Raw genomic sequence first — 211,523 nt, 5'->3', positions numbered from 1 at the left:
TGCACACAGCAATATTTTTGATTCATGCTGAGTAATTCTTACCCACACGCCAAGTAAGCTATGACACACAGAAGACTGACATTCAAGCTGTGAGGCCACACACAACATCCTCTGCTTCCATATCATGCATACACAAGTCAAATGAGGGATAATATTTTTTTAACATTTTAGCATACTTTAAAAAACAATTCCCCCCCAAAAAACGAGTTGCTGAATTTAATTATGTGTCATCAGCCACTGCCACCTGTTGTGAAGCTAATTCTTATCCTGTATGAGTTTTGTCTCTGAAGTCAATAAGCTCTCATTTGTCTCCCTCTAAAGGCGCCTTCTGATCTTGTTCTCATTCATCACATCAACACTGTGCAAATAAATACTTTTTGACAGGGATTTATATATATATATATATATTTATATATATATATATATATATATATATATATACATATATATATATATATATATATATATATATATATATATATATATATATATATATATATATATATATATATATATATATATATATATATATAAATATATATATTGGTTATAAATCATTCCAGCTAAATTTGCTAAGTGATTTAATAGCTCTCTAAATTTTGGTCTCTCACTATTAGATTCAGTCTGCTTATAACAACATACAAGGAGTTTTAGCTTAATCAACAAAGCTCTGTGTTGTATTCCAATCACAGCACACTAAAACTCTTCTGCTTTTACTTTTTGTCTTATTTTATTCAGAAAATTTTAGCATGCACACAAAAAAACTGCACATCTTCCATCGTGAGCTTCCATTTTTTAATTCTGGAATATGGCAAGATAATTTTTGTCAAATTAAAAACAACAAGACTTTGTTATGAATTCCGGGAGCAATTTTATGAAGAAATTAGAAAGACAAAGCACTAGCACAGGATCACAGTGATTATACTAATAAACATATTGTAGGAATTGAAAGTTCATGTTTAAAACATTGTTATGGAAGTAATCAGGACAGTTCCAAATGTTACAATAAGCTCTCATGCAAAACTTTAACAGATACAACATTTTGTTCTGTATGGATTTTTTTTACATAACAATATTGTGAAAATATGTCAGGAAGTCTGTCATTAAATGAAAAAAGTACAAGCTGGTGCGAGACAAAGCATTTACAGTATGACAGAGAAGTTAGTGTCAATAGTGCAGCTTTCGTCATGAATGTGTAAGGGCAGTCTCAAGTTACTCAGTCTTTCTAATAAGTATTTGTGTTTGGTCAGTTTCTAACCATTTACATCAATTTTATTAATTAGTCTGATATTTTTAATGACATGCGATTCACTGAAATGGGGTGTATATATCAATCAGAGTTATATCAGAGTACAATTCGCTTTGTTTAATTCAAACTCAAAAGCAAGCTTTCCTACCAATGACCCTCAGTGTGTATACACCCAGGAGCTCTACATCCTGGTTCCTCCTGGTTCTGTGTTTCTGTTTCTGCATCTCATCATCCTCTTTCAAATCAGCTTAACTCCTGTCTCAACAGGCTGCCTTTTGAGTGCTGCCAAAGGCTGAACATGGTCTCCAGTGCTCAACCAAGCTCATATGCCATTTTTGGATGTGGAAAAAAAAGCATGCTTTCACCCTCAGGGGATGTTTCATGTCCCTTATGTATTATACACACGCACACACACACACACACACACACACACACACACACACACACACACACATTCATATATCTTCACTGTCTTGTTTAGTTAGGACATTCAGTCTGTCATCTTCAGGGTGATGGTAGAGAATGTGTGTTCTTCCAAACTAAAATGATTCCAAGTTGATGAGTTCATAAACAATTAACCTCTCATATAAATATATAAATGGAAGTATATCCTTTGTAACAGTATATGACGGCCATGGTTATTTTCAGGAAGGTGTTCCTGGTCACTCAGAAGCCTACAACTTTACAGAAATATTGTTTTAAAGAAATATGTTTAGATATGTGACCTGAATGGTTTGCATTACACAACATTACAGAGATAAGGACACACAGCTGCCATGATTCATAATTAAGTCAAATTTATCATTGGAAAAGTATGACTAGGGAGGAAATGGAGTCAGTTCAAATCTGGATAAACAGCATTAGTTTGTTCTCTTCTTGAGATCGTCCTGTTGTCCTCTGAGGCCTGTTTTCCACCAAAGTCTGCCTTTGAATTCGCACAAGGCAAACAACGCCCAGTCTTCCAAACAATATACTTTAATGAGGATGTTTACGACAATGAGTTCACGTGCAAAATCACTTTTCTTGCCTCACGTTTGCAAATTAAACTTTCAAACGGGAGAGGGCGTACTAGCTCTGCTTTTAAACCTCCATCCCTGGAAGAATGAGCTGCCGTGGTTTATTCTTTCCTTTTTTCAATAAAGATGACAGAGACTTCACACTCCCTCTTTCCTATATTTACAAACTGTTGTGTAGATTTTTCCTTGGGTGTTTATCGGACTGTTTATTAGGTCGAGTCATGGTCTTGACACAAGTGCACTAATGAACTCTTTTTCCTTTAATTGGACCATGGCAGGATGAGGAAAATCTCATAGGCATGACATGTGAGCAGCTCCAAACACAAAACACCAGCCCCACAATATGAACATACACCGAAAAAGTGATGTACAAAATAGGCACACGATGACTGTTGGTCAGTAACTAACAAAACAATTAACTGAGTTCATCAAATAAAACACAGCAAACTATCACTGACTCTTGGGTCCAGTATCATATTGTACATGTAGAAGATAAATGTTGATTTTTTTTTTCCATGCAGCCAGGTCGGGAGGAAGATTCTGCTTTCTGCTTGACAAATCTGACGTGAAAGTTAAGCAAAGTAAGACATTCTTATTTAAGTTATTATATTGTCGTTTGTTTAAGTCTTTTTCTTTCTTTCGTTCTTTCGTTCTTTCTTTCTTTCTTTCTTTCTTTCTACACATTAAAGAACTTTAAAAGTAGACAACAATACATCTTATGAACTCAGCTGGCACATATCTGTCTTACTATTACTTCAGATTTCACAAGTGATATTATTTCTATTTTGGGGCAAAAAGCAAAACACGTGGCTGTTATGTAATGTTGTTAGAATCCTCTTCCTCCTCCTCCTCCTCCTCCTTCTCATCACCCTCATCACCATCGTCATCGTCTGAGCTTCTGACGTGTTTACCTCAATACATGTGTTCCTGGCATTATTACGACAGGAGAACAGAGTTAGGAACTTATGGGAATTTTCCTCTGGAAAGACAGTCCGGAACTTATTATAAATGCTGTATATACTAAATGTATAAATGTTTAGTTTAATGTACAATGAAAACAGATACAGCCGGTATAGAAGTATTCATTGTTGCTGTTCTTGAATTATCTGCATTACTAATTTTATATTTATAAAACTATATATATATATATATATATATATATATATATATATATATATATATATATATATATATATATATATATATAGTTTTGTCAGTCTGGATAACAAATTCCTGTCAAGTAACATCTGACATCAAACTTACAAGGCTGACTTGGCTTTACATTTAATAAAAAAAAAAAAAAATATGTGTAAAAAAAAAAAAAAGTACTTTGAATGCGAAAATTCAATTCAGTCAAAATTGTTCAATCAAATTGAACAAGAAGCTTTGTACAAAAAAAAATTCAGTAGGGCTTTAATGTGTGTAGAATTAGGTAAGTAAGCAAGTGATGAAATATACGAATAAAAAGTATTATAAACGACTCTGAGTTGTTTTACGGTCCATATGGTACTGATTTGGCCCATATGTGAGAGGTGTGGGAGGACTCCGAGGTGCCCTGTCTCCCTCGTTTTACGCACGGCGCGTCGCGGTGTTTTCCTCAGCGCGCGCTGTGAAGTCAGCCGTCTGTCTGGCACAGATGTGTGTTGATGTGCTTCCAGCTGTTTGCGGGGAATCGTGATGATGTCTGGACCCGTAGTCTGGACTGGGGGACCCTCCCTGCGGCCCGTGAGATCATCTCACTTTTAATTAGACCGGATCCGCCAATTAGCCGGAGGTCAGACTGTCCCTCGAAGCCCTTTAAAAGCAGCCTGAGTCAAGTCCTTCCCAGTGGCGTTTGACAGAGTCTCAGAGAGGGTGGGTTGCAACTTATTTTCAGCTTGATTTCTTCTGTATGAGAATACTGTCTGTGCTGTTTGTTAATGCTGAGTGAGTTTCTCCCTCTCTTTCAGATGTACAGGATGACTTCCTCGGTACTTTGTACTGTTATTTTGCTCTCATGTGCTTTGAAGCTTGGTGTCTCTCAGAGTGAGTATAATTTATGTCTATGAGTTTTAACAGTGTTTTCCATAAGTGTGTTTTCATTGGTTTTTCTGTGGTGGATAGGGTGGTGTCTGTGGTTTATTTATTCATGATAAGTGTTCATAATTATTTGTTGAAGAACTTTTTTTTTTTTACTTTACTTTTGATATTTATTGTAACATGATGCATGAACACAGAACAGATGATGACCAGGGTAAAATACAGTTCTTAAGAGTCTCTGTGGTGATTATATTTTTCCTAGTATTCCTCTCCTTTCACCTTCTGAACTTGCTCTAAGTCAGAAAAAGTAGATACATGACAATAAATAGTAATCAATGTTTCTTCGTACAGACCTTAAGCCACGTAGTTCAACAGCTCAAATGGTATATCAGTGTAATGCTTTGTGTGCCTATCTGACATTTTCTGATGCTTCCTCTGTGAACAGCAGTGAGCTGTAAGGGACGGTGTGGCGGGGAATACTACAGGGGTGAATCGTGCCAGTGTGACTATCAGTGCCTGACCTACAGAGAGTGCTGCAAAGACTATGAATCCCAATGCACTACAAGTGAGCCTTCTTAAATACTTAAATCCTGAAACACTGCGATGTTATTGGTATGTCTTGTACTAAACAATGAAGATATGGGGATTCCTGTTCATGCTGGGTGACATTTCTTCAGGGTAATCATCATTATGCTGAGTGATGATCATGATTTTGTTTATTTTGCTACCACAGAGAACTCATGTAAAGGCCGCTGCGGAGAAACCTTTAAAAGAGGAAGCCTGTGCAGCTGTGATGCTGACTGTATGAAATACAACCAGTGTTGTTCTGATTTTGAGACCTTCTGTGCCGCTGAAGGTAAGACTCAACGGACGTGGCTACACAGTAAAAGTGTGGGATTTCCTGATTGCTGACCTTTACAAATACATCCACAGTTTAGTACCATCAAAGAATGCCGAATTGGAAAAAAAAATGCTAAATGCACTCTATTATATGTTTTGGCCACTCACTAAATATTCAGATAATTGGAGTGTTTGTGGCTACGTGTTAAAAAATACTTCAAATTTAATCATTTGGAGATGAGTAAGAGTGTATAACATTGCCAGCTCACACAACACTTGCAACAGAACATCAGTGCCATACAGTAATCTGCATTGAAGCTAATGATTAAATATCACTATAACTGACCATTGCAGGGAGACAATATGTGGCACTGTATAAGAAAATAAAATGCTGATTTCTTTGTTTTGTTAGAAAAACTTATGAGATTTTTAGGCCATAGAATTTAAAATGAATTGCTTTTTACAAGACTCATGGTCAAACTTCAATGTCTCCACAGACCCAGCTCTGACAACCACAGAGCTGTCTTCCACTTACAGCGAGGGAAACCAAGCAGGTAACCATAATGCTTATTATTTACTTTACAACAAAACAATGGATTCAGTTTTAGATTTTTTTAAATAATTAATTAATATCACCCCAAAACATAGTTTAGATTACTTTAATGAATGTAAAGTTGTGACTGTAGTGGGTTTTAATAAGGCTTATGACAGGAAAATGGCGGGAAAAGTTATGTTTGGGTGCCACACTGAGACTCCGTCACTGTGGTTTAGTTTTGATGCCAAAACTCAAGAGAGCGAGCCAAGAGCATTAGTCTCCTTGGCCAAAAGAAACACAAAGAAGCAGTGTTGTTATGAGTGGACCATGTGTAGCAGGGCCGGGCAAAGCCTCGGTGAGTAGAGAGGAAAGCACTAAATGAAGCCAAAACACAGAGGACAGATTAATTTCTGGAGCCATTTTTAATCTTTTGTAGTAATTGACTTTCAGTAGTTTAATCATCATTGAATGTTTTGCATGTTCAGTTCTAATATTACGTCATGGCTAAGTCATTTTAATCAATTAATGCTGAATAAATGTACCAATTATGAATACATATATTGTGTGATTTTGAACTGTCTTCCTACAGATGACTATATATTATCACAAGACAGTTCAACATCACAACCAACAACGGAACTTGGCGATGGTGAGCACTAAGGAATAGATCAAGCTCAGCTCAAACCCAGCAGAGTTTCAAAAGTGGTATGTGCATCACTGACAGTTTTTTTCTGATTTTTGTCACAACCTTGTAGATATGTACAGCAACATCCTTGAAAACGATGACTTTTCCAACAATGACGTCGAGAATCCAGAGGCGATTCATGTCACAGACAGCAGCGACGGTTACGGACTTTTTACAACAGACCTGATGGCTCAAGTCTCCACTGAACCAACCCAAGGTTCACTTGCTGTGGAGATTACTTCAGAGACGGTTGCAGAAGCTTCTAAAACAGAGTCGACTCTCTCGGATGGTACACAACCTTTCACCGTTCAACCCACAACTGCAGAAGTTACAGCTGAGAACACAGGTATGTAATGTACCACAAATATTTAAAGACAAAGACAAATAGACTTTATGTTGTCATCGCGCTCAGCTCGTCTCTCCTCAGCCAGACATGGCTGACCTCTAGCTTTTTCATTGTGGTCACTACGGTTTGATGTCAAGTCAACAGGACTAACAAACCTTGTTGACATTCTGAAAGCAAACGACTTGTTGTTTGGAAAGTGAGCAAATATAGCGAAAGTATTTACAAACACTGTTTTGGTGAGTAATAGGCAGAAAACGAAAGACAAGAGGTGCACCCAAAGCTTCCTTTCTATTTTTGTTTCAACCTGAGGGGAGGCTGACCACATGGGTGCCTTCTTTTGTGTCTTCTCACTATTCGACCAGGACGTATGCTGATTTTTATGATAAAGGAATTATAATTTGGTGGACTTCCACATAAATTTAGCTTGTCAAGTACAAAAATGCAATTTAATCAATATTTCTTTGGCTTTTTCTTTGAGTTAAAATGTTTTACTATGAGTAAAGGTGCTTCACATATGAGTTTATAATCAGTTTCTTTCTGGGTACAGATGCCAGTGACACAGGTAACCCTCAGCCTACAACAGCACCTGTTCTTGAACCTACTTCAACCTCAGGATCCAAAGTGACGCCAACAAAGCTCACCATCACTTCAGAGGGAGAGACAGTAGAGCTGGTGGACATTCCACTGGATGAGCCAGAAACCACAAGCAAACCGTTCAGCACGCAGAACTCTGTCACAATCCTGGAAAACTCTCAGGTCACCACCAGCCCTCCCTCATCAACGCCAGACTTCACAACGGTTCAAGAGGAAAACACTTCAAACCTCAACACTGACAGCAACTTGGAGGATGTTACCAACAATCCTACATCTTTACCAGCAGAGCCCGAGGATCCTCACACGCCCGTCTCCCCGGTGGCCTCTGGTATCCCAACAGACCTCAACTCTGTGACGACCCTCATCGTTTCATCTACAGCCGTCTCTCAGGATGTCACCACAGACAGTGTTACTGCTGTGAAAACCACTGAAGATCCAGCTGACGCCTCCACAGAACCGATCAGTCCCCAAAAACCTGAACCCACACCCCAAGACAAACCTGATCCTACACCCCAAGACAAACCTGATCCTACACCCCAAGACAAACCTGATCCTCCACCCCAAGACAAACCTGATCCTACACCCGAGTCCACACCCCAAGACAAACCTGATCCTACAGCCCAAGACAAACCTGATCCTACACCCGAGTCCACACCCCAAGACAAACCTGATCCTACAGCCCAAGACAAACCTGATCCTACACCTGAGTCCACACCCCAAGACAAACCTGATCCTACACCTGAGTCCACACCCCAAGACAAACCTGATCCCACACCTGAGTCCACACCCCAAGACAAACCTGATCTTACAACGCAAGACAAACCTGATCCCATACCCGAGTCCACACCCCAAGACAAACCTGAGTCCACACCCCAAGACAAACCTGAACTCAAACCTGAGTCCACACCCCAAGACAAACCTGATCCTACAACCCAAGACAAACCTGATCCTACAACCCAAGACAAACCTGATCCTACAACCCAAGACAAACCTGATCCTACAACGCAAGACAAACCTGATCCCATACCCGAGTCCACACCCCAAGACAAACCCGAGTCCACACCCCAAGACAAACCTGAACTCAAACCTGAGTCCACACCCCAAGACAAACCTGAACTCAAACCTGAGCCTAAACCCCATGACAAGCCCAATCCAGGGAAGCCACTACCAGCAAAACCCTCCACGAAACCCGTGTCTAAGCCGCAGGGTTCTGCACAAACTGGGAGCACAGATGACCCAAAAGAATACCAATCAGGTAATACATATTTTAGTGTAAATTCACATTCCAAATACACCATTCATAGAAATTTCCTCAGAGAATAAAGAAAATTGAGTAAATGTTATTTATTTTACAAGCCTGACACTAAGACACAGATAAAAACCACACATTTTGATCACATATATGTAATTGCTGCTTGTTTCATGAGCTCAGCCGGGTTTCCATTATGTTTCTGGCTTAACGGAGCTCTGTTACACAACAGTCTCAGCTGTCTTCTTGCTAAATGATTTGAGCGGTTCTTTAAAATGGGAAATAATGCTATGGGTCAGTTCTTTTGATAACTTAGATGTTTACAGAAGAGAAATTGCTTTCAAGGTTGGAAAAATACAGTCAATACCCAACAACATAGTCAGTGCTTAAATTTTGTTTTGGGTGGGGCAGGGCAAACAGATGGATTTCTCACAAATGTGTCTCCCTGTTTCACAGATGATAACCATGACACAAACCTTTGTAGTGGGCGACCGGTCAGTGGAGTCACTACCCTGAGGAACGGGACTATCGTGGTGTTCAGAGGTCAGTGTGTTCACTGTATTATTGCCAAACCAAAATAACTCTAATAAATAAATTCAAATTGTATACTTCTACCAAATTTTTCATTGTGGTATTTTTTTCATGCTCCCCTTTAGGTTTAAATATGTTTCAATGCACTGGGCTGACTTTTATCTTGTTTTATAACAGCTCAGTTCTTCATGCATATTTCACATAACATAGCTCAGCTGTATTTTTGTCAGGGGGGGTTTATGAAATGAATGTATCTATGGATGGTGATGAAAATAAAGTTCAAATGTACAATTTTCACTATTTTAGAATAGAGATTTTAGCATCCATCTAAATGTAGTCGGTTGTGGAAATGCACAATAATCACTGTTGTGATGTTATTTACAGGTCACTACTTCTGGATTTTGGACAGAAACAGGGTACCAGGTCCTGCCCAAGGCATCACACAGGTATGGGGTGTCCCTTCCCCCATCGACACAGTTTTTACCCGCTGCAACTGCCAGGGCAAAACCTACATCTTCAAGGTAACCAGATACAATCTTCAGTGTGTGTTTCCAAGTTTGCACTCTCTGTCTTTTTTCTTTTTTTTTTTTTGGTTAAAAACCATTATTTAGGCATTTAGTGGCTTGGTCTTATCATATCGGTGTACATGATGTTTGCAGGGAGGCAGATACTGGAGATTTGAAAATGATGCTTTGGACCATGGTTATCCCAGAGCTGTACAAACCGGTTTTGACGGGCTGCAGGGACACATCACAGCTGCCCTCTCTGTGCCTCAGTACCAGAGCAGAAGAGAGTCGGTCTACTTCTTCAAGAGAGGTGATAAAAAAAAAAGTCATGGTTTTAAAATGGATTTTCAGATTCCTTTGATGTTTGTTTAAGTTTGCTTTGAATTTTAATAACAAGTATCTTGCACTTTCTCACTTCAGGAGGAGTTGTTCAAAAATACTCCTACCAGTTTGGCACCAGTCCATCATGTGGCGGAAAAGTTCAGTATGCTGTTTACACAGTCCGCAACCGCAAAGCTCGTCAAGCAGGTACCCCAACAATTTGTCACAATCCAGATAAAACCTTTATCTTCTATCTATGCTTCATCCAGACTACGGTGGCACTGGAGTGTATCCCAGCTGACAAAGGGCGAAAGGCATGATACATCCTGTACTCATCAGTACACATGCACACATACACTCACTGGCACTTCAATGTCACCTGTTCATCAAACGTTTCTTTAGGGAGCCGGATCATCTGGTGAAACCTCTGGATGCACACATAGTGGACAAACTCCAGAATGAAAGACTCTAACCTGAAATCAAATTTTGGTTTCGTGCCCGTGTTGTCATAGTGCTAACAACCACTAAACACAGTGCAGCCTAACATACAAAAGATAAATTTTACATACATAAAAGAATCAAAAACACACTACAAACATTTTCTGTCTTTAAAATTCAAACTGTTTTGACAGTCATGGATTCATGCGAACTGTTTGATTTTGTGCTTGTTTGAAATAAAACAACTAAGTGTATAGTGTTAGTAAAAAGAAGATTGCTAAACAATGTGCTCTCTTTGAGTAACAACTTTTCTTAAACAGTGAGTCACACTTTATTGAAAAGGGTCCATCTGTTGAGAAACTGGCGCGCTGAAACAAAAAGACCAGTGTAAAGTTTATGGGACCGCCCTTGCAGTTCCATAAAATATGGTCAAACTTTTAAACAGAGAGAAAGGAAGGATAGAGAGAGGAGAAATAAAGGGCTAACATTTGGCTTTTGTTTTTTCTCAGTGTCTGTGTTAGGACCAACTATCAACATCCAGACTTCATGGAGAGGCTTTCCGTCCACTGTTACAGCTGCTGCATCAATCCCCAGCAGCAGTGAACCAGAGGGCTATAAATACTATGTCTTCTCAAGAAGTAAGTGATAATTTATTAAATCATACCTCCGTTTTAACAAACCAAATAGTGAGATTCTACTGAAATGGGTGGTGATGGGGTCTACTGCTCATGGTCATCTATAATTTTAAAAATGCATAAATCTCATTTGTCTGTAGCATAACAGAGTCTAACGATTACAGCTGAACCTTTTTTTTTCCCCCCACCACACACGTTCAACTAACTGGAAATAGAAAACTCAAGTTGATAAAGAGAGGAATTACAAATTGATAAGGGCTTTTACTGGTGATGTTCTCATGCACGTCTACGTTTACATTTTCTTGCCAACTGTCCTGTAAAACATCATTCACTTGTGTGTAACACCTAACAAGAACCATGTGTGTTAGGGTGGTGTATTACACATATGTAAAGCCCATTAAAGGTGGTGTCCATTCACCTAAAGCAAGTATTAGTGGTTGCAGTAAAAAGTTCCATTTTAAGGATGATTCTCAAATTTCATAGCATGACAAAGTCTACAGTGACTGTTCATCGTCTGGTCATTTACGTCATTCACAAAACAGCGGCTCTTCAAGTTCATGTCCTGCTGCAGCCATGAGCAAAAGAAAAATTCACTGCCGAATGGGAAGATTTGGCATACTGCTTCACACCTCATTCACTAAAACTTGGGGGGGGGGGGGGGGGGGGGTCGGGTCAACCATTTCATCAATGTACATTGTGGATGAATTTGTAACCAATTTAATATTTCTTTTGCAGCTAAATCCTATCAAGTGAGGATGAATGGTGGACGTCCCTTCGTCTCCAGGCCCACAGCCGGGACTTCCTCTCAGAATGACATCTTTAAATGCCCCCAAAAAGTCTGACTGCAAAACAGCAACTGATAAATTGGACCAAAAAAGTAGTCGTTTTGAATCAGCTTTATTCTTCAAACAACTTCAGCACAATTTCGAACATAAAAAAAAAGTGAAACAAAAACAGTTAAATGAGAAACATCACAACACCGAACAATTGTGAAATGATTAACACCTTTCTTGGGGAATGAGTATCCAATGTAGTGGTAATTTCTTTCTCAATGATTCATCTTGCAAATCTTCTTCCATAGAATCCCCGAGAGGGAAAAGCTTGACCTGTTGAGATGTAAAGTGTATCATTAGAAAAACAGATGTAAAAAAATCTATATAATAATTGTAGAAAATGTTTCTTAAAGTTATTGCATCAGTGTTTTTCATCAATAATAAACTGTATTACATCCTGATAAGACTGTGCTGAGTGCTGTGCTTCATTACGTCCACTTCAAGAACAAGAACAACTGTTGGTCAGCAAAACACCTAAATACATTCTGCTTTGATAATAACATTGGGCTGAATGCTTTTGCTGATCACACTTTTCAGTTTATTTGTAAAAACATTTAAATCCATATATTATTTTCCTTTAGCTTCACAATTATGTTGCTAATTATGTTCACAACTATGTTGGTCTCTCACTAAAAATCAGAATTAGAGACATTTTTGTGCTTGTAATGTGACGAAATGTGGTAAAGTTCAGGGGGTTTGAATACTAATGCTGGCAGATTACATGTACACCAAATACAATAAACATAGTGAGTTCTATGAACCTGTTTTTGAGAAAGAAAAAAAAAAAGAGACCTATTGTAACGCCACAAGTATGTGTTGATGCTTTACCTCCTCTCTTCATGCGACCGCGGCTGTCTGGCCAGCGCTGCAGCTGTCTGCTGGGTGCCGGTCGAGAAATTTTAGCTGGAGCACTGCTTGTGTCTATAAACCACATAAGATGACAATCAGATACCAAAAGACATGAGCCAAATTTATATTTGCTTTCAAAGCAGGCAGGAGGCAGTCTTGAGGTTTCTTGTACCTGCAGAGCTGGAGGAAGGCTCCTGGCTGGTGGAAGGGAGGTTGGCCTTGTCAGACGGCTGACTTGACTCCTCCATATCTCCCTGTGACGCCACAGAATCCACCGAACCTTCAGCGCCCCCCCTGAGCCAAGCACAACACAAATACAGGCAATCTTATATAAAGTGCCAAACTACACTGACATAACATTTTCCTTACTGCTAGTATGGACAGAAGATAAAAAGAAAATTCCTTCACACAAATTGAAAAGTGTCAAAGTGAAGAAAGCCAGAAGGCTCACCGGTCAGAGTCTGGCTCCAGGGAAATGTTATCTCTCTCCTCCCCTGCACCAGCGGATCCTGGCACAACCAGGCTGGGCGTGGATGTGCTCACCATCGGAACCGACTGGGAGGCGTGCTCCGTCGCATCGGACTGAGCGACCTCTGAGAACATGGTTACTGGACGAGATCATGGAAACAAAAAATGTATAACATGTGTACTGATATTAAAAACAGCAACAAAGACATGTGAGCCGGACAACCATACCTGGTGCAGCAACCTGCAGAGGTGTGGTGGGAACGCTGCGTCCACCAGACTCCTCTTCGTGCGTTGCTAAGAAAAGGGGACTTTCATACATCCCCAGACCTGATGAAAAGTAGAAGAGTTTATGGGAAGGTTTCTGGAGTAACTCATAGTCAGAATTATCATGGCTTGGTTCTGTGCTGCATGACAGCAACTTAAAATACCTCCTTGTGATGCAAGCTGTCCCAGATCAGAGTGCGAGGATGAACTGGTCTGGGGCATGTCGTCTGAAGGACCAAATCTGAAGCGAGGGACGCCAGCCACTTGGGGAGAACTAACAGAATAAATTAAATAATGAATCACTACACCAAAGCATTTTTAAAATTCTGTATATCAGCAGTTACCAAGGAAACAAAATTATATGTACTGTTAGAATAAGATTGTGATACACTGATTCAACATGGGCTCAAAGCAGTCCTCGACTACAGGTTTGCATCAAATGGCTGTTTTTATTGTTGGTTTATTGTAGTCCTGCAGTAAATATGCACAATTTTAAACTTAGACTTAAGCTTTCAATACATGAACAAATTTTTCCAAGGTGGGACTTACTGAATGGCCTGGTCAAAGCCATCGGAGCGGTGAGGAACCACCAGAGTAGGAGTGCTGGGAACCATCCTGTCATCCTCGTCAAAGAAGTGCTGCTGCAGAGGGAGGGAGGGGGCGGGAAGAAAAGAAAAGGCAGATGTGAGGCATTATCCTTTCAAATAAAATGTTAACGACTCTGCAGAGGCTGTGTGACTTACAGCACTGCCCGGCACCCCAGGAGTAAGTCGGCCCACTGACTGGCGGCGAACAGGGATACGCTGTTAACGTAAATTGATAAACATGTCAGAAACGATGAAATACATTTCAGATTACAAAAAATAAAAAATCCCCCCCCGCCAAGGAATGACTGATGACCTGGACTTGAGCAGGTGGCCCAAGTTCTGGGGTTGGAGCAGGGTGGATGTTCAAGCGGGGAGGCAGCTGATGCATTAGTCTCCGTGGCGACTGGGGCATGCGAGCACCAGAACTGGAGATCATCTGGTCTCCAGAGAATGACTCCATTGTTGTACCCTCAACTAAAATACAAATGAAAAAAAAAAAAACAGAAATATTTAACAAGATGTACAACTGAACTCTTATTAAACCATCAAACTGCTAATATTTACAGAACCTTTTCAGTGAGATTTATATGAAAATGTACAACTTTAACCTTTAAATCTATTTTTTGTTTATCGTAAAGACAAAATATGAAAGCAAAATGGCGTATTGGCCCATTTCAAAAGTTAAGACTGCTTACAAATCAATGTTCTTTAGAGAAATCAGTCCACTTCAGTTTAGAGAGAGACCAACATAGTACACATAGTACATCTTGTCCAATCGTCAGTATCAGAAAACCAAGACGGCAGCAAAGTTCGTAAAAACATGTGGAGAATCTGAGACTGGTGTTTTTTTTGTTTTGTTTTTTTTTTAACGAGTTTCTGGCAGGGTTTCCTGGATCTTACAGCTGGGTGTCTGCGATTCCGCTAGCCTCTGGGTGGAGTCGGACGCCCCCAAACTTTCTTCTGTCTCGGTTCCTTGGTCTATTACATCAGCTCCCTGTGAATGGAAAGAAGAAAAACAAATACAAAATGAGTAAAAGAAATATGAGCCATTTCACGTTTCCTGATGTCAATAAACATGAAAATTAAATTTGCTAAAGATGAGTTGTGAAAAGGGGGAAACAATAATTACTGATTACAGTAGAAGTCTGGTATATGGGATGGCTTTCACACACTATAGTTGCCAGAACGCACTGGCAGAACACACACAAATTGTGATTCATTTTCTGTCAAAAGGGAACAAAGATGCCCTTTGGAAAAGGCAAGAAATTCTGCTGAAAAGTGTTCATGTGTTGCAGAGCTGACAACTTACTTCACAAGCACAACCAATATTTTATAATCCTACAGGAACATTTCTTTCAATGATTGATGGTCAGTTTTAAAACTGAAACTTGAGCTTTATAGTTCCTCAATATGACTTAATATTCAAACATTTAATGTACTTTATTTTCCTCGTCATTCTGCAAAAACAAGTTTTGAACCAGACGGTTCTAATAATGTTTGACTGTTGTCTATAAGTTACAATATCCAAATAGGCCTATGGCTTTCTCACCTCTTTTAACCTTTCTACCTTCAACACATGAAAATTACAAGTGAAACAGTCTTAAGCATCCTTTTTCAGACACTGACTCATCTTACTGGATGTGTGTGACCAAGACAAGAGCAAAAGAAAAACAGCTAAAAGTCAACACAGACGCAACCTGCACACAGACTGTGACGGCGCAGGGCAAAAATGTGACTGACAGCAAAATGAGACGGTGTGGAAAAGCTGAGTGTATGAACTGGAAAGGGCGGGCAAATCCTTGACTGAAAATGTGGGAAGGGTTAAGATATACTGGAAATGAACGATGAGGGTGATCATGAAGGAGAACAGGTCAAGGGTGTAACCGGACTTCTGTGTCCCAACCTCCGTTTGGTCTCCTTCGTACGCCTGGGTTCTGTCTCCACTGCCCTCATTGCTGTCCTCTCCTTCCTCGCCCATCCCACCGTCATCCTCTTCCTCATCTTCTTCGTCGTCGTCGTCCTCTTCTTCCTCTTCCTCTTCTTCATCCTCATAGTCCTGTGACAAAGCAGTGACAAGAATTGTCAATTTCCCAAATTCTAACCACAAAGCGCCTGCCAACATTTTTCATTCTGGAAAAAAAAAAAAAAGAAAAAAAAAAACCCCTCACTTGTTCCTCTTCTTCCTCCTCCTCCTCTTCTTGGTCATCTTCACTCTCTGAGTCTGTTATTATGACGATTACTTCCTGTTGGATCGGCTCCGGAGTGTCACTCTCTGTCTCATAGTCCGCAGGCGTCTCTGAAGAGGGGCTTTCGATTCCTTCTTCCAGTGGTGGGAAATCTTCCACCTGGAGAACAAAACATCAGTATGCGCAAAATACAAATTAAAACATAGAGCTCAAATCGGGTTTGTTTACAGAGAACTATGCATGTATCAATCCTTTCTGGCAAAAACAAAAAATGCAAAGTGACCAGCAGGAGCCGAAGTATAATGACCCATCTTTTTAAGACATGCCTTTAAATTCTATATTTTATCTTCAACATAGATTAAAATAACTGTGACTAAGAGTGAAGTATTTCATCTAATGACTTAATGCGCTTGGTTCAGTCAAATTGAAACATCGGAGTGACCTGGTTTAATGGGAGTTAAACCTCAAAAGATCTATTTGTTACATAATGGCCAACCTGGCTTACTTCTGCACCATCTTGGCTGTCAGTTGGCACCACCCCCTCAGCCTCAGCACTGTCCTCAGCGAGCACCTCCTCCTAAAGAAACCAAACAATGAAAGGTTGCCCATCAATGCAAATTCCTACTAAAACCAATACAAGACTTATGTTTCCAGTTTTCTGTTTGATCTCCCCATCCTCCTCACCCCTGGACCCACTCTCTGGATGATGCGCAGCTTCTTCGGTATGGGAGCCCTGGAGGTGTCTTCTTGGCTCGTCTCCGTGTCAGTGACCACCGTGCCGCTCTCTTCCTCCTCACGAGGCCTCTTCGACATTGTTGAGGTTCCAGGTGTTGCTGAAACTTTACCATGAAGACCATTACATTTCACATCTTCCAAATAGCAGTATTTTGTTTTACCTTATCAACCATAATAGCATAAGTTTTGAAATGTACTGCTTCTCACCAGTGCCAAACACAGAGGAGGTGGAGGAAGTTGAAGGCCATTCCACCTGAGAGCTAGGGGCCTCGATTACCACAGGTGGAGGATCCTGATTGGTTGGTTCTGAGTGGGTCACATTCTGCTGCTGCGTGGGCTGAACAAACGCTGTAGCCTGGGTCTGGGTCTGCTGCACGGTCAGCATGGGACTGGCTAAAGTGGTCTGGACATTGGGGCTGGCGGAGCGCACTGAGCCGCTGGCGCTGCCGTACACGGTGACGTGCTCCACCGGTGGGCCCTCGGTGGACTGCATGGCTGCCAGGGAGTTCCAGATAAACAAATTTCACATCAGGTTGAACGTGTGCACAGACACACTGCAACAGATCTCATTCACTTAACTATCTACTCAAAGTTCACATCTGTAGTGGTTGTGCTTACCGTCCTGGGTCTCCACCTGTGTGGTTGGCATGACTGTAGCCGTGGGTGTTGGAGTGGGCACAGTGGCTGGGGTGATCATAGGCCTGATGCTGGCTCTTGGAGTAGGTTTGTTCCCAGGGTTGACAGGCTGCTTACTGGCTGAAGCAACTACTGGGGTTGGCTTGATGTTGGCAGTTGGAGGCTCAGACGTGCTCGTGCTAAAAGAGACAATCAAAGTATATAAAACCGTCATATTTGTCAGGTAATTTTTAGGTTGGTGTGACATTTCCATCATACCTTCCTCTGTCCACAACTGGGGTAGTCTTCAGACTGATCTGCCTTGGTTCTGTACTTCTCTGCTGCTCTTGAGTCTACCCAAAGAAAAAAGTCTTGTGAGGAAATCAGAATAGTATCAACAATGACAACGCCTGTTAAAAATCAAATGTCCCCTTGTTATATTCAATCAGAAAATCATTATCAAAATGTTTGCCGTCGTATTACGCAGGTCTCCCATTTTATTCCAAAACTTCATGGCCAAAATAAACTACAGAGTGCCGATAAGCAATTTTGTTGAAATTCCAAACTAAACACAGGCATAATATTTATTTAGCTTTGGTTTTTTCTTTGCATGTGCTGAGTGACTGTCAGGTAATACTTCGTTAAAGAATATTTTGCTTTATAAGAGTTTCAAAACATTTTAGCTACTCATGTCTGCAGGGCGATTGTGTCATGCTGTAAACAGCAGTCCTGCTGTGTCACGCTTGCTTCTACTTAATAAAAGATGCTCACCTTGCTCGGGCCTGCCTCGGGTGGCTCATCTCTCTGCTCCTGTCTCTCCTGGTGACCTCGCAGGTCTCTGAGTTCCCTCTCCTGTCGACTCAGACGACCCTCGTATTGAGACTTGAGAGCACTCACTCGTACCTCAAGCTCGTCGCGCTGCTGCTTCAGTTCCTCATTTTCCTTCTGCAGCTGGTCTTTGGCACCTTGACATAAATTTTAGGAACGAGATTCAAATAAATCAAGAGCAACACACCTCAATCTCAAAGACAGAGTAGAATAATTTCATGGATTAATTCAACCTTAATCCATTAAACTAGAAATTCTGCTTTGACAAATGAGATATTAAGTAGGGGCGTCAATGTCAACATGTGTAAACGTGTACAAGGAAAAAAAGTCATAACCATTTAGGGAAATCAATAACCATGTACACATCTTTTTCACCAATACACGGTTTTTTGCCCTCTCGTGGTTACATAGCGCAACTGCAATAGAAAAAGATCACAAATCTCTGACCTCACGTGTAACTTGTTACACGTGGAGAACAAAATTGTAAACAATGGCACCCCTAATATGAAGTCAGTCCCATACCCATGAGCTGGTTGATCTTCTGCTTTGCTAAAACAAGAGCTTTCCGTGTCTTCTCCTCTCTGTCTGCCGCCTGCTGTCTCAGCGTATCCTCCTGAGAAGTCTTGTCCTGGAGCTCCTGTCTCACCCTGTTGAGCTCCGTTTGCACTCTGGATGTCTGTTCCTGGGTATTTCGCAACTCGGTTTCACGCTCTGTGACCACCTGCAGAAAACATACATTATTTAGCTTCTGTCTTTTTCTTGGGCATTTTGACCAATTTCAACTACATAAGCTGATCACCATTAAACACCGACTCACTGAAAGAGGACAAAGAACAACAAACAGTTAAAGTTTTCCTTGTTCTGATGTGTTACCATGTTGACGCTGTCCAGCTGTGCTTCCAGCTCTCTGGCCCTGGCTTCTGCCTGACCCAGAGAATCTCGCAGGCGAGTTAGCTCCTGAACTGAGGCCATATGAGCTTCTTCTTCTTGGGAAGGGCCTGCTGCAGCCCCAGCAACAAGCTAGTGGAAAAACAGTTTGCAAGTTTAACCTCAAACAACAACTAAACCAATACTGTAGACTTTTATTTACTTGTAATTTTATGGCTATGCAGTGGCAACACATGGTCAACCTCAGAGGGAGAGAGGGGCAGCTTGTAAAAGTCCTGAGAGAGGGAGGAGGGGGATATGACTAAATATTCACACCTGAGAGCAATCAACCCCTTGCACTCTCCTCTCCTGAGCTTGCTCCAGCTCCTCCACTCTCTCTCTGCCATGCATGCAAGCTAGGCCACGTCCCGCCACCACAGATCAAGTATGCACAATTTGGCCAACGATTCTTTTCTTTTTTATTATTATTGTTAATTTGGTGCTTTGGATTAAAGCAGTAAGAAAAACTTACTTTATCATGTTCCAACTTGAGCTCATCATACTGAGTCTTGTAGCGCCGTCCAATCTTCTTCACCTGGGTGATAGTCTTTACTTTCTCCTGGAGCTCCTGATTCTTGGTCTCCAGTTCCCTCTTCAGGTCATTCCTCTCATCAGTCATCTTAGTCATATTGTCACGCAAGTTTTGAATTTGGTTTTGCAGGGATGTTGTAAGATTATTTGCTCTACATAGAGAAATGAAAAATGTGAAAGAAATTAATGGATTGTTAGCTGAAAAATTTGATGAAGGCAGTAATTAAAACATTCAATATTCTGCTGACTTGAGCATGTGTACCATAAATAGATTCCTACCTTGCCATATCTGCTTTAATTCTGGAGCCCTCCTCAGTGAGCTGCTGGATGCGTTTGACATGTGCTTCCTTTTCAGAATGCAGACGCTTGTACTCGTCTGGATCAGAGTCTTTCTGTCGACTCACCAAATGCTAAAATATGATCAAAATGAGGGAGCTTTGTCAAATCAAAAAAGGTCTTACAAGCTATTTGAAAACAGGTTTAAAGAAAGCCAAACAATCTGCTCTTTTACTGTACGCAGTGCTTATCTTTCTGACCTGAGTCCGAGCCTTCCACCTCTTGATATCCTCTTCCAGCAGTTTCTTGTCAGCCTGCAACATGCCACTTTTCTCACTCAGCTCGGTGTTAGCCTGCTGCAATGGCAAGATGTCCGACTCTAGTTTTTGAACCTGGAAACAAATATATATTTAAAAAAAAAAAAAAAAAACCAAAAAAAAAACATGACATTCATAGAGAACCACTGTTGTCATCAAACATGTTTAAAACTGATACAATTCATTGAAGTTTCCTGCTGGGTTTCTATCAGTTCTGACCAATTTAAAAGTATTTGTATTGCAGCAAAATAATCAGTTTAAAGATTTTGACTGTAGAGAAATCAGTACAATGAGCACCGGCAAATGAGTCCTGTAGAACATACAAATCAAATACAAGGTCAAAACTTATACAGAAGTTAAAGCAAAATATAAAAAAGAAATTAGCTGTTAAGAAAATGAAAAAAGATAAAAATGATTAAATTATCGTGCAGTTACAACGCAACCTGATACAAGTCAAAAGTGAATGCAGAGAAGGCATACTTCATTTGAAGTGATATAAGAAAGAAGAGCATATTTCAGAGGTGGACTATAAATATAAATTATTTCTCTAAACATTAATGGTCACATGAAAACTGCACCTTAGCCTGAGTTTGTTGCAGTTCTTGCTCCATCTTGTCTTTCTCCTCTCTCAACATCTTGTTGGTCTCCATGAGGATATTCATTGTTTCCGTCTTCTTCATAAGCTCGTCGTGCTGAGCAAGGGTCTTTGCAGTCACCTGACAATGATCAACACTGACCATCAGTCAAACGCCATTATATTTCACTGAGCTAATTAAGTTTTAGTCATTTAAGAGTTTTTTTTTTTAATCATTAAGTAAGACCTCTGTCATTCTAAAAGATTAACAAACTGCATGATTCAACTCAAGAACAGTGTTGGAGCTGAAAAAAAAGACCCCCTCCACCAAAACAAAACAAAAGAAAACAAAAAGACACAAAACAACAATTTACAATTGTTAATTTTAGAATTGTTAAGATGAGAGAGTCAAAGAAAATAAAAAAATATACCTGCATTCTCTCCTTTGCAGCACTCAGATTATCTTGGGACTCCTTCAACTCTCGTTCCAGGTGCTCCATTCTCAAACGGTAACGCAAACACTCCCCTTGGACGACCTCAAAACGGGATTCAACAACTTCCTTTTCCTGACGTACAAATCTTTGAAACGATGAACACACATTTTTAAAGGCTGGTCATCTCTTGCTGTGTTTTGTGTCTCTCAGACAACAGGAGTAATTTAGAAGTCATTAGAATGACACAAGATAAACATCTTACCTGAGAATCTCGAGGAGCTGGTCCTGAGATTTGCCCTCTTCAATCAGAGAGATGTTCACGGATTTCTCGTTGGCCGCACGCTGCAAATTCTTAGCCATTTTGCTGCTCATTGCCTGGATTTGCTCATGCAGGAGGGTATTCTGCCTCTGCAGGTCTTCAAAACTGCTTTCCACCTTTGACTTCTCCTCCTAATGTGCATAATGTTGCAAGGGCAATGACATACAACTCAAGTATAAGAAATTATTTGTTTTGTTTGCAAATATCACATCTCAGGATAAAACGCTCAAATATTTGGATTTAATGTTTGTTCATGAAGCACCTTGATAAATAACCGTTGAGACCAACCTTCAGGATCTTTTCCTGCTCCTCCCATGAGATTTTTGCCATCAGTAACTCAGCGTTGACCCTCTCAGCTCTCTCCTCCAGCTGGTGTCTGAACTCAACAGCCTGAAGGGCCTGAGCTTTCGCAGCCTGCAGGGCTTCCACATCAGCAGCATGCAGTATCATTTCCCGTTCATACTTGTTTTGAGCTTCAGCAGCCAGTTTAGCCTTGGAGAAAGAAATGGATTCCAAATAATTCATTTCCAAATTCATTACCAACTACTGTTGATACAGTGCATCACGAAAACACCGACATGTATCAATCACTAAGGTACAATACTGACTGTGTTCCGTTTTCCAAAATATGGTATTGGGAGGCTCACAATGCTCTAATTACAAAGTGTTTCGAGAAAAAAAAAAAAAAAAAAAAAAAAAAAAAATATATATATATATATATATATTAGGGGTGGGACTCGATTAAAAAAATTAATCTAATTAATTAGGGCCTTTGTAATTAATTAATCTCAATTAATCGCATATCGATATTTGACCAGTGAGAACCAGATCAGTGAGAACCTTTCTTTTTCTAATGGATTTTGGTATAGTGAATCAATATAGTGATACATAAGCTTAAGCAACAAAACACTGTTCATTATTCTAGCAAGGAAGGAGGAATTTAACCAAGACAAATAAACCAATACACATTGATTAGTGCAACTTTTGTTGGGCTGGGCGAGGGTGCTTGAAGTAGTCGGAGTGACGTCCTCTTCCACTCTAGCTGTATGCAGGCTTGCGTGTTGGCCGCTGCTGCGACATGCTTAGCATTCAGATGATATAGCAGGCTCGATGTGCTGCGATGGTATGCAAATTCTTTGCTGCACAATGTGCATACTTTGGCTTTATCCACGCTGCCATCCGCTGGCTTTTTAAATCTAAATTTTCTGTGCACGAGACCAAGTAGTGCACTGTCGTTGGGAGCAGTGTTGCCAACTCCCCAGTAAGGAAATTCACTATTGGCTGTCCTAAAAGTCGCCAGAAGTCGCTAGATGAGGTCGTTACCTAATTTGCAATTTGCATGTAATTGTAATGGACGCTGTAGGAGAGAGGAATAACGTCATGGGAGAAGCAAAATGTGAGTTAAAAAAACACCCTAAATATGTTTAGAACTACAAATGAATTTTCTTCTGTTGATTCTTGGTTTGTCAGCAAGTGAACAGTGGCGTATTTGCGCACACGCGATTCATTTGAAGTGTGGAGGAGTGGTGTGGGTCTCCTCTCTGCTCTGACTGCAGGAGGGAGCGCTGCATGAGACTGGCCGCCTGTGAGTGCTTTGGGACGGGGGAGGGGCTCACGCAGCACCCGCAGCTCATTGAGGACAGCAGCTGCAGAACGAGACGTCCTGTCACGTCTCCAGAGCACCAGAAAAAATCGCTACATTTGTTGCTAGTCGCTTTTGACAAAAAAAGTCGCCAGGAGGCTTTGGAAAGTCGCCAGATTTAACGAGAAAGTCACCAAGTCGGGAGCTGTTTCGTTGTTGTGTCACAGCGAAATATGTCCGGGTGAAACTCGTCCGGTGACAAACGTTCCGCGACAATTTGCGATAATTTTTTTATCGCGTTAAAATTTCTGTAATTAATTAATCGTAACTAACGCGTTAAAGTCACAGCCTTAATATATATATATATATATATATATATATATATATATATATATATATATATATATATATATATATATATATATATATATATGTATGTTACACATAATTTTAAAAATAAGTCACTCCAGCTCAGTTTAGAAGTGGACCATTAGTAATGGCTGGATCCATCTGAAACCGCTTACCTGCTCCTGGCTGTCCTGTGATGCCTGTTGCTGCTGAGCTTCAGCTACAGCCAGTTGCTGCAGCATTGCCTGGTGCTCAGCCTGGGCATTGCTGAGGTTTCTGTTAAGACTCTTTATCTGTAACAGAGAAAGTCCCCCGCCCCAAACGATGACTATCAATAAAATCCTAGCTTTCGGAATGGAAAGCCGTTCTATAAGTAGACCCTTCAAGGACAGTGTTCATTATTGTGAAATTTTGATGCAGAATTCTATACCTGTTCTTCCAGAGAGCCAATGGCTGCATTCTTCTGCTCTTCCAAGTTTTGTTTTTCTTTGTCTGCTTCCAGAACCTTTTCTTGCAGCTTCCTGTGTTGCTCCTCGGCTGCCTCCAGACGCATTTGAATGGATAATCGCGCCTGTTCCGTTACCTGGTCATCAGAAAAAAAAGTCACACTAAAGCCATCTCTGGAAAAGAATTTTGCCATGTAAACATGAAACAATTTATTCATATTTAGGTTTTACTTTACAACTCTTTCCTAACATAATAACGGTTGGTTCTTCGTCACATAAATGTTATGGTAATAAAATTTAGTTTTTTAGTAGGCAAAAAAACCCAAAAAAAAACCTGAAGTGTATGTTTTCTCGTGCTAAGGCCTGAATCTCATGAACTTGAACTATCAGGCATGCTAAAAGCCTTTCATATTAATTTGAACATTAAATATATACCCACGAAGAATCTGGTACAACCATTTAAACCCAACCATGTTTGAGCGTTGTATCATCGCTGCATCTCCAACCTGCTTCTCTTTGTCCAGGGACTCCTCGAGGCTCTGAGCCATGGCTCTGTACTGCTCCATGGTGGATGTGGTTGCTTTGAGGCTTTCTACCAACTCCTCCACTCGGGTTTCAGCCACCTGCACACGACCTTGTAGTACCTCTCGGTCTTGATCAGAACCCTGGAGACCTAAGAACAAAATAACACAAATAGACACACCACATGAATTCAAGGAGAGAGAACGCAGCACTGGGTTAATAAAAATACTGTTACTGTTGAGTGTCTGTACTGAAAGAACACAAGACTTTGAAGCAATGTGGTTTAGACATTCTGGGCCAGTTTACTGGAACACCCTCATAAACAGAAGACTTCTGAAGTGGGTAAGGAAGAAAACTGGGTCAGTAAAACTAAGTTCAGACAGTTATACTTCCGTCTTAATTGCCATTCATAATACTCAAACTGGAACGTGAATGATTTGAATTGTAAACTGTGACAGTGAGAATGAATAAATCAACCAATAAAACCGTGAATTTAAAGTTTGGGGAATTTTTAAAACGTAAATCCTGGTATAGGTTTATCAGATCAGGCTGCTGTTTTAAATGCTTTTTAATGTATTAATTCAAACCTCTCATGATGGGCGTAGATGGTGAACTCAGGCTGTGACGTCCTTGAATGCTGCCTTGCTGCACTCTCAAGGCGTTGAGCTCCAATTCTGCAGCATTCAGCAGCTCTTTAGTTTTCTGGTGTGAGGCCACTTGTGTCTCCAGCTGCCTCTTTGCATCCATTAACTGAATCTGTGTATACAAAAAAAAAGTTACATTCACAAGTGCTACTTCTGTAGGTCAACATCATTTTTAGGTACATCTTCTGGCTCCAATTGTGTCTATAATACTTGCAGTTCTAATGATCTGGGCAATTATTATTTTGAATCCACACAAGATACGAAGCGTACCTCATGGTTTCGGGTGAGCAGATGGCGCTGTTCCACTTCAGTCTCAAGCCTCTTCTGAAGCTGTGAGATCTCACGCTCCTGCTTTTCCAGCTGACCCTTGAGACGCTGACGTGTATCAGTCTCTGAACGCTCAAGAGTGGCCTGCAGGATAGCAGTTAACATTTTGGGTTTTGTTTTATACATTCGAAGATTCCTACAAACAACCTTTGAAAAAGTACTTTCAAATTACCTGAATAGCCTGGAGGTTGGTCAGCAATAGGCTTTGGCTCTGTTGTTGGCTAAGGAAAGTCTCTTTTTCCTGATTCAGCCTGGACTCCACAAGTTTCAGCATGTCTCTTTCTTTACGCAAGTTTTCTGCACATCCCTAAAAAAGAAAGAAAGATGAAATAAGTTTATGTCTTATCAATTCTAGAAGGCTAGCTGTGTCTAAATGGTCCTCTTTTTGTCAATCTGACCCAATTCTTTTCAACTGAGAAATCAGCTTTGTCTTGTTTACTTGAACTCTGTATGTAAGTGATCACACGGCCATTAATATGTATCAAGAATATCATCTCCGTCAGAGGATCAAGTCTTGAAGCTGTGAAGCCTGTATAGGTTTGTGTTGTGTATTCCCGGTACTTTTCCATTACCATTTTTCTTGGTCTTTTGTTAAACGTCATCTGATAACAACTTTAATAGTGTTAACTAATCTGATATCTATATGGATTCCAAACAAAAACAGAGCGACACCACCTCATCTCGTTCAATCATCATTTTAAACAGCTCTATAACAAGTGCTTACAAGAAACAAAGATCAAAAGGATTGATTCAAGACACACCTCGGCCATTGTCAGTTTTTCCTTGGCAGCTCTCAGATCCTCATTCAGGGTGTGAATGGTCTGTTCAAGCTTTTGTGTGGCAGTGGCCATTTTCTGTCCTTTCTCTCTGAGGGTGGCGATCTCTTTTCTGTAGCCTTCAACATTGTCCTGTAACATCTCATACCTAAGAAACAAAACACATCAGCTTTTAGCATGGTGGAATGTTATCAATGGGTGAATAATTTCCTTTAACATGTTGTCTTCTCTCATGTTCTTCAGAAATACCTCTTGGAGGCAAATTCTAACTGGGTGGACAGCTTTGCATTCTGGGACCGAAGGTCAACAAGCTGCTCCTGCAGCTTCTCATTCTGCTGGGTCATTGCTTTATCACTGTCCATGCGCTCCGTTTTATAGGTGGAGAACACTTCCTGCAACTGCAAATACAATCAACAATTTTTAATCATTTTACATTTGGCAAAAGTTTTTTAAAGAACACCTCTGAATATTTGCTTATAAAGTTCAGAAATGATATCTTTGAAAATATACAGTAGCCAACATGTGTAACAAAGCACAAAGATTTATACTTTAAAAATAGGCCAAGTTTAAATCATAGGAACCCATTCAAACAGTCCTTCAAACGCTGGCCCTAAAAGCTTGAGAAAGGATTTATGCTCAGCTTGATCAGTGCTCAACATACACTACTGCCTGCACTGAATACATGAATTAAAGCAGGCTCAGTGGCTGAGGATTTTGACCATCTGAAATTATAATATCTCACGGTGTTTTCTTTGATATTTACCTGTCGTAAAGCCGCCTTTGCCTCCAGTCCCTCATGAGATTCTGGAGTCATGGAGACCAGTGCAGTGGGCGTCGCTGTAGTTGGAGTGGCTGCAGGTGAACGTAGTGGTGTAGAGGAAAGTGAGATCTCCTCAGGTGGGGTACCTGGAAACCAAAAGCAAAGTGTTCAGGCAGACAAAAAGAGGTAACTTTAAAATAAGACCGAACGAAAAACCAAAAGTGACCAATTAATTCTTTAAAATGATGATAGCATTTAGGTTAAAAACAAGTCTTTCATACATAGAACTTTTATTTTTTATTCGTGCAGACAATTCAAAGCAAGTTCTGTACATGTGTATAGTGAAGTACTGCAGATTGTAGTCTTTTTTTCTTTTTTTTTTTTGTGAATTACCTTGTGGGAAGCTGATTCCAGTCGCCTGAGCCAGAAGCATACGGTATACGTCTCTCTGCTTCACAATGGACTCTGTCATCTTAATCTGCTGGCTACGTTGTTGCTTCAGCAACTCCAACTCAGACTGGGCTTTTTCCAAACTCTGCTCCAGCTCTTCAGGCCTGTGGCAATTAAGTTTGCTTAGACCATGTGTTTAGTCATTCCCCAGCAATCAAATATATAAAAACAACCAACATAAAATCCTACATACATCTTGCATGCGATCTCCTCTTTCTCTTGTGTGTCACTGAGCTCCCGGAGAGTGACCAGAAGACGCTGGTTCTGCTCTTGAAGCTCCACCACACTGCGAAAGGTTACCAGGTGTTGGCTGATCACCTCAGATGTGCTGCTAACATCAGCAGAACTGACTTCGTCCTCATGGACCACGTGATTTCCACGTGCCTCCTCCAACTCTATCAGCAGCACACGGACCTAGCAGGAGGGACAAAGATACATTGGATTACTGTGTATTATATTTGGAAGGAATCACCAAGACTGATTAACATGAGACCAATCTCACCTGCTTAGCCAGGTCACCTAGCTGAAGTTCACACCTTTGGTTCTCCCTCTCCAGAAAAGAGGATCGTTTGTTGGCCTCATCAGCCTCATTCTGCAGACGGTGCACCTCCTTGAAACCAACACAAACACAAAAACTTAGTAATGAAGGTAAAAACTTACGTGAAATGTAAAACAACCCAATAGCTTCACACACCTTAATCGCTTGCTCCAGCTTAGCAGAAAGACTGGCCACAGACTTCTGCATACGCTCATGCTCGTCTCTTTGCCTTTTGAGTATGGGAGCTTTTGTTTCAACTTCCTGCACAATGTCATCCAGATACTTGTTGATTCGCTTGCTCTCCAGTCGCTCCAGCTGCAGCTGCTCTTGGCTGTTCACATATGCTGTGTACAACTGAAAAAAATAATAATCAGAATTTAAAACTAAGTAGAAAAAAAGCAACTCCATCTTGCCAATAGTTAAACACTTAAGAATTCTGCAAGCAAGCAAATAACCACAATGGAGATTATTTTCAGGATGTTCATAAGGGAGTCTGATGTTTGAACTAATGCTGCACATACCTCTGTCAGCTTCATTCCAGGTTTAATCTTAGCTATAGCAGCTGCTGTCGGGGATGTTGTCATTTGCTCCTCTGTCAATACAGAGCCAACGGGACCTAAAGGAAAAAAGAAAGAACCAATAAACACAGGATATAACATTGTAAACTAATGTTATCTGCAACATAATCCCAATTACAAAAACAAAGAAAATATTACACACACAAAAAAAAAAACTTAACCAACCTCTAAGTTTCAAGTTGGAGAGTTCATTGGCATTTTCCAGTTCTTTCTCAAGGCTCTCGATCCTTTCCTTTAACTCTGCAGCATGTTTGTCTGTGGTTCTTTTCATTTCCTGCAACTTCACTTCAAGAGTTCCGATGGCTGAAGTGAAGAAAAGAAAAAATATAACGGTAGGAGGATTTGTAAACCACAAAAAAAGGAAAGAAAAAAAAAAATCAGAAATTGGAACACTACAAGTTCAAATTATGTCTATTAAGACAGTGTATAAGATTTCAAGTGTCAAATGATAGAATTAGTCATAGAGCATTTGGTCTTTGTCTCATACTTTCTCCAGCATCTTTTAGCATCTTATCCAGCTCCGCCACTGCGCGACTCAGGTCCTCACTTTTTGCCTCAGAATCAGCTGCTTCTTTCTGTGAGATACAGTTAACAGCAGAAAAAAATAAAATTCTTACAATCACATATTTGAAAAAAGTTAACATATCTACAACAAGTTATCCTTAGCATTAGATTTTCTGGACAACAACTGGACACCAGAGACCATTCTTGCAGTCCTGTCATGAAGTTGATGAAATGTATTTTAAGTACAATGACAGTTACATAAACCATACTACAGTTTTGTCACATTTGATTGTAACTCTTGGTATAAAATGATATTTTCAATTTACCGGTTATCGAAGCTGCTTCACCCAACTGATCTGTGAAGTAATAAATGGGGGTGTGACGAGATCTACAGACTAATTCGTGACTATATTTCTCGTTCAAGAGAGAAGCTGTCTCTCTCAGGCACAGGGCAGAAATCAGAAACCAGACCGGACACTATGTAAGAACTGTAAAAAGATAGTACTGTAAACCACGGCTTGCATGAGCACTATGCACTTTGATAGACTAGTACTTCTGTTATAGTCTTGCACTGTTTCCACTTTAAAAAAAAAGAAATTAAATTTTATTTGTAGAATAAGTTCAAGCTCATGATTAGACCATGCATTAATACAACTTACAGAACCTTTAAAAATGCAGCTGTATTGTTGTGACTGTAAAAAAAACCAAAAAAAAAACTATGTTTGTCCAGTCATATATTGTGTCATTTGTTTGTTTTTTTTTAAGTAAAGTGACAATACTGTCTCTTCTTGTGATCGTGAACCCAGTTAAATTCTTGCCTCCTGAGCTGAGCGTCTCGTCACACTCCTAGTAATAAACACTCTCACAGTGAGTGTCCTTTCTTGTGTGTCCTTTCTTTCTTGTGCGATAAGTCTTAATTCTGTATTTAATTAATTCTGTACTTAATTCTGTATTTTCTGGATGGACTCACAGCATTTTGTTTAGCATATGTACATACCTTGTATAAGTTGAAAAGCTTTACGTTGGCATTCAGTTCATCTTGGAACTTCTCTTTCATTGTGGTGTTTTGCTCCTTAGCCTGTGAAAGGTAAACATTCAGTCTCACTTTATTTAAACTATACTTTAACAGCAACACTTTAGAGTACAATTAAAATGGAAACTTACTTCTTTCAGTTTGCTGATCAGGTCTTCATTTTGTTTCTGAAGATGCTCATTTGAAGTCTTCAAACTGGCCACTTGCTCTTGGAATTTATTCAACTGCAATGACAATCACAATAAAATAGGTAATTGATACAATACTGAAGATATTGAAACATCAATTCAGAGGCAAAAAAGTTTCTTATTTCTGTTGTTTTTGCATTCAATTTGTACTTAAATGTAACTTAAATATAATAAGATTAACTTGCCTCATCTTCTTTATTCTCCAAGGTGAATTTCAGCTCCATGACCTCCTTGCCCTTTTGTCGGGACAAGGAAAGTAGCTCTTCACTCTTGGACTTAAGCTCACCATTCAGCCAAGAAATCTGGCCTTGAAGTAGCTCTCTCTCTTGTCCCAAGCGCTTCTCTTTGTACTGAAAAGGCACATAATCAGATTTCAATTAGGTTTGCATATTTCTGTGCATACAAGGTGATGTGTGTGCATTAGAGCGTAAGAAAATACAATATAACTCACTTTAATGTTGACTTCAGCTGCTTCAAGCTCATTTAACTTCACCTGCAGGGCCATCTTAGAGGTACTGACCTCCATCAGTTTGTCACTGAGCTTCCTCACGTCATCTGAAAGTGCAATGGAAAATAACCTGAGTGCAAAACCAATCAACATTTTGCATACAAAAATGAGAATAAAAAGTTCAAACAAAAGATAGGTGAACCAGTGCCCATACCATTTAAATTCTCTATCTCTGAAGATCTCCTATCAAGTGTCCGCACAAGTTCACGCTTTTCTCCTTCCAGTTCCTCTTTGGCTTTTGAGAGCAAAGTCTAAACAAGAACATAAATCTACTTTAAGCACAACATTTGATGATACAACTAATAAAACACAAGCAATTCAGGCATCTAAAAGTTCGCCAACAGCTATATATCATTCATCAGTTCATCATAATTATCAGATTAACCTAAGTCAAATTTCATGACATTAAAAACAGGCTTCATGTATGCTTTTTATCTTTCAATCTTACATTTAAAAATAAATACATATAAAATCAGAGGACCATATATGGCATTTCTCATTCGAAGCCCAAGTGTATTAGCACAGAAACCAATAATCTTGCAATATTTCTACAGAAACAGAAATAGTAAACTTTGTTGCCTTACCTGCTCCGAGGAAAACTTCTCCTGTGCAGACTCATATTCCCTGTTCTTCTCGCGCAAGCTTCTCAGTTCCTCCTCTAAAAAAAAGGAGTTTTAGGAAATGTAATTCACTGTCAGTTCAATCACGAATAGGTTGAACTGCAGTGTCAAGACAAAACAGTAGAGTAAACACGAGCCAGTGATAGCATAGCACCTATCAAGGCAAGATGTACATGCTTGGGTTTCTGTAATGTTGTTTCAGCTGCAGTGATGCCGGAATCTCATACCTTTGCGGGGGTTAAGCACAATATCGCGAACCAACAATCTAATGTTTACGCCGTTTGGCCTGTATTCAAAGCACCGTGAAGATCATCCTTACCGAGTTTGGCAAACTCCCCTTTGAGTGTAACGTGCTCCTGAGTCCTCGATAGAAAATCCTCCTGAGACTGGGCAAGTTGTTTCACTTTTTCAAAGAATTGTTGCTCTGGAAAAAAAAAAAAACAAAAAAACAAAACAAATGTTCGTGATTATAAATACCTTTATAAAGATAACGAACATCTGACGTCACATGTAGCCGCTGGAGCTAAAGTGATGCTAGCAACCGAAAAGCTTCCGATGTTACCGTCAAAGCGGCATTTAGCCTCATATAAGGAACAGAGCGTGTTCCTAAATCCATTGACATATTTATGAGACGAGGTTGGTATTCAAGTGCGCCAAAAGCACACTTTTACGACTGTACGATGTTCCCTTCAACGCATGCATGGGAAGCAAAGCGAAACACTTTGACGGCGGTAGTAAACAAAACAACAGCCATTAACTCACCGCTGTCCACACGGAACTGCTCCTGCTGTGCTTTGAGTGAGTCGATCACGTACTGTTGATCCGAAAGTATCCTTTCCAGTTTGTTCTGCAGGGCTTTTGGTAGCTTTGCTAACTCAGCGCCCTCTAACTCCTGCAGTAGCAGTGCCGCCATTTTTCCCACAGTGTACAGACCTTACTGCGAGCCTGGGTTTTGAGTTGGTTCGTGGAGGATTTCGGGAAATGTAGTTCTGCCGTGTACGTGTGGCGTGCAGTGTGGTCCGTTTTGGGCTCGTGAATCCATGCTTGTGGATTAAAAAAAAAAAAAAACATCGTAAAGCTATATTTCGTCCCATTGGATTAACAAATAACCCCCCTAATAGTTTAAACACTGAATTTGTTTTCTTTAATGAAGAGCGACGTTCACCGTTTGTCCATAGATGACCAGCAGATGGCGCCAACACACCCTGAAAGACAGGACCTCTGCTCACGTGTTCAGGATCAACTTCTGTGAGTAGTCTTCTTGTTGAGGGTCAGAGGTCACTTGAGCCATTTCCAGAAAAGAGGGCAGAGTTCCCTTGATCAGGTTGTCAGTTCATCACAGGACAAACGGAGAGAGAGAGAGAGAGAGAACCACACACATCACATTCACATCTAGTGGCGATCTCACATACATGTTTTGGGACTGTGCAAGGAAACCAGAGTTCTTGACTCACACAGGGAGATCATGCGAACTTCACACAGAAAGACCAAGGGGATGTTTGAACTCATGAGATTCTTGCAAGGCAAGAGTGAAAACCTCTGCTACACTATGTGGCTATTGTGTATCATTAATACAACAAAATCACCATCTACAAGAGTATTCTGTTTGGTTTTTAAGTTATTAGAGTGTCTGTGATTGTAATTTTGATATTTTATTTAAGTTGAAATATCCAGAAGATTAATTGTTCAATATCTTGCAGTGATCTTTTTGGTGAAGTTGATCATCATTAAGTTTCAATTACTTTCAATTGTTGTCACTCTCTGCCTCCACAGTTTCAGTTTCACTTATTAATTAGCAGTGCCCCTGGTATCTTGTACCAGGCAGGCATTTATGCCCTGTCAGGACCAGTTTCAGCAGATAGGTCAGTGGCTTCTTGGTTCTTAATCATTGTGATACCTAAGAGACAAAAGAGAACATGAGAAGTGTTAGGGTATACTCCTATCTTAGGGATGAAAAGCTGGTATATTACACTAAAATGTCCTGCCTATAGATATGTCTGACTGTTTGAAAAGTAATTTGTTGTATTTACAGGATTAACACATGTAATCCTATCAAGCCTATATGAATCAAACTATAATATTTATATAATCACTACATGATTGAAATCAATGACTCATGAGGACTTTATTGCTGTATAAACAGCGTGACTCAAAATAGATGTTCATTTATGATGAAAGCAAAAGCCACATGTAGTTATGTCACCTCCTTCACATCCGTTTTCCATGTTTGGTCAAGCAGGCCTCAAACTGGGGTATACACTACCGTGCCATGACGTCACCTCAGTTAAAATGTTTTTTATCTGAGTGAATTGGAGCGCGACAGCTGGGCTCTCCAAACATAAGTTCTCCAATTAGTGAAACGGTCTAAACAAAGGGAAAACATAAACATCAGAATGGGGGTGGGATGAGGTGGTCACCACTGAGGTAAACACCGATGTAAACATTTATTTCATTGATGTGTGCAATTTCGGTCACAATAAGTGAAGCTTTCTTAAATGTGTTAAAGACAAACTCTGTTCTGGATATCAGTCATCACTCAGCAAAGTTCATCAGATACGATCTGTCCCTTAGAAGACCAATCAATCAAACTTTATTTGGATAGCAATTTTCACAATGTACATGATATAGCTTGTGTAAAGTTTTATGAATTGGACACATATGTTTTCCCACAGCAAGAGATGGGCAGAGCATATGAATGACCATCTCATAAAACAAGCAGGTGTGATGTGACACACACACACACACACACGCGCACACACACACACATGCACACACACACACACACACACACACACACACACACACACACACACACCCACACACACACACACATACACCTGTCATTTGAACAAACTGTTGCAATATAATGGGAACGCAACATTTTGGCATCAGAGTTGAACTTTAGAAAAATATTATCATTTAGATTTAATTACACATGCCCCTATCATGGAATATAAATGTAATATTCAAAGCATTAGAAGCACAGTATAATTAAGTCTTGCTCAAGGCCACATTAAACAAACAGACAAACAAACATAAAAAAAGAACATATACAGACTAAAATAATATCACTTAAGTAGAGGCAGAAGTTATGGTAAAGCTAGTGTATTAAATCACATTATAGTGTATGAGCCTCCTTAATAAAGTGTTCGAACATAATATGTTCTGCAAAACGTGTAGTTGGACTTGTTGGTGTGTGTTTGTTTTTACCTGGAAGTATGAATGAATCATTTTGTAAGAGGATATTTCCACATTTCCTCTTGCAAGGACTCTTTTGGCAGCCTCTGTTGCCCTCATTGAACTCACCCAGGTCAGAAGAAAGCTACCCATATTGTACATGCCTCAGGTGTGTGACTGTAGCAACAATGGTTGTTTTTCTGTCTCATTAATTGATACTGATATTGGTACTGTGAGCTCTTTGCACCATCGTTGCTACCGAACCGAAACACTAAGGAGTGAAGGTTAAATGTTTTGGCTTGTTGGCCACCCTCTGATACAACCCGATAGCTCAGGCCAGCAGAAACCAGTCTGGCTGGCATGTTGAGGCAGAACTCAGAATAACCTCTCTCTGCACAAAAAAACTCCCTTAGGAGGTATTGAAAAGGTTTTGATCAATCTTAGACACGCTACTGTGTGAAAGTGAGGTCTTACCATGCTGCCAGAGGCTGAGGAAGTCATGCCAGATTTGGTATCATAGAATCACACACACACACACACACACACACACACACACACACACACACACACACACACACACACACACACACACACACACACACACACGTGCGCGCGCTCTCGTGTATCCTGACAAAAATTGTGTTAGCGTGTCACAAATAAGTAACTCTTGCTTCAAGAGCAATTAGAATTCAAAAGCTCTTTTGCAGGCAGCATGTCAGACATGAATGCAGCTGACATAAAATTAGAACATTTGAAATCCATTAGGTATTTTTCCAACAGAACACTCTGTTTTGGTTTGGTAAACAGAGATGGTACACTATTACTGATATGTTTATGTGTTGGCAATAAATGAATCAGCTCAACAATGTAATACAGATAAAATGGATAAGGAAATAAAAATGTTTTTCTTAATCAGATGTTAAAACATGCTGATGTTGTATTTAATCTAAGATGGTAAGGCACTCAACAAATAACAGAGACCTACTCACTGAATTATTGGGCCTGAAACAGGTATTTGTGTTGTCCTTATAGGTGATTATGTTGAAGAATAATTTTTAGGAGGTCATCTCAGGCATTAAATTCATAAAATGTTGTATGTTGCCTATTTAAGTTTTAAAGGATGATTTTGAGGCCAGCTTAATCACTAAATGTTTATGTTCACATTTAAAAAATGCATCACTGAATCTTTTAAGGCAGACCAGTTAGGAGGGCAATCCATTGGTCCAGCTGACCAAAAGGTTTTCTTGAGATTTTTGTAACAGTTGCTGATGTATAACAACAGTGTACTATATGGTATTCAAAACCATTTAATGTAAATACCAGGAGGATCTTCTGCTTAAGGCCAGAAGGCTCCAGCAGGTCTCGCATTCTCCTTGACATTGACAGTGCAGCATAGCATGATAACTATAGCCACAACAAGAGGCTATAAAAATAAAGCTATCAGTTGTTTTGGTGCATGGAGGATGTTTACTTAAGAAAAGTCCTGTGTGTTCACTAACAAATATTTCAGATTTCTAAATGAAATAGACTAGAATCAAATAGAACTTAATTTATCCTCTAGAGGCATTGTACCTTAAAAACACAGAAATATATCCCTGACAAATATCCCTGGCAAGTGTCTGCAGGATATTGCTGCAGACAAAAACAATCTAGCAACAGATAGATTGTAGCATCCTTGAAGTCATGCTGTAACAACAACATGCATTTAAGTGGAGTAACTTTATGTTGCTCTGCCTTCAACACTTCCCCATCAGTCAATCAAAGCACAGTTATAGATGTTTCCGGATTCCCAGTAACTTCGGAAGAAAGATTGACCAACAGGCTGATTCATGTTTCTTCCCATTTATATATTAAAAAGGTAGGATTAGATTTAGACAGAAACAGCATGGATCGGATGACTTGGTGAATGAATCATTACATGATGACAAGAGGATTATTATCCTATTTACTGCAGGCAAAGACAATGATCTCAGAGTTAATCCTGAGACTAGCCCCATAGAGGACTCGTAGGTATTTGATATATTTTTTTGATCTCCAGACAGTGCTGGACTTCCTGGTATGGCCTGATAAATTTGAAAATATAAGACACATTGTAAGCTGTATTAGCGACCCAGAGAAGAGTAAAGTCTTTACACACGTGCAATACCTTGAAGCCCCTCTAATCTTGGCTAATCCTAATCTTGATTCTGAATCTTGACCTGATGTTGGTGCCAGTGCACAAAGTTAAAGACTTGCTGCTCTTTAAGGGAGGTGGTTTATAGATTGCAGTGAAATATGACAAATAGGAAACAAGATAGGTCCAGTGTTTGGTAAAGATAAGAATTTTGCAATGGTCAAATTTGTGCACCTTTACCTCTTACATAGTTACAAATTGCAGTTGTCATAAATAAAAAAATTAGCATTATTGTGTTCTTATACAGGACAGTGTCTGTCATATACCCTGCAGATATAAGGCAGCTTAACTTCATTCAATTAATTACTGCACATCAAATTGTGGGTAATCTTAATTGACTTTTATATTGTGGTTTTGGCACGAACTGAGCTCACTGAGGTTACGGGGGAGTCAAGTCTATTGTACAAGACAGATAAAACTATTCAACACGTGACAACCTACTTCCATCGGATGTAGGTTGTCACGCGTTGAACAGTTTGCTCTGTAATATGTCTCCATGTGTATGTACATTTGTCACGTTTCTTTAATTCTGGTTCGAACTAATTTATCAACATTGTTGCCAGTATAAAACGCAGATGCATGATGCTGCATTGCACATATTCTCAGAGGACATCGGACAGTTTTGAGAATATTTATATCAGCCTTGATCATCCTCATAAAATGCGGGCACGTGAAGACAGGTGCCAGGTGGGAACACTCCTTGAATCTGGATGCCAGCAGTGGGAGTGTCGCTCTTGCCTGTACATCCTGGGAGTGCTGGTATTGGGACAGAAGTGAGTTCTGCATTATTTTAACAGTTAGAGGTCAGATTGATGGCCTTTGAAAAAAGCATACAATAACTGAGTTTAACTGAGTTTAATACACAAAGATGTGTGGAATAACTGCTGAAATGTTACTTACAAAAGTCTGTCCACATCTTTTAATCACTTTACAGCAATCAAAAAAACAAAAAAAAAAGTTTGCTTGAAAAACGTCACATACTTCCTTTAAACACAACCCAAAATGAATATCACCATTATTCAAAATCATCGACTGTCTGACTAACAGAGAAAGAAACATGCAAAGTTACAGTTTGTGTTTTACATATGACATTCTGCCACTTACAGAAATAATATTTTCATCATAATAATGATCTAAAATTAAAGAATCATCAAATTCTCTGTTCAGATTTTATTGACACAAACTGAGGCTTCAGATCATTTCCGTTAAATAGTTTTCACCTTCTACCACATTGTATCAGAAGCAGAAGCAGATAATATTAGAGGATGTTTTACACCAAAAAAAAAAAAAAAAAAAAAATTCCCATATCTACACATCTTTGGCTAGGAAGTCTAAGGATATCCAGAATATCTGTAGCCACTCTTTAATTTAGACCTTTGGAATTTTGGCAGAATGTACACAAAGATATCAAGTTTACATGCATTTATTCTCTTCCTGAGGGCTTCATGAGTTACCATCCTAGATTTTTACATATAATGTCTGTACAGTTAAAGAAGCTACAAAATATTCTATAAAGGTTTAATTTTTGGACGTACATGCAACATGTAATATTTACTGATAATACAAAACACTGGGTTTTGTTGATGGGTGAAGAGGAGATACAGGTTCATATATTTATATATTCACAAATAAATGTAGTTTGCCCTCGCACTGGTGCATCTTTTCCTCCACATCAGGATCATTATGGATTCTTTGCCAACCGGCAGTGAACCTTCTCCTTCAAAGAACAACCTTCACACAGTTAGTGGGAATAATAACATTTTCATAGGATAAATTCCAAATGAATAACTTGTCTTATTATATAAATTGTCATTTTTATGATGTTTCTTTTCCGGTTCCTGACATGGACCTTTTTTTTTTAACAGAGCAACTAAACTAATAGTTTATTCAACATCGTTTTCTTCCTCATCCTCCACCGCCGGCAGCTCCTTCTCTGGCAGCAGGCCGTAGCTGTTAAGGAACGCTTCCACGTCTGTGGCAAAGAACTCCTCATTTAGGTGCTGCGTGCAGGCAAGGAAGTTTCCAAGTAGCTCTCCGGCCTTGTAGACGAGCAGAGTGGGTAAAAATTCATCGGAGAAACGCTCCGCAGCGCCTGACGCTACAGCATCGATCCTGCAGAACTTTACAGTTGGGTACTCAGTGGCCAGGCAGTCAAGGCAGCTGTTGAGCTCTTCGCATCCTTTCACTCCAATTTTGAAAATGTGGACAACCACCACTGTGCTGTGATGCTCCTTCTCAATGACTTCAAGGAAGGCCTCGCCACTGTCCAGATCATGGACGCCTTCAAATCTGGGTCCGAAGCTGAGTTTGTCATGCATCTCCTGCATGCAGCGCCTTCTGTATTTCTTCAGACATCCTTCATCCTCCTCTTTAAGCAGTTCATATTCTTGGACACTCATCTGACAGTGAAAAAATAAACCATGACAATTGTTATTTGCAATGGATCAACAATATTTGGCATTTTGATTGTTTTTCACTGTTTGACTTGGTAACATAAAAGTATATCTCTAATTAGATGCATTCATGTGCTCATCAAGTGTTTTTCCAAGAATAAGTCTGAGAAGCTCTTGACGCCTGCAGACTTCCCTTTTTTGCATTAGTTTCTGAAGCTGCAACAGACTCATCTCACAAAGAAATACTTGTTTCACAGCTCACATCATCCTGGGATGGTAATCAAGCACACAAGCATACAGTGTATTCAAAACCCACTAGAGCAAAGCTCTGATTTCAGATATTAAAACTGTCTTGGCGCTGTGCTGGGATGTACCTTGCGGTTAAGGTTTGCTCTGGAGTCGTCTTTTGGCCTGCTGGGCGATGACATCTGTCGCAGCAGTTCCTTTTTCGCAGGAGACAGATTTTCCTGCTCCATGCTTTCCAGTTTAAACCGCCTCCAGTCATTTATGACTCCTTTTGGCCCTTTTAGAGAAAACACAAATGACAGTAGTTTGTATTATTTAATGAATGGTACTTTTATATTCTCCATATTCAAGAATCAGAACGAAGAATAGGAGTCATGTATCAGCAGACAGTACAAACACAGCTGACAGAAATGACAGTTTTTAATAAGGCTGTCAAAAGATACATTTTTTTAAAAATATGCTCAATCGCAAAATTTCCAAAGTCCATCGTGATAGTCACGTTTTAAATTCAGTTGTTGGGGTTTCTTTGCATTTCAATGCAGTTTCAAGCCAACAATGTAAAGCGTTTCTTACCAGAATGTCTTAATTGGAAATCAAATAAACACAAAGAAAGAATTTCCTTTCAAAAAGTGCCATGGAGACCAAATTAATACAATGTCTATGCTAAATACAGTTTTCAAAGTGAAAAAAGGGCCATGTAGGTCAACTGGTCTACTTAAAAAATACATCTTAAACAAAGTGCTACAACAGTGTGGTCATAAAACCAGGACTTAGAGGGAGGAAACAACTTCTCAGTAAACAAACAAAAAATACAGTTTTCCAATGAAAAGTGCCATGTAGGCTCAGTTAATATAGTGTCTACTTCAAAAAACGTTTTTCCAAAAAGAAAGTGCCATGTACCATTAGCAAAACAGTCATATTAATCCTTACTTGAAATAACAGCAAGCAAATGATAACACCGGTGAGAGATCTGTACTTCACTTATGACAAACAGAGCACTCAAAAAAAAAAAAATTAACTGCAGAGGAAAAAAAAAATGTCCCAATGACAGTAGGAAAAAAAAAAAACATTAATTAGACAAGATTCAGAACTGAGTTCTAAGTTTTCTCTCCAATTTCTTTCTTTTATTTGTATCAATTGCCAACCCTAACCCTAATTCTGTGATTAATCATGATTAACAAGTTAATATTTCACAACCCTATATTAATTGATCATGATTAAAATTTACAGTATTTGTTTTTAAATCTTTCTTGCTTTTGACGACTAAAATTAAAATTTAAAGATGAATGAGCTGTTGTAGATGGAGGATTATCTTAACCCTCAAGGAAGTGCACTAATTACCCCTGTGTTGCATAAGAAAAAGAAGATTAGAGTGTCCATTACGTGCCAAAGCTCTGAAGATCTGCGCTCTGCTCTTATTTGGCTCACCGGTGATGTGTCAACCCTTTTTTCTTCATAAAAAACAACACTTTATGAAGTTATTCTTTACCAAACTAACATCCAAAGTTAGTGTTCTAATGTTGACTTATTAACACAAAAAATACCACAAAATGATAGATACTGCTTTATTTGTTGAGGTAGTGTTTCCGGTTACCTGTGTGGGTTGCAGTCTCTTCCAAGTCAATCAGTCTGTCTGACATTGTGCAGGCTTGCTGTCTGCAAGACAGAAGACAGAACCACACTCAGTACTGCCATTTATACATCTGATGAATTCAGTGAGTGCTCAATCTTCTGAGTTAAACAATAGAAGATATCTGTTGTCATTTTTTACAAGCATGTCGTTGTTTACAGGTAAGTTAAATATCTTTGTGGTTAAGCTATTGGATACAAGTGAGTCTCATGATATTCAATTAAATTAATGCAGTCTAATAAGAGGATTACTGAACTGCAACAAATCAGTGTTAGTTGTCCTTGGACCATGTAGCTACAATTTAAAGACGAAACAAATTAAACTAATATCTAAAGTCATGAAACCATGAATGTAAATAAAATACGGCAGTAACAGCAACAACAATCAGAACTGCAACATTTCACTGATAAATGTCTATTTATGAAAATGTCTGTTTGTTTCTAACAGAACTACTGTAAGTAGTTCACCACAAGATGAGGAAAGACAAAGCAATGCATGAAAATAAATAATATCCTTAAAGCTGTTTCTTCAGAACTGTTTATGTTTTTACGCACATAAACTGCAGTAGTACAACCGATGTGGATATGTCGGTGTTTCGGTTGTAAACTTGCAGACCCTTCCTGGAGGCACTTTGCAGCACACTGCTTCATGATGTCTATAGTGTCATTGCTTGATTCTGTAGATAATGTGAGAAATGCACAGCCAGTGTCTGATTGGATTAAATGGTCCATCCCCTGTGTTTCAATTAGTGTAGTCTTCCTTCCAGCTTGTAGCTGCAATGCTGATCTGCTGTAATGATCTTTATGGCCACCTCTGACTCCCACCTCGCAAGGGAATTATTTAAACTATGAGCAAATGAAGCAATAAATAATGTTCACATCTGCATCTGTGCTTATGTGTGTGTGTGTGTGAATGTGACAGAGAGAGAGAGAGAGAGAGAGAGAGAGAGAGAGAGAGAGAGAGAGAGAGAGAGAGAGAGAGAGAGAGAGAGAAAGAGACAACAAAAGACAATGGACTCTTGTGAGCAGCTGACTTCCAATTGGACAGAGTCATGACTAAAGTTAGTACTAAAATAAAGACTCCTTTGTTGTTTGTACTAAAACCCTTATTTTCAAACAGTAAATGAACTGAACAAAACAGTGTATTTAAGAAAAAAGAATTGTTTTGTTGGATTATTCACTTAACAGCTTTCCTGCACAAAAAAACCTATTTGAAACTGGTGCCAAATGAATGTTTAAATCATACAAAAAGGAACATAACTGCAATTATATATATTTAAACCAAACCTAGAATTTATAGCTGTATCTCAAAAGATTTTAAATGACTGAAATAGATCATTGAGAGAAGTTTTCTTACCGTCTGCAGTCACAGTCAAGTCACAGTCCTTCCTTTTTCGTGAGTAGCTAACCTTGCAGTGATCCACACACAATCACTTCACTGAGCTATCTGTTGCTGGTTGGTGTGTGTTTTTGTGTGCACGCGTCTGTCTTTTCCAGCCAATGAGCTTGGTCTAATGGAGATTTCCAAAAAGGCCCCTATAGACCAAACAGAAATAGAGCATAGATCCTAAGAGGATTTCACTTCAGGAATTAGAAGACTCGACTTGACAAAGGCCTGACTACACACAATGTAGACAGGGAATGGTGAACACAGATAGAGAGAGCTGCACACTGCTTTTTTCTCAATTCTATAATTATTCTGAAGCAGAAAATTAATGCGTCACTTGACCAGACAGCTGATCTAAAAGTCTCAGATGCCCAGAAGGCACTGTGTTGCATTTCACTGTTTTCAAACAGAAGCTTAAGAGTTAAACTAAAATGAGAGCAATTCATCCTTGGGATGAACTTTTGAAGTGATCTTGTCTGGAATTCAAATTTCTTTGAGGCATAAAAGTCTCACACAAAGTGAGCACATGATGAATATCTTTGAAAATAAAAGCACCGCTAGCTAAAGGCGTGGAATATCTAGTGATGCTTCATCATGTGTATCCGAACTAAACCCAACATGAGAAAATATTCTGTTGTCTTTTATCACTTCTTGAAGCAAAAATTTCATTGCAAAACATACAGTTTTACCAGTGGGGGGTTTTAAGTGAGTTTATGATTTAATAAATAGATTTAAAATACACTTAAATTGATACCAAGCAGAACTTTGAATGTTTTGTGTGGTTAGACAAGCACTTTTTTTTCTTTTTTTTACTGTTATGAAGGAATTCAATGTGAAATGATTTATTGTTAGAGAGTAAAGATAAAAACACTGGAATTCTTTTTAGAGTTATGCAGCTGGGTCTCTTTTAGTCTCAAGAGTTTCTATGATGTGCTAGTTCTTCATAGAAAGTTTCAGGGTTAGGGTAAGTGCTTTTCAATACTCGTATGTGCACATTTAGGCTCAGTTTGCAATGAGAGGTGAAATTGAGTTCGTCCCAGTCCGATAAATATTAGCCTTCCTCTGAAATGTCACTGTGTAAACATCTAAAAGGAAATACTTTAAGCAAGTTGAGAGGAGCTGTACGGAGCTGATTTGCAATGCAGCTGCATAAAATGAAGCAAGTGGCCTCTAACACAAAACTGCAATAGTTAAAATTTGTAAGAGTCAAATTATATTGATCAGTTTTTAAAAAAGTGCCATTCATTGTAGTTTTTCACTTTGCAAATTCCTTAGTTTCCCATCACAATGCTTTGTGACCAGTAGTTTGGTTTTGGTTGGTGTATTTCTCAATGCTGTCATTTGAGATGAAACTCTTTACTCTGCATTCCACACTGTAAGCTTTTCTTTACCTGAGTGCTGAATCACTGCAGTGCAAATAGAGTGAATGTGCCACACACCCTCACGACAGGAACGGCTAATGCAACCGTGTTTGACTTCTGTCCTTCGTCTCTGTGCTTGTGTCCTGTATTTATTGGCTTAAAGGATTAGAGGACTGTTTTATTCAGGCACACGGTGAATGTATGTCAGGTGTGGTTTCATCATTGTCAGTCACTAAATAAACCTTAAGTGACTAAATAATATGTTGCTTTAATAAGAATTCAGATCATTATTCTGAGCCTATTGTTCTGAAATGTCTGCTGACCATGGTCAAGAATATCTATCTATCTATCTGTCTATCTATCTATCTATCTATCTATCTATCTATCTATCTATCTATCTATCTATCTATCTATCATGATACTGCGATTTTATGTACTGTTTTTTTGTGATGAGAGACTTACAGTCAAAACACAGGGAAGAACAAGAAAAATTTAAGAATATATTAATAACATTAACTGTTTCCGAGAGAGTGTGTGAGATGTTTAGGGTGATTAATTAGGGTATTCTTCAAATTTAGTTAACTCCGTGTTCTGAAGTGCAGTAAATGTGCTCACATGACAGTAAGTTCACCTCACAGGACTGACGTAAAGTTTACCTGGTTGTCAGGGCAGAAATCACACACTATGCATGGGATTACGTCGATTAAAGATTACTGCTCAGTGTAATCAGTCCAAGTAGAGGAAACAGTCCCGAAAATCTTAATGCCTGCGGGAAGTAGGTGAACTCTGGCAGCAGAGGATTGTAGGTCAGTGAACCTTTTGGAGTCCCTGTTACATGATCACTGATCGTTGGGTTTTTTGGCCCGCGAACAGGGAGGATGCCATGTCAAGCCGGTGTTTGAACACCAGAGGTCACTCTTAAGCTCTCAGAATGTGGCTTCAAAAGGGAGGAAAGAAACAAGTGAAAGTAACATAAAAACTGAAGACCTTATGTGCACAGCTTTTTGCACAAAGTCTCAAATAGACATAAAATAAAATATTGGAGTGCAACTCACTGTTATGCTTTCAGATTGGATCGTCAAATTGGAAGAAGTCAGGGAATGTGCCATACAGGATCGATTCTCTTTGGATGTTTTTTTTTTTTTTTTTTTTGAAAGCATTGCACATATGCTTTAAAATGAAATGCGTATTGCATAATATGATTTCATCACACTGAAGCTTTAAACACAAGGAAGATCTTGTTTCTCTTGGTTCTACGGTTGTACAGTATGTATTGTTGGAACCGCCATACAATGAAGGAAATAGTACTGATCGAAGAAAGTTAGTTTGCAACAAATCTAAGCACAAAAATTAAAGAGATAGAACAAGTAAACAACTGCAACTGAGCTGAGGGACAACATTGACACAGATAAAACTTCAACACAGAAAATAACTATAATAAGAAGAAAAGAAAAGAAATCCTCTTGTTGTCACATGGCTTATCTGTGTATGTGCTTCCATCTGTCTCTGCACTCTTTGGTTTTCACACCTGATCCTTTGCAATAACTAAGTATTGATTTCACTGAGGTATTGTTGCATTCAGAGGGAAATATGGCAACTGAAATGAAGAGAAAAGAAAGCTATAGGACAAAGTGAGAGGAAATGCTATGTAGCTCAAAATCAGTTTGTTATAATGTGTTTAAAGAGATTAAATTAAGGGACTGTAACACCAGTAATGCACAAAGTAAATTATCACTACTACTAAACTAATGAAGCTGATAATGGCGCTTCACTTTATTGTTAGCATTCATTAGCCTCTGTTAGCAGTGTGGGGGATTTGTCCCAGGGTTTGTCCCAACTCTCAACAACCAAGTCTCAAACATCCATCAACCATGTTCATAAGAGGGCAAAGACAGAAAGACAGATAACCTCACTCATTCATCTAGCACAATTTTGGGTCACCAAGTAACCTCACATACATGTTTTTAGATTGTGGGAGGAAAGCCAAGCAAAAGGCAGTAAAAATGTTAATGCTGCACAGAGAGCTGAATGCTGACATACTTTTGCCAAGAAAAAGATATATTTTCAAGTATGGAAAATTCTGCAATGATCACATGACATTGTACAACTGTGCCACAATCATGTTTTTATGTCAGGTTTAAATGGTGAATTAGTCGTTCTTCCTCTTATTTGATATCTTTAACATCACATTCCAAAGCAGCATGTTTTATTGAAGAAATTTTGTTTCATTTATAAAATATACAAGGACAAATATACAATATTGTACAAAAGTACAAGGAAAAAGGGCATGCCGGAAAAAACTATTATTTTTTCTTGTTGTACAACCGCTTGTCTTGAAGCGTTGCTAAAAGTAAATGGCACAGTTGAAGTCTTGTTCACCAGTGATAAATTTGTATTCTTCACACTGACTAATCAGGATGGTCCTAAAATTGGAGTGTGTGTGTGTGTGTGTGTGTGTGTGTGTGTGTGTGTGTGTGTGTGTGTGTGTGTGTGTGTGTGTGTCTGTACATCTCACCACATCCAAGCTCAAATAAAGTTGGAAGATATGATATCAGCAAATAAATATTAACTTATAAGAGCTGTCTCCTGTGTTCTACATGTGGGGAGTTCATCTCAGCTATTTTATAACTGTGTTCTTATCACCATGTCTTCATTTTTCAGGTGTTCTGCCAAGTTTTATAAGACTGATGAATCCCTCTAGGGTTGGGGCATGCAGAATAGAGTGCTTGCGGTTGAAAAATACTGAGCTGAAGTAATGACGGAATGACTTAAACAGACTATCAACAAATAATTCCGATGTCTCCTCTGTTTCCCTCTTTTGTATCAACCCAAAAGCTGTATGACCAAAAATGAAAAAGAAAATTGAACCACAATAGCTTCCTGATTATGTTTTTTCTTTATGACTCACACCAACATCTTTGTTTCGTTTATAAATAAAGTTTTTTTGTCTACTGGGAAGTTGGTCTGTACACTTGGAGGCTGTAGACACCCAGGTGACATCAAACTCCTAAAAGGGGTATAGCATCCTAAATATCACCAAGCACTTTGTTATTCCTTCAACTGTCTGGCTGCCAGAATGACATAATGTTCAGGATCTGGAATGCATTAAGTGAAAATTGATATGTGTATGTGAATGTCTGCGTCAGCTTCCATCTCTCAAGCTGTGTAAGCGACTGAAAGCGCCCCATACCTTGAACTTTATGCTCTATGACGTCTTTGTATATGTAATTCAAAGTATGGAGTTTCCCATCAGTGCTTGCCTTTCATTTCCTGGCTGAGAAATTCCTTTGCTATGTGTGAAGTTATATAAGCAAAAATGAGATCCTCAGCAAAGGTTAATAGAATAGAACAGAACGGAAAATACTTTAAAGATCCGTGGGGGAAATTCTTGAACACATTTGAGGGATTCTCAGCGGGCAGCACAACCCACAGTGTACACGAGATTTTGCATGTGTTGATAGGCTACTATTAGGAGTACTTCCGCTGGGCCCCTCTCCTATTAAAACTCTCATGAACACTTTAAAGGCTGACCCCTTGCTGTCCACCTATTTTTTTTACCATATTCCTGTCGTCAGGAAAATTTCTTTTGTCAAAATAAACTGTGACTTTAATCTTCGAGTTGTGCATGCGGTGGTGTTTCAGTCAGGGCCAGCAGTTGCAAAATATAATAAGAATTGTGTCACTACGATTTCAGGGGCCGTAATCATTCAGAATAACAGACAGTGTGTCAGCGTCATCACGCTGCTGCCCATGAGCCAGTCAGTGAAGCTCATCTGGAAGCCACCTGAGACCAGCAGTAGAAACTCTGCTGCCATAGAGCTGTCTGTCAATAACACATCAAAATCTGATAGGCTGGTGATACATTCACTCTACGCTACACAACCAGTAGCAGCGTCCAGGTTCAATCCAAGGCTAGCTATGAAACTATTGCTGCCTCAGCAGGGGGGAGCTGCCGTGCATTTGTAGGGCATAGGAAATCTGAGCTACAAAATATAACCACTCATTTTCTGGATAAAGTTGCAAACTGAACAAGTCATTGACTCCAGGCATATTTCAGAATGACCTTTATCTATGGAGTAAAATAAAATTCATTAGCCCTGCTGCCCCCGACTGCACACCACTGTTTTTGATCCTGCTCACCCCTGATAAAAACAACCAGGATATATCTCATATAGTTATGTCCCTTTTAAGTTAAGTATAAATCTTTTTAAATTTCACCCCGGCCAAAAATTATTTGCTTATCACATATTTGTGGGGTGACTCAGCAATGTGTGCGTTTCTCAGATAAGCTGCAGGCACCTAAATTAGGCAACGGGTTTCCCACAAGGTCGTTTCCTTAGTAAGTCTTACAGGTGGTAATCATAGGTAAGGTGGTTATTGTCTAACGCCCACCTGCATGTGAGGCACAAAGGAAAACTTCATTCCAGAGAAACTGTCATGCTGGTTCTTTCATGATAGCTGCCTGAGAGAAAGGGCAAGCGGTAGCGAGAACGATGTCGATACCAAAAGAGAATGCCGCGCCCAATAAGATGCGTCATCTCATTTTCTTCCACTGAAATAAGGGATTGACCACAATCACAAGTTACATCTTCAACACCACCCTAGCATTAGTTTTGGTAAATGGTCTGCACTTACACAGCACTTCCTGCTGCAGCAGAACCCAGAGCGCTTTGCACTGCATTATCACATTCATCCATTCATCCATTCACACCCCGGCAGAGATGGCTGCCATGCAAATCACTCCACTGGGAGCAGTTCGGGGTTCAGTGGCTTGCCCAAGGACACTTCGGCATATGTATGGAGAATCTAACCAACAACCTTGCAAGACAACTGCTCTACCACCTGAGCCACAACTGCCCCAGTCTCATTATTTATTTTATATGTATATATATATATATATATATATATATATGTATGTATACATACATATATATATATATATATATATATATATATATATATATATATATATATATATATATATATATATATATAGGTTTAGTGAAAGAGAAATTGCCGTTGTTTGCTTCCATTGCCTCCATTGTTTCCATGTTGAACAAAGGTAACACAGAATATTTCCACTCCATGATTTTGTTATTTTCCATATTTGTCATCAGTTACTACAAGATACTATAAAACTCTGCACAATTCCTGTCAAACATTACTTTAGCATTTGTTATTACTGTTCTTCTTCTCCTTCTTTATTTTTCATTTTTTTGAAAAGTTGTGCTTGTTTGCTCCTCCATGAAAAACAATGTGATGAGTTAGTCAGGCCTGCTGGTCTGTGTGAAGGAAATGTTTTATTGCTCTGTAACTTTCCTCTATCCAGGCACAGGCCTACATGTGGTTTTTCTTCTTGATGTGGTTTAATCGTCTTTGTGAATATTTGAGAATTTTCCAGTATTTTGACAGCTGTGGTCTATTATAGTGCAGCGAAAAGCTTTCTGAAAGTCCAGCCTTGCTTTATTTGAGGTGCTTAGCCAAGACATCTGACTCAGGAGGTTTCATTTCCAGTTCCATGAGTCTTATTATATGAATTGGCAGCCAGTTTCCTCTAGCTACAACTTCTACTCCAAACTGTTTTTTTGGTCCTCTGTTGTTTAGAATCAGTGTCGAGGAAACAGTCGTAGCTACTTGTGCTGTCCAGTGATTTCTTCAAATATAATACCAGTGTTGCCTTTTCCATTTCTCATTACTTCCCAACAACAGAAATGTCAATATATGTTTTATTTATACACTTGGGTTGGTTGAATGCAGCATACAGCTGAACACAGACTAGACAGTACTCTAGTTTAACTGTCTCTATCACATCTTTCCTTCCATCTTTCCATTTTTAAGGTCCATTTTCATAATATTTATTCATGTGTTATCTGTAAGTTTCACTGCAGGACTGGTCTTCACTGTCGACTGTGATGATGAAATATTGTTCTTTATGAGCAAATCAGTTGAGAAGAGTGATCCAGCCTTTTGTCTGTTCTCGGACAGATTGTTTCACAATTCTGAAACTCTCACTGAACAAATGCCTCTGTCTTCTAAGCTGCTCCTTACTGTTCAGGTTTACAGGGCAGCTGAGCCACACCCAGCTACCGATGGGCGAAGACATTGCAGACGGGTCACCAGTTCCTCAGGGTTTGCAACGCAGAGAGGCAGACATCCGGAGAAAACCCAGGCATACATGAAGAAAAAAGTGCTGTCCACTGCACCACCATGTGGCACTAACCATGCAATTGATTAACAAATAAAAAAGACTAGAATAAAACAAAAAAGATCAAAATTTATCCATCGTCTTCATCAGAGTAATGTCAAGATAGCTGAAGGTCAGTTAGCAACAGGCAGCAGCATACACCAGACCAGAGATAAACTAAGTTTTTCATATCAAAATCATTTATTTATGTTTTTCAGATATTAGGAAAACAATGAAAAAACACTAAATTTTACATGTTTATGATTACTCAGAAGTTTTATAAATTGGAGTCAACTAACAATAATTATCTTGATGGCATCAACTTAAAAAGACTTTAAAACATCTTTTAATACATTGAAAACATCTTTCTTTGACTTTTAGACTACTATGGCAGTGTTTCTGAATAATTTTCATAGATTTAAGCAGTTCAGCACTGCCCGATCGCTGCCTGTTATTCAAGAATGTCGTCACCAATTTTAAACTTATTCGTTTTTTTTTCCCAGGAACAATCAGTCCATCCAGTAATCCATCCATCCATTCATCAGAATCTTTCGGTCCTTGAGTTTACTTTGAATTATTCACAGTAATTTTCCCAAAAGCTATATATTTTTTTGGGTATCTAGTCAGCTCTGTTGTACAGTGATACTGGGAAAAAAAAAAGAATGATTCATGTTGCCAGGAACCTCTTGAGAGAATATGTGTTCAAAGCCATTTGAAAACTGTGATTAACTTGACAGTTTTCCCATGATACTGTGTTCAAATTTCTTCACGATTCTCTTGCAATAACAACACGCTGAAGTTTACCCTCATAAGTAAACAACTGAAGGTTACGATGAAGTGCAGGTAGACTGGAGATGAGTTAAAATGAATTGACTGCTACAGAAAATGGTCTGAAAAACAAAGATGTTTTTTTTGCCTCACTGCTCTGTCTGTATTTGCGTTTGTTTGAAAGTAAGCACTACGAATGCACGACACTCCATTTTGATGAAGAGGGATTAGTAAGTACAGTAACCTTTGTCTCGCAAGTGATTCATTGTGGTTACAAGTTTTTCTTTCCTAAATGTTTTCCAGAGTTTAACACGGCACGAATGCCATGAGACCAAAGACAAATGACCAACAAGAGTTCTTTTATGTGTGATTGAGGAGGGAAATTATTGCTCTTTTTAAATTAAAAAGAAATTTTCTTTTGTAGTTTATCTTCCATCACTCCCAGTCATGCATCTATGCTCAAAGGAGGAAACCTTAATCATGCCGCAGCATGCCATCATTTTTGTGTTTGCTAAATTACATCTATAGTTAATTGATCAAAAAAAAGCGTCTTCAAACATTTTTACAAAATAAGGCTTGCTAAAATGTTAATTCTTCCTTTTCATGGGTCTACTCTAGGATCTTTAAAACATATAACTTAGAAATGGCTTTTCACAGCAAAGATCCAGCATTTCTTGCAAGTATCACCTCACATTGTCCGGCCGCGACCAGTGAAAAAATAATTAAAATAAAACTGAAATTTTCTAGTTTCCTTGTTTGCTTGTTCATTTAGTAGAAGAGCTGTCACTAGCTCAGCAGAAAGCTTGATAGCATATTGATTCTTGGAACCAGGTGCTTTGAAGCAGGGCATCTACTACATGTAGTGTTCCTCCATGACAAAGTTTCAGCCATGATGCCTCGTGAGAAAAGTAATACCTACGGTATATTGGACATACAGGGAAAAAAACAACTACCAACGGATGTATCATTAATCAGCAAAGTATTCAGCAAAATAAACATATACCAGTAACATAAATCAAAATTTAGTAAAGCCACTCAGTGGTCCTGATGCAGGTTATTGTCCGCTGCACCTCATTCGTTTCCATTAATAAATTGAATCTCATGGGTTTCCAGGAATCTCCAATTTTCTACAGCCAGTCTGCTTCGATTTTGTTTTAGCCCATTGAATCACATTTTTATGAGAGTTGACGACAGTTTTTCTTTGGTGCAAAACAATCTCAATTTCACACCCTTCACATCCGTTCTGCCAGTGTTACATAAAAATCTGCCTCTTAGTGATGCACATCTTTGATATATTACTTTAATAATTTCAGACCACAAATTTTACCACTGACACTCTATCAGCTCAATGAAAGGATTTACTTTTGTAATCATATATGTGTGTGTGTGTGTGTGTGTGTGTGCGTGTGTGTGTGTGTGTGTGTGTGTGTGTGTGTGTGTGTGTGTGTGTGTGTGTGTGTGTGTGTGTGTGTTGTGCAACATCAGATTTGTAGCGTGTGTAAGAGAGGGCGGGTGGGAGTGACCATAGTGGAGTCACCCACCTAATCTGTTCAGCCGGCATTACTATACTTTCATAATCTCTCATTCATTGATGTTAGTCATTCCACAATTATGCTGTTGCTTTGAACCGAGGGGCCACTTCAATGTTTCGGGCAATGAAGGGGAAAAACTGACGCATGCTTTAAAACCATTGCATTGTTTTGAATGCCACTTAATCTGCCACTGGGAGGAGCTGCAGGAGCACAGAGAAAATCAGGGGAAAAGTAAGGCTGTAAATCATAGACCAAATTAGTCAACAGCAAAAGGTGGATAGAAGACTCTTTCTAGCAGATGTTATGTGCCATTTAACAAAACATAATTACCAATAACACATCAGAGTCATAATTATCAACATTGATTTTATTTTCTGTTGTCTCTTGATATAAGCCTGCAGTCTTGAAACAACCATCATTTTTCTTGTTAAAAGCAGAATGAAAATGAACAAACAACAACCACACCAAAGCAAACCAAAAAAGAAGAAAAAAAAAACTAACGTCATTTTTGGGACACCACAGTATGACTGCTTTAAAATGTGATATTTAAACAGTTGATTCTCCAATTCCATTCCGTTTTATTTATAAAGCTCCAACAGTAAAATGGCTATTTCAGGATACTTTCACATCCAAAATGCAGAGAAGAACCCAGGAATCTAACATGAGGAAGCACTGCTGTGAATGGAGAGAAAAAAAGTCCCTTTTATGAGAAAGAAACGGAGCCAAAAAGAGAAATAACAATACAACAGAGAGTATCAACTAAATGAACTGACATCTATCTGCAAACGTAGACTTTTCAGTATGTGGATATTTGTGGATTGTACATCTTTCTGATGGATTCTGATAATTGAGAGGAAATTTTGCTTATGATGGTTCAAGCCTTAAACAAATGAGGCATGGTGCAGCAGTGGTTTGTGCCTCAAACAGGCAAAAAAGGTTGGGTTCAAATATGGCCCTGGTCTTTCTGTGTGGAGTTTCCATGTTCTCCCTGTGCATGAGCTTCCTCCTGGGACTCCCTCCACCAGTCTGTAAACATGCATGTGACCCTAAATTGTTCATAGGTGTGAACGTAAGTGTGTGTGGTTCTTTGACTGTGTATTTGCCATGTGGTGACCTGGCAACCAGCATATCCTGGACTTTCCCATAGCAAACTGAGATTGGCTCCAGCACAATGGAACCAATCTCAGTTTAACAACCTTAAACATAACAACATAGTATAGAAGATGGATGGATGGATGGTTATTGTGCACTATTATACAGTAACTATTGGGGACATAAAACAAAACTGCAACTTTCAGAAACTAACAAGATATACTTAAGCGTTGGGAAACAACTGAGATTTTATTTTTTAAAAGCTACCTTTGATTGGGGACATAGGTCAAACTTTTTGGAAAGAATGCCTCCCAGCCTGCATTCCTGAGTGTATATGACGTCTCAACACAGAGAATTTTGGTGGAAGCACCTTAGAGTGTTTGGCCGCATTGTTTCCCTTTGGCCTTATTGGCCTCGGACGTAGTATCTGACGGTGATTTGGAAAGACAAATACTTATATGGGAAAAGTAGAAAATATACTGTTCTAAATAAGTTTTTATCGGCTTTATTTTGAAATTGTCAACTATTTATTCTCCTGTTTTAATAGCCTTCTGTCTTTTAAATACTCTTATTTTCTTAGTGTCTTGTTCATTTACAGATACAAGATAAAATACAAAGATTATTCCTGATGAAATTAGATGTGATGTTGTGTTATTGCTCTGATATGTTACCTATGTTGAAATTAGGATCACCATGAAGTACATCGCTGGTTTTCTGAGGTTTCTGTGTGCATAAGTGCCAAATAGTTGTTGAACAACATGATCCATGACTTTTCGTTGCAACATGAGACCACACAAGGAAGTCTGATTTTACATGACGACATACTTTAAGTGCAGACTTAGTTACCTGTCACCAGACATGTTGTGACAACACAGAGATTACACATGTCATGGAAACATTTGCATCATCTTTTGTTTGTGGACAAAGACAAGCAGGGTCTTCCGGACATCCGCGATCCATATTGCTGCAGTGGAGCGTTAAATGTTATATATTCATAGATACAGTATAAAGCTCTCTTAAAGACACTTTGGAGGTTAAGCGAAGGCACAAGTTCAATTATTCATCATAACAAATGTTCACTTTGACAACAAAATAATAATAAAAAAAAAAAACTTCAGCTTTGTGTGGTCAGCTTTTGTTTTCAGCTTTACAAGATGGCAATACTTTCAACAGATCTCTCTCCACAAGTTACAACAATAACCAAGGTTTTCCCATCAAATTGCAATGATAGTCCCTTACGCCACTGAGCTATTCCTCTAGATTCTGTGTATAATATTTCACCATGTACACCGATTAACCAGCAATACAATACCTGTCGATATTGTTTTGCAGGAGCTGTTCAATCACACAAGATAAGTCACTGACTGAGATGTGGAGACACCTGATTACTAACGTGGGAATAAGACACCAGAAAATCACTGTCACCTCACATGTCAACAGCTACAGATCTTAGTCATTAATAGATACCTGACAACAACTCTGAACAACACTGGTACCAAAAGAGGAGTGTGACCTCACGTGCAGGTCACTTTGAGTGACACCATATGGCATTAAGAAGTGTATTCTGAAAACAGTGTACTTGACATTACTTCTGATTTTCTCTGAGGTGACAGGCTTTCAAGATGAAGCTCCTAAAAAAGAACTGTTTGCAGTGAGTGCTTAATAACGCTTGTAGTTCTGTAGAAAACCATTCAAACCTACCTGAAGCTCCATGATACTATACAGAGGGCCGGCCACACACACTTTGAGAAACAAGTTTTATATGAAATCACTCACACAGAAACTTCTGCAAATTAGTATCCTCACATAGCACGACAGGAAGTGTGTCCATTAAACTTGAAAGAGAGACACTCGCTCTTCTCTTGATTTTCCAGAGTATCAAAACAGGTCCTGCCTTGAATAAAAATGTAATTTAGCTCAGTTTTGCCCCCAAGTAAAAAATGAATATTGCTCATCAAAATTCCCAAAGTTCACTAAAAAGATGGCCACCTCAAAGTCACAAAGCTCTTTGAGCTGCCAGTCAACCAGTTGTGTCTTGTTAACAGAAAATCACATCCCATCATCTGAAACCACAAATTATCCGTTTATGTACATATTACACAAAGTATATTATTTCAGTTCTTTCGCTTTACTGGTGTTGAGAGATGTCGCTAATTTTAAAAAGGGGAAGATTCACAGAGGTCGTTTCCCACAGGCTGAGACGGTGAAGCAGTGGTTGGCAAACAAAATCAAGATTAGGAGTAATATTTTTAATTGTGTCAACTTTATTAGCATTTACGAACAAGCAACAACATTATGTAGGCATGCATACTTTTCTATGTACAGGTTAAAAGACCAAAGTGTGTGCACACCTGTGTTAACAAAAATCTGTCACCACCCTGAAAAGTTAAAGTTTTGCCAAATGCAAACATAGAACTATTTGAGCAGCTTAACTCTTTAATAAATGCCACAATTTTTCATTGGATATAGAGAAGGTGATCCCATGCTATGTAAAACCTAAACTTATAGTGCCTTTATTTCCTTTGTTTGACAGCTGTTTTAAACTGTCAGTTATAGAATATCATTGAATTGCTTTTACCCATAAGTCACATATTAAGACTAAATCCTGGCACAGGCTTGTTCTGTTTAAAGGTAACTACAAACTGAAATGTCAGTGGACGTTTCACTTCCAGTATGTTTATGAACATCAAAAAGAAGTGAGAGGCAACGACGACAAGAGGTGTGGAGAATGATTGTTTCTCACTTTGTGCACATCTGAGTTTTATTGCAGTTCTGTATTATCGCTGACCCTGACGAGCTGCTCATGAGCCTGGTTCTGCGAAGGTTTCTTCCTTTTAAAAAAGGGACTTTTTTCCTTTCAACAGGTGCTTTTGCTTGCTCATGTGGATCTGATGGGTTTTCTCTGTAAAAGAGCCTAGAAATGACTGTTGTATTTGACACTATAAAGCTGAATTGAACTGAACTGCATTGAATTGAACTGAATTCGTGCACTTAAGGCATATGGTACTGTCCCATTGTGAACTTAATTACACTGTTGCACCGCTGTTAAAATGCATCCATAATAAATATGGTGATCTGAAGTGCAGCAGACTGGCCGAATGTAGGGTACGTTACATCAGTTCACCACAGGGCAAACATAGACAGACAATAACAATTACACACACACACACACACACACACACACACACACACACACACACACACACACACACACACACACACACACACACACACACACACACACACACAAACACATATGTGCCTGCCTTCTGTCAATTTATTCTCACCAGTTACCGCGTGGCTGTGTTTGCACCATGGAAGGAATCTATGGAGTCCCCAGAGAAATCCCATATGTGAATAGGGACAACATGCAAACTGTGCACACTGGTCTGAATTCTAACCTGCAACCTTACTGCTGTGAGGCAAGAGTACTAGCCGGTATGCAACTATGCAGCCACTTGGGTGCAAACGAATTAAGTCAGTCGAAAATAAATCACAGACAGGTTTTGGGAAGAAAGAACACAGAAGAAATTGGGTTAAAAAGCTGGACAGAAGACGAGAAGACAGCTGTGCTTCAATCGTGAACAAGTTACAAATCTGCTTCAAAAGGCTTTTGTGTTAATGAATGGAGTAAGTGACACATTTGGACAAAATGTAGATTTCTATAATGTTTTGGTACACAGGAAGACCCCCTCAAAATCAATCTTTTCTTGGCATAGAGCTTCACTCACTGATCAACTTGTTTTGGGTTTTATCAGGTGTTTTGATCAATGCTGAAACATCCACATTGTTGTGTTTCTGAAAGTGCTCAAACATCAAAAAAAAAGAAGAAGAAGAAGAATATAGAACTAATGTGTTTATTTCAAAACAATAAGACTTGTGAATGGTCTTTTGATAGGACATCATTGGTCTAACCTGGATTTGAAAAGACTTCCTTTCCCGTAACAAAATCAGTGCTAAGCTCATGAGAACAATAGTTGAGGTTCCTGAGTTTCAAGTTTCAGAGAATGATCCTTATCAGTGTAAGTGCAGAACGTAGTAAACAGAGATCATCTCTAACATCTCTGGTATGTGAAGTGATTTACCATGTCTGCTTCTTTAGGGCCTCAAATGGTCATGTCCAACCTATAACTGTGATGAGTGTGTATGTCTGATGAGTAAGTGGCTGCTTGCAGTGAGTGTGTGTTGATCATCTGAAATGACTGCATGTTCATCTGATCACTATCAGTTTAACAGCTGTTTTTTTGTGTTTTTATTATGTTGTATTCTCATCCTGTGACATAGTGTTTTAGGTGAAGATGGTTTGTTTATACCTGTTTCACCATAAATGGCTCTGTTATTTGGTATTGTGGGATAGTTTCTGTGTGAGGGACGCTCCTGTGCTGTACTCGCTGGTGAAATATGCAGGCTGATCAGGAGTGGAAACAATGCCATACCAGAAATACCTCCTCGTCAAAAACACAGAACCAAACACAGAATGAGGGTTTGATCTTGGCAAAGAGTTGAGGACACAGAGCACGTTCACAAACTGTTCCCTCGCTCTCTTTCAGACATGTGCTCTCTTGTTTTTGTATATCATAATTCATATTTGCCTTCTGTCTGTATTGTCTACTACCTCTAAATCATTTATTATGCTTTTTTTTTTTTTTTACACAATTTATTGTGTTCCACTTTAACCACTACTACTATTAACATTTCCTACTGAATGCAAATTTTATTTCATAAATTTACAGATGTCAAAAGTTCATTTGTCAATCAAGAGTAAGACTAGACTCATAAGCAATCTAACCATCTGAAAAGAAATCATGAGATGCATTTCCAGCCACCTAGAGACTATGACCAAATATTTACCTGATTCTGAAGATGAGCAATTAGATGTAAATGAGTGTACACACAGAGGTCGATGAGGAGATGAACATGATTCATCTTCTTTGCTCAATCATTCAGTGTGTGTGTGTGTTTGTGTGTGTGTGTGTGTGTGTGTGTGTGTGACATTTTTCAGCTCTTGCCTTTTCCTACCTTCTTACTTTACAGTTTAAATCCTGTGTAATCTCCTTAGTGACACATTGACAGTTGGATCCTGACTTTCAGGATTATCTTCCACTTGTTTCTTTTTTAACGCATCAGGTTTAAAGTCTTAGGAATAATTGGCCAAGCCTAAAAAAAACATTACAGAGGTGTTGTTAATATGGAATCTTACCTGGCCAACAACTTATGTGCTTCAGGCTTTCCCTGACAACATTCACGATGAAGTGAACCTTTGTGTACTCTCAAAGGCATGGAGAAAATGCTGTTCGCATGAGTGTGTCAAGTGAAACTACCATCATTTCGAAACAATGACATCATTGATAATGACAAACGACGAGTTTTCCCATGGCGGCAGGATTGCCGTAACAGGAGCAAGACACCTGTGTAGCCTCAGCATAAGAAGTCACTTGATGAGCTCGAGGATATTCCTCCCACCCACACACAGTTGCATATTTCGGAATACTGATTATTTGGTTGGCTGCCATCACCAAGATGTGTGCTCATCTTTTTCTCTATTACATACAAACATTAAATTCACTTCCGTTGCAGTTCCAAATAACAAAGATTTCAGCACATGATTTTGATTTTGCTGTAAGAAAATTATTGTTGCTCTCAGTTTATTATCACTGTGTCAGAATTTAACTGTGTAAAGTCAAAAAGTCAAAGCAAATTTGTCAATTTATCCTTTGATTTTTCAAATGGTTGCTCTTCTGATCATGGATAACATGACACACCTCTTCACATAATGCCACTGCTGTAGGCATTTAAGGAGCTAGTAACTAATCGCTATTGTAAAAATCTGCAAATGTAAATTGCAATAAAAATAAATATTTTTTTTTTTCAATAAAACATGAGTGGACTAGTTACTTGGTAGCCATATATCATAAAAGATGGAACAAAGCTGATGTCACTGATGAGTAGCTTGTCACACATTATTTAAACTTCTGTTGGAAGAGCATCACGTTAATTCTGAATCTTGGTATCATATTGATATTAGTTGGCACTGAAATTAGGTTGTGTAAAACAGGGCATTGTTTTGTCTCTGTGCTGCAAGACAGGAGACATCTTTTCAAAGCTAACTGATTTAACCTCTGGAGAAGTGAACTTGAAAACAGATATCAGACTGACCTCCACAGTACTGACAGCTTTTACAAACAAGACACCCATGTGCACATACAGAATAATTAAAAACTAAGTATCTAGCTTCTAGTAACTTTTACTTGCAATCATTTTTTGATTGCATTTTTTGAAATGCATTTGCATATGGCTTTTTCTGTACATGTACATTATTTAAAGTTATAATACATGCAGCAGCTACTAACTTTCACACTTCTGTCTTCATTTGAAAGAAGAGCACATGTTTAAGCCACTGAGAAAGTGTTCATATCTGCTATAAATACCTAGGTATTTGGCAATCAGTGTTTTCTTGTTGTGGAGCTGGACGGTCAGTTTGTAACTCTAAACTGCCTGAAGGTAATGTTGTGTGTGAGTAATCATATCTGTCTTTGTGTTGGCTGTACGACAGGTTGGTGATCTGTGTAGAACATACTCTGCCTTTTGCTGGGTGGCAGCTGAACCCCTGTGACCCCCACTTAGGATGAATGTAGTTTGGATTGGATGTTTGCATGGTTCACATGCTGAGGTGACTCCTATAAGCTCCCAGTTGACCCCATTTACTGGCACCTGCAAGGCGTCACGTAACTCTGGTTTCAGTCGTAGTCTTCGCACCGTGTTTGGTTCCAGTGAGGTCCAGAAGCGGTCAAAAGGAAAACTCACACCGAGTTCCGCTTGATGTTCTCCCGCTCCAGGGCCCACCGCCTGCCCATGCTCATTACTCCCACACAAAGCAAGATGTGTTCCAATGCTCAAACTCATAGATTGGGATCTGAGCATGCCACACATTCATACACAATGGAATAATAATACTCACCCTCCGGCAAATGACGGTGCGACAGTGAGGAAAACAAATAATGTGCACACATAATTAGGTCATTTTCATGCCATGATGGACCGAGTGCCTCTGACAGGAGGAATCCTATGCCTCATCCTTTGAAGCTCAGGACAAAAGTTCTGCGTTGGAGGAGTTGCCATCCCTTAGTTTCAGTTGAAATGACAATCGATGCACATGACTTAATTAATGTGATTTCCTCACTTGCGTGTGTGTGTGTGTATGTGTGACTGAAACCCTCATTGACCAGCATGAAAGGAGAGAGTAAATGCGGTCCCTGTATCAGTTGTAAGAAATGTATGAATGGATGGGAAAATTTGGCTGGTCTGTGTTTAGAAGGGATAAAGTCTGGTGACTTGACTCACCGCTCTGCGCTACTGGTAACGTCAACATTCCTTCCACAGAGTTTGTTTTGGAGTGAGCACAGGAGAAATAATACAACATCATTCCTCCGTCAGACCACCAGCCAGTGTTCATGAGGCAGGGTTTCCTGTATGCTTTTGAACCGGGTGTGATTCCTCACACCTCATATACAGTAAATGCTGTTTTTTTTTTTCCATCCTTCATGTATTTCCCAGAAAGGTGTCGGGTATCTGAACTTTTGGGAAGTTTTGCAGTTCCGGGAGAACTATGAAAGACAGTGCACCGCAGTTTTCCGATTTCTTTACTGTTAAGCACCATAAAATATGTGTTATATACTAAAATCAAGAAGCTTGTTTTTCTACCCACAGCTTATCTGTAAAGAAAGGAGATCCGGTCCTGTTACCTCATGTCATGCAGCCCTCTTCAAGCTTGACAAGTGCGTACATGTTTTATCTCTTCGGTTGAAAGTAAAAGCTCTCCAGCTTCATGTCATGCATGAGCGTCCCTGTTTAAAGAAGACCAAAGGCACAGTCAGCAAGAACTGAACTAAGTTTAAGGAATAGACTTCATTTCCTCACAGTCACTTGAGCAGCAACGTTCAATGTTTGCTGCACTCTCTGAGCTAAGAAAACAATCTTCCTTTACAGACAATAATCAAGGAACTGTTAACAGTTTGCAATGTTTATAATATTCATTATAGAGTTTATTCTCAATCTTGGGATGAAAAAAAAAAAAAAAAAAACAGAGAGAGGGAGACAGAAAGCTCCTTTTTCCAGAATAGGACCTTATCTAATGATCTTCTCTGGTAAAGACAGAGGTGTTTTAGGATTAAACTTCATTCTTTCTCTTTTAATCACTAAAAAAATCACAACAATTTGCTGGCTGACAGCAGTTTAACCTGTTATACACACTTTCTGATGGATATAAAGAAAAACAGGTAAATAGAACACTCAGAGTACATCTTTAAACAGCTATTATAATTTTTTTTTTAGATAAATAAAATAAGAATAACTGCCCCATGCTTTCAGAGTTTCTTACACATAGCAGTGACACAATACAAAGGAAATAGGATTCGTAAAATTGGATAACAGTCTTTATCTTCTGCTAATTTTTTTGTTAGTTTTTAGTTGTATCAGGGTTAGAAATAACTGCTGACATTTCCTTTTTGGAAAATCATTTGAAGTTTCAAATCTGAATAAAATGTCAGGACACACATTTAACCTTTTGAAATAATCATACAACTCGCCAGCCCTTCTTGTAAATTTTTTTTAGTGTCTGGTGAGTCGCCACGTCTTGTCTGTTGGACAAGATCAGGGTGTAATTCTCAGACAAAACAGAAAAATTGTGCGAGACAGTGAGGTGAAAGTGATTCATAAAATTCATGCATCCATATAAAATGACTCAGAGTTGATTATGCAAGATCTTAAGAGGTTTGTGAGCACTAACATTTTTTAAGTTTGCCTATTTTTCTTTTATCATTGTTTCTTGTTGTTACCGTACAACAAGTGGAAGCATTATCATGTTTGCAAAAAAGTAACTGCGGTCATTTGAGTGATTGCTTTCAATTCCTCATCATCAGAAACACAAAGTGAAAACAGTTATTTTCATAGAAATGTCAATCATTTCTGCTCAGCTTTTATTGTGATTCATTTTTCAAGTCAGCAGGCATTGAATACAACAATTTCTATGGAACAAGGCACTTCTAAAAGTTCTTAGCATTTTAAATTACCCTCACAATCCACAGATAGAAAGTAGGAATGTTTTTTCATATGTCTGAAATAAATTCAACACAGTATTTGTGAATGTCAGTACTAAACTGCGCCACTACACTGGACCCCATAAGCCTCTACAGATGTGTACTTGAAAAGCATTTAAGTCCATGTACATAAATAGAAGTGTAACAGCTAAACTCAGGAAACATTTAGAGTGTAAGGCACATAAATGCAGAGTCAAAACTGTAAACTAGTATTCAAGTATCAAGTTGCAGTGACTGAGGTTATTTTTGTGACAATAACTTACAATACAATGAATCTCTCAATAAATAAACATAAGACTTTCTTTGTAAAAACCAAATGAAACAAATACAAATATGAGCAGAATTACACAGAAAATATGTTTTTTTAATTTTTATAGTATACTATAAATAACATTAGAATAAATATAAAATAAATAAATAAATATTATTTTATAACCTAATAAAAATATTTGTTGAAAAATTAGAGCTCAGTAGTTCTTTCTTTCAAAATGACAGTGGGGTTGATATCACTGCCGCCCGAGTGTGACGTGCTTGAGTTGATGATCATGGAGCCCGTCTCTTTAACATCTGGCACATGAAAGGAAGCCAAAGGACAGGGACCCCGCACGTTATTGCAGACAAGCTTCTGCAGGGACGCAGTGTTGACGATGCTGAATCCCACGCTGCCTCCGAATGTGCTCGGTTTCCAGTATTCAGGGGAGCAGATTGGGTTTCCCATCAAGCCCTTGAGGGAGTAAGGCGCCCCCATCTCCACCATCGTCTCCCCGAAGATAGCGTTGGTTCTAGGTTTCTCCACCAGCAGGCCAGGGTAGAGTTCCACGGCGTCGATGTGCCCGTACATCTCCTCCAGCACAGAGGCCATTTCTTTCTCGCCTGAACAGAATAAAATGAAGAAAAATTAGGAATGTCACACTGACTCAACTTGCAGCTGCAGTAAATATAACAGTTTTGATTATATTTCTTTTTTACTATGGCCTGGCCGCCTCTTCAACAACATTACTACTGTTTTTTTTACCGTTACATCTCAGTAGGTTTATCAACATAAAATCCTAATGTTTTGAGAAATTAAAATCCTCTCCTCCAAAATAGGAGGTCTGTTTATATCTCCTTCTCTGTGATGACACTCTGCTTACACTAGTAAAGAAGGAATGAACATCTGGCTCTTAGAAGCACGGAAATAAATATCTAACTTTCAAAGCTGCTGGTAACCAAAACTGAGTCCAAACTACTTCCGTAATCATAAGTGAACAATGGCTGGCCTTAACTGCAGCTTTTGGAAATATTTTTCAGCCTCATTTTCCGGCATGATACCCTGCCATTGAAGTAAGTTTTTTGTATCAAGTTCAGTGAGTGATCTTTAATTTGTCTCACCTGTTAAGTCTTCAAATGAACTGTAGGGTTTCAGGAAAAACCGTTTCCGGTAGGCATTCATCGACTGGTATCGCATTTGCCGACTGTGCTCGATGGACTTCATGGCCACGTACAAGACAGCTCCTGGGACATTTCTACCGCCGGCAACCTGACAACGTGAAAGAAAGGTTAAGAAGGTCTTCCAAGCTGCAGTAATGTAACAGTCTCACTCTGATATGTTACTTTAAGGGTTGAAATAGTTCTTACCCGTCCAGCAATCTGTTTGGAGAATGACTCCACAAGGTTGCTGATGCCGTGCTCTGTCACAACAGAGGTGTTGAAGACAAACTGCTTGTAGCTGTAATCTTTCTCCTCAATGTGGAAACTATCGGGCATCAGAGGGTGCCAGTGGTACAAGGTGTTGAACTCAGATGCGATGCGGTTCTGGTACTGGAAACGCTGGTTAAAAAGCAGCTCAGGGTCGAACTTGAGCTTCAAGTTGTATCCACTCAAATGTTGTACATAGTCTTCAATCACAATCTTGATGGTCTCGCCTATAGGACAAACAATTAAAAGAAAAAGAAAAAGGGGACGTTAAAATTGCGTTCCTACTAGTTATGTTTGATTAATGTGATGTGGTGCGCAATACAATAAATTATATATAAAAATTACTTCCTTCTGTTGTGAATGCTACAGTGTTACTGGTTAATAATTACAGCAATAAAAAGTACAACTTCTTCTACTGAAACTGTCCTCCCCGGCAACTCCACTTAGTTAAAGCGTATTCTTTTCAGAGCAGCAATTTCTAGATAAGTTCTTTGCTGATGTAAAAATATTCATACCAATCAGGATGAGCCGTGTGGTCTGGAAAAGCCTCTCATCATCCCAGTCAGGGTGAATCTCCTTCAGCACGTCACACACTCTGTTGTGTTCACGAAGCCAGATTGTGGCGTACATCATCAGACCCGGGACCAGACCGAAGGCCTCGTGGCCAACAGCGAAGCGGTGGGATTCTGGGACATGAGGAGGATAGTGCATGTCCACGCCAATTTCCTTCACTGTTGGAGGGTAAACCTCTCCATCCAGAATCTGTAGAGTTGTGAAGCAAATGTGAGCTGCCTGTGGTCTGAAGGGATTTGGATGTCTGAACAACAGCTGGTTTGTTTCATACCTGATACTTGAGTTTGCCGTCTTTGAAGAGTCTGAGCTTGTGTTGTTTCTCCAAGTTGTCTCCATAAATGTGGTTTAGGTCCACCTGAAAGAGTAAACCACATCCATTAGACATATGTAGCCACTTTTCTTCCTCAAACTGAGTCTTTTTCTACTCTGATGCTGTACTCACCCCGTGACCCTTAGCCTGGGTAAAAGCAGGTCCTCTCTTCATATCAGATTTGAAGAACTGGTGTGTAAAATGCTGTGCAAAAAATGCAAACAACAAGCTGGTGCCTTGTGGATCCGGAATAAACTGCCTTCTCATCAGGAGTTTTTCAGCCAAAACTTTTATGTCGGGCAGTTCCTTTTTACCTGGAAACAAAAGTATTTTTTGTTGTTACAGAAACCAGCATAAAAAATGCATCTTTTTTTCTAGAAACTAATTAATTTAAGATTTGCCAAAGAACATTTTCTTGATTCCTGAATAAAACTTTTTTTTTAATTCACAGTTCCAATGATGTAACAGATCAAGGCCAACCCATTATTTAAAAATCTGACAAAACTGGTTTGCTAAATGCAAAGTGTACTCACCTACTACTCCCATAGGTGTTGGGCAATCCTCTGGCACAGGGGGGAGGGTACGTGTATAGTAGGAAAGATTGGAGTAGGCTTCCCAGCTTTTGTAACCATAATCCGCATTAAAGGTTGGAGGACTGTCAATGAAGTGGGATCGAGCTAAAGTGGGGAGAAGGAAAAATCATATTATATCTTAATTTTACATGAACTGTACAGCTGATACTAATGGTTTAATGTGTTACAGAGAAACTTCCACAGCTAAGGAGACCTACATGTCAGCACATATCTCATGATGCCGTCCCTCAGAAATGAGATGCTGTTGATGATGTTCCACAAGCCTTTAAAATGTGTGAGGAGATAGTGGATGGTGTTGGGCGATGGTTTCAGGGATACTTTGATCCAGGTGAGGAATTCAGCTGTCAGAAGCCAAGAAGTAAAATGAATCAATAGAACAAAACAGATACGCCCTTACATTTGAAATTCAACTCATGTGTGCTCGTCATACTTACGAGTTGTGCAGTTTTGTCCATAATAGCCTGTACGTGTGCAGTCACACTCATAATTATCTGAGCCCATTGCTGTGCAAACACCCCTGTTCTGGCATGGCTCTGAGCAACATGGGTTACCTGTGTGAGGAGAAAGTTGGACATTGATTAACAATTCAACATAAAAATATCAAACTGGTCTGAAGATATTAAGGATATTAATCAAAACACATTTTATTCTTATTGAATGATAATTTTAAAAAAAACAATATCTCGGCCAGGACTCGTCATACTTGATTTTAAGGGTTATATCATCAGATTAACATTTGTAGAATGAAAAGTTTCTCTCTCTTACCTCCTTCGCAGACAAGAAAACCCAGTGCCAACAGGAAAACAGTAAATGTGAGTCTGTTCATGCTCCAAAAGAATGTGGTCAGAGTCTTTTCTCTCAGTTTTTCTCGTGGCTCCTCTCCTCCGCGGCGCCGTCGCTGTCAGGCTGAGGTTTTGTTCTGTTCAAACCTGCTCGCGATTCTTTTTATGTGCGTTCCTGCAGTGACGTCATCGAAATTTTTCCTCTCTCTCTGTTATGAATGGCCTGAGCGGTGCGTCCCAAACTATCTGAACAACGGAGTCTCGTCTCTTTCACAACCCAAGCTGCTTATTCACAGTCATTGATATATTTTTTTCCCTGAATGGCTTTTTCTTGATAATCACCAAATTTTCACAAAGTCATTTTTATCAACAGTCCATTCAGGTGTGAACTTTACTCTTGTTATTTCCACTCCAGAAATCCACTTGACGTGTGGAACAATTAAATTAATTAGTCATAAGCATGTCTGAAAGATCAAAACGAATATGTTAAATAGTTCTTGTACTCACCCAACTCTATGAGAAACATGATTTTATAAAACGGTGTATTTACTTATCATTTTAACTATAAGGAGTTTCATGATTATTGGATTACAGGTTAATAAAAAAAAATAATACAAATTTACTATTTAAGTGCAGCGATGCTGTTATCGCTTTCCTTTATGGGTGAACTGAATTGTGAATCAAGTATATCTTATATGATGAGAATATTTCTGGGAAAACTTGGATTAAACTTTTTTTTCTGAGTTGTGCCTGTTTTCAAATATGTATTGGATATTGGAAACAAGATGATTAGAATACAGTCCTTCAACAAACGCATTATTGATAAGTGTCATTACTCTGTCACGTTTTAATTCAGAAAAAAAAGTTTTCTGTTCTGTTCATCCTTATTCTCGACGCGCCCTCCTGTGGACAGCGATGCGCACTAGTGCGCATTTGGAGTGGTATGGAGCCGCACAGTCCAACACTGAGACCCAAGTGAGGTTATTGTTCCGAGATGTTTGTAACTGTTTTCTTACGGCTATTTCTTTTTTTTTTTCTGAATAACTTTAAACTTACTGCCTTTTGCCGTCTCCCTGAAACATTTATTGACGGTTACCGGTAGACGCTCCTCTGACTGCCGTACGAGCTGTACTTTGAGGAGAAGCACCTCCTCCCTCTACACTCCTGCAGTTGTACATACTCGATGAACATGTCACATTTAACAGGATTTGTGAGCTGATAGCGTGGTCGTGTTAAGGTACGTTGCCATTGCTTTCTTTCCAGATGCAGAATTGAGTTTTGACAATAAGGACAGAAACGTGAGAGGGAGATGACTGATAAGTGCTGCTTTTTGGTGGCTTTAATGGTGCCTTTTGTGAAAGTTCCGTGGATAAGGAAGCAGAAAAAGCGCTGCTCTAATGCAGAGAAAGCAACGCCAATTCATTTATCCAGTCTGTCCATATTATAACCCCTAAATAGGGACTATGAACACAAATGGCTTCATTTCACTGACTATGCGACAGTAAAGTCTACATATTAACACCATTATAGACTTCGTAGGCACACTATATAATCTTTCATGTTGTCATCACTGCAAATCTACAGGTTTCGTTCACACGCCTTTGTTTTTTTTTTTTAAAGCTAAAGCAATACTTCATCATCACTGCATGTTGCACTAATCATCAGCTCTTGTCAGATTTACACTTAATGTGAACCACACGCAACATTTGAAAAGGAGATAATGAAAAGTTTTCTGAAAGACCTTTAATCTCGATAAAAGTTGCACTCTGATGAGTCCAGAGTGCCTTTGGGGAAACGCACGGTGATTCCTGGGAGCGCTCAAGGCGCTTCTTTACCTTTCATGTGTTATGCATGAGTGCGCTTGTGCAGCAGATTGAACCGTGGGCTTCTCGAGGCTACTGTTACTGCAGCTGTTTTGCATCACGGTTGGATGTGTGTCTGGCTTTGATATTTTTGCGACCTCAGATGAAATCCTGGGGAGAGGTTGGCAGTCACACAGAGGACTCCACTGCCCGCATGCACTCATTGAATGCTGCAGAACAAGGGCAGTGTGGACTGGCACTCTCAAAAGTTGGACCACTGATGCACTGTACGTGCCTGCTGCTGTGAACACACAGACTCTCTACGTGCTCTCTGTCCCATCAGTAATGATACGCTTTGGTGAGCAGCTGAGAAAAGGCTTGAAGACCTTGTTATGCTATCCTAATTGCTAACACACACACACACACACACACACACACACACACACACACACACACACACACACACACACACACACACACACACACTTTCCCATAGATACATACATCTCATGAAAATGTCTGATCAAAAGGTGTGTTCATCTTTGATCAGTTCTGACGGCCTAAGCAGTTAGTAGAATTTTTCTGCATATTAAAATCACTATGTATCATGATTATTATTGCTTAAAATCATTTTCAAAAGTGACCGATACTATCTCTTCATCACAGTGAAAAGTAGTAAAACAAGGAAACACATCATGAATAAACTGGCTTATCTAAAGTAACTAATGTCCGTGTAAATTTCTCTGGGGGTAAGGGTCTTTTTATGAGTTTCTCTGCCACATTCATCACCCAGTGCTTTCTGAAGAGCCACAGAGTGCAGCAGTAGGACAGGAAGCTTTCTGTCACTCACCGATATCAATCAATTAGCAGGGGATGAAGTAGGCAAGCTGTTTCAAGTGCAGTGAGGTCAACTGAGATATAGACCACCAGGGAATTTGGATATGTCCACCATTTCAATATCTTTTGCCAAATAATGCAGAGGGAAGAATGTTAACTGTGCCTCAAATTGAATGTCAACTCGTTGGCCTGTAGTGTAATGTCCACATTGTTCTCCAGAACAATAAATTATGTTTTTTTTTTTTCTGTGAGCTGTATCATGTTTGTTTCATACCAGTTTTTCTAAGGTGACACCATCAGTTAATTGAACTATAGTGCAAACCTGGTGTGAATTTGTGAATAGTCATGTTTTGAAGAAAGAATAGAGGAGAGGGATGAGTATGTTCAGTGTTGTGTGCCAGTTTTGAGTTGTAGTGTAGAATACGTGTGAAGTCCAAACTATGCCCACCTCTGTCTTTTACCCTATGCTTGAACCTCAAAGATACACATCCCTGTGACTGACATCTTTCACTTTAATCTGCCTCATACAGTATACTCTGTGGTTTGTTCAGACTCTCATACATTTTCACCTGTTCTCTTGAGCCAGTTCTGCTATCTTGATACTGTGGTTCAGCACAGTTACTGACGAGGTGCAAAACTTCTCAGTTTAATAATTTAAAGTGGTGTTAAGGCATTGGCATCTGTGGTCCTTAGCAGATTTCTTGTTTTGTCATGTAAAACCCTCCAAAAACGTTTTTTTTTTCTTCTCTCAAAGCTCTACACATTTGTTCTGAGTGTGTTTTTAATGCACTGTATCAATTGCCTCTGTCTTCAGGCTGTAACCTGTCTGTCATTTTCCACTATGTGTTTTCATCTTTTAGGCTCTAAATGCTTCAGACTGTGACTGAGATGTTCCCCTGAGTTAAAACTTCACAACTTGACGAAGACTTCCCCGAGATTTACTTCCCTGGTGCCACAATGGCCTCTAATATAATTGTGAGTATTTCTTGCGTGCGCTGCATGTAGCGAAGCTGAAAATAAAGTCAGTCAATGATGATAAAGCAACATTCTGTAGCAGGGCAGTGGTTGACAAAGCTCAGTTAGGTTTCTTCTAAGTCGTATACATGAAGGAAACTGTTTGACTTTTTCGTTCAAATCTGTTCACAAATTTTACTAACTTTTCTAATTGCTTATCTACTCATCTATTTGTCTACTCATTTAAATGTTTTTTTTTTAAACCAGATTGTCTCTTGAAACGTGTAATAAGGGTTTGAAATAGACCCTTCGAAACAAGAAGTGTTTTAAGGCCATGCGGGCCCCCGGTGCATCTTAACAAGAGTGAACACAAACAGATGTCAAGACAACACAGCGAAAAATGCAAAACAGCTTCTGTTCTCAGTCTCTCATCTGGAAATAGAGAAAGATTACAGCACAGAACAAAGACTGAACTTTTTGTGACTTAAAAAAGTAATATGCTACCTATGTGTCACTATTTAGAAAAAAAAGAAAAAAATATATATATGTGTGTGTATATGTATGGGAAGATGATAAACTGGTCAATGGCATGACTTGTTATCTCTCTGAGAATGTGTGCAATTGACAGTGTTCCTTTATCTATGATTTAGGGCATAATAACACTGCTGACATGTAATTGTAAGTGAAATAGAAAAACTAGGACTTCAGAAAGCGAGTGATTAAAATTTCACTTTTTTTTAACTGTTCAGGTCATTCACTTCCTCGACTCATTACATTGGAAGCAAGTTAAAGATTTGAGTAGATTCTGTTACCAACAGCGTACAAGTTTTACTTAAAATATTATTATTGTTACTAGTAAATACTTGAAAATCAATTTAATTACTTCACTAGTACACATTAAAGTCATCCTATTTTTTCATGAAATAAAGCCATGAACTAATGAAAATGAGAAGAAGCAGTAACACAAAAGCTGAGATAAAGTACAAACATGTAGCCAAACAGAATACTACTCAGATATAGCCTTTATTTAGCAGCTGATTTATTATTTATTTATTCATCACAGATATAGTGGGTGCAGGCTAATGCTAATGTTACCTATATTCACACACTTTCTATATATTTTTTTAAAAGTCAGTTCAGAATTGTTGGAGTGCTTCTCTATCAGTAAACAGAAGTCATCTGAAACAGTAACTGTGTAGACAGCATCTTTTGCTAGGACTGTGCAATGAAACAACTCCATCCAGGATCGCAATAGCATTAGGACTGATTACAATAATCAGATTTAGATTTAACCTCATCTTCCTGTGCAGTTGTGTAGCTGAAGAGCCTCTGACACTTGCCACCAAATTCCTCTTATTGCTTGTAGATCTACTTGATAAAGATATTTCATTGTAAAGATGCATAAAGTCTGAAATTCAACAGAAACTTTCTTCTGAGGCAAAGTATTTGCAGCATGACAGGGTTATGAGCTGATTGCGTGACAGATCTGATTCTGTTGTAACTTTGAGATACATTTATTTGACATGTTTTGTCCGCTCTGTTGGCGAAAGAGCTTTGATGACTATGAGGACAGGAATAATCTTATCGTAAGTTGACACGTTCTACCAGCTGAGCCACAACTGCACCCACATTTGTATGAAAAGGATGCATATCACAATATAAAAGAACTTGTTAGGTAACTATTTATTTAGCATATCACAGGACTTAATATAAACTGATGTCATTAGAACTGTAGTGTGAAATACACAATATGAATACACTGTGGTGACAAAATGGTGAAAATGTGTGTCGGTGTGTGTGTGTGTGTGTGTACACAGCTGTGAAATGAAGTCTGAACTAAAGAATTTCACATTGCTATCCACAGCAAACTAAATAGCAGATGTTCTGATTGGCATGTCAGTCTACCTAACACATGTTCTAACTTGTTTTTATGGAGTATGGGTTAAGATCCCTCTTAGCTTTGCAATCACTCTTTCAAATCTTTGCTTTTGTTGCGGTTTCACTGATTTCCCCATACGAGGCTGTGAAGCAAAACTGAACTGAATGAATGTCGTCTTGCAGGTGGAGCAGCAGTTTTCTCACAAATTCACAGTAACAGTGGTTGGAGCTGAGAGCGTTACCAAGGGAGCACTGGGTGACTTGTGTGAGTTCCCATGCCTTTTTTTTTTAAACCCCTGTTGAATACAGTCATACTTGTTTTTGTTGTATGTCATTTAGAAAATGCTATATTAAGTATGCAATTAGCTACAAAACTTTGGGTTATGTTAGTTTGCACCAGATCTGCAAGACATTTGGTGGTTTAATGGACACTTGGACTTTGGGACTGTGTGTGCGTGTGTGTGTGCCTGTGTGTAGGAGTGCGACTGTAACTTCTTTCATTTCTGTACCAGTGGACACTCCAGATCCGTATGTGGAACTGTTCATCCCGACAGCCCCAGAGAGCAGAAAGAGGACCAAGCACATAGACAACGACATCAACCCGAAATGGAACGAGACCTTTCAGTTCATATTAGATCCCAATCAGCAGAACACTCTGGAGGTGGGAACTTCTTTCTGTGGCACACTTCAGTAAGAATTGACAAGTCGTGTCTTTATGGAGTATCGGCCTGACATGTAGCACAATGCCAACACTGCTGATAGAAATTAGCATAGGAATGATTCATGCTGTAAGAATTTAGATCCACCTAAGAAAAAATAATATTTGGAAACCTTTTCCGGAAGATGTATTCGTAATAAGCATTGTTTGACTCCTTGACAGAACTCAATTGATAATGACGCTGGTTATTAGCTGAACATAAACACATGTCAGGAATAAAAATTTGTTGTCCTTAGAATATATGTAACCATGAATTACAAATGTTTATTCTGACCAGCTAACATTAATGGATGCCAATTATGTGATGGATGAGACACTTGGGACGGCATCCTTTGACCTTTCCAAGCTCAGAGTGGGCCAGAAAAAGACAGAGGCGTTCCTGATTGGCAAAGTAAGGCGATCAATTCCACTGACTCTCTATGTTTTTCATTGTGTGGTAATGATGTGTAAGCAACTATTGTTGTAATATGCTAGTGCTAGCTGAAATTACTTGTTCAGTTTCTAAATAAATAAACATTTGAGGCTAGATGATAAAAAAAATGGTAATTCTTTTCTTGTGAACTCCTGATTGTGCTGCTTCAGTATTGAAGTTCAACTTTATTGGTGTATGCTTGTGAAAAAATCACTTAATATTTTTAGAAACAATAAAAATATTTAACAGCAATTTTTTATCTAATTTGTGCAACTTAAAAAAAGCTGGGGTAATAATCTCTCTTGACACACAGTAATCTTTTCATCAATTTCTTTCACAGGCAACCAAAGTGTTCCTAGAGATGTCATTGGAGATATGGTGCGTATTATCTTCTAAATCATCCCTTTGTTTTGTTTAGTTTCACAGCAATATTTGTTTGGTGGATATACTATTTCCAGTTGCGTGTAGCCTCTGTATCCAGGATTACACAGACATTCCCCTGGAGCAACCCGTGAGCTAAATTTAGCATCGTGACGCAGTAGCAACAGAACACGTCCGTAGTGTGTAAAGTCATATACAGATGAGGAGAATGATAACTCCCACGCCGTCGTTGCATTTGACTTTGTGGGAGGGTAAGGAATTTTACACATGGTTGGAGGGTTAGTCATTTGGAAAAGGTGTGTAGTAAATGCTGAGTGGTCGTTACTGACACGTTTCACATCAGACCACCCAGTGGCGTGTTTTAACTGACATGAGGATCAGTTTTCACCTACTTTTAAAACTAAAGAGTGTATCGCCCCTCTGTCCCACAGCGAAAAAAAAAAAAAAAAACCAGTGAAAAAAGTGAGTGATTGGTTGTCACCTCACTGTATCATGTGAAGCTAATTTGTCTTATTTGTATCTGCAGCACAAAGCTGGACCTGCGGTTCAGTCTGGCCCTGTGTGACAAAGAGAAGCAGTTCAGGCATACCCGCAGAGAGCGAGTGATGCTTGGCATCAAGAAGCTGCTGGACATGGAGAAGCCTCGTTTTCTCCCCAGCTCTCCAGAGGAGGTGAGCACAGAGCATCTGCAACCGTTTTACAATTCAGTTCAATTTCCTGTTTCAGGTGATAGTTTAAATGATTGAGATAAGTTCACTAACCGAACTAAATTAAGACTTATTTGAACAGCAAATGTTTTGTGCTGTACAAACTGTGGGGGTTTAAACAACTGTTTAAACAACAACTCTGTTTGCTTGTGTTGATTTACTCTTGTTTCTTCAGATTCATTCACCTCTTAGACCCCCCCCCCCCCCCGCCCCCCGCCTACTCCCTGGAGTACCTCTTAAAATAGCTTGGACTCTATTCTTTGAATGTCTGTATATACGTGTGTGCATGTGTGTGTTGTACTTGCTATTTGTTCACAAAATTTGATTTGGACAGAATCAGAGCATGCAAAGCCCTGGCCCGAGTGTGAGAATCACCAAGGGTTCTGTGTCTTACTACTGCTGCTGTGTTATGTTATTGAGCAGTTAACAAAAATAGCTGTATAGCACAGTGATTTGCATTAAAATAACATTTGAATGTTTGTCAGACCAGGAAGTCTGTCATAAGTCTCACAAAGCAGCCTGCCCTCCATGTATTTGCTCTGAGCTAAGCTAACTTTCCCATTAGTGTTGTTTTTGTGAGATGCCCTTGGAGTTGGCCGTAATCTCCTGTGACCTCTGCTTATGTCTCCAGCATTTGACGGAAACCCAAGAACAACGAGATATCCAGTTTTTGCATTCTACTGTGCTACAACTGTCCTTAACTTCTCACTCATCCAGCATGACTATGGACATTCTCAGCACTGACAGCGAGATAAACATACACAGCAGAAAGGAAGCGGTGTTATGAAATAGTTGAAAATTTGGAGGCACCAGTCAGAAAACGTTGCAAAGACATTATGCAAGTAGCATGGCATCCTGACCGCTACCAGTGGAAGCAGGGGAGCAAACTCACCACTGTATTTCATGACATTGTGTTTTAGTATGGAGCTGCATTGTTCGGATTTTACCACAGTTGTCAGAAGTACACACTATTTTTTTTGTTGACAAAAGCAGAAGTTTAAATTCTTGTATTAAAAACAGAACAGTCAAACTAGAAAGTATTGATTCAACTTCTGGAGTGAGTAAAGCTCCTTTCAACTTTGTGCAAAACATTTTTGTTGTTTTAAGCTCTGGATTATTGCATAAATAACACAGTGAAAGCTCTTAATTTTTAAATATTTTTTGGGGCTTCTGTTTGTCTCAAATGGGCCCATAAATAGCTGTTGCCATGCTGCCCTACTTCTGCCATGTCACCAGCTCCATTTTTTTTTTTTTGGACATTTTAGTGATCACTTTTACATTTTGTTCTTTGCTTTATGTCTCAGGCATAGACTGCTTGGATGTATTTACAGATGAACTCTGTCTTCATGTGTTATTGCCCAATTCATTTAGTTTGATATGCTCTCAAAGTCAAAATTATTGGTAGTATAATCAGCCTGTTTTGAAAGTTGAAGTAGTGAAAAGTGGACATATTTGTGGCAAAATATAAATAGTAAATACATACCCAATACTCTCATGTAAAATATGTTGCAATAGTCTGAATTTGTCATTGTACGAACATTTTTGGCAATAACCAATAAAGCAAATGTGAGTAGTTAAACTAATCTGCAGGTATGTGAGTATAGGGTCCAGGGTCATAGAGGATCAGTTTGTCTGCCTACAATCTAAAAACAGAAAGTGAAATGAACACTTCTCATATCCAGATCAGGAGCAAATAATGATACCACCAATGACAAATGTAATTTTTGAACAAAAATATTTATGCATGCGTTTATACTCGGAAAATCCTGCTAATGTTTGTTTGCATCTTAATTGATATTACTTTGACATGATTTTTTTTTTTTTTACAGTTATTTTGCTTGCAGAGTGTATTCACAAACAGAATAGAATTTTCTCTTAACTCTTTGATATAAACTCTCCAATACTTGTCTTTCAGTACCTTTAACCTCTGATTTTTAGCTTTATGTTGTTTGTGTGTGTTTTGCAGGTGCCAGTGATCGCCATAGCTGGTTCAGGAGGTGGTTTCCGTGCCATGGTCGGTTTCTCAGGTGTGATGAAAGCTCTGTTTGAATCTGGAGTCCTGGACTGTGCCACATATGTTGCTGGACTTTCTGGATCCACATGGTCTGTGATTTGTTTTCTCCCCTCCTCTTCTTTCAATCTAAACCTCCCCACCTTTTTCTTACATGTTTAAATCAGAGTTAAAAACAAACTATGAAAGAAATTTGATTTGGTCTTTGTTTGCTGGGATGAGATGATTTTAAGCTTGTAGAATTGTCCAAAGATATGAAAAAAACTGACTGAGTACTTCTGCCCCTTTTCCCGAAATAACTCAATCTTTCAGTATCTGATACAATATTACAGTATGTTTTTGATGTACCTGAAAAGTTTGTGATACAAACATTCGAGATGCTTGGGATATAGTTTGGACTGTAATACTATGGACTTTCAAGTCAGCATTGAAAGGCTATTATTGAAGAGAAAAGCTCAATTTGTCTTCTTTCTGTCTTTATTTATGTATTTATCTGAATAGATATCACAAACCCTCTTGCTGCTGTGGTTATGAAATGAATTGGTATGTCATGCAGGCTGGATAATTTCAGTATTTTCTCTTTATAGGTACATGTCTACACTCTACTCGCATCCTGATTTTCCAAATAAAGGCCCAAAAGACATTAACAGTGAACTGATGCAGAGAGTCAGTAGCAACCCACTGAGGCTGTTGCTGCCTCAGCACATCACCAACTATATTCAGGCGCTGTGGACCAAGAAGGCCTCGGGACAGCCTGTCACCTTTACCGATATCTTCGGTATGCTCATAGGAGAGACGCTCATACCGGCGGTAAGAGTCAACTCAAAGCTGCTGTTTCTTCCAATTTTGTAAATCTTTTTTTTTTTTTTTCTTGGTTGCCTAAAACTAGTTCTTGCTTTAGGTTACATGTCTTATTTTTAGTTCTTGAGTGTGAGTTTGTGTCAATAATGTGTATGAAGCTATATTATTGTAGTGTTTCTAAATTTAATGACTGATTCACTGTTTAAGTCAGAGTTAGGTAGAAGGTGTATTATAGTCTGGATATTGGATGTTATTAAAAGATAAAGAACAAATTAAACAAAACAGCTGATATTACTTGCATACATGCATACATACATACATACATACATACATACATACATACATACATACATACATACATACATACATACATATGCAGACAAGTCTTTAAGATGACTTTTGATTGTGGCTTCTACTGCATCACAGGTATTGTGGCTCCAGACTAACACTGATAAGATAAGAGGCTTTATTTGTCTCACAGTGGGGAAATTCCGGTGATCGATATGAACAGGGAAAGAAGGAATAAAAACAGGAACACAAAATCAATATGCACATGCAACAGTGTATAATTTTTCAAATCACATTTGGATCACAGGAATATTTGTTAAATATAAAATCCAATTTAAATACTACAGTATATACAGTGTGAACACATTTTTACACGCATGCACGTACACACAGACACACACAGGACCTGCTGAACTGCAATACTGGCTTGAAGCCCTCACCGTCTCATATATGTGTGAGATCTGTTGCTTATGATGGATGTCACCTTTGCAAGCATCCTCTTCTCACCCACCTCTTCACCAGGCTGTCATTGTGGTTCTGTCTGTGCCCTCTGTTACCTAAAGTCTGGCATCTTTCATGTTGCCGTCAGAGGGACTTGGTCAGTGCAGGATTAATGACAAGTTCTTATTCCTGTAGAGGAGTTGTTTGCCTAGGCTAATATTTAGTTGAGGTTATTGAGCGGAAAAGGGACTCAGCAACTCTGCCACAAAAATTTTAAAAGTAACAGTCCCAAGGGGACTTCCTTGTAGTTTTAACTGTGTGCCCATTGTCATTACAGTAGTTTAATGTGTAAAAGTAGGGGAGTAACAGTAATGGATTACCGAATAATGCATCAAGTCCAACACTGGTTTTGAGTAGTTTGTTTCAGTTCTCCGTTAAGTTTATTTTTTCCATTTACTGAAATATCTCACCAAAATTTCATGTCAACTATTTGGAATATTTCGTTTCAGCTTTTGTCTTATCTCACAGTTGGACTTCTATATATCATGATGATACTGTATTAAAATTTGTGTCTTATCAGAGGATGGACATCAAGCTAAGTGATATCCAGGAAAAAATAAACCAGGCTCAAAGCCCTCTTCCTCTTTTCACCTGTCTGCACGTCAAGCCAGATGTTTCTGAGCTCATGTTTGCTGGTGAGTTGCTTTTTGAGTTTCTATCAGATAAGTGCGCTAACATGTAAGATAATCCTACTGAACATTTCCCTATGATGCCACTCTGCAACCACAAATATCCCTTTCCCACTAAGAAGACCCAGCTGCTGGTTAGGTGCTTGTGTTAATGGTTCTAATCAGGCACTTCTGAAGAACTGGCTGCTTTGCTTCATTTCCATTAACATAATCCAAGTGAGAGCATCGTCATTGCTTAGCCGCAAAACATGAGTATGTTACATTGCAAATTTGAAAAATGAATGAAGTTGCTCTCCTGTAGTTTCCAAAACAATGTTGCATTTCCTTGTTGGTCTGGTTAACCCTGTCCCCAGCCCACGACCTATCAGTGCTCCACTCTGGCCCAGCAAAGAAGTGTTGCCCCCTTAACACCGGTTTTGAGAATCTGAAGGTGGGGCTTTGGTGGTAGAAACACAAAGAACCAATTCTATGTCAGGGACTGGGACCAGCTTTCTAGAAAAGGGGATCTAAAGTGGATCTGTTACGGCGTGAGGCCAGCAGGCATTGAATGACAGCATTGCAAAGTAAGATAGTCACTGAGTTATATCGAGGAAGTAACCAGTGTGCACAGGACTTCTGTGGGTTAGTCCCTTTTCATACAGTGCTTCCTCTTTTTTTAACATGACCTCAACAGCAACTATGCTGATGTAGACCAAGGCATTTCAGTAGAAAGTACAATAAGAGTTGTCAAAACTTACCAGTTCTCTCCTCAACACTTCTAGATGTCCTCAAATAATCAATTATTTTTAAGGAGGCTTTTTAGAAAGCCCTCAGTTTATAAATTTCACAATCATATATCCATATCTATACATCTATATCTATATCTATATATTTTTTTTCTTTTTTTTTTAACACATCGTCCTCTGAGAACGAGATTAGCAGCTTCACCACTTCCCAGCCTCTGTGAGGAAGCGTAGTGACTAAAACTGAGGCCCGATAGTTTCATTTTCAGACCACAGTTTACTTGGTAAAACAGAAGAGCTGACACAGGGGGAGCAGAGCCAGCTACAGTCATACGTGTAGATTAATTTGGAGTTCCGGCCACAAGAAAAAGCTGTGTTGGATTCTTTTTCCCTCTCCATTTCCTCCTTACCAAGAAAATGTGAACTTTTAATTTGACAGTTCCCAGAACAGGACATCTAGTCATACTTTGTTTTCATTCTTGAAGTCACTACTTTTGATGAGGCAATTGATGAAGATTTGTTTGACCAGCTGATGGAATTTTTTTTTCTTTTTTGTATTGGACTCTGCACAGTAAATGTATAGGCTCAATTGTACAGAACATGGGAAAGAAGCTTCTCTGTAGACACTTGTCTTTAGGAATCGTCACTTGTGCTCAGGTCACCCGAAACTCATTTTAATGCCAGGTGGAAACGAGGCCATAATGGTTGTAATTTGAATAAATATTCACGGCATGGATGTTTGATTACTGTTTGAAGATTTTGCTTTTGCAATGTGCCTTTATAATGTTTTGGAAAGTTCTTATAAGCTTTTTACAGTGACCTATTTTTCAGAAAAGTCTCTAACAGGACGTCATACATCCAGATAAAATAGCACTGTACGCAGATATTCTTCATGTCAATATAACTTAAATAGGACACAAAGATAAGAGGTAAAAGTTAAATATTGTACTCACTTGTGGTTGGTTAAGAACTAATATTAACACTTTAGTGTCACTACTCCGTATGAGGGTGTGGCTAAACATGTTCCCAAACCAGAATTACATGGTGTGTATTTGTGCTATTGTTGGTTTGAAATCACATCCAGATTTAGAAAAAAGTGTGCGCCATTGACAACGAAATCTTCAGTGGTGCGACTAAAATAAACTGGCTCCGATTGCTTTCGTTTCTTTGTTGACTCTCCTTTTGTATCCTGAATTCCACAGAGTTAATACCTCCCAGTTGAAAGCAAGATTGAAAGGAGTTATTGTTCTAAAACAATGAATTGTGAGTGTATTACTTTTACCACAGCCACAGCATAACTGAAGTCTATTTAGATTTTCTGTAAAAATGTCTAATGGGTTTCAAGAGCTGAAGACCAATAGAGTTTCTTCTCAGGTGTTAGTATGAAATTATTGTCAGCCAAATTTAACATGTCTGGAAACATTAGATACTTAGGTATAAATATTTCTCCCAGGTTATCAGAATTATCAAAAATTAATTATGCTCCGTTACTGAAATCAATAGAAGATGACCTCCTACGGTGGACACGCTTACCTACATCTCTTATGGGGAGGGTTGCCACCATTAAAATGATGATTCTACCTAAGGTTAACTATCTATTCCTAATGATACCAACCAAACCATCCTCTGGTTGGTTCAAATCACTGGACTCATATCTTTCCAAATTTCTCTGGAAAAATAAACCTTCACGTATCAGTTTGAAGACTTTACAACAGACCAAAGACAGAGGTGGACTAGACTTGCCCAACTTTAATAATTCTTCCTAGCCAGCAAGCTGCAATATATTACTAAATGGCTTAAACCTAATAATTTAGATGAGCCATGGCTGGATGTAGAGCAAGCATTATGTGAGGATCTAGTCATCTCTGATCTTCCATTCATCAGTTCCACGATCAAATCCCATCTGTGTTTTAAAAGTATTAACATCAGGTCCTCTTTAATGGCTTGGTGGGACTTTCTAAAGCTAACCAAGTCTTCCCTGATCCCGTGTAAACTCACACCCATCTGGAACAACCCTGACATCCTGCAAAACAAAAAGATGATAAACTCACTCAGTGGAGAAATAAAGGAATTAGACAGTTAGAACATATCATTGAAAACGGCAACTTTCTATCATTTAATACTATCACCTCACAATATGGAATCAGTAGCACAACATTTTTAGAATATCATCAGCTTAAATCTATTATAGGTAAAACATATACCTTCAACCAACTGCACTGGCAGCTACATCCCAGGGTCGAAGAATTCTTAAACATGAGTTATCCAAAGTTGCTACCAAAGATATATAGAATATTATCAAATGTAGAAGACAAAATCTTTCTTCCGACTTTAAAATGGGAAGCTGACTTATCTAATAACTTTGATCAAAATGCATGGTCACGGATATGTTTCAATACCTTAAAGGTGCATTTAGGAGTTTTTGAACTTTAAAAATACTTATTTTCCACCATAAATATGTTACACATTTTTAATGATGTGTACAATGCCGCCTGACATATTCATTACAAGTACCTCTAACAGCGCTAAATTGTCACTTGAAAGTTGCAGTGCCGGTCCAGCAACCGAATTTGAAATTCGGGGAGAATTCGAAAGGAATGACGTAATGCGCGCTCCGGCTGGCCTGATTTAGTTTAGGGTTCGTTTTGTCCGCCATTACTCCGCCAGATGCTTAGTGAGCAACAACTGAGCAGGATCTTCCAGAAAGTAAGAAAAGACTGGCTTCTAGCACTGCCACAGCTCCAGCACAGACTCCACCAGGTAAAGGAAACTTAAATCTTACTTGAGCGCTACTAAAAGAGCGAGGAGTTCCTCTCTTCCGTGCATGCAAGCCACAGGCACGAGTTTTCACTAAGCTGCATTACGCCCAAGACCTGCAGGGGGCGCTGTTTCGCATAAAACGTGCAAACTCCTTAATGCACCTTTAAAATGACAAAGAACTCAAATATACAACTAATACAATTCAAAATTCTGCATAGAATTCATTATACAGGACAAAGGATGTTCAAGACGGGTCTGTCACAATCTGATATCTGCTCACATTGCAATGAGAACAGGACTGACAGCTTCCTCCATGCCTTGGAGGTAGGGGTTGGGCGGGGGTGGGGGGGTTGTGAGGAGCGGATTGGGCACGGGGGGCGCTGAGAAGGTGCGAGGGGGTGGTAGGTGGTATGATTGAGGTTTGTATCGATGTATGTGTGTGTGTGGGTATGTGTGTGGGTGTATATGTGTGAATATGTGTGTGTGTGTGGGTGGGTGTGTATGTGTGAATATGTGTGTGTGTGTGTGGGTGGGTGTGTATGTGTGAATATGTGTGTGTGTGTGTGTGTGTGGGTGTATAAAATAATGATAATAATAATAATAATAATAATAATAATAATAATAATAATAATAACAATAATATGGAGCAGCTGATTGTGTAGGTCCTCCTCCATCTTTCTGTCCCCAAACACTAACTTACAAAGTCACTGACTTTCCTTGGTCAAGCTGTTGAACCCAAGATGCTCTCCTGGTGTTTGAGTTCCTTACATGTCAGCTGTGAGTTTGTGTGTAATTGAGCAAAGTGGTTCTGACAGATCATATAAAGCATTTTATAACTACATAGGTGATAAAATGTGCTGTGGTCTTCAACTCCGATCACTTATCTATTCCCTGTCCTGCATGTTTCTGGTGATTCCCAGTTTAAATACACCTGATTGTAATGGTTATGTTATCACCAAGATCCAAGGAGAGCCCAATGTAGAGCCCCTCTCTGCAATGAGCAGGAAGAGATCTAAAACATATACTCCATTTACCATTTATTCTCTCAGCATTTAAGCCAAGTGAGTCTTTCCATTCATTATCTTTTCCTATTAAAAACAACCTGCTAATCACAGTATTCATGTACTTACTGAATGTTATGTGGAAATGGGTGCTGGTGTTCATGATATTAACTCTTGACACTTGAACTCTCAGACTGGGTGGAGTTCAGCCCATATGAAATTGGAATGGCAAAGTACGGCACCTTCATGACACCTGACCTTTTTGGAAGCAAGTTCTTCATGGGAACTGTGGTGAAGAAATATGAAGAGAACCCTCTTCATTTTCTGATGGGTGAGAGATGTAGTATATCATGATGACGGTACAACCTGGAGCTCGTTTCATGACACTGACTGCTGCGTTTCTGATCTTCCAGGCGTTTGGGGAAGTGCCTTCTCAATTCTCTTCAACAGAGTGCTGGGAGTAAAAGACACAACTGGTGGCAGCACGATGGAGGAGGAGTTAGGTAAGTTCATGCTGGTTTTCTGACTGTGTATTTGAAGTGAACTACACTCAAGGGATGTTTCTTTGCTGGGCAATGGGAAATTCTTTCGCGGTAGAATTAGCACCTGCCAATAACAATGCTGTCTATCTGTCTGTCCATCATTCATCGACACATACAGGCATTTTCAGAAATGTTTTATGTATAGAAAAATGATTGATTGAGATTGATCAATTGGTTGTTTGTTTCTTGTGTGTTATGAAGGTGCTCTGTTGTGCATTGGGTGGCAGTAGTGCAGCACCTTACAGCTGGTTTTGGCACTTTATATGGCGTTCAGGGTGTTGTAGTTCAGATTGGCGTGAAGCTGTGCAGCGTTGCGTTTGACGTCCCCACTCTGAAACTTTGACATTAAGTTTGCCATGTATTAAAAACTGAAATCTGACACCAGGCTTGCGACACTGCTGATATTATTCAAACAATAATACTTAAAAATTCACATTTTTTTTTCAGGGTTACGTGGTTAATGACGTTTACTCGCTCATCAAGTTGACAACACCATTGATCATAAGGTCTAAGAGTGTCAGCCATTCTTCTGCTCATTATTCCTCCAACCCCTTTCGGTAACTCAAAATACCACATTGTGGTGCAAACATTTGATGCAAGATGCTGAGAAACCGAGGCTCATTATGTAACTTGCTCAGTTTGGTTTTAGATCAGCTTCACATAAGGACTAATGCGTCTGGATTCTTCTACAGTCCCGAAGTTAACCTCTGTTTGTGAGAAGAGTGTGCTAACCACTTTTCCTTTGTGCCTCACCACTTAGATGTCCTCACTCAAAAAATGAGCATGATGTGTGACACTTTTAGAATGAAAGATGAAGATAATCGACTATGAAGCATGTGATGAGCAGGTGTTAAACCGTTCAGTGATCACAGCTTTGTCTATGTGTTTGTTGCGAAATTGCAATTTTTTGATCCGCAGATAGAATAAAACTGAGTAACTGAAAAACATGACACTGACATTCACATTCATCTCAAATGATGTGTCTTTTGGGATTATTTTTTTTTTTGTCTTCATGATTATGTGTTCGAGTCAGTGGCACCAGCCTTTCAGACGCATTATCACCAAAACAGTGTGACTATTGCCATTTAGTGGATCACTGCTTCTTCTTAGTCTTCTTCATGTCCATGGCAGGTGTAACTATTCCTGAGTGTGACCCAAAGTCCCCCTAAATTCTCTTATTGAGGTCCGCCTCTCACAGATACGTGAGCAGATTAGTTAATAGCTTTTTAAGCTCCAACCTTTGTCTCCTCTGGGAAACTCTCTCTTTAGTCGCTCCCTTTCACTTGAGAACAACATAATTATTTTCACACACCTTTACAAGTTGCTGAACCAAACATACCTTTGCTGGTATCTCACTGATTAAAATATGTGTTGTGAGAGTGATTGTGCTCTTGTGACGTTACCATAATGGTGTGCCTGTGACTGCGACTGTGCTTACAGCTCATCAGATGTTTGAATTGGTTGAATGCATTTCTTTGTTGTGACCTTCTTACTTTCAGTGCACTGATTGCACTGGAATGATAAGAACGCCGCCGCTTAGGTAAAGAATTAATACATCAGGTATATCACGTATCTGTTCGGATTTATCAAGATAGCAAGAAACAGAGATGAATTATATAATTTGAGTTGTGAAAGAGATTAACAAGCATTTTTTTTTTAAACAAAGGAATGACATTGTTCTGTCCCTTACAGAACAGATCAAACCACAGCATATTGTGGGAGAAGACAGCCTGGACAATGACGACGAGCCTCGCAAAGGTGAGAAAGACAAGCCTCAAAGACCATGCTCTGCTATCAGTAAATGTTAAACACTCTGAAGTTGAAAATTCACACATTATATTCATTTATGTATACACATCAGACTTATTTTCAGCATACTGCGAGATATTTACACAAGTAGCCTATACAGCACAGTATGTTCAGGGCATTGTCTGGGTTATGTGCATAAACTTTACTGCAGACTATATAAAAAAACCAAAAAAAAAAAAACATGAGCAATGTAAGGACTGTGTGCAAAGACAATCTGCAATAAAAAGCACCTGGAAACATAAAATAAGAAATTGATGTATTTTGATTATTCAGTTTTTGCTATTTTTTGATCATATAGAATCCTATCCTGCTACAGTTTAAGAGGTAATTAACTCTTTATAAAGCACAAAAAGGACTTCAATCCACTGGTACTGTGTTTCTTACAATATTAGATTTCTCTATGTTGACATACAGTTTAGATTTTCTCCTTAGTTTTTTGGAAGCATTTTTTGATTCATTTGGCTCTTATGTACTTGTTGTTGAAGATTTCTGAAATAGAAATGCTTTTAGATGTGCCAAACACTGCGCCACTGTCTCGCACTGTTAGTCGTTTTCTGAATTCTTTTGACATTTTCTCGCTACGATTTGAATTTAAGTCCTTTTTTTTTTCTTTTTTGATTGTCTTGTTTTTGTAAGCTGTGGTCTTGTGAAAGAGCTCAGTCGTTCAGTGTTGTACCTGTAGTTCGAGCTCACAAGTGTATAAGTTGGATTTCAAGTCTTTTGTGTTCACCTGTGGTGCAGCCAGTTGTAAATCAAACTTAATAGCTGGTGATTGCAGATTCCAAAATGAAATTAAAAGAATTGAAAATTCTAACTTCATTACCCTTACATTTAATTGCCGATCTCTTTGGTGTTAAGCTGGGACAGAAAACCAGGAGGCGGAGGAGGAGTTTCACCGCACCGCTCAGGCCAGCTGGGTTCAACGAATGTTCACGTCGCTCTTCAGTGACTCTGCTTTGTTCAACACAAGAGAGGGCCGAGCTGGGAAGGTACTCAGATTTTCTGCAAACTATGAAACTACATGAGGCTCAAATACCCAGATAAGTTACAGATACGTGAGTAAATGGGTTAGGGAGAGGCAGATGCACTGATTCAGTTTCTTTGCTCAAATTAAAAAAAAAAACAAAGTGCTAGATCTGAAATTCAAGATGCCTTTGTTGGGGCATCTCAAGCCCAGCTAAGTCCAAGTTTCTGCTCTGTTGTATTTTATGTTATTTTATTCAAGCATATCTTGTTGGGATACTGAGTCAATATTTAGGAAGGAAATACTCAGCCAAAATGATCTGCACGCAAGAACATAAAATGATCTGAAATCTTTGAGCAAGTAACCACAGAAAGAAGAGACGTGTGTGAAGGTGAAGGATAAGGCGAGGGAGGTTGATATGGAATGTTGCACAGCATGCTTTCTTTGTAACGTCTTTTTTTTTTGAGAAAGTTAGAGGCCACATTTAGGTCACATTTGATATATTAGATGAATTGTGGAGAAATTAAAAGCCATAAACTAGACTAGAATGTAAAGCTGCCTGTGGGAACAATCCTGCAATTTTCAGCTATTACATAATTGCAATAAACACCTCCGTTAGCATTTACAGACAATCCAAATGAACGGCCATGTTCAAACCAAAAGTGGTCTTTATTTTTGTTAAGGGATGAGCAAACGAGATGACTCAAAAATACGTGGCAACAGTTCAGAGTGCGGGACGGAGCGAGTGCTTACGTACACAAGGACAGCACTACAAGATACGAGCTGAGCAGATGGAGAGGACGTCATGGCACACATTAAACACGTGATGCTAAAGTAGACCAGAAATAGAACAGAGATGTGACACATATTAGTACATAAGACATGTATAAACATTTACAACATAAACATGGTGTGAATCAAGAACGTTTGTAACAAAACCAAAACCACAAACAATGAGTACAGCACGGGAACAAGAAACACAAAGATGTGCAAGATTTAAGGAAAAGAGAGCACAAATAGTTGAGTGAAAATGTATCGAGTTAAAAAAAAAAAAAAAAAAACCTGCCTGACAAAGTGCAAGTCAATATAAAAAAATATCAACCTTGATAATCAAGTTTTTATAATTTATGGTTTTCAATTTCTGGTTGCTCCAAAGAGAGCAGTGCATGGGCTGTCCTTGCCTGATTTCTTTTTAAATGTCTAATCTTGCGTATGTCTTAACCAGGTGCATAACTTCATGCTGGGCCTGAACCTGAACACCAACATGCCCTTCTCTCCTGTCACCGGGATGACGTGTCATGCTCAGACACCGGAGGAGGAGGTGGATGCAGTCACAGGCAAGAACACCAGCACAGGACAGGATGCTTGTTACGCATTCATGTTCTCACATCTTATGCTTGATTTCATGCCATTTTTTCAGACCCAGACGAGTTTGATCGAATTTATGAACCTCTGGATGTGAAAAGTAAGAAGATCCATGTCGTGGACAGCGGCCTGACCTACAACCTTCCCTACCCACTCATCCTGCGGCCGCAGCGCAGCGTGGACCTCATCATCTCCTTCGACTTCTCTGCAAGACCAAGTGACTCCAGTCCCCCGTTTAAGGTCAAGATTCAACTTATTCTTCTTTTTTTTAATTGCCAAAGAGAGCTAAAAATAATAATTTAAAGTTTCAAATTCAGTTTGGTTTTGTTGATGTGATACCACTGAAGTAATTTCATATCACCTGAAATGTTCATAAAAGTATTGGCTTAAAAAAAAATAGAAAATAAAATCCTTTCCATGTTCTGATTCTATTACCTAATATCAGTGTTAATACATGCCAGATTCCAGATTAGTGGTTGAAGATGAATAGATGGATGGCTGGCTGGATACATGAATAAATGCAATCTCTCGCTACAGCCAACATTTTACAGTATTTTACAATTAATATCAAAATGTCTTCATACCATATAGATTTAAATGGATTAAATCCAGTATCTACATCTTTCACACCGCTGAAAACCCCTGCTCTTCACTAAAAGCTCTCATTTGCAAATATATGGGCAAGCCTACTTTGACTTATGTTCGCCATTCACTGCAAAGTAGATGTGCTTCCACTGTTACTAGTTTTATGTGCACGGTGTGTAAGGCCACATGCTAAAGCATTGTTCAATACATTTTACTATAACTGAGTGAATGGCATCGATGGAATACTTTGGCAAGACTTTTGTCTGTTGCTAGGAAAAAAACTAGTGTTATGAACTATAAAAATCACAGAAAGTTCTGAATTCCTACACAACAATTTAGTAATGTCTTCTGTGTTATAATGTAAGAATAGGTTTGGAATAAAGCATAAAAGTTACCAAATATGGTCTCTTGTTTGTCAAAGGGCAAACAGGGAAAACTTCCTGCAGAACCACACTCAGAGGTGGTGGCCATCTGCATTGAACATTTGGAGTTAGGAAACTGCAGAGGCAAACAAACTGTTTAACAGGGTCAAAGCAGATGTGACCAGGAACTACAGAAAAAAAGCTTTTAGCTTCCCAGCCACACATACCTGCAGGAACTTGCAGAAAGAGAGTGCGGGAAATCAAGGTGTCTCACTTATACAAATGTACCACAGGAACTTCTTCTGGCAGAAAAATGGGCGAGAATGAACAAGCTCCCATTCCCCAAGATCGACCCCAAAGTCTTTGACCGCGAGGGTCTGAAGGAATGCTACGTCTTTAAACCAAAAAAAGGCGAGAAGAACTGCCCGACTGTCATCCACTTCGTACTGGTCAACATCAACTTCAGGCAATTCAAAGCTCCCGGTAAGTCTGCTCGCATGTGAAGGTTTCCACGTACAGAGAAGGAAACTGTGGCAAAGTTCTCTGTATGATTCGAACAGAGTCGTTATACCGTGACGCCACATGAGGCATCGCTTCCCCGAAGTTACACTGTCGATTTTGCCTCACGCAATTGTTTTTTTTTCTTTTTAAAAAATTCTGCCAAAAATCCTTCCTCTCATCCAAGTTGACCTCAACAAATAGCTTCTGGTGGAAAATTCCATCACTGTGTGTGTGTGTGTGTGTGTGTGTGTGTGTGTGTGTGTGTGTGTTCTCGTATTTCTATCCTTGTTGGGGCCAAATGTCCCCACATGGATAGCAAAACGTGGAACGACGTGCCTTGTGGGGACCTTTTTCTGGTCCTAAGTAGGAGAAACAGTGTTTTCTTGACCATGTTGTTGTTACTGAAAAAAGTAAAAGTGCAAAAACATTTCTTTAGGGTTAGGCTTTATTGTGGTGTGGGTTAGGGTTAGGGTAAGGGTCAGGGTTAGGGGCTAGACATGAATGGGAGTCAATGGAAGGTCCCCACAAGGATAGAAATACGAGACTGCGTGCGTGTGTGTGTGTGTGTGTGTGTGTGTGTGTGTGTGTGTGTGTGTGTGTGTGTGTGTGTGTGTGTGTGTGTGTGTGTGTGTGTGTGTGTGTGTGCGGTGTCTCTGACCTGCAGCGTGTCAGTGTTTTATGGCTTATGTGAGTAAAATATGGCGCCTGGAGGAGCCAGGTGCTGGCAGGGAATCTCTCACTCCAGTGGAAGATCTCCATGTATAAACAAGTCATACATCAGGAGGCACACAAAGATGTTCTATCACCACATTTCCACTGCAGCCTCTTTACATTTAGTAGGTCATCTGCCTACAGACTTCCGCAGGCTGTTTATTAAGGTTACATAATGGGCTTGCACTCAAACTTAAAAGGAATTTGAAGAAATTACACAATTTTTGGACACCTACTATGTGCTTACAGTTTCCAGACTATAGCTGCTTCCTGCATTTGCTGTCATGCTTAAACCTGTGCTATACCATGAGTGATTTTTGAGCAAGGATTTCCTCTTAAAAAAAGCCAAGCTGATTATTTGTATCATCAAGTGTAAATTAACTTAATGATTATTTAACTAGATAAAACTGCAGAGAAAACTCATGTAAATGTGTTAAAAGTGATGCTGTGACTCCGACTCTGCCTCCCTGCAAACAGCGAAAACTGAAGCTTTCTGAAATGCTGATGCTACAGTCAGAGGAAAACATTCTGTCCATGCACGAGAAGGATTCATCCAGAACAATGAATGGCGCGTGTGCCGCTCACTCTTCAGTTTAACAGCACTTCTTGAAATGTTGAGTAAACAAGGCTTTTAAGCTCAGCGGCATCTGTTAAGGTTCTACTGAAGTACTTTGTAGTGGTTGTTTGTCGCTTCACAATCAGACATTGAGCACCCACACTTACTACTGTCCCAGAGTTATGAAACTGCCATCACACATTGTCATAGTCTCAGACTTCCCTATGGCAAAATGAGGCGGATGAGTTAGTTCATTAATATGAGAGGGACACAACACACTGAAGGGCAAGCACTCACAATGTGAGGTGAGGGTAAATCATTGAACGGAAAAGTACTGCCAACAATGACAAACAATCGTCACAGGAGCATGACAAAGTCACAGTGTTCATTACAGACCAGGAAGTGTGATAGTCAAATACTTCTCAGGAATGCTAGGATCAATACACACAGGACACAATAAGACATTTGGAGGGTGTGGGACATAAAACAAAAAAATAAAAAAGAGAATTAAATGCCTTTCACGTGTGGCTTTCTCTGAATGGTGTTGAATATGTAACACATTTTTTTTCCTTCTGTTTCCGGCTGATCTGTTCTTTGCTGATTGGAATTTTTTTTCTTTTCGTGTGCTTATTCACTTCCAGGTGTTCCCAGGGAGACCGAGAAGGAAAAAGAGTTGTCAGATTTTGACATTTTTGATGACCCTGAGACTCCTTTCTCCACTTTCAACTTCCAGTACTCCAACGAAGCATTCACCAGACTTCACGATCTCATGGAATTTAACACACTCAACAACCTTGAGGTTAGTTCAGCGCGCTTGCAAAATTTGTGAAGTTCGAGGAATCAAACACGAAGCAGGATAGTACTTTGTAATACATGTTGCAATTTCCCAGACTCAAGGGATTGGAGTGTGATTCATGTCTTTACCCACATTGGTCACTAAATTGTTTCTTCATTGGTAATCTGCCTTCATTCAATGTTGCCAGCAGGGAAGTTTTTCACATTGTCACTCCTGAAAATAATTGTGCAACATTAAAAAAAATCTGACTTCCTGAATGCTCTGCATTACACCACTTGGGCTTGACTAACTTACAGTATGTGTGCCACTGAGTAAGTCCATTCAGACTTTCACTCACTGTATCTTAGTCACTTCCCTACTGAGTAAAATTTTGATTTTACTCATTGATTTAACTGATTGGTCATTTAAATCGGAAGGTTGTTAGTTCGATTCCTGGCTCCCCCTGTCTGCATGTCAGAGTGTCCTTGGGCAAGACACTGAACCCTACATTGCCCCCAGTGGATGGACTGAGTGCCTTGCATGGCAGCCGCCTCCACTGGTGTGTGAATGTGAGTGTGAATGGGTGAATGAGATATTGCAGTGTAAAGTGCTTTGGGCTCTGTCAGTGCAGGGTAAAAAGCGCTATATAAGTGTAATCCATTTACCATCTAAATCAGACTCATTTAGTGGTTTACAGCTACCATCTGTATCAGTTTACATCTTTAAATTTGAATAAATTTATTTCAAGATTCATGGTCAGACTGCTGTTTTATTTCCTCTATCTGGCCAAAAACACTTAAAAGTAATTTAGATGCTTTTGATTTGTCAATCAAAGGGATATTTGAAATCAGTGATTTTATAACAATGTTATTCCCAGTAATAGGATCATAGACCGCATTTGGTACAGGAACCTTTTTAGGCAATTGAAGAGAATTACCTGAAATGTTTTGTATCAACTTCAATTTAGCTCAATGCACATAAACAGTCAAAAGGGTTGTCCTCCATTTGTAAGTTTATACGTTTGATTTAATCTAAAGCTAATATGGTAAAAAAAAAAAAAAAAAAATCAAATATTAACATTTTACAATTTCAGTTAGACATCACAAATGAATAAATATGCAATATCAAATAAATAATTTCTGTGGTGATGCATCATTAAGGACTTCATTTAAATTTTGTGTTTCTGCCTTCGTAGGTTATCAAAGAAGCCATCAAGGACTGCATCGTGTCCCGGAAGGAGAACCCCACATGTGTCTCCCGTCCTTTTTCCCTCAGCGAGATCCCGAAGAAAAGGTTTTTCAAAAGAGATTCTCGTTCTAAACCCTGGAACCACCTTGGAAATGATAGCAAGTAGCTCAAAGCTAAACCCCTGAGATTTCTCTTGATTCTGCATCACAGTGAAGCATTTTCTTTTTGGACTATGCTTTTTTGTCAACTTTTATCTATGATGGTTTTGTTTGATTCAGAATTAAAAAAAAAGAAGTTTTTAAAAAGGATTTTTCTAATCTAGACAAAACATTTACTGAAAAAGTCTCATGATTTCATTGATAAATGGTTGAACTGTATGCAGGCTTTATTTCCAGAAATGTGACTTTTCATAAAACAGCTATCAAAACAAACAGATGCTAATTAATTTTTTCTGCTGGCTGTTACAACGACGACATGGTAAAACTCAAACCTTCACTCTTGTTCAAAACATTGTAGTGCAACTCTGTGGTTGTTGCTATCTTGAAAAAACATTAGTCCTTCATGTTTGAAAGAAGTGTCCACTTGAAATGGATGTGCTCATCCACTTCACTTTATGACATCGTGTCAACTTTCTGCAACATTCCCTGCATGTGTGGACACCTCTTGGCTTCAGTTCATACTAAAAAGAGCACAGCTTTATTTGCATCTTTTTAATGACTTTGTTGTGTAGCCATACTGTGGTGAACTGAGTGAATGCACTGTAAGAATCCTCACCTGTGATTTACTTGTTTGTGTGCTCAGCTCTATTCAAACTTAGCATGCAAATCACCATGTTTTTGTTTTGTTTTGTTTTTTTTTCCTCGCCGGATGGCTGGTCTAAACATGCATCCTTGCTGGAAAACATGGCCGAGGAGCTTGTTACCACTGGTTTTGTTTGATGGCAACTCCTAAACACACCAAGTGCACCCCTCTGGATACCTCAAACATGTCAGTGATGTTTACCCACCTACAGGGAAGGAGCACTCCCTGCTACCCTGCAGGGAGTGTCTCGCATTACAGCCACCATTTTGGAAAAACAGAAGTTGACTCCATAGAAACAGCTCCTCTTCTTCCTTTCATGCTATCTCTTTTTCTCTCTGTGCATTCATAAAGGTGTGTTTATTTTCCTGGTCATATTGTTTCAGGGTGCCCTCTGCAATTCGTTTTTTTTTTTTTTTCTTCTGGTAATTTCCTTCTTTAAAAACCCAAACTCAGTGTTTGGTCCACTGAACAATGAAGCAGAGCTGAGGTCAGAGCGAGGGAGGGCTGGGTGGGGTGGGTGTGCTGTCACGAGACCCACTCATAGCTGAAAAACGGTGGCGCTTAATGGAATTTTACACACTACACCTGCAGCGCCAGACGCCTGGAATCTGACACACTACACTCATACCTGCAGGAGCCCCAAAGGCTGCACACACAACAGTGGAATTTCACCCTGAAGCCCTGCTGACCCCTATGTAGTCATGTTTCAACCCTCTTCGGTTCTATTACTGTTTTGTTGTTGTTATGCATTGTGTGAAGTGGTGAAATGACTTTTTTTTCTTGTGTTTCCTGAGGCAACAGTATGACATTTTGGGTAATACACCCATAGGCCTTCACCAGTAGATTAGAAATTAACTTTACAGTATTTTAACATGACATTGAAATGTTTTTTTTTCTTTCTTTACTTGCAAAATGTATTTTCTCATTCAACTCCTAAAGATGGTCAGGTTGATTAAGTTGTGTTGAGTTTTGAACAGCTGATACACTCTTGTTTTTTGTCAGTATCTTTTTTTCCTAATAAAATCTTTGACTTAAATGCCATTAAATACTTCATGTTAACAATGTAGTACGTTAGTTGCTGTCTGTCTATTTTGTTTGATAATACACACAGTGATCAGCAAAGAGTGTGCAGGAGTGAGGACAGAGAAATAAACTAAATGTGAGCTGAAGCTCAGTGCACTCAACAAGAGCTGCTGCTGATTCAACTTGTGCATGCTTTTTTTCCAAAGTTCATTACCACTTCAAAATCATCAACTTGTTTTTTTAATGATAGTGAAAAAAATATTGATTATAGCTGTTTGATGGCATAAGGATGAGCAGCTTCTGATTGAAATTGTACCGAGAGGGTTTTTGTTTTACTATTCTTACCTTTTTTTTTTTCATGTGAACAAACAGTTTTGTTTCACAAACAAGTTCGTAAACCAGACTTTTTATATGAATTTAATGTCAACTCATGCCAGTGGTCATGTTATACTTTTGATTCATTTAGAGAGCACATAAGCTGTAACAATTTCCTTACTTTTTAAAACTTTACATTTTATGTTTACATGTAACAAGACTCTGAAAGGTCAGTTGAATTGAATCAAGATTTGTGTATAAATACTCCTGTGATCATTATTCTGTATTATGACTGTCAGATCATGACATGCATATTGTTTATTTTCATCTTTAACATTAAACCATAAATAAGAAAAAGCCTTTTTGTGTGGAATGCCCGGACTGTTTTCTTTTAAAATATGCAACATCCTGCCCTTATCTATGAGACCAGTCCTGAAATAACACAGAAGCTGAGGGAAATGTGCCAGATTACGGCTCCCCTTTGCTCTGTTTTCTTTTGTTTGACTCATTAATCTTGGGAAAAAATAAATAAAACCAGGAACAGGCAAAGTCTGCGTAGATATTCCATCCAGTTTTAACAAACCTCTCACATACGTGTTGCTCTGGTTGGACTGAAATTTACAGCAAAGATTTAGGGCACGAAACAACTCAGTAATTTCATTGAACAACAGCTATACTGTATGTCCTAAACCTAACTGGGTATTGCTTGGAATTATGTTTAAAAGCTGTGGAAGTCTTCATATTTTTCTTTTTCTTTGGATATTTACTATTGTGAGGCTCTCCCATGATGAAATAAACACTGTGAGAGGGTGGGAATTTCATTTAAGCAGAAATGAAATATGTAGTGTTACATTTATACCAGCAAGACAGACACACACACACACACACACACACACACACACACACACACACACACACACACACACACACACACACACACACACACACACACAGTTTTTTCTCTTGCAAAACCAGTGTGAAAATTAAACTACAGTACTTTCCTATTTGTGCCACTCCATGTTTATTATTTGTTCAATGTTTTTTGTTATTCTTTCGCCTTCTGCCTCTCACCTTTGAGTTTGTTCATGTTCAAGATTTACTTGTTCCTGAAGGGAGTGTTTCCTCCCCACTGTGGTTTGTGTGGTAATTGTTGAATTTTTGAAATTCCCTTCATTTCATTTTCAGGTCATGACCGTATGATGTCAAGAAAGACCTGTGAGAGAACTGTTATTTTGTTCTGTAAATACAAGACACAAGTAAATTATAGGAAGAAAATTAAAGGGGTTTTCTGTTGCTGCCATTGATTTTTTTCAACTTATATCTAGGAGTATTACAATTCACACTCTTTTTTGAATGGGTGTCATTATATTGCCTAAATTATATCCTTTCACAGGCATGAAGCAATAATAAGTCACTCACTTTGTGTCACAAAAATGTTAATCTAGCTATGTCGTCTGTTTTTAGTGATGTATATTTCACTCTCTCCACTATGGATGAGGTAAAAAATGTCTTGTCAAACGTCTTCAGTATCAAAAGTCAGCCTACTTCCTTGAATAGCTCCAGCCATATATATGTATATGTATATATAAAAAAACAAAACACTAAATTCTTTTAAGCATGTATGTTTTGTTTGACTCTTACCATCATCCATCCATCCATCCATCCATCCATCCATCTATTCATCCATGCAGCCTTCCATCATGCCAAACAGAAAGATTTTTGTTTTAGTAGGACAAACAGGACATGCATCCTTGTCTCTTTCTGACGTGAAAAAATGGGCACCAGCATTGACAGTGCCTGAACAAAGCAGATGCAAAGCACAACTTTGGTGCAGTCCAAAGTCCACCCTAAGCAAGTGCAGCGTAATGTGGAGGAAAACATATCGCTCTGATATCAGAAGTACAGAGACGAGTTGGTTTGTAGCAGCAACCCCAACACTGCAGTTCATCAAAATACATTAGCAAAAGATTTTTTTTTTTGCCAGATCACGTGAGACAGTCCTGGAGTTCAAGAGGAGCAATTTATGATATGCTGCATATTTAAAGTATAAAACACAAATGCTTCATTATTATATGTCCTTTATATTACAAGCTGTACCTGTACTTTATCTAAGTGCTGAAAACCTTTTGCTTTTATTTACATTTTCAAAATGTGTACAAAAATAACCTCCTTCCAATTGTTATGACTTCACAAGAGCAAAGGTCACGTATACCGTGATAATGGGACAATAACACTCTGATTTTAGTCTGTGCATTTCAGGAAGGACAGAAATCACACGCTAACATTGATAAAAAGATGCAACTCATTGGAGCTGCAGACAAGAGAGGAAGAGACACTAAAGAATTGACTCTGCTTTAGCTTCTATAAGCAGCTCCAGACTGTGGCCTCTGAACATTTTGTACTCTCTCATGACACCAGACCCTGGGAAAAAGGAGAGGGCTGACGATAGACTTATAGAGAGGGCTGCATGGCTGAAAGAGAGACAGATGATGCCAAGGATGGAGAAGATTTAGGGCAAAAACACATTACCGTCCAAGGTCCTAAAGAAAAGATCTTCAAAGCATGTTGTTCAAAAAAAAAAAAAAAAGAAAAAGAAAAAGAAAGAAATAGTCTTTGGAAGAGTCCTTCAAAGGACTACCTCTATGTTTGAGTTAGATGAACAAAAGTGTACTTTTCCCTTTTCTATTTGCAGTTTTTTTTTTTTTTTTTTAATTTCTTTTCAAGTGAAGATTGTGTATGCTTTCATCTTTTCTGTTCCTGTCAAGTCAGAGGTTCTGTGATGAGCCACCAGCAAAATGTTTTTCAACAAATCTAAAATCAATACAAAATGAATAAAAGAATTAGAAAATGCGTGCCTGTTGAGAGGTGATGACCTGAGGCTCAGGTACATCTTATAAAACAACACAGCAGAATCACTTTCCCGAGAAGAGAGAAGAAAGCCACCCACAGCCTTGCCTAGCCTGAAGGGCTGCTTCAACGCAGCACCCACTAAGTCATTACATCGAACAATCAAACCATCCTCCAGGAGCAATATTCCCCACATGTGAGAGCGCTAATTATGTGTTTAGGATACTATGCTTTTCTCTCGATCCTTTTCTCTGGCACGGAAGTACCTGGCCCAACGCCCTACAGATTTCCTCACACACTGAAACCTAAGCAAACAACAGAAGCAGCTTCCCAGAGACTCTTGGAAGTTTCATTTCATTGACAACCCTGACACCCCCCCCCCCCCCCCCCCCCCCCCCCCCCGCCGTGTGTGTGTGTGTGTGTGTGTGTGTGTGTGTGTGTGTGTGTGTGTGTGTGTGTGTGTGTGTGTGTGTGTGTGTATACACCACTGTGCAGCAGGAGGGGCAGCAGTCTCCAGCTTGAAATTTTCCAGAGCTTGTTAATTTACACACTCACGTGAAGGTCATGTATGTGCCTGTAACCTCACCTTTTGATGTGCTGAGTCATTCACATAGCACAGGCAGGTTGGGGCATTCCACAAAGCCTGCAATCAGGACACCACTCATGACCAATGCACGCAAGGTTGTGTCTTGGTCTGTGTGTGTGTGTGTGTGTGTGTGTGTGTGTGTGTGTGAAGGAGAGCTAGAGGAAATAGAGAAGAAAATGTGTATCAGTGTGGCATTGTCTCAGTGTCAGAAAAGTGAAGAGAGTGAAGAAAAGGTCAGGAACCCTGTAACATTTTTTTTGGGATCCACCAAATAGATAATGAAAACAACCAGAGGTTACATTTAATAACTTTCTAGATTTAATAATGGCTGTTTTTGTGTATATTATTGGCATAGGTGCTTTTAGTCTGTATTGTATAGTTAAAAGTTATTTTTCACCCTGGGGGAGAATTTTGTGTTTTTTCACAGGGGTCTCACTACTCTGTGGTTTGCTCCTACATGTGAGGAAGGTACAGAAAGCCTCAAAGGGTTTGAAGGAGGCTTTTCTGTTTCATAATCACATTTTCTTGGTTTTCTAGTTCAATGTTTCATGTGGACATATTCATCGGCCATTGAGCAATGTTTTCTTGTTCCGATGTGTGTTGCAGGGAAAATGAGAAAAGTTGCATTAGCCAGTGTTTACCTTTCCTTTCCGGAGCAGGGGGGCGACAGTCTAGACGGGGCAGATAAGGAAATTAAAGTTTTCGTTCTGGCAAGAAAACCAGCAATGAAACATAGGTGTGCCCCACATTACTGACTTCCCAGAAGGGGCCTATGTTATGAGTTAGTTTTCATTGCTCAGGACGCGTAGCAGTGAGTTATCGCCATGACAACATTACAGAACTTCCAGACTAACTTCCATATGAGATCATACAACTTTGAGTAAGAAAAATTGGAGCTCGCCAAAACTTTCATCCACTCATGCTGTCAGTTTGCTAAGTAGTTTTATCTATTTGTGTTTATTAAAAAAAGAAAAGAAAAAAGAAAAAATGAGTGTGCATATTTCTACAATGAAAGGTCTGTCTTTCTTCCTGCATAGTCACACACACACACGCACACACACACACACACACACACACACACACACACACACACACACACACACACACACACACACACACACACACACACACACACACACACACACAGCCATTCTGAAGAGGACCATGGCAACTTTGTAAAAGTGAAGAAGCCATACAGTAATGTTCGTACAATATGATAGTAAAGCATCTTTTTCAGGTTTAATTTTTGTTGAATTTGTCGTTTGAAAACAGAATAGAAATTAATCTCAGTATTTTTTCAAAAAAAATAAAACAGAAAAACAATATTTCGTTCAGTTTTGTTGAATTGTCAGTGGATGTAATCAAAATGAAGGAAATTCTTTCATATGGTTACTATTATGAATAGACATATGATTACAGTTGGTGTTGTATAAGACAATGCCCCACCTGAATACGTTTACAAATATTATGAGAGCTGAGCAACAATCACATCATATCATACTCAAAGATTTAGAAGCCCACACCTATTATTCATCAAACCATCCCACATTTTTGACAGTGTCTATCAGAGAGAAGGATGAGTGTAATTTTAATAACTATATGTTGTTTCTTCATCTCTAAAACACTAAGAAGCCTTGACAACTATTTTTTTCATGTTGGGATGGCACAAGAACACTAATGATAAATATAAATATAACCAGAGATAGGAACAACAATAACTTGCGTTGATGTCAACCTTTTTACTCAAGTACTTAAGAAGAAGAAGAAGAAGAAGAAGAAGAAGAAGAAGAAGAGAAGAAGAAGAAGAAGAAGAAGAAGAAGAAGAAGAAGAAGAAGAAGAAGAAGAAGAAGAAGAAGAAGAAGAAGAAGAAGAAATACAAGAACAATAAAGATTTAGAAAAAGAATGCAGAAAATCTACACAACAAAAAAAATCACAAATCACCATGCATTTCAAAAAGTGTAAAAAACTGGGAAATCTATACATAATTACACACACACACACACACACAGACACACACACTCTCTCTCTCTCTCTCTCTCTCTCTCTCTCTCTCTCTCTCTCACACACACACACACACACACACACACACACACACACACACACACACACACACACACACACAGATACACACACTCACACACACGTTTGTACAGCTGTATGTTGTGAGGACACTCATTGACATAATGCATTTCCTAGCCCCTTACTCTAAACCTAACCATCAAAAATTAATGCCTAACCCTAACCCATACCCTAAACCTAACCTAAACCTAATTGTAACCCTAAACCAAAAATCAAGTCTTAACCCTCAAAAAGGCCAAAAAAGGTCTGTCAAATAGTGAGGACCGGCAAAAATGTCCTCTTTTCCCGAAAATTGTCCTCACTTGTAAGGTTATAAACCCATGGTCCTCACAAAAGGTCCTCAGAACATATAGCTGTACAAGTACACACACACACACACACACACACACACACACACACACACACACACACACACACACACACACACAGGTATAGATATGCACATACACGTGTGTGTACATACACTTGCACACAATATTCCTAGAACTCAAGTCAAGAACCTTCCAAAAACCATTTCATTTCTTCTGTTGAGGCAGAAGGGGGAGAAGGAGACACGGAGAAGAAAATTGAGGAAGAGATACACTGGTTTCGCAGTGTTGTGTCTGAAGTACGCTCGTAAATAATTTCAAATAAACTGATAATAAATTGATGATAATATATGCTGTCGCGTTGTGTAGATTGTTGTGTTTGATTGCCCTCTAGCGGTGAACACTTGACGAGCACCTTTCTGACCTGCACTTAAACGCTCTGTCCGACAGGTGGCGGTACCGGACGAGCGGAAGCCGTGTTGGCATCAAGCAGATAACGGGAGGAAGTCGTCCGCCTGACAGCCGTGTGTTTTTGTGTGTGCGTGCGTGTGTGTGTGTGTGTGTATGTGGGAGAGCGAGAGACCGAGAGAGGAGCGTCAGTAATCTAAAAAAAGGCCGGGCCCGAGCTTGATTTTTGGAGTGATTTGTGTTGAGAAAAAAGACATAAAGAGCCGCCGCCGACATGTCGAAGAGCACCGTGTCTGCCCGCTTCAGACGAGTGGATGTGGACGAGTACGACGAGAACAAATTCGTGGACGAAGAAGACGGAGGAGAGAACCAGCTCGGTCCCGATGAAGCGGAGGTGGACTCCCTCATCAGACAATATCCTTATTGTGATTCTAAACTTCTTCAGCGTGCTCACTGTAGTGCGTTGAAGCAGAGAGATTCGTGTTTTCGTTACCGTTATGAACTGCGGCCAGTATGAATGGGCGCTTTGCTAGCAGGCTAGTCAGTGTTGATACTGCATTCGCTCCTTATGCGATCCTGCAAAATGTAGCGACTTTAAGACACCCGCGAAGCATTGCTGTTTTCATGTAAATCAATCGAGCCATCGTCGCAGAGGTTTGCTTCTCTCTGTTATGCTGCAGACATCTGGACTCATGATGTGTGCAGAGATTGTGCAGATGAAATAGGGCTGTTGCAGCCTCTCATTTCACTCTACGTCTGAAACGGCCTGAAAGACATTTAAATTCTCCACTTCATTGATTGCACAGGTGATTTTAAATTGGGAATACAGAGAAGTGTCGGTCAGGAAATGCAAACGGAGCCACTGAATAGTTCGTAAGACGTTCAACGTTTTTCATTCAGAGCTCCTGAAGGACGACTTTTCTAAAATGAAATACAAATGTTTAGATTTCATTGTATTCAGGATGAGAAGAATTGACTGTCAGAAGAATTGCTCGACTTGAATACAGTTTTTACTGATGGGTTTTCATTTTCCATTATATTGTATACTCTAGCAGCAGACTAGATTTCACTTATATAGCTTTTCTACTGTTTTAGTAGTCCCAAAAGCACTTAACACTGTAATTAGATTCTCCCATTTCCATGCAAAGGAGCAATCCTTCCAGTGGGACTAATTGTCTTGCTTGAGAGATTTGACTTTTGGAATCATCCCATTGAGAGACAGCCACTCTACCCACCTTAGAATCATAATAATAATTTAGACAGCTAAAGAGGTTTTGAATTAGCTGTAGTGTTTTTACTTCACAATGTGCTGCTAAAAGAAAATAGAAGTCTAGAATAATGAGGGACGTTTTATAGACTGCCATAAACCACCATTTTTATTGATCAGTATTCTATGTTGAAATAAGAAGCAATGCTTTTGGTAGCAAACTTTTGGAGCACTTTTGGACAGGGAAGTATAGAATCTTAAAAATGAATGATGAAATTTGAGAGAGACTCTGTCACTGAGTCACCTGTTATTCAGGTACCTCAGTGCAAAGTCAAGGTCTTGGATCTTTCAACAGGACAGAGTGGACGTCCACAGGTACAAAGTGCAATGTGGATCACTTCTAAGCTGCTCAGCAGAGATTCTGGTCTAAAATGTTTTTGACATCTTGTGGAGAACAGAAACCTGAAGCATCAGAAATTCTCTTACAGACTTGCAGCAACTTGAATACATTCCAGATCAAAAGATAGTACACAGATGATATGAGATAGTTGGTATCATCCAATGATATGAGCAGTTACCCATCAATACCTACATATCCATTGCTCTGTTGGTCACACTGTTCTACCTACACAGCCATATCAGGACAAAACGTACGAGAAACCTTTAGATATACCACAGTCTGACTTACACAATACTGTTATGGCTTTGTTTGAAGAAACTTTGGTGTTTTCCCACTCGACCCCTGTCGGAGGCTTTTGTGTGCACTGTGGTGCAACCTTAACATTTCCCGCACAGGAAACCTTATTGAGGCTCTACATGCAGTCCTGAAGAATCCACCAATCAACACAAAGAACCAGAATGTGAAGGTGGGCTTTGATTTTACGGTCCCTAACCTTTGAGATCATAAAAATGTAGTTAATTTGAAACCTTGCACATTTGCCATGTCTGTGTGTCCATGATGTGCAGCTAAAGTCATACAATTGGAAAAACAATCTTTACAGCAGTAGTAACAGTGCAGTGATGTCGGCTTTCCTCTCCTGTCATCAGGATCGTGCAGAAGGACTGGTGCTGAAGGTGCTCAGTGCCTTCAAGAGCAGTGACATTGAGAAAGGGGTGCAGTCGCTTGACAAGAATGGTGTCGACCTGCTAATGAAGTACATCTACAAAGGGTTTGAGCGGCCATCGGAAAACAGCAGCGCTGTTCTGCTGCAGTGGCACGAAAAGGTAATAAAACTGTCTCATCATGAAGTCTGAGTAGGTTTTCCTTTTGTAAAAGATCCAGAAGAATGTACAGATGCATCATAATGACACTTTTTTTGTACTTCTTTGCGTTGTTCCGTTACTGACAATCAAAAAGTCGTTACATTTTTTTAGTGTTTAACATGTAAATATTCCTGTATGTCTTAATACTGCAACTCCAGATCCCTTATGAACTACATCTGTTTAGTGCTTATAAATTGTAAATCAAAAACATCCTTTGTCAAAATTTCAGAAAATAGTGTTGGTAATAGTTGTTTTGTCATTTACAGAAGAAAGATCAGACATAAGAGTTTATAGAAATAGATGAATAAAATGAAAATTATTTCAAGATACCATGTGATTCTCAAAGTTTATCCTCCAGTGAAACTCTGCTGCAAGTACATCTTATAAGAAGCGTCGACTCCGATCTTGTTGTAGACTTTAATAGCAGAAACGATTTTGCTCACTTGAACAGCACCTGCCTGTCTTTGATGAAAGTGTTTTGGGCTAAATATTCATTCACAGCTTCTCATGAAGGCTGAACAGTCTTTGGGTTAAAACTGATGAAATGAGAGGCTCCATGGAGCCTTTATGTCCTCACAGCTACATTGTTTTACAAGCACTACTAGGTGAATGGGAAATGCAGTGTCATTTAAAAATGGACAAAAACTCAGATTAATTAATACAGAAAAGTGGTCTCACGTCTGAAGGGGTTAATATCAGTTTGGTGGTTCAAGACCAGACACACATTGAAAAGTGTTTTAGGTTGCACCAAAACATTCCCCAACTGAGAGTACAGGACCAGGTTTTTATCGAGACTTTTATTTTTGTGTTGTGCGGAAAATAATGGAAGTGTTACTTTGGAGAATGTTCTGTGTTCACAGGCTCTGGCAGTCGGAGGGGTGGGCAGCATTGTGAGGGTCCTCACAGCAAGAAAGACGGTCTAATAGACTGACCAGACGAGCAGCTCACTCCACACCACTGACAGAAAGAGGGACGTTCACTGTACTGTGCTGTTCATGTCATGAATGGCAGAGGGACTCCAAGGAAAAAAAAAAAAAGGATTTTTAACTTTATGAGATTGTGGTGCTTTCACAACACATCAAACAATAGGAAAGAAAAGAGTGAATTTCATGCCTATTTAAGTATAAAGTAGATTTTGTTGATCCCGTGTATGATCACTGAGCACCTCGCAGGGTGCTACACGTAAAATCACATTCAGTGTTTCTGTGCTTCTGAATTTCATTCTCACGCTTAATGTTTTCAGTCTCAAGGCCACAAATCTTAAAAACTACACTAAACCATCTTACTTTGACATGTTTCTCTTAAAAATACTGCTTTGTTCAAAAATTTTTTTGTTATTCTGTTTTCAGAAATTACTAACAGAGCACGGTGAGGTGACACTTCAGGAAGCTGGAGCTGTGCAGAGTATTCAGTCACTAATATATCCTAAAACAATATTGCTGAAACATAGACTGTTGACATAGACACAACTTCCAGTTTCATCTAACTCCAGTATAGACACAGCTTCAGTTTATTTTTTTTTCCAAAAAAAAAGTGTTTGTTTTTCCATCACTCTGTTTTTCTCTCCACCAGAGTCTTCCTGTTGGAATTAAAACCCTGTTCTTTGTCAGTAAATCCACTTCCTGTACCACTTTAGCATGGATAAAGTGTTACAGTGAGTGAAAGTCTCTTTAAAAGCACAGTCCCAGATATGGAATAGTGGATTTACTGGTAGGAGGTCAGCGTTCACCCCGGGGGTGAGGGTTGCAGGAGGAGGAGGAGGAGGCAGTGGAGGAAGGCTGTGCCATTTATCCGTCTATTCATCCAGCCTTCCTGCTGCCCCAGTTAGGGATTACAACCCACGGTGCATCTCACCGCCACTTTTATTAATCCCACTTCGCTGTTCCTCACATCATGCCTCTGCATCCTGCAGGGCTTCGTCCTCTCTGCTACTGAACAGAGTATCATCACCCCTCTGCTGATACTCTTCGTAGGTGCTCCTATGTAGCACCCTGAGAATATGTGGTCACACCGCGTGTCTACATTTAGTGTTTAACATCAAAAAAATATTGAAGAATTGAACATAATCCCATAGTTTTCTATTATAGCTATCTTTTTGATTTCATTCTTGCCCAAAATGAACAAGAAAGTAGAAGCAGCGGGTAGTCTTAACATGGACATGCTTCTTTGTAAATTGGTGCATATTTTTATGACATCAAGAAGGAAGTTGATTGATGAAGATTCGACACCAGTCAGTCATGATATGGGTATATTGACGGATCAGCTCCACATACAACAAACAGCTTTCTGTTGGAACTAGTGTCGACTGCTGCAGCAGCTCCCCTGTTGTGGTGCTCCACAGCACAGCCTTCATTCACTTCATGCACAAAAGAATTTGTTGCAAGTTCATGGGTATTTCTTCCATTGACCTCTATTGATTGATGCTAACATCCCAGACGAGCTCTAGTTTTTTGGGGAGTCTCTGACTCTCATCTGGCCAACGCAATACAGTCCTTGTCAAACTCACTTAGTTTGGATCATTTTTCTGCTGCCGAGTGTATCCCGCTCTCTAAGGTGTGCAGTGAAATAAGAACAAATAATGACATGTTATGCGCTGAAGCAGTCGTAGTGTCATGACTGACTGGGCTCTAGATAACAGGCTTTGCATGATCACATTTTTTGTCGTATTTCTTCAAGTGTTTAATCCCTTTTTTTTTCTACTTGTTGACTTTGTTTTGAGAAACACCCATGTTTTTTTCTTTTTCTGTTTAAATTTCTGCTTTTGTGTTTATAAAACATCCTTCACACAGTGTTACAGAGAGCAGATTTTCCTTCAATACCACATGAACTGACTGAACGTGAAACGCCCATATGTTTTGTGTGATAAAGGAGGATGTCAGTTGTTGCGTCGGCCTTCTGGAGCAGATCATGCCTGTTGCCAAATGGTTTATTGTTCTTATGTGGGAATAATAATATAGCTTATATTAATGATTCACTTAAAGTTGTGTATTAGAGAAGACCAGTGGTTGATTAATAGATAAATAAAAGCAGCATGTGAAGAAACTAGAGCTTTGCTCCACATGCACACACAGTGATCAGAGGAGTCTTAACTCCTTTTTCATGTTTTGTTCCCTCACCGAGGGAGTTTCTCACTGTTGCTTTTTTTTTCTCATACATATTATTACAGTTGTTTGTGTATGTGTTTTTCTTGTTTAGTTTCCACCAGGAGATATTTGGACATGTGTTGTCACGTTTGAATACTGTCATCAGTGGTGCTGCAGACAGATATTAAATGTTTTATCTAATGCAGGAACGACCACATTTACTGAAAAAACACAGGCCCTGATAATCTCCTATGCTTGATGTATTTTCAGTCCGTGATGCTCTTCAAGCCATGAGAACACACAAAACAGATGTACAAACGGCCTTACATTAGATATTCCTTTTTTATGTGTGTGCTTTTTGCTTTTTTTTTTTTTTTGGAAATAAATAAATGGGGATAATGCTGTATTGTTTGTACTTTGTCTCTCAAGCAAAAAAAAAAAATCTTCTTATGAGTTGTGAAGCAACTGCAAAGAAATTGAAACCACAACTGCCAGCTCACACCCCCAAAACTCTGTCATGATAGGACCCCTTTACCATGGCTCCCTTTTGTAAATGATGAGATTGCAAAAATGGAGAAAGAGTAAAGCCTGCATTTTTCTTGATATGAAGTTAAAAATGTAAAAGCGGCAACAAAAAAAGCATAGGAACCCTTTACAGTTTTTTAGTTTTCTGAATACATTGACTACACTATGTCAACTCATCTCCATCTAAATATCCAGGAAATAAAACCGTCCTGAACATAATAGCACACAACTGTATTTTATGTATGTATGCATGCATGTCTTCACTGCAGGCATTTTCAAACATTTCTTCTTCTTTTTTTTTTGAAGTAGTGGTTTGCTCTATGGAGTCCTGACATGAACACCATGCCTGTTCAATGTTTTGCATATGATAGTCTGACTAACAGAGAGCTTACCGGCTCCAGTGGTTTATTCTTTAGCCATTATCGCAGGTTCAAACAAAACGTAGGGTTCTTGAAGCTGCCTTGATGTTTGACTCTATGTATATAGACATAAGGAGGCAGGTCTGTCACTTGATGAAACAACTCACCAAACAGTTCAGACTTAAGAAGTCTGAGGCAGCTGGAAATCTCTGAAAGCAAAACTTTAAGGACTCGGAAATCAGACTTTATGTCCGTTTGATGTAAGCACTAAGAGTTTTTCCTCTTGGCAAACATGGAAACTCCACACACAAAGGTCCAGTGTTGGAACCCAGATGTTCTTGGTGTGAGGCCATAACGCTAACCACTGTGCCTCAGATACCTTTTACAAACTTTTTTATAGATGGATGATCAAGCGTGAAGTTTGGCAGCTCACACGACGACACTTGGTTTAAGTTTTGCTATCAATTATTCTCAGCTTATTAAGTAAAGTGTCTCAATTACTCAAAAAAGTTGTTGTGATCCGTTGACGGTTTCAGGCAGTAATATGCTGCAGACATGAATGCCACTAAAAGTTAGTGTGTATTCATTTATTATTTTTGTTTTATTAGAAAATGGATATAATAAGCACAAGTATAGCATTGCATTATAATAATAAAAAAAACAACTATGTACAAATCATAAAAAATAAAGTACACCTTGGTATCAGTTATTGGATGGAGCATTATAGTGTAACATTAATGAAGCTATCAGCATCAGAGCTGATGTGGTTTCACTTAGTTCACTAGTGTTTCAGACGGGCCGCTACCTGAGGATGCAGAATATGTGACAGTGACCTTTTATGAACACCTGATATGAACGGTCACACGTCCACTTTAGTGACTGATGATACAAGGACCAAACATAGGTGGGATCCCATTTTCATTTTCAAGCACTTCCCAATAAGTTAATAATAGGTAGATGTAGATAAAGAAGGGAAGTAAAACAGTTCAAAATCTACTTTCAGAGCCAGTGGTGGACTTTTTTGGGGGGGTTTTATGAGTTACATGTGATTATTCTATTACATACATGTGAGAGTGGGCAGAGACGTCAACAAGACTACAAACTTTTGAATGACAGGCTGAAGTGAGGTTTCCAGGGATGAGAGCCAGTAAACAGCTGGTTTTATCCAACTTCTCTCCAGGTCACTTCCAGCCGTCTGCTCCCTGGTTTCTCAAGTCCTCGCGGCTTAATGCACTTAACTGGCCACTCTCCCACGTTCACTCTTAGTGTTCTTATTGGGTCAAGGTCCTGAGGTCGGCCCTAAACCACCGCCACTTACCCACACTAAGTCACTGTTTTCATGGAGGTCACAATGGACCGTCACACGTGTGTCTCTTTGAAAGTGCTCTCAGTAGGGGTAGGCAGAGACAGCGATGTAGACAATGAAAGTTGTCTGGTATTCGATGCCTCCGTGCTCATTGTAGGAGAGGGCTCGCACCTTCATGCGGTACGTGTGGGGCTCTCGCAGTGCCCGTGTCGTGAACAGCACGCCCTTCATGTTCTCATCTCTGAGGGCAAACGGTAACGTGACGTCCTCGTCCACCACTAAGAAGGTGGTCCTGGGGTGCATGACCCTGTCTTGAGTGTAGGCCACCAGCCTGATGAGGTCCTGGTTGGCTGCTATACCGAAAGGAAGCGACAGCAGCTTGTACTCCAGGGCGTAAGGACTCAGGGCACACTCCAGGTCATTAGCAGGGCAGTTCTTCAGGCAGAACCTGCAAGGAAGTGGATTTTAGTCAAAGGAGTGAGGGAAAAATATCTCAAATAGATACTTCTGACTGCTGTATAGTTTTTTTTTTTTTTTCATATTCACTTGTCTTAAAATCCAGAAATAAATTATTTTCATAAACAGTAAAATGGTACAGGCTTGAATTTCCAATAATTCAGGCAAATCCCAAACATTTATAGACAGGTGAAAAAAGATTGAACTAAACTCTAAACAGTATTCTTCAGCAGTTACACTACTGAGGAACATGTACACAAACCAAAAGCTCTGTTTACATACTAGAGTTTCGCTCCTTCCAAACACAAACGATTTTCAACAGAAAACAAGTACTGACACTGCACGACAATACATCAAGTAACTTGATATGCGTAAAGGGTCATTTAACCAATGCAGATGATATCTGAGTTACCAACTACCTCCAATATAGACAAGGCTTCAGAGCATAACCTCATGAATGAATTCAACAAAATATAATACAATAAAATATATTCACTTTCATTGTCTCTACAGTGATTACTGTAGCACAAATCCACTCTCAAAAGTTGTTCAAAAAATGGAATTGAAATGTGTTGCGGTTGCTTATAAGTCCAGATAATGTTTATTTCTTTCATTGTTGCATTCCTGAAAACTCCAATATGAGCAAAAAATAGAATGACGTAGTATCTGAGAAACATTTTTCTTTGAGGAGGTGTTTTATCCTTCTAATTAAACTATTCTTTCTGAACGGTGACTGTGTTTCAGTGACGGTTTACCCTGTGGCTGGGTCCCTCTGGTAGTTTGGTGGACAGGGCGTGTCGATGCACTGGTAACTTCCTCTCATATTGAAGCACATTCGGTTTGCTCCACATTGGATGTTTTGTTCCAGACACTCATCCACGTCTGCATATACAGTAGAAGATCAGTGAGTACAGGAAGTAAACGTGCAGCTTTTGTTTCCCTGAATGTTTGAGGTCAACATTAAGAACTGAGACCTCTCTGAGACTCTCACTGGTCATGACAAGTGAAAAAAAGAAATGACAAACTTAATTCTATCTTTAAATGTCTATGCTAATAGTGCTACAAGCTAAATTTTGTGCGACTTCATCCACTAAAATTGCTAAATCTGCATATTTTCAGGTAAAATAGCGAGATGACAAAAATCTCCATGCTGTGCTTTTCTCTCTTCTAAAAGTTTTTCATATGAGCTGATAATTTTGCATATTTAACAGTAAACAGCGCTGAAAAGGGAAGAGGTGAGGTAATACTGCCACTTCATCATTGCACAGGACTGTACTGAACACTCAGCATTTTCCTCATGTATAAATCAAACTAAGATCATGAAAACAATGCAATTCAATTAAAAGTACAACAAATCCATTTAGTAAATGAAACACTTCATTTCACTCTGAGAGTCTCATTTGCCTCATCTGCCATAAACCTCTTTGAACGTCACGGGTAAGTAACCACGCTGTGAAGCAGCCGGAGCCAAGGGACTGAGACTCTCACCTTGACATGTCTTGCTGTTGGCCATCAGGCGGTAACCAGCTGGACAGAGACATCGGTGGCTTCCCGGTGTGTTCATGCACTCGTGCTGACAGGTGTCTCTCACTTCACACTCATTAATGTCTGCATCACACACACAGAAACCATGCACAGCATGATATAAACAACACTGCAACATGCAGAGCTACATTTGTATGATACATCTGTCAAGCTCATAGTTTATATTTCTGTTATTTTTGATCCTCTGTCCCATCTCAGCCCTGCCTGTCCTCCATAATTACCTAAACAGTGGCCACCTCTGGGCTCAAACCCTTGCTGACAAGAGGAGGAGACCTGCTGTGAGGTGCGTATGGGGTTCTCTCTGCGACTACGGCTCTGGTAGCCCCTCTGTGTGGCCTCTGCGTAGGAATGGTAGCTGTGAGAGGCCAGGTTGTGGTACACTCGCTGGCTGGAGCTGAGCTCAGGAGAAGACTGAGAGGTGCGGTAGCCGTACGAGTAACTCTCATAGCTGGGAAGGCGCTCGAGCCCAGCACAGGACTTGCCATCACCCAGCAGGTGGCGCCCCGGGGGGCAGGTGCACTTGAAGCTGCCAGGAGTGTTGATGCACAGGTGGGCACAAGGCTGCGGAAGCCGCTCACATTCATTTATGTCTGCCCTCGGCACAAAGACAGACCAGCACCAGGGAAAGATGGAAGGTCACATTACAGAGAGGAAGGTCGGAAGGACAGAGAGGTGCAAAAAAAGAACACCAGGAAAGAAAAGTAGAATTAAGTTGATCAAAGGAATGAATGATTTGGTGCAGGTCATGAAAATAGAGGAGAAAGACAGGGATGAGGGGGGAAAAAGGGGATACGTCAATTACCCCACTCTGTCCCAATACATTTTCATGTCCCTGAGAAAGAAATGTATCGAGTCTAAACACATTCATATTTAATTTAAAAGACAGAAAGAGAGATTTTTTTCATGTCTAAAAAAGTTTGAATATAATATCAGTCATGTGAGATGTAAACAATGTTGAGATGAAATAAGCACCCAGTGTTAATGTAACATCGGACATAGATTTTAAGCCATTACAAAGCAACACCAATAGACAGCAAGATCCAAAGAGTAAGAGGTTGGAAATGGTTTGAAAATAGGGAGAAATAAAAGACAGTGAGATGACGGTGCTGGTCCTTTACTGGCCCAGAGGACGACACGCGTAATATCACTTCACGTTCCTCCTGCACTTTTGTGTAACAGTTATTAACAATATAGGAAAGGAGAAGTAGCATGAACCCAGAGCAGGCCAAACCCAGTATATATCAGTGTAGGAAAGCAGTGGCACCATATGATAACTATTTTCCACTTCAGTACTAAAAGAAAAGTATGAAAGCGCAAGCAAGCGAGCTGAAGGGAATTGTAACGAGAAGCCAGTGCACAACATTCCACAGTGTTTAATGGCTGATCAATCGGCATGCTTAAGCAAAGATATTGCTAAAGGAAATGCTAAAGTCATTAAAAAATAAGAATCATCCTAATTCAGGATCAGGAAGCCACAGCTTGTAAACTTAATTAATGCACAAATTACAAAAAAGTCTCTGGTATTGCCAGATCATTAAAAATACTAAGGATTTAAACATGAGGCTGTAAAGGTGGACTAATCTTTATTAGGCATATTCAATCTCTTTTTAATCTGTAATGAAAGTTCTTTGTCCTAAAAAAATCAATAAATCACCAATCAGTACTTGACATTTATATGAAAATGTACTGTGTTGGTTTGGAATCCAGAATTCATTTTGGTGCAAGATCTGGTCTTTCCAGACTTTAGAATGTATTCTTGCAGCAGAACAGCAAAAAGTAATAAACTGAGAGTTCGCAAGCAGTGTACATACCAACACAAGGTTGTCCCACTCCCTGAGATCTGAATCCACGTGGGCAGGTGCAGTGGTAGCTTCCTCTGGTGTTCTCACAGATCTGATTATATCTGCACTGGTGGGTGCCGTCTTTGCACTCATCAATATCTACAACAGAAGAGCAGCGCAAATTGTCCACTTAGCAGTTCCCTTTTGAGTGACTCAGCACACGGATGTAACGTCTGTCAGTCATCGCTCGTCTACAGTCGCTGCTCTGCTCCCTCAGTGACGGACGCAGGACACTCACCAACACATGTTCCATTTCCACCTTTCGTCATGCCACTGGGGCACAGGTCAATACAGGTGTAACCACCGCGTGTGTTTTTACACTGCTGGTCCGAGCGACAAACCCTCTGTCGGCATTCGTTGATATCTTAAGAGACAAGAGAAGAATTTTTCAGTCAAATTCAAATATTCTTTCTGATGTTTCTGAATCTGTGCAGCTTTGTAGTTCAACTGATAAAACCCAAGAAATATCCCCACCACATAATCTACACACTACCTCATGCTATGAATCCAGGTGCTTGGTGCCATTTAAATCTGGTTTCTTACACAGGTTCTATTAAATATAGAACACAAATGATAGGAATGACCTGTGTTGCAGTGGTTTAGGCCATGCAGCTTTGCAACTGGTAACTATTTTTCCAAGTAGAAACACATATTTATTAATCGATTTCTTTTCTTTCTTTCTTTTTCGGAGGGGTGGGGTTACAAACATGAACAATAATTGAACAATTCTATATGTGAGTAATGCCATATGTTCTTTCGTTTATTTCTCATTCATGAAAGAAAGATGAGGACACTGGCCCAAAACAGACAGTTCATACGTTGTCTTTCTATGTTTATTCTGAATGTTCTTTGTTAGCAACTCTTAGGATCAATAGTTAATAAAAAAACACGTCTTCCATAACTGCAATGCTATAATGAACATAAAAAAGGACACAAAAAGTCATCCTGTGAACAGGATTCCCAACTCCACCCATTTAAAGTAATTGCATTGTGAATTTCAAATGTGTTTATATAGTTATTCTTGTCATAAAAGTATGAAAAATGTTTATATTATTACAACTACAGCAAAAAACAGAGTTGCTGAAACTGATTAAAAAGCAATAAAATCCTTATAACCAAAACAAATGCACAAATGGAATCTGTAGCAGCAGTTTAATGTGGAAAGTGTTTACTGGTGAACGGTGAATGAAGAGGAGGAGCTGCCTCACCTATACAGCGTTTGTTCCTGAGTTGAAAGCCTGGCTCACAGGCACAGCGGTAACTACCAATAGTGTTCAGACAGTGTTGATTACATGGATTGGACTCCAGACACTCGTTCACATCTGAGCAACAGACGAAATCATTATTGATTTTCATGAACTTTGAATCAACATAAAAGTTCACTGATGTGTGTGGTCGTACCTGTGCAGCTGAGGCCGTCGGCTGTTCTCCTGAAGCCGCGTCCGCAGCGCATGACGCACCGGTAAGAGCCGATGGTGTTCTCACAGTCCTGACCATTGTGGCACACATTCCCGCCCAGCGAACACTCATCAATGTCTAAGACCAAGGAGAACAGGGCGTCAGCAGTTTGGTAAACTCTCATAGAACACCGTAACATCACGCTGACGTTTGAGTATTTTACCCTGACAAGTTCGGCCATCGGCTGAGATGGTGAGACCTCGCGGACAGGAGCAGTAGTAGGTGCCCATTGCGTTGTGGCAGGCGTGAGAACAGGGGTTCCCAACCTCACATTCATTCTCATCTGTGGCACATGAGGGACACATGGATCAAGATATGGCAACAGTAACAACATGTGTTATTGTTGTTTTACTAAAACAGGGTATAATGGGTTTGAATACCTGAACAAAAAGGCCCAGCAGACACCAGAGTGAAGCCATGTGGACACTGATTGCTGCGCTCACCTGAAATCACAAGAGGAACAACTAAGCCCAGACTCTGTCTGACACTCATAGCAAAGCTTGATTCGCCTGTAAAAGTATCAGTTCAAGTTTCAAGCTATAACGCTCACCCTTGGTGATGCTTGCTTGAATGCTATACTCCAAAACCTCATCCAAAGGGTGGTAGTGGGCACTGATGGCTGTAGCCCGCAGCATTTCCACCAGATAGGGCATCTTCCCTTTAGAAAGGTCATAAGAGATGGTGTGGTTCCAGGAGTACGGCACGCTCTCCTTGTCGATGCTGAACATGCGAGTAGACAGAGCGTACAGCTGGCCCGGACCCGTCTGGATGTAATCCTCTGTGTAGTCCTGAAGCAAAACACTGTGCACGTGAAGAAGCTGCACACTATTTCTGTTGTAAATTATTTTTTTATGCTAAATATTTTGGACAAGGATCTTTTTTTTTTTTGTAACGCTTCACTTTCAGTTAAATTTATTGTGCTATTTCAAAAGGGAGACTAGAGGGTGGTGAAACCAAAAATGTAGACATTTTGAGATGGAAACTTGTATTTGCCTGAGGGAAATGGGACACTTAATAATAGTTGAAGTATCTGCAAATTGTTTTTGTATACCATTTGCATTGAAACAGTCACCATGCCTCCAATACATGACACAATGTGGACGATGAAATGGAAAATCTATTGCATTTTCTCTAAAATTGTCTACAATAATTATTTCGAACAACCTCCACAAGAACTGCAAGGACCTGCATGTATGTTTTTACAGCAAACAGTTCTAAAATATCTTGAAAAGACTAAATGAATAGAGTTAATGCTACTGAACAGAGGATCGATTATTTTTTTATCATTTCTTGAATTTGTCTTCTGTACCTTGATGCTGATGTCTGCATGTGACGGCAGTTGTAAGATGTGTCCATTTACGACAATGTCGAGAAGCAGCGCTCCATCAGAGTCCAGGCCCCGGGCGATATGGGTCATCCTCAGGATCTCACCTGGTGACGTTCAATCACATCAAATCCAAGATTTTTGAGTCTCCTCACTCAGCACACACTGATGTAAAGCTTTGTCTTTCTATCATCAATCATGAAACATCCCTACCTGTAGCAAACTCCACCTGTGTCTCTCGCCTGAAGACACCCCCTGTTAGTGTGAAGCCATTGACAGCCTCGCCCATTTCCTGTGCAGTCGTCCAATAAACAGGATTCAGGATGGAGATGAGCTTCCTCATAGCCGGACCTTTGTTTCAAAGATTTAAATTTTGTGTTTAAATGAGAACATTTCAGTGAACAGATCACATCTGGATTTTAACAATGCACACTAAAAACAAGTAAACTGACCTAAAGACCTGGGAACATTAGAGATAGTAGCTTTAATGATTCTGCCGCCAGAGGAGCTGTCTGTGATGGTGGCATTGAGGATGGCGATGCCAAATTCAATATCGTTGATGTTTCCTATGATGCTTCCTCGAGCTCGCTGGGGACCACCTGACAAAGACAAAGAAATAAAATACATACTCTATACAAACACACAAAGGAAAAAGCTCTTATATCGCATGTCTTACCTGGACAGGCTTGTGTGTTACACCTGGAGAGCTGGGTGGAGTCACCTGGACACAGTCGGCCACCATTGCTGGGAGACGGACTGTTGCAGAGTCGGACACGAGTCCGTTCCCCACCTCCACAGGAAGTGGAACATTCTCCCCATATCTGCCATGGACCCCAGTTACCGTCAACTGCAATGACACAGTTGACAATGGCACATTAACACAATAACACACAAATCATAGTTACAGGAGTTTTAAAGTAACATATCTTAAAAGTTTCAACAAAAATGTAGCACATTAATTTGACAGAAGTGGGACAGATGAGACAAAATACTGAAACTGTGGATATTTCTAATAATAAAACTGCTGTCATAAGTATTAACCTTAATGAACTATATGTTAATTAGTTTGAAAAGGCATATACCAATAAATCAGTTTTGTCAGATTTTGAAATTAGCATGATGCAGTTTTTTTTTAAGAATAACGTTATCCTGAAGATAAAGGTGTGTGCAGCTTTATTTTATTTATTTATTTATTTATTTATTATTATTATTTTTAATTAGATCAATTAAATGTTATGGAACACTCATGGTGTATTTTTCAAAATAAAATTCACTTACTGAAAAAGAGAAAAAAATATGATGAATTTTATGTCATTTTCATGAGGATCCATAAATTAAAAACAGGTAAGTTTAATATTTTGGGAACTGGTTGTGATGCATGTGTGGCGCCTGACATCAAGACAGCGGTAACCACTGGACTCACCAGGGCAGGCGGCTGTGCTACATCTCTGTATTTGTGTATCAGCGCCGGCACATGCTCTGCCGCCGTTGGCGGGTCTGGGGTTGTCACACGTCCTGTAGCGTCGCATTTGCCCACCGTTACAAGTCTTGCTGCAGCTTCCCCAGCTGCTCCATGGACCCCAGTTTCCACTGACTGACACACAGGAAGTGAAAAACCATGTGAAACACAATTTCAAAGACATAATCTCCTGATTTTGAAAACATTTCAAGGAAAAAAATTGTAATATCAGAACAGTGTGGAGTAAAATAACTCACCTGGGCAGGGGTCGCTGTTACAAAAGTCTATTTGCACATCATTGCCCTCACACTGCCTTCCACCATGCTGTGGGGCAGGGCTGGCACACAGGCGTGTTCTCTGTCTGGTCCCACCACCGCAGGAAACACTGCAGGCACCCCAGCTCACCCAAGATGACCACTTTCCATCCACTGGAAAACAACAAAAAAGAACTTAAATAAATTCTGCTCATCACAGTTGCCCTTATGCAGAAATTCATAAAAGAATAATTGAGCCCCCACCAGGACAAGGTCTTTCCTTGCACACTTGTGTTTGGGTGTCTGTGCCTTCACACTGAAACCCATGAAATGCTGGAGGAGGGTTGTTGCACAGTCGGATCCTGGACTGCATTCCTTTACCACAAGTTTCACTGCACTGGCTCCAAGGTAGCCAAGACCCCCAGTTTCCAGCCACTAGGAGAGTAAAAATGTCAGTTTATTATATGCATGCATATTCACTGCAGCACAAGAAGTGGAATCACCAAACTACCACAGTCATCTCTCTGAGCAGTTACAAAATCGTTACATTTCTTTCATGTGAAGTCAGAAAATCTTTTTCAGAATCACAAGCTAAAGGAGAGTAAATTTCACACAGAAACATGACTAGTAAAAAAAAAAAAAATGTCTTCAGGAAACAACTGCTGTCACATCTATTTCATTTCAATCCATCTGGCATGCTAAATTTATCTATAGAGCATTTTCTCACCAGGACAGGGTCTGACACTGCACATAATGACCTCCACTGCCCTGCCCTCACACGGCCTGCCTCCATGTTGAGCTGGAGGGTTGCTACATGTCCGGACTCTGGTTCTGTTGCCCTGACCGCAAGTACGTGAACACTCCTCCCAGAAAGACCACTCTGACCAGTTGCCTTCCACTGCAGAGAGAAAGAAAAATACATTCTGTTGCTATCTTTCCTTACAAAGGATTAACGTGTCTGAGGCAGACTCACCTGGACAGGGCTTTCCCTGACATGTCCGTGTCTCTACGTCTGACCCAACACAGTGACGGCCTCCATTGGCAGGAAGAGGATTGTTACACTGCCTCAGTTTTGTCTGGGCTCCGACGCCACAGGACACACTGCAAGGACTCCACTCTGCCCACTCTGAATAGCCTCCATGAACTACAAAATATGCAAATGAATTTAACTGGATGGCACCTCTCAAATCTTAACCTGCAAATTTAACCCCTCTTGGGTGGGTATAGATATCCTGCAGCTAACTGTTATTCAGTTTGGAAAGAAAGCACTGTTTTGATTTATTTCATTTAGAGAACACCAAAGGATAAATGCTTCATTCAGAAGCAGTTATAATACAAACAAAATCATGGTGAAGTGAAAAAGTCCAACATACCTCGTACGATGAGAGTGACTCTGACCAGCACTGATCCAAGAAGATTTCTGGCTACACATTCATACTCAGCTGTGTCCTCCTTTTGGGAGCTGCTGATCCTTAACGAACCATTTGACAAAGTGGAGAAGTGGTCATTCCCCAGTAGGGGGCGGCCCTGGCGTGACCACTCTATTGTGGGAGTGGGTTCACCATCTGCCTGACAGTTGAGCACAGCTGTGGTGCCAGCATCCACTACAGTCTCAACTGGCTCGACTGTAATGATGGGTGCACCTGCAACAAAACAGTAGCCTCATTGTAAAAAACAAAACAAAAAAGTTGATGGATTTTCTTTTTACAGTTATTAATGTAAAAGTTGAGTGATGCAGATAGACTTACTCTGTAAAGTAAGAGTGACACTTCTTTCCACCACTCCTGCATCATTCGTTGCTACACATATGTAGCTGCCTGAATCTTCACTCTGTGTCAAAGACAAAGAAGACAATGAAAGAAGACAATGACTTATATGTGCATGTCCCAACTTTTTATCAGTATATTTTATCACTTATTAAATAGCAATGATGGAAGTCCATTGTCATTGCGATATGAACACATAGCATTTTATCATGAATGATTTTTGTCGGGGTCCACAAATTGCATATTGGAGGGCCCATTGTTACTCTGAGACCTCTGTGACTTAAGCCCATAGTCCCAAGGTGACATTTTGACTCGTGCTATCAGCTACAGTTACGAACCAAACCTTGGGAATAAATCAGGAAATGATCCAATTGAAACTACACTGACACCATAACACAGTGATGGTTTGTTGAGTTTATGACATTTGTGAGCAGTGTAGCATGCAATGAACTGACATGTTTCATTGAAAAAAAATCCTACCACTGTCCCATAGATTGCCAGTGAGCCGTTGTCCAGCTGGCGGATACGGTTGCTTATCTGGATGTTGATTCCATTTTTACTCCACTGGATGGTTGGCAGTGGATCACCTCGAACTTCACAGTTGAGAATGGCATTACCACCGAGAGGTTCGATGCGGTTTGAGTGAAGGTCCCCATCAATAATTGGAGGCTCTAGAGAACAGACGAAAAGAGAACAGCTCACTTCATAAACTCCACATAAACTACTTTATTTAGGAGAAAAGCTGATTGTTTGACCTTGCAAACATGAAGATGGGAGTTTGGCTTTACCTTTAACATAAACAAAGGACAAAGACTTGATGGTTCCGACACTGTTTTCCGCCACACAAGTGTAGGTTCCTGAGTCGTCTTTGCTTACTCTCTCAATCACCAGCTCACTGTGGCCATTCATGTGGTCGTAGTGAACTACGGCATCAACCAAAAGCCAAGAGAAGAAACAACGTTACAGAATTGGATACTAGGCGAACAACCAATGCACGGTGAAACAATTAATACAAGGAGAAAAAGATCTGGTTCAATCGTACCTGGGATGATGTTATTATTGAAGGCCCATGTGATTCTGGGTAGAGGAATGCCTTTCACTCCGCAAGCCAACAGGAGGCGCTCTGCCTTGTTGAGGGCCACATCACTGAGAAGCTCAGTGAAGACGGGATGAGTATGAACCGACAGGGTCACCGTCAAACTGTCCTGCCCGACTGCATTAGTGGCAACACAAGTGTAGATCCCAGCATCACTGGGCTGAAAGTAAAGATTAAGAGGAAGGAGGATAGTGAGAGAGATGAAGGATTTCCAAAAAAAGAAAGGAGCTCTCATGACAATTCTTAACATGACCCTTATACTGCTGAAATGAGTGAAATGCACATCAAAGTTTACAAAACTGGCAATCTTTCTTTTTAATTATTACCTGAGCCATGTCAATCACCAGCTCCCCAGAGGGCAGGATGGTATACTCCCCTGTACTTTCAGTGAGTGCAGTACCATCTTTTTCCCAGGTGAGGCTGGGCTGAGGGATGCCTTCTGCTACACACACCAGCTGGGCCTGATTGTTCTCCACCACCACAACCTCCTGTTCTCCACCACGAATGGAAGGAGGAACTGACAAGGAAGAAATGTAAAGTATCAAGAATGTTTCTCTAGCATTAGAATAGTCATGTATATAAAAGCAAATATTATGACTACAGGAAATGTACAATGAAATAATGATTGAAGTCTTTATGGAAAAATAAATCTAAAAATAGTTGTATTTCGATGGTGCACCACCGAAGCCCTATGATGCAAGTCTGTTGAAAGTCGCATACTGGTGGAGAACTTACTTTGAACAATGAGGCTCATTTCCAAGCTGGCGGTGCCTGCTGCATTGGCAGCTGTACAGGTGTACCGCCCCGCGTCATTTGGCTGAATGAAGGCGATCTGCAGGGATCCTGAGCTGAGCACCCGTTGGCGGACAGACTCACTTAGACGCTGCCCTTCTTTGTGCCATGTGACAGAAGGAGGAGGCAGGCCTTCAGCTTGGCACTCGAGCGTCACAGAAGAGTCCACAGGTGAAACGTACTTCTGCGTCTCTGAGCTGATTAACGGAGGTACTGCAAAACACAGCGCAAACAAGCAGAGTGTATGCAAAGAACGTATTCAAAGTTGGGGCTATCGAGCTACAGCTCTCTCTTGAACAGGTATTCAATACATGGTAATAATTAAGTGTGTAACATACATTGTACTCTGAGCTTGGTCTTGCCCAGTGCAGTGCCAGCAGGATTTTGAGCCACGCATATGTACGTCCCAGAGTCTGATGAAGAAGCCTTGGAGATCTGCAAACTTCCGTTAGGAAGTATTGTGAAACTTCCACCTGGCAAGAAGCAGAAGACACCACGTCATGACTGATCACTCATAATAACTGACACACGGAGATAGGAGTAATAACCTGTGTTTGGTATGTTGATGCCTTCCTTCTGCCAAGTAATGGTAGGCCTTGGCGAGCCGGTGGCCCTGCAGGGCAGAGTGATGGGGTTATTGAGGATCACATCCAGGGTTGATGGATGGGACTGGATTGCTGGGAGTTCTAACAAGAAGGATCAGAAACAATTGGGTATACAAGATTTATTACATCAATGTTAAATATAGCCACAAAAATCACAACAACAAGGGTATCGACATTGAAAATCAAGCTTGCACCCACAAACCAAAAACCAATTGGTTTGTTAAAGGAATACTCCACCCAAAAAACGATTTGGCCTCATTTTCTACTCACCCTCATGCTGAGAAACACTCTGGAGCACTTTTTTGACGTTTCAAATGCAGTTGGAGATGTTTGGGGATTTTCGTTGTCAACAAACAGGGACCGACAGAGCCCGACAGAAAAAATGGTCCATAAAATCCACAAAACGTTCCCATTTTCCTTCATACTGCTCGTCCACTGTAATCCAAGTGTCCTGAGCGCGTAACGTCCATAATTAATTCTTAACGAGGTCATTTAGTACATTTTAAGAGCCCAAACAGGGCGCTCTCACACAGCTCCATTGCATGTCTGCGCGCGCACCCTGAACTACGGAAGCCGCGGCAGACCAAGCCAGACGCTTGCGCGCTTTCAGCGACTACTTTTCTAAATTGCAAGCGTAGAAGAAGAAGTTCCGCTGTATATATTCTGCTGTGAGTAACCGAGCTGTGGACAATCACAAAAGTGATTGGCTACTGTTTGAAAGCTTTGAATTCGGTGTCCTGCTGAAAGGGCACAAGCGTGTTGCTTGGTCTGCCGCGGCTTCCGTAGTTCAGGGTGCGCGTGCAGACATGCAATGGAGCTGTACAGAGCGCACTGTTTGGGCTCTTAAAATGTACTAAATGACCTCGTTAAGAATTAATTATGGACGTTACGCACTCAGGACACTTGGATTACAGCGGACGAGCAGTATGAAGGAAAATGGGAACGTTTTGTGGATTTTATGGACCATTTTTTCTGTCGGGCTCTGTCGGTCCCTGTTTGTTGACAACGAAAATCCCCAAACATCTCCAACTGCATTTGAAACGTCAAAAAAGTGCTCCAGAGTGTTTCTCAGCATGAGGGTGAGTAGAAAATGAGGCCAAATCGTTTTTTGGGTGGAGTATTCCTTTAAGGCTTTATATTTTTTTTGCCTATTGCAGAAAAAGCCTCTAGAAAGCAATACATCTGTTAATAAACGTGGCTTTACCCTGCACAGTGAGGTGCACATGTCGATGAGTGGAGCCGGCAGCATTCTTAGCTGTGCACGAGTACTGTCCAGCATGAGAAAGCTCTGCTGAAGTGATCTGTACTGGACCTGAGAATCAATCAACACATACTTATTAGATAAATGTACATCAAAATTACTTCGAAAAGCTACAGAAACATAACTTGTACTTTTAAAATAACCAAACATTTATCGCATAGACTCTTCTAAAAATACTACTTCAGGTTTGTCAGAAAGAATAAAAAACAGCAAACTAAGTTTAATGTTTGTTTATTGCTACATAATCATTGCAGTCCTGTGTACTTCAGTGCCATATTTCCCAAGTTTCTGACCTGTTGGCAGGATGATGTATCCTCGTCCCTTTATAGGGAGTGGCATGCCATCTTTGGTCCAGTCGATCGAGGGCTCTGGGACACCAGATGCAGTACAAGCAATGACCACTGGGGACAGTCGGGTTACTACCAGCTCAGTGGGTTCATCTGCTATCGATGGAGGAACTGCGGACGAAACAACACCAAGAACAGTTGTGAGGTAGAATGGAAATGATTGTATGGTGTCCCTTATGAAGGAACCCTAAAGAAGCGATGTTGAGTCAATTCACAAAGCAACATTAATGAACATTAATTAGAGGAATACCCTCGATACATAGAGGCTATTGCGTTACCTACCATTGACACTGAGGTGGATGGATCTGGAGTCTTGTCCAGCCTCATTTGAGACCACACATTTGAACACTGCGGTGTCCTCTACTGTGGGCGCAATAACTACCAGAGAGCCTGATGAAAGTAATCTGGAAAAATTCAGAGAGATAAAGTTTGTATGTCAAAGCACTTTTAAAGCTTGTTCTACATATTAAAAAAAAAACTGTTAAGGTTTATTTAGGAAAAAAATAAGTCAAGTAAACATAGTAAATACAGCATAAAGAGTGTTTAACTCACTCTTTTTTCTTTTACAGAAATAGGTTTTAATATTTAAAGTTAGGAAAGAGAGACAGAAAACCTGGATCAACCTGTACATATTTTGGTTCTGGTCAGTATTGATGGCTCGTCCATTTTTAGTCCAGTTAACGGCGGGCTTGGGGATGCCGGTGGCTTCACAAGGCAGCGTTGTCTGAACATTGACAATCACTGTGATGTTGGTTCGACTGTCAGTGATGGATGGAGGCACTACAACATGAAAGCATTGTTCAACAGTTCAATAACTGAACTTTTGTGTGACTTAATCATTTGCTGCACTTTTCACCACTTACCATACACTTGCAAGTCCACTCTCTTGCGTTGTGTACCAGCCTGATTTGTTGCCATGCACAGGTAGCGACCGGTGTCGGTCACCTGAGCTGAATGAATGAGTAAAGAGCCGTCCTTTTTGAAAGTGTACCTGCAAGCATGTTTAAAAGTTGAGTGAAATACTGAACCTGGCAAAATGCGAACAATGGAGGGGAAATGAGAGCAGGCGCAAGGTTGTGTGCTTTACCGAGGGTTGTTTGCTGCCAGTATGGCGCCATGTTTCCTCCAGGTGACCCGAGGTGGTGGGACTCCACTCACTATACATTCAAGCACAGCACGCTTGTTGATGTGTACTGAGACTGTCTGTAACCCATCTTTGATAGTTGGGGCCACTGAGGAGGCAAAAGCACAAATTAGATTTCTTTATTTTAACCTCTGTATTTTCTTCAGCTCTAGAGCTAATCATACATTAGAAAACATGCTTTTCTTTAGTTAATAATCTCTGTCTGGTGGCATATTTCTATATTTCTGAATAATTTTTGCAGAAGATATCTTCATAAATGCTAAATCAGTACCATTGACAGACAAGTTAAACTGTCGAGTGGTCTTCCCAGCGACGTTACTCGCCACACAGGTGTACTGAGCTGTGTCACTGAGATCCGCCATGTTGACCTGTAAGTAACGGCCACCAGACAAGATCCGTACACGAGCAGAAGCCTGCAGGACGGAAACAAGACACTCTTTATAGATATACATGAGAAACAATCAAAGTATTGCTGCAGTATTGCTTGGTTTGGCTTCCGACCTGCAGTGGTTGGCCGTCTTTGAGCCAGTTGAGAGTTGGAGGTGGAACGGCATCAGACCTACACTCCAGGGTCACCTGTCTGTTCTGCAGCACCGTCACATCCTGAGGTGTGCTGTCCCCAGCAATGTTAGGGGGGACTGAAAAAAGAATTTTGAACAGAGAGGGGTTGATGCAAACAGGCATAGCCTTGATTTGGTTCTAAACCCCAGTTTTTTGTTTTTTTTTTAAATAGATGAGGAGAAGCAGCAACAAGGAACAGATTTCGAGAAAAATCCTGTAGCATAAGATAGACTCATCCATTTTTACTGTCTAAGTGAAAAGTCACATAAGCCAGAGAATATCTACGGTACTTTGTACATTGTTGCATGTGCATGTGTCGCACGGCAGTGTTACCCACCATGCACTCGAACCAGGAAGTCCTTGTCATCATCACCTGCAGGGCTGTTGGCCAAGCAGCTGTATCTGCCAGTGTCCTCCAGCTGAGTGAAATAAAGTGTCAGAAGGTGCAGAATTAGTGAAAAAAGAAAACAAAAATGTTGTCCACATGTTTCATATACAAGAGATAATAGAACTATTTGCTATTTTAAAAGGAAAATACAATACTCTCATCATAAATATTATACCATGTGTGAAAAAGGATTCCGCTGTAACCAGCCAAGATTACTAACCTGCGCTGAGGCCACTCGGAGCACCTCCCCTCCCCGGAGGAGGCGCAGAGTGTCTGCCTGTGGAAGTGGGCGTCCATCCTTCAGCCAGGTCAAAGAAGGAGGAGGGATACCAGTGGCCTCACACACCAGCTCCAAGACATTATTTACAACCACAGACACTTCTGCCGGTGCACCAGTGCCCTTGATGTGTGGAGGGTCTGGAAATGTAAATCATCAAAAAAAAAATAAATTAATTAAAATGAAAAAAAAAGTTAATTCATGGATCAGAATCTCAATCTTGAGATTAATACATAAAATCTGCTTTCACACACCCAGGACTTTCAGATTGAAGTGACGGCTTGCTTGACCAGCGGTGTTGTTAGCAATACAAGTGTAGCGTCCTGTGCTGTTGACCCTTGCCTGGTCAATCTGTAAGGTGGTGTTCTGGTTGAGGAGGATGAGGAGGCGATCGGGAATGACAGGCTCTCCATCTTTAAGCCATGAAATGTCAGGTGTTGGCGTCCCATCAGCCACACACAGCAGAGAAACCGGGTTTCCTTTAACTACTGTCACATCCTCTGTGCTCCCTGCTCCATCCAGACCTGCTGGGACTGAATAAAGTCATTTAATAACTCATTAGTCTTTGGTCCTCAGTTTCGAAATAGTTTGCAATAAGGTATACGAAAAATCTGAACATGCAATTTAATATTATCACTAGAGTTTGATCACTTTCCAGCTCACCATACACTTGCAGGTTGTAATGTCTGTTGTCCACTCCGGCCCGGTTTGATGCCACGCACGTGTAGCTTCCACCATCAGAAACCTGGATTCGTGTAATTCTAATAGAGAGCAAAAACGCAGTACAGTTCCTGGTGAAGTCTAACCACAGGCGCACAATTTCCAACGATTTAGTATTTAAAGAAAACTTCTCATGTGAAAAATGTATGTTATTGAAATAAAGGCATAAATGAGAAATTGGACCCATTGTTTTTATTTGCATCACAGTGCTTTTATCCTAACAACAAGCAGGTGACCAAGCAGGCTACATTGTAAAAAAGTATACCTATATTTTTGAAATATAATATAGAAATTAACATTACCAGAAATATTATTATCAATATTCCTGTAATTATAATTTTCACATAGAGTGGAGGAAAGTAATAAAAAAATGTGATGGTACTCGAAGTGTCCTTGTCCAGTGACTCACCGAAGCACCTGTCCAGCAGAGAGGAGTCGTAAGTGGGACGAGACAGGCAGCGGGAGGCCATTTCTCAGCCAGTTGAGCTGGGGCAGGGGAGAGCCTGTCGCCACACACTCGATATTGACGGAACTGTCCAGGACTGCAGTCAGCTCCTCCAGACTTTCACTGTTGCCTTCAATCACAGGAGGCACTGGAAGACAGAACACAAAGCACTTCCATTAGTGAGTGTTTGCACTGGAGGACATGTAAAAATATTCATCTGTAAAAGGATTTGGACTGACCATACACATTCAGATTGAATATTCTGTCTTCCTCTCCAGCAGCGTTGGTCGCCACACAAGTGTACTTGCCACTGTCTGTGGTTTGAGCGCGGCTCACTGTCAGTGTGCGGCCATCTGGGCTGATCCTGATCATGTACAAACCACAGGACTTTTTATATATTTTATATTTTGATGATGAAAGTATAGCTTAATTATAGATTTCAATTGCAAATCTATAAATCAGACTTGATTTATATTGCACACTTGATGCGGGAAACTCAAAGTGCTTTATAGGAAGAGTGATATAATGATAATAAAATGAAACAAGGAAAGACAAAGAAACAGAAAAAGACAGCATCGAAAAATAAGGCTTTTTACTAGAAGTAAATATACAATATACAGAAATTCTAATTAAGTAGCATTTTCATGCTTCATTGTGAAGCATTTGATTTAGCAAACTGTCACATTCGTTATTTGATCTCCATTTTGTTTTTACCTGAGTTCTTTGTGTCCAACACTGTTGATGGCTTCTCCATCTTTCAACCACTGGATGGTTGGAGTTGGCGTTCCTTGGGCTCGACAAATTAGCTGGATGCTCTCATTAAGAAGAACTCCCACTTCGCTGGGCATTTCTGATCCAGAGATACTTGGAGGAACTAAAAAATGAATTAGCTTCATGTTAACTGTAATCCAAACACTGGCTCATTGGTAAGTTTACACATAAAATGGAAAATAAAATATAGAAAGTAAAACAAACACTTTACAGTATTTTTAATACATATTAAAATTTTATGTTTTATGCAGTACATGCATGCCATTTATTCGCAGAGGACTGAGACATACAGGTGATGGGCGTACCTTGTATGTTGAGGCGGTAGTTCTTGCGTGCTTTGCCCTCCACATTAGAGGCAACACATGAATAAGTGCCACTGTCTGAGAGCTGAGACCGTGCAATCTGGAGTTTGCTGCCGCCTGAAAAGATGTGCATCTCCAAAGACTCTGAACTCTCTAAAGGAAACAAGACAAGTGCTTTGTAAAAACAAATGACTAATAACAAAAAGTTATGACATGGTACATAAAACCAAGCATGTTTATGTCAGTGTATTTCTTGTTGTTGTTTTCATACATGCAAATATAAAGACAAACAGATTAGTGAATATATTACAAATGAAAAACAACAGTTGTTGCTTGCATGTTGTTAATAATATCTTTCAGCCCAGCTTACAAAGCTCTAATTACCTATGGGGCGACCATTTTTCAGCCAAGTGAGAGTGGGAGGAGGGATTCCCGTAGCATCACAGGCAAAGGTCACTGGGTTACTGATGGTTTCCACCACGGTTTCCTCTCCTGGACCATCTATACTGGGAGGTACTGAAGATGAAAAGAGTGAGACATACATCTTAACTAGTGCTGTGTGATTATATGTCACCTATTCTTTTTGGCTTTTGCAGAAATAAATATTCAGGGCATCCTACCATAGATATTCAAGTGGAAGTTCTTGTCTACTTGTCCTGCAATGTTAGATGCCATGCAAACATACTGTCCTGTATCAGACACCTGAAGAAAAGAGACGGATGGGAAAACATTGACCAAAATCCTCGTGTGGTGTGCAGTGTGATACACATCCAGGAAGTTTGTTTTTAAGAAAAAGCAGGAAACAAAGGTGAACACAATGGCAATGGCAGTGAAAGAGTCAAAAAAGTGTCCATGCGTCTCTCACCTCTGAGCTTTTAATCTGGAGGATTCGTCCCTCAGACAGTATATGTAAGTTAGGACTTTCTGTCACTGCTCTGCCGTTCTTGTACCAGGTGATGGTGGGAGGGGGGATGGCATTGGATTCACATTCCAGAGACACTGACTTTCCAACAAGCATGTTCACGACCACAGGAGAGTCACCTGTATTATCTCGAATGCTGGGAGGAACTGAGCGATAAAGACATTTACCGTCAGTTCATGATGCGAAATGAGACCAAAGTCAATAATACTTATATATATTTGTTCATACATACCAAAAACTGTGAGATGGATGTGTTTGTGTGCTTCTCCCGCAGCGTTCATTGCCACACAAGTGTATTTTCCTACATCCAATACTCTTGCTTTAAGTATCTGTAAAGTACGACCACCTGAAAACGCATGTGAGCATGAGGTCACGTTCAAAATGCAAGGTAAGTTTGTGTTTATCTTGGAGATTGAAGACATGTAACCATCCAGATAACTTTTTCACTTATATTGTTGTTATTAATAAAATTGTGGGTTTTCAAATTGTGGCAGAATGAACCATCTTTATAGAGCTTGGATCACATCTGTCTTCCCCACACGTCATAACTCATATGGCATAGATAGATTAACTAACACCAGGCAGTAATCCAAGCAGTATATTTTTGTTGATGCTGGACCAACAGCTGGACTTTTTCCAAACTTTCACATTATAAGACGATATTGTTGCAAATAATGAGGTCCGCAGTCAACAAAAAAAAAAAAAAAAAAAAGTAAAGTTGTTCTACATAAGTGCATTTCAGTTATATCCTGCAGCACTTTTCCTCTGCTTTAGCAGGTCAAAGTGTTTTACATTGTCAGTGACATACACCCACGGTGACAGCTTCCATGCGAGGCCTTCAGTCCATCCACTGGGTGCAATTTGGGGTTCAAGGACACTTTGACATATAGATTGGTTTAGATGAGAGATTGAAACTGCAAGCTTGGATTGACTCTTTCAGCCGAGCCACAATCACTCATAATTTGCATCTGCTATCTAGTTATGTCTCCATCATGATTTCATTGAAATGCTCATGATGAAATTATTATTTTATCCCCCCCCCCCCAAAAAAAACAACAAAAAAAACAAAAAAAAGGTACCTGGCATAATGAGGGCATTGGCATTGGCCTGAATGGGGCCCTTGTCATTGAGCCAGCTGAGTGTGGGAGGAGGAAAGCCGGTAGCTTCACAAGACAGGGACACAAAGTTGTTCACCACCACTGTCACATTCTCAGGACTCACGCCGATAATCGAAGGGGGCACTGAAAGAGAATCACAACATAAAGAAGAGAAAATTAACGATGAAATTCTGCCTAAAAAAAATAACATTTCAGTGGGAGCCTACATGACACACTATATACATCTCTATATTTCAATAAAATATCATAGTTTCTCACATAACCTACCATGAACATTGAGGTTAAAGAATTTCTCTGCAGTCCCCGCCACGTTGTCAGCCACACATGCGTAGCGCCCTGTGTCAGACAGCTGAGAAGTCAGCACCTGGTGGAGAATATATATTGACTGTAACAAGCAATAATACAGAACACATTTTTTACATTTTTGACTTGATTATTTTTGGTCTGGTCTTGCCTTGTTCAATCAAATCATGTTCGATCTTGTCTCGTCTGACTTCACAGACGTCTTAAAATTGTTCTTGAATTCATTTAATTATATGTGCAAAACTGGCAGAATGTAACACCCAGCTAGTAAAGTAAAAGTGAAATACACAAAAATTGCGTTTAGATGAATCAAGCTGTGTTTCAGTTTTTACCTGAAGCACTCGCCCATTGGACACAATCCTATAGGGACCATTTGGAGTGATTGGATGGCCGTCCTTATACCAGATGATTTTGGGGGTGGGGTTTCCATCTGCATGGCAGTCCATCTGGATAGTTTTATTGATCAGGACTATAACTTCATCAGTCAAGTCGCTGTCTGCTCCTCGTATGGTTGGAGGTACTGGGATAAGACGGATATACATATGCACACCATGAGCATCGATTACATTTACGAGAAACTTGAAAAGATTTTTGTGTTACAAACATTTGTTTTAACTCACACAACACTCGGACGTCATACTGTATGGAGTCCTCTCCTGCCTCGTTGATGGCCACACATGTGTACCTGCCTGAGTCCTCAGCCTGGGCCCTGGGTATCTGTAACACCCGCCCGCCTTTAAGTGAAACACAGACAGATTGGTATGTTGTGTTGTGTTTGTTTTTTCCTCTTGTTTTTTTTAAAAGCTGTTTTCTTCTTTCTTTCACCTGGCAAGACCAGAACTTTGTCGTTCGATGTTAGCAGTTGTCCATCTTTGTACCAGGTGAGTGTTGGTGGTGGTACAGCATTGGTCTCACAGTACAGAGAGATGGGATTGTTAAGTATCACCTCTCGGGTATCACCTCCAAAATCTGTTGGAGAGGTCGTATCACCACTTCCACCAGGCCGGCTGAAATTAGGTGGAACTGAGCAGAGGGAGGGAATGAAGAGGAGCGTATCGTTTGAATTGCACTTTGACCATTCTTTGAACTCTGTTCTTAGTGTTGTGGAGTCACTTTAAAGTTCAGCTCATTTCTGAGAGATCTCTGTAGTAAATAGCAATAGTCTCAGTTAACACATCAGCAGTAGTCAACCCAGTTCACCTTGTATATTTACATCAAAGTCCTTCTCATCCTCTCCAGCTATGTTGGTGGCTACACAGGTGTAGCGGCCCGTATCTGACACCTGGGCGTGCTTGATCAGAACGATGCGACCATTGGCTGTGATGGACACATGTTGATCTGTCCTCAGGATCTGTGGATGGTGATGATAGAAAAAAAAAAAATCCATCTTATGGCCTGTAAAAAATCCTTTATATTGAAAATGAAGTTGAGCAATCTGAAGATCTACCTGTCCATCCTTATACCACTGCAGTGCTGGGGTGGGAAAGGCCTGAGCTACACACTCCAGGGTCAGTGTGGAGTTGACTTTGATCTTGACTTCTTTGGGAGCCAGTCCTTCTCCAGGAATGTCATTTTTATTGATCTGGGGAGGGACTGTTGTAAAACAAACAAACAAACAAACAAACAAACAAACAAACAAACAAACAAACAAACAAACAAACAAAAAATCATACAACTTAAGTCATAATATAATGAATTAGAATTATTTTGTATTTCAGATAAAACGGAAGTTATTACATTCGGCCCAAAACATCAGAGAGAAAATTATCAAAACAAATTGTGACCCTGGACTGTGCTGTTTTAGCCACCAGTAACACTGTGAGGTACCTGGGCGTGACCTTTGACCAGGACTTATCCTTCAACTCCCACATTAAACTGGTCTGCTGGACCTCCTATTTTCACCTACGTAATATTTCTAAAATTGGGAACATGTTGACTCAAAGCGATGCTGAGAAATTAATCCATGCATTTGTTTCCTCCAGAGTAGACTATGTTCCCTGTTCCCTGTTTTCGGGGGCCCAATAACTGCTGCAACCAGCAGAAGAGATCATATCAGTTCAATATTAGCTTCTCTTCACTGGCTTCCTGTTAAATCTTCAATAGAATTTAAAATCCTTCTCTTAACCTATAAAGCTCTTAACAAGCAGACCCCATCGTTTCTTAAAGAGCAATTAGTCCCATAATAGAAATGACTGTGTTGTATTTGGCTCTGTATAAATGAAGCTGGATTGAATTGAATTATAAAGTTCTATTACCTACAAACTTTACAAATTGCAGAAGTGGAAGTTTAGCTTTCACGATGATATACCTTTACCAAACAGAAAGGCTATAGTTGACATTATGTCACATATGTTCAGACTCATCAGATTCATATTTCAAAATATGTAGCAGATCTCTCAGGGATTAAAAAAAATCCTTCTGACCTCTGACTACAACTATTCAACTAATCCTAGCCATCAGGGGCTCATCACTGTCATATTAGAGAACTGGATATATGGGTGTGCGTGTGTGTGTGTGTGTGTGTGTGTGTGTGTGTGTGTGTGTGTGTGTGTGTGTGTGTGTGCGTAAAACTGACCCTCACTTTGAGTGAATTGTGAACCATCCACAGCTAATAGGGTAAGCCTCCACTGTGTGTTGAGATCAACCATAATGCTTGCACTTGGAGAGCTCAATATTTTTTCAGGTGGTACTTTGAAATGTTTGAGAACCACTGCTTTAAGGCATTCAGGTAATATGCAAACAGGAATTACACGGATGTACATACTTAAAAAGAGACAACCTCAAAACTAAAAACATTATGTGTGCAGTCAGATGCCACTGTTTAACTATGATTTTATACATGCAAATATATTTGTGAATATGGTAATGAAATATGGATGTATGCATCTGTGAAATATGTCTTGCTGCTTAAAAACATTTGATGACAATATTGGTCAGGAACAGTTTTTAAATATTGCAGGTTGGACCACTGCTGCTTTTGTTATTTATAAGTTACATGAATCGGATGTTCTTCATTTCAGCTAGCAGAGGTAAATTAAAAAAAAAAAATTAAAAAAAATCATTAAACAGGCCAATCAGTGTTGACTCTTTCTGAGGGTAGATTCTGTTGTGTTTTGTTGACGGAGATGTAACCCAGTTTCCACATCAGTTTGTAAACTCTACTTGGAATTACTATCATAACAAACCAATGGATTCTTATTGGTTTATTCATTTACTGACGAATAATATGATCAATGTGTAAAATGTGTGATCTTGCCTCAAACTTTTTGGATGACCTGAGGATATGCGATGTGCTTGACTACTTCCAACCTCTGACCTCTGACCTGATTAATGGCCTCTTCATCATCCTCCTGTCTCCTCGTGACTGTAGCTGTGCTGAAGAACTTGGAGCTCTTCAAACATACTGAAGAATGAAACTGTATTTTCAGTGTTCTGGTAGGAATTAAATGTGTGTCACCTTTAATAATCGGTTTGTCTTCTCACTGTACTTAGGAGCAGTGCTCATGGATCTTGTGTTTTATTTTTTGAATATAGTATAGAATGTATATATATTCTAAAGGCTGACAAAGTTTATTTATTCAGTTAGCTTCTCTCCTCAGTCTTCTAACATTTGTCAAAGGATCTCCAAGCAGATATCTGCAAAGTTATAACTACCATCCTCTTATAACACTTTTAGGAATGCAGTAATGGTCAATTTCCACTGCTTTGAAGCAGTCTAATTGTGGTTCCAGGTCTTCATCTTGTGTTTGTATTTTAACAATGGGATTAAGAAAAGTAGATACGAGTTTTTAGTAGTTACCACATTTCGCTTGCCTCAAAAAATAAACAAATAAATTGTAATACTTTTGTATTGCAGTCACTTTACAGGTATAATTGTTTCAGTATGGAACAAACCAAAAGCACACTTAGTGTTTTTGTATTTCTGAAGCATATGAAAAAACTTGTGCAATCCCTTTATTACCTTTTCTGAAATGTATTTTATTGGCCAGGATTGATAACCTTGTATAATCGAAATAACAGCAGATGTCAACCATATGTTAAACTTGATCTGTCAACATTGTCAATGACATGTAACCCTTAAAATCATCCACCGAGATTGGGGAAAATTGTATGGAGAAAAAAATAGTTGCAGTAAATCTTCATATACCACAAAACAAAAACAAATTTAACTTTGAATTATCCAAGGTATTGATGGTGCTTTTTGGAATATTTCTTATATATTCTAGCACCAGAGTCTTGATAGAAACAAATATATAAATCCCAGTCACTGCCCAATGCTTTATTCCCCAGTAAATTCAATATGTTTCAAAGCTCAATCTGGTCAACACAAAGTCATCTCAGCATAATTATAACCAACATGTTTGTAATCCTAAATGAGCGGATCATTTAGGTGGATCATTCTGAACTGTTTGATTTAAAAAAAAACTGCGTTAAGTTGTAAAACGATTACCATCACTTGAAAAAGGAAAGCATGTTTTTTTTTTTTTTTTTTTTAATTGATCAATATACTTCAAGTGGAATTATTCATTGAACAGAATTTTAACCTCCTCTGCTGTCCAGTGTGTAGTTTTTTATGATGTATTTTATGGTCCTGACTTAATTTCTCACAGAAATTACTGATGCTGTGATAATGCTGATGTAATAAAGAAAATCAAATGTTACAATAAGTAACAACGTCTTGCATTTATTTAGTCTGTTGAAGTCAAAAGCTACATACAAAGCAAAGATACATAGTATAGAAAAAAAAGCTGCAACCACGAACATAACACTATGCTGATATTTTAATGAAAAACTGTACTATCACAGCGATAGACAGAGAGGTCTTCATTTTGCTTCACATTAACTAAAATAAATACACTAAATAAATGTCTACTGAGGACATTTTCTGTTTATGAGAGTTCAGAGATGGTCTGAGAGAACATAAGGTTATAACAGCAAAAAAAAAAAAAAAAAAAGTATGCAAGAGATTTGCTCTCCTGGGATGCTGAATGGAAATTTGCCATCTTTGTTTTGTCTCATAAGCAGTCAGCATGAAATGAAGACCTCCTTTCAAAGATACTGACTCTCTCATTGATTCTCAGATATTCAACAGACTCAAAGAAGAAGCAAGAGATCCTTCAAACGTGATGGGAGAGGTGCCCATGCAGCCTTTAACGAGCAAAGCTTAAAGAGGAGAGAACAAGCAGAGCAGAATAGCGTCAGCAGCGATAGAGGGGCCTCAGCTCACGTGAAAGGGAAGGTTCACTGGACAGTAGTGAAACCAGCTTTTTGTATGTTATGGTGAAGCTGACCAAATGACAGGAGGATGAACTGGAGGTGGGCAGGGCTGAAAATGATGAGGTTCTATGAAGTTGAGGTGGTTTGGTCACGTATTAAGGAGAGATGATTGCTATATAAAGAATAGCATGTTGAAGTTATTAGGAAAGAGAGGAGGAGGGTGATAAAGTTAATGACTGCAATGAAGGGGGACAAGTAAGAAGAAGAAGAAGAAGAAGAAGAAGAAGAAGAAGAAGAAGAAGAAGAAGAAGAAGAAGAAGAAGAAGAAGAAGAAGAAGAAGAAGAAGAAGACCAATGAATGAGAATAATTAAAAAGAGGCAAATCACAAAAAAAAAAAAAAGACAATAATGTCTACAGTATAACATTCACGTGGACAGGCGGCTGTCAACAACCCAACACTGATAAATCTGAATTCACAGGTTAGATTACATTCTACCTGTAAGTTCACAAATTCATTCTTCAAGGAAGTCTTACCTCTTGAGAATAGTTTACAACTAAATTGAGATAATCTAAGTTGCATAAAAAAGCCTCACATTCTGGAAGGAATTACTAATGTTTCACATTTTAAAAAAAGTGCAAAAAAAGCTACTACTACAACTTCTGTTTTCTAACCTCTTGTCATTGTCACTTATTTAAGTTGTGCTATTTGTGTGGACATTAATTTGAAACTGCATTGTGCTTTTGGGTTGCAAGTTGTTATTTGTTATTTGCTATTTTTGTTGATTATTTTTGAAAAAAAAAAAAAATTCAAGGTTAGTTTTGTTAAGATTGCTAGTCTTATATGTAAAAGAAAGAAATATATGAGAAGCACAGAAAGACTGAAGTCCCACATGGCCAGTCCCAACCTGCATTAACGCATGGATTTTTGACACCGCAAGGCTCATGTTGTGCTCTTGTTCCTTGTGAAGAAAGATACAGCGTGTTCACGTATATGCAGGAATCTCACCATAAACCTTGACCTCATAGTGCTTCAGTGTTTCCCCAGCCTCATTAGTGGCCACACAGGTATACCTCCCAGCATCCTCTTCTTTAGCATTTAGAATCTGCAATGTACGCCCACCTGTAAAAGCAAGGGTCAAACGTGTACCACATCTATGGAAATCCAAATGGTGAAGATTTGTTCTCTGTACACAGTGATCTCAAACCTGGTAGAACTCGGACATTTCGTCTAGATTCAAATGGAGTGCCGTCTTTGAGCCAAGTGATCAAAGCGGGAGGGTAGGACTGGACTTCACAAACCAGTGAGGTGGGGCTGCTCAGGGTTACCGTAACCTCCTCGGCAGAGCTGTCAGGGCCAGACCCAGCAATGGTGGGAGAGACTGGAACAAGAAGTGGGCGGAAACACACAGCAGTCACTTCACAAGAAGAACTGCACTGCAGCTGAAATGCTAGATTTATTTGGAAAAACTTTCTTCACAGGTTTGTCTGTGTACCCAGGACATTGAGGTTGAAATGGCGGCTGCGGTCTCCTGCACTGTTCGATGCCAAGCAGCTGTACCTGCCCGTATCGCCAACCTGGGCTCCAGAAATTTGGAGAAAACGACCATGAGACAAAATTTGGTGGCGCCTGTCAGGCACTAACACCTGCCCGTCCTTCAGCCACTTAATCTCCGGTGCTGGATTTCCTGAATAATTATAAAGATAAATCACAATATTATGTTCACTGTGAAAAATATTAAAAAAGGGTGACAGTATTTTTTTAGTGAATGAGCTCTTAAATTACCTGATGTCTCACAGGTGAGCGTGATGTTGTGTTTCTCCTTGACTTTGGTATCCACCAGAGTTCCCTCTCCCACTATACTTGGAGGGACTGAAAATCAAAACATTTAAGGGAATTATGGCATCTCCTCACATTGTATGCAAATATAAACATCTAAGCAATTCTACATTTTGCAGGTGGCCCGATGACTTTAAACCAGAAAGCAATGATAGTACGAGGGTGTACCCAAAAAAAACCGGAATTTGATTATAACTTTTTATTTATGACATTTCAAAATAAAACACCACCGTCGCCTTCAAAATAATCCCCAACTGCATTAATGCAGCGCTCCAGCCGTGTCTCCCACTTCACGAATGCGTCGTCAGACCCGCGCGTAAAAGTGCCATTTGTTGCCGGCTGCGATTTTTCTGTCACCTCCTCCACATCTGCAAACCGCCGTCCCTTCAGCTCTTTCTTCAACTTGGGGAACAAGAAAAAGTCACTCGAGGCTTCATCTGGCGAATCAGGCGGTTGGGAGAGGAGATTCATCTCATTCTTCGCCAGAAACTGCGTGACGCGCAGCGCCGTGTCCGCTGGCGCACTGTCGTGGTGGATCAACCGGGCTCCACTCCGCGGGCCGCTTCCTCCTCACATCCTCACGGAGCCGTCTGAGGACTTCCATGTAGTAGTCCTGATTTACAGTCTGACCTGGAGGGACAGACTCGCTGTGGACGATACCCTGGACAGCGAAGAAGCAGCTCAGCATTGTTTTCACGGCTGAGCGCACCTGACGCGCGGACATCTGGCCCTTTTTAAACCACCCGAACCACTCATGGACCTGATTCTTCCCCAGAGCATCATCCTTGTAGGCTTGCTGCAACAAGGTGAGTGTTTCTGCTGCTGTTTTTTCCCAGCAAAAAGCAGAATTTAATGTTTACGCGCTGCTCTGGCTTCCCAGTCAATGTCGCCATTTTGGAAAAAATCGCAGACTGCCTCTGCACTCTGTTGCTATAAATAGCTCCCGACAGGCTTCAGTGTAACTCTCGGAGCTCAAATTTCTCACAGATGTGCATGAGGCTTACCTGCAGCACATGTGACGGCCAGAAGTCGGAACTCATTATTATTATTGTTTTCTGACCAAATTCCGGTTTTTTTTGGGTACCCCCTCGTAGATATGAATGATGGATATATGAATGGTCTTACTGAGGATGTCGAGGTCAAAACTCTTCCTCTCCTCTCCAGCACTGTTAGAAACAACACAAGTGTACCTCCCGGCGTCTTCCACTGCAGCATGCATGAGACGCAAACTGCGTCCCCCTGCAGAATAAAACAATGAAATGAGCAACATTGATTTTGTCACTGTGTAATGTCCCTAAACAAAGTTGTTATCCATTAAAATAAATATCCAAAAAGCATGTGATCAATATTTCAAACCTGTTGAAAATATATTACTGTGGCACACATCTGTTAAAATATCCAGAACAAAAAGTGGATGGAGGCTGACATAATTTATTATTCAGTTTCTTGATATAATATCTGCCATTCACAGCACAGATACCCATATTTTTTTTCCAGATAAAGGCAATGCAGCTTGAAGAGCACGACTGCCAGTTCATGGAGTACCGATTGATTTGGAAGTAGCTCAAGACATCTCCTAAAAACACATTACACAGCTGCTACTTGTCCTAGTCTTCTCTCACCTCTATCAGCCAACAGCTGCATTGAGCTTATTTGAGCTCATTACGGTGAGGATTCACAACCGCTTGGCAAAATAGTTCAAAAGTCTTTCTCAAGAATGTAGACCATCATTCATCTTTATGCAGCTTCAAAATGAATTTAAAGAAATTTGTATGCTTTGAAGATTTTTGACATATTTATTATTGAAGCACTATATATATAAGATGTACATCATTGACTGTCTTTTTAACTACATTTCCTCAAATCCTCAAGTCAAGAAAGTTAAAAAAAAAGAAAGAAAAAGCAACTGACCTGACAGGACACGCAGTGAACTAGTTGTTGTAATTGGCTGACCATCCTTCAGCCAAGAGATCTCTGGGAGCGGGATACCCGATGCTTCACAGTGAAGAGCAACAGGGTTCTTCACCACAACGCTCACATTTTCAGGAAATTTTACCTGACCAATAATACTTGGAGGGACTGAAAAAGTGAAGGAAAATGAGGAGAAAATGACAAATAATGATTTAAACACTCAAAAGTGAAGATTTAAAAGTTGACTTAACCGCTCATTAATTCATACCATGAACACTGACGTCGTGTTTGCTGTCAGCTTGTCCCGCCACATTCACAGCAACACAGGTGTAGCGTCCTGTATCCGACACCTTGGCGTCTTTGATCTGCAGCAGCCTGCCTTCGTTCAGGACTTTGGCACCGTGGTGGCCCGTGACGGGACGCCCGTCTTTCAGCCATGTGATGGCAGGTCGTGGCACGCCCTCGGCGGCACACTGGAGGGTCACGTCGCCTCCCTTTGTCACAGTGATGTCTTCTGCATCATCTTCACTGCGCTTGATGGAAGGGCGGACTGACGTGAAGAAAAGTGTGAGTTTTATTCTTGTAGGAAAAGCTGAGACATTATAATGCAGTATACAGTATATCAAGTTATAATAATATATTGAAGATACTCCAATATCATGTAAATCTCCATGGCATTTAACCAGCTATAAAAGATAATTCCATGAATGGATTTTTTTTTTAACTAAAAAGTTCTATTTCTCTGTCATGCATTCAGTCACAATATAAATGCAATTATTTGTAGATCACAGTTGGTTTTTCTTTTTCTTTATAATCATCGCTTTATTTTCTGCAGATGAGTTTTTTAGTAGGATTTTATGATTACATTACCTGACAGCTAATTTCACTTTCATTCATTCATTCATTCATTCATTCATTCATTCATTCATTGTTTATTTCATTCTCTGAAAAAAAATGAAAAGGAGCAGAAAGAAGTAAACCTTCTCATGTCTGCCCCTACCAACACAAAATAATTGACAAAACAAAAGTTTACATCAAGATTTGATTTTAAACATAACCATTTCACAAGAAGATATTTACAAAATCAAAATATTATAATTTCATATTATACAGTAGTATCATATCTTTTTTTTAATAATTGTTCTTTTGAACATTTCTTGAAACTATAAATAGACTGAGCCATTTTAATTTTATAGTCAAGATTGTTCAATAGACTGATTCCTTCACTTTTGAAATTCCAGGTATTTTGCTTTTAAAAATAAAGTGAAATATAAGAATTACATTCATTTTAACAGAGGATTTTGTAGAGTATTCATACCATAGACCTGTAGACTGAACTCCTTGGAGGCGGTGCCTGCTGCACTGGAGGCTGTGCAGGAGTACGAAGCTGTATCTGACTTCTCAGCACTAGAGATCTGCAGCTGTCGACCACCTGACAAAACTCTGACCCGCTGACTGGGCTTAACTTCTGAACCTGACCACAAACACAAAAAAAAAAACAAAAACAGGTCAACTACACAGCCCACGTAATATTGACAGTGCCACACATTGTTCATAAGGCACAATTATTTGACTTTTCGACTAAATATACACTTACTGTCCTTCTTCCATGAGAGGCTGGGAGGAGGTATTCCACTGGATTCACACAGCAGTGTGATGAGACTTCCTTCAATCACTGTCAGAGGAGACACCTCGTCGGAGCCACGGATGCTGGGAGGAACTGTTACATTGACAAGAAACAAAAGAGAGACACTCGCATCACATTGAAAAACATAAACACATTTTCCCTTAAAGACAGAAGAAACAATATGTCATACAATCAAAATGGCCACACTGTTTCTACATGTGTAGTGGTTACAGATCCCAGGTTCCAGGTTCAGTGACCTTGTTGTGTGACGTTTTCATGTTCTCTTTACAAATGAGAGACTTTTTTTCTGTTTATGCACGTTTAATCTCACAGCAGATGCTGATGCGTCTTATTAATTGGAGCTTGCAAAATGCACTTATAGGGTCAATGTAAATGTGTGTGTCTATGCCTGTATATTTTCCCCATAGTAGACTAGTGTCTTTTCCAAGGTCCTTCTTTTTACCTATTGTCAGCTTCCCAGTGACCTCAGTGAATAAAATGGGTTTAGAAGAGGGATAGGTTGAGTTGGCATTCCTTAATTGTCTTCCATATTCTGTCCTCCCAGCAAACTGACAAAAGTAAGAGAGGACGCATAATTTTCTATGTGTGTATTACAATGACATGAAAGACTGAATCAGACAGAGAATTAGAATTAGAACTGCTTCCCCCTGCCAAAAAAAAAAAAAAATTGTGTCACAACCCCAGTGTTGATTCCTGTCTTTATTTTTATTGTGTATGCTGAAGTCCTATCTTGTTTCAAAGGTTTCCTGCACTCATGTTCCAGAGGCATTGTTTAAAGTTAATTCCTTCATGAGTGATTTTTACAATATTTCCTTGCGAATGTGTAATGTTACTTCATGTCGGCCTGTACGCTGCCTGCTTTACTCTGTCATTGCTGACCTTTTAGTTATAATGTTGCATCAATTTTTGTCTGTGGTTTTTGTTTCAGTTCACAAGTGGCGCATCTTCTTCTTCTGTCTTTTTTTCTGTTCATTATCATCTAATATGTTTGCATTTCATGAATGGTGTCAGCAAATGTGTTCTCCATCATGAACCATGACACTATAATGTTTCAAGAGACGTCTACATGCTTTAGAAATAGTCTGCATACGGGTGAGATCTGGAAACGAATGGTATGCTTTCAGTGTCAGAGTTCACAAGTGAAAATTTTACGAAACTTTTTACAGCAAACAAAACACACAAACAGCCAGAGATTGGGATTAAAATAAACTCACCCCAGACATTTAGGTTATAGTTCTTCTCTGTTTTTCCTGCAACATTGGTGGCTTCACATGTATACCTGCCTGAATCCTGCACTTGAGCACTGTCCACCTGCCAATCACGTTAAACGATTAGAATGCAGATTTGTACTTAGCAGAAAAAAAGGCAAATGAGAAAGGGAAATTATGAAAGTTAAGCTGTCTAAATGTCTCACATAACTTTTTGAAAAATATTTTTTGTTGTAGGTGGCTGTATAAGGTAGATGAGCTGTACCTTAAGCAGACTGCCATCTGCTGAGACTGTGAGGCTCGACTTCCTGAAGAGCGGGCGGCCATCTTTGCGCCAGGAGAGGGTGGGTGGAGGGATTGCATCACTCTGACAGAGTAGCTCCACTGGACTGCCAAACATCACTGTGGTATTCACCTCTTCACCCTTTATGTTCGGTGGCACTGTGGTAGACAAAGATATAAGTCAAATCTTTCACAACAGAGTTAATATTGACAGGGACACATTTCTGTCCGTTAAGGATTGAAAGCATACCAACATCAGAAAACTCCTGTGTTTACACTATAATACTTGTCATCTGCCAAATGTTATCTATGTAATAATCTTTTGTTCTGTTGTTTCCATGTTAACAATAATAATAAATGACAGAGCAGGGTCAGTCAAGGTATTAACCCCAGCTGAGAGTCTCTACCTACCCAATGTCGTGATATGGCTGGTGGTGGCATATTTAGTGTAAGACAGTAATAATTTGAGTCTTCAGTTACAAAAATGAATAGCACATTGTATATCAGATGACTATATAATTGTCAGCAGTCATTATTTTGACAGTGAGTATAAAACTTTAGTTTATTAGTTGAATCCGTTGGAAGATTTGCTAGACCACAGTTCAAAGAAAATGACCTAAACTAGGAAATCTGTGTTTGTGCCATTTAACTAAAACACATGGCTTAGTCTTGCAGCTCTGAAACCACACTGCAAGAAATACACAACACAGCTTTAATTCATTTGTTTCTCGGTTACAGAAACAAAGCAGTGTCACAACAGAAATGCACAATACCCCTCTTAACGCCACCAAAATATTTTGGATCTGAAAAGCGAACTGTTGCACACTTATTGCCGCCTACATGTTTTGACACTGCTGTCACATCAATTATCTCTTAATGTAAATGTTATCCTCCTATGTCAGGCTACGTGCCATAAACTTTGCAGGCCATCCACTGAGTGAGCAGAATAACTGTTTCCTGAGATGCAGAACTTTGGTTAGTTTGGACATCTGGTGCTTTTTAACCATTAATTCCATTTTGTATTATGGCAGTGCCATAAAACCAATTCTTCATTCAACGTTTGGTTTGTGGCATAAAAAATGAGAGAAGCTTCATTTCCCAGAAGTTTGTGAAATCCAGTCGCCATGAAAATTACTACCATGTGAAGAGCAGCATTATAAGTTTTGAAGAAAACTGAACAAAATTGTTGCCTGAGTATTTCCACCAGCAATGTTTTTTTTGCTGAGACTAATAACACAATATCTGACAATTAAGCACTCAAACAAGGCAAACTATCACCACCCCCCCCCAAAAAAAAATTAGTAACAACTTTTGAAATCTTTAACCATGAGACAGACCATATTTTCAGTTTGATTGGAAACAGGAATCCTGAGATTTAGCGTAGACTATCTAGTTAAAGGTTATGTTTATCTTTCTTTCATGATGCGGTCACCCTTTAGGGGTGAATTTGCATTCAGGAAATGACTGAAGGCTAATTTCCCTTGCATTATGGTCCATGTACAGATAGAGCTGAGGTCATTGAGAAGGAAAGACCCAGGATCTCACTCAGTGCTCGTCCAGACACAGGAAGCTGCTGAGGAATGGTAGCAATTACCACAACAAATCTGCCGTCATTCCAGTGCACAGGTTTCTTTTTTTAATGTCTTTGAGGAAACATCTCATGTGGATGTTTGCATTCTCTATGCCCACATGTTCAAACATACAGATCTGGTTGAACTTACACAATCTGAGACCGTGCTGTTTCATATATGTAAACTGCATGTCTCGTTTTTACCTCGGCCACATTAGTTTTGATTAAAGCCGTATAACAACTGACTTGCCATCAAACTCAGCTCCATAAAGTAAACTGACAATGTTTACTGAAATGCTAAACTCACATGAAGCAAACTTCCTCTGCATGCACATGTTTTGCTCAAGGCATTTTGTTGGATATTTTTTCAGTATTTCATTTCATGTTTGCTCTGGTTCATTCTTCAAAAATGTACAACAGTTGGTCCTTATTTCCCTCTGGGAACAATAGCATATTTCTGTTCTATTATGTTCTGCTCTACTAGTAGTTTTTAAAGAAAACCAAGGAGGGAGGGAGAAAAAAACTGCGACACAAAGGGCTGCAAGAAGCTTTTTTCATGATTAGAAGATGTCAAACATGTGAAATTATGCATTTCACAACACTTAAAACACAAAACAAAACATTAAAAAATGTTTTCAATCCAAGACAAGCCAATATTGCTGCATTTATGAAAAAGCTGGAGATGATAACAATGAATACATAAATTCTTTCATTCATTATTTAAAATGTAAATGAAATGAAAAACCTAGCAGCAACATTTTAAAATGAACACTAAAAAAAGCTAATACAAACTGTGTAGCTTATAACATTTAATCTACTAATGTCTGCATGTTTAAACATGGGTACAAACTTGATATTGTGCACACATGGAAGCTGTTGTACTAATAGGATGCATTGAGAATTGTGTGAAAATTCAGTTTTTCTCAGTGATTTTTCTCACCATAAACTCTCAGGTCATACTCTTTGTGCTGCTCTCCTCCAGCATTGACCGCCACACAGGTGTACGTGCCTGTATCACTGACCTGGGCACTGTTCAAGGACAGCACTCTGCCCCCAGATAACACCTGGGATGAAAAGGAAAACATCTAAACATGATCAAATCACGTTCAAGAGTATGGAAAAATCTGCAGAATGACTTTCATGGTGACATGAAAAATTCCTATAATGACATCATGGGCACCTGTATGCCATGTGACACACTTGCCACAGGACTGCCATCTTTGAGCCATGTGAGGCTGGGCGAGGGCACGCCGGTGGCCTCACACTCCAGTCTGGCAGCCTCATTCACCACCACTGTTACAGTTCCACCATGGCTGGAGATGACCGGAGGCACTGAAGAGCGCAATAATAATGATGATGATGATGATGATGATGATGATGATGATGACGATATTAACAAAGGGATTCATCAAGCAATATCTACAACACTGCTGGCCGTTTAAAAAGTGGAGGAAGGATATTGTAATTGGGTGTCACTGACTCATTTCCTGATTATTTGCATGCACTTTTGTCTGTTATCTATAAAGGCCAACTACTAATGAAAGACATGTGAAAAAGCCACTCACCCAACACCTGCAGGTTATGAGAAATCTCAGCTGCTCCAGCCAGGTTGACAGCGACACATTTGTACACCCCCGCGTCAGACAGCTGTGCCCGTTCAATCTCCAGCACCTGGCCCCGATTCAGGATTGTGACACCAGCTGCACTGGTCAGAGGTCGACCGTCTTTGTACCAAGTAATAGCTGAGACAGTAATAAAAAAGTAGTTAAAAGTGTGTTCACTTGAATTAAAATAAATAAATAAATAAATAAAAACATCATTTTATACAGCAAGGTGAATTTATACAATTTGAGCATCTTATACCCCAAGTAAAAAAAAAAGTGAAATCACAGATTGTGTCCAATTATCCTTCTTTGATGAGAAACAGCAGACTGATCTTATAAATAAAATAAGGGAGCACACACATATATAGAGATCCCCACCCCCACACATGCACACAATGCTTTAAAATTATTTTCATTATCTGCAGAAATGATAAAAGCAAAACACATTTTAACAGAAATGTGCCTTTAGGGCACATATTAAATGGCATTAGGATAGATGGATACTAAAACATTTTTGTCGGTTAGGTTGTTCCACAGATGTCATACGGTTGGAATTTAACACCTGCTGCAAAAAATAAAGACATGTGCCTTCAAACGAGTGTTTTAATTACACTGGAATTCATGTGCTTATCTGTACCGAGTTTGTGGGAAGTACAGTTGTCCAAATGGAAAAGAAGGGAGTGAGAGGAAAGTGAAGATGCCTGTCGGGAGTCATCTGAGATCAGATTCTTCAATGGTTAAAGATAAGGAAAATTACAGCAAAGCCAATTCCTGCTTCACGGTCAGAGGAAACTACGCCCTGCGAGCTGTGAGTGAGCGCAGCAGAACCCAGCAAGAAGCCGGTGGGTCGTCTTACCAGGTATTGGGCTGCCTGTGGCTTTGCACTGGAGCTCCGTGGGGAAACCCGAGAGGATGGTTTGGTTGATACTCTCTCCAGAGTCTGGGATCCTAGGAGGCTCTGAGGGGCAAGTGAAACATTACACAAGTGCTACAGTTTATTAGCTGATATTCTCACATCTCCACCTAGTCTCTTGATAGCAGGAGGAAGAGAGAAGGCAAACAATACTTTGTGTATTTGGAAGTTACCATGGACACTGAGTCGTATGTGTTTTTGAGCTTCACCAGCTGCATTGGTAGCTAGGCAGGTGTATCTACCAGAATCTTCAAGTCTTGCCTCTGTGATTTTTAGCGTCCGGCCTGCTGACTCCAGCTGTGGGAGAAAACAAAGCACAGAAGACAAAAAAAGAATATGAAGTAGTAATTGCTTTCGAGTGGGGAGGAACTGCATGCGATGCAACGATGTCACAGTTTCAGAAATATTCACTTGAAATATTTTCACATAGGAATCTGACTGCAAGTGAGCCTCCATTTTGTTTTCTAACACTGACTCACTGAAGACATTCACAAACCAAATCACAGTTCATGTAGTTTCAGTTCGAATTTAAAAATATCCACAAAAAAGCCTGTTCTGCTCCACTTTAACTGTTGCCTTCAATGCAAACAGTTTTGGGACCGACCTTCAGGTGCTCCTTTGTTGTGTCGACAGGTCGGCCATCTTTAAGCCAGGTGATACTGGGAGGAGGGATGCCATTGGGAATACACTCCAGACCAATGGACTTTTGGAGAACCACTGAACGCTCAGCAGGTCCAGTGGTGCGGATAGATGGAGGAACTACAGGGGTGCAAACACAGAATATTATTACTGTTATTTTTTTTAAAGGCACTTTATCATTGTGGTTTGGTAAGGAAGGTATCACAGAGAGATGTATTTACCCAAAATAGGTGATTTCCTGCAGCTTGCATTCACAGTGTGACAGTACATTACATTCAGAATATATATGAAACTAATTACATTCGGATCCACAATAGCATTAAAATGTAGTACCTTGGACAATCACGTTGAAGTTTCTCTCGTGGTCTCCTGCTTCATTAGAGGCCACACACTGAAAACGAGCTGTGTCCGAGACTTGAGCGCGGGAAACAACCAGCTGTCTTCCATTGGCTGCAACCCGCAATCCTTCACCTTGTTGGACAGGTTTTCCATCCTTATACCACCTGGAAGAGAAAGGTTTTGAGAGACTTGCTGTGTCAATACATGTCAACAGATGTCTTCATAGTTGTTTAGATAAAGGTCTTACGTGATGATGGGTGCAGGTGTTCCTGTGGCGTGACACTCAAGTTCCAGAGGGTTGTCGATAATGACTGTGCTGTCAGTTATTCCATCAGCTCCATCAACAAAAGGAGGAACTGGGAGTGAAAACAATCAGATTAACAACATAGAATTTTAGATGAACATTGATCAAACATAGCAAAAAATATTTCCAGGATGCAGCTATACTGATCACTTTCTACATCTGTGAAGTACATCAAAAGCTCATGGGAAGTGGCAGGTGTCAACTTCCCATGTAAAAAGTGCACATGCCACAGATGACAGCAGCTCCGGCTACAAGTAAATGCCTCAGCTCCTGTTACACATGAGTTGTCGTGGCCGAGTGGTTAAGGCGATGGACTAGAAATCCATTGGGGTCTCCCCGCGCAGGTTCGAGTCCTGCCGACAACGGCAAACAGTTTTTCCCAGCTGTTGCGCTGCTCAAGTACACAATAAACGTGACAAGATGCAGCTCAGGAGGGTTGCTGTATCAGTAATGCTGGAAAAAGTGCTGTACTAACGGTGAACTCCTTTAACACTCCTCTAAACTGGATAAATGGGACATATAGACAGTTTCTGGAAAAAAGAAACCATTTGCAACTGCATTTGCATCATTTCTGTACTTTCCCTGTCTGAAATGATGCTTGGCATCTATTGTATTCGAGTGCTGCACTGTACATGCACACAAATGATTCTACCCTGGAGAAATGTTAAAGTCATTAAATGCATTTGCATTGCATCTATAAAGCCCACAATGATTTGCACAGGAAATACTGTCATTGACAGTCTGTCAAGGTGTCATGTGGCTTAAAATCAGGGCTGATACGGTCATATTTTTTCAGCTTGAATTACCTAACACTCTCAGGTCGTATTTGACCTCCTTCTCCCCAGCCACACTTGTAGCCACACAGACGTAGCGTCCTGAGTCTGAGATGGTGGCTGAGAGGATTTCTATTTTCCTCCCACGATCCAGTACGCGGACACTTTCCCCATCACGCACAGGTACTCCATCCTTCAGCCACGTCAGGGAGGGTGGAGGGTGCCCCTCTGCCTCACACTCCAGGGTCACAGGCTTACTCAGGACCACTTTTCTCTCAGTGGGCCTGTCGGCTCCACCTGTGATGGTAGGAGGCACTGTGGAGAAATGAGATCCATGAAAAAGACCTGAGACCTGAGAGGACTTTTTTTCCGCTTTTTCTGCTAGGTCTGATTTTGTGTTGAAGTTGTGGTCTACTGTTTCAACGTCTTGAAAAAACAAAACAAAACAAAAAACAAAAGTAACAATACGGTATTAATTTCAAGGCAATGCCCAGTGGAAGGAAATCTCAAATGTGAAGCATCAAGCTCTTACAGTAGACATCCAGCTTGTAGCTCTTCTCAGCACTCCCGGCCTCGTTGGTGACCTTGCAGGTGTACTGACCAGCATCAGACGCCTGCACTCGAGGGATCTTCAGGTAGTGGCCTCGCTCCATGTACTGAGTCTGACGGTTGGATTGGATGGGCTCCCCTTTTCGGTACCAGGTGATGGTAGGTAGAGGAACCCCACGCGCCTCACACTCCAGTCTTACCATTGTGTCCAGTAGTGCTGTCACATCTGTGGTTAGGTTGCCTCCTTTGATGGAGGGGGGCACTGGGGTGAAATTAAAGAAAAATACTGGTTTGACAATGTAAATACGTATATGCAGTGCCTTCACAGCACTCTATGTTGCTTAATGTTAAGCCACTTATTTTTCTGTCTCACTTATTTTCAGGATGGATTGCTTTCTCTCAACAACGATTAATCATCAGTCAAGAATACAAACTGCCTGATCGGAAGACATTTTTATTTAGTGAATCTAAAGCTTGGTTTGCTTTTTCTTTTGGGGCCTTATTTACAATTAAAATGTGTCTTCAGCTGTTCGTGATGCAGTTCCTTGTCCTGGACCAAATTTTAAAATGGATGTAAAAAAGTTCACAGATTTGTGTTAGGTCTTTTGTGGTAACACTGGCAAATTTGATATCAGACAAAAAATAAACAGAACATCTGCTAGACAACAATACCATTCATTCATTCATTCATTCATGCATTCATTCACTAATTTATTTTTTCATTCATTTAGTTATTTACTTATTTATTTTGTATCATGGTCATTGTAGACACGCCCAATGTATATATATGTTCAATTAGTTCTGGCTTCACTCCAAAGAATTCCTCGGATCTGTGCTGTTCTATTGCACCTGGAACCTGCATTTGAAATTGCTGTCTTAAATTAAAAAACAAAAAAACAAAAAAAAACAAAAAAAAAAAAAAAAAAACACATTTTTATGCAAAAATACACTCACCATGGACATTGAGGTAGAATTCCTTAGACTTTTTTCCAGCTGTATTTGTGGCCGTACATTGGTAGTGAGCCTCATCTCCAAGACGGACATTTTTTATCCTCAGAGTCTGACCACTGTTGGTGACCTCCAGATTGGGACCACCCAGGAACACCAGCCTGGATGAAAATATTAAATCAGGAAGAAATCAGCAATGAAGCGATTTTAAGATGAATGTTGTAGTCTGCTTGCTTAAACACAAAGAGGAATCGTACTTTCTGTCCTTGAACCACTGGATTGAGGGGAACGGCTGTCCTTGCACTTTGCACTCCAGAGTCACATCTTGTTTAAGAACTGCTGAGACGGCCTGGAGAGCTCGAGATCCTAAAATTGTTGGTGGGACTGAGGCACAGAGAACATAACTTATGTGTTAACTTGGAACACTGGAACCATTTTAACCTGTTTTCTTTCCTAATAAACATTAAACCACGGATTTATATAATCTATCTTGGTAAAGTTAAGAGCAAGACAAGAAAATAGCTTGTTGGAAACACAAGCTATCTATCAAAACTGAAGTAACTGCCTACTCTCTTTACGCACCGACCACGTCCAAGAAAAAGTCTTTGTCTGCACTCCCTGCGATGTTGATGGCTTTGCAACTGTAGCTGCCTGCATCCGCTGTTTGTGTCTTTAGCAGCATCAAGGTTTTTCCGTTCCCAGTAATTACCATGTTGCTATTAGGAACAACCTGTTGATCAACACAAAAAAATGAAATCACACACAAAAACAAAACAAAAAAAAGTTCAGAAGATTCTGTCTGACGGGAGCACATGATGGCATCTAAACTAAAAGGGCATCTCTTAGAATTGCATCACTTTTCAACCACACGTGGAAATCCTTCCTGGACTATACATGTGTCCACAACCCTGCCTTCATCAGCTCTTAAGATGACTGCCATTTTCAAAGCTGTCCTAATTCTACTATATTTTGAGTGATGCTGATGTGTTGTGTTGTGTTGTGCTGTGTCGATATAAAGAAAAAATGAATAAACATATTCTAAAAAAAAAAGAAAAAAAAAAAAGAATTGCATCACTTTACAAATTACAATTACATCCTAAACGTCATCCAGCTCAAACTTCAAAATCATAAAACCGGTCTGTTCTGGAGAAAATGCTTCCAAAGAGTACAGAATCTTGAGGTTGTTTAATTAGAATGAGTAAATTAATGCGTAGATTTTGATTATCCCCTACCAGTGCCTGGTGGGTAGAAAGCAGCCAAATTAATACAAAAAAAAAAAAAAAACTAACCTAACAAAGTGAGATGCTGCATCTACAACTGCTAAACTCATCATGATGACTATTATTATCATTATAACTTTCATCAAGGAATAGTCAAAAAGTTTTAGGTCAATTTAAAATGTGATATGTTTGAATGATGAAGCCTCTGATAGGCTTCCTGAGTGCCTTTGTTTATAAAAGGAAATCAAATGTTTCTCAATGAGTCATGTAGTGAAATTAGAGTCCATGGACTATGGGGTGGCTGTAGTTCAATGGGTAGAGCGGTCGGCCTACAATTGGGAGGTTGTGAGTTCAATTCCTGTCTCCCCCTGTCCGCATTTGGAAGTATCCTTGGGCAAGACACTGAACCCTGAATTGCCCCAAGTGTTGGTATGTCGCTTTGGACAAAAGCGTCTGCTAAATAGAATTGTAGACAAGAAACTGAGTCTTGATTATTGACTTAAATTCATTCTATTAGGTAATGGTAACATTTACACAAAGGCTAAAATTTTAATAAATAGATACAGAGAAGAAGCTCATCAACATCTTGTCAAAGACATTTCACGTACAGGTGTGCCATTCTTGTACCAGGTGATGACAGGAGGAGGACTTCCTGTCACATCACACAGCAGCATGGTGGGATTGCTCAGGACCACAGACTGGTTACCTGGTGCTTCACTATCTCGGATATCAGGAGGAACTGTGAAATTATTACAGGTGATGAATATACTACATGGTAGAAAAAAGTGAAAAGTCACTAGAGGTGCTGTGACGAGCCAAAGTTAATGAGTTGCATTTCAATCACCGTTAACTTTGAGCTGGTACTTTCTCTCTGTGGATCCAGCATCATTCACAGCAGTGCAAACGTACTCTCCGTTGTCCAGAGGTGAGACAGAGGCCAAAATCAGCAGTGTGCCATCCTCTAAGATGGACACACCCGGTTCGTTACCTGCCAACTCCTGCCCATTACGCAACCATCGAATCACTGGCTTTGGAAAACCTACAAAAGAGTCAAAGTGAAGGACACCAGTGAAAACCCAAACCAGAATCAGTGACCCAAAAGCATTGTTACTTTCTAAATGTCAAAGTTGTTCTATTGTGTTTCTAAGACTAGCACAAATCTTCATAAGTGGGTAAGGTTATTGAACGCAGCTCAGTACCTGTGGCAGGGCAGGGGAAAGCAATACGCTGGTTTGCAACTCTCTCCTGAAGGGGACTGTTGAAAGGTGGCTCAGGCACCTCGACAACCGGGGGCACTGAAAAAAATCACATCACACAGAAATATATTTCAAATCCATCCTTTCGTCCGTCCATCCATCTATCCATCCATCCTTCCACTCAACCATCATATATCGACAAGCAACGTCAATAAAAATATCAAAATGATGACTCGTGTGTTGTTTTTTTGGATCATCTGCAATAAAGATTGTCTTTATAATTTCAGTTCATGTCTTCACTCTGAATATTGTTCTTGCCATCTGTAACAGGGAATGCTTTGTGTTATTAGATGAATCCCTATTTGGAAAAACAAGTAAAAAAAAAGACAAAAAAAAAGGCTCCCAAATTTCTGGAAAAAGGAAGACAGTAGCAGTCTAAAATTAACCTTGAACAAGCAGCTGAATGCGAGCCTCATCTCTGCCCGCTGCGTTGGTGGCTGTGCAGGTGTAAGTTCCTTCATCGTCCAATCCCACATGTGTCAGCGCCAGGCTGCCATCGGGTGAGGTCAGGTGACTTCTACCATCCTTAGTCCAGGTGAGCACTGGCTCTGGGACTCCTCTCGCCACGCAGGGCAGCTCCACAGGGTGACCCACCAGGACCTTCATTATCCTCGGGCCAGCCTGAATGCTTGGGGGCACTGCAGTTGAAATGACAGACGACAAGACTGAGGGAGTCTTTTCTGCCTTGAAGAAACCTGAGCTTTATTCACCAAACAGACATTTTCACAAAGATATTTTCACAGTGACTCCTTCTTTCATCTACATAACCACAACAGAAAATATACGTAAACGAAAGAATGAGCACCTCTCACCTTTAAGTAATTAAGATGACTGACCGAATATTTCACCCTGCAGATTCTGAAAAATGAATCCAATCACGTCACTGTATTTATGTAGTGACCTGATTTGATCCAGACGATTGCAAGATGCCTTTTATCTGTAAGCTTTTTACGTACCCTAGAGATGCAAAAAACAGGTATTCTAGGAGTCATGAAAAGAAAAAAAGCTATGCTACCGATAAAAGAATTTAGAGTTAGGGAGGATGAAGGGGATTTCCCTTCCTGTGATTTATGTAGCGACCTTCAGCTGAATCATTTTTATTATCAGGAGAGAACAAAATCCACTCCCAATATCGTTCAATGATGCTACTTCACAAGTTCATCAAGTGAAGTGCTACAACCTTAAAGTGATACTAAGGAACTTTTCAACCTTAATAAAACATTTTAATATCTTCTAACAAATGTAGGCGAGTTCAGTCTGACAGCATGCCACCGGGAGCAGCATTTTACGACGACGCGCGCTAGTCCTCATGGGAACTGTAGTATTCGTTCAGGCAAAACACTACCGCTTTTGTCCAATGGCGCCACCAAAATCAACCAAACTGAAAGTTCCTTAGTGTCGCTTTATCAGCCTTTTATTTTTTTATTAATTTAACCAGGTAGGTTAGTAAACACACCAATGACCCAGCAGTCTAATTGATGTTGCGGTAAAGATTTTATTTGCTTTCCTTATTTTGCAGCTCATGTAATTACAAAGATGAGGCCACAACGACATGTTGACCGTGCTTCTACGATTTTGGGTCCATCAGTTGACATATACTGTCGACTGAGATAAAAATACATCTAATTAACATGAAAATGAAATATGCTTCTTGATCGTGTTTTCCCTACAAAAATAACTTTGGGGTTGCAGTAGAAACACATGCAGTAAACATCACCCCTATGTACACAGTGATACAATAACTTACTATTATTTGAACTTACCCAGAACAATCAGTTCAATGGACTGTGTTAGGTTACCAGCAATATTGGAGGCAACGCAAACATAAAGTCCACTGTCCGACACTCTAGTCTCCAGGATCTTCATAGACCCAGAGGGAAGCTGGGTGTGCCTTAGAGGAAAAAGAAAGACATCACAACATTACACAAACGGCAGTAAATTTCACTAAGCAATTCTTTTCTCACAGCTAAAAGTCTTCAAAACAAGCTCAAAAAAAACACTCGCACACTAATTGTTTCCACTCAGCATCTGTTTCAGTTATTACTGTAAACAGACACTGAGTAATTCTTACTAATCCACGATCAACCATAATTACAGCTGCTGTGAAGAGTACGATTATTCTGTCTCCTTAGAAAAACCACAAACTTTACCCTGGGGTTATGAACAGTTTACAAACCGAGACAGAGCACTACTATCCAGACAGCACAGGTTGTATTAATTTTTAAGAGAAAAATCCGGCTCTTGCTGTGTAGTTATAGCTTTGATGAAATGGCTCAAACTTTTTTTTTTTTTTTTTTTTTTTTTTTTTTTTTAAATAATTAGAATCTGAGAGGCTCTGTCTGACCATATAAGGCATTTTGGACAACATATCATTGATGGGAAACTTCTGTCTTGTGTGTGTTTCAGCTGGATGTGGTGTACCTGGGAGAATAAGGAGAGATGAGCTGCCGCTCTTTGGCCCAGCTGATGGTGGGAGGTGGGACACTGTGAACGTCACATGGCAGAACAGCATCCAAACCCTCAATCACTGACATCTTCACTGGCTTCACCGAGCCCCCAACACCACCAGCACTGGACCTAGGTCGCACTGTTTAGACAAACACAAGGACTCAATAAACTGGATACACACCTAATGAAGCTATGAGGCAGCGAAGACAAAGACACAGAGGTGGAATTGAGCTGAAAGGAAAACACTTTATGATACAATATTGAAAATGGTAGAGATCAGAAAGTAATGGAAAGAAATGACATGTGCTGCTCACAGTCAGATGTGTTAAGTTAACAAAGTATAAAATACATCCAAAAAACAACATCTGACATTTGCACATAGCTTTGAGTAGTGACATCATCTCTGGCAGAGGCATTGTGGCGTGGAAGTGAGTACTGCTTCTAGACGAAGGAGGCACCGGTAATAATACTGTCAGTATTAAAATTCACTTTGTGGTAGCTTGTCGACATGCTACATTTTCTCCTCTAGAAATCTCTCACTGGTAATGCGGTTTACCGTAGACAGTAAGCTGGACCTTCCTGGAGGCATGACCAGCAGCATTACTGGCTGTGCAGACAAACTCTCCGGTCTCATTTCCAGAAGGGGAAGAGATGATGAGGCTGCCATCAGAATCCAGGGAGAAGGCTGGACCACCCAAGTCCAGAAGCTCCCCGCCCTAGAAAACAAATGAGAGCAGTAAGAAGGGCGGAGGCCCGAATTAATGTCAATAATTCAGCCTTATTAACACTTGTTTTGATCTCCAACAAACAGATGTGCAGTTTGCTCTAAAAATAAAAACAAAAGAAAACTATAATTTCAGTTTATTAATCCTGCAGTTAGATGAAAAGTTTTGAACGCAACATTATATTAGTTGTGAAATGAAATGAATTCAACAACAACAACAACAACAACAACAACAACAACAACAACAACAACAAAACACATATGATTTATTTTGTCAGTACAATGACTTATCCAGGGACTTAATACTCTGATCTGCTAACCTGAAATCAACATGATGGATGGATTAAAAAAACAGTGAAAGAATCAAAAGGAATCATATTTTCACAGCTGGTGAAAAACTTAGCAGAGTCTAGTTTTATGTATCTCTGTAGAACAGTTCACTTAACCAGCATGAATTTTTACAACTCCAAGAAACCATTGTCAACGATGGAAAAAAAGCAAAGGAGTTTCTACATGCACACGCTGTTTTACAGCTCAGTAGTACTAATACTTTGCAGTGTGCATTTTAAAATATTTGATAGTCCTATCTATGGAATGATTCCAACATCAGACACACCTGCCATCTCACAGGCACACACTCATCTTCTTTTTAAATGTTAATGTGATACTTATCACAGCTCGTTAATGTGCACAGCATATAATGACAATAGAAATCATTCAGATGTTCAAAAAATGGAATTAAAGTCAAAAGGGAGATCACAAGTACTGACTTGACTCACTTTTTTTTTTTTCAAATTATCTGAATTAGATTTATTAACTGAGAAAAATCTAAATAGATGTTGCAGCCTAAAACATGTTCCCACAACTTAATGGCAGAACTGACCTTTGACACAACACACCAAACGAATTAATTTTCACGTAGTTACTAAAAATGTATGCACAGCTGATCTCTCTCAAGCAGAGCTCCAAACTGCAACTGCACAGTGATACTGAATAAGTAAAAACAGTGTTCCAATTCCAAATGAGCTGAGGAAATTTAGTTACATATATTTCGGGAGATACCAGAGCAGAACAATAAAGAAACTGGATATATGCATCACTGATTTTAATAAAGGATTTTGTGGAATCTCATTAGTGAAACGTCATCAAAAGTGATGAAACATTAGCAGCCTTTAACATAATTCCACCTTAAATTATGTGGTAAACTTGACTGGCTTGATTTCTTGCCATCTATACTTTATAATTTCTTAGTGCATGCATAGAAATTGTGCATATGTAATTGAAATGATAAAAGAAGTCTTTTCACTGGTCTTTGCACTTCTGGAGCTTCTGATCATACAGACCTTTGTCCAGGTAATTTGTGGAATTGGGACTCCACTGGCACGACAGGGCAAAGAAATTGTTGTTCCTTCAATTGTGCTGAATACTTGAGGACCATATTGAATGGTAGGAATCACTGCAACCACAAGGACAAAGCACCAATCATTTTACTGTTCTACACGGTATATACCTTCATTAAGCATTAACGCAATCAGTGATATTGCTTGTTTTTTTCTTTGTGCATCTAAGAAGGAATGGTGCTACATTTTTAAGGAACATGCATTTGTGGGATTAACAGAGGTATACATGTTAGTGGATTGCGCCCACTGAAACTTTGTCAAACATTGTGTGGCATTGCTAAAAATGGTGGCAAACCTGCTGAACTTTGTTTGTTGGATTAGATGGTTGGCATAGAAAGAAACAATACATATTTACAATTTGACAAATTATTGCTTTGAATTTGAAAGAGCCATACAGCAGCCTGACACCTCCTTCTCATGGTGGGCACCAGTGATGGGAGTGTTAAAATAACAGGCGTTACTATTTTAAACAACAAGGAACCTAACTAAGTACTTTTCCCAGCGTTACAATTCCGTTACTAATGCTGAAAAGAATATGAGGTGCAGTTCCGTTACTATATTTCACCACTTTCAGCTTGATTTTTCCTCCATCAGAGTCCAGCAGACCGTAAAGTTAGTACAGACAGAGGGAACTGCATTGGTGCAAAGTGTATTGCATGACATAACAGAGATACAGCTGTCACAGAAAGCCCTGATTATTCAAAGGCAGCTTTAAAATGGAAACACAGACATTTATTGACATACATCTATTGTGTTTAATTGTTCTTTTACAAATGTACAAATTGAATCGTGTGTCATGTTATACATTTTAAAATGTCATAATAATTTAAAGGAAAGTGTATAATGAAAAGTAATGATAATATTTACATTAAATGTTTAATAATTAAGTTCAATGATGATTCACTTTTTTGTGTTTTCTGAAAAAGACAATGTTGCTTTAAAACCGATACATTGTTGCCAAACTCCCCAACTCCCCAGTTAGGCAATTCTTAATGACATCATCATCTAATTTGTATAGCCGCACATTTGCATATATAGGTCAAATTATAGGATGATGTCATTTAAAATCGATACATTGTTGCCAACTAAGGAACCATATTGGTGTAAAGTGTGTCACATGACATGACAGATACTCAAGTGCCCTGATCATTCAAAGGCAGCTTACTGTATAAATGGAAATGGAGACATCTATTGTTGCTGCCAACAGGTCCCCCTTTGAAAATGAGACCCTGGGTCTCAATAGGGGCCCACCTGAATAAATAAAGATAAAAAAAATATACACATCCATTGTGTTTTATTATTCTTTTACAAATGTAGAAATGCTATCTTCAGCTACAAATCGCACTTGATTGGTGTCTTGTCTCATATTATCACACAACATTTGAATGTTTTAGATTATGTGGTGTTTCCTGTTTGTAATATATTCTGTCAAGTAGCCATCTATTTCATTAATCTTACGTTCAGTTTTATAATGAATAATTGAACATGCGTCTTAAAGTTCCATGAAGAGGGAATCTAAATTCTTTGACATATTTAAACACTTTTTTAAAGTAATGCAATTGTTACATTTCCTAGTAATTACTTACTTTTAAAATATTATAACTCAGTTAACATCTCGGTTAGGATGAATAAATAGTAACTACAACTAATTTCTTTTTAAAAGTAACTTGCCCAATACTGTTGGGCACTGATCCGGTCACACACTGCTGTGGGATAGCATCCTATTACTCAACCAGCATTTATTTAAAGTTAACCAGCGTGGTTTTCTTGAAAACTCTGATACAAACAACATGCCTAGGCTGGTCCCACAACACAAGTCGGAGTCACTGTCAGGTAGTTCTAACTTTGCTACTTCCAAATTCTGGAGGAAGTCTTTGTCATACCCTATGGAATTGATCAGGTCTATGAGGACAGAGTTTGGCTCCAGACTCTAGAGATATATGAATCTCACTGGCTGCAAAATTTGTCCTTGTTATATCTGCATTGAGAAGTGCCAAACAGATATCTGATTTTCACTCTGGGGGCCCCAGAAAACCCTTAAAACAGTTACTGGCAACAATACAGAAAAACTAGAAAGCATTGGCATAGAAGGTTTTGAATGCTTTTTTTTAAAAATCTCAACTACTCACATACTCTGTTTTTCATCCCACAAATGCGTATCCCTGACAAATATATAGCATTATTTTAAATGGAAAGTAGACTTTCCATATCATTTAAAATGCATTAGCAAGACACGCTGTTCCAACAAAAATATAACCAATCAATACAAATTTCCTTATTTACGTCTCGTTTATATGTTGCCTTCAGTAATCAGTATCTGTTTTGTTTGAGTTTTGTTACAAGCCACAATGTCTGCAGAAAAGATCAGTGCTGGGAGGTTTGTAGCATTGTACATAATACTGAGGCAGGCACTTTAATACCTCCACCCGGTGTAGAACTTAAAGGAAATATAACCACAGACTGTGGTTTTCACTGACCTGCATAATGTAAATATACTTTGTACATGTACATATCAAAACAGATTACCTAATCTCAGAAGCTTAACCAGCCAGTGCTTTTATGCGAACCCTGCAAATGCTACTGATTGAGGCTGATGGGAAACATCTGACTTTAGTTTGAATGAAGGGCACGTTTCTTCTTCTTGACATGTAATCCTTCAGTGGCTGCTGATTTCAAATCAAACATAATTTGAATCATAAATTTGGCAAACATAACATAAAAGGAGTTGGAAAAAGAATGATGGAGATTTCTTCTCAAAAATCTTTGCAAAGACATCATGGAAAAAAGCAAATATGGCAAGGTTGATAAAACTTGAAGCATTGTAACACCAGTAGTTACAAGGTGAGATCTGGAGTTTGCAAAAGTGCATTACTTGAATTACTGAAAACATTTGTCAAGAGAATGTGTTTTGGATTCAATGTGTGCATGGTAGCATGTTTGAGTGCATTACCAAAAACGTCGACAGTGGTTGTGTGGTTCGTGGCTCCAACTGCATTTTCAGCCAAGCAGGTGTAGTCACCCGCATCGTCCAGGCGAACTCTTTCAATATGCAGACTACCATCCTTCCTCACGGTCACATACTGGTCTGAGGTCACCTGAATGGATATGTGTGGGAAGTACGTGTCAATGCAATAGCATTCATATAAAGCAAAGGGAGAAAACAGCAGTATTAAAGCATATCAAAAGTATGAGCATGTCTCTTTGTTCTTACGAGGCCATAGTTGTGTAGCCATTGCCTCTCAGGTAGTGGATTTCCAGCCAGCAGTACACAGGGAAGAGTCAGCTGCTGGTCCTCAATTACACTGAGCAATGCTGGACTCATTGCAATGATGGGTGAAACTGAAGATATCAGAAGAAAATGTTTTAAAAACCATGCAGACAGACAACCCTCTGCAGTGAGATGGTCCTCTTAAAATAACTTAAACTTGCCTGTCGGAAATTACAAAATCAAAACGTAACAATTTTAATAAATGTAATTGATCTATAGTTCAGAGGAAATGGAAACATTTGCATAATATCTTATGATGGAAAAATCACACTTGGTTTCTATTAACAGATTATAGTGAATTATACGGCATGAAGCAGGCACTTCAGACATCTGCTAACCCAGTACACCTGATTATTTGCCACATATGTATATCCAGGCAACGTTCATACGCGACTATTCACAAAAGCTTAATGATGTCTAACATTGTCCATCATCACAGCTGATTGGGTGATTTGGCATTTTAAGAAAACAATGATAAAATCATCTGTAACAGTATCAAAACGTATCTAATCATCAATCAGTAATAGATACCTCAGTCAACAATCTTTATTTATAGAGCACCTTTAATATTGATAAAAAAAAACACACACACAAAGTGCACAAGCCTACAAGCATGCACGCACATATGCATGTATACACACGCGCACACACACACACACACACACACACACACACACACACACGCACACACACACACACACACACACACACACACAGTGGAAACACAAACTTCCTTATGCTGGGCTCCCTATCTCCCTATATTGTCCAAAAGAAACTCATTTGCATGCGTTTCTGCACAGGGTCTGCATATTTTCACAGGGAACACAGCCAGCAGGGAAATGGGGTAGTAGGGCACTAATATATGTCATCTGGGTGGGTCTGTGCTTCCTGACCTTTGGCCCACATATAAGAGCTCTATGTGTTTCGACCGCAAAGAAACCAGGAAGCAGACATTGGGGTTAACAAGGCACTTGTGTTTAAATACACACACTGAAATTTGTTAACGAACAACCATTGATATTTGAAAAGCAAAACTGAGACATACCTATGCATCTATACATGGATGATGCAACAGCACACACGTTTAAAATGCATTTTTAAGTGAAAGGTATTAAGGGTATATTATCTTAATACTTTATCACCCCAAAATCACCTCAGCTTTGCTTCATACACTGTAATACATGCATACATTTATCTATTTTGACAGAGAAGGAATTAAGATGACAAGTTAATTCATTACAACAAATCAAGCTTTTTACAAACCTCAATTTAAAAGCAAAGAACAATGCTTTTGATCAAAGTTCTTCAAATGAGGGGAGATAGTCATAACTCTACCATTTCATTTAGCATGAAAAAGTGAAAAGTGACATCCAAAAACAGTGATCATGCATGACCAGTTAATTTTGCAGTTAAGTTTAGGTAATTTTGAATGAAGTGGAAGCCACAATGTTTTGCCTTTGTAGAAAGCAGTGATATATTTCATATGGACATCTTACCCAGCCCAGTAACAGTGATGTTAACCCGGGTTTCGATCCGGCCAAAGTGGTTCTGTGCCTCGCAAATATACAGCCCCTCATCCTGCACCCACAGATCTGACAAAAAGAGGGACATCTCAGTGTAAACAGTGTGTATTTGTGTTTCATTTAAATGCACATATATGTCTACGAAACGTACTAATGATACGCAGATCTCCGTTGCTCTGTGAGATGCTGCCGTGTTCGCGAGGAAGGCTGAAAAGTGGAGAGCCGTCCTCTCTCCGCCAGCTGACCTTCGGTTCAGGGTGACCTTGAGCCCGACATGGTAGGGTCACATTGAGGCCAATGTCCATCGCCACATCCGATGGCTCTGCAGTGAACTTGGGTGCAGCTGTTGCAGTAAAGTGTGATGTCAGAAAAAACAAAAGGTTCATGACATTTTCAACCATCTGTGATTAATTTGGCTGTAAGTTGTTCTCTATTCATTCAACAAATGTCAAATACCGTAAATGTAAAAATATTCAGACCAGACTTATAGACTAGTGGAAATGCTTTTGTTTTGTTGTTGCCTATAGTATGTGGAACCACATGCAAAAGTGTTAATTTGTATTTTTACCCATCGCTATGTAGAATGTTGAATAACATTCTGTAACTCCGTACAACTTTGTTTCAGTATCAGCCATACACAGTTTAATACTGCAAGGACATCCTTTCATAGCAATGGCTTTCTTCACTAAGAACACAAAAATAGTTGCTGTATCATTAAACAAAGCTACCCTCTAAAATGAGTCTGTATCCTGTGAAACAGTTCATCCAAGTATTTCTGCTTTCCCGTCATTCCTCTTTTGGCTTCCATCTTTTTTTTGCCATAAAAATATATTGCACTCTGTTCATCTCAATAAAGTATGTGTGAAGAGACAACCTCCTCTTCTGGGACTATGAGCTTCTATCAGCTGGACATCTGGACCATGAATAAAGTTTCCCAGCGATGCACGAGTTCACAGAGCGGATAGAGGCACTCAGGTTCTCAATCAGAAAGGTGAAATTCAAAAGAAGTTCTAAATTCGTTTAGTTACTTTGAGTTTCTGTGTACTTTGTCAGAGAGGACTTCGTCACGGGTACACACTGTTTAGTATCATTGGCCTTTGATACTGCAAGTATGGAAAAATATAAAAATGGAACAAATTCTGACTCAAACATTTCATGGTTCAAGCAGATAACAACAAGGACAAATGTCAGGAGACATTGAACACCTGCAGGAATCCTGAAAAAACAATAAAGAAAACACGTTTTACGAAGTCAGCTTAGCTTGGTGGCACTCTTACCTCCAACATCAAGGAGAACTTTTCCTGATGCTTTGCCTGCAGCATTGATGGCCACACAAGAGTACTCCCCTGAATCAATGCTCTGGATCTCTTTGATGGTCAGTGTTCCTCCAAAAGTGTCGACCTCCAAGAGCGATGTTGAGTGCAGCTGGATATCACCTTGTAATGACAGCAAGCAAAACAACGGAGTCGAGACAGTTTGTTCTCACAGGTACCCCTTAAAAATCTGGGCTATAAATCCGCTTAAACCCGCGAATAATCGGCTCCTCATGGCAGTGAGAAAGGGTTTAATCGGGATTCGACCCGGGTCAATCAACCCTGCAAGTGATCCGGGTTTTAATGGGTTCGCCTCAAATCGGCTTGTGTGAAAGACAGACGCGGTTTGACGCGGTAATTTACGTGATGATGTTGATTTTGCTTGCCTATGTTAGCACACTTGTTGTTTTTGGACACAGCATGAGATATCCTTCATCAAGATGACCCAGCATTGGCAAGATGGTGAGATCAGAGAGCTTCTCTTAATCCGTGGAGAAAAGGAGACTCAACGACTCCTCTCCATTGTTTACCTCACCATGCTCTGTCGCGCTGATGATGTCATCAACGTGGGACATCATCATCAGCGTGGGAAAACGCAACCACATAACACCACTCGCCTGCAGACGACTAGACCCGGGTCTGCAGGCAGTGGGAAAGGAGCCAACTGCCAAATGTTAGCAGGTCAAACAGGGGTCGGGGTGGGAAAGGGGTAAAAGTATCAGCTGGAAACAGCTCCAGCCCTCGGATTTTTGGTAAAATGAGTATACAGGATAGATCAATGAATATTACCTTTGTACCACCTGATCTCAGGCTGCGGGACTCCAGATGCTGAACAGGCCAACACAGTCGACCCTCCGATGCCAATGAGGATCTCACTGACTGCCACTGTCACCACAGGAGATTCTAGAAAAGGACATCCACAATGAATTCACAACAAAGAGTCAACGAGTGGATACCGTTGATAGTGTATCAGATAAACTATATATATGAACAGCTGTCATATTCAGTCTACTTGCTGGTGTGTGGTTGTTTGTGCGGCATTCACCAATGTAAGAAAGGGTGGAAGTCATCGAGTCTGTCCCAGCCTCATTGCTGGCCAGACATCCATACACTCCTTCGTCCGTTCTCTCCATCTTTTTTATAAAAAGGGTGCCATCAGAGGCCATCCTATGTCTGAACACAGAGAGACACAGTTGAGGATTTTCTTTGTAATTTCCACATGAACTAAAGATCAGAACATTTTGTGGGCAAAACAAGATATTGAAGAGAGGAAATTTACACGATAAATATCACTCTTCCATGTCACAGTTGTAGCAGTAAACCCAGAGTATGCCGGTCCATTTGCAAATATGGTCAAATGCCAAGAGCTCCGTGGCCTCTGGGAGAGCCATAAAATAAGGATAAAATTCACCTTCAATATGAATATATTAAAACTAGTTGATATGTACTACTAAAATGGAAAATCTCACATTGATTCAAATGTAACTCAATGCCCAATTAGTATAACTGCTAATGATAATAAAAAGTAAATAAATACAGTAATTCACTTTGCAGTGCGGTTAATCATAACGTATTTCAGTTTGGATTTTTTTTTTTTTGGTATTTATTTTTAATTTTTTAAGCATCTAAATTAGGTCACACGTTTTCTTTTAAATTAAAGAGGAAAACAAGGCAATTCAATTTCACCTGTAAGCATAATGTAAATTACCATTGGAAACGGGGGGCACCATATAAAATCTTGCCTAAGGTGTTACATTGGGCAGGGCTGGGTCTGAGTAAAACTTACATCGATAAATGTGACTAAAATGGAAGAAATTCACCTGCTGGATGCCGTCATGAACATGGCGTTGTGAGTCCAGACCAGACGAGGTGGAGGGTAGCCGCTGGCTGAGCACCGAATCCTGACGCTATCTCCTGTTGTGAAAGTCTGGTTCTGTGGCTCAACGGACACACTGGGCACCTCTGAAAGGAAAATAAAATCAAAGAGCTGATTTTCTCAGTCAACAACTCAAGCAATACAGCAGCATGCAGGTTTTAATGAAATTAACTTAAATTTAGAAAAACCTGTCGTACGCACATTCTAATGTTCATTTTCCATATTGTCAGAAAGGCTCACTCAGAATTAATTCAGATTTAACAAGAGTTTAGTGAATAAGAAACTATCAGACAGGTAATTTCCACAATCACAATCAGCTCAGAATGGATGGACAGAGACGGCAGCTCTGCAACAGTTTACTTCAGTACAAGAGATGAAGGCGTAACACAGTCACGAACTTGTTAGTGCAAAATGTCATAGTTCATTACAGTAAAACGTTCAAATGTGCAAAAAACTTTTACAGCAACTAATAATGTTTCACAGCATATGTTTTACTCTCATTTCCTCTTTACTGGTGAAACAGTGAGGAATATTAAAACCAGGTCCAAAGAGCTCCTGCATCATGAGAGAGTTTTAAATTGATTCATGATGTGTAAGTCATCTCTTTTAAGGGTGTGTTTTCTCTGTTCTATTCCCAGCTCTAGAATCTTTTCCAGCATCTGTTGTGATCTTTCCAAACTGTATGAAAAATCAATGTGAGTGTCTTCTATGAACAAAGACACTTCCAATTTTCTGGGGAAATAGTACACGTTTAAGATGCCAGTCGAGTTACGGAGCAGCCAGAGTAGATATGTCCTATATCAAGTATTGTATGAGAGAGCATCCCAGTGTGATTGAGCTATAGCAGACGCAAGTTTAAAGGTTGAGACAACAGATAAGTACGGTAGGTGTGAAGGAATGTGTGGAGTTTGACAGAGGTCACACTTTGACAGATATTTTGACACATTCACCAGATGCTGACAGAGAAATTACAGGTAATACTTGTGATGTATGACAACCTTGACTTAAAAACAACATGAAATGCTTTAGCTATCTATCACAGTGATCTTAACCTCCGTGGAACTTAGAGCGACAGTGCATATTGTACAACACTGTGAGAAGCATGAGCACCAGACGGACTCCTTGCCCTGCACTCTGTGTTTATAGCTTTACTGGGTCTTTGCTCACGTGCCACGACTTCTCGTAAGGTCATTGTGCCTTTTCAGAAGTGGTGACACCTCCAAGTTCAGAACAGAGGAGGTACCTGAGCGGGTGGCTGCATTCTTCGACCCTGACTAAAACAGTCGCTTCAGTGCATCATTAAGAAACATGTCCTTAGCGCCCCCTTCGTCACCTGCCTTTTTCTTCTTTCTTTATTCCTCCTTCTCTCCCCCTCATCCCAATTCGTCTGCTTATCTCAACGAGTTTCTCTCTTCTCGCTAACTTTACCTTTCACACACCCTCTCTCTTCACTTCCAAAGCCACAATCTAGTTCGCCTCCTACTTGTTCCCTCAATGCAGTAATAAAAACCTAAAAAAAAAAAAGAAGAAGAAAACCCTCAATGAGTAATCTAATTGTCTTTATCCCTGAGTATCTGATTGCCCTCTCAATGAAAATAAATCCAATACATCTTCCATTCATCAGTCATCTTCTGAACCAATTCATCCAGATAATCCCAGTTGACTATGGGTGAAGGCACGGCCCGCCCTGGACAGGCTACACACACTAACACATCACAGCACAAACACGCACTTACTCCACCAAGAGGCAATTTAGAGTGACTAGTTAACCTCAAGCATATGTTTCTGGACTATGGGCTAAAGCTCAATCACCCAGAGAAAACCCACACACAAATAGGGAATACATGTAAACTCTATACGAGACTCGAAACAAGATAATCTTAGAGAGTTGTGTGGGCAAACACTATTCTATTCTATTTTACACACACGCTGCTGTGGAAGGACAACACACATCAGTGTTTTTAATAATAAGACACTTTTTAATTAGCCTAGTGTGTGGACCTGTGCTCAGGCACAATGCCTTGTGACCAAGATGTCAGAAGAGTTGAGTACTTCAAAGCAAGACTAATCACTAGGAAGGGACCAACCAGAGGGCAATTAGGAAACCCCGAGGGCTCGCCAACAGCTGTTTCTGACAGAAATGCACATAAGCCCCAAAAAAGATGGGTGAAATACTTGCAAAAGATTATCCATAACTCAGAAATTTTTGAATGAGACATACACATGAGCGAGAAAAAAAGGAATGAAAACAATTCAGTTGAAAACAGCAAAACTTTTAAGTTCCACTCTGCAACTTATCATTCAGTGAGACGAGTCAAATGACAGAGATCCTCGTCTGCAACACTGTACTTATCTCTTCAACTCTGTCTGTCACTGACGTTTACTTCCAGGAGACAACAGTCCACTCCAAGATCACAAAGAGCTTTTCAATAATCTAAATTTAGGTCATGAAGAAAACACAGCAAACTTATCAAAAAACTGCTTGTTGCAACAAAATCACAACCAAGAAAAAAAAAAACCCTAAAAAGTGACATTTAAGCAAACAAATGGATTTTAAATAAACCTTGGGACTAGTATCGAAATAGTTAATACAAGATGTTTATTAGGGACAGATTGGATTATGTGAAAATGAGGTTCTTTGTACCTCCTGAATTTTTCTCATTTCATTCTGGATGAGATCATCTGCTAATAGCTGATTTTAGCAGCTGCAATACATCGCTATTTCCTGGCTGGGTGCTGGGTGATTTTCTACGTAGCTGGCCAGATGATAGCGTGTGAAAATCTTTCATCCGCTCAACAAAGTGTTCCTGAGTCAGTGTCGGGGAAATGTTCAGGACAAAGGGATATGAACTGTCCAGAGGTGAAAAACTCTCCTTTTGTGCTTTCAAGCGTCAAATATAAATAATTCCCACAGTTCACGTACAGCTTTAGGTTGAATTATAGGGAAAAGGGAAGTGAAGAGGGCAAAGGCTACTGAAAGACAACGGCATATTTGCTGATGAGTTTGTGTTCCTAAAAGGTCTTACTTCCCTCATGTGTAAATTACATAGAAGAAAAACGTATGCATGCCAAAAACAAAGGTTCACACACAAATACAACCGCATACAAGGCTTAATGTTACATGTCTTTTGTATGTAAGCAGTGAAGTGTAGTAGTGTGTCACTGTGTCACTGCACAACAAAAATGCCATGGTGCATGGTGATTTTTCTCCTTCTGAAAGTCGCCCAGCTTGTTACTAAATTCACAACGCATGCAGGAGAGCTTATGCTGGAGATGTACACATGTACAAATATGTGAATACACTACCCACCTTGCACAGTAAGATAGATCCGCTCTGTCGCTGCTCCTCCTTCATTTATAGCAACGCATTCATACCATCCTGAATGGTCGGGCGTTACAGTGGACACCTGCAGTGAAAGGTTGGCCAGGACATGTGTTCCTGGGTCCAGGCGGGCGTCATGACCTCCTCTCAGCCAAGTGAGGTTGAAAGTGACGGTGCTAACCACATGGCATGTGAGTACAGCGCTCGCACCGGGAGAAACCGTCATGTTACCCTCGACTGTGACAGCAGGAGGAGGCTCTGCCGGGGGAAAGCAAAATCATCTTTGTAGGCAAATATCTTAAAAACATAAAGGAACAGAATTTCACTTTTACACAATGACATACTATATTTAAAGAGACCTGAATTTAAAACTGGAAATCACAGTGGTTGGAGTTGTTGTATCAGAGCAAGTGGATTCCTATAAAAATGCATATTTCTGTGTGGAGACTGCATGTTTGGCAACATGGATATCAAACAGTTTACCCCCTTAAAAGGCTCCACAGTAAAAACAGCACGGTTTAAGAAAGATGAACAGGAGTTCAAATGAGAAAAATAAAACAGTAAATCTATTTTTACTATATAATTATTACAGGGTGTTGCATTACGGATGAAGATGACCATGAGGCATTGTTGTGAAACATCCAGTCAACATTTACAATAAGTCTTTTACAGAATTAATATGAATCAAAATGCAGGTACTGGTGTTAGAGGTCACTCTTCTTGTAATCAGATCTAAAATTTCTTTTTTGTTTAAACTCCATATATTTAACTGTATCTTCTGCATAAAAAATGTCTATCACTCATCAGTAGGGGTGTCCTCAGATATTTGACGATTCGATGATTCGCTCAAAGGGGCCTGATTCGACTGCCAATCATACAGTTGAAGAATTGCAAAATGTGGTTATTAAATGAGGACCATTCCATTATAGCTGTATGGGGGTGCGGAATGACTGATTTTACATAGAGTTGGGGGTTTTTTTCCAAATAAACATGATATAAATCCTATTTGATATACATGTTAGCCTATCAAATATACAGTGGAAAAATTTACTTAACTTGTACTTTTATTGAATATTCTATCTATTTAGTGTTTGTGAATGAACCACCATGGTGAGTGGCACAAACCGATTTTGCACCATCACAGAGCAGCATCTCGGTGGTGATTTGGCTTAACTTTAAAAGGCTCACAATGTTGGGAAAAAAACTTCAGAACAAGTCAAAGATGATCCAAAAAAAGTCAAATGCAAATTGTGTCAGCAGCTCCTTTCTTATCATTCCACAACAACTATATGGCTTTACACCCTAAACGGGTAATTGGGTGTATGAAAGATGTTTATGTTGCTCAATTCTCAATTTTAATGCTGATTTTTATTTGGTTTAATTGTAATATTTTAGGTTATTATATTATTATTATTTTTTATTTATCTAAAAGGCTTATTCTATTTAATTTAGTGTTTGTTTTTGCATGGATGTTGCGCTGTGAAACGAACCTGAAACAGTGCAATTAAGCCTATTTCATTTAATTTGAGCAGATAATGTCAGAAATTTTTAAGCCAAAAAATTTGAGCTTATCTGCAGAGATTATAGATATAAATAAATAACATGCTTTAGCCTGTTTGTTAGAAGAGGGTTTGGTTATGGTCATTTGAACTACTTCATTTGTTTGATGTTTAAAGTTACCGACACTTTGTTCCAGTCTGTGTTTCAGTTGTGTGTAGGAAAAAAAAAAAGTGTTGTTTTACCTGCCTGCACTGTTTTTTTTTTTAAATTACTGCAACATTCTGCTGTAGCCTATATTCAAATGATTTAAAAAAAAAAAAAAAAAAAAAAAAAAAAAGATGATAGATCCGACTCTCAGTTGAGGATCAGCAGGATCGGACGAATCAGATTCGACTATGTAAATTCTTAGTCGGGGACACCTCTACTCATCAGATCTCATTTCCCCCTCTGTTTACGTTCTCTCTGTTTTTTTCCCGCCTCTGTGTGTTAAAGACACTCTTCTCTTGACACTCAACTGTCAGTAATGTAAAGTCAAGCCAGAGCAAAGAGGGAAAAAGAGAGTATGTGGAATGGAAGGGAATGCAAGGGAGGATCCTGTGGATTTCAGTATGGCTGCTTGGGATTATGATGACATAAACTTGGCCACTAGCAAGATGATGTGAGTTAGCTCTCCAACTGTACCACTGTGAAAAGATGAACATCTAGAGCAACTCATTTCATCTTTAGAAATGCCAGGAGAGCGTCAGTGATCTCCTCGAAGCAGAACAGTTCAGATGTATGTTATCGTTCCAAGTGTCTGAGAAAATAAAAGCTTTGACTGACAGCAACAAGGGACTGATGCAATGCCGAGATCTCCAATGCAGAGGTCAAAGTTACAATTCAACATCTGATTGTCCTGGCTTTGTGGCTACTTGAAGCACTGATCTCGTGACATCCAAAAAATCACCATCCAAGGCATTTTTTTCACCCACACTTAGAGGTTTCTGTGTCTGGCTGTATGTGGTCAAGCATTTATTAGCCAGTGTCACCCGATTCATTTCTTTATGTACCAACAAAATTACGATTTATTCTTGGTCTAATATCTACAGTCATTCATTTACCAATCAGGATCATGCACAAAAACCATACCATGGCCTCTTTGGCATGAGACATGTGGTAAACTGGGTCAAATGTTCCATACGCATTAATTTCACCATTGTGCAGGGACTCTGCATTAAGTCAACAGCAAGAGATGTCAAATGCTATAGAATTTAACCTGCATCAGTTGCAACTCTGATTCCAACCATATGATATTAAGTTCACTGTGTGCGTGTGCGTGTGCGTGTGCGCGTGTGTGTGTGTGTGTGTGTGTGTGTGTGTGTGTGTGTGTGTGTGTGTGTGTGTGTGTGTGTGTGTGTGTGTGGGTGTGTGCTTAAAACTTTTCAGCATGACATAAACTTCATTGTGCTGCACCATTTCACTCACGGTATGTTGAGTCTTAATAAGCAAGCCTCCGTTAAGTGGTATTTTCTAAGCATGATACAGGACATTAAATACAATGACACTTTTAACGGTTCACTCCCCTGCAAGTAGATCCATCTCACATAAATTACTCGTGTTGACAGCCTAATGCTTACCAGCCCTTAAGCATTCCTGTCTAACAAGCCTGGCACATTTCATGTACGGGAATGGAGGGCAGCTCACCATAAAAGAATCATTGATAGGAACAGTCCTGGAGTCCACTGATTAAAATCAATACTGCTCTCCATGCATGGATGATTACTTCATTATACTGTTTTACTGACAAGTGACTGACATCTGACATTTTTACTGAAATTATAATGCTGATACGATTTAATTAAATTGATCATAACAGAAGATAAGCTTTTATATGACTTTGCAATCTTTCCCAAATATTAGGAGAGGAGCTTAGCAATTAAAATATATAAGACAATTAATAAAATACACTTAAAACATTTATCACACTTTGCTTACCTGATACATCTAGGAAGGTGCGAGCTCGTCCTGTACCAGCACTGCTGATAGCAATACATTCATAGTAGCCTTCATCCTTCAGGGTTACCTGAGCTATTTCCCATGATGCACTGTCAGAATCACTATATTTAAAGAGAGAGAGGGAAAGAGGAAGACAGAGAGATATTGAGGATTCATTAAATGAATAAAAGGATCACAATTTTGAATACTTACGCTATCTCAACTGAATTCACTCTTAGCTCATTCTTTGGTGTAAACTCCAATTCATCAGATAAACACACAATGCAACACTCCTCTAGCATATTGAGAGCTCGACGTTAAATATGTTTTACTTCACATTTTGAGTCATTCATTGTCATTATCTCTCAAGATCTGTAAGCAGACTGGTTTGAAAAATGAAGCTATGAATTGATTTGGTCCTTCAACATGGAATGAGCAGCTTACTGAAAAGTGAAAAAGTGCCTGCATTGGAGCACTCACTCCCCACAGTCTTGCCCACCTGAAGAGCTGGTCCACCCCAAGTTGTCCTTCATCATTGTTGAAGCGCAGAGTGAAAGGGATCAAGCTCTCTACCTGGCATGTGACAGCCCCCCTCTGTAGATAGTAACCATGAGTCGTGGCTGGCATCAGCACTTTAGGAGACTCTGGCAGGTAACATTACCAAGCAAAGAAAAAGAAAACTCGTTAGCAAATTAAATATGAGTGTTGCATGTCTTCATCAGTCGCAGCTTCCACCACTCACTGGGTATGATACTGGAGAAGGAAACACTGGAGACCCTCTGGAACAAGAAGCCGTCGCGGTCGTATCCTGTCACCCGCAGAAAGAAGGCCTCGTTGGGAGGAATGAACTCTGTGATGTTCCAGAGGTTGTACGGCTGGCGTTCAGGGTAGTACCTGATCGGCAAAGTTTTCATCACTTCGCCCGTGATGGAGAGGAGCTCCAGCCTGTCTGGCCGAGCGGGAGGGGAAAGTCCCGTGGTGTTCAGAAGGATGTGGGTGGGAACACCTGAAGAGACATCATCAAAATTACTTTACTGATGCCAGATGGATTTAAATAGGTGTGATTTCCTTTACAACAGGTCCTGAAGTTGAAACTCACAGACCTTGAACTGGTCGACTCATGGTCTTTTTGAAGTCCATGGTGGGTTTCCTGGAAAACCCAGCTCGGAAGTCGATGGTGCTGAGGCCGGAGATTCGGACCGAATGTCTTCCTTCACTGGAGGTCTGCATAAAGACATGATTAAATTGAATATAAATAAATTGCCCTGATTGGCCTGGTAATGTCACTCTGTGGTGCCATTCATCATTGTCTTCTGAACAACAGGAACAAAAAACCAAAGTAAATGTTTTACAAAATTTTGCTGTCACAAGCTTTATTAGTGTTATAATAAATATTTCATGCGCCCACATTGACTTAAGCTTAAATACGCCATTTTCCCCCCGATTTTTTAAACAGGGAAAACTTAACATTAAAACCCACACACTCAAGTGTGACTGTTGCTAGGAAGATGTTGGTTAAAAAAAAAAAAAAAAAAGAAGAAAGAAATACAAACACTAATTTAAGTTATCTATTAAAGTGATGAATGAATAATCTGTGAGTGATTTCTTGACAGAACTTTTGTTCATCTTCCGTGCAACCCTCTACCTTGAATTATTGCAGACATGTGGATGATAATAAAAAATAAGAAAAAACATTTCAGTGTCTGTATTTAAGCTTCAAAAAATTAGCAACTCCTCAAGATAAATCAGACACCATTTAATAATATGTGGGATAAAACAGCCCCAACCAATGAACAAGATTTTATCGAATAAAGTTGATGGAATAGAATAAAATTATAATAGAACACTATGTGCAATGGTGACACAGAAAACAAAATAAAGATGGGCTGGTGCATTTGAGTCAACTCTGAGTGGCTTAAATGACAGACAAGACTTTGAGTTTGTTGTGTAACAATCTTTTGTATGCCAACAATCCCCACATGTACAGACATGCCGGTTTGAGTAAGTCACTGCTGGCTGTCGACCATCTTGCACCTGAGCTTATAAAACATTCAAAATTCAATGACGACCCATTTGGTCTGACACCCATACTTTTAATTAAACAAACATGCCCACCATAATCAGAGAGCAGATAATTGCTCATGGGGTCGTAACCGTGTCGGTCTTTTGAAGTTTTTCAAGAAATAAAGACAGCATAATTACAACGAAGTATATGTTGGTGAGAGGTGGAAACTCCTCACCTGAGGTAAAAACACCTCAGCGGTGTCACTGTCATTGACTCACAATGCAGAGTGAGGCACGCAAACCTAAACTGTCATTTGCAATTGCCTGAAATGAAAGACAGTGTGTGGAGTGTTTGCAGTAATTTACGATGACTATGTTCTGTCTGACATAAACCTAAATTCATTGTGGAGAAGAAACCAAGTGAGACCGCAGGGTGATGCAACCAAGGGGTCACCTGTTGCTGAAAGTCCAACGGCTCAAACAATGAGGTCGCATCAGGACAAAGGGGATTCAGAAAGACCTTTAATGTTAATGCCTGCCGTCATAAAATACAATGCACGGTGTGGCCACTAAATCCACCCTAACGGCTACTGTAGAATTACCCTGAGCCTATAGTTGGTTGTAAATGAGGCCATAATTAGGGGAGAGGTTCTTTAAAGGTCACGCTCTGAGCACAGACAAGAGACGTCCCTGTCATTAAAGCTACTCATTTCCCAATTTCAAACACACCCAAAGAGACCCACTTGGATGTACTATCAGGTCTGTATTCAGACTTGCATTGGCCTTCATTAGTGTTACTTTTCACCTCCTTTCTGTAGAGACACTGATTTCACTCCTTCAAATTGTTTCAACGAATGAATGGGTTGTGTTTTTAATTCATAGGTCAAAGTGCTGCGTGCTATGAGATGTCATTTGATGTTTCAGGTGAAACAGACACTTATTTATTTTTTGTTAAGCAGGAAAACAAGTAAATTCCAGATTTACTGAGAAATGGGAGAATGGAATTAAATCCTTGTTAGTTGAAAAAGCTGTTTTCTATTTATTTTGCAAAGTCCGATCTCTTGAGATTTTTTTTTTTCCCTTGAAGACTGTGAAACAGTGTTCTGTTTTATGCAACATATCATTTCAATTATTTCATGGAAGAGAGAAAGACAGAAAGCAGAGCTAGAAAACAATGCAGACACAAAGACAATGACGAGGAAAGGCGGACACCACTGCTCTTCTTTCAAGTTGTGTGGATGCTTTTCAACTTACAACAATCCTAAATGATTATCACGGGCTGTAAAATTCAGGATGAGGCTTAAAAGGACTCATTGCTGCTGAGGTCATGCAGCATAAAAGTGGTCTCACTAAATGACTCTCAGTAGAGCGCATATTTTAACACTAACACACTTCCTCTCAGCACTCAGTGAAGTATTACATTATCTCTTATTTCCGTACATGGATACTTACTGAGAGAACATAGGATTGCAATGCCCCAAAATGAATTTAACACAACATTAATGAGGAAAATCGAAGAAATTGTGGGTGATAATGGGGTGAACTTACACATCAACACAATATCCAATTAAAGGCAGATTAAAAAGGATCAAATTCCTTTTCACACACAATCTATGGCCAGGGCCTTACACTGGGATGTCAAGGATCATTAGTGTTGCAGAAACCCAGCATGGCAGAACAGCTAAATCCCCCTCAAGTATTTATCCACTTTTCTTTGGATGCCCTGGGAAATGTGGCTGTAGATGAGGAAGAGATAACATGGAAAGAGTAGTGTGTAGTGTAACTGAGGCTGGAGACTGCAGAATTCAAGAAAAAAAGAAGAAGAAGAAGAATGAAAGATGGTTTCAAAGTGAGAAGTAAGCTGTGCATATCTGAGCAAGACAATTACAACTGAATGTTTCAAGAAGCCTTAGAAAGGAGAGAAGACAGAGAAAGTAACTAAAATGGGATAAAGTACATAAATGAACTAAAAGTAAGAAGAAACAAAGGCCAACACACTGTTAAAATAAAAGTGAAGCATGTCAAGTTTCACTTATTTTGTGTCTGGTTAAAAGCTGCCATCGCTATATGGGAACTGTTTATGACATTTTGGCAGAGATCTGAGAAGAGCCACGCTATTTAAACTATTGTCATATGCAGGGTTGCAAATAATTAGCTATACCACTTTTGGCAGCACTTCAGTAAGATTAAAAACCAACAATTGCAGATGTTTTTGTGAGTATGCTACAATTGTCATAAACAAAAGAGCTTTACAGTCATTTTAATTGAGGCTTCATTTACAGTACTGTGAAAAGCACCTGTGTGATGATGCTGATACTTAACAAAACCCAGAAAAATGTTACTACTGGTCAAAACAGCTCAGAATGGACTAGGTTAAAAATACATCTCTGACTTTCTGTTATGTTATGTTGTATTATGAGCCTTCCAGGCCTTTCAGGTCATCCGGATGAAACCTGTTTTCATTCTCAGGGTCAGAACCAAACACGCAGAGTCTGCTTTTAGTTTTTATGGACCAGATATTTGGAATAAGCAGCTTCTTCCGTTCTTTCAAAACAGGGCTGAAGGCTTCTTTTCAGTGCTGAATCTCAGAAAAGCACATATATAATTCATATTGTACTATATTTTTTACTCTTGTACTTAAAATGCTTTTTGTTTCTTTCATTCATATGAGCTCTAATTGCTTTTATGCCACTTAGAATCGTACGTCTGCTAAAGTGTGCTCCACATATAAAATTACCTTGCTTTGTCTTGTTCCTATCAAAACATCTGAATTAAAAAAATGTGTTGCAATGGAAAAAGTACATAATAAAAACAAATCTCCCAGATGCTGCGTCTGATCAATAGCAAACCCGAGAAGAGCAGCCTACTTTAAGATGGAGGAGGAGAAGACAATTATTCTCCCAAAATATTAAGAATTCAAGCACATCATCCAGGCCAAGAGCAACATTTTGTTGAAGCAAAAAGCCAGGAAGAAATGCTGCCAGAAAATTAAAGACTCTGTTAATGCCTAACTTTGAGAGAATATTTAAGATTAATTTATTGGCCAATATAAAGCGTCAGCACTCTGATCACTCAATTTCACTTTATCATGGCGCAGACGTTTCAGGCAGAGCTTCCTCAGTGCCCTTTCTTTCAAAAAAATAAAAAATAAAATAAGAAGAAAAATAAGGTGAAATAAAAATCACAATGACAATTATATAGTTTTGCATTTTATATTTTCCACTGTAAATTACCGGATGCTAAAATACAACTCAAACCCAGACAGATAAAAATGTGTCTCACTAAGGACATAGAGACCTTGAAAGTTCCGTCAACAAATCACTCAGGTAAAAATGTTCTTTATTTCCCAACATCTGTCTCTGACTGTGTGGGCAGTCAAATGTGTGACCTTTGTTGCATTAAATTGACAGTGGGGTGCCAACAGTTTAAACTGCTGCAGGAGGGAAACAAAACAAAAGTGCAGCAGGTTGTGTTGACAGCAGTGGCCTTGAACATATCTCAAACACCAGGGCTGTCTTTAAAATTATCTCAAGAGCCCAAATGTATCTTTCTCCTGATGTTTTTTGCTTTTGCTGGACATTATACATTTAAATTGATAATATATGAAAGTGTCTTCACATACTTACATATTAGTGCTGTAACTCAGCAGAGGAGCTTTTCTCAAGGGCAGAGCTGCCTGCTGGGGTGTGAGCACTGACCTCATTCCAGGGTTATACTACTGAACTATCTGCAGTAAGTCTTTTTAAAAGACAGCTCGGCTCTGGGAATTGTTCGAAGCCTGTAATTTCGCACACGTTTCCAGCTGAAGAATGAACTGTTTACCTTGATAGACCACATCCCAGGCTGTGGGTCCTTGATGTTGACAACTTTGGCAGAGTTGGGAATGTGCAAAAGCTCAGTTAGCCCGTCACTCTTCTCCACAAGCTTTCCTAGAGGACAAACACAGACATTAACACGATGATTTACCTTTTTCAGCCAATTTAGCTGATACAAATTATTCGCTAACACTTCTTGCAGGATGGCTGAAGCTTGCATAGACAATAGCATTAACAACTCAAAAAAAGGAGCCAAAGGATGCAAGATGTGTTTTAGACATTAGCCAAGATATTGTAAGTGAAACAGCATGTGCTCAATATATGGATGCCAGATGTTGTTGGAATCTGTGTGATGATAGATAAAACAAAAGCTATGTCCACATTCTCACTTTTACCTCAAACCTTCTTCTGTACTGTACTTGTGTTGCTCTACTTGTGTTCATTTGAATCATCCTTCCGTGAAACTTCACTCAAAAGTCTATAAAGAGCTGTTTTTCACAGACTGATGCAGAAAACTAAGCCAAAGGAAACCTGAACACCAGTTTGTGATCTGTAAACTTCCTTTTAAATTGTTTCACAGTTGAGCTGGAAGTATCACCATGTCGGGGCTTTCAAACTGACTCAACCAAACCTATGCTGTTAACTGTGATTTAAGTGGGAGGGGAAAGTCTTAAACATAAAGTGCATACAATATGGAGATATTAAATCTTTCATATTATGAATTTCAGAGGTCTGCAGGAGGCACTAACAGGACTAACATGGACAAATTGGACATTTTTACAAATCTCTCTGACATGGCAGTTGTTTTGTGGTTGCAATCGTCATACCCTGAGGGTTTTTGATCTCAATGTCAGGTGCTGGGCCACTGAGGGCCACTGTCACTTCCTTCAGGCTGGGGTCAAAGGGCATCTGCCAAGTGTTGCTGACCCCACTGAAATGATCAGTGGACAGCAGGTGGACCTTTGACGACTGGACCGCCTCCTCCACCCATTTAAGAACCTACAGAGAAAGAAAGGACATGTGTCTAATGCAGAAATACGCATGAATAATATTATCCACAATGCACACTGCAGCTATAGTGTAATAGAAGCTGACAGTATTCTTAATTAAAGTTTATGTTCAATATTGAATCACTTTTTGTGTAGAGACAGAAAGACAAACCTCGCCAGCTACATCCAAGGTCATCCTCTTAACATGTGAAAGCTTTTATTAGGAAGTTTCTAACCTCCCTCCTGTGGCCTGACCCCCCTTTCTCCCCATGTTCCTGAAGAGAACCCAGCTGCTACAAACCCAGATGCTGGTCTGGTATGAAGAGGAATGGTATTCATGACAATGCAACACGATACAGAGTGACTTTCAAAGAAGTTTTGTTTTTGTTTTTTGAAAACATGACTTTACACTTGACTACTGAGGCTTTAGGGATTTAAAAAAAATAAATAAAACTTCCAACGGTATTTGGCTTGTCCATGATATTTTGAAGCTGAGTATTTAAAAGAAAAGGTCAAAATATTAGACGTAGTTACACAACTGCATTCTTTCAAAGGTTTTTGCTTCACATGAGCCAAGAAAGAGAAACCTGAATAACAGTGGGAAAAAATGGAACTTCAATACAGTTTTAAAACTTTCTGAAGTCTTGCTGCCTTTCCTCGTTGCAAAGACTAACATCTAGCGGTAATAAAACAGCAATACCTTAGATCCATTTTCCTTTGCAAGCCTATTGATTTACAATACTTGGAAAGATTAAAAAGGGTTCTGATGTACATCAATCAATTAAATGTTTTCAGCACATTCGATCTGGAGTCCAGACTTCAACATGGGCAAAGCAAAAGACATGAGAGGCAGTTAAACCTTCTGCTGCCATTTTATTTACATAGTTTAGAAGGAATAAACAGGCCAAGATTAAATTATTTAGTTCACTTTGATCAAACTGTGTCCTGCAAATGTCACAAAAGCTTTGCTTTGGTTAGTAAAACCTACAAATACACACATATAAACAATCCAACAAAACAGAAATGCAAACCCAGATTTATGTCTCATATTGTTCCTACCTCATTGACTTGTTTCTTATCAAGATGGAAAACTTGTCCCGAGCTTGTGGAAGCAATCTCCTCATACACCTTGTAGCCAATGTGAGTCCTGTCGTCACAGTCACCCGTTAGCACAAACACCACCTGCACAGACAAATCAAGATGAGATCCCTTCCATCCTCAGCTTGTGAAATAATGTAGATTCCCATTATGCGATCGACAAACCTGTGACTGCTTTTGTTGAATAAGCTGGAGGACCTCATGAGTTAGCTTGTAATCTTTGGATCGAGCGTCTGTGAAGACATAAATATATGACCCTGGCAAGGAAATCTCCAGGGCAATCTTGATCGCACCAATGCTCATCTCGGGACAGTCCCCACCTCCCTGAGAAAGTGGAAAGAAAGGAAAATCTGTCAAAGCAAACCATGCCTTTGGTTGTTGTAGATTGTGTTTTTTTTAAATGCCGGCATAGCATAAAGAGTTTCAAGGGAGTCACAGCAGCAGGGAAAGTCTGCTGGTCAGGGGGGGAGGGGGTTTCCTTTCACTATTCTTCTGCTAATTCTTCCTACAACACTTTCAAAATCTGAGCTCCAAGATGATTAAGCACTCCCCTGCTGGTCGTCTTGGATATTTCTTAGCCTTCTTAGATATTTTTATTTTCTCACACAAACTCGACAGACCATGACCTTGTTGTCCAATATTGTTTCAGCTCATATCTCCTAAGCTAATCAGTTATGCTCACTTTCCCCTGAATTGCAAAATATTTTGTGCTTTTCTGCTTTTCAGAGCCTTTATAACAAAATCTATTTTGAACCGTTGACTTCAATTTGTAGCGTTAAGTTATCCCTATGTCTGTAAAATTGTAGCCTCGAGTGCTTCAAAGTTTAAAGTTTTTTTTAAAAAAAAGTCCTCTTTTTGTTAAAGTAATGTACCTTGTTGTTTTATTGTTTTGTTCGTGTTAAGTTTGTGCTCCAAACCATATAAAATGGTCAAGAGTTTGAATAAAAATGAAATTAAATGAAACAAAATGAAATGAGTAATATAATCCTTGAACCATCTATAATTATTTTCCACTGCTGCCACCAGTGTCCAGATGCAAAGGGTTTTTCTAATGTTTGTCTGGGTCTTTCAGGGTCTTTCAGGGTCTTTCAGGTCATACTATCTCATCACGGAACCCCTAATGACTAAATAATTACATAACTATTAATTTCACAGTAATTTCAATGTTATTTACTTTCTAGATCTAATCACTGCGTCTCGAGGTACTCTGAGTGGGAAAAGTTTGTTTGGTTTGCAATAGTAACATTATTGAGTTACAGTAGTAAGATATTAGATTTACTTTTACTTCATGAGACAGAAAGCAGAAGCAGGTTCTTCTGAAAATCATCAACATTGTGACCGGGCCACCTGGAGGAAGTCCATGCATGCATCGGGACATTCTCACAGACAGGCCTGCAACAAGGAATCAAACCAGATGCACTCTCACTGTGATGAAGAATATATAGCTTACAGTTCAAAAACAATGTAATATTTGCAAAACTCTGAAATGGTTTGATTATTTTCTTGTTTCAATATCAAAATTAAATTCCATTTAGAGGTTTTACCTCCCACGGACGTCCTCTATGCCAGACTTTCCAAAGTAAATAAAAAACAGCACCAAGATTATGTCTTTAAAAAGATTTAATATCCAAAGTTGAAAATGCATCCAGCAATCTGTCAGCATTTAATTAATGTGTGGCTTCTACAGATATACTGCCAGAAAACAACGCACAGCAGAACGAATGCGGACTACTTTTCCTACCGTACTGACAGAAACATTGAACATGGCCTTAAAAAATGCAGGAAAGTATGTATGAAAGTCAAGCTGTCTTGTTTTCTCATGTTGCTCCTGTCTCATCGACAGGGCCAAAGACAAACTTGTAACTCAGATTTAAAACAGACACATTTCCGTATGTCTTGAGGCTATCTCCCTCATCTGAAATGTCCTGAATGTTTGGTAGGGGAGGTGTCTGGATGAGTGGAGGAACGAAGAGATCTTCCCCAACATTTATTTAATGATCCAAGCCTGATAATATTCGGACACTTTGCGTGAATCATTAGGTGTTTTCTCAGTTTTACAACACAATTGTATGAATGACCGCATTTTTTTCATGCTTTTTACAAAAATTGGCCATGGCAGAGAGTATCTTTTCCATAAGTCTTCAGCCAGAAGTTGAGCAGGTGAAGAGGTGAGGGGAGGAAAAATAAACTCAGGAATGAAACAGCAAGTGAGAGGAAACTGGAACTCTTCCATGCTACACACACCATGTTCTCACACCAGATTAACATTAGAACAAGCCAACGGTGCCCAGACACTTGCCAGAGTCTTCAAAATGCCCCCGGATGATAGTTTCCTCCATTTTGGACAGTCTCACATTCATTTTTAGGGTTTAATAACTGCACTTTTGAAGCTTTTCTACTCACACATCTATTAATTTCTACTCAGCGCCCCTTCTTTATCCAAGTAATTGCTGAAAAATTTGGACTTGGCAGTTTCCTGTTTGGCTGTGCAGCCGCAGTATGTTTTTGTTTCATATATTTGTTTGTAGAGGAAGTAGAACATCATGCATCAAAGTCAACATGCGAACAAAGCTGGTAATGACAAGCCACCCCAGTTATTAGATGAAGGAAATAAAGGGGACATTAACAGTGAGCATCTTGTAAAAGTAAAGAAAATACAGGTTCCTTCATGACTTCTTTCATCATCCAAAGTAGAATGACTGATAAAACTTCTTAATCAGCTCACAAATGTTTCTGCCCAGATGCCTGGCATGACCACAGGCTGTTGCCTTGATCAAGGCCAGATGACCTGAGCATCCAGGCCAGTTTCTGCCGTTCCCTTGAGTTTCCTGAGTGTGATCATTGAACCCACCTGAACGTAAAGCTCTCTCAGTTCATACTGAAACTTCTTTGGGTCTGTTGTGATTGTTACAGGTCCGATTTCTGCAAAAAAACAACATGAAAGAAGTTTGTGATTAATGAGGCCACGATGATCTAGTCTGCAGTGAATGAAAAAATAAAAGAATTCCTTGTTCCTAAAATCTCCTCCTTAGTCAAAAAATAACGTTGTCACATGCTTATGGATGCTATGACCAATATGATCACGCTATTAATATTATTATCAGGAAAACTTAGACTTAACTAACAGAAATAGAGAAAAAGAAGGAAATGTTAAGATACATACAAATGTTAGAAATAAAAGGGTTAGCATTAACATCACAGTTGAGAAAAAAGTAAAGAAAATAAGAAAAAAAAACTATGGGAACAAATAAACAATTCATAATCATGCTAGTTCAGAATAGATACATTTATTTATCCAAAGGGTTTCAAACTGAAGTGTTCATCCATGCATACATGCAGTATGTCACAATAACTCATTCTAACATTTATGGAACATCACTGTAAACACTCAACGCAAATCAAAATATGCAGAGAATCTTTCCATGAGTATGACAGTATGGGGGATTTTCATCTGTGCAACATGCAATGCTGCCAATGCACACAGCAAATAAACAAAATATAATCCTTGGATGGGAAAAAAATCTATCTGCAAACAGTTCAAATAAACGGCTGCAGCCAACACCCATTTTCATCCTCAAATATTCTACTGAGGGGTCACACAGTTCTTGAGTATGTAGTACCCGGGGTTTTGGTGTGGAGCGTGCATGTTCTCCCACTGTGTGTGAGTTTTCTCTGGATCTGACATTTAAACACATTTAAACACAAAGTATGTTAATCGGTGACTTTTTACGGCAAGGTTTGAACCTGTGTGTGTGGTTTTTGTCATCTCTCTCTCTCACACACACTGTCCAAGCTGCACGCTGCTCTATGCATCATGTGAGGTGGCATAGCCGCCGCAGTGGTTCGTATTCCTGCTGTGAGGGGAGAAGGTCATCGGTTCAGATACTGACTCACTTTTTCTGTGGAGTTTCCATGCTCTGTGTGTGGGGGTTTCGACCAGGTACTTCAGTTTCCTCCAACAGTCCAAAAATGCTAAACCACCCATAAGTGTTTGTGTGTCTCATGTTTGTTTTGGTGAAAGATGTAATACTTTGACATAATAAAACAAAACCTTGTCACGGAGCACTTTGGAGTAGGTTTTTGTTCTTGACCCCAAGTTCATTTAACTCCACTACAGTTGCACTTGAGACAATGAGATTAATAATAATAATAATAATGGTCACACATGGCAGAGCTTATGCATATTTACCTTTGCCGTCATGATGTGAAATTAATATTTCAATGCAAAACGCACTCGTACTGTCGAGCTGAGCCTCGAAAAAGTTAATGGAAAATAGAAATGAATGGAAGTACACCGAGGAAGCTCTGCCTGAAACGTCTGTGCCAAGTGTGCCAAAGTGAAATCGAGTGATCAGAGTGCTGCTGGTTTATATTATCCAATAAATTAATATTGTTTAATCTCATGAAGTTAGAGATTACAAGAGTCTTTAATTTTCTGCCAGCATCTATTCCTGGCTTTTGCTGCAACAACAGTGTTGTTTATGGCCTGGATGATGTGTTTGAATTCTTCATATTTTTGGGGAGTAATTGTAAATCCCTGGGTTGAATTACCGAGTTGATGACCAGCTTCTTGGTTCTGCTTATTAAGAACGGCAAACGTCTGGGTCAGTCAACCCAGAAAATGGAGGTATCCCTGGTATGTTGAGCTTGCTATGTAAGAAAGATCTCAGGTGTACCCTGCCTTCATCTATATTTAGCTTTGTTTGACCCAGGAACCCCAGCGAACAGTACAGAGACAATGGATGGATGGATGGATTAAAACAAAAAAAAAACACCTATCATCTGGCACCTTGAACCAAGGAGGTTTCAGATGAGGGGTCACTATGCCGTGCCGTTACAGAAAATAAGGCCTCTGTGTCAATGTTCACATATGATTTTACCTAAGTGGGACCATTTTCTACTGAAGCATTAAAGCATGGCACCGACCCACTGATAACATGGCTGTGCTTTCTCTGCCTCTGCCAACCCTGGTCGCTGCTGTTTCTTGGCTGACTTTGTGCTCTCCCTTAATGAGCCACTAAGCCCCTTCTCAAGTCAAATTTAGCGACTTTAGCCACTGCAGCTGTGCTGAGGAATGAGACTGATGAGGACCTGCAAAAAGGCACACACACACACACACACACACACACACACACACACACACACACACACACACACACACACACACACACACACACACACACACACATTTTGTGCATGTAAGCAGATTGGAAAACAAGGGTTCCTTTGTTGCGCAGAGGGCAATTACGAAGGATCCCTGACTTTTGAAAAAGGATACAGTTTGAGCAGTTTTACAACAGTCTTTAGGCCTGCCTTGAGGCCAGGGTCCCAATAAGAAATTTAGCTGCTGAGTGCAGTGGTGCAACTTCTCAGCCATGGAGAACTTCCAGCTAATGTCTCTTTATGTTGCATACAATTTGAGAGTTTTTTCTAATTTCTACTTGCAGCTGCCATCACCTGGCACTTTAATTTCTATAATAATGTACAAAGGTAAGAAATCTTTTTCCAAATGACCCACATTTTGGCATTGCTGCTTTGAGGTGGAGTGTAGGAACATTTGTGGCAACGTGAAAGCTTTTTAAAAACTAACATGGAAATGTGTCTGGCTGCTCTGAACGGAACATAGATGTGCAGCCAAGCTTTTCAAAGATGGAAAAGTTGACATCTCTTTACTTGTGGGAGAAGTTCCCATGGCTGCTGTAAGTCTTCATTAGGCTGTTTTGTTGTGGTGCCCCAAACCACAGCCACCCTGTTTGCACCAGTGGTGTGGAAAACTATAGGTAATATTGATGACTTCCTGACAACACTACATCATCTAATTCTTCTGCTGTAATGCTGTCTGACATTTACAGCTTGCAATTACTTTTCTCTTTAATGTGTGCTTAAAAATGTGAAGGAGCATTTATGTATATTTCCAATAAGACCACATACAGTCAAAAGTTTTCTAACTCTGCTGTGTCAAAAGCTCACCACACACTTATGGGGCTAAGTGCCTTGCCCAAGGGCCCTCATGAAAACTTGTTAGTAACAGAGAGCACTATTGTAGAAGTGATTCCTGAGAGGTCTGAAGAGTGATTAAAGACCTGTACCATATCTGCTGTTTTAAAGAAAACACCCATCTATCTCTCCTTCTGTGCTGCTTCATCCTGAGCTGGGTTGCAGATCGCAGGAACCAATCCCAGCTCACTATGGCAGAATTCATCCTAGACAGGTTACCAATCCATCACAGGGCACACACACACACACACACACACACACACACACACACACACACACACACACACACACACACACACACACACACACACACACACAAACACACACTCATATTGACACTTTGGAACTATTTAGGGTCACCACCTTCTCGCTGTGAAGTGAGAGTGAAGCCACCTTGCAGTCCTTGGAGAAAACTCACTATAACAGAATTTATTCGACTAGTTTCTATTCTATTTTTGTTTTGTTGTTGTGTGATTGTTTCAGTGATTTCAAATTAAGTACATTTGTGGCAAACAAGTTGATTCTGACATAACAAGACAGTCAAAGTATATTTTAGGAGAAATGTTTAAAAGCAATGTCCACTGATCAAGAGCAAAGAAAACGTGCAAAATCACAAAAACAAAGGTGACAAAATACAACAGAACCAGCAATGTGGCTGAATCAGAGTTTAAAATAAAAAATAAAGACCAATTACTAATGACATGCATTCATGAAAACATTTTTAAAGTTGCTCAAGTTCGAATGAATTAATGTAAGATGCTTGAGGCCATTGGGGTACGAAGCTCAACCCCATGTATCTCTGTCCAGGCACCGAACCAGAAGTGGGCCACAAGCTGCACCAGTCTCCATTTTTTATACGGTGATTTGTAGTATTGATTATTTCATATTGTAAAACTAAATGAATTGATGTGAAATAATGAATTCATTTATTTTGATTCAATAAAATTAAAAAGTAAATTAAATGAAACAATAAATTCACAGACATTTAGGCAACTCTTCATAGTAGCTCTTGACTTCTTACATTATGATGGTTCGAAGAACTCTGTTGAAATTTGGGTCTTTCCCCCGATGGTGTGCAAACACCTTGAAGGCAACACCGTCACCATTGTTGATGTGCGAGTGACGAGTGTGTATTTGAATAGATTCTCTACTCTTTAGTACTGAAGTACTAAAATACTCTGTATAGGTGGTGTATTTATCAAGTATGTGCAGAGGCAGTTTATTCCACGGTTCAGAGGGTGCAACAGGCAAAGCACAATCGTCCCTTTTCTCTCAGTTTGAGAAATGACAACAAGTTGCTGATCAGTCAACCTTCAAAGGGACATAAAGTGTCAGCAGGTCAGAAATAAGAAGGTGCAATTCCACAGAACAATTCACAAGCAAGCAAAAAAATCTTAAATCAATTGTTAAAACAGTTATTTCAGCCCATCATAGAAGTTACACGTGTTTGCTTGTGATTTCCAGTTAAAGGATATGCAGAGGCTTCTGGACTGAGTTTAATCTGTGAGACGGAATAAAAGTGGAGGTTGCTTGGATAAAACCCAGTGATTTACAGATCAAAATGACTTAGTTATAAGCAAAAGCAGCAGTTTAAAATAGTTGCGTTTGACAGCAGGATTACAAAGTAACTGTCAGGAACTATGTTAATATTTGTATCATGGGCATAATTCAGACAAAATTAAGCAATTCAATTAAGAAAAACCCATCCATCCATCCATCCATCCATCCATCCATCCATCCATCCATCCATCCATCCATCCATCCATCCATCCATCCATCCATTCACCCACTTAGTCCATATGGAGTTGCAGAGGAACTGAGGAGGGCAACAAAGTTCAGACTTTCCTATCAGCCACAGCTGCATCCTACTTTTTCGGGAAGTGTCCCAAATTGTTTTCAGACCAACTGAGAAATGCAGTCTCCCCAACTGAGTCTACGTCCAAGGCTTTGTCTAATAGACCGCCACCAAGATGCTGACCAGAGGGCATAATAATCAAATATCCATTCCACCTCAACTGGCTCCTCTCAATGTGGGGGAGTAGCAGCTCTACTTTGAGACTTTACTGGACGGTTAAGTTCCTCTTCAAGTACCTTTATCCAGTATTTAATTCTACAGGTCATGACCCCAAAGTCTATGACCTTAGCTGAGACGGGGGATGGACCGACCAGTTAAGAGAGAGTTTAGGCTTGTATAAGGCTACAAGTATGAGCCCCCATTGTCTGTATTTCCACTGGATCTGAGCGGATCCAGAGCTCTGCACCGGAGGTTTCCCATCCCCACCAGATAAATATCCACTACAGAGTGCAAGGGGGAATTTTCAATTCAGAAGACCGGTCATACGTGGCTTTAAGGGTCCATCATATTTCCTCCAATTCCTGGCATGTTGGCTGCTGTATGCGGAGAAAATAGACCAGGTGTTGGATCACTGGTGACTGTTTATTTCAAAGGAGCTATTTCAAGTAGCCTTATCTATGGTCATATATCTATGCATGAAGCTCCTGCTGCATGATTTAATTTTTCGCTGTGCATCCGTTCCAGATCTGTAACGCAACCAGTGTAAAATAGCCCTTATAACTCAGCTCCACCTTCACGACAGCACTTCAGCACAGTGATTGCATAACTGTAGACGCTTTCCAAAATCTTTGGTAAGCACTATTAATTAAATGATCAAATGCCATATTGTAATGGTGCTATTGCGTCAGTATCCTTTTATTAGTCACATTTTTTAATCCATATTCAAAGGACAAAAATGTGTAAGTAAATCAGCCATTTTTATTGGTTTGCTGAATTTAACATTTAATGCCAGCTAATTTGCTAAGTTATTTAATGATAACACAATTGAACTTTTACAGAGTGCAGTTACTTTTTACTCTCAGCATTGTATAAAGTTGGTGTACATGACAGTGTTGTGAAAGAAAATACAAATAGTGGAAAAGGAAATTCTTTTATTGTGTTCATTTGATTCTGATTGAGACATTTTGGTAAGAAATGCATTAAATTATGAGCTTTAAACTGCCTTGAGATGCAGAATTTTAAACATGCAATTCAAAACAAGATTAACTAGAATGGAAAACTATGGGAATTCTATGATTAATCACAATTAAAAAAAATAATCTTTTGAAAGATTTAAATCAATACAAAAAAAAAAAACAAAAAAACACTCATGTCAACCTAAAATTGTATTTGTATTTTTTGGGGAGTAATTGCAGCTGTTAAAAAAAAAAAAAAAAAAAAGGGAAAACAGTCAAAATCCTTGACGGTGGGATTTGTGAAGCTGCAGTACAAAGAATGCGTCTCCATAAGACATACACCCTTAAAACACTAACAGCACATCGAAATGGGTTGTGCCAATATCCAGTGGCGAACTCGGTTTCACCTTCTCTGACTTTCAGGCCTGAAGTAATTTGCTGGGAATCGCACAAGCTTGTACTGAGTTTGTCTTTCCTTAAAGCATCAGCAGCAAGGAATTCCAAGGTCAGTGCATGAGAAGTTCACACACCTCAGAGTCCTCAGACCAAATCAATTCAAAGTTTGGCAGCAACACTGAAGAGTTTTATAAGATGCTACATAACAGACGATTGACAGAACTGTTCTATTCATTACAGACATTTCTGCAAAGTAATGACTGCAATGCAATATGACAGTTTGGGGAACATTTTATGGTCTTCAGATGATTAGTTCTCACTTACACCAAGTTGGAAGTGTTAATATATAAGTGGCAATAATAACATTTACAGTCAGCATCTGTTTTCATTATTTAAATCCCTGACAGCAAATAAGTGGATATTACACCTCATATAATCTGATTTACAAAGGGCTTGACAAAGCGCTTCAGAAATCTAATGAGGCAAAAACTTGGGGAAAAAAAGAAAAGCTCTGAAAGAAGACTCGGTTTTAATACCAGCCTGGTAATTTTCCACATTTTACTCAACTATGTAAAAGCCAGTGGGTTATCAAACTGTGATTTTTAGGGCTTTAAAAGTTGTTTTAAAGCAGTCTTATCAAACCTGTCTTGTTCAGCTTTTCACTGTCAGCCTTGTCACACTTCACAGAGTCAAGCTTTCCAACTTTTGAGGCCACACTATAAGAACTGGCCTTGGGACTAGTAAAAGAGGTGATGATGTTAAATTACAACCCAGAAGCTTTGCATGGCAACCTGGTGTAGTATTTTCATAGTCTAATTCTTTGAAAAGATTTCTTTTCTGAACAAAAGATGAGAGAATCACAAGACTGTGAGACCTTTTAAAAGCAAAAGGCTCAAAGCCTATCACAAAGGCCTGCTTCCTTTTTTCTTTTTATGTTGAGTCAGGCTCATGATAACTACAAAGTTGGCCTATATAAGTCCTACAGGTTACTGTGCAAACCGAGAATGACCCAAAGTGCCTCTAAAGTGAGCTTTCTGTTTATTTATGTAAGCATGTAGCTGTTATAGCATTTAACAGCAGCAGAAACTGTAAATAAACACTGCTTTCTGTCGTTTCTGCTGATTCAGGGAGAAATCTGCCAGGACCAGGCCAGTGGCTGTCATCCTGAATGTCAGTTATGGGGCATAACTCACTTTATCACCCCCGAGGAGAAAACACATGTGAAACAGCACTTGGGGAAATCAGACAATGTGAGGGAGGAAAGTGTCCAACAATAATCACACTGGATACATTGGACCAAACATGTGTTCAGACGTGTATCTGAGGTAAGGCACGAAAAAGCGTTTATGCTCTTCAGATATAAAGGCACATGCAAACGGTGGAGATAAATGGTAAAAAAAAAAAAAAATGCAGTGTTTGGTAATCACTCCAACATGTGCAACCATCAGTACTAATGGAGTACACACATATGTTGAGTTTCTTTCAGGAATACCTCCAGAACAAGGTAGAGTACATAGAGAGAAGTGTGTGTCACTTACTTGGTCCTTTTTTTTCTACCTTCTTTACATCATTCTCAAATTATTTTAACTGTTAACTCGAAATACTCAATGATTGATTGTAATATATTTTTGTAATGTTCTGTCTTTGTCTTCCTCCTTTTGCCTTTTTGATATGGCTATAAAATCTTCATTAAATTTTCCAAGCTTTATTGAAGCACAAGTGAGGATGTGATGAAATCAGTCCAAAAGAGTTCCACAAACAGGAAATTACTGCCTTGTGAAAGATTAATCACTCTTCTTTACAAAGTTCATATGTGCTGTCTTCATAAAACAGAAAGGCTTTGTGGTGAGGAAGTGTTTATCCGCTCTGACAGGATAATCATCTCCATTTATTTCAAATAAAGTCTCATTATTTCTGGCGTTGACAATGATGCAGTCAGTTCGCACAGCTTCAGCCCAATAATCACATTTGCACCATGTGCATTGACTCAGAAATGACTTTGCTAAACAAACTAAGAAGCCTCAAATGTTAAAGCTATTTGTTATGCCACATTTTTTGTAATAGCTTAAAGCTATAAAGCAGTGTTGTTGTTTTTTTTTTTTTGCATTTCATTCTTCTAAAGTATTTATTTGACTTCCACTGCTCATTTATAATTTTGTAGTAAGTATGCAATTCAAGAAGAATTTACCAAACAAAGCATTACAAATTAACAACTTTCTGTTTACTCTGAGGAGTAAGCAGAAAAAAATGCGACTGTCCTTTCCAAGCATCATATCCTGGATTTATGATATTTTTTCCTCTAGGTATTTTGGTGTAATCTGCCACTCTGTGTCTTTATTTCATTTTATGTGTGCAACTTTCAAAAATTCATTCATGTAATCAACCCCCCTCCTTTTTTGTTCTCCATTCATCTTGCTGCCTTCAACGGCATCATTTTACCCTGCATGACTTCACCGGCTCCCATCTAATGGCAGAGGTTTGGCCTTAAACAACTCAATTGTCACTGATTCCAAAACACCACAAACTAAACTTGTGATGGAAATAATTTCTCACCACAACCATCGCACGGAAAGAAAGACCAAAAGACTGTTTACACTCTGCCTCTCCTGTTTCACTTCAATCCAAACAATTGGACATGTCTTCGGAGGATTGGACAGAAAAACCACACATCTCTATTAATCCCATCCATAAGTTCAAATGGCCCAGCACACATAAATAAACAGCAAGATGCGAGCACCACAAATCAGCATGTAATCTCCCAGATGCAGTTTGATGGCAGTTCCAAACCCTCCACCAGCCATGCATCTGATCAATCAGAAAACAAAACAAACCGCCTGAGGCAAAGCCTTCATTTATTGTGCGCTATGTGCATGAGTTTGTATGTAAATTTGTAATTGCCATTTATGGGATCTTTGTGTTCTGACAACCAAACGGACCCATGGAGCGAATGGAAAACTCCAACCTCTGTGAACAACAGTCAGCAGAGTTGTGCAAGAAAACACCAGCAATTCATTACAGTTTTCAGCCACCACTTGAATAAAGTGAGGACTTTCTTTCTAATCAAGCATCTAAGCTCAAGGACAACTTGGTGCTCTGTAAGGATATGGTAACTGATGCGCAAACACTGGGATCATAAAATGACTGGATCTATCAGCCTGCATCCCATCATCTCAATCCTGCATTAACAGTTTTTGACTGCTTATAAAATGATGGTTTTTGACAGAGAGGTAAAATGTCTTGAAAACTGAAAAAAGGGACCAACAACAAATGTACAGACAGTAGCAGGCACCTCCTTTTAAGGGAAATGCCACTTACAATCATACCACTTTGAACTGAATCTTTCGTGTTATTTTATGGAAAGAAACTACTAGTTCATGATTAATGATCCCCTCATCTTTCAGTAAACAAGTGTTGAAAAAACTGGCTGTTAGGACTGCTAAGGCTTGCTGATGCAGGGAGCTAACAGCTGGCTCAATGGGCTGAGCAGAAAGAGACAGGATCTCTGCAACAGTTTTATTGTATGGCAGAAAAAACAAGCCTGCTGCAACTTGAGATATTATAACCTTCTGACTAATTTTGTCTCTACCGCTCAGTTGTTAAGTTCTTAATGACTAGAGCAGCAACTTTACATTGTTAGGTTACCTAACGCCACATAATTCAGAACACTGACAACCAGTTTGACATTACAAGAACTGTTGCTGTAAGTACCAACAATAACAAATTCATCCATGATTAACTAGGAATAGGTCACGTTCTGGCATCAAGTGATAAGAAACCATCTGAATGTGTTTAAATACTGCCAACTTTAAAGTTAAACCTGACGTCACTAAAAACAAAATTGTGATTTAAATGATCACAATGTTGTTGTCATGTCATTCTGAGGGAGTAATTTCCACTTCTTGCACTTTCCTTTATTAAACTGAAAACAATATATTAATTGCTGGTTATGTCCTTGATCTGTCAGCTCAACAATCTGACCAAATTTCAATCCTTTTCTCGATGGCTGTCACAGCTGCAGCTCATTGCAATATCTAAGAATAAAACAGTTTGTGGTTCACTAAAGGTTTGAGAAAGACACAAAGCATCTGTCCGTGTGACGCATCTGAATGGAATTGTCACAGAGCAGCCTTCATAAGCATGATTTAAATATCATAAATGTGTAACTAATGTTATGACAGCTTACTTTTTGATGCTCCAGAAATTGTGATTATTATGGACACTGCAAGGTTTCTTTTTCCCTTTCTTTGTTTAAACACCATATAAACAGTGTCACATCTTGACAATCAGACCTTTTCATCAAATAGTCACCCGAAGCTTGATGTGACTAAATGTGACATTGGGATTAGTGACGGAGTGAAGCTTCAAGGGTTGCCTGTAATCTGTATCTGGGGCTGAATCGCGATCCACTCTGTCTCAATTCTAAAAGAGATTATAAAAGTATAAAAAGAAAGCAAATAAGCACAAGTCTAATTTTTGCTGGCATGTCACAGCTCCTGCCAAGTCATACTTGAACACGTTTATGAAAGCAAAGCAGAGCTTAGAATAACTTCATTTTAAAAAGTTGCGTTTTTTTTAGCACCTACAAAAAAACAAGAGAGAATCTAGGTTTTTTTAAAACATAACCTGTTGCGAGTAACTTTTATATCTGCACAAAACATACCAAGAAATAACTTGATTAAAGAACAAAATGGAGATCATGCGTGGCTTCTGTCATGAGCATCTATTCAAGCCCTTCTGGTCTTTCAAGCCCACCATCCAGGAAGAAGAGACTCTGTACTACCTGTTTTTGATTATTGCAGTAAAATTATTAGCCAACATTACATATCAGCTTTATATATTCTAATCAGTCAGTCACCACTCCACTTGAACAGCACCCTCAAAACATAAAGTCACCTTTTTTTTTTTGAACAACCTTCCTTTCCTATGTTGATGTTTATCAATATTTCTCAATACCAAAATTTGAAACCTTATATGTATCACTTCTATCTTCTATACCGTTTTATCCAATTATATGTCAAAGGCGGCTGGGTTCAACCCCAGCTGAGTGTGTGTGAAGTGAGAGTCCACCAAGGACAGTTCACCAGTCCATCAACAGGAAAACGCGATTACGCAGACACACCACTTTTCACATAAGGGCAATTTTGATTCACCGGAGGAAAGCAGATTCCCCAGAGAAAACGCACAAACTCAACCCTGAAAGGCTCAAACCATGACAGTCTCAATGCCCAATGAGAGTGTTAACCACTACAATGTTGTACAGCCAAACTTCATTATATTATTTTGTAGCATCCTTTCTCCCAGACAATTTTTAATCATATTGAGTCTCATTTATTTATGTATTTATTTATTTATTTATTTAGGTAATGTCAAAAGATTCTTTCTTCAAATTACCATTAATTATGGAATTCCTATAGTTATTTGTGATTATCCACGTTTGAAGTGCGTGTTTAAAATTCTGTTATTTTTCATTTCAAGGCAGTTTTAAGGCCATAATGTAAAGTATTTCTTACCAGAGTGTCTTAATTGGGAATCTAATGACCACAAAGAAAGAATCTCCTTTTTTAACTTTTGTATTTAGTATACCAAATTAATACAATGTCTACGTGAAATACAGACATCACATTCAAAAAACTGCCATGTAGATCAACTTGTCTACTTTAAAAATACATCTTAAACAAAATGCTTTAACAGTGTGATCATGAAACCAGGACTTAGAGGGAGGAAACAACTTCTGAGTAAACAAACAAAAAATACAGTTTTCAAATAAAAAGTGCCATGTAGACTCAGTTAATATAGTGTTTGCTTCAAATAATGTTTTTCAAATGAAATGCCATGTAGACCCACTGGACTACAAAATAAAAAATATAAAAATGCAGCTGAAACAAAATTCTCTAACCGTGTGGCCATGAAACCAGGACTTAGAGGGAGGAATCAACTTCCAAGTATCAAGAGAAATAAAGTAACGCACTGCTTACTTTGAGAGATTCATTATATTGTGCCACTCTCTTATGCTCTTTTAAAAATAAAGAATAATACTATTTGTAAAACAGTCATATTAAACCTAACTTCAAAATAACAGCAATCTTTGACACTGGTGAGAGATTTGTACTTCATTTATGATAAACAGAACAGTCCCAACGACAGACAGTGACAGTAAGATATTTGTAACATTTTCAAGCTTATAATGAAGAATATAATCTTCATAATTCACCTCAAATGCTCAGAGGTGAAAAAATAATGTCCCAATGACAATAAAATGAAATGGAAAAAAAACCCACTCATTAGACATGAGATTCAGAACTGTCTGAGTTCTAAGTTCTCTCAACCAATTTATTTTCTTATAGACAGAGAGATAACTGGTAACCCTCACCCTAATTCTGAGATTAATCGTGATTTAAATAAATGAATCTTTTGACAGCTCTACATTAATTAAACACAATTTACACTGACAGCAATGATTCATTCATTCATTCATTCATTCATTCATTCATTCATTCATTCATTCATTCATTCCTTTTTGCTCTGTTTCTCAGTTTGTTTCCAGACAGACTTGCTTCTGTATTAATCATCTCTTAAACATTTGTTTTGGCAAACAATGCTGAGGTGATAAGTGAAACTGAGTAATCCTTTTAACCAGCTAGTGAACAATGAAAAGCACAAATAAACAAATTAATCACACGCACAGGAGAAACCTTATGCAATTTATAACACCTTACTGCTATTGTAACTGCTCATAAAACAGCTTAACCTTCCCAAAATGCCTCCCAGTATTACCATGAAATCCTGATAAACAGCAGCAAAGAAGGTACAGGTTTAAATTAAAAAAGCAAACGTGGGCCCTGGAAAGCACAAAGGTGCCACCTTGTCATCAAAGGATCACATGGAAGACTGTAACCCAACAACAAAAAAATAAAAGCTAACATAAGGACAAGATTGATGTCTGAGGCAAATTTCTGGCAAACACCTCAGACATAAAAGCCAAAAATCCAAAAATTACCTTGGTTTGATTCAATAACTCTCTCCAAGAAATGTCATAAGTAAATGTGGTTTTAGTTGCAGCAAATGCATAATTTTTCAAAGGGAAAAGAAAGACTTGAAAATAAATGGCAACATCCTCGACATCACAACCACAAAACTGCACAGCTCACAACCAAGTATTTTATGACTGATGGTATAATTAAAGTCTGCCCAAAAGAGACTGGGCGGTGTTTTCGGTTCAGTGTGCCTCTTTTGTTTTACTCAGGAAACTCTAATAGTACATGCTGAAGCAAGCAGAGAAAACTCAGATGCAGCAGCTCAGCACTGTTGGCCACACACAGACGCAGACTCAGACGTCTGAGACTCTGACTTCCAACAGCGCACCAGGACAAACTGCAGTGTCCTCAGCTTTCCCAGGTGTTCTGCAGGGTGATTACCCAATTTATTTAAGAATACAAATAATGCTATTTGCACACATGCATCTATCCAACTATCTGTCCATCTCTGTAACAGTTTGTGAGACGCAAGTTCGGTGTACACTGGAATTTGAAATACTGGTAAAAGATGATATCCATGCTAAATGACTTCCCCCAACACATACCTCATTGAGGAAGAGGGCAGAGGCCACTGACAGCCTGACCTTTAGCCTTGCAGCTTGTAATTCAGATCCTCTAAACATTTGTCTGGTTCAGACACATTTACCACAGTTAAAATGCACAGTCTGCTGTGTCAATCAAACTCCCTCCTTTTACCTCTTTGTCCTGTCTTTATGGTGAAGACGAGACATGCGAGTGTCTTGCCAGTTGTGCTAACTTTCACAAAACACATAGACACAACAACCGAGGTCTTCATTCTGAAGTGAGAGGAAAAGCCTTCTAGTAGGAAAGCAATAACCCTGTAAAAGGCAAAGCTGGCCCATACTGTGCACAAAGTAGTGTGCTCTTACACAGTAACAGAACTATTTTGATCATGACTACTGAAAGGACTGCAGATATCCGACTCTAAGCCAAGAGTGTCACAAACAAATGTTCTGCATTTAATAATGTACCGGTTAAAGTTACTTCATTGCTTCTTTCACAGTGGCCCTTCAGCACATTCAATTTTCTAAACAATGCAGGCATTCTCATATTGAGAGAGCACAGTGTCACAGGAAAACTGGCTCATGCACATCTATTAACCAGCGGTGCCACAATAATAGCATCATTAACCTTAAACAAGGATGTAATACCAGCAGTAATTTCTTTCAGAGTGAGGATAAGAAGTTGTAAAGTTATACGGGCATATTTTCAAGACCAGTTTTCACATTGAACAAATCTATTAGAAAAGTCTCATGTCAAAGCTTTGTTCCATTGGGTGCTCCCAGGACTCCCGACATATACTTTATAAGAGGTAATTATGAACGTTTATGTAAGGGATAATTGGAGATTTGAGGATCAACGTCTGCGTGATATTTCCATCCATCGCTCTCTCCTTGCACAAGAATATGCAAACTCCACATAGATGATCCTGAACCAAGAACTTTGTGGCAGCTTCTCATGAACAGTCCACTCTTTGATATGAACCTATAGTTCTCAAATACTTCGTCTTTCATTACAGTTACAAACATTAGGAGAAAGTTCAGCTGCCTGACAAACCCTGACATCTTGTAGTCCCACTATAATGTCTGCAGGACAAAAAACTCAAATTACACATTACCCATGTCAGAAGTGTGTGCTTAAAATACATGTACAATGTCTTTTTGGTTTATCTTTCCAATGAATCTACTCTATCACCATTAACTAGAAATTAGTTGGCATATCCAGAGTGGAATGGGAATTGATCCTTTGTTTTGATCTGTGTAAGTTATTCAGAATATTATTCAATAATTATTCATTTATCAATGATCAATGACTGTTCATTGGTCATAAGTTAACTGTAAATCATAACTGCAGCAGACAGGCTCCTGTATAATCCTACAGACCAGTCCTTGAGCAAAGCTTTGCCCTACAAACCTTACATGTGTTTCAACTAAACCGTACATGACCAGCTTACATCGTGGAGCACAGTAAAAACACCGCCTCTGGAAATCACAGCCAAAGTGAGGTCATGCCATACTGAACCATGGGAATGCTTTCGCTTTGGCATCAGGTCTATTAGGATTTAAAAGTAATGTGTTCCAAATGACTCCACCAGACCCTGAAAGTATGACGTAAAACAATGTAATCAAAAGAAATGGATAAAAGAAGAAGAAGAAGAAGAAGCTTCAGGAGAAGAAGAAGCTTTAGCTGAAAATGTTTCCTCAATAATAATAATAATGTCTAGACATAAATCTGAAAGGCTGATTTGAGGGAAGTCCTAACTGGAGGGTCAAAAGTAAAAACGCTCTTTTCAATGTGGTTAATACATCAGTAGAAATGCTGACCAGTCAAACCTGATATGAAACACAGTATACGTACAGTTTGTGTGTAGCTGTATAGCTGGCAACAAGCAGCTGGAAACAATCCACTTGGATTGCAGGGTAGTGAGTTCAAAATGATAGCTCTGACATGAAACCCAACTTATTTTGCACAGTTATCAAAAAGCTTCATTGTGTAATTCATAAGCAGATTTCAGAATTCAGGATATGCAACACGGCTCAAAACCCCTGTAAAAATGAATTTACAAGAACCAAAACATGAATCTGACAAGGTAGCCGTTGAAAAATTCCTTGAAATATCGTTTTACAACATAAGGCACTAGTAGCAGCACTTAACAAAATCACCTGAATTGCCTAGGGTGCTTAACTCTCCCACATAAATGGACTTGGGGAGACTTGGAGCTTATGCCCTGGACACATGGTAAGAGTTAGAGGCAGGTCAGATAAACATGTCTGGCCCAGAACATGAAAATCTCACTTAGATGTTTAAAAGGTATTTTTTCCTGACATGCAACATAAACTGCAAATCCAGCAGACAATGATTAAATTGTTTCCTGAAGACAGCTGTTCAGAGATTCTTTTTCAATCAGAAAATTTAACAGTATTTTTTTTTTTTTGTGTAAATACTAAGGAGCAGCTTTGTTAAAGAAATTGGAAAAACCAAAAAACGTTGACGGTTTAACCCGGTTTGTAAGCAGCAACACAATTCTCCTCAGCAGTGTTTTTAAGTACTGTGAATATGTTGCCAGAAATTTCATAACAAAACCAACAGTATGACGGTGATCTGCAGAAAAACACAAAAGAAACAGTAGAGTGGTGTTTCATCTAGAAGCACCGTATTGCAAACAAATATAAAGCAATCTGTTAAAAGGGCAGTGCTGTGATTTCTAAAAGCCATCCTGTTGTATGACATAATACTCATACCTGTAAGATCAACAAAAAGGTACTTACTGGGGGGAAACCCTGCCCATCCATACAGCTCCTGGACGTGTAATTCATTCAGCCAAATAAACCTCAGATTTTTTTTTTACCAGCAACTTCTGCCTTAACACTTTTCTACTATGCTCAAACAGTTCTGTTAAAGACGGAAACAAAGTCCAGCCACAAAGGTTAAGAGGAAAGCCCAGACAGTCATTTCAAAGAAACCTAAAGGTCATACGCTGGACAGATGAAAGTGCAGGATAAGGCTCAGACTTCAGGAGGGGAGGGAGCAAAACCTGAGTGGAAACAAACCGAATATGGTGGGAATTACCAAATATTTGACAAATGACTTCTTAAGAGGTCAGTCACTTGACTGGATTCATGTCAGCTGGTGCATTTGAAGGATATTACTTCCTGGCATCAGCAACACTCCTATATTTCAGTAAATTGCAAGCAACAATAAGAAAAGACCATTTCTGTTGTGTTAATGAAAACGCCTAGAGCTGACAAAATCAAAGACGTGAGAAGGTGAAATCCTAAAATGTAAGGACTACTTTAATATTCCAGTTTAGGTTTGTTCATGCTTTCAACACATAGACACACTGTAGTCTGCCACGGTCCTCGCTTTGCTTTTAAGTCTCCCAAGTCTCCACTGCTAGCTTTCTTTTGGCATTCCTGCCTAATAGCATCATTATTGACTCTGTCCAGTTAAACGCAGGCTCCTTGTAATCTCACACGGGTGGGGCGGTTCAGACAAAAAAACTACCGCTCTGGAAAAAAGGAAACAAAGAAAAAATGGGATTGTTGAAAAGGACACTGAATGCCAACAAAGGGAGCTCTGAGATATGTGTCTTTGATCTTGCAGAGAAGGTAGAAGGCATTCAATTATCGCCCCATCCAGGGCTTTGGTCCATATCTTCTTAAGATGACTGGCAAAGTTTAGCCTGTCAAGCAATCAATGCAATGGAACCAATCTCAGCAGCACGAAGCTGAAACAACCACTGGAATCCAAAAATGTTGGAACAAAACTCCAAACAAGATGTTACTGATTGATTTCATTTGGAAATGTCACAAACTTGAGTCTCAACATTTTGATGTAAGCAAGCTGATGTTGTGCAGACATCAAGTCGCAGTGTTCAGTGTGTGCGTGACTCGGTCTTTCTCTGTGTGGCCTGACTTTTCCCATGAAAGGATTCCCTGCAGGCAGATGATATTAGGGAGTTTTATACTATGTTATTGCAGTATGTCATCACATCAGGCATTTTTTAAGCCTTTGGTGCATATTTTCTCCTTGAGAACAATCCTATTGCAATAACAATTATGAACGCAGATGCAAGACTATTCAACACTTAGTTGAGTGGCCCTACAGTTTTTCAGATCTCCCACATTTTTAGCATGTAATACAATAACAAACTAAGTTGTATTGCATGACATTTAATTTGTAACATCATCAGGTCACACCAGTGACACACAGAAGACCAAGCAAAACCATTCATTACTGGTGTTTTGTGTGAATTTCATTCAAATTTAGCTTGCATTTCAAAATAAATACTCTTTCAAGGAACAAAAGAAGATCTCGGTGAGTACTGGTCATTTATTTGTTGTGAAATACCAGAAAATATCAGAGCCCCTGTTTTGAAGTTAATTACATAATATTATATATCATCGCGCGATTCATGTTCTAATTAAAAAGAATAATTTCCTACAAAAAAAACAAACAAACAAGATGCTGCAAATGATATCACTGAGCATGCTAATGCAAACGGATCACTCACTCATGTAGTAAGTTTTTGTGTTACATCAGGTTCAAAGTGCTTCACACAATCAGCCATGTTCACTCATTCACACATAAGGGCCAATGGAGCCTCCATGAAAAAAGCATGGTTGCCATTTGGCAGTTTAATGTTTTTCCAAGGGACATTTTTTAGTGCAAGGTCAGAAAAAGATGCACATCTCACAGCTAATGCTGAAAATGGGAGAGCGTCTATCTGCTGTACCTCATTAGTTGGGAGATGGTGACTATGAACATATGTAAATGTGGTGTAGCATCTGTTATAGTTTTAAGCTGCTGAATGCATTTAGGCCTCAAACACTGAAAGACCATATGCTGTACGATGAAGACTATGCTTGCTGAACAAAACCCAAAGGCATAAATAACAACCAACTGCTGAGGAGTTTTTCTGCTTCTATTGAAAAAAAATGGTGAAAAATCTCCTTTTCTTGGAATAACTCGGGTGCTGATTTCCTTGTCTCGACATCTTAGGCTGAATTTTAGATGGTTGCGGAAACGTGCCCGTTTCTCTTTCAGGCTCTCCAATACCCGTCAGGAAACCGTCAGGTAAATAACAAAATACCTCCCTGGTCTTTGGAAAAGAACCTTTGTTTTGGATTATAACTTGGAAAGACCAATGAACCTTTTTGGACTATTACGCGCAAGTCATGGATTACAATGTATCAAAGACTTCCGGGTATTGGAGCGCCTGGAAGAGAAACGGGCACGTTTCCGCAACCATCTATAACTCGGGCGCTGTTACCTCAGTTGTCCAACAAGAATCTCATCGTTGTAGAAATTTACTGAAAGCATCAGCTGAACATGTTTGCTGTAGAGAGCAAGTGAAGAATTACCAGGAGAGAAATGTGCCATCAAATACTTCACTGACAGTCTGAGACTTTGCAGCTAAATATTTAATGAAATTTCACCTTTGCGTGGGCACATTATAGGTTTGCACTTAGAAGCACTGTTTTTGTTTTCTGTGCCCCAAATGAAGAAAAAATTCTTACAAAGTAAAACCATCTTGACTCATCAAGTTGCTCCAGCCACTGAGTTGTTTTACATCAAATGTGAAATGTTGGAGGTTCCAGTCAACACAACTGAACAGAATCACCATCTTAAAACTTTCTAACTGCATGTTTGTCAGCATGGTGAGTGTGTTAGGATCTCCACTGACCCAGGGCGCTGGGCTCTGACCCATCTCCATCTCACCCAATTAAACACTCCCACAAGAACACACACACACACACACACACACACACACACACACACACACACACACACACACACACACACACACACACACACACACACACACACACACACACTCAAAGTGAGGTGGCATTTACAAGGATGAGCATGTGCTTGTAAAGACGTCAGCAAAGTTGTGAAAAAGCCAACATTGAATCTTGGTGGACGTAAAGTACCGGTAAATTGTGGCCACAACAACACATTTACTTGTCACTTAATAATCTTAACGCATTGTGGGCTGTTTTCATTAATGGATAATTGGATAACAGTACATGTTGGAATTAATGCTGGGATGAATGCCACATTGCCTGCCTTGGGAATGGTAGGAGTGTTATATAGTGAAATAAAGTTTATTTGGCTGTAAACTCCCAAATAAATGTTCCACAAGTCCAGAGAGTATGTTGGTGCTACAACTTTGACTTCTATAACTAAATGAGTATCAGCAGACCGTACATTACTCATCAGATTCTAAGGTGTAACAGAGGAAAATTGTTCATGTGTGTATTTGATACACGGTCACTATCGGACTTCACTTCTACTTTTTATGGAGTGAAAACTATTTTCAGAAGTAAAGATGGTATTCTGACTTTCAACCCCACCACAGTTTCACTGAGAGTGTTCACAAGCTGTGGTACTAAACACACAACCCCTATACCTCAGTAAAATGACTTGTGAAGTATCTTCTTTCTTCCTCTGTCTCCCTGGAGGATGGAGTAAAGGGGGGGAGGCTTCCTGACTGATCTTCCCACACATGCCTGACCCCAATATCCAGGCGTCCTCCTGACACTTTTTCTTTCACATGCACACACACACACACACACACACACACACACACACACACACAGCGCACAGAGACACAGATAACATACACAGCCTCTGATGTTTACTGTGTCAGATTGCAATGTAAATAAAAGGGTGAGTTCTGATTTATAAAGAGCCAAATAAAACAGGAGGAGACACGTTATCACACTGAGTCGGAGGAACAGCGGAGAAAATGGATCTGCGTCCGAGAGAGACATACCCCGAATAAAAATCCTTGTCCAAATAAAACTGATTCTCTTTGAGGGCCTCAGGGAAATCGTTGGAAAAGGGCAAAAAGTGAAACAGAGAGGCAGGGTAAGAGCAACATTTGGCAAAATGTTTAGCTGCCCTTGCTTGCAGGGCCAGCAGTGTGCTGTGCTAATCATTCCTCCATTCCCCAGGGGTTTTAAAGAACACATTCTGACATCCTCGTAAACGTTTTAAGAAGCAAACAAACGTCACTTTCAGGTGAGGAACAAACACAAAGATGTGACTTTTTTTTTTTAGAAGTCTGCACAGAAGGTCACAGCGCATTGTGAGGTTTTAATTATTGCCCATAAGTAGAGGTAAAATTTCCTATAAAGTCCAGTTTATTGTTAAACACATGTTACAATTAAGGTGCTCTTTCACTGAAGCCTTGTTCAAGGTGCAGTGCATCACTCCTCTGCAAATGATCTCAGAGCTTTTTTCCCCAAGAGGCACGCGGTAACGATTTCATCATTTATTTCACTTGTGTACACTAGGCATATTTTTTACTTGAACATAATTATTATTCTAGGCACAGAACTGGTAGAGTAATTTACCGATTAAAGAAATGTGCCTCATAAGAATTTGTGACATGCCGAAATTTAGCAGAGAGAAAACATCTGGAATAGGAATCTGTGTCTTCACCACAAAGATCACCTCTGTCCATTCATCTCTTCTCTTCTCTCCCAAATCCCCAGCATCAATCTGTCTTTGCAAAGTAATGCAAAGAAAAGTTTTAGATTAAATTAAGTGTACTTTTAATATATTGACAAAGTAGAAAAGAGAAGGCCCTACAAAACTGATCATGAAACATGTCTGGCAGGATATTTTACACACTTTTCAAAATGATCAATGATAGAAACTGCTGCTTCGTATCTTGCTGATGATTACAACACAACCCATCATCTTTCTCAGATATCCCTGTAGTGTCTCTCTCACCTTTGTCACTACTTTCCCTGACATTTGTAATATCCATTATAGTGTCTGAGTACAGTTTCTGAGTTACATGTGCATCCTTTGAGCAATCTGCTGCAGGTCTGCTCTCGGATGGATAGGATGTGCATTCTTAGATGTGGACACCTTCTATTCTTGACCTCAAAAGCAGCTCATCGAAGCTGGATATGACTGAACAGTTGTTTGCACTCCTGGTTGAATCAAGGTTACAGCACTGCGTTACTGTCAGTGCAGATGTGTTCTGTGCCGGCAGTGGTTAAACAAGTTTGTGACTGCAAATTTCAACCCCTGGACAGACCAGATATTTTGACTGGTGTCATGAAAGCCATCCTACCCTTATCCCCACCGCTGTGACTGTCTAGCAAAAAACGCAAACCCCTGATTTTGCCTCAGGTATGGCAGACAGCGCAGTGCTCTTAGTATGTGTGGTTAAGGTTAGCTATGAGTAAAATACAGATACATTACTTTCTTAAAGTGATAATAGAGTAAATGTAACTTTGAAAAGTAAAATTCCTGCATATCTTTGCAACATTACAGGTTAAGAGTAGGTAAGAAGCATCCAATATACAATGAAATATTAAAAAATCATTTTAAAAATCAAATTACAAATGTATCTTTCATTGCAAACACAAATTTCCTATTGCATGTAATTTAGCTACTGTGAGTACACTTTAGACAGTCTATGTAGTCATAGACATGTCTATCCTGCACTGTTGTTCATGACTCCCTTCTTCGCTCATCCTGTTCTTCATTTTTGCATTGTGACATTGTGCCTCTGTCCTCGGGTTACTCTAAATGGCTCGACATTTTGTCAGTGCATTACTGCTGAGCACGAGAGAGCACAAAAGGAGTGATGATAATCATCAAGCTGTATTGCAAACCAAGAGCCCCACACTAACCCTGGCGGAATGCTAATGATAGTGACGGCCAGGCTGAACATCTGTGCGCGCCGCTGCAATCCCCAGGAGTCTCCTCTGGAGGTGTGAGGGACACTGGGCTTTCAAAGGGGCGGACTGACAGCAAACTATCACATTTCTCACTTTTCTGCCTGATTTCTTTTTTCCTCTCTGGGTGCAAGGAGTAAACTTCAAATCAACACAATTCAGGCACACTTGTGGGAATTAAGTAAATGATGCCATATGAGTTAAATCTGCGGAATGAAAGTGACTACTTTCACTTAATGCCATTACCTGGGTCATGGAAGGGCACGAGAGCAAAGTTATACAGAGGTCTCTTCGGTCTGCTGAGGGAGGTTTCCAGGATCTTGGATGCGCCCTCGATAACCTGCACCAAGTCGTCGTACATGGAGCCGGTCACGTCAAACACAAACGCCAGGGTGGATGCGCCCTCCGGGATGTCTTCTCTCGTGGTGGCGGCGTCCTGCGCGGCGCACAGAGCCGCTGACAGCAGCAGCCACAGCGGCGCGGCGCTCATCTCCGCTCCCTGCTGCAGCTCTCGGGTCTCTAGTTCGTGCCTGTGGAGAACTCAGGGGGATTCTGAATCCAGACACATCTGCCTCTCAGAGGTCTACTGAGAAAAAGACTTCATAAAGTGCACGCGCATCTAAGTAAAGCTGGATACGAGGCTCCCCCTTTTGCGCTGTCGCGGTTGTTGGTGCGCCTCTTCTTGCCTTCTTGCGAGCTGCTGCTCCCAGCTGCCGCTGAAAAGTCTGTTCAGTCAGATTTGCAGAGTCAGGAACCCTTGTTCAGCTCTGTCATACAAAGACCACCTCTCAGCTGGTCACAGGAGTCTCACAGGCAAACTTCGTCCCCATGCGCCAAGCAGTGCTGCGATTGGAGGAGGCGTTTTTTTTTTGCTTTTTTTTTTTTTTGGGGGGGGGGGGGACTCGAGGTACACTGTGTGAAATTTAACTTTATAAAGTCACGTCACCAAGTTAGAACAAGAACCACGGCGTTTGTCTCATAAACAGGGTCTTGGTGGATGGTTTTGAGGTTTTCCATTCTCTTAGCAGTTCACATGTAAACAATCTTGCCTCTTCACTAATTAAGCACAAATTTATTGGAGTAAATTAAATCAATTCTGAAAAAAATAAAAGCATAAATTGCAAGGATGCCAACTATAATGAATGTATGCTCTCAATCGCATCACTGTCTTTTTAACAGCCAAGGAACCGTTTTGTTCAGTAGTGAGCTTTTTGTGTTTGACTGTGGAAGATGTAATGGTTGTTCCATTTAGTGCCTGTCACACAGATCTGCTCATGCTTATACGTTTTAAATATTAGTTTGACCCTAATGTAAACACACAGTTCACTCCAACAGCATGTTTTGTAGAAAGCAAACAGTAGTTCTACCTCTTATTATTATTTCCTTTACCCTTCTACCCTTGTAATGATACAAGAGTCCATGCACATGAGGGCTCCTGGGAAATACTACTGTGGTTGGTCTAAACGTATAATGTAAACACACAAATCCTCTGTGTGTGTGTGTGTGTGTGTGTGTGTGTGTGTGTGTGTGTGTGTGTGTGTGTGTGTGTGTGTGTGTGTGTGTGTGTGTCCCAGCTCCATACTCAACTGACCAAGCCACTCCAAGCCGCAGTCTCGAGTTGGCAGCTCTTAAAATGTTCATTTCCGGTGCTGGGAATTAAACAGGAACGGAGCAACGGCGGCCTGACAGCCATTGGGGAGAGTTATATCGCCATCTGCTGTTTCTGAAGAAACCTCGCACTGAATTATCTCTGGAAATGTTGCAAACAGAAGGCACAATAATCAAAAACAGTCTCACAATAAGAATTTTTTTCTTATGACTCAGTAAAGACGGATGTTTTGAACTGTAATTTGGTAACTAGATTTCCATGGACCTTGGTTCCTTGGACTGTTGTTTCAATTGAAAAGTCTTGATTTATTACATTTAGAGTGAATCACACTGGTGAAGTATGATCTGAATGATATAATAGAAACAATTAAAAAAAAGAAATGTAATATAACTCACTTTATTTGAGTGCTGCAGAGTGAATATTTAGATATTTGAGAACTTTATTAGATTGATCTCTTTCAAATTAGGTGAGTTTCTAAGCCATTTTTGGTGTGTTATCTATTCTAAACATAACTTGTCAAAGAAATATGTTTTACAAATACTATCTTTTTATGATAAATTTACTAAATAATGCATGTAATGAGACTTTTTAGCCCCGTGTGTTATCTCATGAGCCATCAGACTGATTCTATATCTCTCCAGAAGGTTGAGGCCCATATTATAATTTCCTGTGTTTAAGTCAAAGGTCAAAGGTCAAAGGTCAAAGGTCAAATTTATTTATATAGCACATTTAAAACACAGTAGCCACTGCCCAAAGTGCTGCACAAATTTTAAACAAGCATTAAAATATAACATACAAGAAAGAAAGAAAGAAAAAGAAAACTATTTAAAAGATATTAGGCACAGTCTGGTTCAGGTTGTATTGAAGGCCAATGTGAAAATATGGGCTTTGAGCTGTGATTTAAAAATTTCAGTCGAGGAAGCAGATCTGATGTTCAGAGGGAGACGGTTCCAAAGCTGTGGTCCCACAACTGCAAAGGCTCTGTCGCCTCTGCTCTTACACATGGAGCGAGGACATACTAGAAGTCGCTGGTCACACAACCTCAGGGCTCTGGCAGGTGTATACAAACACAGCATTTCTATCAAATACGAGGGCGTTAAGCCATTTAGAGATTTAAAAACAAGCAACAAGATTTTAAATTGGACTCTGAAACAGACAGGGAGCCAATGAAGAGACTGCAGCACAGGAGTGATATGATCAACACGCCTCGCCCCTGTCAGGAGGCGGGCGGCTGCGTTCTGTACCAGCTGTAACCGACGCAGGGAGCAAGCAGCCAGACCAATATACAGCGAGTTACAATAATCCAAACGTGATGTAATAAACATGTGGATTAGTCTTTCCAACTGGTCGGAAGGCAAATAAGGTTTAACTTTAGATATCAGTCGTAGCTGGAAAAAGCTTGTTTTAATCACTGAGCTGATCTGTTTTTCCAAGCTGAGTGAGCTGTCAATAGTAACTCCTAGATTTTTTACAAGAGGGCTGCAGGAAAATCCATAATCAATAGTAGGCCCAGGTTTACCAAAAATAATCATTTCTGTTTTGTTTTCATTTAAACTTAAAAAGTTCAAATTCAGCCAATCCTTTACCTCCTGGAGGCATTGCTGTAAAGATGAACGTGCATTTTCAGCCTGCAATGGCCAATAAATTTGTACATCGTCAGCAAAACAATGAAAAGAAAGCTGATATTTGCGAAAAATTGACCCAAGAGGCAACATATAGATGGAAAATAGAGTGGGGCCAAGGACCGAGCCCTGGGGGACTCCACATGTTAAGGGGGCTTTAGCTGACGAAAATGAGCCGAGGCTCACCGAGAAGTACCTTCCGGTGAGGTAGGACATAAACCATTTTAGGACTGAGCCTTTAATTCTAACGCAGGATTGCAGACGATCTAATAAGATCTCATGGTCCACAGTATCAAAAGCTGCGGTGAGATCTATAAGCACCAGGGCTGCAGGGTGGCCAGAATCAGTTATTAAAGGTGCATTGAGGAGTTTGCACGTTTTATGCGAAACAGCGCCCCCTGCAGGCCTTGGGCGTAATGCAGCTTAGTGAAACACTCGTGCCATGCACGGAAGAGGGGGACTCCTTCCTTGTTCTTTAAGTAGCGCTAGTGTAAAATTTAAGTTTCTTTTGCCTGGTGGGGTCTGTGCAGGAATTGTGACAGTGCTAGAAGCTGGTCTTTTCTTACTTTCTGGAAGATCCATCCTCAATACTGCTCAGTTGTTGCCCGATAAGCATCTGGCGGAGTAATGGCGGACAAAACGAAACTTAAGGAAACCAGGTCAGTGGGAGCACGCATTACATCACATCATCTCTAATTCTCCCCCAAAGAATTCTTGTGCCAGACTGTCACTGCAACTTTCAAGTGACAATTTAGTGCTGTTAGAGGTACTTGCAATTAATATATCAGGGCACATTGAATACTTGTAACATATTTATGGTGGAAAATAAGTATTTCTAAAGTTGAAAAACTCCTTAATGCACCTTTAAAAGCAAGTCATTTAACATTTTTAAAATTGCAGTTTCAGTGCTATGATGTGATTTAAAACCAGATTGGAATTTTTCTGTTAAATTATTTGAGTATGATATTTAAGTATCAAATTAATTTATCTTTATCTCAACCAAAGACATTTATTTCAATAGCTGATGACATTGACGGAAACACTCAGGCCATGCACTGTATTTGTAATATGTATGGAAAGTATCTCAGAATCTAATGAAATGTTGACAGGGTTCATCATGCAGGCATGCAGCAAGCAGAATTGCATATAAGCAGCAGTGTTACAACATGTTTTTGTGTCATACATAACAGAATATTTTGTTAAAACCAGAAAACACACAACAGACCTTAACTGAGAAAAGAGCCGTGAGAATACTGCCTAGAGGTACGGCCTCATAATCTAATCATTTAAGGCTGAAAAATTCTAAATGTTTCAACAAAGCATTAAAAAAAAGTCCCTGAAATTGATTTACAGCAGAACAAAGCTAATTAACGTGAAATTAACATGAAACTGAGTGTGATATATTAGATCAGCAGGTCCAATGACGCATGTTATCGTACATTAAATGTTGACCCAATATTCTAATGGTCATGAAATATTGAATCTGAGAAGGGAAACTGTTCTTCAAATTTGTAAGTAATAAACACAATGCAATGGCATTAATGGATTTAACAGAGGAAATCGCAAGCGCAATTGACAGTAAGAAATATGCTATCGGGGTGTTCATAGACTGAAAGAAATTATTCAACACAATAGATCACAACATTTTGCTCAGAAAGAAGGAACAATATGGTATAAGAGGAGTTGTTTTAGACTGGTTAAGGAGTTATATCAAAAATAGACAGCAGTTTGTGCAGCTGAAAGACTTCAAGCCACCTGAATTAAACATTACTTACTGAGTACCACAGGGGTCAGTATTAGGCCCAAAACTGTTCATTATGTACATAAATGACATTGGTAAAGTATCAGACATATTAAGACCTGTTGTCTTTGCAGATGACACAAATATTTTCTGTACTGATGATGATTTGCAGCAAATGATGGATATAGTCGGTCAAGAACTCAGTAAATTGAAATCATGGTTCAACAGAAGCGAACTATCATTGAATTTGGAAAAAACAAACTTTATGCTATTTGGTAATCAGAAAAATAATATAAAAGTTAAACTGATGATTGATAATGTACTGGTTGAGAGGGTGTATGATAACAAATTCCTGGGTGTTATACTTGACCATAAACTTTTGCTGGAAAAATCACACCACATACATTAGTTCCAAACTGGCGAGAACTGTTGGAATAATGGGTCGGGTTAAGCACATGCTGAATGAGAGAGCATTACTGCTCCTGTACTGTTCACTGGTGCTACCGTATCTAATGTATTGTGTGGAGGTGTGGGGAAACACCTACAAAAGCACCCAGAAGATATGCACACTACAAAAAAAAGCTATAAGAATCGTGCATAAAGTGAGCTACAATGATCACACCAATCAGCTTTTTTTAAAGTCAGATATGTTGAAATTTATGGATCTAGTCAAACTAAAAACCGTACAGATTGCTTATAAAGCTAAACATACCTTACTACCTGGTAACTTAAATAAATGGTTCATGGAAAGAGGGGGAGGGTATGAATTGGGGCGGGGGGGGGGGGGGGGGGGGGGGGGGGGGGGGGGTACAATTTTAAGCAACCGATTGTCCGTACTACCCTAAAAAGTATGTGCCTTTCTGTCTGTGGGGTGAAATTGTGGAATGGTCTGGATGAACAAACAAAACTGAGTAAAAATGTCCATCAACTTAAAAAAATGATAAAAAAGCTATTATTGAAAGGTATAGAATTATGGAAACCGAGTCAAGTAAGTTTTAGAGGCTATCAATTATTCGATTAGATACAGCCTATTCTTGTCATGACTGTCAAAGCATGCATAATACAGGCAAGTTTGTTTATTTGTATATTGTATGTGTGTGTATATGGGTATAATGTGTGAAAGCAGGCGTGTATATGTTCGTATGAATGCGATTTGTTTTGGAAGTGGAACCGCTAATAACCAATCAGCATATACTCCATAACTGTATGAATGAATGGATGGATGGATGAGTGAGGGGGTGTGGGAGGGGGGTTTGAGGTACTGAAAAAAAAGTTTCGTTAATATAGAGGGAGAGTAAGTGGGGGAAGGACATTAAAAGCTTTAGCTTCTTCCTACTCCTTTTTGGACATATTAAATGATTTATTTATTTAGTACTTATGAACAATTGTGGTATTATGTACCCTTAAATTGATTGCTTTCTTATTTTATTTTTATTTTTTAATTGTTTTCGTTGTCCAAATAAACTAAACTGAACTTAACTGAACTGAACACGAAAATAGTGTATATATTCATGTATATACTATGTGTGTGTACACACACATGTATATATATATATATATATATATATATATATATATATATATATATATATATATATATATATACACACAGTTTAAAGTCTATCTTAAAAACTGTTTCAGGAACCAGGGGGAGCAACTCTATTTCAACACCATGAAGTCATGTGACCATGAAGCAGTAGGATCAAAATGTCAATCTTCGCATCCCGTCTCACACTCTTCAAAATGTCTCTACGTCTCTTTGATCACAGAAAATTGCCTGTATTTCAAATACAGGATTTTCATTCATTTAATTTCATTTGGCCTTCTATTGTTGCTCCATAAAGAGCGTCCTGACCTGCTACGTGTGTGTTTGGTTTGTAAGCTGCACGATAGCAGACAGGAAGGCTCTCCGGTCAATACGGCC

General features: G+C 39.5%; 7 protein-coding genes, 1 long non-coding RNA gene and 1 other non-coding gene across 14 annotated transcripts; 5 read left to right on the top strand and 4 right to left on the bottom strand.

Moving 5' to 3' along the window:
* The first annotated feature begins 3,969 nt into the window (after positions 1–3,969).
* prg4b (proteoglycan 4b) lies at positions 3,970–12,195 on the top strand. Its single transcript, XM_030082431.1, has 14 exons — positions 3,970–4,119; positions 4,215–4,290; positions 4,730–4,849; positions 5,018–5,140; positions 5,622–5,678; positions 6,249–6,308; positions 6,415–6,690; positions 7,238–8,539; positions 8,990–9,076; positions 9,449–9,585; positions 9,724–9,880; positions 9,991–10,098; positions 10,839–10,967; positions 11,700–12,195. Exons 2-14 carry the CDS (start codon positions 4,215–4,217, stop codon positions 11,804–11,806), a joined length of 2,739 nt encoding a protein of 912 aa, XP_029938291.1. The 5' UTR covers positions 3,970–4,119; the 3' UTR covers positions 11,807–12,195.
* Positions 11,845–32,448, bottom strand: tprb (translocated promoter region b, nuclear basket protein). 5 transcript variants are annotated; one of them, XM_030082426.1, is made up of 51 exons: positions 32,294–32,448; positions 31,851–31,955; positions 31,496–31,569; positions 31,066–31,162; positions 30,855–30,958; positions 30,589–30,753; positions 30,347–30,439; positions 30,180–30,260; positions 29,166–29,253; positions 28,844–28,981; positions 28,622–28,716; positions 28,257–28,454; positions 28,065–28,172; positions 27,756–27,976; positions 27,506–27,666; positions 27,116–27,258; positions 26,602–26,750; positions 26,338–26,500; positions 25,749–25,883; positions 25,520–25,660; positions 25,193–25,361; positions 24,590–24,756; positions 24,068–24,220; positions 23,814–23,930; positions 21,996–22,199; positions 21,651–21,838; positions 21,386–21,533; positions 20,959–21,096; positions 20,324–20,455; positions 20,067–20,197; positions 19,729–19,939; positions 19,203–19,349; positions 18,852–19,050; positions 18,273–18,466; positions 17,781–17,854; positions 17,505–17,701; positions 17,094–17,381; positions 16,836–16,990; positions 16,648–16,728; positions 16,134–16,310; positions 15,869–16,021; positions 14,866–14,959; positions 14,279–14,439; positions 14,122–14,181; positions 13,928–14,019; positions 13,543–13,652; positions 13,343–13,441; positions 13,098–13,254; positions 12,819–12,940; positions 12,626–12,718; positions 11,845–12,070 (listed from the first exon to the last, which is right to left on the bottom strand). In XM_030082426.1, exons 1-51 carry the CDS (start codon positions 32,442–32,444, stop codon positions 12,021–12,023), a joined length of 7,071 nt encoding a protein of 2,356 aa, XP_029938286.1. In that variant the 5' UTR covers positions 32,445–32,448; the 3' UTR covers positions 11,845–12,020. The 5 variants fall into 5 exon arrangements, with proteins under 5 accessions (XP_029938286.1, XP_029938289.1, XP_029938287.1 ...); XM_030082429.1 differs by having other exon boundaries at positions 13,098–13,239; XM_030082427.1 differs by having other exon boundaries at positions 16,657–16,728.
* On the top strand, positions 31,086–50,177 carry LOC115381176 (uncharacterized). The gene is made up of 3 exons (XR_003930401.1): positions 31,086–31,160; positions 49,170–49,177; positions 50,165–50,177. It is a non-coding gene; the product is annotated as an uncharacterized LOC115381176 (long non-coding RNA).
* pdcb (phosducin b) lies at positions 38,761–42,646 on the bottom strand. Its single transcript, XM_030082435.1, has 4 exons — positions 42,507–42,646; positions 41,115–41,176; positions 39,649–39,797; positions 38,761–39,280 (listed from the first exon to the last, which is right to left on the bottom strand). Exons 2-4 carry the CDS (start codon positions 41,158–41,160, stop codon positions 38,765–38,767), a joined length of 711 nt encoding a protein of 236 aa, XP_029938295.1. The 5' UTR covers positions 41,161–41,176; positions 42,507–42,646; the 3' UTR covers positions 38,761–38,764.
* Positions 50,178–62,431: 12,254 nt separating the features above from the next.
* ptgs2b (prostaglandin-endoperoxide synthase 2b) lies at positions 62,432–66,547 on the bottom strand. The gene is made up of 10 exons (XM_030082434.1): positions 66,487–66,547; positions 66,156–66,272; positions 65,919–66,062; positions 65,662–65,805; positions 65,261–65,442; positions 65,090–65,173; positions 64,761–65,007; positions 64,186–64,472; positions 63,940–64,087; positions 62,432–63,441 (listed from the first exon to the last, which is right to left on the bottom strand). Exons 1-10 carry the CDS (start codon positions 66,545–66,547, stop codon positions 63,029–63,031), a joined length of 1,827 nt encoding a protein of 608 aa, XP_029938294.1. The 3' UTR covers positions 62,432–63,028.
* A 1,082-nt stretch (positions 66,548–67,629) lies between these two features.
* pla2g4ab (phospholipase A2, group IVAb (cytosolic, calcium-dependent)) lies at positions 67,630–94,130 on the top strand. 2 transcript variants are annotated; one of them, XM_030082432.1, is made up of 19 exons: positions 67,630–67,740; positions 70,003–70,117; positions 72,158–72,239; positions 72,487–72,635; positions 72,970–73,083; positions 73,445–73,482; positions 74,012–74,156; positions 76,159–76,295; positions 76,791–77,013; positions 78,314–78,428; positions 83,099–83,236; positions 83,319–83,408; positions 85,140–85,205; positions 86,115–86,245; positions 87,446–87,557; positions 87,641–87,825; positions 88,826–89,015; positions 90,942–91,099; positions 92,271–94,130. In XM_030082432.1, the coding sequence occupies exons 2-19, from the start codon at positions 70,100–70,102 to the stop codon at positions 92,427–92,429; spliced, it is 2,250 nt and encodes a 749-aa protein (XP_029938292.1). In that variant the 5' UTR covers positions 67,630–67,740; positions 70,003–70,099; the 3' UTR covers positions 92,430–94,130. The 2 variants fall into 2 exon arrangements, with proteins under 2 accessions (XP_029938292.1, XP_029938293.1); XM_030082433.1 differs by lacking the exon at positions 67,630–67,740 and adding an exon at positions 68,555–68,663.
* A 6,618-nt stretch (positions 94,131–100,748) lies between these two features.
* On the top strand, positions 100,749–106,113 carry arpc5b (actin related protein 2/3 complex, subunit 5B). Its single transcript, XM_030083739.1, has 4 exons — positions 100,749–101,046; positions 102,633–102,705; positions 102,887–103,063; positions 103,963–106,113. The coding sequence occupies exons 1-4, from the start codon at positions 100,907–100,909 to the stop codon at positions 104,023–104,025; spliced, it is 453 nt and encodes a 150-aa protein (XP_029939599.1). The 5' UTR covers positions 100,749–100,906; the 3' UTR covers positions 104,026–106,113.
* A 1,980-nt stretch (positions 106,114–108,093) lies between these two features.
* Positions 108,094–205,105, bottom strand: hmcn1 (hemicentin 1; the record flags this gene model as incomplete). The annotated part of the gene is made up of 107 exons (XM_030083666.1): positions 108,094–108,823; positions 109,587–109,713; positions 110,320–110,439; positions 110,598–110,966; positions 112,188–112,316; positions 112,456–112,581; positions 113,426–113,539; positions 113,619–113,753; positions 113,839–113,958; positions 114,056–114,118; positions 114,226–114,463; positions 114,985–115,106; positions 115,213–115,350; positions 115,452–115,598; positions 115,676–115,846; positions 116,423–116,593; positions 116,716–116,886; positions 116,977–117,147; positions 117,440–117,610; positions 117,686–117,856; positions 118,086–118,355; positions 118,461–118,542; positions 118,959–119,149; positions 119,267–119,401; positions 119,521–119,734; positions 119,901–120,091; positions 120,310–120,579; positions 120,705–120,839; positions 120,915–121,052; positions 122,176–122,283; positions 122,526–122,690; positions 122,862–122,983; positions 123,203–123,359; positions 123,443–123,570; positions 123,667–123,811; positions 123,995–124,136; positions 124,225–124,361; positions 124,622–124,703; positions 124,893–125,089; positions 125,204–125,482; positions 125,613–125,710; positions 126,079–126,262; positions 126,354–126,478; positions 126,829–126,988; positions 127,191–127,340; positions 127,572–127,703; positions 127,808–127,889; positions 128,053–128,255; positions 128,342–128,455; positions 129,189–129,350; positions 129,495–129,591; positions 129,863–130,050; positions 130,151–130,264; positions 130,356–130,553; positions 130,731–130,881; positions 130,978–131,123; positions 135,755–135,868; positions 135,954–136,127; positions 136,242–136,433; positions 136,532–136,618; positions 137,711–137,824; positions 138,497–138,664; positions 138,765–139,046; positions 139,815–139,970; positions 140,094–140,216; positions 141,359–141,455; positions 141,618–141,793; positions 144,145–144,268; positions 144,385–144,536; positions 144,770–144,946; positions 145,665–145,766; positions 145,895–146,018; positions 146,326–146,480; positions 146,694–146,863; positions 146,947–147,055; positions 147,810–148,091; positions 148,309–148,587; positions 149,280–149,434; positions 149,531–149,657; positions 149,856–150,003; positions 151,102–151,232; positions 151,338–151,532; positions 151,693–151,788; positions 152,136–152,387; positions 153,513–153,640; positions 154,171–154,336; positions 154,754–154,913; positions 156,265–156,377; positions 159,272–159,416; positions 159,533–159,660; positions 161,086–161,181; positions 161,264–161,455; positions 162,390–162,548; positions 163,215–163,328; positions 163,471–163,598; positions 164,246–164,387; positions 167,612–167,881; positions 171,098–171,219; positions 171,597–171,741; positions 171,840–172,103; positions 172,201–172,321; positions 176,924–177,030; positions 177,744–177,915; positions 178,965–179,087; positions 179,169–179,327; positions 181,855–181,925; positions 204,874–205,105. Coding segments are annotated over 107 exons (16,851 nt in total), but the record flags the coding sequence as incomplete, so codon positions are not given.
* On the top strand, positions 147,287–147,368 carry trnas-aga (transfer RNA serine (anticodon AGA)). The gene has a single exon. It is a non-coding gene; the product is annotated as a tRNA-Ser (tRNA).
* Positions 205,106–211,523: the final 6,418 nt, after the last annotated feature.

The sequence above is a fragment of the Salarias fasciatus genome, chromosome 23 (genome assembly GCF_902148845.1).
Source record: "Salarias fasciatus chromosome 23, fSalaFa1.1, whole genome shotgun sequence".
In the NCBI taxonomy this organism is placed as follows: domain Eukaryota; kingdom Metazoa; phylum Chordata; class Actinopteri; order Blenniiformes; family Blenniidae; genus Salarias; species Salarias fasciatus.
This window is presented reverse-complemented; position numbering and strand designations above follow the sequence as displayed.

What these genes read in the sequence shown, in the direction of transcription:
- pla2g4ab (XM_030082432.1), top strand. An exon ending in GAGAGGGCCGAGCTGGGAAG is followed by an intron (nt 86,246 to 87,445) that starts GTACTCAGATTT and finishes TGTCTTAACCAG; the next exon opens with GTGCATAACTTCATGCTGGG. An exon ending in CAGGCAATTCAAAGCTCCCG is followed by an intron (nt 89,016 to 90,941) that starts GTAAGTCTGCTC and finishes ATTCACTTCCAG; the next exon opens with GTGTTCCCAGGGAGACCGAG.
- ptgs2b (XM_030082434.1), bottom strand. Translation starts at nt 66,547, where the DNA reads ATGAACAGACTCACATTTACTGTTTTCCTGTTGGCACTGGGTTTTCTT. An exon ending in TGGACAAAACTGCACAACTC is followed by an intron (nt 66,063 to 66,155) that starts GTAAGTATGACG and finishes GGCTTCTGACAG; the next exon opens with CTGAATTCCTCACCTGGATC. An exon ending in ACGGCAAACTCAAGTATCAG is followed by an intron (nt 65,008 to 65,089) that starts GTATGAAACAAA and finishes ACAACTCTACAG; the next exon opens with ATTCTGGATGGAGAGGTTTA.
- tprb (XM_030082426.1), bottom strand. Translation starts at nt 32,444, where the DNA reads ATGGCGGCACTGCTACTGCAGGAGTTAGAGGGCGCTGAGTTAGCAAAG. An exon ending in CCCTGGACAAAGAGAAGCAG is followed by an intron (nt 24,221 to 24,589) that starts GTTGGAGATGCA and finishes TCTGATGACCAG; the next exon opens with GTAACGGAACAGGCGCGATT. An exon ending in GGAATCGCAGACACCCAGCT is followed by an intron (nt 14,440 to 14,865) that starts GTAAGATCCAGG and finishes TTTGTATTTTAG; the next exon opens with TTGAGGGTACAACAATGGAG.
- prg4b (XM_030082431.1), top strand. Translation starts at nt 4,215, where the DNA reads ATGTACAGGATGACTTCCTCGGTACTTTGTACTGTTATTTTGCTCTCA. An exon ending in TGAATCCCAATGCACTACAA is followed by an intron (nt 4,850 to 5,017) that starts GTGAGCCTTCTT and finishes TTGCTACCACAG; the next exon opens with AGAACTCATGTAAAGGCCGC. An exon ending in AACAACGGAACTTGGCGATG is followed by an intron (nt 6,309 to 6,414) that starts GTGAGCACTAAG and finishes ACAACCTTGTAG; the next exon opens with ATATGTACAGCAACATCCTT.
- arpc5b (XM_030083739.1), top strand. Translation starts at nt 100,907, where the DNA reads ATGTCGAAGAGCACCGTGTCTGCCCGCTTCAGACGAGTGGATGTGGAC. An exon ending in GTGGACTCCCTCATCAGACA is followed by an intron (nt 101,047 to 102,632) that starts ATATCCTTATTG and finishes CATTTCCCGCAC; the next exon opens with AGGAAACCTTATTGAGGCTC. An exon ending in TGCTGCAGTGGCACGAAAAG is followed by an intron (nt 103,064 to 103,962) that starts GTAATAAAACTG and finishes CTGTGTTCACAG; the next exon opens with GCTCTGGCAGTCGGAGGGGT.
- pdcb (XM_030082435.1), bottom strand. Translation starts at nt 41,160, where the DNA reads ATGTCAGACAGACTGATTGACTTGGAAGAGACTGCAACCCACACAG. An exon ending in AGAGACTGCAACCCACACAG is followed by an intron (nt 39,798 to 41,114) that starts GTAACCGGAAAC and finishes TTTCTCTAAAAG; the next exon opens with GGCCAAAAGGAGTCATAAAT. An exon ending in GAGCAAACCTTAACCGCAAG is followed by an intron (nt 39,281 to 39,648) that starts GTACATCCCAGC and finishes TTTCACTGTCAG; the next exon opens with ATGAGTGTCCAAGAATATGA.